This window comes from Megalops cyprinoides, chromosome 1 (assembly GCF_013368585.1).
Source record: "Megalops cyprinoides isolate fMegCyp1 chromosome 1, fMegCyp1.pri, whole genome shotgun sequence".
NCBI lineage: Eukaryota > Metazoa > Chordata > Actinopteri > Elopiformes > Megalopidae > Megalops > Megalops cyprinoides.
Window position 1 is genome coordinate 39,120,378 of NC_050583.1, and position 242,447 is coordinate 39,362,824.

General features: G+C 43.8%; 8 protein-coding genes across 16 annotated transcripts; 6 read left to right on the forward strand and 2 right to left on the reverse strand.

Moving 5' to 3' along the window:
* Positions 1-723: 723 nt before the first annotated feature.
* LOC118785124 (breast cancer type 1 susceptibility protein-like) lies at positions 724-28,373 on the forward strand. The gene is made up of 20 exons (XM_036539707.1): positions 724-797; positions 1,824-1,877; positions 2,581-2,661; positions 4,135-4,223; positions 4,341-4,377; positions 5,212-5,354; positions 5,570-8,680; positions 9,515-9,588; positions 11,794-11,944; positions 12,112-12,169; positions 12,976-13,142; positions 15,337-15,584; positions 15,841-15,928; positions 17,726-17,803; positions 18,885-18,925; positions 19,171-19,254; positions 20,745-20,802; positions 25,793-25,866; positions 27,023-27,083; positions 28,124-28,373. Exons 1-20 carry the CDS (start codon positions 724-726, stop codon positions 28,216-28,218), a joined length of 4,866 nt encoding a protein of 1,621 aa, XP_036395600.1. The 3' UTR covers positions 28,219-28,373.
* A 27,867-nt stretch (positions 28,374-56,240) lies between these two features.
* On the reverse strand, positions 56,241-85,435 carry LOC118786749 (rho-related GTP-binding protein RhoN-like). Its single transcript, XM_036542050.1, has 5 exons — positions 85,086-85,435; positions 84,043-84,130; positions 65,526-65,635; positions 60,707-60,841; positions 56,241-57,294 (listed from the first exon to the last, which is right to left on the reverse strand). The coding sequence occupies exons 1-5, from the start codon at positions 85,185-85,187 to the stop codon at positions 57,040-57,042; spliced, it is 690 nt and encodes a 229-aa protein (XP_036397943.1). The 5' UTR covers positions 85,188-85,435; the 3' UTR covers positions 56,241-57,039.
* A 9,372-nt stretch (positions 85,436-94,807) lies between these two features.
* Positions 94,808-117,840, forward strand: LOC118781775 (synaptic vesicle membrane protein VAT-1 homolog). The gene is made up of 6 exons (XM_036534840.1): positions 94,808-95,468; positions 100,211-100,418; positions 111,527-111,697; positions 112,739-112,828; positions 114,317-114,558; positions 117,550-117,840. Exons 1-6 carry the CDS (start codon positions 95,055-95,057, stop codon positions 117,718-117,720), a joined length of 1,296 nt encoding a protein of 431 aa, XP_036390733.1. The 5' UTR covers positions 94,808-95,054; the 3' UTR covers positions 117,721-117,840.
* Positions 117,841-126,356: 8,516 nt separating this feature from the next.
* On the reverse strand, positions 126,357-133,919 carry si:busm1-163l24.3. Of its 7 annotated transcripts, none has more exons than XM_036518832.1 (7): positions 133,845-133,919; positions 133,417-133,447; positions 133,036-133,249; positions 131,703-131,806; positions 128,589-131,567; positions 128,023-128,231; positions 126,357-127,345 (listed from the first exon to the last, which is right to left on the reverse strand). In XM_036518832.1, exons 3-7 carry the CDS (start codon positions 133,217-133,219, stop codon positions 127,234-127,236), a joined length of 3,588 nt encoding a protein of 1,195 aa, XP_036374725.1. In that variant the 5' UTR covers positions 133,220-133,249; positions 133,417-133,447; positions 133,845-133,919; the 3' UTR covers positions 126,357-127,233. The 7 variants fall into 7 exon arrangements, with proteins under 7 accessions (XP_036374725.1, XP_036374884.1, XP_036374568.1 ...); XM_036518991.1 differs by having other exon boundaries at positions 133,036-133,252; XM_036518675.1 differs by having other exon boundaries at positions 133,036-133,286.
* A 2,034-nt stretch (positions 133,920-135,953) lies between these two features.
* On the forward strand, positions 135,954-140,848 carry LOC118779035 (prohibitin). The gene is made up of 7 exons (XM_036530872.1): positions 135,954-136,031; positions 137,294-137,396; positions 137,692-137,853; positions 138,821-138,963; positions 139,101-139,217; positions 139,438-139,533; positions 139,787-140,848. The coding sequence occupies exons 2-7, from the start codon at positions 137,312-137,314 to the stop codon at positions 139,997-139,999; spliced, it is 816 nt and encodes a 271-aa protein (XP_036386765.1). The 5' UTR covers positions 135,954-136,031; positions 137,294-137,311; the 3' UTR covers positions 140,000-140,848.
* Positions 140,849-145,681: 4,833 nt separating this feature from the next.
* Positions 145,682-164,971, forward strand: LOC118783036 (zinc finger protein 652-like). Its single transcript, XM_036536699.1, has 6 exons — positions 145,682-145,929; positions 155,873-157,394; positions 159,724-159,871; positions 160,625-160,740; positions 161,907-162,051; positions 163,759-164,971. Exons 2-6 carry the CDS (start codon positions 156,447-156,449, stop codon positions 164,331-164,333), a joined length of 1,932 nt encoding a protein of 643 aa, XP_036392592.1. The 5' UTR covers positions 145,682-145,929; positions 155,873-156,446; the 3' UTR covers positions 164,334-164,971.
* A 7,444-nt stretch (positions 164,972-172,415) lies between these two features.
* Positions 172,416-176,949, forward strand: LOC118789204 (probable phosphatase phospho1). 2 transcript variants are annotated; one of them, XM_036545560.1, is made up of 3 exons: positions 172,416-172,571; positions 173,121-173,176; positions 175,429-176,949. In XM_036545560.1, the coding sequence occupies exon 3, from the start codon at positions 175,470-175,472 to the stop codon at positions 176,232-176,234; it is 765 nt and encodes a 254-aa protein (XP_036401453.1). In that variant the 5' UTR covers positions 172,416-172,571; positions 173,121-173,176; positions 175,429-175,469; the 3' UTR covers positions 176,235-176,949. The 2 variants fall into 2 exon arrangements, with proteins under 2 accessions (XP_036401453.1, XP_036401446.1); XM_036545553.1 differs by having other exon boundaries at positions 172,416-172,547.
* Positions 176,950-229,139: 52,190 nt separating this feature from the next.
* Positions 229,140-230,526, forward strand: LOC118781626 (gap junction gamma-1 protein-like). Of its 2 annotated transcripts, XM_036534644.1 has the most exons (2): positions 229,140-229,969; positions 230,051-230,526. In XM_036534644.1, the coding sequence occupies exons 1-2, from the start codon at positions 229,140-229,142 to the stop codon at positions 230,481-230,483; spliced, it is 1,263 nt and encodes a 420-aa protein (XP_036390537.1). In that variant the 3' UTR covers positions 230,484-230,526. The 2 variants fall into 2 exon arrangements, with proteins under 2 accessions (XP_036390537.1, XP_036390532.1); XM_036534639.1 differs by having other exon boundaries at positions 229,140-230,526.
* Positions 230,527-242,447: the final 11,921 nt, after the last annotated feature.

Sequence of the window (242,447 nt, forward strand, 5' to 3'; positions counted from 1 at the left end):
ACCATTTATTAACGCCAACTACAAACAGGTATTTCGCTAGCGTACAAATGTGGCTAGTGTTAGCTGCAGAGCTTTGATTAGCCTGCTAAAACAACCAGCTAGCTAACGTTAGTTGCCTGAGTATGGTTGAGTTTGCCTAACGTTGACCAAACGCTGAGACAGATAGTTGAGTAACAGTGTTAGCTAACAAGCTACAGTGTGAACTACAGATATTGGAGCTGCATTATAGCAAGATAGCAAGTTATCGATCTAGCCTGCTGATGAACGTTAGCTTGTTTGCCCAGTGCCAATGCTTGTAAAGTTGCACACTGTTCAGGAAATCAAGCTGTGGACACATTAGCAAAGGATTAGCTGTCTGCAGCACTTGTGGGTAGCGAACTAACTTGGTGAAACATTTGCATTAAGAATTGACTAGACAGCTACAGCCAGATGGGCCGTGTTTTTGTTGCGCTTCAACAGCTCCGACCATTATGTGAACAGTGCCTTGACGTATATTCTAGCCAGATGTGTCGACAGGACTTTAATATCCATCGGCGGAATAACTTAAGAAAGGTTTCTAAGTCGTACGAGGTAGCTAACTAGCTGCATCGTCTCGTTTACAGAAATCTATAGTTGTTATTATTGTACAGCTGCATATTAATTGTATGTGTATACGAGTGTAATATTTCGTGATTATCTTTTTCCCTAAACCGCAGAGGTTTAGCTTGTTGTACTATAGAAGACATGAAGGTGGCAAAGGCGGCGGATGTCAAACGGGGCATCTCCGTAATATGGGAGAATCTGCAGTGCCCGATATGGTAAGTGAGTCTGCTACTCTACAGAATAACTTGTACCTTGTGGAAGCATAATATCACCCCCCCCCCCCCCCCCCCCCATTAGACACCCACGGTGAAGTACCTTTTGTCTGTCACGTCAATTCTTAATGGACTGGACTTAGTTTGTATGTAAAGCAGTTTGCTGTTAACATTTAATAACAGATATGACTATTTTTTTCCTTGGTCGAAGTCAGAAAATATGGGTGAAACAAGTCCTCTTTAAAGTTGTTCATGCAAGTTAAGACCAAAGAGTTCGGGACTGGATTTAGACTAAGTAAAAGTGAGGATATTTGGAAAATCCACCCGAAAATCTTTTATGCCCCTTGACTGGAATTTCGGGCAAATTAACATTATTCATGGATATACACAGATTAGAAAAACATTAGAGTGAAAAATTTAAGAGGTGTGTTTAAATAAACCAAGACTGTTTTTGCAGTAAACATGGCATGCAGTGCTACAACACTGATTGATTTTAGTAATTATTATAAAAAGATGAGCTACTGAATTAATCAGACCTCAGCTCTTCTGCCTCCCCCTTCAGCCACGTGAAGTGGAGCCCTCGTGGGCAGTCTTTGCATTGGGTATACTCAGGAATGATGCTGCTGCAAGGGTGCTCTCTTAAATAACTACTTCCTTATTTTCCCTTCCCCTGCATCTGTGATCTGAGGTCCAGTGACCTCTTCCCTCATACAGTGAGATACATGAAAACTCACCTTTCACCTGTGACAAGCTGTAATAGATTCTTTGTTTTCTCCTCTTTATCCCCTGCCTTTTCGGTTTTGCACATAAATCAAGCTGTGATAGTCATGATTCCATTATTGAATTTAAAGAGATTGAAAGTTATATCACACTACTGTTATAGCCATTCCCAAAGCATTAAGTTTATGAGTTGAATCCATATTTTATTGAACAGTGGTATTTACAAGGTTCCCACCCCTCTTGATGGCTCTCAGCAGGTTTTTCTCAGATGCTGTGTATAGTGTAACACACTGGTCATTGGTTTTGCAGTTTGGATTTGATGAGCATGCCTGTCTCCACCAAGTGTGATCACCAGTTTTGCAGGTGAGGGTCAGGAGTGTTCTGTGTAATACAGATTAAAAGTGTGTGTATGCGTGGGTGTGTTGAATTTGAAGGAGAAAAAAAAACAAAGAATTAACATCCGCACACAGTATTTCAGCTAAACTAATCCAGTAAGCTCTTGCAAGTCGTTAATATTAGTTGCTGTATTGTGTCAATCATTGTAAAAATATCACACAAAAAAGATTCCATAGAGAGGGTAAACACACACGGCTAAAATTTAGTAATGCTCACCTTCTCATCATAAAGATTTGAGTTAATATAGCGTTAACATTTAATTGGAGAACATTTTAAAAAGGATTTTGTATTACTGCAGACACTTGGCATTTGTTCACCAGATTTAGATGAGCTTTTTTAACCACTGCTCAGATATCATTGTAATAAAATATCTCTGTGTCCAATTAAATGAATCATTTTCCTATTTTAAGAAACCCATGTACTTAAAATAATGAGTAGCTATGCGAGATGAAATTGAGTATGTTATAGAGCCTAACCAGATGACTGGTTTCCTTGAATGCTCTGCAGTTAGAACGAATGTTAATCAGTCTTGCAGTGAACGTAATATGAAAAATGTCATTAATGCTCTGAAATAATGATATGATAAGATGGGTAATCAGAAGAGATTCATTTAATTTTTGATTCACCTGTTTTCATTTAGATTTTTCTCATTTATCCATTTCCTTAAAAGGTTTTGTATGATGAAGCTTTTGGACCGGAATAAGAAGGAAGAGGCTAACTGTCCGGTCTGTAAGGCAAAGGTCACAAAAAGGTATTCTATGCGTTTCATACATGTAAGAAACAGAGCCTAATACAGTTATTTCATTCAGATGCAATAATGTCTTGTTCAGATTATTAGTTTTTGCTAAGGTTGGGACAAAATATCCTGTGACCAATAGTTATAACTTTTTTTTTAATCCATAACAAAATGTGCTTATCAGTATTTTCCATCTTGTTTATTATTTTTAAAATGCAGACAAATGTTCCTTTTCAGTCATGCAATGCATGCACTCATATGGCAGCGCATTGATATGTGGTTCAGTAGCCTTGGCTTTCCTGCTTACTAGGCCAGAAAGTGTAACTTTTAGCAGGATTCCGAACAGCAAGTGAACATGTGAATGTGCATGGATGATAACTGCTTCTGCTGGATTGGTCACTGGGGCCACGTGGAAGAATACAAAAGCGGAGGAATGTTAATTGTTGTGTTGTTGGTGAACCCCTACACTGGACAGTTCCGTCAGCTCCCGCCTTATTTCACAGATCTACCTCTTGTTATACCAGAGGTTGTGCTCATGTGGTGGATCAGTAATGCAGAGCATTTTCTGATGCTCACTCAATCAGGACAAAAATGTTTTATCAATTTTATGGCAGCCAGTTTCAAGCAAAAGGGTGTTCTGCGGACAGGATAGATTGTCCACAAGCTGAAGTCTTGTCTAAAACCAAAGAATGTTGACACATTTCTGCCCCTGAACAGAAGTACTGATGCATAAGCATAATGCTGGACACCATTTAGTTTTGTTTAACTTCTATTTACCAATTGGATTTTTTCACATGAATACAGAATAAGCCTGGAATTGATTAATGTTTATTTTGTAAATTCAGTTACTCTATCTTGGACTTTAATTAGCTGAAAATCCACAAGCTTGTTGCTGGAGGTATTAGACTGGCTAAAGTTTATTATTTGCAAAGTATATTGAACACAATTACATGGTGAAGCTTGGAATATCACACCAGAACTGCCTCAGTTAGGCCTGTAGGTTTAGTTATTAAACTTATTTTAATAAAAATGGAGATTGTAGGTGTATGTTCATGGTGATTATCTTTAGTGCCATTTGGTACAGCCAAATGTCGGCACAAATACAAGTTTGACAATGGCTGTTCATTAAAAAATATCTCATTCATTAAAAAATATTAAAAATCATTTTATTGATAACGTGAACGTACGTCAGGACTTAGTGTCTCAGCCATAGACTTTAGAATTGTTTGCTATCACATTAAAATCCACATGTTGGCTAAAATTAAATAGGAGCTAGCTATGCAATTAATGATCAAAATGAGTTAATACAATTCAAACATGAGTCAGGAGCAGGCAGTTCGGTCCCGCATATTAATCCCATTGTTTTTTTAGTAAACATGCATCTTGTCCATTTCTGTGAAAGCAGACCTCATGTAGACTGGTGCTCAGTGATATGTAGTGTTGCCACAGTGTTTGAACCCACCCCAATCTCCATCATTCTGTCCACAGAAGTCTACAGGAGAGCCCTGGGTTCCAGAGGCTTGTAGAGGGATTGCAGAATATGGTCCGGGCCTACGAAGATGACACCAGGACAGACTGTGAGTTTTCTGAGAGGAGCCCTCTAAGACATGCTTTGTAATCCAGTTAGTGTAATCACTCCTGTGCACAAGAGTTGTATTATAAATTGATGGCCTCCTCTCTCCTCTTTTTTGTAGACTTCACTGGAGTGTCCCAAAGGCTTGAGCACCCTGGGTAAGAAGTGCAGCCAATGATCGTAGAAATATATTGACTTTTCTACTCATTTAAATCTATAATGTAATGTGGGGAAAAAGCCACATATCCGAATAAAATCAGAACAACTGTTCTCATGCAGTTCCTTGTTTACACAAAGGTTGCTGGGGTTGCACAATCCCAGGTAACTGTTAGATTGGACTTATGTCCGTTCAGGATGTTTAGAATAGGATGTTTTACATAAATCGAACAACTTCCAGCCAAGCAAGTAAGGGTGTTGTCTATGCCTGAGTGATATTGTTGTTTTATTGCCCTTGGCATCATTCCTCCTTCAGAGGGCAGTGAGGAATTGTGAGTGAGAAAGAGAAAGTGGTCAGTCAGTCATTGCAGAGGAGCAGAAGGGTAGTTGGGTATACCAATGTGTGGAGACCACTTGTGACTTTCAAGACTGTTTATCCCTAGTTAAACTTGCTATGCTCTTCCACTTTCTTGTATGTGCTATGACTTTAACTATGCTAACCCTCACGGACACCTTGATTTGTGAAGAATGTTTTCAGAAGTGCTCATTTATGCAAAGCATTTATCAAGAGGCAGTGTAAGCATACAGCAAGCTGTTAGCGTGTAATGTCTCCTTTGATTTAATTGTCGCAATAAGGTACCCTTGAATGAGTATAGATGTGCGCGTTACTACTAATAAAAGTCAGGATTATTTTCCATGTCCAAGGAAAACATACTGTGTTATCACCCTTCTCTCAAACATTGCCTTTATCTTGCAGCTGGATGGATTTGAGACAGTAGAGATCATTGCCATTTATGCCACATTGTTCTTATGAATCATTATCTCTTATCAACCAGTCTTCAGACAGCAGGCCCCAGGGAAGTTCACTGTAATGGGGGAAAAGCCTCATCTTGTGATGGACAAAGTGCCGACTCTGCTGACAGCAGCCAATCCCAAGGCCCTGTGGAAACAAGAAAGTCCCCCTCATCATCCGTGGAAGGTGAGAGATACTGAATAATACCCTTTTCCTGTTTTCCATATTCTTTTTTTCTTGTCAGTTTATCAAAATCCTTGGTATATTGAAATATACATATGATAAGCAAATCAACTAAAATCCACACTTGTTTGTATGTGTAACAGCTTTCAGTTATATATCATATCAAGTTTTTTTTTAAGTGTTCATTTTATTTATTTGTGCTTCTCATTTCCATACAGTTAAGCAAGGCTTTGTGAAACTAATGGATCTTGAAGATTCTTGCACCATCATCTCAGACAAAGAGGGTTTTGATAGTGGCTTGGCTGACATGCCACCAACATCTGAAAAGGACACAGAAGACAACTGTTTAGCAAGCACCTCCACCTTAGAGAAACAGGTGCCAAATATGGAACCCACCAAACCTGTTGGAGCTAAAAGTGTTAAAACACGGCAGAGAAGAGAGAACACTACTATATCTGGTGATTCTTCACATCAGCAAGGAGATAGTCTTGAAGAGGGGGAGACTCACAACAAACCCAAAAAGCGATCTTGCGGGGAAGGCAAAAGACGAAGCTCAGACCCTGACAAAATTCTGGAAAAAAGGCGTAAGAAAAGTCTTGAAAAGGTGTCTGAGTGGCTGTTAAAGATCTCGCCAGCTGATGTGGATACAGATGACATGGACCCTGATGCCAGTTTCCAGAATGACTTTGATGATGCATCTGATGGAGGAAGTTCTTCCTCCACCATTAAGGAGAACAGAGATGAGGGGCAGCCTGTGAGCCTTAAGAGGGATTGTCGCAGTCTGCGCTTGGAGGAGCAAGTGTTCGGGGTTGTTTACAGACGTGACCGGAGGTCCGCTGGAACCCAGCACAACAGAGTCTTCTCCCCTGAGAGCAGAGAAGTCGCTGACCTGCCTGCTTGTGGTCCACCTGAAGAGACCCAGACCCAGAAGAAAACTCCCAGTAGGAGGACATCCAGGAAGCTGACACCTGCTGATTTTATCAAGAGACCTCACACTGAGGAGGGAGAGGTTGTTATTGTGAACCAATCAGAGAAAACTGATACAAAGGCAGGACCAATCCAGGACCAATCAGATGAGGGTGGAGCAAGGGAGGATGTTGACCAAGTTGAGCTCAGTTCCCATGGCTCAGCTGGAAGGAAAATGGAGCAAGGGGAGTTACTAGAGGAGGGGGAGGATGCAGATGACAGTCCTGAGTTTGAGGTGCCACTCCAAAGGGCAACAAAAAGAGCAAGGACTAATGTAGGGACTGCTTGGCAGAAGGCAAATAGCTTGCGTCTGGATGGGAAGGAAGAAGTAGAAATTAGCGAGCAAAACAAAAGCAAGAGTAGAAATGGAAAGAAAAAGAGCAGATCGACCCAGAAGAAGTTGGCAAAAGCAGCTAAGCCCCTGGATCTTGTTAGCGTTGACCCTGTGGTAAGTCCAGAGAAGGGACCTCTGTTAGTTGAGACAGAGGTTCAGATTGAGAGTTACCCAAGTAGTGTAGGCCTGGGCAGCCCAGCTGAGAGGGCAACTAGGCGTAGCAGGAGGCTGCAGGTATTCACAGAGGAGGTCCAGGCGAGCAGGAAGAAGGGTCGATTAACAAGATCAATGGATATCACTGTAGACCCTGATGGTGCATGTGCTGTGGAAAAGGCTGAGAGGACACCCAGGAGAGCTAACCGCCCACTGAAGAAAAAGATAGAAAACCAGGCGATGAGGAATGGCTGCGTTGTGAATGTGGATGTGGCAACCATTGAGCAAATTGATTCAAGTTTGAATGCAGACTGTGAGATTCCGTGTGGACAGATAGAAAATGCTGCTGAAGAAGGATTATCTGCAGTTCCAAATTCTGAAAGCCCTCCTGAGGCTGACATTCAGTGCTCATTCCTCAAAGGGATCCATCCATCCTCCCAGCCCTCCCAGGACCTTGCACCAGCAGTTGAGCTGGAAGCACACGGCTTTGTGGACAGTGTTGCTCGTGAGGACATTCAAGTTGTGATGGAAGAAGAGGAGAAGAATGACACTGAGCAGGACACGGAGCAGTTGCTGAAAAGCTTCAAAACTGTCAAGAGAAGATCCTTTCACCTGGGCAATCCAGGCAGCGTTTTGTCAAATACCCAATCACCTAAGTGTGACAAGCAGGATCTAGAGGGGGAACAGGAGGGTCATCTTGTCAGCAAGGAAATTGATCTGCAGAATGACCTGGAGCCGTCCTGTCTTGTTGAGTCTGAGGAAATGGCTAAAGGGCAGCAGGACCAAGTGACCTTGTCTTCAGGACTTCAGAATTCATCCATCTCTAAAAAGAGTGATCTTGACAATTTTTGTGGCAGTGACCTTGTCCCACCCACAGTTCTCCCCAGCATTGCTGGTAATAAACCAGTGAAGAGCCACTGTGGCAAGGCAGGGAAGGAAGCCACAGCTGAGGGGTTTGAGGAGTGCGCAAATCCGGATGCTTGGAAGAGTAAGGAGACCAGCCCCATGAGCAAATCTGGCATTGAAGGGTACGCAGACAGTCCTGATGGAGCCACACCTTCAGGGAGAAAAAGAAGCGGGGGAAAACCTTCAGGCCCGCACTCCAGACTTTCTGTCAATTCCCAAGCAGTGGACTCAGGGCTCCTCTTCCCAGCTTTAGCAGCTTCTGAGGAAGAGGAGTCAGACTCAGCCAGAGCAGTCATGGCAGAGAAACTGCAGTCAGGAGTAATAGAGAGCACATACCCCTTGGAGATGAATCCAGAGAACAATGGTGTTTTGACATCAGGAGCTGGAGGGTTTGCAGGCCCTTCTGGAGATTATGGCATGGATTCCATAGATGAGTCATGTGGAGTGCACAGTGGCCACCAGGAGGAGCAGCAGCCAAACTCTGAGGGTTACAAAATCCTGGAGTCCTCTGTGACCCCAGATAATCTGTTGCCCCCCCATGATGACTTTATTGGCCCTGCTAACAGTATGACCGGTACAGGGCAGAAGCAGAGGGCTGGAAGTGTGTCTGCCCCCACCCAGTGCAGCTCTGACGGCAGCTTCACAGTAAGCAAAAGAAAGAGGCCTCAGAGGCTGGAGTCCTCGGAGTCTGAGGATGGTGCAGAGGAAGATCAGCTGCCTTCTCTTGCACAACTACTTGGACCAGGCAAATCTCGTTCACCAGCTGTGCAACAGCCAACACTGATGAGCGCAGACCATCTTCCCCTTCAGGATCAGGATAATCCTGCAGATCTTATCAAAGGTGCCCCTGTTGCCCATGTTGCATCATGCATGCATGATGCAGGGGGTAACTCCAGCCCCGCTGCCCCCAGTCCAGAGTGGGTCCCTGCTAGCCAAGGATCTGTGGATCTGTTTGACACCCCAGATGAATGTGAGTCCAAATTATTTAATCTGTTCTATTGTCTTCCTGCGTGTGCCGTCAAACCCCTGCAGCTGTTCCAAAACGCAGCCGCATGAGTTGTTTACAACCTCTCTAAACATAGTCAAGTCACACCCTTCCTTTCCTCACTTCACTGGTTTCCTGTTACTGCTCTCATCAAGATTAAAACCTTGGTGTTGGCATACAGGACAGGGGGCAGCCACCCTCATACCTCCAGTCAGTCCTCACACCACATATACTGGCCAGATCACTATGCTCTGCAACCTTGGGGCAACTGACTGTCCCTTTCCAACGGGGTTTCTCCTCTCAGCCATGAAGCCTCTCTGGACTGATCCCCCAGTGTTGGAATGAACTATCAATGGGGGTCAGGACAACAGAATCATTGGCCATCTTCCAACGCAGACTGAAGATATTTGTATTACCTGCTACTTGGATTACTGCTCACCTATTTTACTTGTTGTACCATAGTGTGTTACGAATATTGTAATCTAGTGGCTGTGTAATAGATGGTAGTGTGTGTACTTGACTTCCCTTCCCAAGGCTGTCTTGTTTCAGGTTAGCACAGGTTAACTTGTGGTAGTGCTTAAATGGTGTTGTGCTCACCCTCACTGGTCAGGGAGTGTTGTTAGCCTAGTCTGACACTGTTGCTCTTTTAAGGGTAAGAAGGTGACTGGGTTAGAGCATCACAGTATGTGATGTAGTGACATTACATAGTTATGTGGTATATAATTTTATTCGGGACATTGCTTTTGTGATTTCATGAAATCTGAGAAACCAGTGTTTCAGCCCTGCTAACTTGCTCCTCCGTGTTTCCCTCATTACCAGGTGATGGTGCAGCATGTGATGCAGGTCCCTCTTTTGAATCCTCAGAGTTTTCAAATGAAATCATTGCCACCCAGGTAAGAAGATATCATACTGTATAGCACATGTACTTGCATTCCAGTTCCAGTTCTGGGGTTCCATGCCATCACTCTTAAGATCAACCACTCAAGTCACTTCAGGATTTCCCACCTAAAAAGTGTTTGCAAAGGTACCCCCACTGATCTGTTTCTCCAAAACAAAACAAAAACACAGATGGGATGAATTGCCTAAGCACATCACTTAAATATGCCCAGCCATTTCTGCATTTCAGAACTACAGTTATGATCTTTACTTTACTGAATGGGCTGGTAATTTGTGGAATTTGTATATCAAGGTAATTCTGTTGTCTGACTTCAGATGCTTTGATACTGCCTTTTACAGGCAATGAGGGTGAAAAGTAACAACAGCGAAAATTGGGAGGCTGATACTTGTTAAACTTTGTTACAATGGCAGGGATTGTGTTTAACAGCAGAAAAAAATATTCTCATGACGTTTATAGTTTGACACTCCATAAATATAGAATGGCACATTTATGCTCATAGAACATTAATAAAAATTATGGTTTATCATAACTCCACGTCCATGCTGATATTTTGCAGATCTCCAGTATTCTGTTGTACTGTCGAGAACAGTAGTTTTCTAAAGTAATATTGCCAGTAACAAATAATGCCAGTAACAAAAGATAGTAACATATTTTACTCAGGTTTTGTGTTATGTATAATGTTTATTGTCTGGTAGAGGTTGTTTCAGCAGATGCCATATCTCACACCATGCATTGCAGTCATTGAATATAAGTCCTTTGAATGTTTTATGTTACATACATCTTATTTTCCCTCACCAGTTAATTATTGCCTTAGTAGTCTTTCTTTGCATCAATTTTGGGTCTCTAATTAACTTTTAATTAACTTTTTACCAAACATTGCATGCAGTATGACAGCACACATACACTACATACATGTGAATAATTATGCGTGAGGTTCATATAACATTTTTAAAAGCATGCTTTGATATTTTGATGACAACAACCAGTGAAGCCAGTTAAGGAAGAAAAGGCTTACAATTTTAAGATGCTCAAGGACTGCATGCTGATGGGGCCATTCTCTGAGTCCTTTTGTAGTTAGTTCAGATTCATAGCGATGTCTGGCATTACTGCTTGAATTGCTTATCTAACTAAAACTCCTTGCTGCAGTACTCCCTTTTTGTCACTGAAGTGCCCATGCACTTGCGGGAAAACAGTGCCCAACTAGTAAATCTATTGAAACTACCAACCGCATTCATTTGGCTCTCGATGTAATAGCCTACAGTGTCCACCGGGTGGCAGACTCTTCACCCCATTCCCAGAAGCTGTCACGCACTAGAAGACGGACTACCCTGCCAGGTTAAAAATGTGCCCCTCAGCAACTTTGTAAATTGCATTTCATTACAGGCAAGGAAATGTAGCCAGGGAGATGATACTCACTCACGATGTCATCCATCTTCATGCACCTCCTTTTTGTATCTGTTTGTTTGTCTGCATTACCGCTCGTGACGGTCGGGTTTGGAGTGAGGGAGGGCTATTTCCGCAGCAGGAATGAGTGCACGCCGGCTTTCTGAGAAGTTAAGTCAAGGTTGTGTCTGTAAAAAGAATTGATGGCTGCAAACCTTCATTACCGATTGAAGCGAGGGCTCCTTATGCCCGGGCATGCGGCGCCTTGCTCTGGCTCCATGCTCCGTTTTCAGCTAATGTGCTGTGAGCCGTGGTAATGAGTTCGGCCGCGGCCCTGGGACAGTGTCGGGCCTCATCAGCTGTAGCTGCGCGGAGTGCCTTAGCGAGGCGTGCTGCCCCGCACCCCTGGGGGAGAGGCGCAAGCCTCTTGCAGAGGGCTGCTGGGGACAGGGCCTGCCAAGCCGGCTCTCCTGCTGTGAACCGGGACACCCTTTGCCTGCGCCCGCATGGGCAAACCGATGTCCTAAGTCGCACTTCCTCTTTGCTCCGGGGCATCGAAACGCAGAGCACAGAGGTTTGCCTGTTTGCTGATAGGCTCATAAAGTGTGGCACATTAATAAAATGATACACACTTGTACACCGTCAGGGTGAACACATACTCACATGTCAGTGTTGCCTAGTCTGGGTGGCAAGAAAAATGGCAGCCTCTTGCTATGTTAGCTGACTGGCAAAATTTGAATTCCATCAGTGTTAAGAAGGTATTGGACGTAGGATTGCGTAGGTGAGTGAACAAAATCAATCCCTCTTCATCTATCAGCAAAAGGTGGCGATGCAAGAGGAGCTTCGCAGGCTGGAGAGGATGATGGCTCTAGTCTCTGAAGCACTCCACAAGAAGGGGGACAGTCCGCAGGCAGGGGACACAGGGAAGCTGAAGGCCCCGCAGCACCCAAGCTCGGCAGCGCAGACAGGTGGGGCTAGTGTGCGATGCTGACATCAGAGGTGTGAGCAGAAAAGCTCTGGTCTTTTCCTGCAGCTGCTTTCATGAGTCTGTGTGTATTACAGTGGGAAGGTTTTTCTCTTCTGCATTCCATCCCTACTTTTTCCCCCTCTAATAGTCATCTCGTGCTTTTGGTAGGTCAAGACCTCCACCAGACCCAAGTGCCTTCTGCCCAGACAAGAGAGCAACCTACCAGGTAACGGCACCTGTTAGGATTTCACTCCACTTCATACCTCACACTGTATGCTTGCCAATTAAAAAGGAGGTCGCTGTGGAACAGAACTCTCCCAGCCTGTCTGCAGGAGTGAGGCCGATTCCATGCTGATTGTTCTGGAACGGTGAGCAAAGTTTTGTGCGTTCGGGGGGCGATGTATCTTTGAAGACAGGCGGATAATCTCCCTAATGAAGCCGGAGTCTGCTCATGCTGGGGAGAATAAAAAAGTCATTAGCGTCTGCATCTTATTTGTCATTTAGGGCACTTAAAGGGAAAGTTGTGTGCCACTGTAATTTATCTCCCCTGCTCTGCTGCTCCTCTCACAGGGCTGTAAGTGCAGTCCTCTTGGAGAGGGGGGAAAAACTAGCATCACGTGAGACACAACTTTGCTTTTCAGTTTTTAATTTTTTTTTTTTTTTTTTTGAACTTCTGAATGTGACGTCAACAAGGATACATTCCAGAGTGTTACTATGCCAGAGTGTTACTATGACAATATGCACTGAAACGTCTGAATCGGCTTTGTGAAGGCTTGTTGCAGAGGTCTGCATTGCTCAGTTTCACTGGTCACCCTCCTTCAGTTTGTCTTCCTTAACAAGAACGATGAATTTGCAGGTACTGTACGTCCACTCCTGTTTTCAGCCACAGAATTTCATCTACCATTCATGCCCCCCCGGCTGCCTGTTTTGCGTCTGCTTGAGGTGCGTGCACCTCCCTGCCACTGAAAGGTTCAGAGAGGGGTGAGCGGTCATGTTCGCTGTTTCTGTTTGTGCCTCCCCCTTTCCTCGCAGGCCCAAGCCCTCCCCCCCGTCGGCGCTGTCTCCCGTCTCCTCTCCCGGCGCAAGAGCCCTGAGGCACGGGAGGGGCTCCGTCTCACCCCTGCCCGCCCCTGGGGCCACGGCGGGCCCAAGCCCCGCCCATCCCGCCTGCACCGAGGATGAGGGCACGGCAGAGACAGGTGAGGCTGGGTGCGGTCGCCAGCCGGCCGGACACGTTTTCCACAGGAGGGTGGAAAGCAAGCTGTTGGTGTGACCTCGCAAGGTCAAAAAGCAACCTTGTTGGGGACCGTTGAAAAGGAAGGGTCTGTCAGGCTTTTGACACCGCCGTGAACTTGGCGTGTCCCCCGCCCTTTGTGATCTCTACAGCCTGAGGCTCCGAGCCCAGAGGCCCACACAAAGGAAAGGCGTCGCTCATCCCCTGTCTGCCTACGCTTTCAGCTGGCATCTCCCTGCCGTCAGGACGGCGCGCAGCCGTAATCAGGGGCTTACAGCCGCAAGCGCGGGAGGGAGCTGCTGACTCCGCACTTCAAAGGCCCGCCGGCAATTATTCAGGGCTGTGGTGTTAAAATAAGCGTAGCCGCGGGATGGCATCGACAGGGAAGCAGACTCATTTCTCAGGCTTGCGGGCTGACGGCTTATCTTAATTCAATTTATTTCCGCTCCCCTTTAGCGCGGGACGGTAGCGGGGCGAGCCAGAGGCGGATCTGAACATTTCCGCGGAGCCGGAAGGGCACCCCGCTTCTCTCAGTGGCCTTAGATTTATTGCCGCCTCTCAGCACCCGTCATGAAAACCAGGAGACACTCCTCTGTGTTAATCGCCTGTCCTTCTACGTGAGATGACAAATTCAGGACAAAAAAAAAACCAGGGGCCTTCAGTCACTTGTACATTTCATTGCCATGTTGAAAGTGACCTGATTTTTTTTTTTTAAATGAAAGTGAAAAGGACATGGACTACACTGTGGACTGCACTGTGTACATCAGCAGCAGCAGTGGCACAGAGACAAGTGCGAGTCAACGTCCTTCCGAGGGATGGACGTGTTTTGAAACCCTGCAGGGTAAAGCAAACAGAATTCTTTGTATGAGGTGTATTCATCTAGTCCATCAGCTTCAAAGTAAGAACTCTGCGTTAATAGATTCTCAGAAACCTGGCTATATTTAGAAAGAAAGTCTGAAGGCAAGTGGCATGGGATGACTCTTCCACACAGACCAATTACTCATAATTAGATATTTGGTAGTACTGGCTGGGTACATTTTGTTTGAAGATTGAGGGAAAGAAACTCTTTAAAGTGTTTTTGACAGACACTGTCTGTGGTACTGTTTGTGGTCCAGTGCTATAGAAAGATCAGAGTAGCTGCAGGTAGCAGGCAGGCTGTGATTGAGTGAGTGGGCACCTGCAGCCGTTTCCTCACCGTGGGCCATATCTGACTCTGCTTCAGTGTTCATTTCACCACTACACTGATTCGCTTGTACCCATCCTTCTATTTCCTAAATGCAAGCAAAGACGAACTGAAAATGGCGTATGAAACACCCAGGAAACCTCTCTTAGGTGCTGTTGAGTTGTAATCCTGGATGTGCTTGTAATCCTGTTTGTGCAGACAGATGCGTTCTTCTCTTGTCTTGAAGTAGCCTCGCCCGCCAGGCATGTGTCAGTCCTGACAACATGTCTTATGACAACCACACTCTAAAATGAGATAATACATGCAAAGAGGCATATCAATCAAAAGTGGCTGATGGGAGCGCACAGTAGGCGTTTCTCATTAAAATTCAGGGCTGGTCTGATAGACAGATTGGCCTTAAAATGCAGACCAAACATTTCCTTTTGTTTGTCTGTTAATTGTCTGTTTTGACTGCCTGCAAATGAACATATGTGACTGAAAATCGGAGATTGCGGATTATGCTTTTAAATGTAATGGGGCATATGCAGCCTACATTCACTTAACTCAGCGTCCCCAAAACAGCTTGGTCTTGCCAAGTGCAGTACAATTACGTGTAGAAGTTAGCAACAGCAATTATCGTTGACATCGGTAATCTTAACCCTGTCATTGCAGTCAGAGCAGTCAGTGCGTGTGCCCTAGACACTTAAATTGGATGCCATCTTACCATTCTATTTGGGCATTCCAAGAGCCAAGAAGCCACACGTTCACATGTATAATGCTTGGTTGGAGAGACAAGTGACAAGTGGGTAACGAGCTTTGCTCCTCTTCTCGATTAGAGGCACTTCATACATACTTATCTCTGTTAAATGCGTGGTTGTCAGGTCAGTTGGACTAGCTGAAGAAGCAGGCAGGCAAGGTGAATAAAACAAACATAATCAAGTCTTTACGTCTTGTGCCTTGTCAGCCGTGAATTCAGCTCCGTGTCTTGTGCCAGCAGGACAGCGCTGTAGCAGGAGGGCCAGAAATCTGAGGAGCAGTGACAAAACGGCAGGACAGGCAGTCAACCGGGTTGGGGCCCTTGCCGCCCAAACCCGGGCAGCCGCACCGATGTCGGGGCATGAGGAGCGGGGGCTCCAGGCACCAGGAGGAGCGCTCCCCAATGTCACAACCGTGGGTCAGGGTCACAGCGGTGCCCCACAGGGCAGGATGGTGCTGGTGGTGTCGGGCTTGAGCGTGACAGAACTGGTGAGCGGGAGCGGGGCTGGCAAGCCCCACTCCTTTCCTTCTGCCTGAGCTTCTCCCTCTCCCATTACCATATGCTATAGTCAAATAATTAGATTGTTCATTACATTTCTGTTTATTCGTTCATCCTTTTCCCAAAGAAGGATTAAGTTTAGTGCTGCCTCATGCGCTGGAGTAATGTTCCGGAGAGCCGGGATTATCGTGGGGAAGGGGGGTGGAAATGCGTGCCACTGACATCATTTTGTGTTTTTTTTTTTAGTCTATGGTGAAGAAGTTTTCTTCAAAGACAGGCGGTAGTCTGTGCGCGCAGGTGACCCCCGAGACCACCCACGTCATCATCAGGACAGGTGAGTCTGCTTGCTCTGCCGCGACACATCTGCCCGCCGCTTGGACAGAACCTGTGGGTTGAGCTCACTGTTTCCTGATAAGAAATTGTTACACAGCGTGATGCCCAGAGCGGTCTCCCCAGCTGAGTTCTCCTTGTCATTAAGAATGTTACAGTTCTAGTTTAACACAGTGTTAGTCATTTTCAGAGTTCAGAAGAAACTAAGTTGTCTTCATTCGAGGGCAAGGCCGGGCTAAGGGCGGTTTCGCTTGGCCCTGAGTCCTTGTTATCCTCCAAAGTGAACATGGAGCTGCAGACTCCACCATCCTTAATTGCTCCTACTGATAGATTAATTTTTTTTTTTTTTTTTTTTTCCTTCTTCTAAAGCCGCCTCTTCCAAAGCGCCACATTAGTGAGGACTCCGTTAAGAAAGACTTTTTAATGGCACTGTTTCCCTGGCAACTAGCAAATGGAATTTCAGGTTCTTGATCTTTCAGGGGTGGCAGAAGGTAAGAGTGGGGGATGCGGGGAGGACAGGAAACAGCTTGTCACTGTCCTTAGATGGAGAGTATGCTCTTCAGCAGAAGGCCCTCTACCAGCGGCGGCAGTTTGAGCACAACCCGTACCAGAGTCATAATTCACAATCAATACAATAGATTAACTGTCATCCCGTACGCCCTTTTAATGTAGGTTGCAATGTCTCCTGTTTTCAAGAGCGTGGGTTTCCCCCAAATAATCGTCTTGATGGACTTTGTAATGGCAGTCACCGCCGTGGCGCTAATTACTTTCAAACGTGAATGCAATTGGTTCTCTGGCAGTGCAAGAGCGCGAGATATCGGTGTAATTGAGGCTGGGGATTCAGCTGTCCTGATTGTGATCGTGACTTTGAGGTCAGATGTAATCAGGGGAGGCATTAGTGTCGAACACCCACCGGTAGCATCTCCGCACTCCCTCTGAATCAGCAGTGTGAACTTGCATCGCATTGCCACATGCGCGTTGTGGGTGTTGCTATGAATAGAAGCAGGCAGGACTGTGCGAGTGAGTGGTTGCTGTATGACATCAGCAGCACAGGACCCCCGTCTCCACCTGAGACACCACCAGCGCCGCACCAATCAGATGAAAATGTGAAATGTCCGAAGGGGCATGAAGTGTGGAATATTCAAAGAGGCAGATGGGATTTCGGTGTGGATTTAATTGCACAGATGATTTGGGAATTTAACGTCTAGACAGATGTGGAGGGAGAGGGAAAATAACTTTTACTGCTACCAGAGGGGCTGAACAACAGAGCGGCACAATTTTGGCCCACTTTGAAAAGACGTGGCAGCGAAATAAGTGTTAACATGGAAGAGCGAAGAAGTGACAGTTGTTGATGTGGGTGACCAGGAGCAAAGCTTGTCTTTTGTGTGTATTAAGTGTTCCTATTGATCATGCTGCTCCAGACAGGAGGGCTGCAGGCTCTGTTCTTGCGAGTTAGAGCTGGGTGCTAACCCACACAGTTAGTGCCTGGGGTCTCCCCTGCTACTTTGTGTGTGTGTGTGTGTGTGTGTGTGTGTGTGTGTGTGTGTGTGTGTGTGTGTGTGTGTGTGTGTGTGTGTGTGTGTGTGTGTGTGTTTGTTTCTCCCTTCATTGCATTGCAGGTTTTATTTCTGCAGTGAGAAATGTCATTAGCCCACAGACAAGAACTCCCTGTTGAGTTAGAGCTGCTTTGTTAGGTGAAAATGAGTGGTACATTGATCTGCATGTTCTGTGTCTGTGTGTCTGTATCCTTTTGTGTGTCTGTGGCCTTCTGTCTCTGTTCCTCTGTGTGTCTGCGCTGAAGATGAGGAGCTGGTGTGTGAGCGCACGCTCAAGTACTTCCTGGGCATCGCAGGACGGAAGTGGGTGGTGAGCTTTCAGTGTGAGTATCCCACTGTTGCTTACAGCTGGGGTATGGTGGTTAAAAGTGGGATTTTTGGGGTGTTTTTAACATCAGTTTCTCTTGTTATTTCATACCCCTTAATGTGCTGAATTGCAAAAAAGTGCACTCTTAATAGGAATTGTATCTTTCCAATATGAATAGTTCTTTATAAGTGATTGATTCTTAAAAGTGCAATTCCAAATGATTGGAGACAGTGGGCATTCATGTTTTAAATCTTTTTTCCTCTTATTTCATTTTGAAATATAAATCATTCAAACAAAATACATTTGAATGTACAGTGTTTTATACAATCCCTTATTAAATAGAATACCAACATGACTCACATTAATTATTTGAATGTCACTGTGCCATTTGCTGGCACTGTGTGGGCAACAGTGCCACGGCTCAGTCAGTGGCCTTAACTACGTTAAAACATAAAATAGTAATTTGACTCATGTTGCTTTTGAGTGTCTCTGTGATAATTGGCACTGTGTAGGCTGCAAAGGTGGCCTGCTGGTTTGCATTTTTTCCCCATTCTTCATGAAGCTTATGATGGTCTTTTAGAATCTCTGACACTAGAGGACCTGTTTGCTTAGCGCTATTTTTCCAGTTGATATTTATTGCTCAATAAGGTAAATGTAAGTGTAAAATGTTGAACTTAGCTGAACTACACAACTTCTTTTCTGGAATAATTTATGTGCCAGGTGCTTTGGTAATTAGTACCAGATACAAGATTAAGATTTTTTTATACAGTAAACAGCCATTTAGGATTTGAACAAAGGATTTTTGTTCAAATTTTTGGGCTCATTTTGAGTAAACCCATAATTATTTGAGTAAATTGCTTGCTACTTACAGGCAGAGTATTTAAACAGCATTAGTAAAGGAATGATTTTGATCATTTATATATGGTATATTCCTATATTAGTATTTCTAAGCGGAGTGCAGTGTACAATGTGGTGGCATTAAGGAGGTGCTTTCTTTACCTCCTTGCCCATGTCTGTGTTCAAGGTGCAGGTCATATACATATTACTGTTGATGTTATCATTCTTGATGTTTTTGACATTGTTCTGTGTGTCTGCAGGGATTGTGGAGTCCTTCAAACAAGGGAGAGTTCTGAATGAAGTGAGTTCTGTTTAAGATTGTCCAGTTACAGAAAATCTTTGTTAACTTAATAAGATATAAGAAACATTGATAAAAGAATCAGCCACATGTAAACACCACAGATACTGAGTGCATGTCACTAATAAATTTATTTTAAAAGTGTGCATATGCAGAACACTATCTTTCACTTACTTAACTGTTCAGTTTACCTTAAAGCTTTCCTTCCTTCCTGTACCCCTGACCCTTTGTGTGTGGTCCTGCTTTAGGCAGAGTTTGAGGTACAAGGGGACGTGGTGAATGGGCGACGTCACCAGGGACCTACGAGGGCTCGCAGCACTAGGGACCAGAAGGTGATCAAGTAATACGCACACACACACGCAAGCATGCACATAAACACACACACACATGCGGGCATGCACAGCTTGCAGATTGCAAAGAGGTGACAAATGGCATGTGCTTTATTTAGATTTTTGAATCAACCAAATTGCCATAAATGTCACCGTTCAGGCCTGTGCAGCTTAGAGGAGAAGCAGGTGGGGAAGACGAAAGTGCACCAGATAGATATCCTCCACTCCTGCTGGAAACACTTAGTAATAAGTGTCTGTCCATGATTAATTAATGACAAGTAAGAGGAACGTCCTGAGCCGAGCCGCTATGCGTCCCGTCACCCGGCCCTCCACTGTGCTCCGGTCCTAATGCTGTCACCAGCTGGTGAGTGAAGCCGGAGCGCAGCCGGAACGGTCTCAGCAGGGTTTGTTAGTCACGCCGAAATGACAGACGCCGGGTTATTTCTCCTCATCCCATCTTCGCCTCCCGCTGCTGCGCGCCCCTCCCAACCTTTGTGCGAAACCGTGGGCCGAGGGAGGGATTACAGGATGAAAGCGCAGTAATGTTTAAAATTAAAACCTGTTTAGTCTCTCTTTGTGCTGTTCTTTGGAGATTTGCCGGAGGAAGGCTGTTGCTAAGTGTTGAAGGGCACACGAAGTATGGATGTTCCTCTACCCCCTTTGAAATGTTTGTGTAATTGCCTCCTTTGAAGCCCTAATTGAATTATCCTGTAATTTCAGGGCTATTAGAGAGTTAATCAGTGTTTTTCCACCTGGTAGCATTCAGACAGACCAGTACATCTCGCTGTCAATTTCCCTGTGTTGGGACCAAGGTTGAGAAACACTAGACGTTTTAATCAATTGCCGTTCCCTGTTTTCCACAAAAGAAACGATAATGGGGAGTGAGCTGTGCTGAAGGTTCCTAATGACCTTGTTGTAATATTACCTTGAAGACACGAGGAAGCATCTAAATTGGAAATCTGTAATTGAGAATTTTTTTTAATCAGAAAGAGTCCTCAAGCTAATAATCACCGCAAAAGGACAGCCGTGTGAGTAATTGCACGTTGCTCAGTTTATAGGTGGTTGTGCCTTGGATTAGGTTGGCCATTTGTCATCTGAATAATAACAGATAATATTGATTGCCTGAATCGGTCCACTGGGTGGAGATGCAGGCTGTGGGCACGGTTGTTTGGGGTCTCAGTCTGGGGCTGTGTACCCTTGACAGGGGTCTTCCTGGTTATGGAAAATTCTTAAAAACATTTTCGCCCTTGGAGGTCATGGAAAAGACCACTGTCCTTGAAATGGGACATGGGATGCTGCCCAGATAGAAAATATCAAAATCGTTTATGTTCGTACATCCATCCTCCTTAATTCACTAGCTGTGGTTTGCTGTTCCCCTTGAAAATGCCATTCAGGATGGTTCATATTGGGATGCTAAATATCATAGTCTCTCAGGTGTTTTCAGTGAAACATATCTCTCTCTCTCTCACCCCCCCCCCCTCCCCCATTTACAGCTGCTGCTGAGTGGTTATGAGATCTGCTTCCAGGGGCCCTTCACAGATATGACCACAGGTACTGTCCTCATACTCATAATATCCAGGTCAGCTGACCAGCGTAGACAGCAACCCGACTGCACCGTGACACTTTGAACGGTCAGGTTTCGGTTGACACACTGGTCAGTATTTGAAACATCATAGCTGTATACGGCACAGTGTTAATGAGCTTACTCATCCATTGAAGTTGCGCTCCTTATTTATCATCACCCTGTTGCCAGTTGAACACCGTCCAACTGACATTAAGTTCCTGGTATTGTGCATTTAAAAAAAAAAAGTGGAATTCTTTTGACTAAGTGTTCAGGGTACCAGATTCAACAGTGAAAGTATGCAGCTTATCAGTTTTGTTAGGACAATATGAAGCTTCGTTCACAAACCTGACAGCTGAAGCTAAAACCAAAGGCAGTTAAATTTTCTGAGATGCTTTAAAACTGCAGTGTTCAGATGATGATGTACCTGGATCTGGCTGAATAGGATCACAGATGTGTTCTCACAGAGGCAGATGCTGTGTTCTCACATGCTGAAGGACCAGGCCACTGTAATCTCCCATTATTGGTGGGAGGAGGTTCCGCCAGGGGCGAGGGCGCTGTTATCTCGTCTATGCAGCCGAGAGTAGCCGTGCCTGAAGGAGCCTGTCCCCTGCCTAACAGCACGCTGTCTGGAAACGCAGGGAAACTGAGGGCGCAGTGAATGGAATTAGCAGGGAAACACGATCTCTCTACCCCAGGGGTTTCTGGGGGCTACAGCTCCTATTGGTTTGGCTGCAGGTTGTTTTGTCTTGATTAGAGGCTTGGTTTACTGAATTCTTTAATTAGGTGGTTCATTTTCATTTTAATGGTATAAACTAATTAATCACTCAAAATAAACATGCCGCCCTTAAATCACATCGATAGAATATCTGAGAATACTTTAAACATGATAAATGGAAGAACTTTAGACTAAAAATGGAGAAAGTCAGAGATACCACAGTGGTCTATCAGCAACTCAGCATGACTGGCCCCTCATAATGCGAGCTGCTCCACAGCCTAGAAAGATGCGAGGCAGCACTGAAAGGAGTCATGGGAATTTTGTTGTTTTTCCAATTGAGTGTAATTGAATGTTTTAGCGCGTTAGCTTGGCAGAACATGGCCCTCTGAATGGGCCGTTGGTTACAGCTGTGGAGATAGTTCTCTAAGCATTGATGGAGTCACTTAAGCCTGAATTGGAGGGAGGTGCTTGAAGTTAAGGACCGCGCAAATGTTGTTACGGAAACTCTAGGAGCACAGAGAGGTCTCCTGTGAAATTGGCTATATCTCACACTCTTGCATGCAGTTTGCATGCGCACATCATTGGGTGCAGGCAGCACAAAGTAATACCCACCAGAGCCCAATGCAATTGGCAATCCATTCAAATCCTGTAGATGGATTTTTTTTAAAAACGTAAATACCAACCATTTTCTGATGCATAATTTCAACGGATCACTTTGCGTGCCCCAAAGCATGTTTTGCAGGTGGTGACATCACCCGTATTTACACGTTAACAGAACTATATCTGGCAAACTGTGGTGTCCCCCGTGGTGTGCAGTTGATATTGGGTGATGTTGCATGCCCTGTGCATGCAAGTGTTACTTCTAATGTACATTCTGAAATGCTTTCCAGTGTGCTTTGTGCTGTATATTAGATGGGTCCTGGACAAGGAAAGTAAGGTCGTTTAGTGAACAGGTGGACCACCTTGTGTATGATTCTTTTGTCGAGGCAGGTACAGTACAGGAATCAATGAGTCAGAAGGCACTGACTGTCATTAAACCAATGTCAGGCAACTGTGTGTTTATTTTTAATGGAGCGCTCCTTTAATATCTCACATCCCTCATTATGTCCTGACATCAACAGATATCCAACAGAGTTGAATCGGTGTTCTCCTAAAACCACCCCTAAAGTCTCGGTGGGTGACTGTTGATTGACTGCCACGCTGACACAGGAGGAGAGAACTCCCTCTGCCGACCTGTTTTTCAGCGATGGGCTGATGTGATAAGCGCTCTGTCCTGTTGTCTCCTACGCTCCAGCCCCTCCCACTCCCGCCTTTGATTAGCCGCTCTGTTATTCGCATGCAGTGGATAAGGCCCCAGAATGGGACTGAGCTGTTAACACCTGTATAATGAACTATACAAATGTCCACGCCCGGGGAGGGATTATGCGCTGTTATTAGCATAGATTTCTAAAACAGCGCCCGTGGAAAGAAAACAAAGGTGAGGTTAATTTATGGAAAGCTCCTGCGGTCCTCTCTTGCTGGCAAGGTGCATTGAGTGAATATCCAGTTAAAAAGAATTCTCCTGCAGAAGACTGTATCCTGTGGGCCACTGATATTGATTTGTAGTTGTGAAAAATTCTGCTGGAAAAAGGAGGGGGGGGGGTGAGGCGGAGCGCCAGAGGGGAGAAACCTCACAACATAGTGCAATAACCCATCGTCCCGCTCTTCACCAGCGTCATCTTTTTAAATGGTATCCAGGGCAACGGCGGGAGAACGTGGCATAGCTGAAGGCAAATGAGTATCTCTGAGCCAGCTCAACATGATCAAATAAATCTCCCACCCAAAGCGGCGAATGCCCTTGAGGCTAAATACACTGGAGTCTACAAAGGCCATAAATTCCCACTCAAACACACTTTCGTGGACCTTAATGATAACAATATTGACCTTGTGTTTCCTTTTCATCACCTTAATAGCTCGCACACTCGGTGTGTGAACAGCGCAGAGGTCAGCTATGATCTTGTTACTGAGAATGTAATGGAGGTGCAGAGCTGATGCCTCCTCCTGGGCCATTGTCATTGTGGGAGGCCAGTTCACAGATACAGTACTACCTGGGGCCGACTCCATTAAGCCAACCCAAGTCTGGCTGTCTATACAAAAGCACACAGGCGTCCTCAGCACAGCGTCTGGTCAGGAATGGTATCTGAGAGGCAGAGACCAGAATGACACCTTTGCAGATTTACCAGGCGTGTACAACGCCGGGGTTAAAGTTTTGTTTTATGAGTTTGCTGTCGGAGAGCTGTGTGTCCTTGGGGACATCTCTGCAAACACTCCACCCCAAGAGGTGCTTTCCTGATAGAGCCCCTGTGTTCTGTATACTTTCACCCTGGGATCAGTGAAGACTTCTTAATGGAAAATACTTTCTCGGTGTGCAGCCTCCTGCTGCAGATGTCGTCAGGAATTGTTCCTTTTGGCAGTGACTTTGTCAACAGGATGTTCATTTATTATTTATCTAGATCTTGTATGTGAACGTATCATATAAAATATGTGCATCATATGGGATATGTCAAGGACTGAGTGATATCCAGTGAATGTAGCACACACAGTTTTTTATACATGGCTTCGTATCGGTTGGATAATTTTAATAGTGATGGTCAAAGAAACAGTCACAGTGACAGTTTAAAAATAGACTGATCCATGTGACAGAAATTGCCCTTTGCTTAGACATCTCCCATCTCTTTATTGGTGCTGGGCTCCTCCAGATTTAGTGCGTTTCTCTGCAGTCCAGCAGACAGGCTGAAAGCAATAAGAAAGTGCTGTGAACCGAGTGTGAAAGCAAAAAGCTCATTATTGCCTCAGCCGCCTCGCTCTCTGCTGCGAGTTCATGAGTTTACAGAAGGCTCTCAGTCCGGTCTGATGGGAAGACGCCTGGCAGTTTGGATTTAGAGTCCGCTCACCCAGCAGGGTTATCTCCGTTTCCTTCTGCGCCTGCCATGTCTTCCTCACCGGTTCACAGCAACACTTGTGCTTGCGTCACGACACGTTTGAGAACGAAGGGGATCAGATCAGCAATCTAAGTGATGGGCTCACGTTAAAACTCGCGGTACTTGGTGTCATGAGGCAGGGAGCAGGGTTGGGACTGATGTGTGCAATTCCACCTGGTGCCCACAAGAGGACGCTGTTTTGCTCCATGAGGTAAATCTCTCAATGGTGCCACCCCTCCCTTTACAACAGAATTGGTTTATGCACATGCACGGGTCTGTTGTAGTAGGATAACAGATCTGTACAGCTGCCCATAATCACACTCTTCAGACTGAGGAGCAAGCCCATTGTTCCAAAAGACAGTGAGTCACTATACACACTAGTTTATGTACAATAATCTGGCTGCTGTTGTTTGAGCCTCCTCATGTCATCAGAGGGTAGAATTATTCTCATTCACAGCCATGAGCCTTACTCTGTGTGTGTGTGTGTGTGTGTGTGTGTGTGTGTGTGTATGTGTGTGTGTTGTATGCGTCTATGTACACTGTTGAACCCTAGCCCGACTGCAGAGTGGTTTGGGAGGGGGGCCCCATTGTTGCCTGTAATTGCTTCACCCAGCTCCGGCTGGTTCCTGGCCGCCCCTCTCCCCTCCTGTTGATCGATCTAATCCTCTCTTATAATGAGTTCTCCTGTGCAACCCCATCCCGTTCTGCAGTCTGGGTGAGGGTGTGTGTGTGTGTGTGTGTGTGTGTGTGTGTGTGTGTGTGTGTGTGTGTGTGTGTGTGTGTTTGGAGGGAGGGGAGCGAATACCTCTCAGATTGCAGAGAGTGCTCAGGGCGTCCTCTGGTCTGATGGACAGGTCTGGGGGTTAAGATGAAGATCTGGCTGACTTCTGACAGGGCTGTTGATTATTGCACCGTGGAGAACCGCCGAGGCTTACGGGAAGATTACCAGCGCGAGTGCTCTTCCTTAGCCAGCCGCATCCCGCTTGTCTTTAAGTGCCGATCAGGCAGGGAGGCGCTCCCCGTGGCAGCACTTTCTCAACATGCTGCTCATTCATTATTTACCCAGCTTGTATGAGCCGGCACTCATGCATCTGTATCGAGGATCAAGGATTGGATCTGCAGAACTTGTACACATGTAATGGTCTGCAGGGCATGGATGTTTACTCCCCCTTAGAGAATACCTGATGCTTTCAGCAGAATCACACATGAAAGAGCACCGCTTGCTCTGAGCTGCCGATAACCTTCCCCATGCCCATGTCCTGTCTGTGTGTCTGTGGCTGCATGCGTGCGCCCCTTCCCCAGGTCAGATGGAGTGGATGGCGGAGCTGTGTGGGGCGAAGGTGGTGAAGGACCCGCTTCTCTTCACCGGCACACAGGTGAGGGCTGAGCGGTCTCCCGTCCGCTGCTTCTCTTCTCTGGGCCCTCATTCGTCTCACCCCCTCCCTCTTCCTTCCTCTCATTCTGCCCCTGTTGCTCTGCCCTCCTTCTCGTCTCTCTCTCCTCCTGCCTTCTGCAGCATTTTCTTCAACCTTTCTTACACTCCCGTTCTCCCGCGGATACTTTTGGATGTAGGAGGAGGAGCTGAATGCATGCAAGAGTCAAGAAAAATTTCACAGGGAGTTGTCAGGCCAGCTGACATTTCCTGCCCCAGGCATTGCTCTAGCTGAACCCTCTGTTTTTTTTTTTTTACAATGGGGGTGGCAGTAGAGGGGGGAAACTTGTGTCCGTTCGTCGTCATTTGTATTCCGTTAAACCCGGCAGTCCAATTGATCGCTTACGAAATTGATCTTTTTCCTTTGCTACTACTGTTTCGATTCATTACACTGAAAAGAATAAAGCCAGCATTCATCAGTGACTGGACACATTTGCATTTAGATGTTTACTGTGGGAGAAAAATTGAGAAAGTAGATGAATAAAAACAAGCTGAAAAATAAATGATTTTTTTGTTTAGTTTTGTTTTGTTTTTTTGTTTTTTTGTTCTGTTTATGCTCTGTGAAATGGCTCAAGTATGAGGATGGAGCATAATTCATAATAAACTGGGTGACTTTCCAAAAAAAGCGTTGGAGCGAAAGTATACCAAAAGAACTAAACTCAGTGCTGCTGCATCTTGAAAAGTGCAACTCCACAGAGGTGATTAAAAGCAAACAGGTTTTAATAAAAGCCGTCAGCCTGCTGCCTTGTTTGATTAAGGATCTTGGTAAAGGTACAGTGCTGCAGCACAACACGTTGTTTCAGGGTCATCTGTGGGTGGTAGGGTGCTCTGGTCTGAAAGTATGGTTGGAAGACAGCTGAACTGCATGGACTGAATTATTACCTGTGTCAAACTGACAGTGTTCTTACCACACACACTTAAGCCATCACTTCCCAAAAGAGTGATGTGTTTTAAGCCATAGCATCTTGAAAGAAAGACCTTAGAAACAGCCTATCATGTGCTCACTGTTACCATTAATTCACGCTGGGGCTTGACTATAATTGAGCGTAGTTCATTTAGAATTTAGAACCTCACTAGTTCCACATCTGCTCTCCCTCCAGAGGTCTGCACGGCTGGTGGTGGTGCAGCCCAGCTCTGACGAGTCCCGGACAGCGCACAGAGGTGAGCCGGCCAGGGGCGTGGCCTTTTTTACGGCTGCTCTTGGACTGCCATGGGCTGGAAGGGGTCCAAGCAGCCCTCGGGCGGTAGCAAGGACGCCGGGGTGGGGGGGGTGGGCTGAGGGAAGTGCCCCTCCCCCCCACCCCCCGCCTCACTGTAATAGTGTTGTTTACCGCTCGCGTGGGCAGCAGGGCTGGGGCGGGGAGCCGGGGGGCTGCATTATTCATGGCCGCATTGCCCACGGGCAGGGCCCTGGAAGACCTGTAGCGCGTGTCAGAGAAAAAGCAGGCAAAAGCTGCTACCCCCAACTCCGGCACAGGCCTTGGCTTCCCCTGCTGCATATTTAATGTGCCCTTTCCTTGGGAGCGCCTGGGCTGCGCTAGCTAAGGTAATGAGCCAGTCCTGCTCCCGAGGCGTTTCTCTCCCGGGCCTGTATTGATTCCCATCATTCAGGCCCATCTGGAGTCTGACTCTGAGCGCACACACGCATGTTTCGGAGCCTTGGGTGCTTCTTGTTTGCAAGGTATTTCACACCCTTTTAGCTCGCATTCCTAGCTTGTTTTAGTGCTTGAGATTCCATATGAGAATTCACCGGAGGTCCCTGGAAATTTTGTTGATGTGTTCATGTCAGGTTTGATGGAGAGGGTTGTGGTGAATCTACCCGCCCCAACTAGAAGAAGCTCTGAAATTGCAAATTCCATCTTCCTTGTGTGCTATTACCTCATTATCTTGCTGCCATGTGAGGTTTTGGGCTCAAGTGTATCCCCAGTAAATAAAGCACATTACTGAAGGAATTTTTTTTTTCCCCTTTCAGTTGTAAAAAGTAGTCCCATGCTTTGAGCCATTATGCCAAGGGTGTAATAGCGTTATCACCGCAACAGGAACCTAACGAAACCAGGCTGTTACTTTGGTCTTGGATCTGTAGCATGAAAATTCACATCCCTGCCCTCCAGCCCCATCATCTTCTCCACGACTGAGCTCTCTAGTCCTCCTCTGCTGTGCACTCTGCTACCGTAGTCTTACTCCTTTTTGTTTTTCTGCAGCTCTCCAGAAGGGGGCAACAGTGGTGTCTCGGGGGTGGCTGCTGGACACTGTGGCAACCTACACAGTTCAGAATCCTGATGAGTACAGAGTTTAGACCCTGCCCACCCTGCCGTGGCTCATTCGTCTCTCCCGCCAAGTCTTGAAACTGCCTAAAAGATTTCAGTCCTCTGCACTTTATTCCCCTCTCCCCCAGAGTTTTGCATTGTTTTTGTGAAACTGTTTTATATGCCTAATGGCCCTTGTGTTTTATCGCTGCAATAATTTTTATCATCTTTCTTCACTGATCAGTACTTCAGCAAAGTGTATATATTCCCTTTCTTTTCTCTCTCAGAAAACATGCTGAATGAATGCTAAAAAATAAAAATGTGAGCATTGTCCAACTAACTTAACCAAAGTGCTTTTGTCCTTGCAAACTCACAAACATGGGACTCCGTTACCAGTCAGTCCTTGTATTGGAGTGAAAGTAGACTTTATGGACATTTCCCAAATGTGCTGTTTTCATCTGCTTTTATTCAGTTGTTGCTGAACCATACGTGGTCATTCAGTCTTATGGCTGTGAACGCGCAGAATGCAAGAAACTTTGAATGGTTTCCAGACGCGTTTGTTCCACTTCATTGGAGGTTTCCACGGAAACCACTGCAGAGTATTTATTTTCTTACGGTGCGTTTTTGATTTTGGATTGCGGTTAATAAGTGGAACACGTGTCGTTGCTTTTCTGTGCACACTCTATGAATGCCTCTCCGAAAACGACACGCAACACACGGGCACGGTAGCTAGAGGATCTAACGAGAGGGTAAAAGCAAGCATTTCAGCCCCTGATCACCGGAGGAGACGGAGATTTGCGCTGGCTGGAGGACCGTCGGCTTCGGCGCTCTCTGCGAGCCGTTTGCATGCGTCCGCCAGCTCGCGGCAGGTTCCTCGCGCTGACACCTCCATCAATAATGAAAGCCTTGTTTTCCTGTCGCCCTTCAGGGATGGTGCTGTGAGGTCTCTCTTCATCTGGAGCTGCTCCCTTTCCCGTCCATCTCTCCCTCCCTGCACGCCTCCCCTCAGTTTCCAGCCCTCCCTCATTCCCTCCATCCCGCCCTCTCTCTTCCCTTTCCCCACGTGTGTCGCTGAAACAAAGTCTCCCCTTTGCTCCACAGAACTCGGAACTCGGAGTCACATTGAGCATTGAACTCGGAATCCATGTGATGATCGTGCGCATTTGTGTGTCGGTGGTAAACAGACAGCTCTTAATGGGATTATTCGGTTTGGCCCCTGAACGTGGCGTTATGTTTGGGGTTCTTTCTGTATCACAGCACAGCAAACTACTGTAACTGTTTCTTAAACGCGCTCCTTCCTCTGCTGTCTGTTGTCCTCTTTTCAGAAAGCTTGAAATGCCAAAGGAGTTTTACTTCACAGAAATGACCAAAGGAAAAGGACAGATCGCTCATACTCACGCAGGGAGTCTGTGTCCTAGAATTTAGTAAAATGATCATTAATAAGACACAATTCACACTGGTGTCCCCAAGGAGGTCACAGCAGATTTCATTTTGAAAAGTGATATGCACACACAGATGTATGGAAGAAATGCATTTTGTTTCAAACCTGACTGATTGGTGTGTGCTTCTTTTTTAATCAGATGTCAATAAACTCTGTTCAACTTGGATGACTTTAAATAATTAAAAGAAGGCTTATGTTCAAAAAGATTATATATTGTGACAGTCGGGACTTCGCCTCCATGGTTAAAGTTAAAAGTGTAGTCCTTGGTCGTGGGTGTGTAGTCATGTAGTCACGTCTGACTCTCGCAGTTGGACCGCATCCAGTTCATCCAGTCATAAGTGTCCCACTCCTATACACCAGACCCTTGGTCCTGACTAATGGTCTGAGTGAGCATCCAGGGCTAATATAGTAAAAGAGCTCAGCCTTTGGTGCAGGAAGCAGACACTTCGCATTGACAGTTCAGACCTTACCTAGATGAAAGAGAAAAAAAAGTCTTCTCATTCATGATGCCTGAGGCATGCCAAATCTGCTTCAAATGGATATCCAATTAACTGTGCCGCAGACAACCTAGGAATTATTTTCCAGTATATGTATTCCTGTCCTGTAACAAGTAAGTAATACAAATGGGCCGGGCAGTTTGGAAGGATGGGCAGCCAACTTGGATTACGTGGCTCATTGATTTGTTTTGACTCGTAGGCCATCAGTCTCCAAATTAATTGGATGCTGAGGCCTTAATTGTGACCGTTGAGAGCAGGGCACCGGGGGCTGGGTGAATGAGGCTGTGAGCTACAGAGTGCCACTGTCCAGGAGCTTTGCAGTAATGGTAAGTTCTCGTCTCTATAGCTGACCAAAGGTGCTCTGTGCTGGGTGTGGAGCTCATGTCTTGAGGTGGGAGGTGTCATTGACTTAAATTTTTTTAAAGAAAGGGAAAGGGCTTCCGTCTCCCCTGGGGCTAGTCCTGAATGGTTTGCCCACCTACCAGCTCTTGGTTGTATTTGGCTCAGGCCTCAGTGGAGCAAGGAGATGACTGTGTGTATTTTGACCTGCTGTGGTTTGGGGTGTTTTTGATGTGGTGATTAATGTCTCGTCAGACCTTTGGCTTGCTGGGTACAGCCTGTCATTGTACTGTGCAGCCTTAAAAAGCTGGCAGTGCCCCGCTTGCCTTTGCTTTCCACTCTTGTTTGCTCTCCTGATCTGTCCATGTGAACAAGGCTTTCATCTTGTATTTGGTAGACAGAGCTGTGCATGACATCCCAACAAAACAACTGCCGGAGAAAGCAGAAATATTTGCTGTTAAGAGCAAGCACTCTGCTGAATTATTGAGTGGAATATGTGAGCAGCAACTTGGAGATGGAGAAAAGGTTGTTCTTGGTGGCTGCAGGAGGAGGGGGAGTCGAGTGTCCTGAGATCAGGGCAGTGGGTGACAGGAGTGTCCCGAGATTAGTGTTGTAGGAGACAGGAGCGTCCTGAGATCAGGGCAGTGGGCGACAGGAGTGTCCTGAGATCAGTGTTGTAGGAGACAGGAGCGTCCTGAGATCAGGGCAGTGGGCGACAGGAGCGTCCTGAGATCAGTGTGATGGGAGACAGTTTCTTTATTGTACAGAGCTCACATCTGCTTTTGGGCACCTACATGTTATGCAGATCACTGTCAGCATTGGTGTTCAATAGCGTTTAATGCTCCTCACTCTTCAGATAGATAGGAGTCTTGCACGAACCTTGAAGGTATTATTAGACTTAGTGTTGTTAAGGATTGAACTTTTGTGTGATGAGCTGTCTACATTAATTTTGTGATTCTCAAGGGGACATTTTACAAAAAACTGAAATCTTTCCATCAAGAGCCTAAGGAGCAGAACTGCCAATTATTACTGTAGATTTGGTTTATCTTGTTCCAGACTCAAATCGAGACTTTTTCGAGAATTTTCAGAAACTTACATTTAAATTTAGTTGCTTAACAGATGTTCTTATCCAGAGCAACTACATTTTTTTTGTCCATTTACACAGCTGTATATTTACTGAGGCCATTCTGGGTTGCCCCTTGCAAAAGGGTACAACAGCAGTGCCCCAGCACTTTCCATGTCATCAGTTGTTGAATTCACTGAACACATCTCCATTTACACTGGAGCCTTCCAACAGATCCAGTGAAATAGCTGTATAAAAAAAGTTCCTTCTTACCTGTAAAATGTTTGGTTATCCATGTCTGTCAAGGCGCTGAAGAAGATCCCTACAGACAAACAGCAGTATTAAGTCCTTGTTCTGTGGTGAGCCGTGTCCATCTGCCACTCTGTGGTGCCGCCGAGGAGGATCAGTGCAGTGTCATCCTTCACAGCAGGATTTCACACTGCCTCGAAGCCGTTTGGACTGATTCACAAAAAGCCAACACGAGCAGCGGGCATTTCAAAACACGACCCGTCAAATTTAGATTTGTTGGTGGCTTTCTCCTTTAAGCGGTGAACTCGGCTGCGGAATTACGGCTGGCTGTTTTGACCCCCGATGCTAACCAACTGTAAAGCAGAAAGCCCGTGAGTGTTTATATTACCAGCTCCCTCCCACACCTGCATTGGGATGTGATGGCAGCCGCTTGCAAGTTGCTAGCAGTCTACCTGCCACTGGGCCAGAGGATGAGGTAAGGAGCATGCTGGGTGAAGTGTGGTAATTGATGAGAGGCAGTTTTATTTAAGCACCACTGTGCCTCTGCACTGCTGTGAGGGCATAGGTAGGGATCCACATCCCACTGACAAATCCACAGAAAGCCAAACTGACATACACCACGTGGCCATGGTACTGTTTAACTGTCCCAGCATTGCAAAACAGCATGGTTTCTGTCCCCTTATTTTGAAGGACGTATCCTTCCTTACCAAGCCAAGAACTATTATGCATGCTCTGATTCTTATGATGAAACTTAAACGGAGAGAATCGATGGCGCTTTCCTTCTTAAACAGAGTAAAATTAGCCTCAGATGGTTTAGACTTTGTGTGCTCTCCCAGCACCAGCATCCCCTGTAAGCAACATGAATACTTGCAAGCACAAGCTGTATATCTGAAAGACAGGTGATAAGACTTGTGAAAGCATACACACCTTGTCTCTCTGACTAGGTTTGTGATCAGCAGGTTTCATTCTACCTCAGGTTATAATGAGTCTTTCAGGGCTACGTTTCTCAAAAACACAAAAAACTCAAAAATACACTTTCAGAGAAGCATTTGGAAAGGGAGGCTGCAGCGTTATTTATACATGTAGGCCGAGCGGGCATGAGAGCCATGCACAAAGGGAATCCTGGCAGAAGATCTTGGTTTCCCCTGTGCCTTAGATTGCATGTCCTACTAAGATGGGCATGCCTGAATAGACTAGATTTCTGGATTTGACCTTAATCCCCAGCGCTCAGACTGGAGAGACACTGTCCTACAGCATTACCGCTCATGTTAAAGGTAATTGAAATCATGAGTGCTGCAGAAGTGTTCCTTCATGTGGAAATACCTTGCAGTTTGTATTGATTGGCAGTGCTAAGAACCTCTGATCTCTTATCTCCTGTTGAAACCAGATGGGAGGTTTTTCCATTAAGCAGCCACATGCCACACCACACACACACACACACACACACACTCACACATAGATGCTCAATATCCATTTGCACAAATATTTGCCTTACTTGAAATGATCGACAATATACTGTATTTTCCAAAATACCACTCCATGCAAAATTCATGCTGGTAAAAATTTCTGCTTAGACATTCTTAAACTTAGAGCTATCCCACTGGAACAGAGGGAGATTTCCATTTCCTCTCAACACAGACCTAAAAATGATGTGAAAGGCACTTGCAAATAGTCCTTATCCAACATACTGATCCATCCAGACCAAACCAACATTTCATTAAAGGTAGTCAAGCATAGACTGTACAGTCTGATTTACCCCTATATGGAAAGTTACACACTACGGAAAACATTTCCATAGATACAGAGAAAGCATTTAACCAAGTCAACACCCACATCTTTAAGCAACACATTTATTGAATAAAAATGTTACTGGTTCCCTATTCCTCAGTCATTGCCACTGGTATAGCATCACCACCTGTCAAGCACTTCAGTGGAATTCTGCAAGGTTCTTACTATGTCCCTAATGTTTGTGATACTTGCAGAGATACTTGCAGCTGCAGTTGACCAAATGACAACACCTCTTGTATTATTACAGGATGCACTCATCACTAAATAAGTCTGTAAATATGTACTACAGGTGTATCCTTCAACATCTAACCAGATTCCTAGCAGACACCTTGACCTTATAAAAAGCTTATCCAAATCATCATCAAATCAGTATATGCTCCATAAATTAAAATTAAGATTATGGTCTTTGGTATGGTCTGGGGATGCTGAAGCCCTGATTCATTTAGTTACTCCACATCTAGGTTCATTTACTGTACCTAGGGGTCCACATCCCCTGAGATCTGAACAGGCTGTATTATCTTAGTTGCTTACCTCTGCTTTACCCATTACAGGAAAACCTGGAAACATGGTCTCTGTCTTTGATTGGTCTGATAAACATGGTCTCTGTCTTTGATTGGTCTGATAAACACTTTAAAATGAATTTCCTGGGCAAAAACAGCATTTTCCCTCCCTGGAATCTTTTTACCATGGTCCCTGGATTTTCAGTATCACACTTGTTTTTTTACACTTGACACATCGATCAACGGATTCTCTGGACTTGTAAGAAACAAGAATTGAACTTGCAACTATATAAAGATTTGTATTGTTGGTTTGGGAGCAGTGAAAGCAGCATTAAAAAAATATCAGTCGAAACTACAATTACTAAACCTGCAATTACTTTCATTGTTTCATAAACCTCAAATATACTCTCCAAAATATGCAATCAGCTATCCTCTTATGGTGAGATTTTCTTGTTACCCATAGAATAAAATTGAGAATGACATAGGATTGAGTACAGATCTCTTTTTCTGGAAAGCAATAAATGGTAATATATTCTCCATGACCTCAAATTCAAAACTCATACTCATTCAGTGTGAAGTTAAAAATAGTCCACATATGAAATTGTTTGGGAATTGGAACATTCAAACACTTGCACGCTCTGCAATACATTCACTCCCTTTGGCCCTTGTAAATCAGTGCTGGGAATCTGTTACATCTAAACTGCATGACACTCTTGGTGTGCCACTCTCCTCTTAATTCTGTATGATAGCAGATGTGTCATTACTTAAAACCACATCTGATAGCAGAAGATTCATGTTCATATTTCTAATCACAAAAGTCATACCAAATGGACTATGAAGACCATGAAAAGCTTCATCACCCACTATCTCAGCTTTCCCACTTACAATTAACAAGCAACTATCTGCCCCACTCAAAAACCATACAGAATCACTTGAACTTTAATTCCTCTCTTGACCATCAAAGACCATGTCAACCTGTTCATCCACCTAACTTACAATCAGACCCTGTATACCTTAAAAATATTGATGTACATCAGTCCTTGCTTATATTAAACCTACCTTGTTGTCTATCTATCATCTCTATCAGTTCATACTGTCAGTCTCCACTTCCCTTCTCCTTGTAGGCATAATCATTTGAATTATATTTGATTTCAAAATACTGAATCACACATGACATACATGGATACAAAACTATATAAATACATTAAAGTACATATGAATCTATATATTATATATGATGTGTGATATGTATATTTGGACAGAAAAGGGAAAGACAGCACTAATCTCTTGGCTGGATTCAAACAGCACCAGAGAGTCTTAGTTATGTTGCCATCTCCGCTTTTGTACCAAAGCAGGCCGATGAGTCAGGCAGAAGAAAAAGCAAAACATTAACATTAACGTCATCACTTTGGCTCCAAGGGCTTTTCAAACACCAGATGGGAGTTTTAGCAGCCTAGATAACAGAACATTACTTTGTTTTATCGGCTACTCATCAAGTAAGGTGTTACTCCTGCAAATAGAAAAAAGACAGCAGCTGCAAATTACAATACTACCTGAGCTGCTGAAATTATCTTTGAAAGCATCTTTGAAGACCTTCCTGACCTGTGATTTGGCTCATTTTTTGCAGCTGTTGTGCAAATCTGTTATACTAAAGGGTTCCTGTTTTACTGCACATCATTATCTGGGAATTGCAACTTTGTGGCTTTTTTGAAAAAAGAAATACCTATACCTAAGACTAAGGATGAGACATGTTAGTTATTTTATTTAATTTATTACTTCATTTATGCAATTTTGAAGTCTTGTCATGTTTTCTTGAATGCAAAACAGAAGAAAATAATATGAGGGGCCAAAAAACAAAAGTGTTTCTGGAACATAATTTCTTCTTTGGTGAAGATCTGTACGCATTAATAGTATGTTGCATAATCAGTCCATAAGGATGATTCAGTTAGCCATAGTCCTCATTCCTAGGCATTACTACATTCATCATATTGTAGATATTTTTCTTCAGTTAGAAGAACCATATCTTGGCACATTAATATTTAAGGTTTTGAACTGAAACATGAGAAAATGCTTCAGCTGGGCATTGATTAACAATGAAGGAGAGGTTCAGGGTCAGGCTGAAGTGTGCACAGGCAGCAGCATGGAGTAAATATTTAAATGCTATGATTGACACGACCTGGATCCACAGTGTGGCATCCATTTAGAACAAGACACTGTCTGGTGTAGGCATATGTTATGAGACTTGGAATGGACTGTGACTTTTAGCAAAAATAACATTTGCATTAGCCAAGTGTGTCAAGTGGCTGGGTAATTTTTGATGCAATTGAGATGCTAGATGGGTGTGCCAAAAAAGAAATGGAACAGTTTTTTCAATCTTGTTTCATGTATCCCATTGCAGGTTTGCAGAGGGACAGGTTTTTGAATGCTGTCATAGCATTTGTGGACTCTGCGAAAGATATTGCAAACAATCTGATTTGTGATGGCCCAGCTTTGTCTCATCATTCAGCAGCTCATCATTCCACTGAATAATTTGGAAAAAAGAAAACATGGTACGAAGAACTGCATTAACATTCTCGGGATATAAATAACTCCAGTAATGTAAACCTGTCAATCCTTTTATATTTGTTTTTATGGCTGGGATCAATTCAGGATTGAAAATGACATTAAGTGGTCATTTAGATGTAATAGTTTGAAAAATGTGAAACTGGTATTTAAAATGTAAGGAACACCACAATTGCTTTGGAAGATCAGCTGGATTGGTGTTGGCACCTTGAATTGAATATAATTGACCGCAATCCATTTTAATTAGCTGCACAGGTGCCTGTAAAGAATGCCCTGAAGCTAACCCAAAATGAGGACAAAAGTTTTGCTACTTAATTTCATCACTCTAGAAGTTATGTCTTTTTACCGTGCCTCTAGTAGCAATTTTTTGTCAGACTCTTCCATTGTTGAGATTGTGAAAGAGGGCCTTCATTGTTCAAACTCTTCATTGTTGTTCTGTCTCTACATAGATTCTCTTCACACAGAATACTTAGAGCGAGACTTTAGTCTGATTTGGTTCGATCAGTCCTTTTGACAGTGCAGAGATGTTACATGTGTTCTGAGGGCCTGCTGTCTTTACATGCAATGAGTTTTTTTTTTTTTTGCTGTCCTTTCTCTGTCCTCTCAAGTCTGACTGGTGTCCAGATTATTAGATTATTATTATTATATCTTGAGCTTCAGTCAAATTTACACAAAGCTTTCCAGGAGAATCCATCCTGGTGCTTACTGAGTGTTTGTAATATACTGAACATGTGTTCCTGGACCCACCAGAGTGAGTGCATAGACAGTGAATGCAAGGGGCTGCGGTGAACCTGAGACCAGTGGGCATATTGCGGAGCGATAGGCGCTCCATGAATCTGAAATGATGCTGCTCTCCTAGTGTGTTAGATGCAGAGAGGAGGGGTTCTGATTGGCTGAACCACATAATGAAGAGGGGCCTTAGCCAGGGCATCCTGCCAGTGGCACAGCCACTGTGCATCGTGCACCTGCCGTCTGGTCACATGACCGGAGCTCAGCCCGCCACTATCCATGTGGTGAGCCAGCGCGGTGTTTGATGCTATGGGGGAGCCACTCTCATTGGAATTGTGGGTTCTCATTTATTTTGCTGTGACAGCAGGGTGACTGAACTGTAAACAGTTCTTCACCATAGGAGCTTTCATATGGCTTGGCTGGTGGTGTGCGCAAATGGCTTTTTTGGACAGCTCTTGGTTTTTTGGTGAAGCTCACTTCCGTTTTCATGTGCATCTGTGGGGGTGTTCAGTGTTCTCTTCTTCTGGGTTTGTCTCCCTGCTGAGGAGTAATATTTCAAGGCGCCCCAGCAAAATGGCCTGTGGCCATCTGTGCTTAGGTCATTAAGGACCAGCCGTGTGTATTGGCTCATTGATCACTCATTTATATAGCTCTGATTCCCAGTTAAGACGTGCTGGTATATATCTTCAGTGGGCTGATAGCAGTTTTAGATGTTTATCCAACCATATCTGCCAATTCAGAAGCTGATGCCAGTGTTTCAAAAAGCTTATTTCTCATGCAGGTACAGTGAAAATTCACAGTCTTTCAAAGATGTTTCTAAGCTCACTCACAAAAACAGTCACTTACTATAAGTGGTGGTAGAACAGAATCAGTACAAAAAATATAGAGATATCATAACTGTAATATTTAAAATAAAAAGTAAAGTGGGTTCACGTAATTTCTGTGCTACATGCACTTTCCTTTACACCAGAGTTTTGCAGAGTAGTAATTTCAGTCTGCTGTTTGGTTGTTGCTTTGTGTCACTTTGGGAAAACTTGCACAAGACATTATCTAGCTTAATTTAAAGTCGCACAGGAGCTATCTTTGCATGACAGTTTCACTACATTCCATTTCCTTAAAAGGTCAGTTCAGATAGTGCTGACTATAGGCAACTAGGTGATCGGCCAAGAAAATATTCTTTGTATGGCGTATAGGTTGCCCTCAAATAGGCATAATCTAGAGTCACCTCCCAAAGTTGTGCACGTACATCCTTAGTCAGCCACCAGCCATCAAGGGTCTTTAGCTGCTAAGCCAATCAGAGGGCAAGTAGAGCATGGCTTGAAACCCATGAGCCCTAAGTATTTGAATATTAAATAAACGTCACAGTACATGTAAAAGGGAAGGGGAAGCAATCATGAACCATTGTAAATATCTACTAAAACTATGGTAAATTTGCAAAGCTTTTACACTAACACTCAAATACAATTAAGAAATGGGATCAAAGGGCAGTTACATGAGGTAAATTTGAAAAGACCTCTAGCACCGCTTTTTCTTCCCTATTATCATCATTAAATATGTTATTTGCAGAGGGTAAAATGTGGAAATCTGTCCAAAACATTTTTTCCCTCAGTTGTAAAGATTAGAGCAAAAAGCTCTTTCCCTGTCTTCAGTGTTCATTTGTTCTGCTCCCACAGTCTCAGAGAGGATTCAGGAAAGGATGCCCAAGTCCTGTGTCCCCTGCAACATTTTGTACTGTAAGGAAAAAGCAGTTAGTCTCAAATGTTTTGCAATCTAAGTTTGTTTAGGGCCCTCAGGTTGGTGTAGAAAGGACTTAATGGCTCTAATGCTAATACAGTTACATTGTATATGTAGAGAAGCTGGCCAACACTTCTCCCATAAGTGAGCCAAAAGAACAAAAGGTTAAAAGAACCAATAATTTATTTTAAAATACAATGAACCAAAACAAGGAAACCAGTCTATACAAAGCCACCAGCCAGGACAAAGTGAACCTTCCCTCCTGCTCTGCAGCCACACCTGTATTTAATCCACATTCAATTAGTCAGGTGTGGCTCGTTAGCCAACAGGATGGTTCCCTTACAAATCATCGTCAGGTGCACACAATTAACAAATTATTGATACAATTAACAATTAGTCTCTAGGGGGAGGTAGTGAAGGCACTCCTTCACAGTATGCATTACCACATTGGTCAACATTAGAAATCATCAGGAGCTGATGCTTGTGCAAGGGGGCATCCCTAGTTGCTTGTAAGGCATTGGGTGCTACCCTGTATACTCATTGCTCATTCCATGCCCAAGAGCAGAGCTTGACCCCCCCCCCCCCCCCGTGCCTTTAGTGACTCATGGTGACTGTTATTGCACAACAATACCTTTGAGGTTTGAATAGAAATACTCACCCGTGCAAGTGGTGCCGAGACCTGATTGACCCACTTGCCTTTGAATCCATTGCTTTTTGTGCTTAGCTGAGAAAGCTGTCACGTGTCTTTAGCTATGTTCAAAAAACATGAGAAACTGTTGGGTGAATCTCTTTAATGTGGCAAAGAACAGAATTAAAGACAATATATTTGACATTTTAGACAATTATGTAGGGCTTCTTCTGTTGGTCAGATGTTTTCCACATTCCACACATTATGACTTTACATTGGCTTTTGTAGCAAAACCTAGTAACCAGATAGCTTGGTTATTGCCCCCTTTTCTCCTGTTTGAGGTTTTGTATGTCACACAAACATTTAACCATTTGCTGTAATGCAGCACAGCTTTTGTATAAGGGGGCTTCATACATAACCAAAGCCGTATGTGGAGTAGGTGAGTTGTTGATGGAAGGAACAGGAGGTGATGTAGAAATGGACCACACTGTTGGACCTCTGAGCTTAATTGGACTCCACAGCTTGATTTCGAGGGATTAGCTGAGCTCATTCTGTGCCCTGTGAAAACGGCCAAATGCACCACATGAGATTAGTGAATGAAACAACATTCTCTCTGGTCTAAAACACTGCCTGCCTAGGTAAACCAGTGGAAGATACGTTTGTCTTTCAAATCTGGGCAACATCCCATTGTTGTCTTTTCAGGAAACGGTGCGTGAGGGAGTCATCTTATCTTAATTAAAAGAGAGAACAGCATGAATCAACAGGAGTGTATTATCCTGCGCTCACTCCCTCCTCTCACTGCAGCCTCTGCCAGACAGGACGCTGATTTATTCATTCAGGATTGCATCTTTGAAATGCTCACAGAACAGACTGAGCGAAAGAGAGCGTATTGCTTTAAACAAGCCAGTCTTTGCCGAAAACATCCCTGACAGAGAGATGACACGGGGATAGAATCAAACAAAACTCTATGCAGGGAGAGGAGGGCAAAATGCTTTGAGGGCTTCAACTTGCTGGTGAATCGATAGATGAGCACCACTGCAGATGTTTGGGGTGTAAGAACTAGTGGTCAGAGTTTATTCGTGGGCAAAGAGTGTGAGATGTGTGTGTAATGACCAGGAGCTGCTTCGGATTTCCAGACCTCATATCACAAGTCACCTTGCTGCACGTCCAGTTTTAATTAAAAAAAAAAATGAAGGGCCTGAGTTAACATAAGACACAGAACCATCCTGGCCGATGTGGTCCTTGCACTACAACAATAGGTAGAAATGTTAACCTAGCAGTAGGGAATAGCGGTTCAGGAGCAGGGCTTGAAAGCCAAAGGCTCCTGATTTCATTTCCAGGCAGGTCGCTGCTGTTATACCCATGGAAAGCGTAATTAAGCCTGTAAATATATAGCTGTGTAAATGGATGACGTGAAAATTGTAACATAGGTACATCGCTCTTGTAACCAGATGTAACGTAATATAATTCGACGCTGTGCATCAGAGTGCTTCGCTGAGCAGACTGGATTGTCCCTGAAACTGGATTTGATGGGACCGTTTTATCATGTAAGCCATCAGTGCTGAGGGAAAGCGGAGAGAACCAAATCTCTGCACTCTGCTCCTCAGCGTGGTGATGTTACTATAACGCTGGAGTGACAGTGCCACAGAGCTCACTGCTGCCAGACAGTGTAGCCTGTCTCTGTTTTAATTGAGTCTGTGGCCAAGAAGAATACATCAGCTTTCTCGAAGCAATAAAAGGCTAATCTGGAGCGGATTGTTTTATTACCTCCCATAAAAGAATGGTAATGGCTTTGCTCAGTCCTGATTAATATTTAAGAAGATCTGCAGCTATGGGAGGGTCCCAGAGGCTCTCAACAAGGCATGTGAGTGCAGCTGCTGGATTTGAAGGACAGGTGACTCTCCTGAACAGGGAACACGAACCCCGGCAACTCTATGGCAGCAGTCACAAAGACCAAAGAGAGGATTTCTAAGAACTTCCATGGATGCAATAAGGAGAATAATGACAGTTCTTAACGTGTAGGTTTGTGAGGAATTGGCTGGCTCTGGGGCATAACACCAGTGATGCTGCATTATTTCAAGATGTCACAGGGGAAATTAGCTGGGAGATGCTGTCTTTCTGTTCACTTAACAGGAATTTTGATTCTTTTAGTTTATTAAGCTTTATTAATTTTATTAATCTATTTAACAAAACTAGAACACAATTGCAGTGGAGCATTTAAGTATCTAGTCCAACTGAATACCCAATTGACTGAAGAATAGGTGAAGAATGCCCTAACTATGCCTCTTCTCCCAAGTATGTCATGAAGTTTGTCCCAGTTTTCTAGAATTTTCATAATTTTTCTTACAAGAATTTCTTAAAATAAGAAATAAAGTACTTTGAAAATTAGGTGCCAAGTATAGTTTTTCTCAATATGCAAAAAGAAAAGTACTATGTATGTTATCACATTACATTGCTGTCATTTAGCAGATGTTCATACCCAGAGTGACTTACACAGTGCACCTAATAAAGTGGCATGAAAAGTTTCAAAAACAGGACCCCACTTGAAGGAGCGTCAGTGCCAGACATGGTGCTGAGATCACAGATGTGTGCCTCGATTGACATGTAAGTGCAAAGCAGTATGTACAATTTAAGAACTATACCACACACACGCAAGTAAATGCATGCAAATAAAATACACATCCACATATATAAATGCACATAATAGAGACAAAAGATCATGCTTAAATAGAGGGGGCTGAGGTGGAGCCTGAGGAAGTAGGTCTTCATTCTGTGACGAAAAATGACCAGTGTTTCCACTGCTCTGATCAAAACAGGCAGCTTGGGCATGTGGGCATGGGCATGACCAGGATGTTAGGTTACTATAAGATAATAATAATAATAATATTAATAATAATAATAATCTTTCAATGACAAAATATTTTTTTTGCATCATTACTCCATGTGTAAATTATGTGTGTGAAGTTCAGGGGGTTGCTTCCAGTTAATGCTGATTGTTGTCCATCACAAGCAGGCCAGAAAAACTTCAGGAATAAAAAATGACTCTTTACTGGCTGTGCTCTTCCATTGTATCCCATTTCTGTAGTGCCATATATTCATTTCTGCCATTTGTTTCTGACCTTGTTTATACATTTATTATTCATGTGCCTTTCACTGGGTATGGATCGCACAATAACAATACATTTTAACCACAGTGATGAATAATGAAAGCATCTATTGTCAGGACAGGGGGGAGCCACAATTTCCAGACAAATAGGAATTTTTGACTTTTCACAGCTTCAGGTATTCTGGCTTTGCACATGTACAAATGTAATTTCTATATTGATTGTTGTGGAGATTTTGTTGATATAATGTGTGTATACAGCAGACTTAAAATTAGTAAAATCAGAACTGATCAATTACATATAAAGTCATAGTTGATAAGAAAAGGAACAGCTCTAATTTTAGGTTTTCTGTATGCACACATACCCACGCAACCACCCCCAACAGCCAATATAAAATAGGTGCATGCTGCATAGCTGTGCTGCTTTTTAGCTGCTATTTTTGCAATATTTTGAGATCATCACAATTTTCTCTGTCTTCTCTCTAAATGATACTCAATTATATTCAGGTATAATTTTTAATTGGTCCTGTTCAATGGTTACAGTTTCTGTTTTGTAATTGTATATACACCAAATACACTTATTGCATGTTTACCATACAAAACTATACCGGTCTGAGTCATGAGGGATTTGCTGGTGCAAATAAATGGTCTTCATGTTGTGTCCCTTTTTCTTAGATATCCATATGTTTAACTCTGGTGGTAGACTCAGGGCTGTAAAAAATATCCCACCCGGATACATTGCCTTTCCATAACCTGACCGGTGGAACTATTAATATCACAAGGCCTCTCCCTGGTTCATACATTGTGCATTGACTCTCAGTTTTGAATACTTTTGTTATATTAAATGGTATCTCATGACCATTAATGTATTTTGTGCATTCTTGAGATTAAAGTCTGTAAACAAGAAATGATTCATTGCCAAAGCTGCATAATCCTGTGAATTTACTCAGTTACAAAATGCCTGCAAATTCTAGACTTATTAATAATAAACCGTGCATGGGAAAACAGCATATAATATATTCATAAGATATTGTTAGTGTATCCCTATGTAAGCATTCAATGCAATGGAAATGTATTAACACATTACTCACATTACTCACCTAACACATTACATTACATACTACTGTATACTTTGGGGTATGGTGATTTGCTGAAACTGCTAAAATGTTTGTATTTGTATTTCAGTAAACATGGTAACACTATTGACATACTATTGTATGACCCCATATACAGCATACAAAACATACATTTGTATGTGTGCTCACATACAAATTTTAGGCAGACCACGTCTTTGCGCATCCGTCTTCTCTCTAGAGGTTTATCTATCTGTAAAGCAAGCATGACTTCAAACCCCATTACATGTCAGAGAAGAATCAAATGAATGAACAACACATTGAACTTTAACCTCCCTTGTCTTCTTAGCTTCAAGTGGGAACACCTCTTCCATCGGTCAGCATTGGTGACCCAGAATGACCTCCACTGGGGTTCCTTCTTGGAAAGCCTTTGACCCATGTGGCCCCCAGAGCAAAGCTTCCTGCTGACACTTGACCCCTGCTCCTGGGGATGGAAGGGGCACCTGTGAGAATCAGTCGGCCTGCCTGGGCGACAGGCAGCCACACTGAGGGAATGATGGTGGGAGACAGGAGTGGCATCCTTTTGTGGCAATTCCTATTTTTGCATGACAACAGAATAAAAATGCAGCAAACCACAGTGAAATATTCAACTTTGAATGGGATGTGAAAGACTGTGCGGACGTGCCAAGGCATGGCTTTTGTGTGAAATGTTTTTACAGCATTCTTGCAGTTCTGGTTTCTCACGAGGACGGGTGAACTGCAGTGACCAATAATTTCCGCATTTTTGAACCCATTCCGTGAAGCTGCCAGCGACCGCGTCGCCGCCTCTCCCTCGATCCGCGCTGCTGCAACACTTTGATGAGATCTCAGGTTATTGGAAACGTTGCACCTCTCTTCTGGCATGCAGACAGCAGTGCGTGGGGATGAGAAGATAAGCTTTCCCTGCATGACAGCGCTGTCCCGTAGCAAATAGGAAGCAGTAATGTTTATTTCCCAGATGATTCCCATCATCACCATCCCATGTCATAGTTATCAAATTATCGAAGACATTCAGAAATTTCAAGATGTCTGTTTCTTTCCTTCCTGTATTTTAACTCTTGTATTCAGGTGTCTAACACTGCTCTGCTCTTCTGGAATGAAATGTTCTCACTTTCTGCCTCGGTGTGATCTGCTGGAACACTATAGTCACAGAAAAGAGGGATGTCCTGCACTACAAGATTTACCTCAGGTTTACACATATGCCTGTGTGGTGTAAGTAGGTGGAATATGGTGCGTAGTTATCTGGCATGGATGGGAAGCAACTCAAAGCTTCTGTCTTCGATTCACTGTTTCACCCGAATCACTGTTTCATTCCATTCATGCTCTTTTCTGAATGCTGTTCCTACGCAGACCTGCATGCAGAGCACAGGGTGCAGTAGTAGAACTCATAGCGCACACAGTTACAGACACACGGGGGGGGGGGAATCTCTGTCAGTCAGCCGTGCTGATGCTGTTGTGACAGCGATAGTGCCAGTCATGGTGTGCAGAGGCTCAGGAGCAGATGGCAGCAGGACCCTGCTGTGGCAGGGACTCACGAGTCAGCATCACACTCCAGCCTCACCTCTGTAAATAATTAGTGTAGCTGTCACGTCCCACAGCCTGATCCATCTTCTCAGCCTTGGTCCCCGCACTGAGGGCTCTGCTCCCCTTCTCCTGTCTCCCCCTCTTTCTTTCTCTCTCCCTGTATCCCTCGCTCCATTCTCTGCCTCTCTGTGTTCCACTGTTCTCATTCTCTTTATTCTCTTTCTCTGTCTTCCTATATTTCCTCTCTCGGTCATGTGCTATAAACACAGAACCACAAGCCTGACTGCAACATAAATTTCCTTGGCAACACAGTAGTGAGTATTTCCTCCTGTCAGAAATTCCCATTTCTGAGAGGAGGAAATACTCCATAAAATCCTGAAGCAGTCTCATTGTTTGAGGAAGAAGGGAAAAGCAAAGTCCTTGTGGACACAAGCAGCGTATATATTTTTAATCTTCTTAATTTTACATGCTGTATAAATGGGACATGCATTTTTAATGCATGACTTTCTCCAGCAAACACGGGGTGATGGCGTAATTTCTGAACTCTGGCTGTGTACATTTTTATCGCAGTTGACAAAATACGGAAGGGGAAGGGAATTAAAAATGCATGGCAGGGCCAAAGCGTGGCTCTGCTCTGGTGGTGGGGCATATCAGGCAGCTTTACAGCGGGATTAAAATGAAAAATGCACCCAGAGCAGGAGCCACGCGGAGTTGACAACTGGCTCTGCTGCCGCGAGGGCTCAGGGGCTCACCTCGCCTTTCCATACGGACACAGATTACCCCCAGCCTCTCCTCTCCTCTCCTCCTTTGCTCCGTCACTGTGCGCCGAGGAGGGAGGCTGGGCTCCAGCCCCGCCATGCTCAGGGCCTGCTCATCGGTCATTGGTCCCCCCTCTAGATAATCATCCGACTCGACCACTTCTGCAGAGAAATGTAATTAACCGTGATGGGATGAGAACCCTGGGACAGAATCAAATGGAGAAACTCAGGAGTACTGGACCCTGTTGGCCCCCGAGGGAATGCTGTGACAAGACAATCCATTGCGTTGAGGACATTAGATAAACTGGCTCGCTCCCTGATACCTCCCTCAGGGCCAAAGCGAAACCAAAACACTGACCCACCCACACATCAGTGACAGGTGATGCATGCCTTCTGTGAGAAACACGGTCGCTGTAGTGAGGCACAAGGTGTGTAAGCACTGCTGAACTCTACTACTGCCTTGGGTGGAATTGACACTGATGCAAACAGGTTCAGTCTCGGTTTGAAGGAGAAATTCAAGGCCTTCTGTGCTTGGTGGATTGCATGGGACTGGCAGGGGTGGTTTAACATTGACCTGAACCTAAGCCTCATGGCTTACAGAGCAGAGGCAGGCTTACATTGCTCTATTCCCTGGGAGAAGCACTGCATGCAGTGCCCCTACAGGTAGGGACAGAGCTCTCATCAGCAGGGGATGCTGCATCTTGGGTGTGTGCTTTGGGAGTGTGTGCCTGCCCTGCCCCTTCCCTTGGCCACCCTGCCAGTCAGTAATAGGGCACATTGCAGCCCAGCCCAAGGAGCAGGGTTTCTTCAGAGCAGATGGGTCTTTACGCCTCTGCCTTTTAAAGTGCACAGCACTCCCAATTTAGCACAGGCCCCATGGGCTGCCACACCCCTTAAATGTGTCATTAGAAAGCATTGACAGGCATCCTTCTTGTTTTGAGAGTTGTGTAGTTTCATGTTTTGGTTTCTTCACCCCACTGGTTCAATGTTCGCACTCACTAAAATCCAGCATCGGCCCCCAACTCAATGAGTGGTTTCCTAGTCTGGGTTTCATGGTCCACCGGGACTGTTTCCAGCAAGCATCTGCTGCATTTTTATAAATATAAGTGAAAAGGCAACAAAGCAAATAGCACCTGTACCACTGATATGACTCGCTCTCTATTTACATGCTGCTGAATTTCCGCTTTTTTTTTCCCTCCCTCATTCACTTATCCAGCACACACAGCTGGGGATAATACATGAGTGTATGCAGACACACGGACGCATACAACTGTGTGGGCACGCACACACATCTACCTCCCTTTCAGCATCAAAGCTAGCCAATTACTAATGGCCTGGAGAAAATGCAGTGATTATCCAGGTCTGGCACATTTGTTTTGTTTTGTTTTGTTTTTTTTTAACCAGTCTGTGAATTAATGATGTTAATGCTCTTTCTCCAAACAGAGTGAAGGCACCAAAATTAGGAGAGGTGTCAATCCTCTGTGTGATCAGTCAGAAGGGGAGGAAATACTAGGAGCAAAGTGAATTATTCATGTTTTGCACAGTGAGAGAGAGTGAGAGAGTTGCAAATGGCGCCTCAGTGCTTGATGCTTGTTCTCTGTAGCGCATTAATACAGCTCTGCTTGGGAAGGAGCAAGCTGAGATTTGGTCTGAAATTGGAGCTCCCGCCACGCTGGGCATGTTGCGTACAGCCACACGCTTTCGACATGGGGCTTGTTTTGCGTTCCTGTTGTAAACCTCTTTGCTTGAGCACTCATCGGTGTACTGCCTGGCATCAATAGGTGCGTCTGCTTCTCTCTTGGACCTTTAAGCATGTCCTCCTTTGCCTCCTTTGCTGCTGTGGCCGAGGCAAAGAGGGACTTTGCTCTGCACTCCTCCAAAGATAAATTCCTAATTATGAAATGAGAGGTTTTACAGAGGTCATATTGCTTTTGGTCATTCTTTTCAAGGAGCCGCTGCCAGTAAGTAATTTGCATCGCCAACTTGGCATGCCTATCTTGTCCCAAACTGAGGGGAGAGGACTGAATCCGAGGAGGGAGGAGTGAAGAGGTATTCCTACACACAGCAAAGTATAACTTAAGCAAAGAAGGAAACCTTTACTTTACTTTTACTTTTAAATAAACAAGGGCCTATAAAACACTGAAAATAGACAGAAAAATAAGTGCAAAGATATAACAATGGCTGGAGACTTTGCTGCCAGAGAGAACCCTTGGCTCAGTTTGAGCTGCTAACTTAGTGACCTTTGTTGTAGAGAGGAAGGCCTTGTTTGTCTGGAGCCTCTCTGGTTTCCAGCCAGCCTCTGAGGTTGTAGGTGTGAGATTATACATAGAGACCATTTCTTAGAGAGGATTTGAATTTGGACTTTGGAGAAACGACAGGCCCTTTAATGACATAAGTGTAATGTTCGCTGCTCTTTGGCATCCTGTGTCTACACGAGCCCGGTCACAGTGTGGCCAACTGCCTCATAGAGTGCTTGACGTACAGGCAGGAGCAAGCCCTCTATCCTTATCAGTGCCTCAGAGCATAGCTTTATATAGCTTTCTTCTTTTCTCATTGATCTTGTTTTGTAATCCTCATTTCTACTGTCATTTCGATATTTTTTGATCAATCAATATTTTGTCTCCTGGCTTATCCTTATTAGGGTGTTGTAAGCAAGCCCTGACAAGGCTCAGACATCACATTAACAGTTCATGGTGGTGATATTGGGGAGTGCTCATAAATAGCTGCCTCAAATGTCTCTTAAACAAGCAGAGTGCCTCCGCTTTGGTCATGTAGATGGCAGAGAACGCTCATGAATGAGCCTAAAAACTGAACAAAACCTAACCAGTGACATTCCACCTGCCCTGACTATCTTAAGCCACACCTCTCATTTGAGTGACAGATTTTGCTCCGCACCCATGTGAACAAGGGAGCTTGGCATTCAAGTATGTCTGAGCTAATTATGTACTCTGACAAAGGTGGACGTCACAGGGAGATTAGGCATCACGATCCGCAAAAGGATTATGAAAGTAATACACCGGTCGCCCAAAGCCAGGCCACCGTCACAGTGTTATGGTGTTTTATGAACCTGCGTTTGAATTGGAACGAAATGAATTCCCGTCTCATTGGTGTTGAGTCACTGCTGATTAGTCGATGACACAGTATCCAGCTGTGTCTGGAAAGAGCCAGCTGGGCTCTGATCGGTTTTCCACATGCAGATGAAGGAGCACTTTGATGATAGTGTGTTTTCTGAGCGTTGTTTATAATGTAATTTCTCAGCACTCATGGGGTGGTGTCATCCAGGCAAAGCGTGGGAGACACGGAAGCCAGATAAACTGATGACTGTAATTACTGGAAACTACTGGCATAAACATGAGAAACAAAGTAACCCTGTCTTACCCTTGTCTCTGCACTGCAAAAGGTGTCTGTCAGATTTTTAGAGGGGGTAAATAGATTAACTTGCACAGGGAAAAAAAAAGATACACAGGGATGATTTTTAGTCTGAGGCACTGGATGGGCTTGCTCTGCATGGTGGGCTTGTCTAGGCAATATCACACCCTGTGGTGTGGTGACCAGTATCTGCCCCCACTTGTTTGTGATGGTTCCTCTCAGAGATGTGGACTCAAGTCACATAACTTGGACTCGCACACGACTCGAGTCACAAATTTGACTCAAGACTTGAAAAGGTAAATTACTTGAAACTTGGCTTGCAGCTGATGACCTGCTTGATGACTTGAAAGGCATGCTTAAAATGATTCGGTAGCGTCTGGGCTTAGTACTTGCCTTCACCACTCTGCTCAGCTGTTTCGCCCCTCCGCCATCTGCAGTGGTCACTGCCACCGGCACGAGATGTTCAGATGCATGTGGGACAGCAGGTAGCTGTATATGTCACAGCATTCAAACAGCATGTTGTGTGTTTTGTTGCTGGCCTTGTGTTATTATGTTTTGTGAGCTTGATTGCTTGCGGGCTGGTGTTTTATCTAGTTACATGGCTATACACACTTAGCAGACACTGTATGGTATATTATCTATTTTGTAAGGAAACTTGACTAGAATTAGTATTTGGTTCTTATTAGTTTAACTGAAGCACTTGTGAAAGGATGTATGGCTTGATTCTCTTGATAAAATGAAGTTAATTAATAGCTAAACATTAGCCTGCCAAACTGTAACTCTTCAAATTGCATACCTATTATCAATTAAAATACAGCTAGCTAGGTAAGTGCACTCCAACTACTATATTCATGGAGTGTAGTGTAACTGCTGTATTTGTGTGTTCCAACAGGACTAGTGTAACCGAGGCCCAGTCTGAGAAGCTAGCTGACTGGCTGGGGATCTCTTCAGCAGCCCTGCTTCCACCGAGGCAGAAAAAAGCTTCACTATCTAAACTCAGGATGTCAGCGTGGAATTGAGGATACCTACCAGCAGAATCAACATCTACTTGAAGGCAATCATCAACGGGCAGCGATTATCAAAACAGGAAGTGCTGTGGCACAAATTACCTTTCTGCAGCTGCTGTCTGTCAGGCCAGGATTTCATATACGCATCAGTAGAGGCAAAAGGGTTTATGCAGTGAGGAGGTTTAGCTGCAGGAAAAAAAAGTTTAAACTTTGCCATGCGTCTCACCACCAATTCTTTTTAATTTCAACGTGTCCGGGTTTGTGGCCCTGTTTCCCAGTTGACACATGAGTAAAAGATGAGTGCTGCACAGCCCCTCTGTCCCGCCCGCAGCGAGTTTGTCTCCACGTCTCCATCAGCAGAGGCCGTTCATCGCATTAATCCTGCTGGGAGCGTGTGCGTCACTCAGAGCCGTCCCCCTCTATTCGTCCTGTCACGCTGATCTGCCTGTGGAATACCCGCATGGACAAATAACATCGGCTCCTGTGCAGCCACTGGAATGCCAATATATTGGCAGCATCTTGTGTGGATCCCTTAATTACAGGACAGATAACAGGAAACTGGATACATTTAAAGCGTGCCATACATTTTGTGTTCCTCATAATATCTCAGAAGACGTGACATTTGAGAAAAGACACAGCTGAACGGGCTGTAGAATCTTGTCATATTAATGATTTTTATTTTCTCTGTAGCAGGAGCTAGCAAAAGAAAAATCACTTAATCACCTCTTCCTGTTTATTACCAGACATCTCAGCTTCAGGGTATAAGCCTAACATTCTAACCACAGAAGTGCAACCTTATCACATCAGATGCTAGCTGGAAAGCAAAGCAGTGTCTGGATCGATCCGTGTTTATTCTCACTTCCTCCGCACTGGTAGCCTGTTTTTGAACAATAATATCAAGGACTGTATTGCAACATTGACACCAGTGTTCTGGCTAAATTACACAGAGCGCTGTGGGAAAACAATGCCAAAGAATGACTTGCAGGGACCGCAATCAGAGCCGACAGAACATAATGTCATCTGTCTTTTTTTTTTCCTGTGTAACCCTTTTACCACCGGCTCGTGTATTAAAACCCACCTTATGCTGTAAGATGAAGCCTTAACCCTTCTTCAATATCTTATGGTAAAAGAGACATTTCAAATTAGTGAATAACTGCCTAAGGTAATGTATGATTCTCACTCTCATTAATGAATGTGTGGAGACGGTGGGTAATACACTTGGACCTATAAGCACTCATATAATACAGAATCAACAATGTCATGAAACGCAGTCCAATAATATCGACACAGGATCTCAGGCTTTGAAATGTATATTAAAATGAACAGTAGAAACACATTCAAGCCTTTTTATAGGAAAAGGAAAAAATACAAACAGAAACACGAATAATGATAGTTTGTCTTTTTGTCCCAAACTGTCTAGTTTTGAGTGCACTCTTATTTTGTTTCGTTGGCGCGCTTTAGTTGGAGCTCATGAGGGAAACCTTGGATAACAATACCTCCGTGTATCGGTGAAATCAGCAGGACCAGACCGCAGAGAGCGAATGAATGAATCGCTCCCTCGTCACGGCAGCAACCGTCTCCGCCCGCAGCAACTCGCAGCGACAGCCCTCTGTACCCCTCGGCACCTGCTAGCAGCGTCGGTCCTCCGTCTCCCTTGGCAGCAGCTATCTCCGTCGACCCGGCGAAACTCCTCCCGTCCGTGCAGGGGATATCTTCTCACAGCGGTGACCGCACCGTCAGCCCAGCTCCGGCCAGCCACCTAGCCGAACTCGCCTCGCGTTCACCAACACAAACCCGTGACTGCCGCGGGGAGCCTGCCTCACACACTCTCCACCCGTGGTACAACAACTGTTCCCCAGTTCCCTGCTATCTGCTCCGCGCCATTAACTTTTTTCTTTCCCCCGCTTCCTTCCGGAAACTCTAACTCCAAGGTCATGAACTCTCGTACGAAATAAAAAAATACTTTTTCTGTTTTTTTCCTCAAAAGCATTCAGAACCCATGACATTGTATTTTTTAAAGTCACACATTTTAAACAAATATTTATCCATTTTAATATCCTATTTATATTTATTTAACACTATTTATGAATTTTAACTTCGCCGTAACAACTGGCATTCTATCTTTAAATTATTCCCAGGAGAGGAGAAAACAAAATAAATACAACTGATATTTATCAGAGTATTACACCTGTACTTAGCTTCTTGTTGTCACCCGAGTGAGTCGTGACTCGTGGTTGTCTGAGCAGAAGGACCCTGTGCAGCCCTTAGTCACCAGAAGCCTGACAAATGCAGCCTGTGGGGTTCAATGGGGCTGAAGCAAGCCACTGTCACGGCCTCTAAGTCAAGGGGTCCCCTCTCTTCTCTGGCATTGTACACTCGTAATAGCCTGGACCAGTGGCAGGGTGACACAGACTGGGGCCGCCACCGCTTTTTTTTTCCTGCCATTCCCTCAGTTTCATTGTCTTTTAAATACCATTTTTTCGTGCGGTTGTTTGTCAGCTCCAGCATCTGCTACCAATATTAGCAACAAACACTGGTGCCTGAGAACTGCCACATGTGCTGTGTGAGCATTTGTTTCACGTGCTGTATAGGCAGAGAGTGCCATGCATGGAGCTGGTGGATGGAGCGATAGGCATTGTGGTTACATGGAGGAGCGACAAGGTGTCATGACCAGTGCGATGCTGAAGATGTTAATGCAATCACACAGTCCATGATTTTGCTTTTTTGCACAGTGTTGTAATTCCAAGCATGAGCCTACCATAAGGTTAAAAGGCATTATCAATTGACTCATTTATTTGTTTGCATTCTGTTAGTACAACCCCTTCCCCACCGTGAAACCTGGAGTGATGCATATTAAATTTGCATGGATTTTATAGGTGTCGTAATGGATACTCTACTCATATATCTCATATAAGAAGTCCCTCTGAGAGAGCTTTCTGCTCATCCCACCTGAGTCTCCTCATTTGGATAAGCCATCCCTTCTGACCAATTCTCACGTCACGGTCTGCTGCACCGTACCGCCCATCTGTCACAAAACCGAGCGGCAAACACAACACGAGCACACAAATTGTGAGAAAAGAAGAGATGAAATTTTTTCCTCTCCATGGTTCATTTCTCCCTCACAGTAAGAAAAATAGTGCTTTCTCAGCTTGTTCAAAGACATCAGAACATGAATTAGAACGATGGTGTGCTCAATATATCCGGTTTATGTTTTCAGGATTATCCTGAAATCTCAAGTGGAGGGGGAAAATCAAGTCATATTTGCTAAACTTAATTGGGATATTTTGTGATTGACAATGATGTTTGTTTGTGTGGAAATCAGCTCAGAGGTTTCTGTGCCCAGCATTTAAATTAACCCCCAAATCTCCTGAGTCCAGCGCCACTTGTAAGGTTGGAAGGTATCATGGCTCTTCTTTCAAACCCCTACTGGCCTCTGTATGTTTAACATAAATATTTTCCCAAGAATAGGGATTTTTCAGGTTTTCTTTCCACAGCACGTGGCCCTGCCATCCTCAATCGTGAGCACAGGTTAGACCAGCTGAGGTGTGGCTGCGTGGGTGGTGATGGCGTACGGCCGTTTCGTTACCCTCTGGGGGAGCGAGCACTGCAATTCACTCACCGAGTGGGGGGAGAGGAGGAGGAGGAGAAGGGTTAGCTCCTGGGGCAGGGGAGCGAGGCCACACTGATGGAGGTGGCATGTCTGTCGCGGCTGGAGGAGTGGGGGCAGAGAGCTGGCTGGTGATTTACATTGACTGGTTCCCCGTCAGCGGGTGTGCCGTTCTGTCCTATAGAGGCACGGTCTGTCATCCTGACGGTGTGGGTGAAATGGGGGCGGGGGGGTAGTCACAGTGCTTGTTTGTCTGAATAGGGCTGTCGGCTATGGGGAGAGGAAAAGAACATACTGGTAATGTGTCATCGACCCTTATGAAGGTATGCAGGTGTGATACTGTTTGTCTAATTCTGTTCCTCGTCTCCAACGGGAAGGTGCGGGGTGGCTCAACACCATAAATTATTATTTAATTAATCATTTGATTTTATCATTGCTAATGACTCCAGTAGAAGGGACATTTTTTACTTTCTGCAATAATAATCTCCGTATCTGAAAGGTACAAAAATAGATCTGCATACCTGTATCATGTGGAGCTAGAGTGGGTGGCGATGGCACACAGAGAAAGAACTAACCCAACAAATTAGGAAGAAAAATAGAACCGAAAATAAAAGCAATTGTCAATCCCTATTTTCACTGACTTATGTGTGTTGCTGGTTGGTAAAAAGCCCAGTTCTGTGTGCTGTCTGTAAATGGCTGACCCGCATGCATGCCCCTGTAGAGCCGGAGCCTGTGTGGGGCAGAGAGCAGTCATTGGACAGGCTCCTGATGCCCTCTACAAGGGTCCATCTACCTGAGGCAGGGCTGCCAGGAGCTGCCGTGAGCCATTGTTTGGTGATCGATGCGTACGCCGGGTGCTGGCTTAAAGAGCTTAGCGGTTAAGGCCAACTGAGGGCCACTTTCGGCCCACACACTTCCCTTTCCTCAGCTCCACGGCTATAATCCTCTTACTGCATGAACATCCGCAAGGGGCATCTGTCCCACGGTGAGCTAGACTAACTCCCCGAACTGGCACCAACACGTACGCTTCCGTTCACTCTGCGTGTCACTCCCTATGTCTCCAGATCCCTTCATTATATAATGTTGGCACGCAGTGCATTACACTATTATGTAGTGTGAGGGAGCTGGCCACACATGTATTTTAATGCCTTTAATGGCAGTGACAACTTTGACAGCCAAGCACAGGGTAAGACGGTGGACTTGCTTGAGGCTTGCATTTCCGTGTTTTCCTCTGCCCATGCATCCCAGCGATGCTGTGAAATGTCACATCGCCACTCTTCACACGTACCACAATGTGGCCTCCACGGAAGATCACATGCTGGTTGGATGTCTGAGAGCAATGCAGAATTCTGTACAGAAGCCTTTATATGTTTGTGCAATCTTTATAGAGATCTTTATTCTGTGTATGCCTTTTTGCAGTTTTCAGAGGTGAGAAGGCACAGGCTAGGTCAGCCGCTGCTCTTTGCAGAACTGAGGCGTACAGGCCACAGTCAGTGTTTTGCTCTGCAGTCCCTGCTCCGGGTCACCAAGTCACTGTGAGTGTCGCAGCAGTAAACATGGCCGCCTTTCCTCTTAAAGGGCATTCTTCTAATTGAACGGAATCCACGGTTTCACTCTGTCAACATACATCAAGTGTCTGTCCTGTGCCCTGGAGGGGCTCTTGTTCTGCAGGTCTCCAGCTCTCTAAAATGTCTATCTGAATGGGGAAGAACTAGTGCATTGATTCCATCACCACAATTATGTGAAATTACATTAAGTAGGCTGAATTACACTGCTAACCTTGCAGATGGACAGGAATCAGGAAGACATTGTATTCAACGTCAGTAATTTCCTGTACAACAAAACACAAACATGAAATAAATTCCCTTTTCCCTGTAGCAGAGCAAGTTGTTTTATTTCAGCATCACACAGATACAGCAAAAATACTGCAAAACAGCCCTATCACTTTAAAATTCTTGTCTCTAAAACATCTTCAAAATCAGAACAACAACAATTTTAGCGAATCAAGTTTAAAGTGAACATCAATATGAAAAAAAAAATCAAAAACAAAATGGTGATAAATAATAAAAACAATTGAATATATATATTTATAAAGTGACTTCATCTTGAAAGCACTTGTGGTTTAGAGAATTAGTGAGACGTTGACCGATGTCATATCCTCCAATGTCCGAAACTCAACAAAAACAGAACAAAACATTTTTTTAAGTCATTGTCTAAGACTATTTCAGACTTTCACAGTTTTGTCTCTCCCATTATTCTAGGCGCAATCCTTGTTTCCTGATCCTTAACCCAGCTGTGCCTTTATTTTTTCGTTTATGAATTCTACACAGGAAATGGCTTCTCAGGAAAGGAAGTGACATGTAAGGCTGCAGCTGTGGCTCCAGGAGGTTACCAGAGAAGGAAATGTCCCACCACAAAACCACCTCCACTCCTCCTTTCTTCTTCAAGTTATCCATTAGTGTCTGGTATCTTTCTCATCAAAATTCATCCTCTCTCATTTTCTCCCTTTCCATGCTTAAAATTTTAGCACATTATCAGCTGGCTAGCGTAGCCATGACTGATGGCAAAGCATAGTGACAGTTAATATGTTCCCAAGACAATCAGTCTCATGTAAATATTGCCCTCTAGGTTCTGTGGGTTTGCTGTCACCCTGTCTATACCCTCCCAAAGAAAGTAAAATGACAACGGAAAAAGCTGCAAAAAAAATCTCCAGAGCATCCTATTCCTTATCTTTCCAGGTTCTCCTCAACAGTGCAAAGAAAAAAAAGAACGATTAAAACAATAAATAAAGTTCATTTGTAATATTTCTTTTTTTTTTAATCTGTAGATATATTTCTCTGGTTCAGTCTGGCGGGGGCGCTCTACATGAGCATGCAGCTCTTGGCTCGGTCCTTCCTCATGGCTGGAGGATTGTCCAGGAGCTCAGTCCGGCCCGGCTGCTGGGAGACTCGCTTCAGGCCTCGCCGCGAGTTACTGCGCTTCAGCTGGGGATTGTGCAAACGCGTGACCGACGCCAGCGTGGTGACGTGGAAGACATCCCGCACGCTGTTCTCCGACATCTTGGAGGTGCACTCTGCATAGGCCACCGCCCCTATTTGCCGGGCCAGCGTGGTGCCCTGAAACAGAGGAGGGGGGGCAGAGGGGGAGGGGTGTTAACATCTTTCCACCGTCTGGTCCTGCTCTTCATCATCTCCACCACCTCGAACATTTCTTTTTTAATATTAATTCAAATGCTTTTACAAATATCGGTTCAGACACACATATCATTATCAGGACACATCGGTAAAATGAATACATTCATTTATAATGGATATACTACTGGCATAAAAAGATTGCCAAAATCAATCACATTAATATTTCAACGTATAATGGATTTATGGGTGCCATAAAGATTGCCCAAAAAAATCACATCCTTCATTGATGAATGCAGTATGCAGAGAGGCTTGAATCTTTAAGTCTCAGCTTTTTATATAAACTCTTGAGTGTGCGCCTTTCATGAATGTTGTTTCTAAAATGCTTTTTATCTGGGTGCTTCAAGTTTTTAACTTGCAGTCTTAAATAAAAGTGCAGCACTTTTTTATTGAAAGTGCTTATGTTTTTCTCATTTGCGCAGCAAGATTTTCTGTGGTGCAATTCAGATACTTCTCTCTGGGGAACAAATCACCACCAGTACAACTACTAATCATAAACCCAGTAACATACTAACGAACTACTTCCCCAATAATCATTATTACAAAACACATCATTATGATGTTATAGCTAGCAATAAATATGTTGACATCCTTATACGCAAAACCATTAAATCCAGTATGTTTAATTTCTCAATAAAATGAAGTAGAAAATTAACCCGTGTCTGTTGGAAGAAGACAACAGAATCCCATGCACTGTTATGAAATATTCAGAGCTGATCTACAACAGAAAAACTGCTGTAACTCTTTCTATCATTAAGGGTTACTTTGTACTGCCAGGAACTCAGCTTTATGTTTCAGTTAAAGACCTGATCTGTCCCTGTTTCTGAGATAGGAAATATGTGTCTCTTCTCAATGAATGATAGAACTAAACCTCCTTGGAGGAATGTCGATCAGCAGGATGCCATTAACAAATGCCCTTACATGAGCAATGAATGAGTGTAAGTGTAACTTAAAGGAGAGGGCAGAGTTTCTCTCATGGTCTCAGGCTCTTTTGCAACTGGGAGCAGGGATGTGGAGGGATGATTGAGCGAGAGAGCCAACAGCCCTTGGGCATCAGAATGGTGCACCTCTTTTGGACTGGCCAAATTGCCTCGCGTGAAATGAACAAAATGTACAAATTAGCTACACCTTCACAAGGACTGATTCCGTCAGGAAATCATGGCATGCGTCTCGCCTTCAAAAGGGTGGCACTGATCGATCAGCTTCACACAAAGCTGCCCCTGAGCAGACTACATGTAATGAATACCTGCGTACTGTCACTGATTTCACTGGGAGAGTAATCACATATTCTGGAAATGTAATTAAGAGAAAACATTACATTTTGATCTTAAAGATTTGGTTTGAGGGGTTAAGACACAAATCCTCATCTATCCTTGGAATTCAGGGCCATGGGGTCACCCTAATGTGGACTCACACTAGTGGTGCATGATGGGCACTTCTCTTTTGCAGCCTGGGCTGTGATTGACCTTTCAGAAAAGATGTCATGTGAAAATGCTGATGTAGATATATCGTGCCTTCCAATATGATATATGCTGCAGACACGTGTCCCTTTTGAGGGGGGAACACTGAAGTATTTGTTCATGAAGACTTCAAGCCAATGATGGCAAATCATCTGGAGTTCATCATGGGTTTATCCTTGTGACCTCTGCATTCCACAGGAATTGAATTTCACCTCAGTTGGAAGTAATAAATTGCTTGCATTTGATTTACATAAGATTATGCTGCTTGCAGGACTTCATTGAAGAGAACAGGGTTTCCTGTGCAAGCGTTGACTGTGGAGGTGAACTACAAAAAAGCGTGCCAAAACTGGAGGGAAATTAAAGTGAACTGGCTTTCTAGGATTGGCTACCCCAATTTTCCAAGCTCCTCCTGCAGCACTTCCAGGCACTTAATTTAGTTAAGTTTGAATAAACCCTTTTATTCTATTATCTCACTTTCTGCTTCAGGTTTGCTGCTAACATTTCCCCCATATAACCCAGCCTGCTGACTGGTGTGCAGAAGTCCCTTTGTTCTCCAGGCTTTTTATAGGAAAAAAAGCCGATTGACTTGGTGTTGAAATCAGTGTCAGACAGGACACAGAATTACCATGAAAACAGGCCATTAAAATTCACAGATTTAGAGTACGGTTGCTTCTTCTGCAGAGAAGGGGCATTGAAATAAATAATTAAAATGTCCCTCTGTGCATCATAGTCCTTATTTTTTCCCTTTGTTCTCTTTTTTCAAAACTCCCAAATTCTTTGATATTTAAAAGAATGGCACATTCTTCAGGAGCAAATCCTGGCTAGGGTGGATGCTGTCAGTGCAATAATGATAAGGTGTCAAATGAACTTAGGTGAGCATGCTGAATATGCACAGTGGCCAGCCTAAAAAGACACAACTTTCTTATAACGCTGCTGAGAAGTCGCAATAGTAGCATTGCCACAACGGCACTGCAACATTGTGAGTTTTACATATTTCCTGGTGACTGGAGAAAGGAGACACTTTGCCAATTTTGCCTCCACAGATGTGAAACAATCAGAGCGCAATAATTGTAGCTCGGTGCTTGGTCCCTCCAAAAGGACTCTGTGGAGTGGATGCAGTGTATGGAATTACAGTGCAGTTGCAGTATAGCAGTGAAGAAACCAGAAGAGATTAAATAGTGTAATATGGCCTGCTTTCGCCCTGTCTGGTGGAGTTTTATTTGACTGCAGTCGCAAACAGCACTGTACAGGGGAAGTAGTGTATAAAGCTGCTGCGTCATCTCTCTTCGCTGGAAACAAGCTTCCAGGCTTCTGTGTCACCTGCCTTCTCTGACCTAACCTGTCTGTCTTATCCTGAGGCAGTCCCAATGTACAGAGTTTTCTCCGACAAACCAATAAACACAGCTTGACAGGGGAGGGACGAGGAGTTCACCCATCCCAAAATCTGCCCTGGGTCTCCCACTCTCAGGCAAACTGTCCACATGTCCTGTACTGAATTAAGCTTGAGCTGCTGTCATTAGATAATTTTGCATTGATTTTGGCAAAGACGTCATACTTCAGAATGGCAGCAAAAACCCAAAAGAATAATAAAAAGGGCAAACATGCTCACACCACAAAGAAAATCCAGACATTCCTCACTTGCATGAGAATGAATTAAGTATTTTTGACGTTTATCATGAGAATTATCCCAAATTCAACCTCCAAAGCCAATGTCTTATCCTTACCTCAGTCTGCGTGCAGGTGACCAACAAGAACTCACAAGCAGTTCTCAGGAAATTCAGACACTTTTGTGTTATAAATGCATTTGTTAATTATAGATTTCCTGACAGCATAACAAAATGTCTCTAGAGTTATTTAATGGAGAAGGGAGGTCTCACCTGCTCATGAGTGACAGGGATGAGCCTCTGCTTTGAGAGCTCCCTTAACGTGTTCAGGTCTGTTCGCATGTCCAGCTTGCAGCCCACCAGGACGACTTTGGCGTTGGGGCAAAACTCCTGAGTCTCGCCCTGCCACTGCAGTCACAGAGAAACACCAGCACAGACAAACAGAGAGGGAAAAATGGACCCAGTGAATGCACAGATACACTGACCACATCTGGGGAACAATACACAGTCATACAGCAAGAGGGATGCTGGAATGGGAGTGTGCTGGGCTGGACATAAAGGTGGAGAACAAGGGCATGAATAGTTCAGCCTTTATAATGTTGCACTATCGTTCTTACAGTAGGGGCCATCACCCCACAGTACATGTCTATCTAACATGAACACAAGAGGACTGTTCTTGTGAAAAAGAACACTTGTTTTCATTGTGTTGTCATTGTGCGGACTGAGTTGTCCAGGATAAAGACGGCTATTAAGGAAATAATGAACGAGGCCCATCATGGGCGGTCACAAAGACCAGAGTGAAGGCAAGCACAGCACAGTCATCACAGTAGGTGTGGAGTTTCAATTGAAAATGCACAAAGCATCAGTCAGAATTACTGAACTGATGTGCAATATTCAACTAAACAACAAAGGCGCATTATTCTACATTTATGTGACTGCAACAAACTGCGCATTATGCCACTTTAAATTGAATGGATACACTTATTGTGATGGAAGTCGCTCTGGATAAGTCTGCTAAATGCATGTAATGTAATGTAATGTAGCTTACTTATTTGCAAATATAAGCATACTGCATCATTCAGCTGTAGAAAAAAAACATTAATACAAAATTACAGTATTAATAGGCCATGATGTTGAATGTCAGTGACCCAGTGCAATTTGTTTTGATTTGCCCACGGTCTAGCAGCAGTATCTGCTGTTTGACCTTCAGGTCAAGGGGCAGCTCAACAATGAGTATTAGTAGGGTCACAATTCCAAGGAACACTGGTAAGAGCCTATATATGTTCCACCTAAGAATAGACTGTCCATGACATTTTCAACTCTCCACAGAGAAGAGGTTAAAAAACTTGGTCTTTTCATCTGGTTTTGTTACATGCAAACCTATAATGAACTATTTTCCTCTGATGATGAACTCACTTTACTGTAATAACAGCACTTACCAGAATCTTGTCTGTAGTTATGCTTACTGCTCAGAATTAGTCTAAGGTGCCCTTCAGTCCTAGGCCTGCAGGAGTTGGCTAGGCAGCATTCGTTCCATCGGAATCCCTCATACAATATCTCCAAACCTTACAATGTGTCCTTTTCTGAGACATATCCTATGACACATGTCTACTGTACTTCAACAATACCCATGCAACTGAAAGCCCCCCTTGCAGAGACCAGGTGATGTGTGTCGAGTGTGCCAAAAAGCCAACAGAGGCATCATCTGTTGATGCCTCAGAGTCACTCATCCTAACACACTGAAAGAGCCACACGGCAGGAGTGTCATTCCTGAGGGGAATGCCAATAAAAAGCCCCAGGTGAGAGTTTGAAAATCCCGCTCCGTCAACATGAGCTGTCAGTCACCCCCTTGTCAGATCCAGAGCTGTCTCTTCTGCCTCTGCTTAGGTAACTGGTTACATAATAACCCACCACTCCCAGTCCCCTGGTGAGCAACTGTCTCACACACTCAAGATTCTCATTACATAAGAGGAGGCAAACTGACACTTCGGTTCGTGTGTTAGTCTTTCCTCCGTTAGCAATGATAACAAAGATTACAAAAAGAGACAGGATGAAGCATTAGACGTTCTCCAGTTAGGTTTCATGCTTTGGCCCGAGGGCAGGGCGTCTCTGCAGCTCCAGATCTGCTACATTTGACTAAAGCCTCAGTTTCCTCCAGCAGTAACTCAATACCACAGGCAGGTCCTACCAGCAAGCCAGAGCAGGGAAGACAGCAGCATAGAGGAAGGGTGTCATGTTAAAGAACATTAAAAACAGAAGCTTATGCAATGGTCCAATATTGTCCACCCTGGCACAAATCCTTCTATGATTTTACGTCAAGGACCATTTAACAGCAGAGAAATTGGAAACCTAAGCTGGCAAAAAAAAACAATTCATTTGAATATGAGAGTAACAATACATTATGTTTCTAATGTACCTACGTACATGTCGTCCCCCACTCCCCCCACCTAAACACATTAAAATGAAATATCGCTGTCAGTACCCTCCAGAAGACTGCATGCAATGGCATCTGCCCCTCCTCTTCCCCCTGCACAGCCTCCAGAGCTCAACAGTGTGGAAGGCCCCACCCCAATGTCAGCTGATGACCTTTGTGGTAGAATGGGTCATGGAGATCAAGAGCCTAATTTGGAGAGCCGATTGTGAAATTGGCAATTTCCATGCCCGGAGCTGTTGACAGGAGATTAGCGAGCACTGGCCAAGGTTCAAAGGTCACGGGACCTCTCTTCTGTACACCCCGCTGAGGAGTTCACGCAAGCAGCAGCTACTTCTGAGGGGGGGGGGGGGGCGGCCTGTTGACGTGAGCAGAGAGGGAAGACTGACATGCGAAGGAGTCGCCGGGGTTAGATCTACAAAGCGTGCGGGGAGCATAAAAACAGCCCCACTGACCGCTTACCACGTCACCACTGTGGTGGTGGGAATTTATTTCACACTTCAAAGTGATGCCACAGAAAGGAGCAAAGCCAATGGCTTCAAGATGTGAGACCACGAGGCAAAGAGGGCCTGCATAGTGCTAGGGCGAGACTGAGATGGGGCATCTGCAGGACAGCAGTATGTAGGCTGTGTGCTGGGAACACCCACACACTGATATACCTGCACAGAGTTAAGTAACACACAAAAGCTTTAAATACATTCTTCATTCTTTGCTTTCAAATATGCTCCCTCAAAATCCAACAGTCAGAAGAAGCAGGTATTACTATCTTACCAGCATAGGTTGTTTTGGTTTCAATGCCACACAAGAGTTTATTAGCAAATAAAAATGCCCAGCCAAACTCCTCACTGCCAGCCATGTGTGTCCTGCTGGGGTAGGTCTGATATTATACTGTGATATTAAACTTTTCTGAAAATTCAAAAAGAAGCTAAACTAGAGGGACCCCAGAAGGCCTGTTTTTCTCACAAGGCTCCCTCATTGGCCCACCCTCCGCCCCCAGTTCTACGTTCTAATGCAGGAACAACAGCTCTTGTTTAACCAGGCTAGCGTGGTTAATTTGCCGTCACTAATGCTGCCCCTCCCCTCTAAGACCCCTCATTCCTTAGTTCTGACCCTTTCATAAAAAAGTTCAGAGGTCAAGCATCCTTGGAGCAACCTGGGCCATTGTCAGAAAGAGACATGACTATATATACATTTTTGGCACAGTGAGTCACTCCAGCCAAAGTCCAACAATGTCTGAGAGTGTTCAGATGAAGGAAAGCGTCCATACACCTTTGATTGTGAACAGTTTGCTTTTTTAATGTGGTAGAAAACAGAAAAGCCCAGCAGAACCTGAAGTTCAGCAGTTAAGTTTACTTTAGCATGGGGGTTTATTATAGAATTTTTAAACCCATACTTGAACACTGAACAAACCCCAGATGAAAGTGGATAATTCTGTACAGAGATGATCTTTTCATACAGAGATGCAGCACTCAAGCGGTAGAGTGTGTATTGATTCCTTTAACCCACTGATTTCAGCTGGTTTCTTATCTAGTCTCAGCAGGGAACTGAGCCCCATACAACCTGTGTGGTATTGATTCCATTACATAATGCAGGCGATAATACATAAGCAGAAATAATCTGCCAAAATGCCTCAACCTGTTCTCTCAAGAATAAGACTGGACACCAAGAACAGTTTGGTCTTTGTGCACAAAAATGCCCAGAAAATGGTATTGGTCAACATTAATATAAAAATATACATATCCCCAATGTTGCCTTGGTGGAAAGCAGTGCTGATCTCAGGAATCTGTCCAATGAAACCTGTGTACTGATGTAACGCTGGTAAAAATGCACAGCACTTTGTGCACTGCTACAGTCACACTGCTAGCCATTATGCTGAGACCACACATCAGTATAAGCCTCACTTACTCAACTCATAACCGTTTTTACATACAGTATTATCAACTAAAATGACCGCTTATCTTGAAAGCCTACAATCAACACACAAGTCTTATTTACATGTGAGAGATAATCATTTGTTCTCCATTCTTTGGATATGACAAGGTGCTTTAACAGTAATACCCTGACAGTGTTCTTTCATGCAAAACTTCAACGATGCACAACCAGCAATAGGGGTGTTTCAGTTGGTGATCTTTGAGAGGAAGTGCTTATGACAGCAAAAGATACCAGAGAACCTCCTATTATTCACTTGTATGCATGGCTCCAACAATGCTATCTGTGTTTCTGTCGGGTTTACATGGAGAAAAACATGCCTTTGTATCTGCTAGCACCAGCTCCAGCAAGCTATTGTAGGAGAGGCTGTTGATACGTCACTGATGGACACCTTCACACCGCAGTAATAAGGATGGAGCGCTGGGTCATATTTGTGATCACTGACCTTGGAAGTACTACCCTGGCATTTCAGTGCACTCACATGTGCCATGCGAGGTATGTATGAGCACTGAGGGAAAACCGTGAGTGTAAGATAGCATGTCTAAGTAGACTGCATTTGTGCAACCAATCTCGAAGCACTGAGTGTGCATCATACTGAGAAATGGTGCATCTCTAGCAATGGCTAATGCTAAGCAGCTGTAGTGAGTAGATGTAGTGGCAGTGGTAGTAGAGTACATTTGCAGTTACTGTGAGTGCAGTGTAAAAAAGAAAAAGACAAAAAAAAAGACTGACCTTCTTGAGCACGCTGTCCAGTGTCTCAGGGCGGCTGATGTCGAAGCAGATGAGCACGGCATCTGAGTCAGGGTAGGCCAGGGGCCGGACGTTGTCATAGTACGAGGAACCTGTGGGCACATACACATGAACACACACAGACCATCAGTGATCAGCACTCCTCTGTTACATTCACACTGCTTATATCGTTCATGTACATTTTATCAGAGAGCCTGTTGGCTCTGCTGATCTGCACGCACAGCGTAGCTTTCGCAGATAAGTGCCTCTCAGTTCTTGCCAGTTCTTCTAAACAGCGCCTTTGGCTCTCGGTGATACTGGGACCACATTTCTGGCTGGGGACTGAATGCACGCTGACAATGCCCTGCCCAGTCTCCACCGTCACATGACCCCATGCCCCTTTGTCACGGGCAGCTGGGATTTGCACATAACAAAAGACGAGCCGGTACTGAATGTGCCGGGGCGCAGCTGACTGACGCAGACGCCCCAGAGGACGCGTGCGAGCACGCGCGCCTCGACAGGCGCCCCGCTCCCTCGCACGCACACTTTCGCGGTAATCTGCGCCCCATTAGCATGCGCGGGAGTGCGCCGTGATCTGAGCGCGCATGGGCGCAGACAGACGCTCAGAGGCGTGTGCGGCCGCGCTCCGGGTGTGCGCCTGCCTGCGTTGTCCAGATGCGCGCTGGGCTCCCCGCCCCTGGCCGCAGAGTTCCGGCGCCGACCCATAATGAGAAACACCGCGCGGACAGCCTCCCACGCACCGGGCACCGAGCGCAGGATGAAAATGACAGCGTGCGCTGGGAGAAAGGTCATATTAAAGGCCGTACCCTTTCCCTCCGCTCTCTCCGTTCCGCTCCTGGGTCGTTTTTCCGAACAGCAAATGAGCCTGACTCACGTGGCGGAGGGGCCCGGCTGCCAAGCGCGGCGATAACTACGCCGCCAGACATTCCTTCTCGCTTGTATTATTCAGCCCGAAATCAACTTTTAAAGGCCAATTGGAGACGGTGTAAACACAGGCAGCCTGTTCTCATTGGGGGATCCCACACTGTTTCCATTAAACATCTCGTAAAAAAAAAAAAAAAAAAAAACCCTGCCCCTTAATGGCTCCGCTCGCATCTGAGTGCCACTCTCACCAGCTGCAGCAGTGCTTTTCAGCACCACCCTCTGTTAAACAGAGCTGCTTCACCCGCTCCTGTCTCAAAGCTCCGGGAAATGATGCACACGCCGCAGCATCTGATGCTTAAAAGCATTTTCCCGTGCCTTTGGTTTCCCGACAAGGGGAGCGTCTGCCTCTTTCAGAAACAAAGTGGCAATGACAAGGAACGAACTGAGTCTGTTTCAACAAGGCAAGGAGACAAGCCTGTGCGTTCCGACTTCTAAATCAAGATGAGAGCAGCCCGCTTTCCACATGCCAGGCACACTTCCGCTTGCTTTGTTTTAGAAGGAAAAAATGAGCAAGTGATCTTAAAACGGTCCACTTGTAAGTCTTTTCCGGTTAAAAATGTTGAACCAGCATAGAACACAAGTAATTACATCTTCAATGAAAAATGCATGTGGAAAAAAAGCAACAGAAGGTAGATCCAAGCAGTAGCAGCATGTGAGATGGAGCGGATTCTGGCTATGATTCAGGGCTGAGTGAGACGGCACGGGGTGACCTATGTTTGAGAATGGCCTATGGGGGCCTGGGCTTCCACGCACCAAGCCGACCCCTAACAGGACTGTCACTGTGATCTGGTGGGTCAATGTACTAGGGCAGCTAGAAGTGAACAAAGATGTTCTGCCCAGGCTCTACCAATCAGATATATGATAGGTACCTGGGGTGCCAATAATGTGTGTACTAGATGCAAGAGGCGGGTGGTTGGGGAGGGGAGGTGGGTGTTGTTAACACTAGCTCATCAGCATAATGCACATCAGCACTGTCCTAAAACATGCGCTTTGCTGACTACTTAGTTTGACTCAGCTTTATTTTGTGAAAAGAAGACAAACATTTGGACAGAAGATAAGGAAGGAGTTGGTGGCCCTAATTGAAAAATACCATAAAGAAAATATTTGAACAGACTAGCCACAGTGTGATAAAACATAATACACAAAAAAACGTATTTGAATTTGAGATTGAAGAATACCTTTGCATTAGTGGTAACTGTATTTGTCTGTTATTCAAAAATGAAAGGAAGCAACTGTGAACTCATTTTAAAAAATGTCTTTCCTGGAATTTCATTTTGTTCTTATTGTGCAGACTCTAATTTTTGGGAGGACCCAATGACACCGTGTGGGTAGACGGAATATTTTGCGCTGAATCGTTGTGCTAATTTGACCCAACAAATGGGCCCAGCATCAGGGTTCCATCATTCTGAAGTGATCAGTTTACCTTTCAGGGCCCGATCACCATTACCCTGCACAGTCATAACTGGTTCCCTGTCCCCATAAGGAATCTGCCTATTTAAGCACTGCTGTGAAAGCAATAGACTGAGGGTGGGACAATAGCTCATTTAGCTTGCTGCCAAGCACACAGGAGAACAATGCTGCAGGCAGTCTGTCACAGCTCACAACACTACAGCTGGAGGTGACGGAACTGGAGCTTTTTTTTGGGGGGGGGGGGGGGGTGTGCAGAGACACAACAACAAGCTTTGGCATCTGTGTGTGCAACAATGCACTTCTGATCACACTCCTTTAGGGCTTGGCTGTAGATCCTGAACCGAATCAGCTCTGGACCCGAATGTCTGTGTGTGTGTGTGTGGGTGTGTGTATTTCCATCTTTGCGACAGCCACTGTGCATCAGCGGGAGGTTCCACAAACTAAATAAAACCCCCTGTGAAACGGATGTTATTGACTGATGTAACTATAGCCGGAGAGGCGAGAGCTTAGTCCAGCCCAGCCTCAACTTCCCACCATGCAGATTACAGACTGCAGTGTGGGGAAACATTCAGGTCGCACAGCGCTGCTCCAGAAAACATGAACGGCTCCCGCCAGCCACCAGGAAGCCTGCCCCTCGTGCGGTGCATTAGCTCAGTCACAAGTTTACCGCTGGCCCCGCAGCTCTCCCTGCCACCGGCCTCTTGCCGCTTTCCCTATTAAGGGTGACGCCCCGGTGCCTGGATACCATTCCCCTCTCTTTACAGGAATGCTTCTAATTGGTCACACATGATGGCAGCGTCTGCCAGTGGTGCTCTTTAATATGTATCACACAACACCAGCCTGCAGGGAGAGGGAGACACGGGGAGAGAGGCAAATCCAGAGCCTAATGAGAGGGGGGTGCTGGTGGGGAGAGAGGAGCATTTACACAAAGACAAAGGGAGGCGAGAAAGGACCAATCAGTGGAAAGAGGAGAGATGAGATGAGAGGTGGGATAGAGGCATATAAATAGTTATTAAAAGATATAAAGGGAGAAAAAAGGGTGAAAAATGCAACAGAATAAGATGGCTGTGTAAAACAGACTCAAGTGTCTCATTAGGGCGACAAACTGGAATGACAAACAAGGAGCTTAGAAGGAGCCAGGATATGGAATCGCAGCCAATCAGCATACCCCTGGCAACTTACAAAGGGCTGAAGAGTCACTCATGTCGAGGTTAAAGAGGCATTACACTGTGGAGCAAACAATGCATGATGGAAGAAAAACGCTATGTTTTTGAAAATTTAAATATTTCAAAAGTTATCTGTGTCAGACTTCTTTCTGAAACACAATACAGCATTAAAAATAAGAAAATCTACATTTTTAATAAACACATCTGCCTTCTCTGTGATGTAGCTAAAAAGGAGGAAAATGGTAAAAGTACGTGGAGAAATAGAAACCACTGTTCTCTCTCTTAAAGCAGCTTGTATTATGGACTTTTATTATTATTGGCTGTGATGTTGAACAAAAGGTCAGTTGAATTGTGGCCACAGACAGGGATCGTGCAGAGAGTAAATGTGGCTCAGTCCTTCAGCACTGTTGTCACTGGTAGAGTAAAAACCTAAACTAAGACTGGCAGGCCAGCAATGAGAATAGCCCACCTGATTACAGACCTAGCTCTGACCTCCACAGGCAGACATGCGGCACCGTACACATTGTACAAGAAGTCAGAGCTACACAGTTTATCTTAGGCTGACAATAGATAGCTTTCTAAAACACTAAAAAAGAAGGAAGTTCCCTTCAGTCTGTGGTGTTACCATAATGCATTGTGAGTGTCTCAGGCTTCCTATATCCAAGTACAGGAAACTCAGATTCCCAAGGGCTTTGATGATCCTTGAGATTTTATATCCACCGTCATTTAGATTCTGATGGAAACCTTGAGGCGAGTGATTTGACACCAATTTATGTCATCAGGACTTACATAAAATTATAACAAGAGCCCTCTTCTACCCTCAAGCACTGCAGTTGCCTTAACCTTCCATCTAACGGGGATACTTGGATTGACAGCTAAGTCATTGTTGATTCACATAATTTCTTTCTCAGGAGATCATTCCTTTCTATCAGTATATGCGGTCTTTGGGGACACTTCCATTAACAAAAAACATCTAACCGGCTACTTCCTTTGGCAGCAATAGCAATCACAGCCATTGTGAAGTGGTGAATTTAATTTAATTACAAGTGCAAAAGTGATTCCAGAGCACCAAGGTTACTGACAGAGTATTCACGTGGGGATGGTGCAATGTGCTTCATTAGAAAATCACTCTCACCCTCAGACCAGGTGACTCCTCACTGATTAAAAATATCCTCAAAACTGCTGTTAATACAACATTGCAATTGGAAGTACTGTGTGACAAATCTTGAACTAGATAAAAACCAAGGGGTTTGAGGATTAAGAGGTTCAAAGATGTTAAGGGGGTGCTTGTATAAATGCTCTTTGTGAGTCCCCCTGGGCAAGCATTGATCTGCTTATCCAATCTAGTTACAAAGCATAACTGATCACATGAAAGGTTAGATTTGCAATATCATGAGAGCAATGATCTCATTTACTCCAGCAGTTACAGCAGTCATTCACAATGTTCACCTCAATTCTACTTTATCAGGGTTTTATCTATAAGAGAGAAAGAAGCTATTCAAATTTTACAGGCGAAGTGTCTTAACGAAGAGACAAAAACTTGGAGCGAGGAAAGTGGTCTCGGTCAATGCCTCTGAATAGGAGCTCTCTAATGTGTGAAGATGGTAGGGAATCAGCATAAACAAACAGCCCAATTAAATCAAGCAAGCAGCTCATTCACCTTGTCTCTAGTGAAATGAGTATTTATCTGTTTTCTGTTTTTCGGTCTTGTTTTATTTCATGCACTGCTGTCCCCCCCGAAGAAGAACAAAAATTTGAAGTTGTGATGGCTGTATCGTAGCAACCTGGAAGGTGCAAAAGCCCTCTTTGTGTGCCCCTGAATAGAAGTAAAGTGATGGGAGTGAGGAAGCTGGGAAGCGTGCATGGGGAAAGTCTCTGCTACATAAAGGGAATGAGGGATGAGGTGACAAAGAGGAGGTGAGAGGCATTTTCACTCCAAGTGCTCACGGCTTTCACTGGAAGCCAGGCCGCAAAGAGATGGCAGCCTGTACCATTCTCTCTTGCACTGCTGCTGTAGTTTGCCGTTTGGATTCTTTCCCTGAATCCAAACTTTGTTAACCCTACCTGCATTGTGCAATTGTCAGTGGACCAAACAAAAAAGGGGCCCTTTATGCACTAGGAAATACTGTGGTGTTTAGAAAAGAGAAATATCGGCTCCAGCCTGAAAGAGCCAGCTTAACTTTCCAATCCCCTTCCACTATTCATTGCCAAGGGCCTCTCTTTTTTAATGGTCCATTCCATTGGATGCTTTACTAATGTTCAACATACACAAAAGCTAGATACATCATAACAGAACAGTGAACTGTAACACGGCAGCTTTTCAAAGCTGACTACACAGGCACTTGACATCGATAGTTTCGGGTGGATGGACAGCCTGACGCCACACCTGGTGCCACATAGGAGGCCCTGGGTCATGTGACCCCAACAATTTCATCAATAACAAGCTGATCCATGTCCCCCTGACTCCTTTTGGGTTATCAATAACAGACTGACAACTGGTGAGGCTGTGGATGAGGCCATTAACCCCCCATTAAGAGCATCAGCATAGCAGTTATTGATCCCAGCACTTTTCACCATCTTGATTAATGTGGCCACTCAGGATGGAGACTGCTGAATTGGTTCACAGCCACATCAGAGGGGAGTTTGACATCTCTTGTCTTTCACATTCTGATTCAGTGTGAGATTTATTGGCATGACAAGGTTACAGGATTGAGGATCAGCCGGTGATGTGTGGCTCCATTTCGCTGGGGAGACGAGGCCTGTTCTGCGCTGTCATTCCACCTGAGTCTCTGACGCATTTGATCTTCTAGTTTTTGATCTCTCTCTCTCCCTCCCTCTCTAACTCCCTCCCTCGCTCCCACCCCGTCCGCTGTTAATACCCAAGTTCCGGCAGTTCAATAGTTTCTGGTGTTCTGTTACATTCTGATATGGAGGTTTCCAAAAGCTAAGCTTAAAAAATGTCACCTCTGATTAGAGATAGCTTCATACCCTGTTACTCCCTTATAAATGAGTGAATTCATATTCGGACTATGGCCAGTATGTTTGCACAACGCCCTGTTTTCGCCCTGCTTTAAGTCGTTATGGGTTGAAACGCATCTGAGTCACAAAAGAACAGTGACACGATCGGAGGCCTGTCACTGAAAAAATATGTGTGGAAACCCTGTTAAGATATAATAGCGTTCACATGGAACAACTAAGTTAACCTGTATGCAAATGCACCCTGTCAACAATAACAAGGAAGTGGCAGAACTGGATCTTCCGGTTTTCTTGTGGCGGGCTGAATCACATAGCCTGTCAGCTATTCTGCCCCGCAGCCCTGTGGGTGAGGGACATGTGGAAGGAGATGGCTGAACACCTGTGTTTCCAGAGGCTAATGGCAGTGTCACAGCCTCCTTCTAAGCCTGGGTTGTTCAAGTGGACAAGAAAGTGCTGCTGTACAGCTTCTCACTCCATGCTATTGTGCTGGAGGTCACACCTGATGAATCAATGTCTTGGGAAATAAACTCTTGATGTTGCTGCCACTAATAAAGACTACAATAATGTCCAGGCAAGGCGCTGGGTTACAGTCTTTGCATTAGATATGCAGGCGTACACTTGTGCTGCTAATGCATGAATTAAACAGGAATTTTCTGGCATTTTGAGCTCCATTGTCTGTGAAGGAATCAACAGTGCATTCCAGAACACTCATTATGTAGGTATGACTGACTGTATAGCAGTTGCTGTAAGCTCACTAAGAGGCTGGGCTACTTATAAAGAGGCAAAATGTTGAACACTGACAATCATACATAAATATGTAAAACCTTCATTCTTACAGTGCATTCGTCACTCCCTTCTTAATCCCTGTGATAAGTTTACTGTTGTGCCTCTGAGCAGGAAAAGAACGATTCCATTAATCCGGGATTTCTTTTTCACCGGGAACACGATTACGTTTGATCGGATTAGACTTTGCCTGCAAAACCCAGGTTGTGAGCCCCCTCCCTTCCATTAGAGGTATTTAAAAGAAATGCAGAAGATATGAATACTATACACGACAGACAAAGAAGCCGGCTTCAGAGGCAGTGGTCTAATTCTCAGATCAGCAAGATGTGATTAACATACTGTAATGGATTCTGCTCTGAAGAGGCCCCCTTTAACAGTCAAAGCATTCTAACACGACATTCAATCCTCTTTCCCCTTTTATATGTAAAGTGCCAATGCATGAAATCTTTCTTTTCCCTGCTTCTCCCTTTTTATGTTTTTCAATTTCTTATTCTGGGATAAAAACGATGAGGGAATTCTATTTGGGCATTGTAATAATCTTATAAAGGGCTCTGACAGTCCGCTCCGCCATTTGATTCATATTCAAGGCACACAGTGGTCTGGATACAGCAAAGGGGGGCAGCAAAGATGTGTGAATGTATCCAGGGCACACACGAAACCACAGAGGGGTAGGACCGCCTTTTATCCCCACTGCTCCCCTGCTGGAGAAATTCACTTTGCTGCACCGAAACGCAGACAAAAGTTTTAGGAAGTTCCTTGTGACCTGTGGGCATCGGAGGCAAACGCTGCCAAGGTGCGGTTCCAGGATGTGCGCGCAAACCTGCAGGAGCTGTTTTGATTGATGACGGGACGGGCAGATTGGCACCCGCAGGTTTCCTTTGCAGCTGTTCCCTCCCTTTCATGCTGCTGCGTGCCGCGCTGCCCGGCGCACGCGCGGTTCATTCGAGGACCCGCGTAACCCCGTTTTTCACTCGAACCCGAATTCACGCTGGACAGTTTGTCGTCCAAATGAGCTGGACGCAGCTGTTATTCCTGGGCTTTCAGACCCATTTCACTCCCTCTTCAGCACTGTGGAGGGTCATCTGTCGTTCATAATGCAGAAGTTTCCACACATACACAGGGCTACATACAAACTGAAATAAAAGGACCACAGTCGCTCTGTCTCAGTAGTGTAAACAGCAAAGAGACCATAAAGAATGACTTATCACCCAAGTGGCAGGTAATATCAAAGCAGACCGCCATAGCTTTTGTTACTTCTGTGAAATCTGACAGGTGAACACAATGACCCTGCAGTACTCATAACCCTCATTCTGCCACCTACAGCTTTGTTATACTGTCCATAGTATGGTATAGTATACAGCACTGCTATCTGTCCAGTGTGGAAATAATCTCAGTTTTCTGCTGTTTTCTGATATTTGTCCTCTGCCTAAATATCAATGAGGGGTGAGGGTGTCCTCATTGGCTCATTGAGCTGTTAGTCTCCATGGTAACCAGCTAGTAGTTATTTTCAGTTGACACTTAAATAGTGACACATAAAGCGAGCAGAGGCTATTTATCAGCAGATTTTTTTCTGTGTACGTGACATCAGATCCATCAAGCCTTTGCTGAGCACAGCAGGGGAATCCCTCTCAGACTACCTTAAGAGGCAGTTGGCAAAAATCCGCATGGCATCACTTTCTACAGAGTGCTTTCACATATACCATCAGAATTCGAATGGACCTCTTGTTTGCACTGCAATGCGAATACTGGGGATAATGTGAATCCCAGGCTAGAAGAGAATAGAAGAGGCACTCCAGTCTAGCCTTCTACTGAGGAGAGGTCTTGTCAGTCAAAGTAAGTAGCAAACGCATTTTGGATAGGAAGCACTGCAGTCCGCACTCTATATGGTAGGCGGTATTTCCATCAAAGAAAATGACATGGCAGTGTAACACACTTACACAGGTCCACTGTCCCCAGTACCAATGCATTAAAGTTGAAATATGCAGTACTTTAAAAGAATTTCGCAAGTAGGTAATTGTTAAAATCTTTGCTAGTCCTCTTGCCTTAAGAGTGGTGATCTTGCTAATTGAAATGAGGTTATAAATTCACAACACTTTCTGCTCTCTCCTTGCCGCAATGAATTTCACATGGGCTTAATGCACAGTTGTTTTACACTAATTAATTTTTTTAATACCTTTTGTGTGTGCACTGGTTTTAGCATTATTAAAGGGGCTCATGGTACCATTGCCCTCTCTCCACACAGGGACGGGGACTATGGGGAGAAGCCAGTGAGGTCACTCCCCAGCAGGCAGGCCCTGCATTATTAATGTGAGAGAGCATCTGGACCAGTCAGCTGTGAAGGGAGGAGCCAGGGCAGCGGCACACAGGCCTTCCCTGCGGTGCTCTCTGAGTGCCCCTCTCAGCTGCAAGGGTCAGGGGTTGGGTTTCAGGATGGGGCTGCGGTCGGAGGTAGGGGCTATTAATAAGCTGTACTGAACATCGATTTTCAGCGATCTTCATGTTTCGGATGATCTTAACTCTGAGGGCGATTTGGTCTGAAGAGAGAGGACAGGCCCTGGCCAAGCAGATGGTTGTCACATCCACTTATCGTCCACATGATGCCCTTTAAAATGCTTTTATCCGTGTCCCAACCAAGACAACCACACCCCCACTCCCACAAACAGCCTTACCCCACCCTACGGTACCGCTTCCAATCCCCTTTGTACATCAGTTGCCTCGAAGAGAAACCAGTAATGGATCCAGGTGCCACTTACTGAGAGTGTCTCCACATGCTTTCAAAGACAGCCGGAGGAATATGCGATCCGGTTCATAGATGGGTTCATGAATAAGTGATGGCAATAGTAAGACTTGAGTATAAAGGCGAGCGACGCCCCAAGAGGGAAGGGCTGGCTGTACCTGGCAAGAGCTGCTGGTAATGCTGGACCTCTTCCGCACAAAACGGCACCAGCTGATTTAGCCGAGCAAGTCACTGGAGTTTTTGAGCAGTGAGATCAAACCCAGTTCCCGAAGTTGTTTTGAGCAGCTTTGCCTGAGGGACAGAGGCACCTCCCAGAGTTCCCGCTGCATGATGACTGCCGGCAGCAAAGTTTCATGCCTGGAACGAAGAGCTGGTCGAGCAGGCTCAGGCAAAACTAACCTCTTCCCCTGTTTTTTGTTTTGTTTTGGTTTGGTGGTGTCCATGCGTGAGAACCAGGGATATAGAGTAGACTGTTTATGTGGTGTGGGAAAAGTTATTGGATTTTACTGAGGCATGCACTGGCCAAAAGTTGAGGATCATATAATTTCAGAACATAATAAGGCTATATATAGATCCTACAGCTTCCTTCAAAACGCTGTAGTTTATCTGATTTCAATGCGGTAGTGAACTGCCTTCAAGCTGTCACTATGATATGCGCTTCAGAAACCGTAATTTGTTTGTGTCCAACTCACTCAAAATATGTCATCTTAACACGTTACAAAATCCTCAGAATCAGCCCATAAAATGAGTGTTGTCCTGCCAAAATATTGTGTACAAAGCTTTCTAATGTCTTGACTTCTGTATGCTTATATAGGCCACCATTCAATCAGCATTCAGGGGCAAGTCTTAGGCTACGTTTAACCATGAGACTCTCCTCAGTGAAAACACACGCACAGTGCGGAAGCCGACTCCGAGAGACGGAGAGCTTTAACCCAATATAGAGCTTCACGGTTGTGTCACAAGGCTCTGATGAGCTGTGCTAGCGGCAGGAAACAAAGCCTGGTTTTTCAGTGGCACTGAGTCTGTCCATCTACGGGTCTGCTCATGTGCTGGCCTCAATGTACAGTTCTTTCCACTAAGGGAAGCAAGGACAGGCAGAAGCAGGCCGCCTTGTGTTCTTTCTCCCTCTCTCCCCCTCTCTCTCTCTCACTATTGCCCCTCTACTCCTGTGTGAAACACCATCTCGCTGCTTCTGCGCCATCTGATCAATACCCAAAATGCTTCACCCAGCCCCCAGCTAAGAAAACAACCCCAGCTGCTGACTTACCCAGGCTCTTTGTGTGCCCCCCTCACTCCCATCCCCCTCCTACTCCCCTCCCTCCTTCTCTCTTCTCTGGTCAGCTGAGACCGTAATCGTGGGGTCAGTAGGTCAGGGCTGCAAGGATTCCCATGGAAGGTAATGTCTTTGCAAGGCAAGGGGACTCCCTCAGTTTGTGTCAGCTCTCTTTATTCCCACATGCCATGCATGTGTCACTAGAACAATGCCACGGCAGTGGGTCTGTCCTGGCTCCCTAATAGGCCAGTTTAACTGTGCTTGTATACGAAACCAAGTCTGTAAATACCCACCCTCAAGAATGACTGACTGCCCTGAAATTAAAGGCCCCATTAAAGGTTCACAAGGCAGACTGGGGACTCACGCAGTCCCAGTGGGTACTCCCACTTACTCCAAACAAGAAGAACAAAATTAACACTCATTCAGTGTGATTCATTTTTAACTAGTTCACAGTTGTTTTCATTTTTGAATAGCAGACAAAGATAAATCCAATTAAACCTAACTCCAAGGCATCGTTTAAACTCTCGCCAAGAACTGGACTTTGCAGTTCTGTTCAAACAACAGAATGTTCGCCAGCAACTCCTCCTTATCATCCAAATGTTTGTAATTCTTTTTTGCAAAGCAAACACAGACCCAATCCAAGGAGGTGGTGAGGAAAAGGCTCAGCTACCAGTTATGTGTTCTACCTAATACACATGTCATACTCAGAAATCGCTGAAAGGCCTTCAGGAATCTGCATGTAGAATCTTGGAAAGACAGGTCATCTCCTCACTTCCTGCTCTCTTCCAGCTACCCTACTACAATGACAGGCAATGTGATCCTTTTATACTGATACCACATTCACCAGTGTAAAAATGTTCTAAATAAAGCCCCGCTTCCAGAATCTGAGCCTTTCTAACTCACCAAACAATGAAGATAATATTTATACTGAGAAGCAACCAAAAGCACAGCAATGACAGTGTGCATGTGTTCATACCCGCAAAACACAATCTCATGCTGAGCAAATTATTTCAAACTGATTCATTATTGGGAAGATACATCAAGAGCTCAGCACATTAGGGTGGATACTGACATAGTTCAAACACAATAGTCCCACATATGAGGCATATGACCAAACTTGTTGGTTGACTCTTCAGTGAAGACTAAGCATGAGCAGCTCCATTAAACCAAAAAGGTAAATAGAGGCAGCTGTATTTTCCATAACCATATATTACTGGACTAAGCTAACAAAAGGAACCACTCATAGGGGCATCATGTAAACAGAAATGGAACTAGATGGCTAGGATTCTACTTCTGAAAAGTTATATATTCAAAACTATAATTCAAGACAATACAGTATACATGCAAAAAATGAAGAACATATATATAACATACAAACACAAACAATATATATGCAAAATATATCTTACAATAAAAGCCTTCAATTTCATTGATCAAAGTGGGAATAGCTAAAATATTCTAAAAAATATTTCTGAAAAAGTAAATTGATTTTGCTATACATATTGGCATGTATTATTTTTTCCATAAGGGTCTGAACTGAGCAGGCTGTGTGCCTGGATATGTGGGTGAAGAGATGTGTTTTTTCCACAGCGTAATTCACACAGGGGTAAGGAAAGGATGCATAATGCATAATGCAGGAACTGATAACATGTTGTATTAAGTATCACATGACCACCAGAAGAAAGGAAGTAAGGTCCAGTGACACGAGTATGGGAAATCAGGGGTAATCTGGAACTACCCACAGTGTTCAAATGACAGTCGATAGACAACAGGCAGTGGAGAGAAAGAGAAGGAAGGAAGAAGAGAAAAAGAAAAGCAGTACTGTTCTGGCAATCTAGTGTCACGCTCATTAGAGGAATCAGAGAAGAGGGGATGACCTTGTTGAGGAAGAGAGGGGGAGAAAGAGATGGTGTATGGCCCGCTGGTCACTGAGCGAGGAGGAGGGACTGTGCTGTTAATTACAGCCTCTGTGCTCCTGTCAGTGCAATTGGCTCTCACTCTGTACCAGCACCCCTAACCTCCCCTCTGTCTGCAGTACACGGTCCCCAACTCCAGCTTGCATCAGCCGCCGGCCGCCTCTTTGACTAATGAGTTATCAGAGAGAGAGGACGGCCCATTCCTTCCGCTCCCAAGGATCAGCTCTGCTGACGGAGACGCCTGGGGCAAATTCAGAGGGCAAGTGATCGGCAATGTCAAGCAAAGGCGCTCATGGGAGGGCAAGTCCAGAGCTCTAGGCTGTGGATCATTTTTATGGTTCCCCTCCAATCAGTACCTCTGTGAGGCATGTGTCTTTTTAAACTTACCTTTGAGGTCTAACGCTTTCAAAAAGACACACACAGGCACAGCCTGATATGATTACATACACACCCATAAACATGCTATTATACCCTTGCACTCGTATACTCCATATCAGACATGGTCACTCATAGAAGTGCTTATTGCACTCACATATACACACACACACATCTTTATTAATATACTACAAAGTACTCTCTCAACGTACAGAATCATACTTGCCAGAACAGACACATCAACTACCCATGAATGGAAGGATGGTAACAGACACACAAGGCTCTCCAACTGCAGGTTTCCACCTCGCACTTCCTCCTTTAACAAGGGCATCTACACGTCACTTGGTTGTCCCAGAATGCCTGGCGGCCCCAAGTAGAAGAATCTGCCTGGCGCACAGCTGCTGTACCTTAATCCTGTCCCTGCATGTGAAATTGCATCCCCACACCCTCACTGGGCACGCTCACATGTCCCAACAAATGTAAAGCGACGAGAGTCCCACTAACTTCCAGCCAAGCGACCTTTTATCCATCGTAAAGGGGGACATGAGCCAGCAGAGCTGCTAGTGATTGTTTCCACCCCCCACTGAGACTTGCAGCACACAGCTGTAAGCTCATGTCACGGTACTGCTACTGACATGCTAGAAATAAGAGCCACACACACAACAGGCACCCACATTTCAGTGACAGCGGAATAACCACACATTGCGTATACGCATGCACGCTAAAATATTTTCCAATATTTCCATCCCTGGGCAAAACATCTGGTAAAATCCCAAACAGGCGCAGGGAAGTGGAGTCTCAGCATCAGCAGGTCTTCCTTGCTCAGATTATGGTGGCCTGAGCCTAAACCAGTGGCAAATACTACTGATGAGGGGTGTGGGACTGTTTTAGCTGCCAGCACAACCAACAGGATCTGTTTACCCAGATTAACCCTTCAGACAGCAATGGGACCAGCACCTGAGTAACAAACATGAGTCCAAGGGCCTCTTTGTTCCAAAACACCAAGCTGAGCATACAAACAGTGCTTTGCCAGGTGGGAAAGGAGCTACAAGTAATGTGTTTGCAAAAGCCCGTCAACAAATTTGCTGCACAATTGACCTGGACAGAGTATCCCTTCACAGTGTTTTCAAGGAGCTTGGTTTCACAGTGATGACTGCAAAAACACTCAATGAGCCCAGAGTGTATACAGAAGGACAATTTGTGAACTATCAATGGGAGCTACATGCCAGAGCAAAAACTGTTTTCAATTCATGGCGCTTCAGGGAATTCAAAGATGTAAGCGAACCGGAAACTGCGGTTATCTGCAGCAGCAACCTTGCTCTATCATTATTGGCCATCACGATGTTTTTTGCCAGCTCTATGGCGAACTTTCTGAGTGCAAATTATTGAGGGAGGCTGCACTTATCTCACACAGCGCTGCTATTCACAAAGGAGAGGCGTCGGAACATGAAAACGCGTCGATGAATATGCTGAGACGAACAAACAGAAAATCAGCGGGCTGTAAGGGAAGGGCCCTTTCTCCCAAATCGGCACTGTGAATCAGGCTGCCTGGCGCAGTGTGAGATCTGCTTTCATCTACCTAACATCCTGCAAAGCCCACGCTAAGAGACTCTGTGTTTGTGTTTCATCTCTGAGCTGCTCACCGCAACAGTCCCACTGTAGCCGTTTCGTGAAGCCAATCAGCCAGAGTGGCAGAGGCCTTTAAACGCAGGTACACACAAATTCACTTCCCCAGAGAGCTGACTGTGTACCTCGCAGGCCTGTGGCAGTTACAGGGCTCTTTATGAGACGAGAAAGCGCCTTGAAAAATGACAGGCATCTGGAATGCTCAAAAGGCGCACCTGCCACCATGATGATGTAATGCCGTGTTTGTATCGGCTTGTCAGGATGTTTCAAATGCAAAACAAGTTGCGGGCATATTACATGAACATCAGCCACTCAGGACACATTACCAGTTTTTGGAGCAAACTGCACTGTGAGTATGAAGTTGCTGGTTATATGCTGAGGAATAGATAAGCGTGCTTTCGCATATCTTTATATGGATTTAAGAAGATGGCTCTTTCACCCAGAGAGGCGACACTGCATTACAGATAATAATCATAAAAGCAATAATAAAAAATAAATCCCAAATGATGTAACTGATCTATGCTGCCTGAAACTGATGTGGGAAAAGTGCACTTTTGACTACTGAAATAGACATCTTCCAGACACAGCCCTTGACTGGGAAAAGTTCTGTGCTTTGACCAGACTCTTTTTCCCATACCAAAACAGCTCCCACGGGATCAGAAAAAAGGGGCCAATTTGCTCTGAGCCCTGTATGGCTGTTTCTGTTAGACATACACACAGACTAGTCGTCTGTAGCTGTGCTCCAAAAGCACTCACTAGTGCCTCGGATTGGCCCACCAATGAAATGGATGCCCATGTCAGGGAGGATCTGTCCTATCCCTGCTCAAGGCCACTGAAGCTGTGACAAGCTCACCCCAGGAAAACCATGTACTATTTTTCTCCTCGTCGTTCTCTGCACTTTCTTTTCCACACTGCAACCTTCTACAGGCGCACACACACACACACACACTATACAGAGCTCTTTCTTCCTACTACATTTTTCTTGTTGCTGTCCACACCCTCCATCAATAAGACTGACTGAACTAATTAACCTCCTGCCACCATGCTAAACAATGGGCCTTGTAACCTTATCAATGCTAATGCATGTCTCGGGAACCAAATGGTGATCGCAGGTGTGAATGGGCCCTCCCGAGTGACTGTGCTCCATTGTTCGTAAATCAAATCAACCTCTGAGGACAATGAGGCAGACCTGTTAAAGTTTTTCAACAATGCCCCTTAATTTGTCTTTGTTTGTTGATCTTGGTTAATTATCTAATTATGTGTCAGTGGCAAACTCAGTCTTATGGGGATCTCTTCACCAAAGTGTTATCTTACCAAGTGTAGAGATGATCAGCACAGCGGCCCGTCTGTCTCTGGAGGCCATTTGGAGAAGTAGACAGGAAAATCACATGAGACATTGCACTCTGGACAGACCCATGCTCAGGACAAGCAGCCACAGTACCAGGTGACTGAATGGCCAGGCTGTGGTGATAACAAGGTCCACAGGCCCTGGTACGCTGCCAGTTTGCTCGAGTTAGAGGAAAATGCAGATGCAAATGCCTCTCCAAAGCAATTAGCGCAGCAGGTCCAGTTCCTGCCATGGCAGCTGGAGCAGGGAAATCGCATGGCCTCTGGCGATACTGCTGCCAGTGCAAAAAGGCCGGGAAGGAGGGAGAGGAGAGAGGGGGCGAAGACAGAAATAAAATGCATATGTTTGTGTGTTGTGTGTTCAGCAGTACGAGGTTAATGTTTTGTGTGTGTATCTGTGTGTATAACAAGTGAGTGGCTCTGTTGATGTGTGATGTGCCTGTGATATATGTGCATGGGTGTTGGCTCCCTTAAAAGGGTTACAGCAGATTAGCAGTAGAACATCATTTGCGAAAACACATACACACGCACACGCTGGGGCACACATAAACACACACACACACAGCATTGAGCCCAAGGCTAATGAAATGACATCATGTTGAAGGGAGGGGGAGGAGGATTCTTGCAAAAGAAAGGCTAATCACTGGCTTGTTATCACTGGGTTCATTAGTAATGAGCAACGGAGCAGTGCTGTAGAGCCGTTGGCCTTCCGAAAGATGTAAGACAAGCCCAGCTCTGAATGTTACAGAGTTCACTTTCAAAAGCCAGGGCATTAATGATAGCGGAAGGGGGGGATTCTCCTTCAGGGTCAAAGAGCAATACCCCATGTTTAAAAGCTCCTGGAATTTAATTGTGCAGTGATAAATTTCAAATGTACAGATGAAACTTGCTATTCACAAACCAATTTTATCTGAACAAAATCTATTTCATATATCCAGTTTACTTTCTCAGACTCCAAATAAATGAGACATGAGTTTCAGATACTTGCTCTCCACCAAGTATCAATGTTGGTGACAACAATATCACCAAGATCTCAATGAAACTCACAAACAAGGGGACTCTGGGCTCAGTTTCTTAAGATATGCTCTAGGGGAGGGAGTACTCAGCACCCACCCATCCCCAAATTGCCCAAATACCACCTATTTGTAATCTCTGCCCACAGCTTCTATCTGTCTAAAATCTAGAAAGCCACTGGCCATTGCCCCACCTTGCACATTCACAGCAAATTTAGTGTGTTCTTAGTGGGTTTACAGGAGCAAAAACAGGGGGGGTGCAGCCGACAAAGGCTTTTCAGAAGAGGGGCCGAGGACACTGCGTAAGATCAAGAACCCGGGGTCACTGCGCCAGGACATGCGTGGACTGATTTAGTACTTCTGACCCTGGCCCCCGTCGCGGTCACTCAGCCTCCGGAGCCTGGGAACGGCCACATACAGCACCGCGAGGAATGCAAACAGAACCAGCCTCAGGGGGGCGAGTGGCACTCTGCTTTTCAGCAAAAATAACAATCATATGGCAACTGCGGAAAGCAAGCCATCAGTCTGACGGACAAGTGCTTTCTGAAGTGAGCAAGGCCAAAGCCATTGAAAGAGGAAGTACACACATGGAGGCTGCCTTCTCACTCAGCAGTAACAAAGCAGTGACATGCAAGTGGTAGCCTACCGTGTAAAAACCTGGGTATAAAAATTCACACAAAATGCAGCTTTGTCGATCTTCCTGCAGGCCTCTTAAACTGTGCTCACCCTCAAACCCTACACTTCAAGGATGCACTTGAAAAAGCCCTCATGCTTTTGGTTTGGGCAAAGCATCAACCCTCCCGTACAGAGACGCTGCATGCTGGGACGTCACCATCTGTTGTACTCGATTATTGCTAGGGAAGTTCACCCGTATTGTGCCACCAGTGTCAATTGTACTGTCTTCACATTTGGTGTATTGAGGAATGCTGGTTAAGAAATGAATGGGTTCTTACCTGAGGTGTCCCACATGTTCAGCTCAATCCGCTGTTTGTCGATCTCAAAACTAGCCGTGTAGTTCTCGAAAACCGTGGGAACGTAATTCTGAAATGAGACATTTTAAAAGTTAATCATTTAAAGTGCAACATGTTTATTCCTGATGTTATCTGGGACAACGAGTAACTTTGTGGTTTGTTCGTACTTCATCTCAATAGGTGACGCGTTTGCTGCGCTGGTATTTTATTTACCCTTTCCTGCATCAGTAATCGTATTAGGAGATAGGCTGTTGCCGAAGAGGCATTCGAGGTAAATCATCGCAGGAGGCTGCAGAGTTAGGTATTGGGTCGGATTTATTGTTAGACTAAACACAAAGGGTACCCCGGTAAATCTGAAAACGAATGAGCCAGTGGATATTGTTGCTCTATAAATGAATAAACGTTCACTCATAACAATGTCTTTGCTTCTAACAACATAAATAAAACCTCATAATTCAAGCCATTAATATAATAAAGAGCTTTTTGCGCAAATGTGTTAGGTGATTAGTTTTTAAAAATCCAACACAAGCAAGCACCAGCACCCATCTCTTTCACGCAGAGTGTGGCTGCGGCGTGATCATACTGCGCAGAACAGCTCACCTAGCCTGGTAACCCGTACAAGTGAGCTCATGTCGCTAATACAAAGTGAGATCCGGATAATATATCAGACTGGAAACTTCGTACAAGCCAAAAAGGTCTAGTTCGGATATACACTCGCCTTGGACACTCAAGGCGGAATGGAAACTTGTTATTTAAGGTTATTCGCGTTCACACCTTTGTTTGGCTGAGCAGTTGTTGGATCAGTGCCCCCGCAACTGTCTGGAGCGCTCCTGGGCTCTCCAAACTTACAGACTGCATGTTTATGTCCGGCCCATATACATAAATCTACATGAATATAAAATGGTCTGATTTCCTTCCTTTTCTCATTGTTAAATGGTCTGATTTCCTTCATTTTCTATTATTATTATTATTATTATTATTATTCACTGACCCACTGCCAAATCACTTAAAATACAACAACGTACCTCAGGGTATGAATCTTTAGCAAATACATGTAAGAGTGCTGTTTTGCCACACTGCGTGTCTCCGACCACCACGATCTTGCAGCGGCTGCCTTTACTCTCCATGGTGCTCCGTCAGTGTCTGGTCTTAACGCGGTACGGTCTCTTCATTTACACTCCAACGACGATGCGGTAAAAAGAAAATGTAGAATCCCAAAAAGTGAACACCGACTGCGGCTCGTTCTCTCCTTCTGTCTCTCGCTCACTTTTTCCGCCTCCTTCTGTCTTTCTATCCCTCGCTCTCTCTCCCCTGCTGTCCAGCCCTGTCTCCGGTTCCCACGGCGACACTATGCACTGCGCGGTTGCATCCTCGTCTCCTGTGCGTACCGCTTGATTTTCTGCAAACTCAAGTTTTTTTTCTCCTTTTGGCTCCGCCCAGTAGCCACTATCAGCCAATGAAAATGCATCTCGTTTCTGATGTTTTATTTATTATCTTTTTATTTATGTACGTATGCATGTTTACCCACGACATCCCAGCATTAAAGTTTAGGGGGAAAAAACTTAGCATGTAGCTGCTCGTATAGTTCATAGGGAACGCTTGCTGAAGCTACACGGAAGTTGTTTAAACTTAAGTACTTTCTGTCTATATTAATAAAAGCATGTCAATGGAAGTACGATTAGCTTCAAAATACTGATAGTAATATTATCCTATTGGTAGTGATGGTATCTGTAGTAGTTAGCATTAAAGATTTCATAACCGTGATTATTAATTAGTCCACCAGTTGTGTCGGCGTGACCGCCCATTGTTGTTTCACTTTTTCCATCTGGTCTAATTTTATTTATGACGTTTGTTATTATTCTATCTGTAGCATCCTCTCATTTGTCTTCATCATTAATACAATTTCCCTGCGTTTCAGCGGAATTATATTTGAAAAGTAATTGCCCTAATGTCATGCACAGTAGTCTACGCTTTCCGTGGAAGTGTGAAAAACTTAAGGTGTTTCCCCACCGGAAGAGCTTGAGCCAGACTACTGCTTGGGATGTGCTTCGTATAATGAACTAACACTTAACACTTTTCCATTTTTGTTTTGTCGAAATTTTCGAGAAAACCTAAAACTAATTACAAGCATCGATTACATAAAACACGATTACTGACAATCGTGAAGTCGCTTGTATTTTTTCCCAAGGTTGAGCCTTGGTACCCTTAATAGTAGGTGTAATAAATAAAATTGATTGATTTAATAACATAGCGGCTACGAGTGGTTTTGTAGATGAAATGGGGCAGAAGAGTGAAATGAAATCTAAGTCAAACACCAACTGCAAAAACATAAGCAGCGCAAGGTACTTGTGCGTCCTGCGATATGCTTGAGATTGCATATCGAAGTGTTATGTTGCTGCCATCTAGCGTCTAAATCTGCAACGTAGATGGGAGCTCAACTGGAATTAAATGGCTGCAGTGGCAAGTAAAGTTATTCCTGAGATGAATCCATGTAGCTATTTTTCCGCAAAGTCCTGTTCCGGTGCAAGAACGCCAAGCTGAAATCATATTGAAACCCCAGGCGTTCAGTCAAGAAAATACTTTGTGGGGATATTCCTGAATCCTGGGCAAGGTCTTCACGTGAGAAAGGAAAGATACTGTACATGGCATGTCTTGTTTGTCATATCTAGGAATGTGAAGTACAGGCACAGATTTTCTTCATGTGAACTCTAGGCCTACTGTTGTGACCTAAGCGTGAATGTGTTGCTCCTGTTTTTGTCACTGCCTTACACAAACACTAGACACTGTAGATATGCAGTAGACCTCCTGAAGGCACTATTAATAATTGCTTACAGAAAAAGAAACAATTCGGTCGATTGCAATGTCAGTTTGCAGCCTTGGTTTTGATTTGAATTTTCTGTTCCTCTCTCTCTCTCTCTCTCTCTCTCTCTCTCTCTCTCTCTCTTCATTGTAATGAGTCACACATGTAAAATAAATAGTTTATGGCATATTAAAAATAATAGGTCTTAACTGGCAAAATAAAAGAAGAGGGGGTCCATTAATAACATGTTTGCAACTGTAAAAACATCGAGATGTTTCTAATTAGTTATAATTAATTTGTCTTCACTCAGATATTGAGCGTAATCTGTTCTTAAGGTACAGAACATGGATCTGGCATAATTATTACGCATCACCGGGAGAAGTTCTCTCTTCTATCGCACGTTTTCCATTGCTAGGTTGTGCTGACATCTCCTGGTTGAACGAAGTACCTCCTCCCCAAATCAGAATTCTTCAGCGTGCTATGGTTTACATCCTAAAGATCGTGCTATTTCAGTGGTAAAATTGAAAACAAACATTCCATGCCGCCTGGTCACTTGGTCTGCAATGCGTGAGAGGGTCTGCTAGAGGTAATACAATTATTTTTAGCAAAACTTCTAAAAACCTCCAGAACGTGACCAAAGGTAACAAATGAATGCTCTCCAGCTGAAAAGCTGCACTATCAACTGTTTATCTAATATACACATATGTTTTCTTTAGAGTATATTCGTATAGTTGATTATTAATATGAAATTTTAGTGAACTGGTTTTCTTTGAAACCGTAGGGTCACTAAGGAACTAATATAGTAATATAGTATAGTAGTCGTAGGTTCCCACAAATGTCACTACGTACTCTCCATTGTAGGGTCTTAATCAGGAAATAAGGTCTTTCATGCAGATGAGGATGTTATAAAATATGTCATTTACTCCACAAAATTTTTTTGCAGTCGTTTCACACGAGAGCATGCAATGCATTTGTAATGTTACAATTCAATTTCTGCCATTTGGCGGCACTGTGGTTCATCTTTATCGTTTATATGGATTGAACACATCCCCAAAGGTGAGAGAGGCAAGAGCCAGAAAGTCTCCTTCAGGCTGAAATTACCTTAAAGTTGTACACCGGAGCAAAGTTTTCCTGTGTCTTTAAAAAATTAGTTTTGAATATGAAATTCCACTTCATCGTCAGTATTGAACCGGTAGCAATAAGGGTTTTTAGTTTTTCATTAATCTCTGGTGTCTCTCTCCCCTTCTTGCATCTGTTGTCCACCTCTGTCCTATTGAACGTCTTGAATAGATTCTACATCATAAACCTTTTAAGAACAAGCTTACGCCTTTAAGTGCATTTTTTTTCTTTGAGCACATTAAGTAAAACCAAATTAACTGAGTTTTGACTATTTCCTTGAACATGTGCCCAGGGTGGGAGCTATCCTTAAGTAACATGGCATAAGTGTTTGTGGGTTTCAAAAAACCTCCTGTTCCAAGGGATCACTGTCCTGTTAGAGTAGAGGTGAAGCAGATGTCAGTAACCAGAAATATTTTTCTTTGTATATTGTCTTTGACCACAATTGAAATATTCAAGATGTTTTCAATGACTGTTATGTGGACTAGGAGCTATGTTTAGGTAGAAAAGAAGGCAAAAGAAACAGACAAGAGAACAGCTACTTCCATATGGCCATATTCCCTTTCTGTGAAATAATACCTTTTGGGTTGAGCTTTACCCAGGGGAAGGATACCTTACAATCTTGACCCCTGGTATGATAATTTAGCAGGGTCAGTATGGCTGTTCTTAAGCCTTGTAGTTCAAAGTATATTTCTGGGGTAAGTAAAAGACCCTCTAAAACAAATTCAGTTTAAAACATGGGAGTCTAAGAAGGATGCTATCTATAGCCCTGTAAAATCCTAGTTATGATCATGCTCGGACCCCTGTCGCAATCCACGGAGTAGAAGTTGAAGTAGTCCATTCCTACAAATACCTTGGAGTGCACCTAGATGACAGGCTGGAGTGGACTAAGAACACAGAGGCCCCTTACAAGAAGGGCCAGAGTCGGCTTTACTTCCTGCGGAGACTACGATCCTTCAACATCTGCAACAAGATGCTGCAGATGTTCTACCAGTCTGTGGTTTCCAGTGCCATCTTATACGCGGTGGTGTGCTGCGGGTGTGGTCTGAAAGCTGGGGATACAAATGGACTGAACAAGCTCGTCAGGAAAGCCAGCTCTGTCATAGGTGGCGGAATTGAGCTGGACTTACTAGGGGCGCTGGCGGAGAGGAGGATGCTTAACAAGCTGGTGAGCATCCTAAACAACACCTCCCATCCTCTCCATGACAGGCTTGTGAAGATGAAGAGCACCTTCAGTGGCAGGCTGATCTCCCCCAAATGTTCCACTGAGAGGCACAGAAGGTCTTTTCTGCCTGCATCCATCAAACTATACAACTCCTCCCCTCTCTGCTGCAACATGGGATTGACTGGCGCCTGATGCCCTGTGCTGTGTCCCCCCCCCCACCCACACACACAATCTTTGCACATGGGACAAAAACTGTTCTCTAGCCATCTGGTCAGGATTTGCACTATACAGTTATCATTGTTATACACATTGTACAACAATAACTGTTTTTCTACTGCACTCCATACTGTATAATAGCAATAACCTTACCCTTGTTTATTCTTGTTTCATAATTCATTACATACTATGTATATAATGATAGCACAAGGACGATAACTTCTCCATGTCACTGTTCTCATTTATTTATTATATGACAACTACAGAAGTACTACACAATGCATAATTGCAGAAACATCTTTCTATTTGTTGTATTTTATACCTCTCTGTTTCCATTGTGCACACATGGTGACTTATACATAGATTTCCTTTAACACTAAACATTAAAAAACATAAAAGAAACTATTCTGATCTTTATTCAATGGGTTCAGAGATATTTATAAATTGTCATGTTGCATGTTAGATGCTTATTCAGAGGTATCACCTAAAGGTACTATATTACCACATTTTTTAGGTAAGTAGCCTTCAATAGAGAAGAAACTATTTTAAAGCAGTATACTTCATGTTTCATTGGTTGTTTTTGTTCACCTGCAAAGTATAGATGGACTGGATTTTCATTGGCTTGGTCAAAGGTAAAAACCTACGCCTGTAATATGACCCACAATAAATTTGTAAGTTAAGAGAAGCAGCAAAGTTCTGGTTGAATCTAATTCCTTGTAAGAATTAAATCATCCTGAACTGACCTTTTTTCACATTTATAATGTAAAACTCAAAAAGGGGTACAGAAATCCTGATCCAAATTCTAAAAAAAAAAACACCGGGGGGAGTACAATTACATGATAGCAGTGTGCCATAGGCAAAAATGGAATTTACAATGCACTGCTAATTAAAAAGTAAAATGTAATGTAAAATAAACAATGGATTCAGATTTTTTTCAGTAAGTCATAACAGATTCTGTGTAAATATTTGGACCATCCTTTGGTGCATTTGAAGTCTACCAATTTCAAAGATTCTGTACATGTGTTTAAGAAGGCAGTGAAACTGACTTTTCAATTTCCCCTTTTGTGTTTGAGCATGTAATATTTCTCCATTAAAAATGATCACATTAAGATGAACTGATATATGATCTGATATGATCAACTCGCTCCATAGACATGGACATCTATCCGAAACTGATAGGTTAAAGCTGGAAAAAAATGACTTAGTGATTCCCCATCTGAAGAACTTCAGTCACATTCTTTGACAACTTTAATCACTGTGAAGTGAAACCCATTAACCAGATACATTTATGTAAATCTTTCATGTTGAGTTTCTTTTATTTTGGGTATCAAGTCAAATTTGAAGTAAGATACTGTTGCTTTTTCCAAGGAATGGGGTAACATTGCCTGAAGCAGGTCTAATTCTGGACTGCTAGTCTTTTATATATATGATCTCACAAATCCATTCGAAGGCTTCTCAAGTAAAATCCATTCATTACTGCATTTCTCGCATGAGATGCACAGACAATTTATATTTAAAGAGGATAATTTGGTCTGTATTACACTGCATTAATGACTGTTCAGTATTCATAGAAGTAAGGGAGCTTTAAAAATGTTTTCAAATACATAAAAACAAAACAGATTCTATTTATTTATGCACCCCCATCATCATCATGACAGAAAAAAAAGACGTTTTTCTCAAACCACTGAGTTTGTGAAGAGTTTTTCCTGATGATTATTATTTCTCTATTATTTCATGAGAGGGAGTTATATTTAGCAAGGTCATGAGTATATTTTTCCAGAAAAATACAGTTTGAAAGTTTATTGGGGAACATGGGAATTTCAACGTCTGATTTTAATAAAAAGTCTAGGCTTGTGACCAGCTTAAAGAGGTTATTGGGAATGTGGTATCACATTGACGATTGGTTGGATATATATGCATGTATATCCAACCAATCTTCAATGTATATCCAACCAATCCTCATTCTTACAACTGTGTAATTGTTGTAAGTGGGATGCACTGTACTTCAATTACCTGACTGCAAAATGAATGGTAATGTCTAAATGTATCCAGTAGGTGGAAGCATGTGACACAGGTTGACTGTCTTTGAAAACACACATTTGGCTAACTAGACTAACACGGGTCAGTTCACAGCTTATATTTTTATTCAGTTGCGTTAATATAGCATTACTTCTTTGTTCTCTGGAAGTAATCCCAAGAGGCTTTGCTGCACGTAGGTGCAAGTAGCATGTATCCAAACATAAAGGATGAAAGCAGCAACATTCTAACATTCATAGCATTACCTACCACTGATTGAAATGCATTATGACTGGAATATGTCTTGCTCAGCCTAACACTGCAGTTTTGTCTTCAATAGACTTTTAAATAATGGATGACTAGTAAGGCTTGCACCCACCTACAGTACAAAGTTATTGACACATCCATCAACAACATGGGTGACCAGGAGAGGGGGAGAAGGAAGATGTATAGGACAAAAAATCTTCTTAAGGTGGATCTTGTGTATACCAGATCCAACATCTGACACGGCAAGAATGAATGGGATATGAGTGGGTGGTATAAACAGCATTCATTCTACCCATAGGCCATAAGATCCCGCATTAGCATTCAGGCATGGACCAGTGAACGGCATTTTAGCTCCAAGATGCACAGAGAGAGCATCTGTACTGGTACAATGAGCCTGACGCCCTGGACTGGGTGAGACCTGCCAAATTCAACCATATATTATTCAATGGCAGTATCAATCACATTCACAGAAAGAGGGAAAAAAAACATTTCAAAGATTCAAACATTGCCTGAAATGGTGGATTTGGTGATTAGTTGTATGGCTGGGACTAAGAGTCACTCAGTGCCCCCTGCATGTCTCTGCCGTATAGCTGTCTCTCTCAGCAAGTGGAAGTGAGGGAGGATCTCTATGGCAAGACTCTTCCCCTTCCCAGAAAGAGCTCACCCTCAGGTTTTGTAACTCCTGTGAATAATCATCCACATCACATTCCCATCTAGTGATCTGTAGTGGTGGAAGTGGCAGTAATCCTGCCACCCATTCAACTGCCCGACTGTTCTGTAAGAAGGAATATTAATAAGAAGGTAGCCCCACTGCCCTGCCCTGCATATATTTTCAATCTGCTGAACCATTTCCTGTCACATCCATTTGTGACTTCTCTATCACTTTGTATGTCTACTTCCTGACTGCTTGAGGGGCCACCCAACTGCACTGTTGTCACTTGCCTTTCAGCTTCTTCTTTCTCATTCAGCTTAGTGAAATGCAACATACACATGCAAGTGTGTGTACATCTGAAATAAGAAGTGTGAAGTCCAGTTTTTGGTCAGAACCACTTGGCTGCACTGAATGGAACTGATATCAAATTGGACAGTCACATCTTAATATAAAATTCATATCCCACCCTTTGCAATTACAATTTGTTACAATTAAATGTCAGTGCTCATTGACACTGTTAGAAAATGTATAGAACTACTAGAGGATGTTATGAGTGTGACTCATAGTTTTGCTTGTGGCAATCTGATGTGATGATACAGTGAGGAGGTTTTGGAATAATTCTCTGCTTTCCCAGTCACTTCCAGTGGCATTTGGTACAGCAGTAATTCCGCTGGAACGAAATGTGTTTATACATTCCATACTGAAGTTTATTTCCTTTTCCTGATGTTTGGGAGATAACAAATAACCCTTTCAGAGTACTAGAATGTTGATCTGGTGATGAGAGATTTCAACAGGCAATTGAGACTGACTGATGACTTATAAATATAAATGATCACATCCTCTTTCCAAAACAAGCTTTGGCTATATTTTTACTTAATATTAAAATTAAAGTTTACTTTAAAATCAACAAAATTGAAATCTGTTTTGAAATTAAGGTTATTTCCATATACATTTCACAAGCTAATCACTGACAGTAGTAAAAACAGGTCAGGGGCAGCATCAGCAACCTACCAGGCAAGAGGGATGATCAGACTCTTTTACGGTTTAATAAAAGATAGTGGTGTTGCCTGTGATATCATTAGCCTTTTGACTTAGGGAATTGTGCACCTTGTGTAGTTGCAGGAAGTCAACCAACAGCTCCATTTTTCAGGCAGCCGACGCTGGGAAATCAACACAATAGACCCTGTCCACTTAAAAAGTTCCAGTCCAGTACAGCTGAATGGGAGGCATAAACAGCCTTTTCCGCTGGACTTCTCCTGGCCACTATTCTGTTGCTCAGGGACCAGGCCTTGACCAGGACTACAAGAGGAGAGGATGGGCGGGAGGGCGTTTTAGAGGAATACTGCTGTTTATTGGCTAACACGACTTCCTGCTGTTGAATTCCAGCATTTCATGTGTGTGTGTGTGTGTGTGTGTGTGTGTGTGCGTGTGTTTTTTGTGTGCGTGAAATGCCAACGCATCTGGTCTCAAGCTGAATTGTTTCAAAACGCAAAATATATGTGAAAATTTCAAATTCAAGTGTGCCATGCCATCCTCCTTAAACCTGATGCCTTCCCAATCTTACTATTTAATCATTCAAGTGGTAGCTTTATTAATTTGTAACACTGGTCATGGAAATTATTGACAGAACTTTAAGTACTAAAGTAGTACAAAGGTTTTATAATACAGCATTATTGCTGTTCCAGATTAAGCACAACTGCCTCCAACCTCCAGATCAGCCCTGGGACATTGATAACACGGTCATTTGTGTTTACTCCTATGTTGACTGAACTCAAAGGCACACCTCATCACAGTAAATCTCTTAACCTATGGCTACTGGTAAGTAATTGCATAAACAGATCTTATTTCATGAACTGATCTTGAAGTTAGTAACTGAACACATTTATCAACTATGGTAAACTTCCTTCCTTGTTTTCACTGTGCACCTTTGAAGACAAGTAGTATTTATCTCTGTCCTCTCTTAGTAAGCCACTCAGGAATGAGGAGTCCTGAACTGCTGTCCCACTGCCAGTGGCTACTTCACAGGAAAATAACATCAAATTTCCTATGTTTGTTTCCCATTTCCTATCCATTTAGGAAAACATCTAACTCAAATTTTGCCTCTACTTAAACGTTGAAATGAAAAGCAATTTCCCAAAATCTCCATCCTCATTTAAATATTAAAGTACACTAAATTAGTAGCTGTGACATTAATAAACTAATTACCTTTTTGGTTGCCTAAACGACTTTCGTGCAAGTGTATGCAGTCAGGATAGTTCATGAGACGCTTGTCCTGACATTTCAGTGCAGATTATATTATTCTGACCTTTAAAATAGTTACTTCCCAAGTGTTATTTACGTTGATGAAAGCTGACGATTTGATGAAATTTCTTTTAAATTATATTCATCTCGTAACCTGTAACGTAACCTGTGTGAAACTAATCCGCCGTCGTTCCGCTTCCTCAAAAATCCGGTCTCCAGGATTTGGAGTTCGCCCTTCTGGTCCCACTCGCACTTTTTTGTCAGCGAACGGAGCTGTCAACCTCTGGCTGGTCAGACCTTGACAACGAAGCTTCACTCTGCACTGAGTAACCTGTAGTCTAGAGTCTGTCTCATGTTGCTCTGGTAATTGTTTGGCATTAAATCACCTTTCTGTTTTTGCTGCAGCCTCATTCACACAGCTACACCCAGCAATTTTAAATAGGCTACATATTTTCCAAAAAAAAAGAAGAAACTTAACATTTCATTTCAATTCAGCAAAGCAAATAGCTTTAATTGTGACCATGTCCGGCGAGGAAGCACCTGCTCAGCAGCAGAAACCCGAGGAACAAAAGCAAGACAGCAAACCCAGCGAGGAGCCTAAAACGGAGACCAAGCAGGAATCCCCGCCAGCCGCCGAGGCAGCAGCGGCGCCGGCGGCGACAGAGAAAGCCCCTGAGGAGGAGGTCTTTACCTACCGGTCCCTGGTTCTCTCCGGCTATGGAGGATATGATAAAGTCAAGCTGCAGGTGAAGAAAGGGATGCCCACTCTGAAGACCGGAGAAGTGCTGGTGCGGGTCAAGGCGTGCGGTCTGAACTTCGCTGATTTGTTGGGAAGACAGGGTCTGTACGACCGGCTGCCGTCTCCACCCGTCACGCCCGGGATGGAGTGCTCCGGGGTGATTGAGGCTTTGGGGGAAGAAGTAACGGACAGAAAAGTAAGTTTCTTTCTCGTCCTCTCACTTTTGTCTACATTCTCCCTTGAGTATATTTTTTATCTAAAAGTCAAAAATGAATAAACCTTTTCATTCGTGTTGCACCGCAGAAGAATAAATATCCCAGAACATGGCGCTTTAAATAGCAGCTTCAAGCGGTATCATGTTTAAGAAGTTGAATGCGGTTGATAGGATAGATTTGGGGATATAGATTACACTGGCATAACGGTGCTGATCATTTCCGCTCAACATTGTAGCTACTATGCCATATAGGTTCCCCGGTTATCTTACTTTTTATGACAATACCAAATCCAAACCTTATATTCTTTTCACTCGATATGAACGACTGAACAAGTACGGTGGAAAGTATAGCTATCAAGGTACTTATTGGAAATAATTTTGCGTTGGCCCGTCTTTTTAGAAAATACACACTGCCTTGAATTACGCCAGTCGTTTCTCTGTGAAGTTACAATATTTCATGTTTCCAGATAAGGGGTTAATATCATTAAGTCTATTAAGTTAGTTGTCTAATTGACCCATGACAATGAATTCAATGAACAGCCAGCGCCCTTAGTCTCAGTTGAGCATAAACAATACGCTCCGCTGTGCGCATGTGTGATTGACAGTTCCAAGTTGGACTTGTACTTGGCAGCGAAGCTGCCGTGTGGCTGCTCTCCCACTGTCCTTTTATTTCTGTTTCCTCATCCTGAAAGAGGATTGATTCTCATGGTCAGAGGGAAACCCAACTATAATCAGCAGAAAAATATTTTTTGCAAAGGAAGTGTTTCGGATATGGTGAAGCCTATAATTTGTGTATGCTATTGTGATGCCCGCGTGTATGTGACTGTCATTCTTCCCTTTGTTGGAGAGCGCCCCTCGTGCATTGAAGAAACGGGATGGGCGAGGCACGCGTCTGTGAGAGAAAATGTAAATCAAACACGCGCTCTTTGTCAGGAGCATCATATTGTGTCAGCGAAACGTCTCATTTATTCATTGTTTATTCGTGTTTTTGTTTCTTTAAAAAATCAATGACCTGCTAAGTAAAGAGAAATATTCCAAAGAACCATCACTGTAAATAATGTATCCTGCAGAATAAGTGTTTTTTAACAATATGTAGTGAAGCTGTTCGGTGATGCGCAACGCTCATAACATTTTATGATGAAACAATTATTTGAAGTCAGGCTTTGAGAACCTGTATGATGATCCATCTATCTGAATAAGATGATGACTCATGTGTGACTGTTACTGCCTCGATCATTTTGACGGCGCTTAGCAACAGCAAGCAGTATTGAACTGATTATATTGACATTGTAATCTGGCAGCCACACCTTCTCACTTATTTAACTCGAGTATTCAGACTCAGTGACCGCGTTTTTTCCACAAGGCAACCAATTAAAATTAATTTATTATTCCAATTTTCAGTTCATTTTTGTGTTATGCCCCATTAACCTCAAGTAGCTATATTTAGGTAGTTTATTTAGCTGTATACAATTGCACCAGTGTTATTTCAAAAAAGCTGAAATGCAAAATACAAGAACATTGTCATTCTTTTGTCAAAATGTCAAAAACATTTCCAAGGCTGGTCTCCTTTTGCACAACTCCATGCACAAATTGTTCTGATGCAAAACACACCCTTAACATAAAGGTAGTGTGCCACTGGCTCACTGTGGATAAAAGCATTTTCTGTGAGATAACTCATACGGCTGCTGCTGCCGCATCACAAGCACAATGTCTTGATTGGGTGGGCAGACACTTGTCTCCCGTTCCACCGCAAATGTCAATCACAATTTTTTTCATGATCTCAATTTGACTGATAGAAAGAATTATATTAAATCAACCAGTTTCCAGACATCCAGGGGGATTTGAATTGTGCTTTGGGATGTCTTGGGGTCTCACTATTTTTATGGAAGATGGAAACTCCCACTGGCACATTTTTGGTGAACAAATATGTGTGTCTGTCTGTGTGTGGGGGTGGGACTAATACAATTGCTCTTGATCAAGGACAGTTACAATAAAAATAACAGACTAATGCCAATCCCTTGGTAAACTAACTTAGTTAGCGAACTTCATCTCTGGCAGACATCTTGGCCTAAAAATTGAGATCATCTGTTCTACCTACAGTGATAATTGTGTTTGAAACAGAATCGGATGCAGTTGGGGCAAAGCCACGGCAAAGCCCCGCCCACACCCCCACCCAAACACACCGACACACAGACATACACACTCACACACACACAAACACACAAACATTCTCCCCAGCTCCTGTTCTGGATCCCTTAAACTTAAAACGTGAAGAAGAAATTGGCTCATAAATTATTGAAATATTTTGACCTTTAGCAGCCAGCAGCACTGAGCTGGGAATGTGCTGATCGGAGGCAGACCGCAGTGGAGGGTGTTTGGTGTAGGTGCGACAGGAGGCTGAGACTGACAAAAACCGGAACGTGGCGCTCACAATCCGCCCAGTTCCTACAGGCTGCAGTTCAGCTCTGCGATGACATCACCCTCTGATGAACTCAGAACTGAGGGGAACGATGACGTGAAGCCAAGGCAGGAATTTCCGTAAATCTACTCAGGGCTGTGTCACGATCTTTTCCCCTATTCTTCCCCTACTCGCCTGTTTTTCTGTGTTTGTGAGTGCAGTTAGGATCCAACCCATATGTTCTCAATTACCTTCCTCTGTCCCACATTGTCAGTCTGGAATTTCCTCCCCACCACACCCGGCCGATCCAAAAAAAAAAAATTGTGCACTACATTTTTTTTTAGAGAGAAGGAACACATTCTTGGTGATAATTTTTGGATCTGAACTGGTAGCTGTCCATGAAAAAAAACTGAATTGACCAAAAGAGAATAGCAGATGTTGTGCAAAATGTTTTGTTACACCGTGTGCATCACCGTGTGTAGGCCTGTGTATGGATGTTTTGAGCTTTACTACATGGTATCTGTGTAGTAGTTCCTCTGTGGTTGAGGCTGCGGTACCTCTGGCCTCTGTCGGAGTCTTGGGGATTGCTTTGGCCGTGGGACTGTGCCTGGGCAATCCCACTGTGAGTGGGTTTGGATGTCCAACCAGTAACAAAGACAGCAGCATGTGCAAATACATGTTTGGCTTTCCAGGCGCATTAAGACCACAAGTTTTGTTGGTTCAGAGAGTGGAATGACCACATTCAATGCAGTCTCAGTCCCTGTCCTGGAGAATCATTTTTTTGCAGGCCGATATTTCCCCTCTGAGCAATGAAGTTGTCTTCATAATAACAGTTTTGAAGGAACTGGGAGAACATCCCAGCTGTTAGAATGCTTGTAGAAAATCTACTGACATATAGAATTTGAATTACATGAGAAGACTCCTTGACTCCAATGAGATCATGGTATAGACCAGTTCAGAGAAGCTCCAGTCTTCCGATGCTCATCTAAAAGTTATCGGTTGTAGGTGGTCTTATTTTTCAAATAGTGGTGGGAAGCAAAGCTGGAATGATCTCCCTTTGCCTTTGTAAGGAAGGACCTGGCCCAGAGTGAGAGGGGATGCATTGTCAACTGCAAGAGGAAGCGTTACTGTGCAGCTTTCCTCTGACTCTGGTGCCTTGGCAGGGTTGCCCCTGACTGCACTCTGTATCATCCTGCACATTTGCCGATGCAGACAAATGTGATCCATGAGTCAGTCCATTTTCTCATCCCACGCTGCAAAAAACCCCACACCTATTGATCGCTGCCATATCGGCAATTAAACTTTGAGAGCATTGATTATGGTGGCAGGCGAGAGAGAGGGCTTTCTCTGTCTGAAGAGCATAGACACTCAGGCTCATTGCTCTCTCCCTCTCTCTCTCTCCCTCTCCCCTCCATTATAAGGATCAACATTGTGGTTGTTTTTCCCAGGGAGGAGAAAGCGTGTTTTGTGTTTTGCGGTGAGGAGGAATTTGGCAGGGCCTGCCCTACGGCGCAGTGCCAACGGTGAAGATTGCCCATTGTCTTGTCTCGGTGAGAGGAAGAAGAGAAGCGGCCTCTCAAAGATTAAAGAAAAAAAAAAACAGGAAGAGGTTGAGAATGTGGAGGCTGCTGCTGCTCCTTCCTGTGTGCCGTGTTGCTACGCCCCACTCTGAACGTGACCTTGGAGTTTCTCTGAGAATCAGTAAGGAAAGGCTGTCAGTTCAAATGAGCCCGATGTGAACTCCAGGACACGACTGGGCTGGGCCATTTCAGTGTCTCCCATTGGCAGCTGATCACCCTGGAGATGAAAAGCCCAGCCTCTATGAATTAGTGTGGAGTACCGTGGCAACAGTGCAGAGCAGTGGTCAGGCTGCACGTGTGAGTGCTCATTGAGGCCATTAAGAGTGGGTAGTGTTGAGTCGTTACATTTGTTTGAATTATGTTCATAGGAGTTTGGAGCTGTGTGAAAGCATTTTGTAGCGGCAGTGCTCAGGACAAAAATGTGTAATAGTTACAGTGTTCAGGACAACTAAGTGGAGTGTGATAGTTTAGAGGGCAAGAGTGGAAAGTGAGCAATAGTGGAAAGTCATAGTCAGTTGCCTAGAGAGTAGATCAATCAGGCCTGCAAAAGGTCTACTGCACAAATCTTAATTAACATAAGAGATGCAGAGATAGAGATAGAAAGAAATATATCTCCCCAGAAATGGGGACTTGCTGGGTAAATAACAATGATGAGCCTAAACAGAGACACCCACAGAACAAGCTGAATGAATGCACTGTGAGGATAGTAAAGCTTCCCTGACCCCGCCCTGTCTCATTTCTCTTAGGTGGGGGACAAGGTGCTGGTGCTGAACCGATACGGGTTGTGGCAGGAGGTGGTGGCTGTGCCGGCCAGCCACACCTTCATCATGCCCGAGGGCATGAGCTTCGAGGAGGCAGCCGCCATCCCCGTCAACTACATCACCGCCTACATGATGCTCTTTGACTTCGGCAACCTGCGGCCCAACCAGAGCGTGCTGGTCCACATGGCGGCAGGTAGGGGGCGCATGTACGGATGTGCAGCTCAGTACACACACTTTACAGTGAGGTGGAATTTTGAATTCCTCTGCCCCTCTATTTGCATTGTCTTCATTGTAACACAGTATAGTGTAGGCAGGAGATGTATGCACTTATATGGATACACTTATGTTCTGTTGGATACACTTATGTATTGTGCCAGAAGTTGCTCTGGATAAGACCGTCTGCTAAATGAATGTGATGTGATGTAATGTAATGTGAAACTGAGAGATGGAGAATGTTCCTGCCATGAATATAGAGAGAGCTGGAGAGCTTCTGCTTGTGTGTGTTTGTGTGTGTGTGCATTAAATGCATTGTATGTGACATTTAAATTGTTTAAATTTTAGAGGATTAAAAGTACGATGATTAATAATTAACAATTGCTCTGCGATAACAATAATCCACCTCTTGTGTGGATTTGTGAGCAGCACAAATCATTTCCATTCATATCAGCAAAAGACTCACCTGGGGGTTTAGGCCTAATGAAAGATTAAAAGCTCCCTGTTGTTGCACAGTTTGTCTATTGCACAGGAGTGGTTCTCTTTCTGATTGCAGCAAATGCATCAACCATCAGTAAGGAGTGTTCAAAGCATCACTCTCCATAGGTTTTATCAGGTGATCCTTCCAGATAGTTATTGCCGGTTAGGGGCAATTCAATGTAAACATAGTTAATGATGAATAGTGAATTTATGATAGGGTTGATGTGTCCTTGTTAAAAATAAATACTGTAAAAGTTACATCACCGAAGTAACATAAATCCAAACACAAAGCCCAAGCTTTAATGAACAAGTGGAGCCTAGAAGATGGTACTCATTGACTCATTGGCCCATTGACTATCACAAAGAAGACAACTAATTTCAATACCAGCACTGTAGAAGTAAATAAAAGTCTTCGTTTTCATAGGAAAGAGTGATGCATCCGTGCCAGCCTCCTGCTGTACTTGAGTCCTCAGCTGGGCCTCCCTATCTGTATGTCCTTTTCCAGGCCTCTTCTCAGCTTATGGGCTTCAGCTGTTGTGACACTGCAGGACTCACTGACAGTGAAAACCCAGCACTGTGGCTGCTAAAGTCACTGGCTGCATCTGAGGGTTCCTGTGCAGCCGCATTTCTTCTGAGATGCAGTGTTAGGGTTGATCCTGGCTGAGCCTGCAGTCCTCTCCGGAGAGCATTGTCGAGGTGCCCCATTTTGCAGTGCTGTGTTTTAGTGCTGACACGCCCCTGTCACCCAGATCATGGCTACGTTCTTGCTTCTTCGCTGTCCTGGTTTTTTTTTTTATTCACACTTATGGTTCCTCTCTTGTCCTCCTTAGCAGTTTTAATTTAACCTTCACTCTCCACAGACACTCTTACCCAGGGCAACATACAGTAAATGGTGTGATTTTCAGATCATATGCTTTTTTCATTTTGTGGTCTTTATGTGATGACACATTGAGATGATGTCAGAGTTTGCTTAGGTTTCTGCAGTCATGGCCAGAAATGTCTGCCTACTGTTGCAGTGGATTTAAAGACAGCACAATAAAAAGTGTGTGCGCGCGTGTGTGTGTGTGTGTGTGTGTGTGTGTCTGAGGACAGTACAAAAAACGTGTTTGTCTTTTTGTCTTTCTCTCAATCTGGTTGTGTGTGTGACTGATGGCAACAGATTGTGTTTGCTTTCACATTGTTTATTCTGTTTATTCAACTGTTTTTGTCAGCAAATTTGTATAGTATCCACTTTATTGTTGTGTAACAATACTTAATGTCTCAAAACCCAAATCTTGCCTTTTTAAACCATGCAAGAACACTAAATGAATGTTGCAAGAAGGAATAAGAAGTTATGTAAATGTCTGTGTCAGTTGGACCTAATGAAGTATAATCCGTTGTTTGAGTAACACTCCACCAACCACAATGCACACACATAATCACTGCAGCTTCTCAGAGGAAATCTTCAAGGTAAGTCAAATGAAAGGAGACTATCGGCTTATTGACTAGTTTGTTTCAAATCTGAAACCCACAAATTATGAGCTTTAAATGGGTGTTGTGCTCCTGTCACCTTTCCTCATCGCCGCGCATTCACAGGTGATGTGTATGCTTGTGTTTTGTCTACTCTTTATGCATATGTAAATGTGTCATTTCCATTTTTTAAATCTGTGATTTTCTAGAAACCTTGAATTTTAATTGCCTCCAGGAGGATAAATAAAGATATATTGATTTATTGACTGAATGACTGATGACTTAGGATGGGAAGAAAATTGAATGGAAGGAGGTTGAATGAAAACCCACCTATTTGTCAATGATAAGTTATTACATTATTACATTACATTACATTATTGGCATTTAGCAGTTACAATAGCATCAGTTACAATGTTATCCATTTCTACAGCTGGATATTTAAGTTATGGTTTCAAATTCTTCTTGTAGCAATATGCTAATGCTGTTGTCATTATACATTTTGTCAGCACTCAGACGTGCTAGGCTTCTGTATAACCACATGCTGTGTGAGCTTACCATCAATACCACTTTGCTGTCAAAATGCATTAGCTGAAGGTTGCTCTGTCTGATATTTAGTCTCTCTTCATGTCGACACTACTGACCCTAGAGTCGGCCGTGTGACTGAAAATAAAACAAGTTCACCCACCGTATTTTCTCTCTGCGGATCATCGGTGACACTGCGGCTGTGGTGCACTGAACACTGGGTTCCCCAGGCCTTTTGACTGACAGTGGCGTGGCCGCCACACATGCTCTAGAACGAGAGACATCGGCTGATTAGGACCTGAAAGCCTCTCTCTCCTCATTAACACGGACGTGATTGCCGTCAGGAAAGGGCTTGCCAACTCCTGTCACCGCGCCCAGTCCCCACGAAGAGCCATGACCCCCCCTCCCCTCCCCGCCTTTTTCGGTCCGCAGGCTCCCAAGAGGTGAGCAGACATGTTTCGTGGGCCGATTGAGGAGCCCTGCTCTCCAGGCTGCCAGGGGGATGTACTGGGCCGCTCCAGGTTGCTGTGTCCCTGAATTTCTCTGCAGAGATGCAGTCTTGGAAGCGTAGCATTGATCAAAGGCCAACATGGGCAATCACTATAAAGAAAGGGAAAGAGAGAGAGAGAGGGAGAGAGAGCGAGAGAGAGAGAGAGAGGGAGAGAGAGAGAAGGAGAGAGAGACACTTTGCTAATTCGCCTGGCGCTGCCCTGCACCATCAGAACCCCACCACGACTGCAGCCTCAAAAGCCCCCCACCCACCCCTGCAGGCCCAGGGCTCCAGTCCCCCTGTCCCAACAATGGCGTATTGTTCCCCCCTCATCCCACCCACACACTGCAGGCACGCACATCTGCATCCTCCCTTTCGCGCTCCACTCGGAGTCACTCTCTCGGCTGCGGTCAGCACCTCTTCATAAAGCATGAGGGCTTACATTCGTTTCCTTTTGTTTTTTGAAGCGCGCCAGAACTGGACTGACAGACGGGTTGCCATTATGTGTGCGTGTGCGTGTGTGTTTTTTTCTCTACTGTAAAGTCTTCCTCTAACCTTTCGCTGAACCCAGGCCTGCACTGAAAGGCCTGTTTATGCCTGGCCTCACGCTTGAGGCTTGTCCTCACACAGTCTGCCGAGCTCCAAGATCTGTTGAGATACACGGGGAAAGAGGGCAACACAGGTGGGAGAAAAGGAGAAAAATATGAGGGAGAGAGAATCCCCTGAAGAGATGGCTTAGGAATAAGAAGGAGAAGGGCAAAGATTCGGTAGTGGGGAGCAGTGGGAAGTTTAGCATAGCAGTAAGGACCAGGCATTGTAACTCAAAGGTTGCAAGTGCAATCCCCATTCAGAGTGCTGCTTTGGTACCCCTAGTAAATATCCAGCTGTATAAATGGAAATTGTGAACATGGTACGCCGTATAAGTCATTTTGTGTGAAAGCATCTGCTAAACAAAAAGAATGCAAGAGCCTGAGAATGAACAGGAGAGGGGGAGGTAGAATGAGATGCAGCAGAGAAAACAAGAGAGGTCTCACCAATCGAGCCCTTTTGAATAGGAGAAGTAGAGACAGTGTGAAACAGAGAGAGCGTGTGAGAAGCAGAAATGGGGGGAAAGAGGCAGCAAATGTGGAGGGAAGCAGAGACAAACAGAAAAACAGAGAGAGCGACAGTGAGGGCTAGAAACGGAGTGGGAGTCTGCGGACTTGAAACCCAAAGGAGCTGAATTGCAAAGAATGGAGCGTTAAAGTGCTGGAGGAGACGCCACAATCCTAACTGCTGGAAATAACAGGTTCCACGCAGGAGACTGTATTACATGCTGGCCGGCTGCCTCTCAGGAATACCAACAGTGCCTCTGCTGAGATCGTGGGAGAAGGGAAATTTAGAGATATGTGTTTTCCGTCCATGGATTATATCTCTGAGGGACCAAACCTGCAAACTTCACAACGGCGTGGCATCACTCCTGATGCCCCACCTCGTTTCCACAGGGAGCCAATGGAGCTCTTGTCTTGACTCCACAGAGTGATGTCACCATTTGTTGCAGACTCACATACAAGCTGGGTTCAGCCATGCTTTGCCCCTAAACTCTCAGCCCCAGCCAACCTTTAGGCGTTGGTCTCGAGTATCTGACCTACAGCAGCAATGTCACCGTGCGCTCCAAGTGGGAACCAAACTTGTGAAGTTCTGAACCACTGGGTGCAACTCCCAAGCAGAGATATGAGTAGCTGACTGCACAGAAAGCTCCCTCACAAAGAGGACCAAACAGCAACGCTGTTGCCCAACCACAGGGGGCAATGTCGTTGTCCGTAGCAGAATCACATACTGTGCATATTGAGCTTCTCTACACATTACATAGCAGGACTGGACTGCACCTGTTCTGCCTATTGGTAGAGCCTATTCTCTGTCTCTGGCTGATAAAAAGCTTCCCCTCAGAAGGGCATCATACAGTTGTCATGAATATTTCAATGTTAGACAAGTTGGAAACTGGACTGTAGTCCAGTCATCCATCTTCTTCACATTTAGTGCCAAACTGTGAAGTATCTGGTGACTTTCTTAATTTTGATATTGTATAACATGGGTGTGGTGCAACTTCACAGCCTTCCACTGACAGATCAGTCACAGAATTAGTAAAATGTTTAGTACTTTTGGTGGAGGAAATATTTTATGAGTCATTTTCATGTCGAGTCAAGGTGAGACACAAGTTAGCATACATATAGCACATACATCGATTGGATAGTGCGGCTTTGCACGTCTTATATCTGACATCATTTCACATCAGATATCAGAGTCAGTCTCTCTCATTGTGGTCAAACCGTCTCTGAGACCTGCCAGGGGCTAAAAGCAGAAGATAATGTAGAAAGATAATCACTCAACAACAAGCTCTCTCTCAAGCAACAAAACTTTGGTCAGGGGGCACCACTGACCTGTCCCACTGCAGTGTGTATGTGTATTGGTACTGGATGCTTGTAAGTAGATGAGAGCTTTGTCGCTCAGGAAGTCACAGAGGGCTCCAATTCATTGGTCTCACCAGATGTGTTTTTTTTTCCTTTCCTTAGCGTTATTTAATTTACGTGTCCTCATTTGACCCATCACATTACAGAATATTTTGTAGGTACGCAGAGTTATGGCACAAATTACATTTAATACTCGATTTGCCTACAAACTTACCTGGGGCTGCCTCATTGAATGCTTTTAGATATTCCATGCATCTTACTTTTGTAATGTTTTATTCATTCAAGTAAGTCACGTGAATGACAGGTGACAATTTTGATTGTAAAAATGGGCTATAACAATACATTTGAGATTTGAAATTTGAGCTGTTATCCATTCACATGGCTGCCCTGTACCATGAAAATTGTAGAGCAGAATTGAACAATACAAAAAATGTTTAATGGAAATTCTTGCTGATTGGTTGCACAATTGCTTAATAACTCTTGTCTACTCAGTTTACCATGAGACTGCATCCCAGCAATCACTTATAGAATAACATTACATCTCCACACCTTGAATACTCTATCTTAAATGAATGTATAATCAAATATGTGATGCTGTAAGCATACTTTTCAAAACACTGTCAGTATTCATTTTCAGTTTTTACAAGGATGAGTCATTAGTTTGACTGCATTCAGAGGGAAACTGCCTAATGAAAATATGAAATCAGACTGTTCCCCTGAGCAGAACAGTGGAAACTGCTTTGCCAGGCGACTGACAGCTCAGCAACTGTGAGTTGTGTGCCAGTTCTCTGCTTGACACACACACACACACACTCTCTGCCACCACCCCAGGCTGAGGAACGCCCCTGTCTCACTCTGGCAGCACTGACTCCCAGAGTCCCAGCCATTGAATCCGAATGGATTTCCGCTGTGTTCATCATCTGCACGCTCCACTGTTTGACCTTTGCTTTCCGCTCCATGACAGCAGGAAAACCTGATCACAGCACAACTTATCACTCACCTTGAGACAAAATAAAAAAAAAACATGACTGAGACATGAACACTGTTAACTTCCCATTTTGGCCGTGTGATGCATGGGTGTTTTTCAGTTTCTGGGTGTGGAAGTGTTGGCTGTGGAGAGCGGAGTGAGTTTCTAGGGGAAGTTCCTCTTCACTTTGGCCAGCCACTTCATCACGCCTAAGGATTTAGGGCCAAATGAAGTCAGAGAGAAGAGATAAGGACAGGGAGAGAGTGACAGAGACAGCCCTACTCTGTGCCTGGTGTCTTCATTTGTCCTTGTTGAGAAAAAACTTTGACATCTGTTAAATTTCATGGGTAAACAATTCAAATAAACCAAACTGTAACAAATCAAATTAGCTGCTGGAATTTTCTTAACTGCCACATTGTGGGGGAGGTTGGAGGTGGGGAGCGAGATTAAGAGAGTGTCTTCGTTGTGGTACACCCTCAAGACAATGATTTCAAGTATGTGTATGAGAGAAGGAGGGAGGGAGGAGGGGCAGGGGGAGAAGTTAGAGGGAGAGAATGTGTGAGTGAGAGAAGGGGGAGAGAGAGAGAATGGCATGGGGTGATGGACTAATTGAATCTGTGCACATATTTGCAAAGATTAGCAGATGTAGATAGACTTGAAAGACTGTTTCTGTGTGTGTGTGTGAGTGGGTGAGTGAGTGAGTGAGTGTGTGTGGGTGTGTGTGTGTGTTTGTTCTTGGCAGGATTGCCCCAGGTCTTGTGATGGGAGATTGGTGGTGTCACGGGGCTGGCAGACTGGCTCTGTTCTCAGGGGCACATGCAGGTCTCTCTGCTCCCAGGGGCTCTTGTGGGGGGGTCCCTTTACACCCAGCCCCTCAGGTGGCACCCAGGCCCTGGTGCCTGTGTCGCTGCACCTGGGTGGAAGGGTAGAGACAGAGACATGGGAAGGGGGTGGGTGCTGGTGATTAAGAGGAAATCAGAATCAGCATATGAACAAAGGCAGAGGACACCGTTCTCCTGCTGCACTGTGGAGCACAATGTTTGCTGTCAGCTTCATTCAGAGTGCATGATTACCGTTATTGTCTGAACCCCTGTACTGACTGGCTCTGGAGACACTGTTCTGGAGACACTTCCTGACACTGTTCTACTGCGTCTTCACTGAGATGTGAAGAGCTCAGACAGAGTCACAGCAGATTGTGTCTTAATACATCTCTGTGACCATGTGCCCCTGTGTCTCTGTGCACATACTCCTAGAGCTTGTTAGAGGAGTATAGAAGAGAAAATATCATACTTTGTGCCTGTTGGACTGTATATGATAAGTGCATGATCTTTTTCACTTTGCTTTCTTTCAAAAGCACTTTGTGGCTAGAGACCATTTATCACCTGGGAGACATGCAGTCTGTGGTTTTTCTGGTCCTGCGCAGGAGTTCCCACCACCATTATAAGCAGTTAAGGAATTAAGGAATTCTGGTGTTAAGGAATGCTGTTGATGGAACATTTGGTTCCAGCAATAGTGAAGACAGAAAAAGCCCAGTATCTTGTCATAATAAATGGCATAATAAAGATGTGGAATCACCCCCTGAGAGACTACACACAAGCACACATATGCACACACACACACACACACACACAAACAAATACACACTTGCATATTCATATGCAAATATACATATAAAATGTGCTTGTACACACAAAAGAACACACATATACACACATAAACACATTTGTATATGCCCATTTACACACATACACACACTCGCACGCACACACACACTCACACACACATACACACATACACAAATGCACGTATATGCATACACTTGCATATGCACACCCACCCACACACATATGCACACAGGCGCACACACACATGTAGAAATTTGATCACAATCTGGTCTAAATTGGTCTTGGTGAAAAGGTTTCAATTTCCTTGGTTGTGTTGATTCGAAAGCTTCTGAAAGAATTAGTCACTCATAACAGCAGGGCTTGGCTCCTGATCAGCAAGTAATGCGTCCTGAACCTAAGGGAATAAAATCCAATGAAACAAAATGACTTACCTGCTCCCTCACCCTCAACCAATTTGGTTCTGGTCCCCTTGGCAACTCAACTGCTTACTTCTGGGGACATGTTGAGTATACTCTCTTCTGCGTATCAAGGCTCACTGTCATTGTTATGTGAGGATTGTTTTCTTTGATTTCAGGGGGAAAATCTGAGTTTCTAGAGATTGAAGGTCTTACAGAACTGAAGTGGTGAGGGTGAATGCCATTGGTATGAATAGGAGTCTTTGAAAATATAACTTCAATTCAGAGACTTCATAATTGCCTGGATGGAGTGAAAACCACTAGAGTTCCAGCTGTGGCACTGTGCATGCTGGAGCCTAACTGGGACAATGCAGACCATAACCCGACATCAGTAAGTCTTGGCAGAGATGGTTGTTCTACCCCAGTGGCTCATCGTGAGATGAGATGGAGTGTCAGAACATTAGCAGTTTGGCTTTTTCCTTTGCAATGCATAGGGTGTGTGTGGGTGTATGTGTGCTTATGTAAGTGTGTGTACAGATATGTGTGATAATATGAGTGCATGTGTGTGCACATGTGTGTGTGGGTGTGTGTGTATTAGAATGTACATTTGTGCAGCCGGGTGTTTCGTGAAAATGTGCTGGAGCCAGATGCCATCACCTCTGAGACATGTCTCTGTGGTCTGTCCCATTCCTCTAGGGCAACTGCATTTCTGCAGTGTCATATCTCCACAAATCCCTTCACTGCCCTCATTACCTGACATGGGCTTTTCAGTGGGAACGTGTGGTTGGAGGGGCTTGCTGCTCGGTAGCACCTAGGAAACCTCCCATTTTAGCCACCCTCTCTTTTGTCCGAGGAATGCACTTCAATGCAGCAGGCCACTACCACCTCAGTGTCACACTGCGCCTGAGCACAAGAGACTGGAATGACAATTTCCTCACTCTTGAGGAAAATGAACATGCCCAAAAAAGCAATACTTGAACACAGACACTCAAAATTTCAGCATAGCTGTCGACTTGTAGTTGGCAATAATGTGGTGTCCCCTCCAATTCACGGCAGTATTGATAAAGAACAATGGGAGTTCATACAACACTGGTGCGATCCTAGAAGCGTCCATTGTTGATCTGTTGTTACACCATGAGAAATTTAATAACTGCTGATTGAGCTGGCAAAAGTACTCCTTTGCAGCTCATGCACATCCATTATGTTTTGAGAGTCCACTAGCAGGCCACACAAGACTACCATTTCTAATTGTCCTAGAAGGAACTCCTTGACACGTGAAGGAATCATATGCTTTGTCTTTCATGCCTAGCCCAAAGCCCCTCAGCTAGCTAGTCACTGCCTAATTCACAAAGTGTAAGGGGTATAAATTGATATAAGTTATTTTCATCTATCATACCTGAAAGGACATCACCTGTATCTAAAAAGAGACACAACATCTCCTGTCTTTCCCTTTGTTGTCCACTGTGGTACATTGCAAAGAGTACCTGCAGCCAGGGCAGTCTAATCTTATCCTTCCTTGCCACTAGGGGCACTATTTGTTTGATTCATAAGCTTTGGTGGACAGATGGAGAGGCTTTGAATTTGCTTCGCTTCCAGGGAGGATGACTTGGATTGGGCACTTGGCAGGTTTACTGCATATTTAAGCAAAATCTCGATTGTCACTAGATACCTGCAGAGCTGTACACTGGCTAATAGCACAGCACTCACTTGTGGTTACTTCAACGCAGGCTGTGGGTTTAAATCCTCTCCAGTGCAGGCACTCTTAGAGCCCTGAGCATCATAATATACTGGAATTGCTTCAGTGAAAAATCCAGCCCCTCCATAGCAAAACCACCTTGACTCCGCCTGAACAAAGGCAGCTTTTACAATGAACTCTAATGAGTACATCACCGGATGTGGTCAGTTTCTCCAGTGCTGTGGGTGTGCATGTACATGATCGTCACATTCTCCGCAGCATTCATTTTTATGGATCTCTGTATCTCCTCACCAGGGTAACCAAAAGAATGTAATTGCACTTAATGATTTTTCTACCCAGTGCACCATATAATGACGCTATTATTTTTGTTGCCTATGACAGCGCACAATACTTTGACCTTTCACGCACTACATAAATACCTAATGAGATGTCTTTTCATCCGCTGGGCCCAATTTAAGAGGCTGGGATGATTAAAGGAGATGCTCTCTCTTATACTATATCAATCTGAAATAACTAGAGGGTATGGATTGAGTAAATGCGTACTTTCAGGGGGCAGTTGTGTGAAGCAACAGTGGAGGAAAATTGTATTTGCAGGAAGAATTCTCCTTTCTATTATGTCTCATTCTCTCTTTGCAAGTCCCAGTCTTTCCCTCTCTGAGAGTAGCGTTTCTCCATTTCATTTAGTTGCTTAGCAGACGCTCTTACCCAGAGCAACTTACATAGGTTACAGTTCTTACATATCATTCATTTATGCAGCTTGACTGAAGCAATTCTGGATTAAGCACCATGCCTAAGGGTACAAAAGCAGTGCCCCCGTGGGGATTCAAACTGGCAAACTTTGGCTTATGAGTCCTGCTCCTTACCACCTCCTTCTCCTTTTCGTAACAGTTTTTTTTTCCTTTTTTCATTGTCAGTGTTCACATCTCTGTCTCTGATCAGTTTTCAGATCCTTCTCTGAGTCTCAATGTTTCTCCCTCTCTGATTCTCCACGTTCAATTCTTTCTCTCTTTTTAGGTGGTGTGGGCATTGCAGCCACCCAGCTGTGTAAGACAGTGAAGGACGTGACGGTGTTCGGCACGGCATCGGCCAGCAAACACGAGGCCATCAGCCAGGGCGGAGTCACGCACCCCATCGACTACCGCACGCAGGACTACGTTAGTGAGATCCGCAAGATCAGCCCCAAAGGTGAGGGCGGTTATTGAACCAGAGCAGAAGACTCCTAAACAACTACAGATTGCCTCATTCCAGAATGGCAATTTTCTGTGCAGGTGGATTGCACATGTGAACAAGGGATGGCTACTGTGCATGACTGCAGTTTGACTAACTGTTACACTGTGTTTTGCACTTGGCTGATTGATCTTATCATCTGAGACATTTCAGCCTTGTGTTTCTGCTTGTTTAGTCTCAGAATGATGTGTCTCTGGTGTTTAAGCGGGTGTTTCCAGGACTGTTTTGACACGTGTGTTGCTTACTATGAAAAAATATAAGACCCCTGAATAATCACTTACAAGCCCTGTTATCTCATAAGTGGATGGGCTTCTTTATTCAGGGAGGCTCTTGGAATCGTAGCTGCTGCTCCAAGCACCTCCTGTACTTACCATTGCACTCACTCCTGCAATGATTGAGTAACCTAATTGAGAGGCTAAGGAACCCCTCTGCTTCCAGCAAAACCAGTAAATTCAAAACCTGAGTATACTAAGCATTTATGTAATAGCCTTTATTCTTTATCAGGAAGGAATTCCATTCCTCCCTTTCTGATGTGTTCTTTCCTCCTCCCATATGAACCCAATATAAACACGGTGTGACCTTCTCTTTCCCACTCAGATCAAGAGATGCTTTAACATTTGCTAGGTGAAATATATTCCCAGGCTAGACAGACAAAGGAGAAGAGACTGGCGCGGTGCTGTGATGATCACACTCACTGACTCAGATAAACTGAGAACATACTTAAGTCTGTTAATCACAGTAGGTGCTGTAGAAAAGAATAGATATTAACATAGTGCCTTACTGCACACAAGCAATTTACTGAACCTCAGGACAATGGTGGTCTTAGACCTTTTTTGGTTGAAAGATTATTGTTAATCTTTATCGTTTGGCAGGCTAAAATGAATATGTTGGTATGCATTCATGATCACACTTTCCTTCTCTCATTCATGATCACACTTTCCTTCTCTCTTCTTCTTTCTGTCTTTCTCTCACCCCCCACACCCCGGCTTGGTTTCTCAGGCCTGGACATCATCCTTGACCCTCTGGGCGGCTCTGACACCCACAAGGCCTTCAATCTGCTGAAACCCATGGGCAAGCTCATCACTTATGGTAAGGGAGGTGTCCTCGTGTGACCCAGGGCCCTGAAGCTGGACAGGCCTGCAGGAAGTGCAGTTTTACCCAGCACTTACACTTCTTTAATTCTTGGAGAATTACATTACCCCAGAAAGATAAGAAAGCAAAAAAATCATCGTTCATCCTGGAGTAATCTGGGTCCAAAACCTGATGGAGACTCTAGCTAATTTGTTATCCCAGCTGAACTTATATGGTGGTGATGTGGGTGCCCATAGAATCTCTAGTTGGGTTTGTTGCACGCGGTGGATCAGCTGCAGTGAATGCGTCATGTTTGTGCGGTGGTGGGCAGAGGAAGTATGCACGAAGAATGGGGCCATTCCCCGGCCTGGTGAAAGTATGGATGGCCTCTCTTTCCCCCTCCACTCCCACTGTTCCTTCGGGCCTCCTTCTGCAGTTTATCAGAAGTATGTGCAGGCAGACAATGGCTGTTCTATGCACCCGACCAGGAATGTATCTGACTGTAGCAGACTGGCCCTTCTTCACTCTGTGAGCTGCCTTTGTCTGTGTCCAGGGAGTGAGCAGGAGAGAGAAGGAGGGGAGAGAGAGACAGAAGAGAGAGAGATAAAGGGGTTTGGGCAGAGAAAGAGGGCACTGGGGTGAGGCAGCATAAAGGGATATAGTAAGCAAGAAAGGAAGGGAGAGAGACAGAGAGAGGGGAGGGCAGGGGCAGAAAGCGTGTGTGAGTCAATTCTGAATCAATCGATTTATTTATCACTCATTTATAAATAGGTCGATTCAAGGCATGGGAGAGTATACTCCACGTAGTGGCTCTGCAGAAAGCACGATCAGAGGCTGCTCTTCGTTGCATCTCATCTGCAGCATCTTTTGCCTCGTGACAGGAAGTGGCTGCTGCATTGTTTGAGTTACCATGGAAACCACCATCTCATCCCTTATCAAATTAGATATGTCAGGCTAATTTTTTACACAACGTGTGTGAAGACAAACACTGGGCTAACAGTAGAAGTTGATTACTTTTACCATTTTACCATTTTTCCATGTTGTTGTTGTGTTCTGAATGGGAATTGAAAATCATTGTAGGTCACCTACACTAAGTCAATAGATATTTAAACCTTGAATTGTTCCTTACCTGTAATAAGCAGTACTCACTGAAGTCTACCACACATCTACTACTCATTGATTTAACCTGAAAGATAAGACATAGCAAATGTTCCCAACTATAGGTTAGTGAATTAAATGAATAAATTCATTTAGAAGTGTGTATGTTGTGGTTGTCTTATGGTTGTGTAGTAAGGAATAACTCAGAAAAACCTTGAAATGCATCAAGGAGTACAAGTGTTTGTGTACTAGTGTATAATAGCTCCACATCCAGACCTTTTAGTGAGTGGAATTACATAGTTTTAATTTCTGTAATGAATTATTTAATCATGTTATACAAGAAAGTAATTGGCTGGAGAGAGGGAGGGGGTATATTGCTTTAACTCTTGCCATTTCTCTGCTCGCCAGGCACCGCTAATATGCTAACGGGACAGAAAAAGAACCTGCTGGCTGTGGCGAAGACCTGGTATAATCAGTTCTCCACCAATGCTGGCAGCCTCATTCACGCCAACAAGTCAGTGTGCGGCTTTCACCTGGGCTACCTGGACGGAGAGTACGAGCTCATTTCTCAGGTGGTGGCCAAGCTGCTGGAGCTCTATGTCCAGGGCAAGATCAAACCCCGTGTGGACTCCACCTATCACTTTGAGCAGGTGAAGACCAGGGCTGGGATAGTGTGTGTGTGTGTGTGTGTGTGTGAGTGTGTGTGTGTGAGTGTGTGTGCGCACAATGCAAGCAGAAATATCAAATGATTAAACATCCAGGGCTGACCTGGTATGGCACGACTGGTTGAGTCCCTCATGCCCTGGAAGCATCATTCAATTATCACGATGTATGACTTCGATAACAACGGGCAATTTGACCACTCAGCTCAACGGGCCCGAGTTAAACAAATCAGGAGGTGGAATGAAAACCAGATTACAGCCGGTACTTCTTTTTTTTTACCATGGGACTGCCCTAGATCTGCTGGACAGAAGAGCCACTATACAAGGGTGAAGCAGATTACATTTGCATTCCCCTCTGGTCATTTTTTGGCTCAGAGACTGGAAGAGCACTATATGGAAAAGGTCTCTGGTTTTCTCTGCATTCCAGCTGCCTCAGAACGATGACAAAGTGCCTCAGATAATGGGTACGAAGAGGCACGTCCTCCCCACTCTGGGCCTAGCTGTAGCTTTACTGAAAAAGGCCATGTTTACTCCTCCTGTTTGCAGCAGCTTTTATCTCTTGGCACTGTCCTCGCAGACTCTAGGGTGGGGCGTGGGCTGTACTCGGTAAGGGGGGATGGGATGCTCATAAAAGCTTGTTGTACAGGTGCACCAAAGCATTTCTACAACGGCTTCAAAGAGACTCGCTCCCTCCCAGTCTCTTTCTGAGCACCAGGGAGGGGTCAAATGGCGCAGGTCAGAGGTCAGAGAGAGAGGGAATTTTGTTGAAGCTGTTTAAAGTTCAGAGTCGAAGGAAGTGTTGGGCTGCAGATGTTTATTTGCTCCGTGACTGCTTGTTCTGGTGGACACGCGCCATTATTTGACATGAGCGGTCAGTGTGCGCACATCCACCGCGCTCTGAAGCTTTGAAGCTCAGGTGCTGTGTTGTTTTTCAACAGGGCTTCCTTTTGTGTGCTGACGCTGCTGAATAAGCCTTGAGAGAAAGCACCAACAAATTACAGTAGTGCCGGAGAAACGAAATTGGGCTATTTCTCTGCGCTTCTCTCTCTCTCTCTCCCTCTGTCTCTGTCTTTCCTCACGTTGCCATGGTGACCTCCACCGGCATGCCTGTATCTGTCTGGGGTGTGGTCCCACCGTGGAGGAATGAGACGCAGAGAGAAGAAGCAAGGGAGTCTTTTCTATGGGAGTCTGAGAGAGCATAAGGGTCGGAGAGACAGTGATGCATAGTGCAATAAAGAGGAGATGAAAGAACAAATGTGAAAAAGACGAAAGGGGAACACATATCAATCCATCAGTATTGGATGTTGCTTTTTCATTTAATTTTCCTGACAGAAGCTGATCTTACATTCCTAATCCAATTGAATAAATTAGATTAAAAAAGAGCATCTCAGATTTCCCCTCATACACAACATTGCAAAAAAATCTCCACATTAATGTCTGTCTGTGGCTGTGTTTTACATCTGTAGTTTTTCAGAGTGGTTTTGTAGTTTCATAAATCACTCTTTACATAAACCTACAGACACATATTTTTACAGCACCAGTCATGTGACACAGCCCCAAGACCACACTCCAGGACAAACGTTATTGTGCTTATAGCCAAAGGAGTCAACCTGACTGGAAAATCGCAGTAATGCACTGCAAACCATTGTGGCGATGAGAGGATATTAGCAACATTGTAGTATGAGCTGTGGAATCAGACAGGAAACCCTAATATGCAAATATTTGGATGCTTAGAATTCTGTCTGCAGGATTCTTCCCAGTGAGATAGTGATCTCCATTTTTGCTGCCTTTTTGCAACACCTGCATAGGTTTTACAGAAGCACATTTCTGGCAATGACAGGAGTTACTGCAAAAATCATAAGAGTAGTTGAGTTTTCTCTACGTACAGATACGTACTGATGATTGATATTGATTCATTGGTTAATTGTAGTGTGAAATTGTATATATTCACATACATTCACTGCATTGACAGAGGTCTTGCCACACCTAGTCATTTATATCAAGCATTCTTTTTTCAAGCACCAGTTGCGCTCTCGTCTCCCCCACACCCCCGCTCCCACGCCTCCCCCCTCCCCTGTGTGCGTGTGTGCAGTCGTCAGTTGCCCGCTTCAAAGGGATGGCGCTAGTTGCTAGGAGACAGTCCGTTGTTGCCGTGGCTTTGGTCTTTAGGTGGTCTGTTTAAGTTGAGGTGGAGTTGAAGAGGTGACCCTGATCAATGGAGACAAAAAAAACTAAAAAAGAAAAACAAAATCACTCCCTCCCTGTTGACAGAAACAGCAGTGTTAGTGCTCAAGAATATCTATCCACTGTCCCTAAGGCTACAGCAGGCATATCTGACACATATCTCACTATGTTCTTAAAATGGTCCAAGAGGACATTAAATTGTGGTATTTGGTCAAGTGTTGATAAAAAACTAGTGTCTCATTCTTAGCCTTTCCTCTCTCTCTGTCCATTCAAATTCAAAGCATTTTAAGTACAGGAAAACATACCCAAGCATATTGCCAAGGCTTGCCGGTTCAAAATGTATTACAAGCAAAAAACAGAAATAAAAATAACACCAAAAAAGAGCATTGTCTCCTTCTTGTCAGTGTGTTGAAATCGGTAATGTGTGCCAACACTGCACCACTGGTGTGAAAACTCTTGTGCTGCTCACAAGGTGAGGCTCGGTGATCTGCGATCTGTCATGCTGAGCATCTCCTCAGCGGTGCGAGGTGCAAGGTGGGTGAGTGTGAGTGTGTGGAACATATCGCAGACAAATCAATTACTGTAGAGACAGATGGATAACACTGTACTCTTGCTGTGACAGATGGACACCACCTCCTTGATCTCTCATTCTCTCCCACCCCTTTAAATTTCCTCCCACACTTTCGTCTGTACACCTTCCTTCTCTCTTTCTCTGTAACTATCTTTCTGTGAATGTCTCTCTCTTTCTCATTCTCTATTTTTCTGTCCCTCCCCCTCCCGCCCTCTCTCCTACAGGTGGGAGATGCGATGCGACGGATGCAGGAGCGGAACAACATCGGCAAAGTGATTCTGCTGCCGGAGCCCAAGAAGGAGGAGGAGAAGAAGGAGGAGGAGAAGAAAGAAGAGAAGAAAGAGGAGAAGAAGGAGGAGCCCAAGAATGAAGAAATCAAGAAAGAGGAGAATTGAGAAGGAGGGCTAGATAGGGTCAGGAAGGTCATGTGAAGCCCATCTCTGAGGGGCTGGGGTTTATTTTATTTTTTTGTTTGTTTGTGTGTGTGTGAGTGTGTGTGTGTGTGTGTGTTGTTGTGTGTAGGGGGGGGGGGGGGCTTGGAGTTACGGTCTAAATTTACAGCAGTCTGAGTCACCCAGACCAGCTCTTAGTCTTTCCTGTCCATTCTAGCTGTGTCCTTCCAGCTCTGATCTTGCCCCCCAATCCCCCGCCCCTTTCACCACAAGGTTTGATCTGCAATGACAAAGTCTGGTCTTCAAACACAGCCCAATTGCCTGATCTCAACAAACAGCTTATAGCTTTCAAAAAATCTACTTTTTTCCTGTAAAGAGGGCTATGGGTAGTGTCCTGGCCCAGAGCTATAGCTGTTGCTGTGACAACTGTTCAAATACTCTTGCTGTAGCTGCAGTTTAGATTGCTCTCAGAACTGTCATGCCCCCTTCCTCCCCCACCTCCCACTGATGAGCCCCCATTGACCTCACCTCTGCGCCAATCCAGAGTCATAGACCGAAAGAAGGACTTCAGGTGCATAACCCCGCCCACCTCCCCAGCCACCCTATACTGTTTCAGAGCCTGCATTAGTGATGTCATGAGGTAGTAGCGGCAGATGAGTCAGTGTTGCCGCTGATTGGCTGTTTGCTGCCTGGCAAGATGTGACTGTGTGTGAACCCGTTGACTCCCAGCAAGGAGAGTCAGCATTCAGCCTGCAGCATGCAGCGAGCACACAGCTGGTGGGCTGAGAGAAGGACCCATCACCCTGACAATCTCAGTGGCTTCCTAATTTTCCGTATCTCTATCGTAGACAAATATGAAGTATTGTCATAATTATTGTAGTGTTAGGCCTGCTTAGCTTTCTTTAGCTAGCACCGCATATTCTGCATAGCCTTTATAATTGACCAGAAAGAGAGACTTTAATGTTGTATTTGTGCTTTTTGAAATGAGGCTGATACTCACTTTTTCTGTGCATATACAGCAATCCCGATGAGAAATTCCTGATAAGGTTTTATGTTTGTTTCACAGAGCCTGCAGTGCTGATAGCTTTTTCTTAAGGCTGTGCCATTTTTTTTTCTTCAGAAAAAATTACGCACGTAGAGCAGAGAGCACAAACGCATTAGCGGGTGGGTATTTGGAGAAGCTAAACTATTTCAAACAACGATAACAGGGACGTTGTTGCATTTCACAGGGCTGGCTGGTGTTTCCTCCAGTTTCACAGAATCCTCCTCTAGCATTCCCTGTTCTCACCCCACCTTACGTTACATTTTCACAGGAAACAGTTGTTTGCCATTCACTGTGATCTTGGAGAAAGTACAGAGCATTCCTCTCATGCAGCCTTTCCCCTTCTCTTTCTCCATCTCTCTCTATCTCTCTCTCTCTCTCTCCCTCCCCAAGCTGGTTGGCATGGCAACAAGCATCCAGCTTGTCAGAGATGGTGACAAGGTCTGCCTCTGCTTTCTCTCCAGGCAGAAGCACAGGGTTGCACAGCCCACTCTCCCCCTGCCGAGAAAGCCTGGGACTGTATAGTGCTCTCTGACTGAACGCTGCTCCGTGTGAGAGAGCCATTGGCTGTGCTTCTACAGCAGATAAAGGTAGCATGCGGCTCATGGGAGTAAATGCTTATAGACTCTTAACAACTCCAAGGGTAGGATAGCTATTTAGAAAGCCCCCTTAGGTAGGTGGGGTGGGTTTGGTGTTAATACTGCCCCTCTCCACCCATTGTACCTACCCAGACCTGTTTATTGTGGGCATTACATATGAGCCTATTGGAGTTACTCTTGGAGTTCAAACCATAGTGGACTCTATCAGTCACAGGATCAAAAACCCATTGTAATGATCAATGTCAATTTAGAGATTCCCCTCTTCTCTTTTGTGTAAACATGCTCATTCTGACTCCCCTATAATTCTCCCTCTTTTAAAAAAGAGGTTCACAGTCCTGGTTCTGTTGGGCTACAGTCCAGCAGGTTTGACAGCTGGGCTAATAACGAATAGCCTCGGAACAAGGTTGAGTAGTCACACTGGCTAAATTCTGGTTAAAAACTAAAGTGAGAGGTGGGTATTTGAGGTGGAAAAGAAACTTGCTGGACTCAGTCCCCGCAGAAATAAGCTTGGGCAATGCTGTGTCTATAGAAACAACACTGCCCCTTGTGGCTTCCCCAAGAATAGCAGCCAACTGTGGCAATAACACTGAATCACTGTGAGGGTGCCGTGCCCCACTCTCAGTTGTGTGCTCTCCTTGTGTCTGTCTGTCTGTCTGTGGCTCCAGACCAGGTCTGTGGTGGCTCAGCTCTGACTAGTGAATTTGTGAAGAAAGTAAATTTGTGTGTGTACTCTGTTCATTTTTGTATGCACGTGTGTGTGTGTGTGTGCGCGTACGTGTGCAAGTGTGAGTGCATGCATGTGTCTTTGTGTGTATGTCTGTGCTCAGTTCACGTGTGAGGTTTTCTGCAGTGGACATAGGCTGATCCCACATTTACCCCTTCCCTCTGACCCCTGCCCCCCACCGCCTGCTTTTTTTTTTCGTCATGCTCTCACGTCACTCTGGTTTCTTTCCCCTCTCTGGCCTGTGCCCTATCGTACGCATCGGGACAGGAGGTTTTGGTATTTTGCACGCAGCTCGCTGACCTTATTGCACTTGGAGGGATGGAGATCACACCCCTAGTGCACAGCACTTCAGTTCCATTCCAGGTTTTACAAATGCAGGCTTTCCTCACAATTCAGCTGCCAAGCAAGCCTGTATAATTCCACGTTTGTGAATTCATATGAAACAAGAGGAAAAACAGTGCCTGGTGATTATATGCATTGGTCTGCAGCCGGTAAGACCTGCAACGGCCTCCACCACGGCTCTGCATCAGGGGTCTTATTTCCACCCCGACTTTTGGGAAGGTTTGTGTTCTCTCTGGTTCTGTTCTGTTCTGTTTTGCTGGGTTATTTGTGTTCCTGTGAATGGTGATTTGGTTGTTAATAGTATTGTGTGAGTAACAAATGCTAAAGTGGAGAATGTTGTGCTTTCTATTGTTATTTTCCATTTAAGGGTTTAAAGTTCAAAGTCACACTTAACAGGGACCGGCTACATTCCTTTATCGCAATTCAAATTTTGATGCCTAATTCATTTCTGACCAAGCGTGCCAAACTGTATGTGAATCTCTCTCTATGCCTTGAAGACAACTGTGTATTTATTGAAAAATGAAAAAAAAGACAAAACTAGCCAATAGATTCACTATTTCCTTTTCCTATTTCCTAAAGGGTTGTGAATTACCGATGATTTGATCTTACAGTTTCCACATGTATAGCTTCTCTTATGAGAGAATGGGATTGCTGGGCTTTTTTGCTGCAACTAAAGTCTGTGCCATCGCCTAACATCTCCTCAATGGAATTATTGCTATGAAACACTCACTGTGCCTCAATCCTACCCACCACCCTCCTTAAAAAAATTTCGGGTTACCTCCTCTAAATGTTTACCCTCACAGAATGTCCTGCACTGTTTGGAGCTGTCATTGAGGGTGTGTTGACTCCAAGACAGGGCACAGGGAATTGCACTTGTCTACTTCGTGAGAGCACAGTATGTATATCTACAAAAAAAAAAAAACACCATTAAATTTACTTGCCAGTGCCATGATGAATACAGTGTCTGAGGTATGACTGGCACCTGCAGAGGTACACTTAGCAACACGCAAAGCCATCCTATTTCCAAGAACAAAAAGAAAAGCACCCAGTTTATTTCAGGGGCATTCTGCTGACCCACATCTTTGGATCTCTTTCCTGTCGCTTTAAGGATGACTCCAAACGGTTAGGTATGTGAGTGTGGAGGAAACAAATGTTTTCCCCAGCTGTGGTGGCAATTCACCACTGCAGTGCAGCTGTAAGGAAGCTAACTTCACTGTTTAGATCTGGCCAGGTTGACACATTCCAGTTTCTCTGTATCCCCTACACAGACTCTGATATCATCACAGAGTTCTTTGTCAACAGCTAAAATAACAAATCCAAAACATTTCTGTCTGCAACAGAAAGGTATGCAGTGTGATGCTTTTTAACATTTCAGTCGTTGATGATCATTCTCATTTTTGGTCACTAAATCAGCTTCATCCAGGCCGCTGTTTCAGAGGGCGGGAGATAATTCCAGTTGTATACTGGAAAGGTGACTTCTTGATAATACAGGTTTTCTCCCAGGGCTACCAGTATCCTGATGGCTTTTCCAGCAACATGCCCTCAACATGAAAATGTGATTTGTTCCAAACCAACCCACTGACGTTTTTCTTAAGTCAATCAGACCATGAAGTTCTGGTCATCAGTTTGATTCTATAGTTTGTTTCTACTCAATTCCTATTACCCTGAAAATAGTTATAGTTCATTAAATGATTACACAGTGAAATTACACAACAGATACTTTATCTATACTGTGTCCATGAAGTAGTTTTTGAAGTGTTTTTATGTTCCCACAAATACACTCATATTTAATTGGTTCGGACCTCAAAATTCAGGGCAAATTGAATGGTGCAATGATGTTTTGTTTCCCTGTGTTTTCAGCCTCTGACAGGTCAGTCCAAGCTGTGGGCAACAGTCAAGCTTTACCCAATGAAATGCATCTGTAGACAAACTTGATCATTTTGTGCTCACGTGTGAGTGATTGTGTAGTGTTCACTTTTTTTAGTTCAGAGTCTGGTTCTCCATCATCACGGTTTACCCCACCAAGCTTGTCACACTTTCGTAAGGCGTATGCACAGAATAGAGAAAGAGCGGGATGCCTTTGCAGTTCATTCTATGTGTCGGCAGCCAATTTGTCAAAATTCCCCTGAGAATACAGGCCACAAGAGGCACTTGTCACAAGCACACTGAGTCACATTTAGTAGGTAGAGGGGAAAACTCTGCCTTTATGACTGTGTAGAACAAACATACATTCTTTTCCTTTTTTAAGGTCTCTGAGCAGCAGGATTTCATAGTCCTTCCTCTTCTTTCACAGTCATTACTGAATGGTATTGCCGCAGTCTTCTCCCACAGCACTGTCTGTGTTGCTGGGGCGTGATAGACAGTCGTTTAATTTACTCCTCTGTCTCTGTAGCGCTGAAGGATTGCCCCTTTTGAACACACTCAATTGTGTGTGTGTGTGTGTGTGTGTGTAGTTAGTAGCTGCACAGGTGTTCACACTCATGCGCTGTACTGTTTACTACAAGATTTTTTTTTTAAATCAGTGTTTCCACAAACCATCTCTCTCCACTTTGTATTTAAACCCTTTGAGTAAATGCTGCTTCTGTGCTTGAATCCGGGTCGACCACGTTGTGCGATGCTGTTCACATGGACTAGAACTTGTACTGCTTCTCTGCATAATGTTACCATATGCCTTACATGTTTTCCGAAATTAATAAAAAGCATAACAAAAAGGCAGGACTGGGCTGTTGCGTCAATTTCTGTGTACGTAGAATTTTTAAGCCTGGATGCAAATGTCATTAGTTAGTTCTGCTGGAAAGCAAGGGTAATACTAAAAACATGGAATTGTTTTCCCATGTTACTCGCATAGCGTATGAATCATCGTTGTGATTGGCCGAACAGGAAATGATGGTTTAGGGCACATCAGCAGTTTTCTTGCTGTGTTCATTAGCAGAACCTCAAAAGGACCACGCTGGCAACATCAGATCAGGAGTCAAAGACAGTGACTGAAACTCCTTCATGCTCCTCTGATATCATTCCTTTGACATATTATCCTCATGATGTCTTTATCTCTTTTTCAAGTGCAGAACATTTTGTTGTACAACAAGGGGCTTAGTTTTTCGTTGTCTTTTTTTTTGGATCCAGAAGATTTGGGTCACCACTAAACATCGATAAGTCATGTTGATTTTCATGTCACTTTAAAATATTGTTGATATTGCTGAAGACTACAAGTTCAGATCATCAGTACAATAAAAGAAACACAAGTGCTGGCTGTTCTCACCAAACACCAATGACCTGACACCAGTTCTGAAGAAAATATTCATTTTTGGTAAGCATTTTTAATATAGGGGCAGAGTGCAGAACATAGCTGGTACTGTCATCTATACACAACAATAAGTGTTGGAACTGGCCACACATTATTATCCTTCCAAATAATTGTGCTTACTATTTTTGTTGTCTGTTCCTGGTCTTGCCTTGTGCTTTAGGAGTTGATCCGTAGGGACTTCAGTGTTTCCATCACAGCACTGAGGGTGTCACATTCTAGGTAGCCGCTCCCAGGGTGGAAGAGAAAGGGAAGAGGAGCATGGATGGACACACGGTAGATGGACACAGACATTTCGTGGTAATATCCATCACACAATTTTTCATCTGTCTGCACTTCAAAACACGTGCAAATCCATCCAAATTTTGCAGATACACATAAACATGTCATTGAAATAATTGTTTAAACTGGGCCAATTTGGTTGCATTTCACCATCTTGCTTAGCTTCAAGGTGGTGTAAAAGAATACAGTTAATCTGTAAGGCTTTGTTCACGGGGAATCCACCAATTAAGGGTGCTGTCTCCAAACCTCTTTTTCCATATTGATTACAGAGGGACAGCACACCCCCATGTTCAATTGCTGCATTGCAATTGTCTTACTCCCCAAATTCACCCATTCCCTACTGCACCCTTCACACTTATTTTACTCCTAAGTCCCTGTCAGCTAACCATTAACCACCTTGTTTCCTGATGTCCCCTCAATGCCATTGCGTCTGGTTCCCCACTTTCCCACCTACTGCTCCAATTTCCTTTCTTTCCACACCCCTTCATGTCCACAGATTCTTCTACAATGCTGTTTTAATACTCATTTAGTTTCATGACCAATGAGCGAGGGTCCTAGAGACCTTCAAATATCTTGGCTTGCTCCTCAACCCAAAATTCTCCTTGCTTCTAGAACTCCCCCTGCACCCTCTCTGCACCCCTCCCTACCACCTTTGTAGTACAGCTTAGACACTCTTACTGTCCAAAGCATATAGTGGAATATTTAAGTGTCACACTGGGGAACTGTGAGAAGCATGATCTCCCCTACTACAAACCTTTTGTTTTTGAGATGCTAGCAGAGTTTATTTGTCCGTATCACTGCTATTGTCTGTGGGCAGGCCAAATATTCTGACTCTCCAGCTCTCTCCTGCCATCTTTCGGCAAAATTCAAAACTGCCAAAGGAAAGCACATATTTTTTGTCATATTCACAAATAATCTGAAAAAGTACTTCATTGACTATGCTCTAAAAAACATGTAAATTGCTTTCAGGAGTGTATTTCAGGAGTGTGAGCATGGAAAGCATAAAGAGTTCTATGGATGTGAAACTGATGTTTGAGCTTTAGTAATTACACAATGGTTATCTTTAGTAATGTTTGAGCTTTAATAATTCGTACAAAAATAAACACCAATGTTGATTTCTAATCCAAATGACAGCTGCTTCTGCCAGCTCCAATGACAATGACAGCGCTGAATGTGCCAGTTATAGCAAGAAAATGTCTTCAGCTTCTGCATTTCAAAACCTGAATTTCTTGTTAGATATGCCATAATTTGTGAAATTCTGGAATATGATTTTAGACAAAATTAATTTTAGCTTTTTACCATATAGTTATCTTGGACAAGATATGCTCTTGTATTGTGCAGCTGAGCTAGAAAAATAAATAGTAAAGATATGATCAAATTGTAATTAGATTTTCAGTACCTTATTCAGTCTCTAAAATAGGATGTTGAGCAAATTTTGACAGTTCCTTTTTGTGGTTGGTTTGCAGATTGATATTTGCAGAAATTTGTGATATTTGCTTATACAATAGCATGCTGCACAGATTAAAAAGTGCAAAAAGTATAAACAAGTATTAATTTAGGTTACATAAACAAACCTACAAATTGGGTTATGCTATGCCAAGAGCACCAACATACTCATTCTAAATTTTTGGGTCAGCTAAGTTCAGAAATAAGTCCTCTTTTTAATTTCTCATTTAAGATATAACCTGGCCAGCTGCTTAGCAATATTCAATTTAAATGCCACTATCATGCTACCAGCCTCAGTTACCTTATTTTATAGAATAACTCAACCATGTTTAAGAGAAAGATGCACCGCACTTAAAGCCCATACCATTGCCATTTCAGCATCAGGAATATGGCACACAATCACAATCACAGAAGCATATTTTGCCAGATTTTTGTTAAGGCAAAGAAATATATGACAGCAGCTCAAAGTTATGGGCTGCAAATAAAATAAATAGCAAGCAATATTTGACATTAATTCTTATTTTGTTTTGTTTTAAAATGCCATATTGTATCACTCTTTGGATAGCATCACAGAAAACCAAACTTAAAAGCTTTCACTTATGTTCAAACTGTAGAAATGACAAACCCTAATTAATTAACTACAGAATTATCACAGAAAACTAGAAACTACATAATAGCACATGCCCAAGTCACCTTGAATCTTGTGTGAAACCCCCACCCTGTCTTCTCCAGAGTATGCTTCGATAAAGTTTGGTGTAGCATGAATAAATTGGATACATATATCAGTTAGAGAGTCACATAAAATGTGCTGACATACTTAAATTCCATCCTAACAATAATAAAAAAAACTTCAGATGATAAAATGACCAGTTCCTGGATATTTTTATTTTTTTTTACCAAACATTTAGAAAAAGTAGTGGCAAAATGGCACATATTTGTTTTTGCTGTATGTAATATAAACAGAGAACACAACAAACCTTTTGTTTGACAGATGTACCAGATATACTGTATCTCAGATTTTGTGCAGAAGGTACTGAGATGTATTACTGCTATGGGCAAAATTAAGCCTAAATAAGTTACCCATATTTGAAATAACTATCAGTTTTATGTAAGGTCAATGTCACTAGATTAGTCTAACTTGTTCCTATAGTAAAGCATCAGGGCCAGAGGACCATTTCCATTTCCAAGCCAGAGGACCATTTCCATCCCAGATTTCCAGTGTTTAGACATTTGATTGTATTCAGCACAGCTTACATTTGTGAATAATTCACGACAGAGATACCTGATGAAGAGAAAAGTACTTCTCCCACTACCATTGATATACTTGAAATCCTTCCACCTTCCTATTTCACACCCTCAAAAGACCCTCAGTTGCAGAATATACCTCACTTATCAAGGTCTACACTATGGACAAGTGCACTAAACATTATGGGGATACTCAGTTTATGTGTGGTATTAGAGAATGATCATTTTTATAACCTTTATGTTACGTAACTCATTTGATGAGAATGTTTGAATCCATGTTAACCAAATCAATTACATCCAGTACAGTGCATGGTTGTCTATTGCCTTCATTCAAAAGAACAGAAGATCAACTGAAAAAATCATAGTGTATCAGTGTATAAATCTAAGAATATGGAATAGTAAAAAGACAGTTCTATGGAGTAAAATGACCAATGTAATACTGTCCCTACTGTAATACCATTTAAGTTATGTAATTGTATATTTTATTAAAAGTGCTTAGCATTGTGTTGCAAAGTAAATGTGACTGCAGTTGATGTCAGTTGTTTGTGGTGTACTGGGATTTCGCAATAGCTGCATCTTCTTCAGTGCTGAGGGACTTTAGTGCTTCAGTCAAACGGCTAATGTAGCTGGAGTCTGGGTAACCATTCCTGGGATGAAAGACAGCAGGAAAAGGGTGAGTACAGAACCACTGCAAGAAAACCCTCAGGGCTTCCTGAGTAAAAATGGCATAGCCATTGTAAGATGTTCAATGGCATGGCAATTGAACATCTTACACACAAAACTGAAATATTTCTAGAATGGTTCTCTGAGGCCTTGTATACACTTGCTTTAAAACAGTTCAGTTTTAAACAGTTCACCACTTTTCACCCTTTTTGCTGCTTAAAAATGTTTTGTCCATAGTCACAAGAGTTTCAGATTCAATTCAATTTATACTGGTTAAAAAGATGTATCAAAATCTGGTTTGTCACTGTTGAACCTTTCCAGTTGTATGTCCTTACAGGGAAGCATCTCAAAGCAGCTGTGCAGAACAGAACCTGACAAAGAAAATCTGTGTGCTGACATGATGTGTTATACTGAAATTCAGAAAGAGTCCTCAGCGATTTTGAAAAAAAAGGAATACAAATGCTTAGGTGTTGCTCGTACAGCCAAGAGTTTTTGTATGCTTTCATTTTATTAATTCCCCAGATAAGAGGTCCATTCATTATCATGTGTGTCGCCAGAACACAGCATGAGAGTAAACATCATTTTCCTCTGCTGCACAGTCTTTGGCATCAGAAGGATTGTTCTCTGAGAAGAATTCATAAATCTATTTCCAGTGACTCACCCAGATTTCCCTCTGTCCACCCTGGTCTTGTGTGGGATGTTGCCCCAGGTCACTCTTCCTCCCTTTTCACCTGGTGCCACAGTGAAGGTCAGGCCTTGATTGAATGCTTTCTTTAGCAGTGGCAACAGTCTCTTTGTCTGCTCGTTGAGCGGCAGGTAGGCCTCAAACACACCCCCTCGGAAAGGATCCCCAGGGTTCGGGTGGCCTTCCTAAAGTAAGGCATCATAAGACATAAAACATAAAATGTTGCTACATCAATACAGTTTTCTAGACACCCAGAGTAGAAGAGCAATCAACACAATATGAGAAATATGAGTCTTTCAAAGATTATAATTCCACCAACCTCTTCTCCCACCTAAAATTAGCTTTTCTTTTTATTCTGTCCAGTCATAGTAGTATCTGAAGTTTGCGCCCCCTAAACATAAATCCACTAAACATACCTGCTGTAAATGCTATAGGCAGTAAGTGTTCATGACTAATGACTGAGACACTAACTTGGCAATATTGCATACCAAGAAAGGAAACCCCTGATCTAGTGTTTCTTAGGACTGGAAAAAAGACCTTACCCCCTGAATGCCATCAGGAATGTTGTAGGTGATCTTCAGGGTCATATCCTTAATGTGCCCAGCCAGTGTGACTGACATCTCTGTGAAGCTCATGGTGCCTTTTATGCCCCTGATGTCAGCTTTGGGGCAGACTGCACAGTGGGGATGGACACGCACCAGGCACTGTGGGCAGAGAGTTACCCCGCAGGGCATTCTTGTTATGGAGCTGCCGCTGGCCCCACACTCACAAGACATACCTTGGTGCCCCTGGGTCTCATTCTGTTCGTTTTTCTGTTCCAGCTTCTGTCCCTGGTGTTTGGGTTCATGTCTCTCCACACTCTTTAGACCCTCTGGGCCTGTGGGGGAGTGTCCCCTTTGCATATTAACACTGCAGTGTTTCGGGTTGCTCTCTTTATTAGGCAGCACTGCTTTTTGAGTACTGGATGGCAAGGATATTGACCCACTGTCTTTTGGTCCCAGAACTCTATTGCCTGCCCATGTTGGTTGAGTCAGGGCTGCATTCGATCTGAGGCTCTCTCTGTTCATGGTCCAGTCCATCCCCTGCTTGAGCTTCAAGACAGGCTCTTTCTGCAGTGCTAATGGGCTCCCTCTGTCTTTCCCATTCTCTGACTCATGCTTCTTTTCCATTTGATTAGAGCCTTTAGACTGGAAGTTGTCTTTCCCTCTGGTGTTAAGACCCTGTTCACCTTCTATTGGTTTGTTTCTGCTATATTTGAGGCTATCTGCTGGGATAAAGCTGATGGTTTCAATTAAGCCTTCATTTGGTATGTAGAAGCTTCTAGGGACAGAATCCTGGTCCTTCACATATTCTGTCAGCGTCTGGGGTATGAATATCTGATTCTGAGTGAATGGAGAGGTCAAAGACAGGGCCTCCATTTGCTCCTCCATCTCCTTCATTCTTTCCATCCCACTGCAGAAGGCCTCCATTAGGCCCGAAACCACCTGTCTGCATAGATCTTTCGGCCCCATGACAAAGACACTTCTTGTTATTGGCCAGATCTTTACTTTCTCAAACTTGTTCCTCAGCTCCATGCAAGTCTCCTCCAGGGTCGGATCATTGGGGTCAGTCACTCCCAGCTTTGTCAGAGGCACTTCCTGTGCGTCAAAGTCTAAGGTGACCATGTTAACCAGCTTCCGAAGCTCTTGCTGGCAGGCAGTAACTCTTGCCACATCCGGCCCCTTTAGCTGGAGAGTCAGATCGATTCCTTCCATGATCTCCTTCACCTGCAGATCAGTTGTTATGTCCTCCAGCTGAGTCCTGCAGCATTCCTTTATGTAGTGCCAGACAACTGTAGAAACAGGCACCTCCACACTGTAAACTTCCTGGGTGTTAGCTGTGCTGTTGCTGAGGCTGCTGGTTCCAACTCTGTTAGTCTTCTGTTGAATGTCCCAATGAGTGCCACTCTCCTTCAAATCCTGTGTGGGCCTGATCCGCCCAGAGAAGCTGTTAGCCCGTTTCAGCTTGTGCTGAGTTCCCAGCCCCGATGGAGGAATCACAGGAGTCTGGGTCCCTTTGTTTCCAAACAAGTCCATGTGGTGTACAGTACTTTGCATGTTGGTAAGCTGCATAGTTTTACTAGGCAGCACATTGCTTGTAGGCAACAAGCTCGAGTGGGACTTGCTTTCCATGCTGGTGGTGCTATGAGAACCAGTTTTGCTGAAGAGGATGTCCTTTCCAGTCTGGTTTAGTCTTTCATAGCTCCTCAGACTGAATCCCTCAGTTCCAATTCCAGCACTCCCTGTCCCCACCACTGCTCCAGTGCCAAACCTGTGCCCGCTGTCCAACATCTGCCTAGAGGAGAAGTCCTTCAGTGTATCATCAGAAGCTTTTGTGTCACCAAAGGTTAATCCTGGCACACCATCTCTTGAGGTCTTACTCATTACTTCCTTGAACCTAGCAGCCAGCTTATACTCCTTGCCCACCTCTGTTCTCTCTGTTTTGTGGGGTTTGAGTATCTTATCCATTTCTCTTCCATCTAAAATGGGGGCTGTAGAGACAGAAGTAGAAGTTGAGGGGAGAAATAGTGTGTCCCTGTCCTGTTCCATCAAGGATGTAGTATGGTCAGCTCCCCACACCCTGGATCCTCCCTCTGCCCCCTTCATGTCCAAGAGGAACTGCTTAGCCTCTGAGACATCACCTCTGCTTCCCACAATGTAGATGTGTGACTTGTCATCACTTAGCATTATCTTAGGCAATCGCTGCTGCAGTGCCTCAAAGGCCTGTTTGAGAGATTCCCTTTGGATACCCTCCTTGGGCAGCTGCTCCTTCCTCAGCTGGGCCTCCATCTCCTGATATAGCCTTCCAAGTTCCCCATGTACTTGCTTTACGCGCTCCACCCCCCGACCAGCAGCCCCAGCTTCTGTCTGCAGGTAAACAGTGGTGACATCCTGGGTGCAGACATCCACCACCTCCACCCCATGCTGACTCAGGATGTGCTGATACTCTTCTCTACAGTGCTGCTGCAGGTAGCGAAAAATGTCTGAGTCCATGACCAAGGAAAAGTCCTCCAATGGAGCCTCATCCAACAGGATGCCTGCTTTCTCCTCCACTCCTTCATAACTCTCCAGTGTCTGGTCAGCAGGGTGATCTCTCTCAGTGTTGCTTATGTCCAGACCTAAACTCCCTAGTTCCTGGCCAAAATCCTGCCTTGCATGCCTAGTCCTCACCTGCCTCTCACAGCCCCTGGTGTGATATACTGACCCACCAGCAGAGCTCTTCTTTCCGCTGGGTGAGGGCGCACCAACAATGTCCTCAGGTCTTAGCAAGTGGCTGACTGTAGAGGCCCGTGGGTCAATCAGATTCAGCAGATGAGTGATGAGGGTCTGGACTTCAGAGTAGCGGCCTTTCAGGGTGCAGAGCTCTTCTTCTGTGCTGAAGCTGAAGCGCACATCAGGAAAGCTCTGGCGCAGGCTGGACACTGCCACCTTTCCCAGGGGTAGTCGACTATAGTCTATTACCACTGTTAAGCTCAGGAAGACCTGAAAGAAAGGGGGACGGAAAAGAACACAAGGCAAGGGAGAAGAGAGAGGGGAAGGGAAAGAGATACGTAACTGAAGATGTGAGGCAGCCCCACCCAGCAGTCATTCAAACACTTAACTCTTCCTTTTCCTTACCTCATCAGGGTCCACCTCTGTGTGGAACAACCTCACAGTGAGTTCAAACACCTTGCCATCCACCGATAAATCATGCTTCTCCCGTTGGACCACTCTCTGAGCCACTGCATAACAAATTCAATTAAACTGAATAAAAGGTGAATAAAATACATAAGTAAAATATAACAGGCAACTGAAAAACACCAACTCCATCATTCTTTGTAAATGCAAGTGCTTCAGTGCACAAATGCAGAGGCTGTTGCTGTGAGACATGCCTAATTTAAAGTTGCACATTCCAAAAACAGGCTTGCATAATGGTGAAAAAACCTAAAAAAGACATACTGACAAAAGAATTTACACAATCAAATTGATTGACAATAATCAGAAACACTTGACAGAATAACTTCTATACTAAATCTGCTTAAAAACTCAAACTGTGATAATCAAGCACACCACTTGTAAAAATTAATTTGGACTTACAACATGTGATGTGATCCTCACTGGAGTTCAAAGGTGCAGTGGAAGAAGCCATTAGAATTTGAATACAGTGTATCTCTCCTGTTGTGCCACTTATGAAATCATATGCTAAAATATTTTGAGAAAAAAGTCGCAGTTTGCACAGTACCTAGATGCAAGTACCTACCTTGGTGCAAGTGCGACATGACACCAGTCGACATGACAGGAATGAGTAACACGCTTTCTAAAGATTAAAAATACTGCTTGAGTTTGACAATAGCCTTTAGAGTAATAAAGTAGATATAGCTGAGATATTGGGCACTCGTGAGCTTCTTGGGCCTAAGCCTCATGAAAACAAATCCAAAGCAGCAAGGCACCGCAGTGCCAATTATCATGAAGGCATTCAAAAACAATTCACGTTTAAAATAATCATGTTGTATTTTAATTTAGATAAACACATTAACTGCTCTACAGCATAGTAGCTTACATATTGCCAACAATTCGCACAGTGGCATTTAAATAATTAACGTGAGGCTTACATGTTATTTTTATTTTATTTAACACTGATATATAACACTGCTGGACACTTCAACTATATTTTATTTCAGCTACTTAGTTAAGATTATTTTTCAACTGATCAAGAGTTAAAACTATATTTAAAACATAAATGTTACTCTTTCATTTGGAACTCATCTTAAGAATCAAACACTGTAAGAATAAAAATGTTCTGGATGAGGTGGAGTGGAGTGCATTGTTCAATGCAGTGCTGTTCATCTACACTCTCCACACCTACTTATCATATTGCAACAGGGTCACTGCAGTGGTGAAAGGTCTCTGCGCTGTCCCACTCTTGAAAAATTTAATCACTCAAAATCTCCACCCTCTGACCCAAACTGACCTTCAGTTTCCTCAAAGGTGATGAGGGCACAGCCAGGCATAGACTTGGGGAGAGTGATGGAGGTGATCTCCCCTCCTCCGTTCTTTTTCCTTAGGAAGTGGATGCACAGCTTGTCCATCAGCCTTCTCTCCTCAAAGCCCACCGGCACACCGCGCACAATTACAGTCCGGCCTTCTCCTTCCATCTCGTGCACGTACCCTCAGTTGACTTCACCCTGCTCGATTTACATGACGCAGTTTCATTTTCCTACACTGAAGACTCCAAAAACATAATGGGAATAAGTTCAACTGTAATGATACGGCCTGACAACAGACTAGAAATATTTTGAAATATAAGGGAGTATTGAAAGCTGCAACAGGCAAAAAATATAAGTGGCTGTACCTGTGCCAGTTATGCTGCTGAGTGCAAGTACCTATAGCAAGGATGCGATCAGAAAAAAATCAAACCAATTAGGATTGTTTACCAGTTAGCTCGGTAACAGTAGCAGAACGTGCTGTTTACAAAGCCGCAACAGAAAACTGTAATCGTTAATCAGGTAAAATCACAGCTGATATATAGCTCACTCTCTGACCTGTACTTTGTCGTACTGGTGTCCATGCCTGTCAAAATAAATCTACCTGTTGGTTTGTAAATGAAACGTTTGCGAACCGTTTTAAGCAGAGAAAGACAACACGTTTGAGGAAGTGCATCTGTGAGGCGTGAGAAACGATTTACCGTTTCTCGTGGTTACGTTTGTATCTCCACCAATACTTATCTTAAAATACTTGCGACAAGTAAAATAAGTAATATGTAATTATGCCACGACTTACTGTTTGAAATTACCTTGTATTTCCTAGTCTGGAGAATATCAGCGTATACACACCGACATCTTCAAGAAATGGAAAGTGAAACATTCCAATCCACTCGCGACGCTTCCTCTTGAACACAAGGTGGCGCATCCTAATGCCATCACCATCATATCGGATCGTAACACCATATCAGTTACGTTCTCTCGTCGGTTGGATCACCTGAAGAATGTAAGACATGCTGTGAAATAATTTTCCTTTTGTTTAGGTTACATAAACTGGGTTCCTAGTTTAAAGATTGAAACTGCTGTAGTTTCGCCCCTGCTTTTGGTGTGTGGTGGACGTCCTACAGTACTGCTGTACTGTGTCAAGAATTTGGTCAGCCTTCACTTCTGATCACCTATTTGAAAAAAAGTGTGTGCAAATATACTTTATGAGCTGATTTACCCTGTATTGTGGGGGCCATGTTAACTCCATTGCCAGTCACCACATCTTGAATTTTCTTCACATTGTTTTCAGCAATGTACTTACCTGATAAATGTGCTGTTTCCAAACTTATCTCTAACATTTCATTAATGAGGTGACAGTTTCACACATGACTCGGTGCTCACCATGCTCTGACAATGCCATATGGATATCCTGGCATTACTGGCCTTTAGCGATTCATTTAGAGCCTTCACTTCCATTTGAGTGTTCTGGAAAATGAAATGGAGATCTGTGTGTATCAGGAATCTCCTCCCTGGAGGAGTATCTGTAGGCCTTACAATAATCCAGCTACCCAGCTAATTCCTAGAACCCTTCAATATCAGAGGCATACTTTGCTATTGTGCACTCCACATTAGCTCATTTCACTAGAAAATGAGGTTTCTGTGATAAATGTTTAAGACATTTGCAGTACAATTTATATTATTGAAAATGTTTTTCTGAACATTATACATAAGATCTATATTTCATGAGTTAGTTATGAATCAGTTATCACTAATGCAATGGTGAGGTTTAATTGCAACCCTTAGTTATCATCCTAAATATGCATTTATCATATACATGTTTTTAAAAATGCTTTATTACCATGGCTTTGGCAATCTCTTGTTGTGTTATACAGACTGATCACTGAATGTAGGACAGGCACAACCCTCACTGACGTTATCTAAGAAATTCATAGGCTCCTGATTAGTTGCAAGAGACTGCCAATGAGGAGTGCGAAAAGTGGTCTCTTGCCACCTTAACCCAGCCTACCTTGACAGAATGAAGCCAGTTCTGCCGGTGTGGACTCCTGGTCATTGTTAATTAATTGCACAGCCCAAACTTGTGATGTATTGGACTTTAGGGCATTTACCGACTGAATCAGCAGGGAGCGAACACATATTTTATGTTTTAAAAAGGATTGGTTGTCTAACAAGTCAGTCTCAAGGTGTTAGTGTCATTTAGAAATGTATATTTATTTCATACTCTATACAGCATTATATAAATCATTGTCTTCCATGGTTATTGACATAAAGTCAACTAACTACTCAATAAAAGTGCTCTAGCAGGCTAGCATCAGAAGGTTAGTTGAACATTTTCAGCATATCAGTCCACACTAAGACATATGAAACTGCCCAACCACAGCTCATTTGAAGATTGATTATTTATGGGGCATATGGGAATACATTTGTTTCCATTCTCCTCCAATACAATGAACAAGAAATGAGATGTTGAAAAAACAGCCCATAAAACTGGATAAAGGATAACAGGATAAAGCAATACAATGTTGATAATGCATGGGGTTAATTATTCATGTATTTACTGTGAGAGGTGCATTTACCAAAGGCAAAAATCAATATGGTAACATATTGCTTTTTAATCTCAATATTTCTGTTTTTATGCCCCACACAACTAAAACAATGGAGCTTTGTTGATTTTAGTCAACATAACTAGTAAAAACAGGCTTTGACTGAAAAGGCGTCAGTCAGTTACCTTCCTAATTCTCATCTGACTACTAGACATTTCCCTGGGAAAAGGAAGGAGGGAATGAGTACTTCTGGTTCACTGAAGGTGACACCTTCCAACTACAAGTCCATATACCCTCATCGCTAGACAATCTAAACCAATGAGAATAGCGAATGTTAAAACACAAGCATGCGCAGCAGACTATTCAATTCATGTGTTCGCTGTTAAGTTCTTGGTAGGTCTGTTCTTCATAAGTGGAGGTCACACTGCAACGAGGATAAGGTGAGCATGCTGAAGAAGACCAACATGCCGACTTATAATTATTTTATTTCAAATCAATTCATAACTGATTGCTATTTGCTGTGTTTTACAATTAGCTTGCTAGCTATGTATGTTAGATAATATGTTATACAGTAACTGCTAGCTAGCTAAGCTACCGGCAAAATTCACATGGAATCAGACAGCTACATAGCTAACGTTAAAGACGACGATTATCTAACTAGCTAGCTAAAATGATATTTTATGATCTAGCTACCTAGTTAGCTAGTTAGTTCTCATCTGAAAAACAGATGACTAATCATATTTGTAATCAGCTAACACTAGCATGTTAGCTAACTAGCTAATTCTGAAATATTATACAGGAGGCTAACGATCATCGTATTTGCCATTTGGTGGCTACTGTATGATAAGGAAACTCAAGTAATTTACATCCAGGTCACATCATCACTAGTTTTTCACTAGCTAGGTAGTCTAGCTAGTGAGCGAACGTAAGGTCAGAACAGATCTATATGCTGAAATTATGGGTGTACGGTAGTGAGATGGCAAGCCAGTTTGCCTAGGCCGATGCGTCCAGACTAATACTTATCACGAAGAAACGTAAGTAAGGCGGTTTTCGAGCTTGCTATTTAGCTTTTGAGCAGTTACTAGCAGGCTAACTTGGTATTTTCTCTTCATTATATCAGCTACTGCTAATAAGTAAATGTACAACCTTTTCGTTGAATTGTGGTGAGCTTTGAACACGTATAGCTAGCTGCCCACGGGCTTCTTGCAGGCCAGTTATCGTTAGATAAGATTCATTTACTATAAGTGAATCAATTATTGTATTAGAGGACGTTGTTGTACCTTGCTGTTTTGTGCACAAATTAGGTAGATACCTAGCTAGTTAGTAACTTAATATTCTATGCCTCAAGATAGGACGTTTTACTTTCACTGAATAAATTACTTTCCTATGGTATTCCCTGTATTACATCTGCCCTGACAGACAGACCATCTCTTTTTTTTTAGAATACTAATCGCACTCATTGCTGAACATGGTTTGGCATCCAAGTTTTTAGCTACGAGACAAACTGATGCATATGAAAATACACCAGTTGTTATACCCCTTCTCAGTTTATATTTAATATATGGAGTTAGTCATGAAGTTGTGCATCATCTGTTAGACTGATATTTAGCCGACTGTTAAGATACACCTGATTGAGAACCTGAGCCTTTCTCTGCAGGAGTCAGAACTGAACATGCATTATGGTGTTTGTATTTACTACCAGGGCTGCAGGTGTACAGCTATGGCAAAGCTGTTTGAGTCCATTGGGAAGTTGGGACTGGCCCTGGCCATTGGCGGAGGGGTAGTCAACTCAGCTCTCTATAATGGTAAGTGCTGATTTGGCCGTTTCCTCATATTACACACTGTTACGGCAGTGACACAGTTTGTGTGTGTGTTATTGATTGAAAATCAATTTGTAATCACCTTTCGGATGTATCAGCAGAATGACCTTTCTTAATATCATTCTGTTATGAATGATTATCAGGTTTTAAGATTTATCTCATGCGTCGGTAAGTGATAGTGCAAGACTCATGAATATTGTTGAATTTGGGATTAGGGATCACACACATAATGGATTGTGCTCCTTTTGTATTGAAATTTCTGCTCTCCATCGTGTTTCAGTGGATGCTGGGCACAGAGCGGTGATCTTTGATAGGTTCCGTGGGGTGCAAGAGGCAGTGGTCGGCGAGGGCACTCATTTTGTCATCCCTTGGGTGCAGAAGCCTATCATCTTTGACTGTCGATCCCGTCCGCGCAACGTGCCCGTCATCACTGGAAGCAAAGGTAACAACCCTGCCTCGCCCTTCTCTTGAGCTGACCTGCTCACTACCAGATTCTTTCAGTGACCTAATCCTCAAGTGGGCGAGGGAATCCATGCTTCACATGACATCACACAAGTACATACTTGTATTTCCTTTGTTTGCCCAGGAAGCGTCCTAAGATTAAAAAAAATCTCTTTAGGAAAAAGGGGAAGGATGTTGTTTGGGAGCATATTTGAGAGACACTCTGCTTTTATCATTTGAGTGCCATGGCTCATGTCAATTAAAGAGTGACTCCAAAAAAATTACATTAAACCGTGGAAACTGCTCCATTAGTCATCAATTTTAATACTAGCAAAGTAACGATTTAAGTGTTACTTTACCATCTACATTTTAGTAAAGGGCATTCACGTTCAAATCTGGCTTTATGGCCTGAAGGTTTAGTGACTGGTATGAAACCTTTTGGATTTCTAACTGTTGGCAATGGCCGCTCGACAACTAGGTTTGGTATCATTGCGATTCAGGTTAGTTAGACTCTTAAAATCCAGCTGCTTTGCGGTCTGTAAGCTACTGTGGACACTCATGGCAAATGAATAAATGCTAATGCAAAGTTGTTTGTCACCAAGTAAAATGTACTACATGTGGCTGAATCAAACTCGTAAATTTTGCAAAAAAGGCTGCACAGATGTGCACCTTGGGATGCCGAACAAAAGGGATCTTGGGATGCCACACCAAACGTGCGCCGTGCAAGGCTGTACCCTTGCTTGAAGGGAGAAACTGAGGGCAAGCAGAAGTTCCTTTTGTTAATTTGGATACCCTTAACCACATGACTCAGTGCCATTTTTAGGGGAAGTGAGTAGGGCGAATGAGGAATATGGATAGGGACACGGCCTGAGGTCCAACATGTATGGAGGTTGTTTTTTTTTCCCCCTGTGTGTCCTTTCTGTCTTTGGTGGCTTTGTCACTGTGGTCTGTCCTCCTCTTCCCTGCAGATCTGCAGAACGTGAACATCACTCTGCGTATCCTGTTCCGGCCGGTGGGGAGCCAGCTGCCCCGCATCTACACCAGCATCGGGGAGGACTACGATGAGAGGGTGCTGCCCTCCATCACCACGGAGGTCCTCAAGTCTGTGGTGGTGAGTGCATGCTGATTGGACCACGAGCCGCATTCAAGTTCAAAACTGCTGCCAGGCATTCAGACGCTGCGGGCAGTCGGAAGAGGTGGTGTAGCGAGGTAGAGGGGGGTTGACTGTTGGTGGTGTGTGCCCTACAGGCACGGTTTGATGCTGGGGAGCTGATCACACAGAGGGAGCTGGTGTCCCGGCAGGTCAGCGAAGATCTGACAGAGAGAGCCTCCACTTTCGGTCTGATCCTGGATGACGTCTCACTGGTACCCATCTTGCTGTTACATTGGTCTCATAGCGGGCACGCTTCTTTAGACAGCAAAGATTATTTATACCACTGTTTATTTTAAAGTGCGTTAAAAAAAATTAGAGATGCTGGTTAAAATGACAGGCAGCAGCGCTGTCGGAAAAGACAAGGAGAGGTTTGGCATTGATGTGCTGCGTCTTCCTGTAAAACCCCTCTTAGTTATGACTGTCTCCACACAGACTCACTTGACATTTGGAAAGGAGTTCACAGAGGCTGTGGAGATGAAACAGGTGGCGCAGCAGGAAGCGGAGAGGGCACGATTCATCGTGGAGAAGGTAACAACACTGTGTGTGTATGTTTGTGTGTGAGAAAGAGAGAGAGAAAGAGGGGTGTTGATGTGCACTCTGCCAAGTGGATGTTTCCTAGTTAAAGGTAGGAGGAAGTGTAGTTAGGGCTCTTTCTTCTTCATTTGGTTAATTTATTTCCATTCCATCTGTATAACTAACGTATTCTCACTTGAATCGTGCCAGGATGTACCCTGAGAGCAGCCTCCTAACCCCAGATTCCTCTCCCCTCTTCGTCTCCCAGGCGGAACAGCAGAAGCAGGCTGCCATCATCTCAGCGGAAGGTGACTCCCAAGCTGCCCTGCTCATTGCAAACTCCCTGGCCACCGCAGGCGATGGGCTGGTGGAGCTGCGCAAGCTGGAGGCGGCCGAGGACATTGCCTTCCAACTGTCCCGGTCCCGAAATGTCACCTACCTGCCGTCCGGCCAGGGCACACTGCTGCAGCTACCCCAGTGAGCCCTCTGCTGCGCCTGCTAGCTGCCCTGTTTTGATCGCCAGCCTGGGCGGGCCCACCTCCAACACACTTTCTCCCCTCACACACTGCACACTGGCCACTGCATAGGAGTGGCTGCCGTTTGTGTGAGAGAAGCACCAGTGTGTTGGGAGGAATCTTTGTAAGAGCACTTACTGTAAAGGGCGAGCAGTGGGTGTGGAGGGGGGTTTGTTGAAACTACATCAAAGTACCTTTTCTCAATCAGAATTACATAAATGATGACATTTTAGTGCAGTAATTCTCCTTGAAACTACTACTTTGTATGTGTAATGGATATGTGGGGGCAGCATAGCATGTGATCAGTGTTGTCTGTGGGATAGGGGTGGTGGGGGGAGGGGGTTACATTGATTAACTTAAATGTTATGTCGTCAGTAAGCTTCAACAATGAATCTTCAACTCAGAGTGAACCAAGGCCCCTGAACAGAGATCAAGTCTCTTGAAGGTTGTACTTGTATTTTATCATGCAGCATTTAGGGCTGTTTTGAAGGCTGTCAAAACAAGACCGTTGCAGATGTGTGAAGACGAATTCAGTGAATGTGGTCCATTGCCAGACCTTCATCAGCACGGTTTTCCTTTGTGTCCCAAAATGAAGTCTACAATTTGTTATTGCGGAATAGCAAGGGGGCCCCAGAATGGCACATCCAGTGTGTCCAATGTGGCCAACTTGTTACAAAGTAGTGCAGAACATTTGGCAGTTGGTATTTCAGAAACCTTTCCATTGTTTGTGACAAAGCTCCAGTACAGCTGTGCGTGCTCTGTCTGTCATGCTAGGGCTGAACCCTCCAGTCAGTCTGGATGGGAAGGTCTAGGGCATGACTTTAGGGGGTTGGTCTGGATCAAAGGAGATTGTCATCTGCTTTGTCTTCCCTCACATATCCTAAATAACCTCTGCATATTTCAGGTTAGTTGTATGTAATTCACTTGACTGAGCAGAAGAAGTATTCTGGTTCCATTTAAAGGGCAAAACAGATGTCTTTTGTTTGTTTATGTTTATTTTGAAGTAAGAATACATAACCTCTCATTCCACCCAAGTATCTAAGTGCTGAACAATAAAATGTCTTCTTTATACAGTATTATTTTCCTCTTTGATTTGTTTGTGTACCACATATTGATATAATTTTCTTACTGATATACAGACACTATAATGTTTAACCATAAATGCTACTTTGACAGGCAATTAGTTAAAAGCTTTTTTTACAAAGGAATACTTATCTCTAACTCACTTAGTCCTACCTGTCTTTTATCTCTCCATCTCGGTGTTGGAGGATGGTGCTGTCACAAATTCCTACAAACTGAAAGTTGTGGTCCTCTGTCATCAAACAGGGATCGTGGAATCATTCTTGATGATTAAGACTTCCTCCTCGGACCTAACCCAGGAGATGGTACAGCTGTGATCGGTCCTGGAGATTTCAGTATCCATTCACGTAGCCCTGAGTTTGAATCCTTCTTGCCACAACTTCACTCATTCACCTCTAGTCTGGAACAGTCCTTTCCTCTATACAAGTTATTTTTCTTGACCTTGTATTCACTGGAAACTGCATCAAAAGCTGCCTTGAAGTGATCCCACTTCAACTCTCTGACAATTGCTTTGTTTCCTTTTCACAAGGGCTTGCTACATCAGCTTCCACACTGATGGTTGTTTTCCGATGAAATATGTACAATATGTTGCACAAAACCTACTCTAACATTGTGATTTCCACCATTCCAACTAGGGAGGCATTTTTGAAACTACCTGTAAACATTTCAAAATTCTAATTACTGTTGGTGCCATCATCTGCACTTAATACTCTATGTCCACTCACCTCCAGTCCTTCACAGCTATCCTCTTCCAACACATGACTGAACTGAGGCAAGATGTGCCAACAGGGGTGAATTGCACTCAGCAGAAGAGAAATAGAAAAAGTTCAAACCTGCCCTCTGACTGGGTTGAATATTTCTGTTTTCTCTTAGTTTTTTCTTTCTCCTGTCACATCCATTAGGGTTTTCTACTTTAAAATTAAAATGCATCTGCTAATAGTCGTCTGAAGTTGTTTTGTAAATTCTCCTTCCTCTGGGCACTATTGGGCCCACAACCATCCTTGATTTTGTTCTCTGCCAGCTTCTAAGTGCTAGTTAGCTAACCACCTCTCTTCTAATTCAGGCCTCCACACCTACTCTCCTTCGATTTATCTCCTGTTTAGACAACTTCTTGCTCGCTGGTCCAAAACTTCAGACTGTTTCCCTTGGTCCATTTTTCCATTTCTTGTTCTCCAGTGCCCTGAAATGGGTTTTATCAAACCAGCTAACCAGTCTAACCAGCCAAAATACTGTCATGTCACACCTCTCCTTACTTTTCTAAACTGGCTATCTGTTCTAGCTCAGATAAAATTCAAATTCTGATTCTAACCTACCGAGCAATCAAAATCTGCACCCCCATACTTACAATCTACTCTCACACCCTACACTGCTGCTAGACTTCTCTGCTCCACTATATCAGGTCCCCTAGTGGTCCCTTTATAGAAGAGCTGGTCATTTCATTCACATCCATTCCCCATCCGTGGCCCCCAAGTGGTGGAATGAGCTCTCCACAACTGTCAGAACAGCAGGATCTCTGCCCATTTCCAAAACTCACCTCCTCCGATTACACTTTTTCTACCCAAATGCTCACCTCTCTCCTCTCTATTTCATGGGCAGCACTTATGGCTTAGTATCTATAGGGCTGATTGCCTAACCCTGCTGAATGCATTTTTTGTAAGTCACTCAGGATAAGAGCATCTGCTTTTCAAATCTAAACAGGCTAGGTTGGAAATAATGATGCAGTGACACTGAAAATACAGCTTATCTTTTCTCTGAATTTGCCACTGTGGTGAATAGGGTTCAGTTATGTGTTTTTCAAATTAAATTAGGCAGTTTGCATTTAAGGAACAGACAAAAATGGGAGACATGATTCACAGGCAGAACAGATGTAATGTAATATGTTTTCTTACCTCCACTTGCATGACATTAAGCATTTTCAGTCTTCACTGCTGAGGTGTCTGTTGTAATCAAGAATAAAAATCTGCTTGTTTGTTCTCCAATGTGATGTTAACTGAATGTATTTTGAAAGATGATCAGTGTCTGTCAAAAACTGCAAGCTTCGGTCAAAAATTCCTTCCGATGTTGCTGCTGTAGGTGATACAATTTTTCCAGATTGGGGATAATGGACTGACATTGGACTGACATAAGCCTTAAAGTTGAACAGCACCTGGTCAAGCTTTCTTCATGCTGTACCAGAGGTTTTGAACCCAGTATATCAACCATAAACCCTATCAATGTTTGTGCTGCTGTAGAGTCAGTCTGAGCAATGACAACAGGCTCAGTGCATGCTAACAATAGCACTCCTAACTGTCCCTTTGTCACCAGCTCCGTCACCAGTAAACAATCTGTGTGATACCACTAAATGAATTGCTTTGATGTCAGTGAGAAGTAAAATATCTTTAGCCAGTGGAAAACAGATCATTTCAGATTGTAGAAGGTCTGAATAACTGTTTATATGTAATTGGGACAGCTATTTACAAATATGTGGCAGCAAAATCAGTCAGAACAAGAGCAAAATACAGAATGATTCACTGTAATGGATTTCATACAAATGAGGGTACAGTTATGACACAGTCATTTTTGAAATCATGTTCAGATAAATGGAGGTGAAATACCAAGGGGGTCCTTTTTTCAGGAATGTGTTCAGTATTGTGTGTGTCTTCAAACACTCACACTTGATATGGCTTAGACATTACAGGAGCATTGGTTTCTCTATCGGAAATCACGTAGCACAAAACAGAGATAAACAGTGCAAATACTTCAGCAAGTACACATGGTCATGGTCATGATGCGATCACACCAGTCCAAAGTATCCCACAGATACTTTGGGGGTATTGTAGATTTAAGCAACACAGTCAGAGTACCTAACTACTACATTCGTGAATTGATTTTGTACAATTATATCATGGAAGCAGCTTCTTAATACAAAAACATATTTCCAGTAATAAAGCATCCAGCTGTATTTTCTCTAGTGCAGCAAACATACCCCTTTTGTCAATGTTAAATGACACAAATTACTCACAATTTATTATTCATTTAGCTCTTACAACCAAGTCCTAGAAATCCAATTCCAAATGTGAAAGTTCCCACCCTTATGTTGCACACTGAAGCAAAGTGCTTCAGATTGGCCATAGGCGTATAAAGTCTTAATTTAGTAGTGTGAGTTTATGCAAGATACTATGCAAATCCATGCACAATGAAGAGAAAGAGAGGAACAGGATGCGTGTGGTTGAATGTGATCTCATTCCACAAGAAAACATGCTAATGGGCTTTCATGGTCTCCTGTGTTTGATGGGTTGCAAAACAATAGCTACATCCAATCTCCCAGAACCTACATCTCAGCTATGCCCTTGGATGGTACTTACTGCAAAACCCTTGGTATTGGGAAGCACGTGCTCACATGTGTACAGTTAATCAGTTGAAATGAATGAACAGGAAGGATGCAGAACAATTAAGAAACATTTACACACACCCACTGGGGGCACACACGCTCTGTACTAATGGCTATATTTAGTACATGGTAGCGCTGTCACATGTCTGACTCCAGATACAATGCTTGTTGTGTATGCAATGTAACTATGAAATTTTTGTCTCATCCAGTGATTGCCAATGGCAGTGAGATGTTGGAGACAGTGTCGGTGCTTCTAACGATGAGAAAGATACCATCTCATTCACAGAAAGAGACACAGGTTATATAACTATGATCCCCAAAAGCAATATGGTTGTATTTGAATGTCTAAGGCAAAAACATGTATTTACTTTGAGGTTCATGTAAACTAGCCTTAAATGTTTAAGTATAGTTCAGGAACAGATTCTGTTTCTCCACTAACTTCCTGGCAAGCACAGTCAAACATGCTGCTGTAAGAGAAAGATAGTAAGGTTAGATTAGACTGGATGATGTTGGAAGATCAAATGCACACATTTCCTTAAAAAATATAAGTGCATCCCATGCCTTCACTACCTCACTCACCTGTCACCTGGGCCAACTCCCCATGCCACAGTGCAACCAAAGGTAAGGGCAGCGTGCACATTCATCATAATTTTATTATGTTTTGTGTTTCTGTTTGTGTAGCCGATTGATAGTAGGAAAAACAAGCCAAAACTTAACTGCTACTGTGGTACATTACCGTTTTGCTTGGTTTGATTGAAGTAGTTGCAGTTTATTTAACATGTTTCATATGTAGCTGCTTGAAATTACTCATATGGTCAAAGAGATACTTTTGCTGTGAAATATGACTCCCAGACGCTGCAGGTTCATGCTTGCATTTTTTTTTCCCATTTTAAAGCGTGATGTCATGTATGGTGTTCATATATGGGTTGTATACTATCAAGAGTGACAAAATTTTATTCTGTATGTAATAACTCTGTGTACAGATGCTATATTTATGGGTCTCTTTTCAGTCAAGGGTAATTTATAAAGATGTAGCCTACACCTTGTTTTGTACATTTGTCCTCAGTGTACTTCGCTTGGGAGGACAGAAGCGTGAAAGCAAACCCTCCACAGGCGCGCGACTCCCTCGCGCGCACGACTCAGCTGTCTGGGCACTGAGCTTATCAGAAGGTCCAGCAATTGAAGACGAGTACGCGCACGGAGTGGTGCGCGAAACCTAGGCCAGCCACGTAGCGATGCGGCCAGAGGCAGTGAGAACATTAGTTAAGGGGGGTAAAATAAAAAACTGAAATAACATTGACCCAGCTAGCCAGCTGGATTTTGGAAACAGCAGTAGAATTGTGGAGTGAGGCGATATGGTGCGAATTTTACTGTGCACTCTGTGAGATCCTGTGCCATACATAAGCTCTGTAGGAAAGAATGTGGGAGAGGGCGCTCTCGACGGGGGTGAGTAGCAACACTGAAGCTAGCTACAAGTTACAGTAGCTAGCTAGGTAGTTAGCTAGCCTTTTCCCAAGACGAAAATGCAAAGCAATGCTGCTTTTCAAGGGACAGATGCCACGATAAAGACGATTGGAAATGCATTTAGAACGTCTTAAGTGTATGTCGTCTGTGTTGAGTCTGCAGCGGAATGTTTGTGGGAGAAAGAGGGACATCCCAGCAGCTAATGTTAGCTAGCTAACATTAGCTTTCCAACCTTTAGAATCTTCTGCACCAAGCTAATTCTGTTTAACCTTAATAGGTTTAATGTAGGTAGTCTGTATCTACATATGTTTTTAACTTGCATGTAAGTGCAGTGTCGAACAGCGAAGTTAGTCATCTAGCTAGCTAACGTTAGTTGTATAAATCTGCAAATCCCAGAATTGCCAGTGTCGTTGCCTGGGTGCTTTAGGGTTTTTTAAAAAGTGAGAGTCTTTCCAGAGGAGGGAGGATTTGTAGCTAGCTACCAACCTACCTACCTAGTTTGCCAAGTTAGTTAGCTCCCGACTTGGCTGTCATTCTTCTATTCGTAGCAGGTATTACAGGACATGCTCGATTTAGCTACTTGGCTACATTGTGCTCGTCTAAGAAAAAACTGGTTGACTAGGTGTGTTTTTTGCGAAAAGTGCGTGTATTATCCTTGATGCAGCTGGCGAGCTTGAGTGACTAGATAACACAGCTAGTTTGCGATAACGGTATCAATCTTTGTAACGGGCTTTCTACTAATGCTTATGTTAACATTTAACCATTTGCATCCATGAATATATCAGATTATTTATTATTGTTCTCCTCGACGAGACTGTAGAGCTCTGTCTGATCCTTTATCCAAGGAGCTATTTGGTGATCTCCCGATTTGAAATGTCGGGAGTGCAAGCCCTGATTTAGTTGCTTTAGGCCTATTTCTCTAGATCGTTGCGAGCAATTGCATTTGCACGCACTGTAACAAGGTGTTTTGCTCCCGCAAAATATTCTTGTTCTTGGTTGACGTGTATTGACTGTTTTGCGCTACGTAGTCACAACCGCCAGTGACTTAAGTTTTGGTCACCCTGGTTGTCTCATGATTGGATGTTATCACCATAGTTCTTTGCCCCAATGAGAAGGCGAAAAGATAACCATGTGTCATGGTAGATGGATAGATTTACCAGCCATGCAGGTACTACATTATTACCTTTGGCAAGGCGTTTGACAGTACCGTTTGCTCCCACTCCAAATCTTGCATTATAATTGAAAAAAAAAAAAAAAAACTACTCATTTGACAGCTGACATTATATGATGGGGTGTGCACATGCATTTTTTTCCCGTTGAAGTAAAATTCCTGGTGGAGACTAAAGAAAAGCTGTGACCCCTCAGTATTGTGTGGAGGGGCTGTTGCAACTTTAAGTTTGTTGCGCATTAAGTGATTAAGTATTGCTGGTAAAGGCTTGTCCGCTCCGTGTAAATTTTGTGACGCGTGTAAGTGCTGTGGCTTAAATATCCGTCAGGTTAGTGGACTGGGTTGGTTTAATGCTTAGTGGATTTGAGCCGTGTCGAACTGTGCTTGTGATGTTAGTTTCCAGTGTACCTGTACATTTTCTCATTCACTGTTGTTCGGCTATATGGTGCATGTATTAAACACAATTAGAGAGAGCCTTTGAATGAAGTTGGTGACAGAGCACTCATCTAGATATTTAAGACTTGCCAGGAAGCAAATATGGTCTCAGCACCATGCAGACACCCTGTCTCTAATGCAATCTCTGTCACTCCTTTAATCGTTAAAATAAATAACATATATATACTGCCTGTCAACGTAAATCGCCCTCCTGCCATGTGTGATTTTTTTGTGCTTTTCCCAGTTTTTTGGTCCTCGTGGGTCATTTTATGCTCATAGACCTGGTGTAGATTGGAATGGATCCAGTTTGATAAAGTTGTATCATATCACAGATGATCTGGTTGAGAACGTCAAAACAAACAACACATTTAAAATGGGGAAAAAAAAAACCCTGCACTGGCTCATGTTAAAAGCAGTGGCAGTTGCAGAATGTAGAGTAAAGCTATTTTATGTTCCTATCTATGCAGTATTTGAGATGTTTGTTGTTTTCTGTGTATAATTTAAGCTATATTGATTAATTTTTGAGTGAACAGTCTGTGATTTGTTCAATTGGTGCTGACAATTGGCAAACAGATCCATTATTAGAACTTTGGAACAATCTTTTTGAATGTCGTTTTGATCTCTGGTTTACAGCTGAAAGAGTTATTTAACCAGGATTTCTACCAATCACAGAATAACCAGTGGCTTCTGACAAGGTAATATGCATGGTTTGTCTGGTTCAGTCATTTATCATTGAAATTTACTGTCTAGAAGTTGACACGAGAAAAGATATAAGATGTGTGGTCACAGACAAAGAAAAGTTTCCCCTGTAATGTATTCAAGAGAGAACTTTGTGGAAATTATGTGCTGTTTGTTGCAGCATGATAAACTATATTCTGGTTCGCTATATGAAGCTGTTCTTGCACTGAATGCATTCTGCCCACTGTCTCAAAGACTCGGTTTCATGGTTTCATGTCTGGTTTTTGGCTTCCTACCATCCTACCTGTGATACTTTTAAAGTGGCACCTTAAAAGTATCATAAAAATAACCATAGAAATGACGAGAGCATACATATTTAGAGCAAAACAATGTAGCCCAGACAAATCATGTGCAATGTAAACAGGACACGCTAAGATAAAATCAAGAGGGCAATACAAAAAATGCCGGTGTGAATAAAGTTTCAGTAGAGGAAAAGTGGGCAGCAAGCACCCAGGAAGGGAAGACCCTTCTTGTTTCCTGGTAACAAAGAAAAAACGTACATTGCTGTATCCTCACTTGACCCATATTCCTGTTTTGTTTGGAGTTTTCATACAGTTAAACATTCCCCCAGGACTGCAAGCCAGGAGAGAGCGAGGAGAGGGTGGTGACAAGTGCTTACTTGCATAGTATGCTGAGGGGGGTTGGGTGTAAAGGAGTGGTTTTGGGACGCAACCTCCACCTCTATCAGGTTATTAAAAGGATATTAAAGATCTAGTTGTTCCTCAGCTGAGCTAAGGTTTTCTAATCCATATCAGGCAACAGTCAGCTTAAAGTGTGATTTGCTTGCCACAGTGATACCTGGCGATGCAGGCATATTGTGTTCATAAGAAGTGCACCTGTTATGAGGCCCTCAGCTGACAGCTGGGAGATGCGCCTGTACGCTGTTCATCGTGGGTCCTCCAGGGGCAATGTTGGACTTGTAGCGTGGAAAATAGCTGTTGGGTTCATGCAAGTATAGCAAAGGTTTGCAGTCTCTCATATTTTAAAAAATGAAATGTAAGAGACATTTTCCCCTGCAGTCTCCCAGTGTTGCTCAAGTGATCACAAGTTACCATTTTAAGTGGGAAGATCATCTAAATATCTTAACGCAGTGAATTACATATCTGCATAATGTTTCATTTCATATGTTCAGTATTATACTTCACAGCATATGTGTTAGTGATCAGATAGACCAGCTTGATGAACCTTCCCTTTTTTCATTTATAACCAGTTTGATCCACTATCTGTGGCTTCCTTCCTGATTATAAGGTAACCCCCCTCCCCCTGTTTTTTTTTTTTTTTCCAAACAGGAGACTTTTGATTGTCAAATTATAAAAATGCATTTTGTCAGACCCCCAAAAGAACAATTTTAGCAATCAGTGTGGGGAAAAATCTTCGCAAAAGCCGGATAGGGCTTGTCTTTGTAATGCAATAGCAAGGTGTGAAATTCAGTATGCCACCAAAAACTATTGACATGTTTTGTAGAAACAAAAAAAAGTCTTGTAAATTGAAAGAGTGGCCGCAGTTGTCAGTTGTTGCCAACAAATGAGCTACTACTAATCGAAAGAATGGTGACTAAGAATTCTTCATATCCATTCTTAGAAATCAGCTTTGGACATAAGATTTGAACTGACTGTATCATTGGAAGGATGCATGTTTTTCAGCTTGGAATTTGAGATCACGACATTGTTAATGTAGTAGTGATTGGACTTTCAAGTTCTTGCAACCGGGTTACATATTTTTACAGTGTCCCCGCGCTGTTTTCGATTGACTTCCTATCCTCTTAACTGGTATTCTTGGTATATTTACACACAAAGCTCAGCGACGATCAAAAGGCTGTGTGTTGGTCTCACCACTTCCATCCCTGAAATTCACTTTGAAGAAAGCCCCTTCGGGCGTCACATGCTGCATTGTGCTGCCGTGAGACCCAGTGAGAGAAGGCCTGAGAGTGGCTCTGGGCACTTCCTGTACTCCCATTGAGAGTGTCTGGAGCCAGCCAAACCACAGCTTCCTTTGGCCTTTCTGAGCGTTTTAAAGGGCAGGAATGTATATGCGTGATTTTGGATGTCAGTGCAGGAAGAGACTTTGTGAATGTCAGATGCAGCCCTGCTCCACAGGTGTTCCCCTCGCTGTGACTGCTCCGGCCGTTCCCTCTCTTGGTGCTCTTCCCTGTGAAGAGCAGCTCACACAGCTGAAGTCTTTAGCACGATTGCTCCCCCTCACTGCTATTTTTATCTGGTCCTCTCGGCGAGGAAGAGAGATCCGCCTTCTGCACAGCAGAGATGTTGGATCACACCATCGACCACAACGGGGAGATGGAAGCGGGGGGGTGCGATTTATAGGAGTTCACACCGGCGTTGGGGATGTGTTTAATCGCGGCCTTTAAGTCAAACTGATGATGGTAATCACCATTTTAAGAGAATGTACTAGTTGAACTGGCAGCCTTTGATGTAACATGACAGACCAGTCTGTGTGCAGGTTCTCGTTTTATTTTTCTGTTTTCTCTGCGGCCCTCTCCTGTCTTTGCCTGCTGTGCTAACTCTCCCACAAGGTGCCCCGATCACTTCAGGTAGCTCCGTTCCCCTCACCCGATTACTCTGAAAGTAAGAGCCCTGGAGCAACAGCCCAAAATAAAACCTGAGAGGTGAGAAGGTTCGTCTCCATCAGCCTTTTCTCAGATTCCTGCCTCCTGCTGAGCATCAGAGGGATTCTGGGTTGGCAAAGGGATGAGCTTTTAATAGCAGTAAAAATAACCTAACTGTTTTTTCCCTCTAAAACACAGTTATCACCCAATATAGGGAGAAGGTTTAAATCTGAAATGGGAGAGCACCAGAGATTGCTGTTGCGACTAGCTACCTAAAAACATCATTGAGGCTCAACTGCAGTTGCGTGCTTGAAATTTGGGAAATAATATTTACTGCAGTGGTGAAAGTGCAAATTTTCACATTGTCTCTCTCAGGTATATTATTTATGTAGTGGGTTGTATTACCTTAGTCCAGTCAGATTTCAACAGCTGCTTCCTCACATTGTGTGTACCGAAAAGATGGTGCCTTCCACTCATTCAGGAGCCTCCCATTTCTCTACAGACAGATGGGGTCCTCTCATCAGCTTATAAAGAGAATGGCAGTAGCCCTCTACAGATTCTGGTCATTCATACTGCTGCATTGTACGCTTCCAGTGCTAGTAAATCTGAGTGCCTCCCACACGTCAGCCAGCCTCACACAGACCGGTTTCGGTTGTTGCTGTGAAAGCTCCTCATCCAGCCGCTGCATCAGGGACTGTAGCATTCAGCCATTGTACCGTTGACGCCGCTGGGGTCACAGGAAACCTGTCTCCATCTGTGTATGTGTTTTAGGGGATAAACTAGTGAGCTGTAACTGCTGAGGATGTGTGTCCACTGCTTTTAATAGTGCACATGTCATTATCTTTTGACTAACTGCAGCTGTCTGAAACAGCAGTGATATCACACCCTAAAATTTCACCCAATCCAGGGTTCACAGGAAACAATTCATTTATGACAGCTGTGATTGTGGCAGTGTGCTTTTACACCAGAATCTTTCCCTTCACGTGATTTAGTGGCAGGTTGGTGCGTTGTGTCAGGAGGCTTTTGTAAGGATACCCTGGTAGGGTTTGAAAGCACCAACACAAAAATTACATAAAATTGTGGTATGCTGAAGGAGACATGGTCACAGCGAGGATGGAGCAGACACTCCAAGTGACTGCCATAGCTTATGATTTTGTTATCCATTTATACAATTGGATATTAACTGAGGCAATCTGGGTTAAGTACATTGCCAAAAAGGCACAACAGCAGTACAGCTTCTGCTCATTGACTGCCCAAGATACCACTGGCTATAAATGAATTTGATTGAATTTATTTAGCAACTTTGCCAAAATTGCTCATTCATGTGAAAAGCATGGAATCCTCCGATGTGCTCCAAGCATGCTGGTGCTGAGACTGTCAGCATGTGCAGTGACCGCAGTAAGGGAGGGAGGGGGAGGTTTGGCAGGTGCCTGGGCAGAACATGTGGAAGCGATTTGGGTTACCCTCAGCGCTGCGCTGTTGCTTTTGAAGGGAAGTGACTGTCAGCGGTTAAAACTATTAACAAACCCAGAGGTGGACCTCAGGCCTTGCGGGAGAGACTGCCATGTGAGCCAGGACATAATTGAAAAAGTGTTGGTTTGTTGTACAAGGGAAAGGGATTAAGAGACGTGAAACCAAAACCAAATAGGTCACAATACCTTTTCATCATCTCCAGCTACGGTTTAACATGATATGCCAGGAAATGTGCATGATGTTTGTTCCTGAACAAGAAGAAAATGCTCATCCAGATGAGGTGTCTAGAGATGTCCCGCTTTAAACAGCTTTTTACAGTTTTACATATTACCCATTTATACAGCTAGATGTACTCAGGCAGTTCTGGGTATCTAGCCCCAGCAGCAGTGCCCCAGCAGGGAATTGAACCTGCATTTTTTTGGTTACGAACCCTGCTCTTTACCACTACGCAACACTGCAGCCCACTCCTGTAAATGTTTTAGGTATGTCTCAACAGTAGTTACTCTAACATTTAACTCAACAGTGTATATATCTTTAATGTGCCATGTGAAAGTTAACTCTTTTGTTCATTATATTTTAAGCGATTTAATTTGCCGATTTAATGGTTATCTGTCTGCAGAAACACAGGTGCCACATTCATTTTATCCAGTTCAGCAAATAATTGAAACCATTTGACCTTAAGTCAGGACTCCGTCCTAGTAACTGTTGCTAGGACAGAGAAACAATCTTCTTACTTCCCAGGGTTTCTTGGCTTCGTATCATATCACGTTGTCCCTGGTCTATCTTTACCACCTAATTACTCATCTACTTAATTTAAACCAATTGGCTTATCTGTTGTAGGCAAAACTTGACAATAAATTCAGTGCTGCAATTGTAACAGCAAACAGGAGCACAAGAAAAGATAAAATGATATGAAAACGTAATCTCATAGGAATCTTGTAAAGAGCTGTATTCAGATTTGATGCTACCAGACCTTGTGTAGCACTAGTTTGCTAAGAGATATTTATTGCGTATGTAGTTTGGATCTTTTGATTTAATGACATAAAAAATGTAAATGGGACAGGGAAATAGGGCTAGGTCAATATGAAGCCATCCTGCTACCTCAACAAGCTGTTAGCAAGTTGTTGCATTTCAACACACAATGTTGGTTTTATTATTCTCAATGAAGCATTTTGCTGTTGCAGTGACATTGTTCTTATAATGGGCGAATGTTTACAGTCCATTACAAGGATTACAGTCCTTATTAAATTAATTTTAATTTTCATTTATATTTTTATTGGAACTTCTGATCAAGACAGCTTCTGTGTTATTTTCCAAGCTCAACTGTCCAAACATTTTCAGTAATTGTTGGTGTACAACATTTTCAAAGTTAGATAACTCCAGCAGCAGGTCAGAGGATTTTGAATTTTGAAAGGCAAACTGTGAAGGAACAAGAGCGCATCTACATTCTCTGGTTTTAAACAAGAGCTTAGTTTGCGTTGAAGAGAGTGTTGTGAACTCAAACACCTCAGGTCTTTTGTTTTTTCTGTCTTCACTGCTTCCTACACCAGAACAATGGCAAGAATCGTTTTCCATTTACAGTTCATTGTGATGTAGATGTCTCAATCAACTCAAAAGAACAGCGCCTTAGCATTCCTTCTGAAAGGAAGAACAAACGAGACACCAGCACAGCTTCCAGGCTAGTGAGCTTCATTTCAGCAATGCAATTAATTACAAATTGTTAAAGACCATGGGATTAAGTGTGCATGCACAGTGGCATTTTTTCCTGATTGAAATGATTTTCTGACTTTGTTTAATTTGCTAATTATATTCAATTTTAGCACCTGTTTCACAATTATTGGCTTGCCTGTTTTCGGTTTCAAATTGTTGCTCAGCAGCCAGGATGTGAGAGACACAGGACACCCACCCCCTTTCTTCCTATATTCTCATACCTGAACCTCAGAAAGCCATGAGCAACGCATAGATCTAGCATCATGCAGGAGGCCCTTACAGTACAATAAAGAGGAATATCTGACATCATGCAAGCTAACACGGCTAAGGCTAAGGGCGGCAGTGTAGCATAGTGGTTAAGGAGCAGGACTCGCAACCAAAAGGTTGCGGGTTCGATCCCCACTGGGACACTGCTGCTGTACCCTTGGGCAAGGTACTTAACCCACAATTGCCTCAGTAAATATCCAGCTGTATAAATGGATAACATTGTAAAGAACTGTAACCTATGTAAGTCGCTTTGGATAAAAGCGTCTGCTAAATGAATAAATGTAAATGTAAATGTAACACTCTGAGAAATTTTAATTTAAACTCTGGAGGAATGTGAGTTGCTGTCTTCTGACTTAACGTGACTTTACAGTGGTTTTCATCTTGCTTTCATAACTCATCTCAGGACTTCTTGCTGAGTAGTGATGGCATACAAAAAATACTTTTGGTGCTTCAGTACGAAGGAGAGGGCTCACCTGAAGCAATGTAATTTAGTCGTGTTTGCAGAGGCTACATTCAAGTATAATAATTGCTCTAGTTTCAAAACTCTGTTTTTCCTTTCACTTCTGTATTGTTGCTTCCTGCCTTCAGATATAAGAGATAGCAGATTGGACACGTCACCTTGATGGTCTTCAGTGTGTTCACTCTGCCTCTTTCTGTTCTGGAGGTTTGAGTCATTTAATATCATTGTTGTCCATAAAGTCTGCACAAGTGCTGTACACACTAACAGAGACCTTGAAGAATTCTGTTGGGTGTCAGTGCCCAGTTGGTGTTTTCTGAAAGAGGAAATGTGTCTTGAAGTCTTGAAACTATGAAGGAGCACACGAGCCTCGATGCTATTTTGTGTCAGTCACATAACATCATAGTTTGGGTCAGGAACGGGGTTCTGGGTTACAGCCAGTTGGGAAAAGGCCTCCATGTAGAATATGTGTAGACTGTCAACCCAGTACCACTCATGACAGGTCATGCGTGACACAATTCAGGCACTTATAAACCTTGTTCCACATAGTTTAAAGGCTTCAGATGCAAACATTAATAAACAGAACAGAAACTTGAACAGGGACCTCACAAAGATGATATCTTCATTGACAGAAAGTATGCAACAGTGAGCTGTACTCAGTTGGGTTGAGTATGACAGCTGTGATTGGACTGTCATACCACAACAGCATCACTGTTTAAATGAGTTGGTACTGACCCCACTGCCTGATTCAAAGAAATATACATGCTGTAGTTGTGGGGAATGTTGTTGGCAACTCCCACCAGCCAGATATTTATCAACGATTTTCCTGTAGAATAGGCTGAGAAATTTCCTCTGCAGAGACCATCGTCTCCTGAAAGCGGTGGATACACTCTGGGTGTCATCTACAGCATTTTCACCACTGGGAGAACATGCATATGTAGAATCATCATCAGATTCCATAGCTTCCTGTCACTGGTCACCATGGTTCAGCTGTACTTAGGTGAACACTAAAACTCCCATATCCTTGGGACAGTTGGCAGTGAGGTTTAGAGAACAGCATTGAGGCCACCTTCTGATTACTTACAGGCTTTTTCCCTGTCAATCTCGCCCACAGGTCTCAGATCACCAATGGCTGCTGAAACAAAACCAGCTGGTTTCCCCTGATTCACAGCAGCAGCTAGCATGGATGTAACAGTCAGTGAAAGCAGGGCTGTGTGCTACGCGCTGCCCTCAGGGAGAAGCTCCTCCTGCTGATTGCTGCCCACTGCCGGACCGTCTTTCTGCTGACTTCGCTCTGGTCACCACTGCACGTCGAGATGGCCAGTTAGAGCTGCCCTGCCTGCTGCCGCTTTCACTTTCCCATCTGGAGTACAGTCATTTTTCACTCCTCAGATTTCTCTTATCTTTGGGTCACATGTAACTGCTTTTTCTGTTTAGAAGCGTTTTTGGTTTTGTTTTCTGCTCCCTCTTTTTTGGGTGGAGTGGAGGGGTGGGGGGATTCAGTGTGACCCTGCCCCTCCTTTACACTATAAGAAGAGGGCAGTTAAAAGCAGGGAAAAAAAGATTGGAACCAAGGAGCATCCCTCATCCCTCCCCCACCCCCTCCTCCCCACTTCCTCAAAGTCTTCCCTACATGAAATCCCGCTAGAACCTCGAGGAGAAGCTTTCTGTCTGGGGGTTGTGAAGGGATGGCCCAGGACAATGGCCACAGGACACAAGCATCCCAGTCCTACTACCGCCCTTCAGCCCAGGAGCTGGACCTGTACAAGCGGGAGGCAGGGGGAAAGCCCTACTCGGGGCTGGTGGACAACAAGACGGGAGCCAAAGGCCCCCTGGGAGAGCAGGTCTCAGGTCAGCTTCCCCCCCATCATGTGAGTCCCCAGCAGCAGCAGCAGCAGTTCTACAGGGAGGGAGGGAATGGCAGGCAGGAGAGCACCCAGGCTGCTCAGCCAGCAGAGGGCACTGAGGACAGTGAGGAGGTGCAGGAAAAGGAGCAACACACTTTCAAGCGGGAGCAAATAATCGTGGAGGTGAACCTGAACAACCAAACGCTTAATGTCTCGAAGGGGGACAACAAGCCGGCCGTCTCCACCGAGTCCCAGAAAGTGAGGTCCGGCCAGGAAGAGAAGGAGGGGGAGCGTGAAACCCCCGAGGAAGAGCAGGAGGGGCAGGAAGACGAGGAGGAGAGCAAGAGCCGGAGGCAAGCGGCCAAGAGGCCCCGGAGAGGCCGAGTCGGAGCCGCCGCTTCTGGCCAGCCCGCCCGGAAGACCCGCAAGGCCGCGATGGTGGCCGCCAGCGCAGTGGCATCGTGCATGACCACCAGGGGACGGAGGAAATGCGCCGTGCCGCCCAAGAGGAGGCGGCGGCTGGCCCGACAGCTCAAGGGGGCCTCGTCGGGGTCCGTCCCCTCCTCGGCAGCGTTGGCGCCCGCGGGCAAGGGCAAGGGCGACCGAGAAGAGCGGGAGACGCTGACGTGTGACAAGTGCCCGCGCGTCTTCAACACCCGCTGGTACCTGGAGAAGCACATGAACGTGACGCACCGCCGCATGCAGATCTGCGACAAGTGCGGCAAGAAGTTTGTGCTGGAGAGCGAGCTGGCGCTGCACCAGCAGACCGACTGCGAGCAGAACATCCAGGTATGGTGCGAGCTGAGCAGCTGGCCTGCGCTGCCAGTACCTTTCAGTACAGTGCAGCACACTGCCCCGGGCTCACCTCATTCTTTACTGCTACACTGCACCGGCATTGGCATTTCGAAGTTGGATGCGTGAGCAGAAATTTGGATTCACGTGTTATAAGGAGAGCATTCGTATCTTTCTTTCTCTTGGCGCTGAACTCGGTGTCTCTGCTTCGCTCATGTCTGAATACAGTACCAGTCAAAAGTTTGGATGCACCTGATTAAGATAACTGGAAACATGCATTTAAAGACACTTTGATCTAAAGAATTATGTTTAAGTGCTTGAAATTTGTTTCTTTGACAGATATAAATCATGAAGTTGATGCCTATGTATGAATTTCTTTCCAAAAAATTTTTTGGGCTATTTTGAAGAATCTGAAATATAAGATAAGTTATAGGTTTTGATTTGTGTTATTTCATAGTTTTGGTGTCTTTTCTAATATCCTAAAATGTGGAAAATGGTAAAACTAAAGACAGAAAAGCGTGTCCAAACTTCTGACTGGTACGGCATGTGTCTTTAAATGAGCAGCTTGATGGACGTGCAGGTAAGTGTGTGACACAGGAGTGCTGTGGAGGCTGCGTGCCGGGTTCTTCGCGGGGTTGAATATTAAGCACAGTCCAACAGACATTTGAAAGGATAATCCCAGCTGCTGTAGGTCTGCTAAATCAGTTCTGAGGTGGCCAGCAGTCAAAAGCCTATGCAGTGTCCCTGTAAGGCAATAATACTACTATAACAGTGCCCATCGCTGGAACTAACTACTTTTGTTAATCTACTGATATGCAGTGGTTTGGTGAGGGGTAACAAAGTTGATAGTGGAGCATGGTAAATTTGTATCTTATGACTGGCAGTAGAGGGCGCCAGAACACTGTGTAAGAAAGCGTCCGATTCACGTCGTGTCTTGTTAGAAATGGCAAAGTTGGTTATAAAAATAGCTAGTTCAGTCCTTTCAGTTTTTTCCCCGCTGTGTACAGTATTTGCTTAGTTTGTGTTGTTCAGCTGCGTCTATTGCTTTTTATTGTGTATTTTTTGCGATGAAATACTATTTAAATGGCACCTGTAATCTATTGAAAAATGATATATAAAATTGTGAACCATTGTGTGTATGTGTTCGGTGTATCCCGTTAAACAATCAGAGTTCAGTTAAAATACCTTTTTTTCCAGAAAATATGCAAATGAATTTCAGATTCTAATAAAATATGTATTGGTATGAATGTCAGTTTATCACTGTAATGTACATTACATATAGTTTTCCAGAGAGCAGTCCCAGTGCGCTGTAATACCCTCTGATTTCCTGTGTCAAATGCAATCAGTAATTCAGTTGAAACTGAATCATGTTTGTTGAAACAAGCAACTGGACAATAGCTTGCTGTACAGTTTTCACAGCATTGATTTGTTTCCTTCTTTCAACTGCTGATTGAGCATTTGCTCATTTTGCTGCTTAATCCCTAAACTTTTTTTCCTTCTCGTGCTCTTTATGTAAGTTACGAGTTTTAGTGGTTACTTTACCAAACTGAACATGGTTAATATTATCGGGGCTGGTGTCAGTGGGTCCAACGCTCAGGCCATGTGAATTAATTGATTGGTGGTCATGTGTTACGATAAGCGTCAGTCAATGTATAGATGTGGGGGGGGGGGTACCACGTAGCAGAGCCTCAGATCAAACTCTGACTAGCTGCAGTACAAAACTGTGTCATTTCATTTTTTAAAATTTCCAGTGCCATGGTCAGTGGTCTGTACCTTTTGGGATGGTCAGACCATTAGCCTGGCACTATTGTAATCCTTGCAAGTGGCGCTTTGTGCCCGGAACTTAAGTTTCTTTTAAAGAGCTGTTTCAAAATGTGTATATTGTGCAGCAAATCATGTCATATAGAGTATTAGTATAGGGTATAGAGTAGTATATAGAGGCTCCTCGAAATAGAGCTAATGCGTGAGTTCATTTTACATTTGTTAAATGCGTTAGTGGAGTAGTGAATGTTCACGCATGATTGTTTATATACTTTTTAACCCAGTGGGGAAAAGTTTTTGTTTAGTTTACTGTCTGAAAACTGCTTTTGGTTTGGCACACTTGTTTGAGGGAGTGAAAAAAAAAACTATGGAAAGTACACCAGTGCTTCAGTGTATCTTTTCACCACAAAGGAAGCAGACAGGTAATTCAGGCCAGCTAATGCCTCGGAACTTTGAGACCTTGAATGGCCACAAAAAAGAACAAAAATCTGTCCTGGGGCGAAGTGTGAGGGGGAGCAAGTCACAAATATGCTCTGTATGTGTCTGTGTCTGGCCTGTCCGACAGTGTTTGTCCTGTAACAAGTCCTTCAAGAAGCTGTGGTCCCTGCATGAGCACATCAAGATTGTGCATGGCTATGCGGAGAAGAAGTTTGCCTGTGAGATCTGTGAGAAGAAGTTCTACACCATGGCGCACGTCCGTAAGCACATGGTCGGTAAGTGAGCCCCCGGAGGCCTCCTCCTGCTTCCTCTCTCCGTGCCCGTGTGTCTCACGTGGTCACAGACCTTCCTCTCCTGGCTTAGCCTTTCATCTCCCTGTTTCCTGTCCCACTCAAAGGTGTCACACTTTAAGGGTTTGGCCTCCTCTCACTCTCTGGCCTCTTTTCCGCCAACGCGAACTAGGTGCTAGTCCTGGGCTGTTGCTAGTGCCAGTTCGGAGTTGCTTCGACTTGTAAACCTTCTAAGAACCGGTTTGCTTTTTCACGGGCTAGAAAGCCACCATAGAGCCACATTATAACGTCACTGTATACATCTGTATACGTCTCCACTTTCCCACAAGCGCCAAGACGCTACACTAGCTCTGATTTTTTTTTTTTTTTTTTAATGGCGGTCATAAAGTTTTAGTTGGTCTTATTGCTCACAATAATCCAGCCCCCATCCCCTGACATAGCAGTTCTTTGTTCTAGACCAGCGTCTAGAACCAAGTGTTGGTGCCTCTTTCAAACCAGTTTTCCTGACCGAGAGCCTGTTCTTTGTGCTGATTAGGCACCGGCTTCGAACCGGCCCTTGAACTACCTCGGCGGAAAGGGGCGTTTGTGTCTCAACTGGTTTGGCTCGCCTCAGTATGTGGTGTTTTGGATAACCAATTCCCCCCCCCCCCCCCCCCCCCCCCTTTTTTTATGTTATCAGTACCTCTGCACTTTGGCCCTGTCTGTCCTGCTCTCACTGCCACGTCTCTGCCCCTGCAGCCCACACCAAGGATATGCCGTTCACCTGCGAGACATGCGGCAAGTCCTTCAAGCGCAGCATGTCCCTGAAGGTGCACTCCCTGCAGCACTCGGGAGAGAAGCCCTTCCGCTGCGAGGTGAGGCCCCGCCCAGACCCAGCGCACAAGCCAACTCCGTCACGCTCCTTATGATTCAGTGCACAGTGACAGAAACCCGAGTGTTTAACGTGTCCATGCTGCACCTAGTTATCTGCTGCAATATGATACTAATTGTTGAGAACATCATTAGATCTGAACACAGGTCAGTTTTGCCCATGCAGTGCATTAGAGCACACATCAGTGTTTCTCAGTCCTTGTCCTCAGCAGCTAAAGTTTTTATTTGTAATTCCACCTGAACTCTTAATTACTCGTCTGACTCTATTCGATGTGTGATTGCGGAAGAGGAACCACTCTCTGTATTCAAGGTGCTAACTGTAATTGAAGAAACCTTCAGTGGTCTAAGCCTTCAACCAATGAGAGATTTCTGTCGCAGTCGGGCATTTATGGATGTTATGTCTTTTAAAAAATTCAGCTTGGTTTATCTACACTAATAGGGAAAGATTGTTGAGGTTTTTAGAGTGCCTTGTGTTTAATGGACTTTTTGTGTCCTGTTCATTTCCTGTTGTTATTTTAAATTCCAGTTAGGAATCTTGCTTTAAATTTAGCCTAAATTTTTCACAGTAGCATTCACTTACTACCTGTGTGGGGATCCATGCGGTCCAGTGTATTGTTTGAGCATAAAAAGTAGTCTTTTGCCAGTATGCAGACAGAAAAGAATCATACATATTTCAGGTTTTTATTCATTTTCTCCATGCTGTGTAGCTGAGTCAGAGTGCACACTCATTGCCTGGCACCTTAGGCTCTTTGGTAATGACAGCTGGTGTGATGCAGTTCCTGAACTTGCATTGATCTAACTGATGCTTGTGTGTAGATATGTGGTTACCATTCTGGAATAGAGTGTGTAATGCTTGTTTTGCGCTGGCTACCTGCAGTCAGGAGGGAAAGGAAATTGCCAGTAGTAGGAATGCAGAAAAACCATGTTTGCAAAATTGAAGTTAGAATTTGTAAAATTGAATGAAATGATACAGAAATAAGGCAGCGACAGCTGATTAATATCATGCATTGAGTAAAAACTGATATTGTCTGTTCTCCGGACTGTGTTGCAGTCCGAATGGCGATACAGTAATGCAGGACACAAGCACAGCCTTGTTTGTCTTAGTATACACCGATAAGCAAGTGGTCTCTCCTTTTTCTCTGTGTGGCAGAATTGTGATGAGAGGTTCCAGTATAAGTACCAGCTGCGCTCCCACATGAGCATCCACATCGGACACAAGCAGTTCATGTGCCAGTGGTGCGGCAAGGACTTCAACATGAAGCAGTACTTCGACGAGCACATGAAGACTCACACAGGTTAGGTGTACACTCACATACACATACAGTATATACACTCACGGGAACTTAATTTTGCTGTGGATATTTCATGTAGATTGTTGTACTTGTCTCTTCTAGCTCTGTCTCTGTCATTTACCTTTGAAAGTCAGTTTATTTGGGCAACTTGACTTCATTTTGTTTGTGTGTATCTGTGTGTGTGTGTGTGTGTGTGTGTCTGAATAGCCGTGAATGAATGGTGCTAATGCAGCACAAATGCTGGTGTCATGGACCATCAAAAGAAGACGTTAAGAAAGACAGCCGTTAATAACCCAAGCCTTGGATTAGTAGTTCCTCCCCACTGCTAGAATCACTACCACTGTGTGACCTGGGAAGAGCTCACTCAGTTTCTTAAGGTCATCTATTTGCTTAAAAGATGCCCTTTTACTGAGTGACACCTCTAGGGTTTTAGTTATGAAGCTTTACTCTCATGGGAATATATTTCAGTAGCATGTAGAAAAACATCCTTTAAGAGACCAAAATGGCAGTGACTCCCACTGATCAAGGTGTTGCCAGTATTGATGGAAGGAGAAGGAAGGAGAAGGAGAAATACAGCACATTTTGATAAATGCCTGGTAATTGATATGTTTAAAGAGCTACTTAAGTCTCAAGCTACGTATGCTGGTGAATCAGTTAATGAATGACAAATATTTCATCATGGCTGCTACCACCAAAGGTGTTGTGGTCAATCTCAGCTAATGCTGCAGATGGTGTCATGACCTTCTCAACCAACATAAATATCCCGTAACACAGAAAAATAAATTTAACATGACACTCCCGGTACCCCACCATGAACATGTGAGATGATCATATTTCATGTACGTTTAAAAAAAAGTATTTGAAAGTATAAATTTGTAGTTAAAGCTGGTTTGGTTTTCCAAGTCATTATCTCATTATCTGAATACCCACCTTCTGTCAAAACAGTCCTCATCCAGCCCTTGCCCCCCACAGCACAGGAACACTTAGCACCAGATAATCTCTGCCAGAAGCACAGTCGCGTAACCTTCTGCTAGAGTGTTGATGCTCAACCACTGCGTGGCTTGAGCCCACTGCCCTTGTTCCCTTTCTTCTGTACTGTGCTCGGTTGCCAAAAGTGATGGAGGATTCAAGTCAGGGGTGTCAAGCTTACTTCCTGAAGGGTCGTTTGAATGTTGTGTTCAATACTGCAGATGTTTCTGAAAACAACCAGTTTACATATCATAATAAAAACTTATGGTATTAAAAACATCTTGCCGTGTGCATTAAAATTCCATTCAGTCCCACCCTTCGTTTACCAAGTCGCTCCCAAATTGCTTCACGAATTGAATGATGGTTTTCAAACTGGTGTAGTCTGTGATGTTACTAAGTCTTAAGAGAAGCAGATGGCATGAATGATAAGCAGCTTGACAGGGCATTAGGAAGATCAAATGTCACATTGGAGATTTGAATTAACACAGATTAAGTTAAACCGACTGTATGGTCAATGCGTACACTAAATAAATCAAATTGAGAACAATTCAGAACAAGGCTTTGGGTTAGCATTAGTTATTGAACTTCGAAAACAATTTAATTAGCAGAAGTGGAATTGGATAAAGTACCATCCATGCCATCATCATGTGTGAGTGAGATGCATTTACTGTGGAGTGAAGCGCTGAGTCATTGATTCAATCTCTCGCTCTCTTGCTCTCCCTCCTCCCTCTCTCCCTGCAGGAGAGAAGCCGTTCATCTGTGAGATCTGCGGGAAGAGCTTCACCAGCCGGCCCAACATGAAGCGCCACCGCCGCACCCACACGGGCGAGAAGCCGTACCCCTGCGACATCTGCGGCCAGCGCTTCCGCTTCTCCAACATGCTCAAGGCCCACAAGGAGAAGTGCTTCCTGGTCACCGGCCCCGTCACTCTCACCCCAACCAGCCACCCGCTGCCTCTCCCCCTTCCCTCCATGCACTCGTCCGCTGGCTCCGTCCCCACCGCCGCTTCCTCTGTCCCCACTCCCCCGCCCTGCAGCACTCCCACACCTCTGGGCTTGAGCCCCGTCAGCGGAGCCCTCCCCCCCCGGTCAGTAGCCCACCCCTTCTCCCATCAGCACCTGCACTCGCACACGTCGGACCACCACCTCGCCCACCACGCTGCCCACCACCACCTGGCTGTTCCCCCTGTCTCGCACCTGTCCCCATCCCCCGCGCTGTTCAAGAGCGAGCCGCTCAACCACCACGGGCATGAGGACAGCTACCTGCGACACATGGACCTGCCTGAAAAGAGCACAGGCGCTCCCCAGCACCACTGAGCACCAGAGGTGCATAAAGACAGTCAGAGAAATATATATTCCTACATGCAGACGTATATAGATATATTGTATAGATATCTTGTATGAACTTTCCCACTCTGTTCTCTGACCACACATTTGAATCAGAGTGTATGTGTGTGTGTTTGTGTGTTTGAGCCTCATGGGAGGGAGGAGCTATCACCTCTTTCCAACTGTGGGCAGTGGGCCTCTCCATGTCCACAGTGTGTAATCAATCCTCTGGAATGTTCCAGGTGTGCAGACTATGTGCCAAGGGTGGGTTGAAAGTGATAATCCATCTCCAGTCAGGGTCTCTCCACTCACAGTTGTGTCATGCTTTTCCTCCCAGTCCTCTACAGCTCTGACAGTACTGACAGATTGCTTGGTCCCTCTCCCCCCATTTCATCTTTTATTTGAATGGTGTTTCTGTGAAAACTTACAATCACATTAGTGAATATTTCTGCCTGGTTTTCTGTGAATGTGAGAGTGTGTGGATACTGCTAGTGTTTGGGTTCATTTTGTGCACTACCCAAGCACACAACAGAGCATGCACTTCACATGGATGATGTTTTTACCCTTTCTGTTATTCCAACATTTCATATTCTCCAAAGTACAAAATCTCAGCATATTTTGAACACTAATGCACCGTTACATATAAACTATAATTCCAAGGTAATATGCGAATTCAGTGTCAGCGATGAAGAGTTTTGTAGTACTTCAGATGCTTACCCTTCCAGCACAAAATGTTGGAGTGTTTGTGCTGCTTGGCTGGCACTGAAGTGACATGTAAACTGCTTGGATTGACCTCTTAGTGTTTAATCCTGTCAACTGTCAGCCTTGTGATCCTGCTTTAATTGCAGCCCCACTCAATACAGGACAGCTGTAGTCCTTAATGGTGGCTGTGAGTAGGCCATATACGTGGAGGACAAAGAGTGAGGTTGGTAAATGACACTGTTGGAAGTACACTGCAGGCGTCTGGGTGTAGGATGGTATTTATTGCTTTATTGCAGTGTTGCTGCTGTTGTAAAGGTGAAATGCAGCAAAGAGAAAGGTCCTGTCAAGCTTCACAGTCAAAAGCATTAAAGTCATTAAATTACAGGATCATCTATGTCTGTTTTTCCCCTCTATACATCTCCACTCCACTACCACTACCAATTCCTCACTTCAGCAAATTTTGTTTTGACTGCCAACATATAGTATGCATATGCACAGTCATACACACTCATGTTGGCTTATCAGAAAACAGAACAGGGAGTCCTGTTAAATGAAGAAGTGACTAAAATGTGTGGGGACACTCATTTGTGTACTTCTGTAGGAATGCTTTAGAAACTATTTTTTCCCCTGGAAAAATATGCATTTGGACACTATCTCTGCAGAATTGTTCTGTCAGTCCCTGAGGCTGTTTGGTGCTTAGCCAAGAGTGAAGGGGAGACAGATTGATATAGATCATACGTAACGCCCACTTTATTTTATTTTTAGTGAATAAACATTTGCAAGCAAAATTGTTTGGTAATATTTTGGTGACTTTCCTGTGCAGTACGACTAATGGACATAAGGAAGTAGAGACCTGATTTATTATTTTATTGTTGTTGTTGGATTTCATTTAGGTGGAATTTTACCCTTCATTCTTTCTGTGTTTATGTATGTGTGTGTGTGTGTGTGTGTGTGTTTCTGTCTGTCTCTTTGTCTGCCTGTCTGTTTCTGTGTCTGGCTTCTGGGTTGCCATACTGAACGTCACTGCATGTATAAGCAGGCATTGTCAGCAAGTGTGTATGTCCAAATGATTGACCTTGCTGCACACCCATGTCTCTTGGTGGGTGGGCTACAGTAGTCAGTGATGGATAGCAGTGGACAAGCAGGAGTTTCAGGTTCTTTTACAGATACAGCAGCAGATACCTGCAGCTGTTTTTGGTTCACCAAATCACCGACTGTAACTGCTCAGCTGAAAGCACGTTTGGGGAACTTGTAGTGACAGGGTTATTCAGGGTTACTTTATTCAGCTACAGTGGCCTAATACTGGATGTGCCAGAAGTTCAATTCATGGAGTGGCACTGGCGCCAAACCCTTAAGAAGGGAACTTGGTTAAACTGAATCGCTTCCAACATTGTCCATGTGTGTGAATGGGGATTATCAGAATTGTATGTATTTAAATAACATTGGGCAAGGGTCTAAGCCAATAGTGTTCAATTAGAGTTTCTTCCCTTGCAGTGGTCCAACACGGAGCTGTCACACCTCAGCCTTCACTGCATGTGTGTGTCTATAGTAATTCCTTGGCTTACATGTCTATTCATAGTAATTCATGTCTATTCATAGTCCCTTTTTCAGTGGCTTACATTGTAGCTGAAAGGGGATTCATTAAACCCTTCTTTGGTGCCATGTTTAGCTCCCTGATTGCCATCCTGCCGTGTGTGTGTGTGTCTGTGTGTGTGTGTGTGTTGGGGGGGGGGAGTGGCAGCAGAGAGTGAACTCTGTGTTCAGAGGATGCTTTACAGGACCTAAGTTTGTTCAGCCTTTGAAACTGTTTTTATTCTGATGGACTGGCTGCAAGACAGTTTTTTTTTCTGAATGTTCATGGTCTGCTGTGAATGTTTCTGTGTTCTGCGGTGTGATAAACTGGATTACATAGTATGGATGAGTAAAACCTGGTTTCAGGAACTGGTTTACTTGTCCTGCCTAACTCCTGGCTGTGCGTTCTTCCAAGCCATCTCATAAACTGAAATCAGCTTGTTAAGTAGTGCTTTTTGTCCATGAAATCATCTGCACTTTGCGGTGCCTGAGGTGAAGGAGTAGAGTGAGAAAGTATTGTGGGTAAGTGGTATAGTGGGTGGGTGGAGAGAATTGCTTTTGAAGACAGCTAAAGGAGGTGTAAAAGTCCAGTTTGAGATGGACAGTGATGAATGCTGGAGAATGTTACCCAACCTGTTATATTTCAAGCCTGACCTTACTGGAGCAGAACAGAAGTTGGAGTGTGGCGTGGCTGATGGTGCTTCTTCATTGACTGCTTGTCAGTCATCCCCTGACACCTCCATACCTCTCTTGATCCCTCATCTGTCAATGTCCTTTATTATTTGAGAGCTTCTTTCTGTCAAATTTATATCCCATCTATGAAATGTACCATACTTGTTCCTGTTTTTATTTTTTGTTTCTCATGTTTGTTATATATGTAAGAATATGATCCTGGGTATTGGTTGCCCAATTTCAAAGTTGGAACTGTCAAAAGACTTCTAAATTAATTCAAGCTTTAAAGACTATCGCTGGGTTCATTACCAATGACTAGTACAGATATTTCTTTTTTTCATTACTCGCTGCCAAAAACTTATGCAAAGACACTATTTTGAGTTTGTCTTCCATGACCAAATTGCTCAGTAACAACGTAAGCAATATGTTTTTGAGAATTGATACCGTAATAAAGGATTTAATCTCTAGTATCATATTTCTACATATATAGAATGCACTTTCTACTAAAATCAATGTTAGGTAAACAATAAAGAGTTCTTAAAGGATGTTTTGGAAAAGTATTTTTTATGTGTTTTAACCACTCAATGTAGCATTCTGTATTTTCCTGTGAAGCAGGTACACATTGTGCAGCTCTCAGTTATGTCTACAGTTGAAAAGAAAATGTTGGACTGTTTTTAATTTCTAAGACTTTCCTGACTTTTAAAGTAAAACATGTAGCCATAATGACCTTTTGTGTGTGATTTCCTCTTGCTTATGTTGAGAAATCATCTGTTGAAATACCATCATAGCGTGAATGGCACGTGTAACAGATGGCGTAAGATCTACTATTGTGTATTTGTGAGACGTGCTGAGATAAAGTGGGCTCCTGTTATGTAGTGACAGGAAGGGCACAGGCCAGCCAATAGGCTAAGTGAGTGTGGGCAGCCTGGACTGTGGTGTGATGTTTTCTTTCAAGAGGAGAGAGGAGAGGAGGGGCTGAAGCTGCCTCCTCCATCGTATGCTTGCAGAAACAGGCCTGCAAGTCGAGAACTGGAAAGGATAGACATTCAAGGACAGGCCCGAAGAGGAGCCTGCAAAAGGGAGAGCAGACGTGATAGAAGATCACTTTAGAAGACAGATGGGGCCCACAAGTTACAGCAGAGAGCAGGGGGCTTGTAGGGGTCAGAGGAGACACGCTCCTGTGAGCACACGGCCCAGCTGCCTGCCAGCTTTGCGAATCATGGGGAGTGGAGGGATGTGAAAGCTGTAGAGAGGGGGATGGGGCAGATAGGGGGAACTCCAGCTTATCAAAGAAATTGTACAGACCTTAAGGATGATAAACAATGAGTGGTTTCACAGGGGAGGAAATATGGACATGAGAAAATTCAGATCAAAGCAGAATAGGAGACGCTGTCTGTTGTCCCAGGTCACAGGTGAACAGACCAGCTCCACCATCACTGTGTTCAGAGAAGAGTGAAAAGGCACAGGCAATTAACTCTAGTCAAGAAGGCACAAAAATGCAAGTGGTGCATGCTGCCTGCCTGGAATTCAGTCTAAAACCCCTGATACAACTGGTATTTCTAATTCAAGATGATATGCATTTATTTTGGGGCAATAAGACAAAGTAAACAAAAAATGAACTCTTGAGGCACTTTTACATTGACACACAAATTGTTGCATTGTTGATTTGTAGAGGCTTAGTTTGTTTGATCAGACACTTGGGAATTCTTTCTTAAAAACTGCCCTAAAGGGGCTTTTAGATAAAAAGAATCATGTGGGCTTCTGGGAGTGCTGGTGAAAAGGTACAGGTATGCAAGCAACTGGCCAGCTTATTGTAGAGGGTAACTTCTCAAACAACCTACCTGTGTTCACCAAAAAATTACAAATATTACAAATGACAAATAATATCACACCAAATGGACATCCAAACTTATCTTGGTTATCCATCGGGATGATCTAATGGTGACTTGTATGGCTTTGTGTAGCAAGAAGCATGATGTGTGTGGTGTCTAATGCATGCATCTAACTAGGACATGATCATAGGTTGTATACATTTTTTTTTTCAAAATTGAAAGCAAAAAGGGGCACAATGAGCACCAGCGACCCTTCCCTCATTAGATTTTGGTCAAAAGTAGGTAAATGTATTTTCAACCAGATACAGAACACAGGTAGTCAAAAAATGAGTGTAAAGAGTAGAACTCCAAATGAATATTTTAAAATTGTACTCAGCTTTGTTACATTTGTTTCTGTGAATGTGTGCATACTTTATTAATCAGTTATTTTTCAAGTGACATTTTAATAATAGTAAAAAAAAAAACTTTAGGATGAATTGCTGTGACGGCTCTCTTGTGAAGCAACTGTTTACCTTTAATGATGGAGGCCTGTGGAATGCTTTACAAATGGTAAATAAATGGTTGTTTGAGGATCGGACCTATTGTTGCAAAGCAGAAAGGCCATTAGCAGGAAAGCTAACCTATTGCTGGTGTGAAACTGAAGAATTTATCAATCATTTCACTGTGCTACTCTGACAGTTTATGTACATGTGCCGGGTCACCCAAAGGGTGGAAGAGCTATGGAAGCAATGTTATATCTTTTTGTTGTTATTTTTTCAGTGTTACTGACTTCTGAGCTTGCCATTATGTCCTATTGTATAGAATCTGAATTTACCCAAAGTGTCTTGGAAAGGGTACAGTGTGGCCTATCTAAGAGTTGATTTCCCCACTCTTAGCTCTGGACTCTTGTAACTCTTAGTCCTGTACTGCACCATATATCTATTGTCAAAAATAGAGCCATTGCAAGACAGCTGGGCAGCAAAGCCACAGTGTAATGCTGTAATGGCTGTAACAAAAAGCCCTCTCAGCTAAGGTGTTACATGTTAGAGTACATGGAGATTTCTAAATGTGTTAAACTGTGAACTCACAGCACTGATTTTTTCTGGATTGTAGACGACTCAAACCTTTAACATGTTTTTGGAACAGTGACCAGCGTGATGGTATTGGTCAACTGGGTGACGCTTCAGCTTGGTTGCAGACAGAAATACCTGAAATATTATCAGGCATGGTTCTAAAGACAGACTAAGTCTACTAAACAATGGAGACTGAAAGCCTGAGGTGCATTAAAGTTCTGTTTCCAGAGGCCCTGTTAAGTTGTGAGGTGAACTGAGCATTTCTAGCTCTGCTTACAGGATTTTAAAATTTGTTTTCAGCACCTTTGTAGTTCTAAGATTGCCGGTTTGTTCAGGTTCTGAAATGACCCACTCTGCCCTTCAACACGCTGAACACCAAAAACAATGATTAACGGTGAGCATACTGTGTAATCGCCTTCCTTCCCGTTTGCAGGGTCTTTGGACTGGTTTTATACAATGGGTCTTTGTTAGCGCAGTATTAGGACTGACCTTTAGAGCCACCTTCTCAGGCCACAGCAGCTGACAGTGTGATTGCCCAGTTCCACTTCGGAGCAGGGCGTCACTGACCTCCGCTGTGGATTTGCAGAGTGTGTGTTGTATGTTGGTAGCAGGCCTGTCTGTTTTTGCCCTTGACGCGGGATACTTTCACCCTTTGGCACAGCTGAAGTGAGATGGATCTCAGCTGGTGACTGAGTCTGCTACAGCAGTTGGGTCAGTTCAAGTCAAAGCCACTAAATGCTAATTGTGTCCTTCCTCACCACAGCAGTGCCAGCCTCAGCCTGTCTGAATAGAGAGTGGCTGAGGATATTGGAGCTCCGATGGCCCCAGAAAATGGGAAATTGTCAGTGTTCAAGGCTCGCTAGGATTGCTTTGGTGACTCTTCAGCTGCCCCAGCTGATCAAGTTCTCAACAACTGGACCAAAGTGTGTGTGTGTGTGCGTGTGCGTGTGTGTGCAGAGGGTATTTCCTGGTCTATTTTCAGAGCCAAGGCTTACCGAGTGCTTCTTCTTTTAGTATGACAGGAGCTATCCCTTCCACCAGTAGCATGTGTTCCAGGGTGGAGGGAGGGAGTGCAAGTGGTATGACAAAGAAGATAAGTGCACTCATTTCCCCAGCACCCTCTGAGTGTGTGCGCATGTGTGTGTTCCTTTATTGCTGTGTACGTGGAAAAACAGGGTTTACTCTCACAACACAGGCAACAAAAGAGACAGAATGACACACCGAGTAGCTTCCCCTCCAGTCCTGTGCCTCTTCTCAGCTCCTAAAATAGCCAGTTTGCACTTTATCATTAGAGTGCTCCTAAAGAAGGGAAGGCAGTGGGAGTTGCTCAGTCTCTGAGAGATAAGGGGGGGGGGGGGGGGGGGGTTGAAGGGGTGAAAAAGCTGCTGTTCCTTAAACTCTCATGGGGCATGAATGCTGCTTCCTTCAGACCTGCAGCTTCATCACTCTCTCGCTGTATTTCTAAAAATGCTGTAATTCTTCACTGAATGTTTGATTTGGAGCTGTCCTTTTTGGGAATAGTGATAGGGCTGAATATTTTTCCATTTATCACTTTGTTAGTCGGTCAGTGTGTGGCAATAAAAATTTCATTTTGACTTTTTACAATCCAGAAATCCAGTACATTCAGGAAATAAATGAATAAATTAAAATAGAAAAAAATAACATAAAAAGCATATTGTGTAAAATAATTTATTAACTAATTGAATGTACAAGGCATGCATTCATACATTTAACAAATCCAGATTTATGTAATTTCGCATGGTTAACTGATATATTATTATTCATTCGCTAACTGCATTTTACATGAAAAGTTAACAGATAGCCTTGAATCACTGTTCTTTGGAGAATGATTACTCATTTAAATCATGTGTCTTGACCCTTAGTCTATACTTGGGTCTCCAGAGGAACACAGTGTGCATCACCGATGGCTATTGTTGGCTTTAACCAGATCCCACGTGCATTTTACTTTAAATGGATATTATCCTCGGTATATTGTGCACTAGTAATGAGAATCTTAACTTTTGTCTTATTTCCGCCACACTAGTAATGGCTAATTACGGCATTAATGTTTGATTTTTATACATTAAGAACGAAAGGGTCAACGCCGGTCCCCTTTAAGCTAAAGAGCGCAGACTGGGGCGTCGCGTCATTGGCCCGCGGGTCTGGACGTCATCGGGACAGCCGCTCTGTGCTTTTGGTAGCCCATTAAAAAAGGCCGAAATTGTTTCCATTGGAGAGGATTCTTCGTGTCCGGGCGACAGATGTGTTCACTGCGGACCAGAAGGCTGAGGACTACCGGAAAGTATGAAAAAAGAGCCCGAACGAATGGGGAATACGACTCTGGATGCACTTTGCGCTGAAGGCTTGAATCGCCGGTACGGTGCTTTAATGCAGTTTAGGTCAGATTCTTTAACGTGATTGATCTTTTTGTTGTTCTCGTATGCACAAATGAGACGGCATTTCCTCTGGTTACTTGAAAAAAAGTCTCAACCGGCCTTTTTATTATTTTTGTTTTTTATAAAATTCACGGTATGTACAACCGGTAAATTCCAATTGAACATTTTTATGGTTTTCATAATCTTAAACATTGAAAAATTGAACACATAGTAGGATTACATACAGTAGACTATTACAGCAATCGCTGTGCGGAGGCTGGACATTGTGTGAACTAGCCCACTGCAGTAATCGCGAAAGGGCTGCGGCTCGAGTTGTCCTTGGAATGTGCGGTATTAGAATTACGACCATACGTCCCTCTATATCAAATGACATCTCCCATAAGATAACTGATGAAATCAGACAACCTACTTTTTAAGATCAATTAACGGTTTAATATTGGGAAAGCATTGGGTTTAGGATTATGGTTAACAGTTCACATTGTGGGTGGAACAAGTTCTACTGCACCAGCTCGTGTTAAAGACCAAGCGTTTGTTGCTTTGCTCATATTACAGGTAATCTGAACGGGCGGACACGGATCCAAGAGCACGTTGTTGACACTACTGTAAAGGTTAGTATGCTGTGTGAGACAGAACTTGCCGCTATATTGCACCATTGCCACCAGTTTCATGCCTCCGATATATAATAACTTATATTGTATTATTCGTTATTGAGTTGATTTCAGGTTAACGCTGCCAAATAGAAAAATCAAGAATTCCTATTCACGCACAAACCTTCACCAGTGCATTGCTAGCAGTGGAATCCCGTTTGCTGAGATAAACTACGGTTACGATTTTCGTTCTTTTTTTGTCGCGAATACACACGATCAGTGGTTTTAATCGCGTTTCACGTAAGAGTTTGCACGACCGATTGGCCACGCATGTGGCCAGGCAAACCTATGATGTAACATGTCTTTATACAGTTCTCTTAATCTAAATCCTGAGTGTCCCGTTGCTGCACAACACTATACTCCCAGCCCGTATGATAGAGAGCGAATATGAGCACTGCTGGACAACTTTCACGACAGCAGTTATGTTGATTTTCCTTTCCTAGGCTATTGTAGTATAAACCCGTGTTGAAACGGAAGCCAAGGCTACCCACGACTGTCGCCAAGTACCGACGGTTGGCGAGTTTGATATAATCGACAGTGGCGCCTTTTCTATGAGTTGGTGGACGTTTTCTTTTTGCGACTCCCAGAGCGGAGATTTGTATTTGCGTTAGCAGTGTCCTATGCGTTTGTATACCAATATCGTGGAAATGTCACAGTTTATTACTGCGTCGAAATCCGCTGATGCGGTGTAACTTGCGAGAATGGGTACAGCTCAGAGGCACTGCCATAATGTGTGCTACAGTTAAAAAGTAAATCCGTTTTAGCAATTTGGCGACTCGGTCGTCAAACCTACTGAAAAACTGCTGTATTTCACAAGTGATGATACCCTCATTTACAATAAAGAAGAAGAAAACGCTGCAAAAATGCAATTTATGAAGCCAAAAATAGAATAGCAGTTCATGCAGTTCTTGGATACTCTACTCATACTCGCAAGCCAATGACTGTTGAATACAAGTGTCACAGTGCACCATAACGCCAACGCCTGGTATTTGATAGCACAATCTTCACACTTTTGCTGAGGTTTTCCATGGTGGTATAAATATATAATGTGGGGTCGCTGGGGGTTTGATGATGTTGATGCTCTATTAGCGATTCAAAAGTCAGTGTGAAAAAGGTGAAAACTGAAGAAGGAAAATAAGCATGCATTCCGTTCGTATTGCATTGGCATCCTTCTTTGGAAGTAAATATTTCTTTTTAAACTGGAGTGATCCGTAAACGTAACTTGTATGACTGTTACTGTGACTGCAATTATTATTAGTAGTAATGGGCAATAGTGTTTGGATTATGTAGTTTATTTTGGAATGCTAAATAATTTCATCTGGTTAAGATCATCTGTCTAATATCAATACAAAAATCAATTTCGGTTATTGGATTGTATTATAATGCGAAACTTTCCCCCATATGAACCTCAATCAATATAAACCGTTTTTCTATTTATAACACTGGGTGTATGTATTTTTCTAGTATGACTTCTACCTGATAGAATATGAATTCATGTTGCTGCAGAAATATTGAGTAATACTAATAATTTGTATATATTTATACCGTAGTGGGGTATAAATCAGTTAACTAACTGTCTGTATATGTCACATATAATGTGGTATTTCATTATCAGTGGTAATCGGAAAACACCTCACTCAAATCTGTTTAAAAGAACAAAATCATACAACTGATGCCCTATGGATCTGGGCTGAGACACATTTAATTAAGGGTTCCATTTTGGGCATAGGTTTTCTGTATGTCAGATTATGTCAGTATTTACATTCTTAGTCTCAACAGTCCAAACTGAGTTTGAGCTTTGTGAAACAGTTTGCTTGTCATGTGGTGTTACTATATTTCACTATCAGCTGTGGGAAATTCACATAGGCTTAAATGTGATTCAAACGAGAGCTCTTTGAAAATCAGTGTGAACTAAAAAAAGACTTGCCCGTGTTGTTTTCTTTTATCAATTAAATTTTTTTCTCTTTTCATTCTCTCTCCTTCACTGTCCATCTGCTCCTCTTTCTCTTCCTTTTGTGCACTAACCTATTCCCAGACTCCCTGCCTGTGACCCCCCCCTCCAGACAGAGACAAAGGGAGAGCAGAGGAGGGTGTTGGAGAGGAAAGGAGAGGAGAGAAGTCTTTGTGGTGTCATGCAGTGCAATCAGAGCTGAGCCACAGCACCATGCAGGATCCTGTGTTCAATTGCTTTCTTGTACCACCCCTTCCTTTAGGCAAGGAGGCAGAGCTGGCACCCCCCTGTTGCTCAGGCAAAATGGCGGCCCCCGCCGCACACCTCTCTGACAAGCGCTTCCTTATATTCTTTGACTTCGATGAGACCATCGTGGACCAGAACAGCGACGACGCGGTGGTGCAGGCGGCGCCCGGGCGGCAGCTGCCCGGCTGGCTGATGGACTCCTACAGGCCCGGGCACTACAACGAGCACATGCAGCGGGTGCTGGCTTACATGGCCGAGCAGGGTGTGCCTGAGGACGACATCCGCTCCGCCGTCGAAAAGATCCCTGCCTCGCCTGGCATCCTTGCCCTCTTCCAGTACCTGCGCGCCCGTCCCCAGGACTTCGAGGCCGTGCTGGTGTCCGACGCCAACATGTACTTCATCGAGGCCTGGCTGCACAGGGTGGGCGCCCGGCAGCTGTTCCAGAAGATCTTCACCAACCCCGCCGGCTTTGATGGCAGTGGTCGGTTGCTCCTGCTTCCCTATCACTCCCACGACTGTGCCCGATGCCCAGAGAATATGTGCAAGCAAGTCATTGTGCGGGACTACCTGGCACAGAGGGCGCGGGAGCGCGGGCGCCCCTTCCAGCGGGTCTTCTATGTGGGTGATGGTGCCAACGACTTCTGCCCCTTGCTAAGTCTGGGGCCTCTTGACACCGTTTTCCCTCGACGAGACTACCCAGTGCACAGGCTGATAGTGGAGGCCCAAGAGGCTCGATCTACAGACTTCAAACCTGCGGTGGCACCTTGGACCAGCGGCGAGGATGTAGTGGACCACCTGAAGAGGCTAGTGGAAGAGAGATGAAGTGATGGTGAAGAGCCTGGCCAGATAACACACTGGCTCCCAACGGTGCAGGCAGGGATTTATAAGTTTGTAAGGTAAAGACTTGTGGATGTTTGCCTGGCCCGTTAATGTCAGGTGTCAAGGCACCTCCACCTGGGAAGGCCCACGCTTTTTAACACTAGCCTTCCACACCGCACACTTATTTTATGCAAGGTGTCAGACTGGATTATTGTCCTGTCAGTGACACGGGTGACATCTAGCTGCTGTGATTAGACTGTGGCTAGGAAAGGTCATTTTATCATGGGAAAGCAACGCCCCAGGGTTGAACCATGAATATCCAATTATTGGCAAAGTAGGCCAAACTGAAATAGGGCAACTCTTTCCAGACTTAGAAGTAGGTATTCTGCACTACAAATCTGTCCTCTGGGCAGACTAGGTAAAAACAGGCATGCAGAAACACCTCATGTAGCAGGGTTTACATATGTGGGGAAGAAATGATGCACTTGTATGCACTACTGTACGTAACAGAAATGGAAAACACATACAGAGAGCTATATATTGAGGATGGTCTCACTGAGGTCTCTCCTGTGATCTCAGGACAGGAACACTATCTCCGTCATACAGGAGCCTCTCTGTCTGGTGAGGCTCGGCTTGGAGTCCTTTGTTTAAGATTGAGCACCAGCCCTGGGGTAGTCCACAGTGACACCATGGCTTACTGACAAGGGTAAAGTTCAGCCCACCAACACGAGGCATCTGAATAAAATCAGCTCTGTCATCATTTACCCCAGTTGCTTCTGGATCGGGTTACCATTTACTGAGGCCTTTGAGTTAAAACTATTTTCCTGTGTTTCAACACATTTTCACAACGTTAGGCTGGGTGATGTAACTTTTACCATGATGGAGGAGAAAAACACAGACTGCAGTAAACTTAAAATGCTCACTCTAGAGAAAAACTATTTTTCTGTGTTTCAACATATTTTCATAACGTCAGGCTGGGTGATGTAACTTTTATCACGATGGAGGAGAACAACACGGACTGCAGTAAACTTAAAATGCTCACACTAAAGAAAAATGAAGCTAGTTCAAATGCCCTGAGCCAGTGGGGCCCCATCCACCAGTGTTAATCTTTGCTTCTTCTTAGATTAAGGGCAACAGATCTCTCACTATGCTCCTTATTAACTCACTAATCTGCCCCTGGACGCTCATTGCAGTGAGCCAGAGGGAGGGCCTTCAAAACCTCAACAGTGCTGGCTGGCTGACTGACTTTTAACAGCAGTCCTGTTTTGGTGCAGAAACGGGGAGCTTATTATGAAGTGTTGATGGATCACATCAGTTCATGTCAAATTACAAACACTAGTTTTAATGGCTGAACGGAATGGTATTGCTGGTGATGGTAATTGCAATACAGGCATATAAACAATGCTTCATGAACTGCTCCTCCTTAGATGTCCAGATGATAGTGCTTTCTGATGGTGCCTCAGGGTTAATTGTCCTCCTCTGGAATGTGCTCTTGTCACCATTCCTCAGTACATGGCTGCTCATGGTACAAAGGCGGCATCTATTGGCTGAAAAAGCAACACATTCAGACCCAAAGGGGCTTGAAAATCGGCTTGATCCCATGTTGCCCTTGGAGAGCTGCTGCGTCACTGATGTCAATGAAGCTGCACGAAATGGTCACCTCAGGTCTGTGATTTGTAAGGCCACGGTTTTATGTGTGTTCTACATGTGTCCACACTTTGTCTCCACATTCAACACAAAAGCTACGTACAGGTGGACTGATCCTCCCTTTTCCGGCCAATGAGATTTAACTCTGTGTTAGTGCTGAGTTTTTAACCTGTCTGTGAAACCTTGTTTTGGAATGAGAAATGTATGTCATATCTTACTGCTGATAGGAATATAAAGCCATAAACTAAAAGGAACGGGTTCCCATTTGTTTTTATCATTATGCATCAAATCAATTTCTTTCCCATGAAATTATTTCCTTATGAAAGTAATTACACTCACATTTTGTTGTGCTCTTATCCAGAGCCACTTACATACGCTACAAATAATTCTTCCATGTTATCCATTTAGACAGCTGAATATTTACTGAAGCCATTGTGGGTTAAGTACCTTGCCCAAGGGTACAACTGCAGTGCACCAGTGGAGAATCAAACTAGCAACCATTGACTTACAAGCCCTGTTCCTTACCACTACAGCAGTTCTCTACACAGCATTTCAGTCTGTGAGCATCTGGTTGCAAACCCAGTTGTCTAACCAATACATCACATCACACAATGCCTTCAGTAGGTGATATTTACTAATACATGCAGTTTACTAATAATCCTGTACTGAACATCCAACATAGTCCTTTGTAAGTAAGTGTCTACTTTCCCAGTCTGGGGTCTACATTAAAAACAATCAGATTCCTAATGGTAATAATTTGTAACTAGAAAAATGCATTTCCTGAAGAAAATGCAAAGTGTGATTGCGACCCGGCAGAGAAAATGTGCTAATGTACAGTATAAGAGACGATCGCTAGGATGTGTCAAAGTGGTTGCTAGGGTGTTGCTAGGTGGTTGCTAACCTGTTGCTAGGTGGTTACTAAGGTATATGAGGTGGTTGCTAGGGGGTTGTTGGGTGGTTGCCAGAGTGTTGCTAGGTGGTTGCTAGGGTAAACAATATAGTTGCTGGGGCATTGCTAGGGCTTTGCTGGGTGGTTGCCAGGGTGTTGCTAAGTGGTTGCTAGGGTAAACAATATGGTCGCTGGGCGTTGCTGGGTGGTTGCCAGAGTGTTGCTAAGTGGTTGCTATGGTGTTGCTAGGTGGTTGCTAGGGTGTTGCTAAGTGGTTGCTAGGCGGTTGCTAGGGGCACACCCACCTTTGGTCAGTGTTGGGTCACATGACCCAAAGCAGCATATCAGGTCCTGTGGCTATTGGTCTAATGGTGACCGAGTGGTAAGACTTTGAAAAATTAATTGAAGACAATGGGAGGATGGAAGGATGAGTGAACGACAAAAAGACGCGCGCGGGTCAGTATGGCTTTCAATGAGTGTTGGGTGATTCGACCTTAGGTAGCATATGTGGTACAGTGGCTGTCGGGCTAAAGGTGACTGAGCGGTAAGCGGTATACAAGCACACCGATCAGGGTCAGACCAGACAGATTACAGTTGGTTTGGGGTCAATATCTCGAAAACTGTGGGAGGAGAAGCGCGGCAAAATTTGGTGGAATAAGAAGAAGAAAAAGAAAAAGAAGAAGAATGAAACTATTGGATAACAATAGTGTGTTTGCGAAGCTTTGCTTACTTGGAAACTAATGCAGTAAACCTATGACATTACCATAACTGATATCTCTGTGTATATGTGCATGCATGCACGCATAATCTTGTACATGCATACTAATTTGTAAAGGAATGACAGACTGTATTCTTCCTTAATTGTGGTCTGAATTGTCGGGTTGATAATGGTCCCACCACCAGCCTTTTGCCACAGCGCATAGGTAGTGTGCTGTGGCCCCTGTTGGTCATATATAACTTGTTAAAAAAGTTTTAAAAGTGCCTTGGTTTCTTGATTTGTGAATTATCTTTTTTTGGGCCTACCACCACCCTCCTCTTTGAAGGCTTCCTTCAAGGAAGCTTGATCCAACAAACATTTTTGTAATGTATTGAACCATAACATTTGAATGCTTTAGTTTATTTCTCCCTGTTGTATACAGATGGGTCAACCAGAAAAAAAGAATGTCCTGTCCAAAAATGGCCCCAACCCACCTGCACCATCACTCCCAAGCCCATTCCCTGATCTGTCCACCATATTCTGCTGTGGAGCAGAGAGACACCTTTTTAGGCACATAGCCTACTACTAGAAGCTGCTGTTTAGTAAGAGAACAAGAAGGGGAGGTAGTATTAGCATTGCTAATGCTAGTAAGTTAACAGTGGTTAATATGTTTTGGGTTTGATCACTTTTTTCTAGTAAGTGGTTTTGGCAAGGGTGATAGAGAAAAACAATTAGATTTCTGATACATGATGTTTTATAGTAAGAAGCATGTCATTTTAATATATCAGGTATTTCTCTGGTTATTTATTCATTTGTCTACAATGCATTATTTATGCATTTGTGTCCTCCTCAATCCACTGTGTACATGTGCAGTACATGTCGCAATGTGTTTCTCCGATGTCCTCTTTCCAAGACGTTCATCTCAACCTCAGCACTAACTTCATACTTCCTTTTCCTCTTCAACTCCTCCATCATCTCTCGCTTTGTATACATGTACTTTTCTTCCTCCTTCAACTTCTCCATTATCTCCTTCTTAAAGATGCACAGCAATGGCTAGTTTAATAACTAATGAAATGTCCAGAAAAATATGTATTTTATATAGAATATTTAGCAGAATGTTTAGTAAACACCTTTACCAGGAGGTTTAGTTCATATTCTGTGTACCTTAAAGCTTGTGCTTCTCATAGCTGGGAATTCAGGTCCCGAGCATATGTTTAGGGATGAGACTACTTGCGGCAAAGAGCAGGCCTGTGTTATTTTGTAATTTTGCTGTCTCATAAGTCCAACAGGGTGCATGAAAAGAAATGAATACATTTGGCACTAAAAGGTTCACCAACTCTTGGAGACTTGATGAAAGTGGAAAAAGGTTCTGTTTCAATAGCTGAGTTGCACAAACTTTTCAAACCACAAAGGGACTGAAGAAATGCCTGGCATCTGTAGTATTTACCACTGTGACTGTACTCCCTGATTCTAGTATGAGCAAAAAAATTCTTATGTCCAGGTCAGTGCCTTAAACCACAACTTGATTATAGCCAAGGTTGTGAACTCAGTGTGCTTTGTGAGAGAATATCTGTGTGTTGAATTCTTCATCCTTCCAGTCAAAGTTTTGCTGCATGCTTTATCTCTTATGATGCAAGTACTGTGCATCCAGAATCTTTGCAAACTCCAAGCCACATTTCAAAAGCAATTTGAAAACGCATATACGGTGCAGGCACGCTTACTCCTGGCTGTATGCTAACCACACAAGTAAGTAGTACGTTACTGCCATCTTCTGTGCAACATGAGCAGTCGCGCTACGGCACCGTAAACTAATTCTATACACCAAGTGTATTTGCCGTTCCTGTTTGGATTTATTTTATATTTTGCATGGAATAGATATTGGTCGTGAACACGCTGGTTAAGGAATCAATCCAAACCGACTTTAGGTGTAAATTAAAAAGCAACCTGTGACAGAAATGTGGATAACGTTAGCATCGCAATGGTAAGTACGGAAAACTTTCGGCAACCCTGCTAACTAGATGGCGCTGGCAAGCGGCGAAGTTTTTGTGTTTAAAATGCGTGTAAAAGGCAACTGTCACCACATACTACAAATTATTAAAACCAGACTATATTTAGTTGTTAACATTACACCGTGATGTTCAACGATCTGTCCGTCACTGATTAAATGCAAAGAGTTCAGTGTCATTTTTTTCTTACATTGCACATCGTTAGAAGTAATTTCAAGTCGTATAACCGTCGTTCAGTAATGTGTGATAAAAGTACTCAATATGAATGAACACAATTTAAAAACAGCCCGTCACAAATACGGTGCCTGGAAGGATTTGGCGGATCGGATGGACGGCTCTAAGATAATCTGTAACGTATGAAGCGTGGCTACCTGCATCACCTCAAGGTAAGAGATTGGACCTGCCTACACCTGTGGTCCCTCGCTGTCCACACTAGCATCTTGGCCTTCACGTTGGTAATCAAGGGTTTTTTGACCTTTGACCTTGACCAAAGATTTTGAATGGGGCATTATTTTGGACAGTCCAAGCCTCTTTGTGTTCATCCCAGTTTTGCCATCCATCCGATTTGGTGGATGAACCCGGGTATATTCAAGAGAGAGTGCACAATTGAGCTGCAGCTGGATCCTCAGCTGGGTCCCCGTTTTAAGTACGGCCATCTCACCGAAAATGAAAGGTCATGAAAGTACTTATGAAACCCACCTGTCACACATCCTGTCATTACATCAATACTGCATATTCTTTTGATTCTGGTCCTTTGTAACTAATTGGAGCTGTTGAAGATAGCTCATGTCTTACCGGTGTACTTACAAGTATTTTTTTGAGCTTGTGCACCCCACCTTATGCTGACAGTCTTCACAGAGCAGGACGTAAGGACCCACACCATCAGAATTATTCTTGTCCTTTTCTGTGATGTAAAACCCACTAACATAGGTAGTGTGTATGAAGTATGAAGTATTAAAAGAAGATATGGGAGATTTGCACATCATAGACACAATTTATGGGATTGTTTAGCATTGGGAGGAGGATCTAAGATAAGGCAGAAGTTAACAATCAGTACTCATCCACTGAAGCACTTTTTTAGGGAGTCACCACAGAATTTCCACATGGTATCATAATGTTTGTCAGCTGTGAGGTCCAGGTGATATGCATCATACTGACCAGGCAGCTCTCCCCCACTCGGTCAGCATGTACTCCATGGATAATAAACCACTGGTATCTCACTTCTTGTAGCTTGCATGCTTTTCCAGCCCCTTTTGCAGCATCTGCTGTACTTTCTGCTCCTTTAGCAGGAGTTATTTGGAGACATACTATGAGGACATGCCCACACTTCTCTGCTATCACTAGCTGTTTTTCAGCTTCCTGTTTCCATCCCATTTTGAATACACTTGTGCAATTTAAACAGAAAATATATTTAAAGTCTTTTGTTGTTGCATTACAATGGCTGGGGAATTAAGTAACAAAAAGGAATCCCAGAAACTGGGGGCTCTTTTACTTTTGCCTGAATAAATATGTTTGAACTTTCTCATAATGCAAAATTTGGTTAATTTAAAAATTTTTTTTTTTTTGGTTAATTTAATTAAGTTAATTTTTCTGTGACGCACACCAGAATCATTGGTAACCAAAATACAGTTTGCAAGATCTAGTCATGTCCTCTTGTGTCTAATTTCTCCTCAGTGTTGATGGAAAACATTACTTTTCAAATGTTCACAGCGCTTGTGCAGTCTCCCTCATGCTTGTCTGCACTACACCGCACTTATCACCACAAGATGGCGCCAGAAACAGCCACACCAGGGGTCTGATTAAAGACCTGGATCGACCAAAGTCTAGCGCAATCTCCATGAGACTTGGAAAAGGATGGGGGACGTAAATGATGTGGCTGGGTCCCACTTTGTGGGGTTAAGAAGCGAGATTTAATGGCTACTAAATATGGATTCTCTGCAGCTGCCTTGCTGGTTCTGCAGCCAGGTAATTTCTTTCATTAAGAGCACATCAATATTGCAAACATTAGACTTGTTTGATGGATTTGTTTATATCTTATATTATACATTTCATGTATAAAACTGACAAAAATATGGCAGTCTACACACTACTCACTACATTTATTTAAATAAACATCTACCATGTTTTGGCTACTGGTTTTGTGAATGTTTACGACATCTCCACCTGTACTACAGAGAGCTATGGGGCATCAGCTTCACTGCCCTCCTGATAAGCCTGGTATTGTGCATGATAAAACAGCTCACCTTATTCAGATTCACCTCCTACTGTATTGACACGTAACATATAGTGCACTCATGGCAAGCCTACGAGGGTGTAGGGGGTGGACTGGAACTCTCTTTAATAAATTTGATTGCCCTGAACATTCCCTCCATACCATAATGAACATTCATTTATACACCCCTTTTAGAGGTCAAAAGTGATTATGCAGCTGGTCAGGATGTTCTACAAATTAAATCAAAAGGCATACTACAGATTGCATTACGTTGCTGAAGAGTGATGTACATACAAGAACCTGACTGAGAAAATGGTGTGATCATAGATCAGCGAGCAACGGTGCTAGTTAGACTGCTTAGAGTGAAGAACTGTATTATTCCCCTTGACTCCTTCAGCCCCTACTGGAGCTTGTGCACCCTCTGTAACCCAGAACCCACTGCTGTATTATAGACAGAAGTAAAATGCTATGATCCTTACTTTAAAAGCAGAATTAAGCTGCTGTGATCACTGCTAAAGTAATAAGACAGGTGCCAGTAGCTCTTGACTAATGGCTCTCACCCACAATTGGCTGAACCCTGAAGATCTTCTCTGTTGTGGTAACTTCGTCCCTGCAGTGCTTTGCTGTGCCCCCCCCCAACAAGATTGTAGCATCCTTCAGTTATTCAGGGACTCTGTGGTTGCACGCTTTCACTAAAATAGAAGCTCACTGGATATTCATACTCACACCCATTTTATTGATCAGGAATGAAACCCTGGCAAACAACAGCATCATCATAGCCAGATATGTTATTGTTGATTTTTGAAATGTTTCTACCAATCCAGCTGTAGTTTGGGTCAGTGTTGTATGCAACATCTGTCTCTGAGCTCCTGGAGAAAGGCCTGGTGGAGGACATTGATAATGAAGTGGTACAGATCACCTGGAACAGATTGGATTGAGCTCTCCAAGCTGCTAGCTGATCCCTCCATTCGGAAGAGGGGGTAAGGGTGGGTGGAGAAGGCATGGGGTAGGAGGACTGGAGAGAGTCTGGAGGGGTTGTGGGACCACATGGGCTGCGACTGCATCTGTGTGGCTCATTTGTGACCCTCTAATCTCTTTCTCCCTCTCCACTCAGCATTTGACTCAGAGGGGTTTAAGTGGCATGGTCAGCATTTGCAGCACTGCCAAAACTGCAACACACTTTCCACACCATTCAACAAATGGTCTTCTTCTACAACTTTTTCTTTATCTGCCTCCTGCACACTCTCTGCCATTTTTGCAAAAAGGAGCTTGGAGAGTTCCTTCAGGCATATGAAATAATGACAGAAATGCGAGTCAGGAGTGATGGCATTTGGGCATCTAACCATGTATCTGAATGGTCCCTGTGCCCAGTGAGGTTGGACCATGATGAGGAAGTGTTTGGAGGATTTTGTTGGCAAGTAAAGCTGGACGTGTCTGGCATGTGGGAGATGACAGGATCACCGGATCAGCCCTCTCGGCTGGAAAGGCATGGAAATGTATTGATAAACTGACAGCTCAAACCTGGGGGGCATGCCAACAGATGCAAGGGCACTGCATCACAGCAGCATGTGAGTGGGCATCACTCCATCCAATGGGGAGGGGGTAGGCACAGGGAAGGACAAGGACAGGGACAGAGACAGTTGAGCCCTGTAGTCAGAGAGAGGACAAATGGGGACAGTGGGCAAGTCCTTCTTCATCAGAGCAAGGACACTCATGAGTGTAGGAACTAGCATCATGACCGGGCCGTCCACTGGAGAACCACTGGAGTTAACCATCGGTCTCAATTACAGCTTGTTTCCCAGTGAGGCTGGGTTCAGAATGAATGCCAGGATTCATGGGTGTTAAAGAGTGGGCACGGTCACCTTAAACAAAATGTCCAGCAAACATGGGTAGCGCGGACAAGGTTTCCCTCAGCGCAGCAAGAACATACATGTTTAAGTGTAAACAATTCAATGCAGGACTGCAGTGATTGCTCTGTTTTTGTCATCCAGGTGTTTATCTAATAGCCACCCTTCTCTATGTTCCCCTTTTCCACTTTCACAAAATAAAGTTTCCTGAAGTGTCATGTACAAATCCTGAGTACTTTGCTGCAACATTTGTCATGGCATTTTTGGAATTGCACTCAACCTGCACGTTTATACAGCGATTGTATTTTGAGCCGCTATACACGAGTTCATTGAGTGATGAGGGGGATCAATGAAACATGGGTACAGTCCATTACACTCAGTATATTTTTGGAGGCCAGTAGTGGTGGCAAATCCATGCTTTATCTCACGCAGTATTTCCTCTCTGGGGGCCACACAAAGGAAAATGCAGATTAAGACTATGATAATAGTATCAATTGTGGATGATATTTATATAGCACCTTTAAGCCTGTCAAGGTTCTTAAAGTGCTTGACAGTGAAGGGGGGACTCATGTACACCATCACTCATGTGTAGCGCCCACCTGGATGATGCACGGCACCCATTTTGTCTGAGAACAAATGGCACACATCAAATGTGTTGGAGAGGAAGCTAGTTATTTAACCCATAATATTAGGGTATTGTTAGATGGTCAGATTGAAAGAGCCTGATTGGGAATTTAGGCAGGGAACCCTTGACATCTTTGTGAGAAATGCCATGGGATCTTTAATGACCACAGAGAGTCAGCACCTCGGTTCAATGTCTCATCAGAAAAACGGAGCCACAAGTCACATCAGTGTTCTGGTGCCTGAACCTGCTTTTCCCCAGGTGTTGAAATGCCTGTACATTAACCCCTGTCATCATTTCCCCCAGTCTTAATAAATTGTCATGAGGGAATTTTAATGGTTTTATTAACACTTCCCTTCCCTAACATTTTGTGGGCTCAGAGTGGATGTTCTCAAAAATGTATGCTGTAGGATAACCCACAAATGCCAGATGTCCTTGCTTTGATTTAGTTTATATGCGCAAGTGCCTCTCTGAATCTTTTCCCTTTTTACTGCATGTAAGGTCATGTATGCAGTCAAAAATACGGTGTGTGTTTAAATACTGTTATTGTCATTATGCTTTGGTATATGAAATCTCTCGCCATGATTGCTGCTAGCAGACTCGGCACCAGGAGAAAATACAGAGGGGTGCACAAAAAGTCATAAATACTATTTGGACATAAGGAGACAACTGGGGGTGCACCCCTAAGCACCCCCATAGCACTGGGCCTGGCTGCTAGTAACCTACTTCAGCTTTGTGCATGTATGTGAAACATTACTCTTACATACCCAACAGCTGGCATATAACACCACAGACTTGAAATCTTGTTTACAGTTGCTATGGTGCAACGTTTGGTCCTGACAATTCAGTATTATTTATTGGTCACCTTTTATGCTACAGAAAAGTAATGACACATCAGTATATGAAAACATTCGCACCATATTAGTGACAGTGGATTTGAACGCTGTGAAGTAAGCTTTGTTCTCAGACTGATGTAGATTTGAAGGAGATCTGTTTGTGAGCCGTTATGTGCTTGTGCCACTCAAAGCGAATTGGGTTTGACGCTGAGCTCTGTGGAGTTGAGTCAGCAGCTTGCTTTGTGTACAGTTCTCTCCCCCCACACCACCCCCCCCCCCCATCCGTCTCATCATGTCTGTCCATGTTTCTCCCTGTGTAAGCGATTTCTTCTTGTTTGTTCCCCTCCTCTGTGTCCCCGGGCCTCCCGGTTTCTCAGATTGTCCACCCCTGTCCTCTGTGTGTCAGTCCACCGCCAGCTGACTTGAGTAAACTCGATGCTGTGTTAGTTCTCTCCATTCATCCTGCCTCTATCTCTCTATCTCTTGCAGTCTGTCTCTCTGTCTTTCACTCTTGCTTTCCTTTCTACCTTCATTTCTTCACTTTCGCAACCCTGTCAAAACACGTGGTTGACGTGTCGATGCTGTCGTACAAGTTTTGCAGGCATACGTCTACAAGGACACGCATTCATGGAGCGGCCTCAAGTGAATGGAAGATGCATGCACTCATTCTTAGCCCCATGCACACAGGCTTATGCCCTTTGTTTTTTTTTACGAAGGTGTCTGTGACAAACCTTCTTGTCAACCAGCTGATTAAAAAGTATGTTGATGGGGAATGGCAATTGATTTTCTGTTTTGTTTTTGTTTTCAATTGGGATTTAAATTGATAAAGAGACAGGTTGTCTGCTCCTGTTACTATTTAATCGGCGAAATGAAAATGTACCCTGTTGTATTGAAACACGCCTGACCTAAGCAGGTACATACTGGCACAGTGAGTGAATGAGGGAAGTGCAATTAGTGTCAAGCACCTCAGACACGATGACAAATCGTCTCCGCTGCCCCAGAACTTGGACAGGAATTTCTCTCTCCTCGTCTTCAGTGCAATATTCAAGTATCAGAATGTATCTCTGCCCAGCCCCATTTGGAACGCACTTGTTAAAGCACTTTACTGTTCAATGCCATCTGCTGATTGGGCCACCGATAACCTATTGATTTTCCTCCATTCAATTACTCCCCCCAGGCTGGGAGATAACTCAGTCAGGGCTGGACTTGGTGCTTTTAAGAGGTCACTTTGAATTAGAGCTCCCTTGGCCTTGCCAAAATGCTATCAGCCTGATTAGGGTATAAGCGTTTCCCTCCTACATTCAATTCCTCCCCTGCTTTGCACTGTATATCAATGTTGGCCGAGGGTGGGGGCTAATTGTTTTAAGAATTGGATTTAAATTTGCTAGAATTGCAGTGAGGGACACGCATAAAGGCAATATGGCGTTGTGCAAGTTTTGAGTTCCCTGCAGGGAAATCATCCAGCTGCAGCTTTGGAGGGGCATCTGAGGGGATGTTGGGCAGGGGTGGTGGTGATGAGAATAGATTGGCACTCCTCTCTTGCCATTTTACTGTGGTCTGTGTCTCAACTGCTGCACTAGGCCTTCTGAGTGGATGTGGTAAAAATGTTTCTTTTGTGACTTTTTAGTCATTGCCACTGTCAGTATGTAGACCTGTGAACCGACGAAGAAGGAATCCATTATGACTATCCTGTTGTGCCAGTCCATGTCCATCTGTTTGGAAGGACACACTAGATATTTCCTTTACTGTTCCTTTGCTATGTTCAACAAAGCACTATGAGGATATCATAATCAGATGCACAATATTGGAAAAGGGGCTTCCAATTCACTGTTGTTTTGTGAAGTTACTGTTGTAGGGGAAACAGATATCTCATTATAAAAATGTATTTTTATTTGTTTATACATGTATAAACTCAATCAAAGGACAATGAGAAGTAGGCTTGGCTTGACTTGTTGTTTCAGGTAATTTTGATATAATGTCATTAACCTGATGTTGTATACAAATTAAAAGAAATGTGCCCAGTTTTTCCACACCACATTTGTTTGCCTCTGGTCCAATCATTGCAGGTAAGTTGAGACTGTGTCATGATTAGTGCGTGCGTTTGTGTGTGTGTGTGTGTGTGCAGTTTTTTCTCACTGAGAGTTCCATAAAGGTCAGCAAAGTAATGATAATCATGCATTTTACTTTCCTGGTTTCATGATAAATTTCAGAAAGACTTAATGTATCCTAATAAAAAATTATGCATGCTTAAGGATCAGTGCTGCTTCCCTGTGTAAATCTGTTTTGTCTTCAATGTTGGCAGGCTTAACATTGAGAATGGAGAGTTTTTGTTGCACCTTTAAAGGGGCTTTACACTGCCGCAGACTGTGGAGGATGACACTGTTTCCCAAGCACTTGTTTGTGGATGAAAAAGCTGAGGAACTGTGGGAAAGACGGGGTCTCTAATGACCTTTTTTGACCTGTATGTTGCAGTTTCTTCCTGTCACTGTAGCAAGGTCAAACTTGTTCAGACTCTGCACGTACATTGAGACATGCAGCTGTGTTTGAGTTTCTCTGGGTAAGGGAAGCAAATTTGTGAGGTCATGATGATTGTGACCAGACTAGTGTGGGGACAGGCTGTATATGTAGACTGGAGTGTTTTGAATTAAAAAATTAACGCCATAGGTCCATCTGTTCACACCCCTCTGCCATACTCCAGCACTTGTCTTGAAAATCTCCCAAGTAGAATTTTTTGTCCACACAACTCCAATGGTCAGAAGAGATGGGTCCCTAGGGCACATGTGGAACCATATGTGCTGCCATGCAGGGCTGCCATTGGCTGTGTGTACTGTGTGACCACTGTGTTTGTTTCCCTTGGCTTTGACAGGAGAATGTGTAGGTGAAATTTGCTTATCAGATGGCCAGCGGTTGTGAGGACACCAAAGGACTCATGTACAACACTGTCAACCATCGGAAGGATGTTGGTACAATGACGTGAAAGTACCACGAAATGTGGCACTGTAAACATCTGAAGCGCAGAACTCAGATGCCTGAGAGTGTTCTCAGTTCAGAAAACCGAATTGATTGAGGCCAGGGCATTGCAGGCCTAGTAAAACTACGTCACCTGTATATTCTCCCTTTCTTCACGCTTTTCCTTTCGGTTCTCCGATGTTTTTAAAACTCAATTAAATATGAAGGCAAGGTTGATGTTACTTAAACTGTCCTGATGTTCAACCTGCATGGTTTATCATTGTCTCACCTTAGAAGGACTCCATCTGAGTGTTCTTTTCACCGCTACTTACCACTGCTGGTCACAGGGATATGCTCCACCTTCACTGGATTTGAGTTCATGATGAATGACCGCCGTGTCTTCTCATTGTGGCCGAGTGGCAGAGGAGTTCCGGTCTTGCTCATTAATTACTGCCGACGTGGGGGAGGGGAATGGGTCATAAAGGAGAAATGACTCACACGTGACCATGTACATGGCATATTCCCACTACACAGAAGGTGCCGGACACCAAATTGACCTGCTTTGGAATATCACCAGAGGAGATAGGAGGGGAGAGGAGGAATATGAGGCATGTGCATTTGATGTGAAAGTAGTGGGAGAGTAAGAAAAATGAGGGGGGTCTCATTGGAGGAATGTGGTTATAGTTGTGTTGGTTTATGTTCCCACTTGGCTGTAATAGTTGGGACCATGTGTGGTTGAGAGTGACTGACCTGACAGTTATGACAGGAGCAAATCTGACTCCTGGAGCACTCCCTGTAACCCATGTGCTATATACAGAAAAATGCATAGAGAAGGACTGGCATCGCCAGGATCTGGCTCTGGGTACCTGAAAAAGGTCTCTGAGTAGCTGTTCACTCTACCTATCACTTTTTGGTGTTGATTCTCTCACCCTGTCCTTCTCTTTCCTCTCTCCCATCACTCCTCTCTCCATTATACATCTTCTCTTTTGATCTCTCATTTCTCTCTTTTCTTATGCTGCTGCCGTTCTGTATCCCCTCAGTCTCTAAAATTCCACAGGTTCTCTCTTTGATCAAATTTATGCTTGCACAGCTTCCATCATCAAGGCAACTTTGCAGACTGCACTTGTCACAGGCTGGCCAACTTGCCTGCATGTATCTTAACTGAAATGTCTACCAAGACACTAGATCACTAGGAATGTAGTTTAATGATGAAAATAAAAAGCAATGATGCTGTTGCAGTAAAAATGGATGGGGAGACACACAACTGACCCTTGCGAGAGTTGTCTAGCCACACCATATGGGGCAGCACCAATGCCCAAGCAATGACAAGGACTTTGAAATATTATGCAACTAACAACAAACACAGAATGGGACGATTTTGCCAATTACTGATGTAAAGGCACAGTGGCTGATTTCAGGGTACCCCTTTAGAAGTAGCTCCTCCTACATTTATCAGTTAAACACGAGTAGAACAGCAACATACTAACAAGAATCATGTCGTTACAAACATCATTATAGTGCAAGTCCATTGATTGCGGCCAGGGCCATACATTATCAGTGTTACATTATCCCCATCATTATCATAATCATCCCATCCATTCAGCACAAATCTCATAGAAAAGTATCCAAACAATAATGCAGTTTATGCACTCCCCACAGAAGGTAGTCTCCCCATCCCACAGCCTAAATATGGAGGTCTCTGAGACAAGTGGTCTCTACCATCACAATATTGAAAAGGTATTACAGAATACAGTAAATTGAGAAAATACAATATATAAGTATGTATAAACAGCAGTTGAATACATTCAGGAATGAAAAGGCCAGTCAAATACCTAAGAGGCAACAAAAAATATTGTTATTGACTGACCTAATAATGTTAAAGCAAACATAGTTTAATTTCAGTTTGAAGATTTTGTATGAATGGAGAGCTGGAGGCCAGAATCACTCTCAGGCATTCTTGGTTCAGATTGATTTTACCCCTTTCCCCTATTCAAGCATATCTCCTCCTACTAGAGACCATAATTGGTGCTGGAGAAACGAGTGTGCTGATACAGCTGTCATGTCTGTAACGTGCAGAGGTTTGGCAAGGTTGGGACCCAAGATACAGTGACTCGGCCACCCTGGGGCACCGATGGGCAGAAATGCTGAATCACTGCCTGACAAGACATCTCTGTTTCTGAGGGGCATACCACCCAGAAAAAGGCTACCATTTCACGATCCTGTGTTTAAAGGGAAGTTGAGGTTCTAAAACAAGCTATGTTGTGAAACACCACATTGCACAAACTTGACCTATGCACATCACATGGACAAGGACAAACAAAAACTTTATGATTTCTGCTAATGGAATGAATGAATTCTCAAGAGGTGAATTAAAGACAAGTTGAAAACACTTCCCTCTAGAAATACATGTGGAACTTGGAACTTTGCATCTCCATTAGTTTCGAATGGATGACAGACAAGGGAGATGGATCAGTCTCTGAGGGAGTGCATTCACATGCCATCTAACCCATATTGTTTTGTTTTCACATCTTGTTTATAACTCTGAGGCTGCACTGTTGATTTGAAGATCAGTACGACCCATGAAGTACTTTGCATTTCAATCCCAAAGTGGGCACAGACTGACGACTTTTAAAATGAATAGCACATGGTGCAACTACACTGAAAGACCAACCTTCTGGCTTGGAAGACTTTCTCTTGAAGTCCCAAATCTCTGTCACTTTTTCTCACTGGTCAGAACCATAAAGCCAGCATGTTTTCATTACACAAATGACACTTTTGAGTGCCCTGTAAAATACAGCTTTTACTCACGTGGCCAGGTTAACTGGTGACAGCAACATCCTACTTGAGTCCTTTTTGAACTTTATACAGACATTCCAGACCTATTCCATCCAGACATAACTGCTAGAGTGCAGGACAGCAGGGAGAATTAAAAGCAAATTCCAGTGTCGCTCTGTATTCCTCTGCCCTGCAATGGTGTCCTAGGATCGGGATCAGCAACACTAGAAAAACCTGCTTCTCTGTCAGTGATGAGTGAGGATGAGGCATCAGCTTTAAATCTGTGTGAATTGGGACGTTTAGACTGACATCTTACAGTTTGAGGGTAGCGCTGTCAGTTGAAGTTACTATACGTTACCCCCTTTGTAAATGTTTTTCGAAATGTTTATTCATTTGCTAGTCAGAACTGTTTTAAAATTTGTTACTCGCGTTTTATGTAAGTTTTTTTTAACTGCAAACTTATTGTTTGCACACAGCCAAATGTGTCAATCTTTAAAATTATTTTAACTATCTGGATAATCATCCAGCAAAGTGAATGGATTTTCCCCTTTCGTATTTTACTTCTTACGTAAATAAAACAGAATGGTAAGCCAAGCAAGAGAAGCCGAAATGTATAAGATGTATTACATAGCTAATTTACCTAAGTAGCGATTTCCTGACGTGACCGTTGTTCAGTTTCTTTCAGTGGGATACTTCATGAGACAGCAAGTGTATGGTGATGCATTCTTTTAAAAATGTGCCACAAGATATGACTGATCAGCGCGCATGGTCTCCTTCCCTCCCTTCCTTGGCTGAGGGAAACAGACAGATTTACTCCGTCAGCGCCAGACAGTGGGTTAAGTGTCGAGCGTGATCGTCACACGTGAGCATCCTTGGAAGACAAACTATTATAAAAAGTGAATTACTGTCCGTACGCCACGGATTTAGCGAAAGGTTGTTCCCTTGAGGACATTACGAGCTATGTTGAAGCTGTTCTTGTCGAACGTAAGCGGCAATTGATGGAGCGACTTTAATGTTGAGCCTCCGTGTTAAGGATGGAGACTTTTGGGAAACGGGCAACAGAGGAAGGCATTTGGAGTGTGGAACTGATGAGACTGGTAATGAACAGAGGGAGTATTTTATGAAGGTAGATATCAAGCCATTTACTTTTATTATAAATAGAGAGGTGGTTGATAAGAAAAAACACAAATGTGAAATGATTATTTACAGAGAAATCACAGTTTTTAGTTGCGCCCGAAGTACTCGTTGCTAGTGGTGCATGAAGTCGAATTACGGTTTTACAGGGGCAGAAGTGACCAGCGAGCTAGTCAGCTTCAGTTACTATGCAAAGGATCGAGCTATATTAGTACGGTTTGTTATCATATCTCTGGGCACTACCTAGAATACACATTTTTGAACGAGGACAACGGCTATCTATATTTAGACCTAACAACAATATTTATGTACAAAACAACTGAATGGAGTCTTGTCGAGTGAACAGTTTTGTACTTGGATAAGGAGGTGGAGAAGTAAGACTGAGCGGAAACCCTAGCAACTTCGCCCAGACCCGCGAGTGGTAAGAATGCATGTAGCATTTGAATTCTTGTCTTGACGAAGGCTAGTTGGCTTAGTAGTTAGCCTATCGATGCAAGTACAGTTTCAATCATATAGCCATAACGTTACCTGCATGAAGTTGGATGATCGTACATTTTACAACCCAGATAGATATTAATAACACATTTAGACTGTCCTCTGTGTGGTGTGCTCACCTAGACTAGCAACGTTTTGCATGAGTTATCCAGAGTTAGAGTTAATAAACTTGGGAATTGTTCTTCCCCGCTAGGTTACGGCTACGTTGCAATTTAGCTAGTTGGACGAAGGGAGTTGTTATCTACACAAGATTTTTTTCCACCATAAAGGCTTTATTAATATCATAGACAGGTTAACATAGCTAATCTGAACATTTAAGTAACGGTAATTTGTCGTGCAACGTTACACCTTTCCAGTGTAGAAGATGTTGCTATTCAGGTAATCAACGTAAAGCTATATTAGCTATATTCTTGTTGTTAGCTATATAAACCCCCACATCATCGTTGCATCCTTCACAAACAATAGTTAGCTATCTAGATATATCTATGCAACTGTGTGATATTGATATTTAAACTGTACGTAGATTTGAGATTAGAGTTTTGACAAAAGCTTTGAAGCTCTTCTGGCGCCTTAGTTGCCAACTTTACTGCCCATAGGATGAACGCGCCCTTGACAGGAACACTCAACTGTTTTATGATTTCCCACAGACGTTTTGAGTTGGTTGGACAGCACAAGCGATTGCTCACATCGGGTGCACGACAGAAGTAGATGTGCAAGTTTCTGTCGTTTCTTCCTAAAGCTGTCAGAGATCGCCGTTAGTGGTAAACTGGTGTTTACCAAGCTGAAAGCATGGGTTCACAATCAGATAGCTTCTCTGTCATGTTACTCTTGAACACAGTGCGTGAGATGCTGTGAAGAATCATGGAATCATGGCATTTGCGCTGTTCATACCAGCTAGCATATTGGTCTATCCCCCCTTTTAAAGTTATTCCAGGGTGTACGGTGAAAATGACCGCCTCAGGCAATCAGTTACGTTTTGTTTCTAAAAGTTTTAGTTTCAGTTCAGTTTTAGTCCTTAGATATTTGTAAAGTTGAAGTTTAAATCCTGTTATTATTATGATTCCTGTAAATTAATAATAGAGTTTAAAACCTTTACGACAAGTACCTTTCTTAGCATAATGTAACAGAACAATAGTTTACAGAATCATAATGATCATAATCTTAGTTGTTTTACTGTACGTTGATGATGCTAAGTACTGACGGACTTGAAAGCGATCGGATATAATGCGGGGGCTGGAAAAGTGAAAACCGTTTTGAGCCATAACATATCGGAGTTATTGCTATTCTTTCAGGAAATGGGGCCAAATTGTCTACTCTCTGACACATCACCATTTAATATTTGTTTGGAAAAAAATATCATTTTGTCACTGTAAATGAGTTAAACCAAGTCACAGAACAAAGAAGATATTAATACTATTACTATGATTATTATGAGTATTATTAATAAATATAATGATGATAGCCACACTACTTAAGTTGAAAAATTCCATGATGGATTGTGATCAGCTGTTGTTGTTTTCTTTTTTTTTCAGTGCCCCCCCCCCCCCCCCCCCCCCCTTTATATTTGTGATGTGAGTGTATTTCATTATACAGACCTCTGGCGCATGTTATCATTTTGACAGTGCATCTCATAAGCAGTCCATCACTGGTCCCCATGTCACCATGTCACCGCTCTTGGTCCCGGGGGGGAGTGCACAGGCAGCCCTGACTCCTGGGAGGCAGGAAATTGCCCAGCCTCTCTGTTACGGAGAGAGGGATGAGGACCAGATATCGTGTGGCAGCAAACTGGTGTGGCAGTTGCTACACTGGCCCCTTCCTTTATCCAAAAGACTGTTGCAGCGCTTTATGAATGTGCAGATTGTGCATTACGCTGATACTGAAGCATACTGACTAACCTCTTAGTTTTAACAAAGGTGTATCCTTGTAAGATGCCAAATGAATGACTATTCATATGCAGCTTTTTGTGTTTTATTGGCCTCTGACATTTGGAAAAATGTATTTGAGTTGATTGTGTTGTCTGTTGGTAAAATGTCAAAGGAACAGAGGTAACTTAAAGATTATTGTGATCTTGTATTAATGCCGTAATGTAGACCGCCTTGTGTTCGTACCATTTTTAAGCATGCAAAAAGCACTATAGCAATCGCACGATGGTAAATTTCACCTGCGCACAATGTAGTTTATAACTTCCATAGCATTGTGCCTGCACTGGAGTGGAGATACAAAGAAAATCAATGCTTCCAGACAGGCTTACAGGGGTCTTTGTGTCTGGGTGTTTTTGTGGAATGGGGGGGTTTCCACCGGTGGAGCGTTCTGCTGGTGCTGCATTTTAAATCAGAATAACTGAGATGAAAAGCTCAAGACTTCAGGTATGCCTCTCCCCTCCACTCGGCCAAGACTGTGGAATGGAGCAGTTCAAACCTGGCTGTGGAGGTAGACTTCAGCGCTTAATTCATCATGAGAGAAGTACTGGGGCTCCAAGGTTCTGTACCACATCTTTCTTAGTGCATCTATATGATTCTGATTACCAAGGACAGGTGGGCAATATTATTGGTATCAGCAGGTTTATTTGAAAGGAATATGGGTCTGCTGCACTGTTTGATTTAAAATGCAAGCGTAATAGTGTGTATTTTCAAATAGTAATGTAAGCTTTTAGGTACTGGGGGTTCAGAGCGTGGAGCTGAGGCACGGCAAGCCCTTTAACAAACTGAGCGCTGCTGGGATGTGTGTTTCGGCTCAAAGTAGAACGGACCGCTAATGGATCAGCCTGCTGTTATGCATTGAGGATCAGCATGTGTTCGCGGCGTTTCCTCTGTAGCAGACCCCTCTGGTGCTGAAGCAGGTTGGTGTGAGGGGGAGGCAGTGTGCGGGAGCCGACCGCCGTGGGGGGTGAACTCAGGTCTAGGAGACAAAGGAGAGAATTGAAGCCGCGCTGTCACTGCAGGGTGTACCCATGTGAATGTGGCTGGGAGTGTGTCTGTCTTTGTGTTTGCATGCGTGTGTATCTGTGTGTGTGTGTGTGTGTGTGTGTGTTTTGCACTTAAGAATGTTTATGCCGTGGCAGTGTATGTATGTAGTTGTTTTGCGGCTGAATCCTTCACATTCTTTTTCTGTGTGTCCCAGATCAGCTTATTTACATCCTAACTCTGCAATATGTGTAATGTATGTTATATGGCATGCATGTGTTTGAACAAAAGAGGCATTCAGAATTTAACCCTGAAAATTCACAAGAACCTCCTTTCTGGATTTTGCTGAAAACAAAATGTATGAGTTATTTTGTGTTCTCATGCAACAAAGTTGGCATTTCATTGAAAAAAAAGCTGATCTCACTTATTATCTGAAACAGGCTTGGTTTTGTTTATGTTCCAGTTGTGTATATGCCTAAACTAGTGGATTGAACTGGCAATATCTGCCTGAATCAAGTTGGTAGAGATCTATTTATTTAGAGAATACCAAAATACACTATAAATGAATTAATTGCTCATTATGTATTTAATTTACTATATTTCACCAAAAAAAAGGATAGTGTAGTGTCCTGGCCGGATGACCTGGAAGAATGTAAGAAAAAGCATCTTTAGCCTCCATGACTGATGCCAGTTGGTTATGCATTCGTTTTCCCCCGAAACAATGTGAGCTTTGATTACATTTGCTGTTTACATTCTTTTAATGGCCGTGAAGGCCATTGAGAGTGTGTCACACAATGCAGGAATGAGAGCCTGTTTTCAGGATGACGAGGCTTAGTGAGGAAGTGTCTGATTGCATAGCACGTCCGCACATACGTGTTCATGGCAGCACATGGTTTAATGCAGTGCATTCTGTTCATATAAAATACTGATCTAAGAATCAACCACATATAGTGATCAAAATCTCTTGGACGTAATAATTCCTACACCAAAACTGTATAAATACTCCGCTTGTAGGAAGTCTGCTTGAATGCAACTTGCAGTATGATGCTCAGTCCTTGGAATGGTACATAATACAAAAGACATTTAGAATGTAAACGCATTCGTGTTTAAAACTTCAGTCTCTTGCAAATTACCGCAACATGTAAAATATTTTGAGGAAAGAAAAGGCTTTGCAGTTGAGGTAGGTGCCTGGATGCTGGTCAGCATAGCCAGAACAGATCAAAAAACTGCCATCTTGAGTCTTGTGAGACTGATGAGTCCTACCAAAGAGACGCAGCTGTAAAATCGGGTATTCCATGGTCTTCACCTGTTTAAGACCATCAGGAACATCATGAGTAATTAAAGAAAGCCAGTACCAACCAGAAAGGTAACGTATTATACACAGTACCAAGTGTCATGGAGACACTAAAGTGTTTGGTTTTAGTGAAAAACACTGACTGGGCCATGTTGCATTATAGACCACACAGTGCCAGCAATTAGCAGGGTGACATTCAAATAATTAATGTTGCATCATATCACATTGTCATATTGAGTCATAGTATTGTTTTGATCTTATATAATAAAGGATTACATAAGAAACTGTACTTTTTGTCCCGTGTTTGAAAGGTTTAGCTGAGGACATTTCTTGATTAAATAAGAGGAAAATATCGTCTAAAGATTAAATGCAGATTGTTTTGGAATTACATTTGTAAGACTCAACCGCTTGTAAGAATTAAATTCATCCTGGTCACACTCACAAACACAAACACTTTCTTGCTCTCTCTCTCTCATTAACAAACATATGGGCACTCTCACACACACACACATATAATGTGCCAAGGCTGGACCAGCAATTCATTCATATAACATCCATATACAGGTATACGTATTATTCATGTCATGTCCAATCATTATTATTTATAGATTAGCTTTTAATGGAATCAAACCTAATATATCTTTGTGACAGAGCTGGCTGATGCTCTACACATAAATTAACAGAATGAGTAAACCTTAAAAAAACAGTCATTTATTTAAAAAGCCACAAACACAAGAGAACCAGTCTACAGCCACCAGCACACAAAATGGCTTCCAGAAGTCTGAACTCCACTCCATGTGGCCACACAGCTGTATTTAACAACCTTAATTAGGGCAGGTGTGACCAGTTAACTGGTTCACAGACAAACAAGACAATTAACAAAACAATTAAACAATTATTAAATAATCAATTAAGACAAACATGAAATCTGTTTCAGTTGTAGTTGAATTAAAGCGCTTATTTCACAAGATGGAAAATGGACAATATGAGGATCCTCAATTTAACCAATTTAACAATTAAACAATTAACATTTAACATTTAACCTGTCGAGGTGGGGTGAAAGGCTGCTCCTTCACAATCTTACACTCTTATGAAATTACACTTTGCTTAAGTTAAAATGCTCAAAACATCATAGTCTTAAAAGACTAAAAGGGGGTGTGTTATGTCGGCTAAAGTGACCATTGTCTGAAGACCCTGCTAGTGGAAAATCTTAGTGTGTGCTAAGTGGTAAACATATCTAGCGAAATGTATATGCTCCCTTGCAGCGTCATAGTATTCCGACACAAATGCGTTTTAACCCCAAAATGATGTGGATGGCATGAACATTTGATTAATTTAAATATGGCACTATGAATAAAGCTGTATCAATGTATTACCAGTAAGTAATGCAAGTACTCTGTCTGAACGAAAGGTTGGGAACCATTGCTGTAGGCTTGTTTCTCCAGGATGTGGCCAGTGCTCTTCATTTTCCTTGATTGCTTTGTTAATTACTGAATACTCCGTAGTGCAGGAGGGATGGAAGCTAAAGCAGAACATGAAGGATGACCAGAGGGAGTGTTCAAGTGTTCAGGGCAGAGGAACACAGATGCATGCATTGTGCTGCTTTTAATTTGTGTGTGTGTGTGTTTTTTTAATAATACTATTTTAAATGTTGCGTCATTGCTGTTTTTGGCACACGAGCAAGCAGCGAAATAGACTCCTAGCAATTTTGCTTGATAAGGAAATAAAGTCCTTGAATTCTTGCAAATCAGGATGATGCGTCGTGTCAATTTTGCATGACTCAGAGATTGAATGCAGAGATAGAATTCCTAATAAGAGGCTAAATCCAGATTGTCATTTAAACCATTGGGAATGACTGTGTTTAGGTGATCAGTCAACTTGGCTGCCTTAAGGAATTGCCACTGCTGCTTAAGTTGCCCTTTCAATGTTTTGTGTGAAATGTGCAGCTAAAGGGTTATACTTCTCTGTTCAAATATCTGTGTACATAACTCATGTTTAGTTTTGCCCATGTTTAGACTTAGATACAAACATTGTAAGACAAGCCCTGCTGGGTCTGTTGAATTTTTGAACCCCTCCAACCCCATTATAATTTTTTTCCAGTTTGATACAACAGTCTATTAATGCGTTCACCCCAGCCTTACTGTTTAAGCTATTGTGGGTGATCCAGACAGTGTTGACCGGGACGTGCTGTCCCCTGATAGGAATCTGGTCAGGCGTTGCTGACACTTTGCCCTGGGCTACATTCTGGTAAATGACTGTGTGTCAGACAGCAGCAGCACAGCCTTAAGACACAGTGAGTGTCGGCAGTCGAGCAGTCGTGTCCACTCTCAGACTGCTTGGAGGGACTCTGCACTGTTGAATAAACATTGTCAGCTATCATCCCTGCCCCCGAGATGGTCGGACTCCCTCCTCATGCTTTTTTAATGGGAGCTGCATTTTGATATTCCAGTGTGCGGTCTGCCGCCCTTAGAGAGGAACAAAAAAAAAAAAGCAACAGCAAACGGTGGAGGAATGAGGCTGTTTCTCATCACTTCAACTCTGATTGAGATAAAACAGTCTTGGTATTTCCAGTACACTGGTAATAATGGAAAAATGCTTCAAGAGCTTGGCTGCAGACTGAGGACCCAACTGTGAGTATCCCTAGCAGAGCTACAGCTGGCTTTGTGGTATAGAAGCACTGCTTGTTGTCAGTCACACCTTTATTGTATTTGTAATCTGTGGCGATATTGACCAGGCTTTCTTATTCCAAAAGCAAAGAAATCCACAAGTGTGAAGCCTCAGGTTGACCTGCCAGAGCACCATATGTGGTCGTTGTGCATTCAACTGTTAATCTCCCCCTTATCTCAGGCATGCTCAATGCCCACCCATGTAACCACCTTGCTCCTCACAGTCTTTTGGCTTACCTTTGCCTTTGCCTCACTTGTTAATCCTCACACCCTCTGGGGCTGATGAATGCAGCATCCTGCGCTCCGTCTCCACGAGTGCCTGCAAGTCTTTGTTAGGCTGAAGCCTGCCTATTCTTCTGCCTATTCGATTTCTGTTGCATTGCTTGGTGATATCAATCCTACTAGCGCAGGACTCCAAACCAGTGACTCACCTGAAGCAGGCTGAGGTATTCCATTCTGGGGTTTACAGGTTGTGCCGTGTTACAGTCTCAGGGCTGGCCTCAGCGCCACTCCTCAGACAGAGATATACTGTAATTATGTAAATGCGTCAGTGTCATACTCGACACAGAGCCTCAATCTGTCCGGCAGAGCACACAGGGGCTTTGGCCAAGACGGGGGCCGTCAGACGTGACAGGGTACGGTCTTTCTTTCTGCTTCCACTCATAGCTGAAGCTCTGAGGCAGTGGCAGACATGGTGTAAGAGGGCCAGAACCTTTCTGAAAGGGAGGACATGCGTCTCTGGAGCTTACACCCACTGTCTCTGTCAGCTGCCAATGATTACTCTAGAGAGCATTTCCCATGTTAATTGAAAAGTCCATATTGTGTGTAACCAGGCAAAAGTTAATTGCTTTAAGAAACAAATATTTCAGTCTTGACCTGTGTTTGATCTTTGGAATTTAATCACTTCTTCCCCAATGATTGACAATGACTAAACAAATTAACAAAAAATTTAAGAGGTCAAATGATGGACTCCCTTGGGGCCACTTGACCTCACCACGTCCCAGAACTCCCTGTTTCACCTCCTGGTTTCAGCATGGCTCACAAAAAGCTTGCTGAAGGTGATGAAGAGATGATGTAACCCAGCACTGAATCATTCTGTCTAACTGTAATGTCGCTGAATTCAGGTAGCAAATTCCTGGTATTTTTGCTTCTAATACCATGTAATAGGTTTGTCAGTCTCTTGTGGTAGTTAATTAATGCTGTACGCACTGTATTAAAAAGTATGAATGATGTTATAGTGAATAAATTGTTGTATTAGAATCAAAAAAATTAAGGACAAAATTAAAGACAAAGTACATTGTGAGTCAACTGAATTGATGTTTTGGAGGGCACTTGGATGTTATTCACGTAAGCATTTATCTGGAATCTTGTGTTAACTGTAGACTGAAGATTGATTTGAAGCCACCTAAACAGAGATGAAGACAAATGCACTCTCTCTTTATAAGGTGTCTCACTTGTGGTTGTGGCACGTATGCATGGTAACTGGCAGCAGTATGGTGCTATTTTTATAAGGACTAGCACAAGTAAAGGCAGTGGCCAGTGTCTTTCAGCCAGTGGAAATCCTGACATTTGCACCAGGTTGCAGAGACATCCAGAAGTGATGGTAGGGTTTTAAATTTTCTGTGCAGAAGCATACAGTATGAACACATTTTGAGAACCCATATGTTTTGGGAAGGGGTTTTCAAGTTATATGGTGTTGGTTTGAATTGTGAGTCACAATGAAGATGATGAGTGTTTATTGGCATAGTAGAGGTGGTCAGATAGTAAAGAGCATGTATGCCTGGAGGGCCTAGGCTAAGGTTTTCAGCAGAAAAAAAGAAGACTAGAGCCTGCATCTCAGTCATTTATTTAACATGGAAATGATCTGCTCCCAAATGACTGAGAGCCCATGTGATAGCATGTAAAATGGATAACCTGCAAAAATCCTATTTAATTCTCCCTAGATGAGGGTTCAGCAAATAAATAATGCAGTGAAGTAATGACCTGGGTATGTGTTGCTTGGGGGTTCTGTTTTTGTCAGTGGAGGGCTTTGAATAGGGCTAGCTTTGTGTACTGTGCAGGTAATGCACTGAGGCCCATATGTAGCTATGTGGTACAAAGTGCTGACGGCATTTTTTATCCAACATCATAACCTATACTGGCCACGTATCGATGCTTTTTCTGTTTATTAATGTCCTGTGGGTGTAAAAATAACGCTGGTGGAGTTAATGCAAATGAGTGCAATAATGCAATGAGAGGGGGCAGTTTTAGTCAGTGGGTCTTCCTTTTGTCCTTTTCAAAGCCAGGTGTAGACATGTAAGAGGACTGTCCAAGCATCAAAAACATTTAGGAGAAAAACTCTAGCTGTTTAGCTGTTGGCTAAATATTACTCTGCAATGAGCATTCTTAAATAAAAAAACGGTAGACTAAACATGTCAAAGTCGCCCAGGAACAAACGTAAATGCTTAATTCTAATAATTCATAAATGTAGGCACAAATCAATGAATATAAAAATAAACAAACCTTTAGCATCTTCTGGTGGCATAATTGATTTATTTCTATCTGTATTAAAAGAAGGTCAGTATGTCCTTGTAAGACTTCTAACTGAGGCAGTTCTGATTTTTCAAACTAAACAGTCCAGTTGTGCGCAGTAAACTCTGCAAATTATTTTCCTAATGTCAAAAATCCTCCAACTGCAGGACAGCACATTTTGATGTTTGGAAAAAAATCAAATGTAGTCCATTATAAACAAACAAGGTACAAAGCACAATATGAATGGAAATCAATTGTAGGGCTATTCTTTGTTCATAGACAAAAAATCTAAGAAGAATCAAAGAACTTCAAAGAAAAGCTGAAGCAATGCTCTTTAAGTTCAGCAACATAAATGCGTCCACATTCTTAAGTATACACAAGGCCTCAGGGCCTGCAGATCACGTTTTGCGTATAACTAATGCTGCAATTCCTAAAAAAAAAAAATTGTGCTATGTGAGAGAGTGTCAGAAAACACTGCACCGCCTCACCAGAAAATTGGCAGAGATTTCATGTCTAATGTCATCAGCCTGACACATTTCCCCAATGTAGGGGTTTTGCCAACATCGAAACAATTCAAAAGCCTCCTCTCTTTTTCTGTGTTAACAGTTACAGGTCCATTTGCAGAATACTCACATGCTTGTTTGGGTACTGCTGAAGTTACACTTAATTCTGTCTAGGTCTAGTCACGGTTCAATCAATCAATCAATGGATCAATTGTGCACAAACAAACGTATGAATACTTTGATATTGTCACACCCTCACTTCTCTGAAATGTTTTGAAGTCCTGGCATAAATTTGCTTTCTGAAAATCAGAGCAGGCATTCACATATCATGCCCCCGGTCATGGATTTTACTAAAATGAAAAGCTCCATAATTCATTTTAATTGCTTTACAGAACATGAAAACAGTTCTGGCTGGGGCATATTTTAAGAAAAACGATCGTTTTTCTTTGGTGTGTGTCACGATGTCATGCTGTGGTTTTAACTGAGGTGTTCATCTATAATTGTTTGCCGAATGTTGTTTCTTTGGCCAGCTGATACATTTTGCAACTGTAATGAATGTTTGTTTACATCCTCTGCCGTGCGCTTGTTTTTTCACTAGCCGTATTTATCGTGAGCCCAAAGATACAGATCGTAGTCCACAATGGGAGCTGTCAAAATAAATCGCAGCGACGGGTGTTGTTTGCTGCTAGTGGCGTTTACATGATCACGTCACTTTCGGTAAGCACACTTCAAATGTGAAATTATTTGCACATGTGAGTTCAGCTGCAGCATGTGGCCATTTGTGCTCATGCTGGCAACTGACCCCTTGAGCACAGAATGGAAGCTGTCCCTACAAATATTCATAGTGGCTTTGGTACACAGATGTTAATACTCTAAAATGTCAACATACCGTCCAAACATAATGTGATTCGTCCGGCCTCTATCGAGTGTTTTATTGTAAATTATCATTTAATTGACTCAAAGTGTGAGGCTGCTCACTGTGTAGCTGTTGATCAGTTTTATATGACATAATTGGCTCAAACTAAATCGCACAGTTAAATACAGTCAGCTGCAACCTTTAACCGTACACCATTTATTACCATTAAATGCACGCACCGACAATTGATGCACAGAAAGGTTCTTTCAACATAACCAGGAGATTGCTGAGCTATTTCGAACTTTTGAGCTCTTTGTAGAAGCTGCCCCCAAGCCCTGGGATAAGGTACTGTTGGTGTTCTTAGAAACAGTCCTGGCTTCCTCCATTCTGTAACGTGTTGCCTGTAACTGGGACTTCAGCTCCGTAGCTTTGAACATCATTTTAGGAGTTCTGTTGAATGCCCAGCCAGTCATACTGGCCCAAGAAACACAGTCTAGAAAAGTCTTAGTTATGCCCGTGCTTCCAGTCTGACCTACAGTCACAGAGACAGAAGGGAATAGACAATCAGTTAGTTATGGCTGTGCTCCCTGTTTGACTTACAGTCACAGAGACAGTTCTTCTTCTGATGTACAGTGGGCACTACTGTCAAGGCGACACCTGTCAGCCCGTGGAACATGGTTACCTTCTCTGACAAGCTGAGATGCTGAGTGGTCCGCTCATCCTACACCCTACAGTGCAGCATAGGGGTAAGGACCAGGGTTTGTAATCAAAAGGTTTCTGGTTCAATTCCCCACTGGGGCAATGCTGTTGTACCCTTTGGGAAGATACTTATTCCACAGTTACCTCAGTAAATATCCAGCTGTATAAATGGTTAAAATGGTAACCTGTGTATGTCGCTCTATATAAGACTCTATATATAAGTCAGTCTGCTAAATGACAATAATGTGATGTAAGGTAAATTGTGGATGTATAACAGAGATCATAATTGTTGTGCCTCTGTTGGTAGCTAATCTATGGCTAGACTGAAGAAACTGGTGATGTGTGAGAGTGTATGAACTTCAGACAGTAAATGCTATGCTATGTTCCCTGGATTCCCTGCTGTTTACAGTGTATTCAATATATGGCACTGTAATGTATCCAGCACACTGTACCTTTTGAAGTGGGATGAGTTGCCACACAGGCTCATGTTTAACAGTTCTCTGTCTCAGTACATCTGGAGACTCCAGACCCAGCTGACAGATTGCTGAGACAGACAGTCCCCGTGTTATGTAAGGGTTATGTTTTGGAAGTTGCTATGTAACTTGGATTTCACTATAGAGCCATACATTTATGAAGGTATCCCCTGCCATCCTTTTGCTGGTGTATTCATACTACTTGCCCATCTCACAAATACAGTAAATAGTGCTCCAGTGTTTGCTGTGTATCTCAGATTATTAAATGATTATATATTTCTATATTTTAAGGGGGCTTACAATGTGTGTGAGAGTACAAGTCAGTTGTACTCATGACAAGTGATACATAACCTGGGGACTAGCCGAGGTTCCCTTTCACAGGAGTAAGTCCTTGAAAGGGGCATTTTCCCTTTTGTGATAAGGTCTACTTGTGACCTGTCCCAGGCCCTGGTCTTAGTGGACTGTGAGGCAGCAGCTGGTTATCTCAAGCTGTCGTGTCTTACTGTCCTTATTGCTCTTCCAAGGAACAGCGAGCGTCCATTTCCACTCATATCGTGCTTTCATTCCATTCATGTGAAGCGTCTCCTTGATTGTTTCCCACTGTTTGTGCTTGTGCAGCTTCAAGGGGCAGGAGAACAGTGGCTTTCTATAAGAAGGGCAGGGGCGACCGGGGGAGCACCACTCGACTGAAGAAAGCATGTCTCAGGCATTAGTCATTTTTTCCGACACTCCATCTGTATCCACTTCCTCCCATCTCGTGTTTTCTTGCTCAGTTTCTCTGCGAGTAAATGAGTATTTGGAGTATTACTCTCGTGTGAATCATCCCCAAGGGACAATGCAGTAACCTTTATTTAATTTACCCTGGTGTGTGTGTGTGTGTTTAGTGTTAGTCTTCATTTCCCTGTTCTGAGTGACTGTGAGTCTGCTGTGACCCTAACACTACAGCTGCAGTGGAGGAAAGAGGCAGAGCGGGCAGACTGGTGTGTCGATGGGAGAGAGAGGTTTTCATGAACGCTTTCTTGTTTGGGGTTAGCGGTGGAGCCATGAAGCGTGAGCATCATCGCGGGTCAGGGGCACAGCAGAACAATCACAAGCTCCCCAGATATTCCAGACTGAGCTGAACAAACAGCATCGTTAAGGATGACTATACATATAACACTCAAGATGTTTAGTACATACAAGCTGACTGACAGTGGCCACTTTTTACAGTGCGTCAGATTATGTTCAACTCCGTTCTCAGTCAGAATCTTAATGTTGTGATTTATTATGTGCTTTCAGGGCTGTAGAAATTCCCATCCCTTTCTGAGCGGCTGCTAGAGGTGACGAAGTGGAAAGCAACGGAAAACTGACAGGTAATCCCCGCAAAACGTGCTCAGGTTTCTTGGCTTCCCTCTGAATTTCTGCTTTGCTCTCCCTTCGCTTTTTCCTCACCATTCCTGTGCTCTCAGAAAAACCTGTGGGTTTTCCTCATGAGGCACCGGGGGACCTCCTCTCCCCTCTGTCGCAGGGCTCGCTTCGGACGTTAGTCATTTTCTCCATTGCTCCATCTGTATTTAAGTCCTTCTCCTCCGCTTACTCTACAGTCTTCAGTGTGTTACTTTCAACTTCCTGTTCCCAAATGATGCACAATAACATGTAAGATTAAAAAGCCTGTCATTAGTTGCATAAACAGGAGCGGCGTACCACAAACACGCGGGACTGTCAGACTGCCAAACCACATCATAGATTCTAATGGCGCTCAAAATAGTGTGTGTTTGTCCTTCTTCACATGGCGTTTAAATAAGGCAGAATTCCTAAAGAGTCTGAGTTGCACGACCACAAAGCCCGACATTGAGGCCTCAGTGGTAGCCTTCAAGTCTAGCGCACGTCTGGCCTCAGTATTATGTTAATTGCTCTTTGAAAATGAAAAGTTTATCCTGAGTTTAAACTTGTGTTTAGATGTGCTGCTCCTTAGAGAAAAAATCCCAACCTCATTTGGTTTTGTAGCAGAATTCCCTTTGGTTTTCCTGCTGGTAGAATTAGGAAAGGAGAAACCCGCACCACAGCACACGCCCTCCGATAAATGGCAGCGCCTGATGTAGGAGCCCGTAGGTGCCCCCGTGGAAAGGCTGATGGTCACAGCACTGTGCTCCCTGTTATTCCTGCCTGCGGGGTTTATCTAAGAGTGACTAATAGGAAAGATAATGATCATGACAATTCTGCACGCATCCGTGTGCGCTCGCGTAGCGTGCACGGTGGAGGAAGAGACTGCCTGGATCCCAGTGCCCCTCGCCTCCAGACCCGGCAGCACTGCCCTTATCTGAGCTGCATCGCCCTGTGGCCCCTCAGCATGGGGGCCAGCGAGATAGCAGGGCCCCTCATCCCTCTCCCACACTCCCACGGCCCGGCAGCTGGGCTCTCGCTCTGCGTGTGGCAGCCCAGCTGGCATTTGCAGGGCCTTGGCATGCTGCTGGAGCTAATAAAGAGATCAATAATGGCCGCCCACCGCAAGATAAGTTAGCGCACATCGCCGGACAGCCCTCTGCAGGCAGCTCCCTTGAAGTCCTGGACCCCATCCGCAGCGTTTCCCAGATTCTCTCCTTTCTTTTGCTGCTTGGTTCCGGGTGGGGGGGGGGGGGGGGTCGGGTTTTATTTGCAGAGAACATTCTTCTCCAAATAGTTGTTTCTGATAAAAAAGAACTACAAGTGTTTCTCGGCTTTGTTACAGAAGACAGGTTACTTGACTGGGCTGGGCTCTCATTTGTTGAGTGGACTGGTGTTGGGGTGTGTTATTTTAATGAGGGTGCGTACTGAGTATGAGACACAGGACTCAGCTGGGGGGGGGGGAGTCCACTGTCACAGAGCCTCAGAGGCACTCACCTGTTAAAGGTTAGGAAGACACTCTCTTCTAATCATACTGCGAAGTGCAGCTGGTTACACTCTTACCTTCGCTGATCCGTGCAGCATTTTTCTGTCCTCATCCATCACCCTTCCTCTGTCACCTACCTGTCCAATGATCTTCTGCTGGATCTTTCTTGCACAGGTGCAGGTGCAGGACAGAAAGTGCAGCAAAATAAAATGCACAGAAATACTACCTGTACAGTACCTGAAGTGTATATTTTTAAAATGTATCAGCAATTACATTTTACTTTTTCCTTAAAAAAACATGATGTCACAAGGAAATGAGGGGAGATGCCTAATGACTTTGATGATGCACCTGCGTATGAGCATTAAAAAAAAATTTAATCATGGACAATAAGTATCTTAAGTGCCCCATGTGACATTTTAACATTTTACTTTGTTGTCGTATTCAGACATATCGAAATGTGTACTCTTATTTCAAAGTATACATTATGCTACAGGAAATTGCTTTCCACAATAGTCTATATGAAAATGCTTTTCTTATAGGCTGTTGTTTAATTTTCTATTGTTGTTCGTAGTGTACTTCAAAGGGGGAAAGTAGCCTTTATATGTTATAATTGTTACCATTTTTAGGAACTACACTAAATGCTTACTGAGATATTCTTAGAATATTCAAATACATGTAAATACAAATCACTATTTGTAATTTTTGTCACAAAAAGCTTAGAAAGGTAAAATGAATTTTCATTGTCATGATGTCCGTCTGTCTCACATTTTCTTTGAGTGACCAGAGCCTTTTGAACAAGTAGATGTATTGAGAAGATGTATTTCACTCGTCCAAAGGACAGGTACCTGAAAAATGGCTTGTAGTGAGAATCCTCTGTTATCTGGCTCACCAGTTGTGAAATTATGAACAGCCAACAACTGAGACATTTCTTGCTTCATCTGCTCTATTAACAATAGGGGAGTTATTGATTACCCACATGATAAATGGTTATTGGCAGAACAAACTTCCATTATGTCAATGAGACTACACCTCCCAGATTCATGATGTGCTGAACAAGGGCCTCACCCACCGGATATCCAATACAGCTGTGAAAAGGGGCTGTATGTGGACCAGACAGCAGTAGCTGAAACTGATATGACACAGTGCAGTTAAGCATCCATACATCGAAGGTGGAATATGGTTGAGAGTGACATTTTTATGTGCTTCTGTGTGAAAGCTGCTCGTCCCTGGACTTGCGCTCAATCTCTGTTGCCACCACATTTCTGTGTGTGGCCCAACTACACGTTTTATCACACTATCCTATGCAGCATTAGCCTTTTCTCGTGTTTCCCCTGAAGTGAAAGGTGAAAGGTTTCACTGAGTTATGTCATTCCCACTGCCCTGGGGCTTGACACCAGCTAGCGAAAATTAGCCCACACTGAGGCAGGGAGAGCCCAGGGTACAGTGGAGTGTGTGTTCCTCTCTTTCAGCGTCCCCCCACCCCGAGCCCTTGACCCAGAGCTGGACCCTGCCTGCCCTGCAGCTCTGAGAGCGCAGCACTGAACCCCACTGCAGCTGTGGGCTTCAGGTTTCTGACCTCTGCACACGCTCACCCGAGTTCTCTTTTTTCCTTACGGACAAGCCTTAAGCACGGGTGCGTGACCCGGGCCCCAGAAGGCAGAATAGTCTCTGTACTTTGTTCTACGAATCTGTGCTAATTTAATTAATCACTTGTTTAGTTATATTTGCTCGGCCCGCTCACTCACTCATGAGAAACCAGGGATGCAAAACTGTATACCCCAAGCATTGCAGTTCAAAGGCGCGCAGTTGCAGGCTGACAGTCAGCTAACTGAAAGCGGGTGTACCAAGTATGGATGTCAACAGTCATTTAAATGTTAACAAACATTTAAACATATATTAAATTTATATTGAACAAATGTGTAACTGTCAATAAATACATTCCTCATTATCTGTTTATGACTATTTAACGTGTAGCTCGTGTGCTACATTAAAATGACTTAAAAAGTTTAAATTTAATTTCAAAAATTTGCTGCTTTGACGGGTTTTTAAAATCCATGCTTCAAAGAGAAAAGTAACTTTCTGTTAAGTACGATGCTGCAGCTATTGCCCACTGTTGTGAAAGCTTCTTTTCTCTTCACTGCTGCCAGGTATCGAGAATCATTAGCATTGACAGCTCTCCTCCAGACAGATTTCAAATTAAGTGAAACAATCGTATGTTTTCAGTAATCCATTCACCGCAGCCATTCTAAGCAGGTTCGGCCTGTTCAGTATTGATCAGCATGCCACATTTCTTCTCGGAGAGCAAGTAGTATTCACCACAAACCGTAAATCCGATGGACTCAATAGTGATAAGTGCAGATAACTAAGCTGTGCTATTTCGGGAAGAAAAGCACAACCATTTTCAGGAAAAGCATTGTGCCCATTCTTTAAAGCACCTGCAATGGTTTTATTTTTAATATTACAACCATATTTTCATAGTCTCAAAGGAGAACAGCTCTGTATTATCAAAGCGCAGACACAAGAAAATTACAGTGCAGTGAAAATGATAGTGTTTATGAAGGTAGCTCTCGGATCTGCTCAGTCTTGTGTCTTGGTACCAGCCAGAGTCCGAATTAAGACTCAAGACAGCGAAAAAATAAGAAAAGCTGAATTGTGCTTGTCATTGTTACGACAAAAGAGCCTTCCTTTCACAGATGCAAAGATTTTTGGCTAACAAAACTAGATAGCCAGACCTTGAAATAAGACTATGAGAATGCGAAAATTACACAGTAGGAACAGATTTGTTAACAAAGGGGGCTTAGACATGCCTGATAAGTAGATGTCTATAGGATTGATGATCCTTCTAATCTCTATATACAGCCCAGCACTATAACTAGTTTCTTAACCAAGGCCATCTTTTAACAACATCAGTGTGGAGCAGCCATGGCCTGAGCTCTGATGTAATGCGTGTAGGTGGCGAAGGCTCCCGTAGCAGTGGGCTGCGCAGATGTGACTTCGCTGTAATAGCCTCGCTCTGCAAAGCGCTTTGCTTTAATGACAGCAGTCACGGCCAATCGTGATGGTCCAGTAGCCCACGGATTGATCGCTCCCTCACCGGCTCAAGGTTAATGCACGGGCCATCAGAGGCGTGCTCGTCCCCATTCTGCCCTTTAAAAAGCACCGTTCGGAATTGCTCCTGATAGCAGCATTACTGACATAAATAAGATAAACAGCATTCTAGGTACCAGATGCATCAAAATATGGGATCCGCGGGGGCACGCAGAGAGCAGCCAGGAGGAGGGGCAGGCGGTCAGAGAGGTGAGGTCAGCCCGGCTCATTGGCCTTCGCAGGAGACGAGCTCTGCTGCACGCATACCTTTTCAAAGCTGGAAAGAGGAGCGAAGAGGCAAGTGCTTCACGCTGGTGCCGCCCTCCCCCTCGCAGCGGGCGTTCCGCATTTAAGAGACGCAGGCAAGCCGCTCGTTTCCTTTCAAGACCCCACCGCAGAAATAGCTTCTTTTACTAGCCCTGCGTGAAGCTGGAGGCCGCCCTGCTCTGCCAGACATGTGGGCGGAGGGGAGGCGCGAGGTTGTGTGGCTCGAGGGCCTCACGCCTCTTTCGCAACGATCAGGGGAACATCCACCACCCAACAGCCTGCTGTGGCCTCATACTGTAGCCACACCCATCAGAGATTTTGAACAGGGTCACTTTTTTTTTTGGAACCTAGTAGTATGTGGGTTGTGTCTGTGTTGATAACATTTGTAAAGGTGAGAGCAGGGACCAGAACTGTGCCCATAAATCATCTGAATCAAGGTGCAGCTCAGGGGTACTTAAGACCCTGAGAGGTCTGTGTCCTCAGAGCTGTGCCTTGGCTTTTTTTTTTACACTATTACAGCCTCCGGGTGTAATAGTGATTCTGTTATGCTGTGCGCACATACCGTCCACAGCAGGTATTTGGGGCAGGGGAAAAAGCGCGCAGATTGCCCCCCGTCTGGTCCGCCTGACCCCGTTGTCTTCTGGCCGACTGCACACCAGCAGCTACTGCCGTCGGCTTCTGCGAATTTCATCCCCTCTCATCCCGTCCTTCTCACCAGAGAGCTGGGGGTCAATTGGATGTCGGTTCACACTGCGCATTGTCTCTGTCCACATTCATTTTGTCAGGACGGCTCCAGTCAAGATCCATTCCGTGAACACAGCCACATCCAGCTCCGGTCCCTGAACTGTCATCAGACCTGGAAATTGGTTCCATCAGAGCAGTGTTATCCCAGGCTTCCCTTTTCTGCTCTTTTTATTCCTTTTTTCTTTAACCAACCGGCTTGCCGGCAATAATGTTCGCACATCAGTGCCTGTCCTTTTGTAAAGAAATAATGATAAAGTTATGAAAAATTCAGCCCCCTCTCTATCCCCCCCTCTCTGTTTTGTTGAGTTACATTCACTGGGGCATCGGAGACCGCTCAGCAGAGTGCTCACTGCGCTGCAGCACTTGGAAAATAGGATACTTTAAAGCCGTTGTTTTTTTATTTATATCCTAAAATCAATCCCTTTTTAATGCTGCCTTTTCCCCCCGTTTCTCTGTGTGCAGTGCGGTAAATTAGTGGCCGATCTCCCTGGGCGCGGAGGACTGCAACGCGCTGCCTCTGCTCTCTGTTTGATGTGTGCTTGTCTTGATGTGCCTAATGAGTGAGGCCACAGACAGGCCGGCTGCTGGGGGGGAGGGAGTATCTCCTCCTCAAGGTTCACGCTTGATGGTGGGACGGTGGGGGGGGGGGTTTCAGGATGCTGTAGATGAGAGAGGACGAGGTGCAAAGGGTTTTAGCTCTCGCGCAGCCAGCCTCTGGAATCTCGCTCCATTGTCCACGCTCAATGGCCACCCTGTTGTAGGATGTGAATGAGATGTTAGGGCATTGTGGGCCTCCCTTACCCACTGCTGGGCCCATGCGGGCCTCCTCCTCACCACTGTGGCCGTCATTCATTCGCTTGGCTGCTTGTTCTCTGCGCATGCAGGCCTTTGGCCATGAGCCAGGACCTCTGTTTGTGTGGCACAGTGGGTTGGAGAGATGTTCTCGGGGGGGTGGTTATCAGCCCCACCAAAGACTGAGACTTAACCTCGGGCTTTTAGAATCCATGAATGCTTTTACAAATTGTGCACAGACTCCTCAAAATAACGCTGTAGCTGTTGTACTGTATTAACTGCTTGCTGAGGTTTGCACTCTATATTTAGGAGTGCAGTCCATCTGTTTAACAGTCTTGTATTAAATTGTGTTGTAAATGTGATTTTTTTTAATTGCCCTCTCAACATCTCATTCGGCGAGAAAAAATAACTAGCATGGCAGACTGAAGCAAGAGGAATGATAGAACATTTTTTCCCCTTTAATGAAACATGGTATGTTTGCTTAGAAAGCAGAACTGTCCCTCCTACCCAGACTGTTTCCATAGATACTGTGCATTGCTTAAATTTCCCCAGTGAAAATCCTGCTTCCATTGGGCTCCACAGATTTTTCAAGTTGTCAAAAAAGATTGAAGGCATTATGTTGGAAATGCCATGCGTATTAAATGCATATGTTTTGAGGCGAGAAATCCATACATATTTAATGAATTAATTCTGCCACTGCTTCACGCCACACCAGAAATCCTGATCGGCCCTCAGCTCTAAAATTTCCATAGGCTTTAACACAATCACATTAGTCCCGCTGATGTACTGCTATCGCTAATGATAGGAGTGATGCTAATGACTGTATGGGGGGTGGGTGCACTGATGAAAGTGCTTGGAGACGCTTGCCTGAACGTTTTGAGAAGAGGTCTGCTGTGTGGGTGTGGCGTGTGGCTGGGAAACGCAGAGCCTCTGTTCCAAAAATTGGGGCCCCTGCTCCCCATGAGGACCTGTGCATGGACTACCCTGCCCCAGGGGCTCCCACAGCCTCCAGTCTGTGCCCGAAACACGTACGGATCATTATGCAGCCGGTGCCAGATGGTGGTTTTTTTGGGAGGAAGCACGACCGTTAATGAGACAGGTTATTAAAACACTCAGGTTCCATTCTCTGAGCTGGAGGTGCATCTAATTAGGAATCACAAATTCTGGCTGTGTTTGTTCCAAATGTGTAAAACTCCACTCCGTTTGAAAAATAACAATATCAGGAACAGTCGTGTGCGCAGTATCAGTATTAAAACTGGGTGAATGCCACCACGGGCATGTTGTAGGTAGAGGATGCATCACGCTGGCAGAAGGTTCTGACCACATCTCCCTCATTGCCGTCAAATTCAGTAGGCTGCAGGAGATTGCCTGTGTGAGCAGGCAGAACGTCAGACAGGGAGAGGGACGTTACAGCTACGAGGGGCCTGCCTGCGGCCCAGGAACCACTCCAGTGACTGATGATGCCGTAGTTCCCGCTCCTCCTCAATGACTCCCCTCCCCCCCGCACTTCCCAACAGACGGCGGCGTCTCCCGGCAGGCGCTGCCCGCGCCTCATCAGGCCCGGCTGCTCGTCGATGACCTATCGATTTCTTTCACCAGGCTTCACCGCTCAGTCCCGGGTCCCATGAGATCGATGGCTACTTCAAATTGGAGGCGGTTATACGTCTAATAGTGAGCTGATGCTGCCGGGAGGAGGGGGGGTGGGTGTCTCAGGGAGAGAGCGGTGGAGGGGGGCGGCCCGACTCAGCCCCACACACAGACTGTTAACGAGATCCTTCCCCGGTGAACGCGCGTGACCCCGCGCAGCCCCACAGGTGTACCGATGTGCTGCTGCCACCACGGGCTGCACTTCACCCCAGATCACCCTGCTGCCTCACTCACTAATGTTAGACATACATCAGACACCCTGGATGCAAGGGTGAAGTGATGGCTAAGTGGACCGAGTAATGACGCTAACACGGTGATCATTTACAGGGAAGAAAAGTAATTCTGTCCAGTTTGTATTTTTTGCCTCCTTGTAGCTATGACGCTAAATGTTGATGGTGGTAATTATGCATTTTTTTTGATAAAGCGGGGGGGGGCTTAAATGAATTTCCCCTTTACTGTAATTCTGTGGATGAGCTCATGACCATAATTCTCTGGATGAGCTCACGACTGACTGCCGTGTCTAGGTACATGTTACTGTAATAATGCGTAATATACTCATTATTAGTAAGAACATTATAATGAAATACCAGCCACTAAAGTATGGTTTACCTCTTAACAGAGAGATTGATGCATGGTGATTTTATTTTGATAATGACATTATTTTGTGGAGAACAACTCAGTACAGGAATATGTTGAATTGTGGAATGATGATTCAGGGCATTGGAATGTAAACCTTGTTGTGGGGTCATATCCACCATTATCCCCCTTAGCAAGGTAGTCTGCTTCGGTTGCTCCTGGAAACATCAAGCTGTGAAATAGGGAATATGTAGATGCGAACTATAAGCCCTTGTTAATGGTGTCTGTTAAGATACTGAATAATGTAATGTCATCTGTGAGATAATTAAGTGTGCTTCAAAACAGCCATGACATGATTTATGGCTGAATGTGGTGGTTGAATTGATTTTGTTTTCTTGAAGGATGGAATCTGGTGTGAATTCAACAGGGAGTCATCCCCAAGGTCCTCGGTGGACACTAATTTTGAAACCAGTGGCTGGTGGTATGACAAATCCTGATTAGGAAAGGGGAAAAAAATCAGATATTGACCATTCCATTTCTGGTGCCTTGTGTTAACGCACAAAGGCTATTGAACAAAGTGCTAGCCCCTCCCCCACCACACTACTGGACAGACCCCTGCCTCCACACACACACACACAGTTACACAGCCCATGAGCACACATCCCCTGGTTCAGTGCCCATGACTACAGTACACCTCCCCACCCAATGCCCTTGTTCCTGTCAGCCCCCTTTGCTTCAGAAAACCCCCCTCACCCTCCCTATCCCTGACCCAGTTTTGAGCAAATGAGGGGTGAGGGGGGAGCATTGTCTTTGTCAAAAAGGAGATGCCCCAATCCCCAGTGCAGACTGCTGCATAGTTTATTTGACGGGCGGATTTCAGTAGCCATCCCTGATGTCAGTTCAGGTTGAGCACTGAAGGCGTCCAACAGAAATGAAAGCACAAACTGTGTAGGAATTGGGCGTGGACGGGGAGAGATGGGAGCCTTTTGAATTATTCAGATGTGAGTATTACCTTCATCTCTTGGTGCCTGTCACCATGTGTCTTTGTAAGGCTACAGGGCTTTTTGTGTTTGTGTACGTATTAGTGTCTCATGTTGTAATTGTACAGTGGTCTCCAGTCTGATGAAGGAAACTCCTAGTGTGAGGCTTTGTTTCTGCACATGAGAGTAGCCTGACACTGTAATCCTCTGATTACTGTACTCTGACCCACAGCTTGTTTGCAGTTTCCCATGGACATGAAGGAATGACAAGCGCACCCCCCCCCATGCACCACTCGTGTTAGATACAGTCACCACTCTCCATTCGCCCACGCCCTGACCCTTCTGACTCCCAGTTTCCTAGAGACGGGGTCATGAATTGGTGTGGTTCCCATATAAGGGCATGAAGAGGCCTACTGCTCTAAGCTTGACTGTTTAAAGGATCGTCCCCCCCGCGCTCAGCCCTTTGTTGCTGTATATTTGTGTTCAGATGCAAGAAAACGTAAAGGTTGAAATCAATAGTCCCTCCAATGTGATAACAGTTCTTCCCTTTATTGACATTTTATTACACAATGTTATGAATGATTGCGAGTGATATGTTATGAATGCTTATGGAGGCCTGTACAGAGGTGTGCGCAGTGGTGTTGAGGTTTCAAGAAGATGCGTGATTGCTGACGGCGGCGGTTTTTAAATGAATTCCTCCAAGACGCTCTGCGCAGATGTAGTTGGCTTTTCTCAGAGCGTTGCAGCTATTGTTAGGTATCCTTTATTTATCATTGTTCATCCGCTGTGTGTATTGTACGGCTGCGTGTTTACACAGGCCTTGCAGAAGACGGGGCCGTGAAGGCAGCTCTACGAAAAGCGCGGAGGATAAACAGCTCTTCTCTTTGCTGTGATAAATACTGTGGTGCGTCGCGTACCGAAAGCTGCCCAACCCATCTCTTTTAGAGCTCCTTTTGGACGGCGCTTCAGTGCCTCCAAGTGCTTTATGCGTGATGGATGTAGGAAGTGCAAGACCGAGAGGAAAGGCTCAGAGGGCCTGCAAACAGACCCAGGTCTTCTGTGGTGTGAAGTGTGCAGGCCCTCTCGCAAGCCCAGCTGGGCAGAGGAAACCGCTTAGCGAGAGAGACACTAAACAGCTTGGCTGGCTCACCCCTCCGGCCAGGAAGGACGTCGCCGGGGACTGGAACAAATTACCGCCAAAAACGTTTCAACCCCCCCCAAACCCCCCACCCCCTTGCTTTTGTTTCTGTATTGTGGGGTTGCATGTGTGTTTCGCATTAGCTCCGCTCTGTAGCCCCTGGCGATGGATACCAATCCCTCTGTACTGCATTATTTGTGAATGTTAATATTTCCTGAAACACTCGAGTTGAACCCTCTGAGCGGAGAGCGTGCGCTTGGGGAATGCTGTGTGGAGTTCCGGCAGGATCGCGAGCTGTAGCCCAGCGCTTGCTGAGGAATGACCCTGTCAGTCGTATCCGTGTAGCTCTCACAGCCCATTGCCTCTGCGCTCATTGAAGCCATCATCCTCACACTGGACTCTGACAGGCTGCCAGTCTGAGCCTGAATGTGTTTGAGTCCCTCACTCAACTGACCTAGTAAGGCCCCATATCAGATTTGATATTCCATGATATTCCTTGATATTCTTCCCGTGTTTTTCTCTCTGTCCATCTCTCTCATGCCACAATGGTCAGTTGCTCTTTTTTGCGTTAGAGAAGGGGGCTGAGTTTGGCAGTGTGTGTGTGTGTGTGTGTGTCTGAGAAAGAGAGAGAGAGCGCTCAACCATTTCTGTTTGTGTGTCCATATTGTGAGATTGTTTGTGCGGTATTTCCATTGATTTGGACAGATTGAATTTCTGTTTCACCTCACTCTTGTTTGCGAGGATTTGGATTTGACCAGCGCAGTTTATGTGGAGACTGTACCTAATTTCCATTCATTATAAAAAGCTCAGCGTGTGTGTGTTTTTGAGAAATTCATAAGGTGAACTTAATTTGAATCTGAATGCAAACAGTATGCTCTTATTAGGAATGGAAAAAGAATGTATATGTCCACATTTAGCTGCCAGAAGAGAGTGGCCACCGTGTTTTGATGTTTGAGTGTGGACGGAGACCTTGGCATCCTCACCCTCTGTTTGACAGTGGGACAGTGACAGCAGGACAGTGTGCTACATCAGTACAGCACAGCTGTAGCACCATAACACTGCAGAATTACATAAACATACACACACACACACACACACGAACTCACACACAAAAGACCCATGTGAGGCAGCGGTGCACGTAAGCGAAGGCAGGAGGGTCACTGTCCAGCCTTCAATTCACTCTCCCTGTTGGCTAATTTAATTTAGTTTAAGGTAGATGTTTCTGCACATACTGCAGGCTCCATGCATCCCTACCATATGTATTTATGTATGCATTAAAAAGTAAACAAGAATGTTACAGGATCAACGTACTTTAACTAAGTTCATTGTGCATGTTTAAAATGTTGTAACACATGTTGCTGTAGTTTGGTGTTTTATTTGCAAAAAAATAAAACCTGATTAGATTCAGCCTTCAGTAGTGATTAGGTATTATTGGTTAGAAATGGAAAATGTAGGCACTGTTTACACATTGTAGTTGCTCGCACTGCTGAATGAGGGAGGTTGAAGGGAGATGAGTGGAGTTGTATTGTAGGGGCTGATAGCGCTGTCAGTTGTGGCACTTTGTTAGTGGATGGTGTAAGTGTGCATTGTGCGATGAACATGTCTCCATCCCTTGATCTCACGCGCTCCTCCCGCGCCATGTTAAGAGAATGGCATACCACTCGGCCATGGCAGCCTCTCCGGCGAGCCACTTGGGACCCCGGGCTCTGACTGTCCATTCAGAAGGAGGTCGAAGGCGCCGTCCTGGGCTCTGCACCAGTTCCAGACCCAGGTCTCTCTGTCACAACAGCTCCATTACCCCACCTGCACCTTTCTCTCTCTTTCTCTCTTTCTCCCCTGCACAGGGTACTCCCTTTCTCTCTGTTCCTTCCCAAACGCCAGCTAAGCTCTCCCTTCCTCCCTCTCTGTTTTCCTCTCCAGTATCAGTCAGGCTTGTGCTTTCTCTCCGACTCCAGCAGAGATGCCAACCTGAAGGAATGTGAAATAGTCGTGGGGGGTGTCAATTTTATTAGTCTCCTACTTCATTAATTCTTTCTCGCTGTGTGGATGCCTGCCACCCTCCCCACCCCCTCTGCTATTTCGGCAGAAAATTATAACATAATTACAATTTGAATTAAATGACTAAATCTCGACATAAATTAATAAATGTTATTTAATTTTAAATATATTTGTTTTCATCAGCATTTATTCATTTAATTGTGCTCACATTTGTATTCATGTTTGTCTTTATATATTCATGGGTATATTTAAGGATACATCTGTTGGGTCATTTAACACATAAACAGCAGATTTCATGACTGCATTAAATAGACAACTCCTCAGCAAGTGTGGAGCAGACTTTACCAAAACAACAGGTAGAAATATCTATGTGGAATGTCAACATTTTTGAATTAAATTGAATAAATAATAATTAATTGCAGAAATATGCAGAAATAAATCTCAGCAGCCTACTAGTGCTTAGTTACAGAGCTATAGAAACTGCGGCAGATCCGTAGGGGTTGGCATCTCCGCTCCCGTTACCCTTGTGAGAGAAGGACATGCTGCGTGTGGCATGGCCCTGGGCCGCAGTGTGAGCGACGCGTCCTTGAACCGCAATGAGTCAGGGCCGCGTGTCAACCGGTCCTTTCCATGCCCCCACCCCCCCCCAAGCTCCCGGCAGCGCCGCAGTTTGGGACAGCTGACTCCTGGCCCGCGGTTGGGCGAGCTCGCTCAGCAACATGTACAGATGTGACATTCCCACTGCGCTGAGCGCGCAGCCAGCCGTGCGACACCCGCTCGTCTGCTCCCGGATGACAGAACGTGTCCGTCTGCGTGAAGGCCGGGCCGGGTTAGCGCGCGTCGGTGGGGTGGTTATGTAAAGCGCCTGCCTCCTCTGACTCAGCGCCGGCTTTGTATCACAGGGCAGCTGGCAGCTGGGGCAGGGGGCAGCGCTGTGAGAAGTTTAAAGCGAGGGAAGAGGGCTGCTGTTTCGTGTCACACTGGAAGCTTCGCTGTGCGTTCAGACACTGCTGTCCCTCCCTCATGTTTGAGTTTGTGTTTTAGACCACCAGCTTTCTGATTCTGGGTGCTCTGTTAGCAAAGGTAGTTTTTTCAGCCTAGAGTCACGAAACAAACTCTGCATGAGCCCTGAAAATCACTTGGTTTTTTTGTCATTCTCCTTACCCAGGGCATGAAAAGGTCATTGTTAGTGCCAGTGCTTCGCAGCTATGTATTCCTCATTCTTACTGGCTGCGTGCAGCATTGTAGAGCCTTCCATGTTGGCTCAAGACTTGGTCAGAGTTGGTTGGTTCTAGTTTTTGTTCAGTTTCATCGGGTGTGCTTGATCCTGTGCCCATTCCAGCAACATCAGTCTTTCACTCCATGCCTGAAGGAGACAAAATAATTATAAAGATGCTACTTTTACACTACACCATACTGTACAGTTCTGATTGATATTTTGCCTTTGGTTACTGCTGATAGCTTGTTGGTGCCAGCCAGCCATATTCAAACACAGTAAGGCTGAGTTAAAATGTGTTTTTAAAAATGTGATTTTTTTTTTCATATGCTAGATAATATGAATCGCACCTGTCTAATGCATTTCTGTGCCTTGCCCCTGTTTTTGTAATGTTTTCTGGAGTAGCCTAATACTTTATAAAGAAGTAAAAAACACTTCTTCACTGCACTATTTGTTTATAGGAACCGTGTGCAAATGAAAACATCCTCTCTCGTTATTCCATAACATTACAATAAACAGGCCTCCTCTCACTTGGCTCTCTGTGGCCATGTTCAGCACCACATACTGCAGAGATACTGGCCCCCACCTAGACCAAGGCATACCTGGAGTCTACGTAAAAGGTGACAAAAAGTCTTGTTTTGTCAAAGCAAAAGCTGTTTGTAGGCAGGGTTCATCTGCCTTTTGGTCGCTGACGCAGATGGGAAAGGACAGTGATGTGGGGCGGCGAGGGGGCAGGGGGGAGAGTGGCACTCCTGCCACGGCACCCCGTCCTGCTTCTCCCTGGGAGGCCATCGATACAGAGTGCAGGCGGTCAGCCAGCGGGCGGGAGCAACAGTGGATCTGTCTCATACATGCACAAACACTCACATTCACACAAACACTCACATTCTCACATACCAGCCAAGAGAGACCACCTGATCTCATCATATTAGCACAGCACAAGCGTGCATTCAGAGTTTTCTCGCTGAGTGGATCGTGTTGATGCTTAGAACCGCTGGTCTTTAACCAGAGCTGCACACAGAAGAGTCTTTATTTTTAGCCTTTTATTTCCATCACAGATGTTATTTTACAGGCTTAGCCTGTTTACTGTGGTTTCAGTGTTACAGTGGTTAGCATTGTTGTTGTGATTTACTTGGTTTGGCGGATGGCTTTACCCAGGGTGACTTGGTTTACATGTCACAGCATCTTATATCCACCTGTAAGGCTGCATATTGGCTGGTACCTTTATCAAGGGTGTTCACTGCACTGCCCCACCTGGGAATCTGCATGCAGCCTTTGGTTTACAAGTCTGGTTCCCTCACCACTTCCCTAGTCCCTCACCGGTAGGCTATACTGCCACTGGGAGACAGTAAGTATGACAGTGTAAGGATATTTAAGAGGTGTATCTGTTTCTGTAGGATCTGTAGGACCTCAGACAAGTGGGTATATACAGATAGCCAATGGAGAACTCTTTCTGATGTACTGCACCATGTGTACAGTCACTGTACACATAAAACCCTTTTCTTGTGTGGATTTATGATGTCATCAGGCGTTTCACTCTGACTGAGAGGTGCCATACAGAGGCATATTTACAACACACAACGAGATTGAGACATCCATCACCCAGTCAGCCTCCCCATCTGAGCGCTGGCTCTCACTCATTTAAAGCAGCACAGAGGTGCTCACGAGAAGCACGCGCTGTGCGCAAGACCCCCGCTGTCTCAGAGGCGCTCAGTGGACACTCTGCATGTTCGAGAGTGAGTGTTCCCGGTTGTTCGTTTTCGGTTTAGTCACGCATTTGGTGGCCACGCAGCCCCGCTGTCTCTGCGGTGTCGCGCACGGCCGCAGCTCTCAGCCCCAGCATCAGTGCCTGCCCCTTCGTCTGGGTGACCCAAAGCTTTACCGCGTGGCAGCGGTGCTGGCTCAGCTCCATCTCCCCTCAATCCATGACGGGCCCTGTGCACACAGAGCCAACTATTTCATCCGTGGAGTCAGATATTGCCTGGGAGGGGGTTTCCAGTGGTTCACCTCAGCTTGATTCAGCGGAGTTTCATCATATTCCTCTCCTCTCACTTCAGAGAGTGAGCCAGTGACTTAGCAGTCAGTCTCGCTGAGCTGTATCCCTCCGGCACAAGTAAACATTTCTGCGTAATGATCCACAGGCGCTTTTCTACGGTCCATTTGAGATAGACTATTGAAAATAACATGTGAGAACAGTTATGCATTTACCTTTATAGCACATCAACACGGATGTACTGTGGGTAAAAGGGCCTTTGAAGCTTATGCTCCTTCTAAGCAAACCAGTGAATTTTAGCATAAATAAGGAAAAGAACACTGTGTATATTTTTTGCTGTCACAGCCATTGTGCTGTTTTCCGTTTGATGACAGGTATCTCTTTAAAAATATCGATGACTCTTTGTTCCTACTTCTTGTGCAACCATTTTGGAGGACACATCAAAATCGCTGTAATTTCCAGTAGATAAATGCTGTGGAATGCTTATGAATATGTTTTAACTTTGTGAATTCACATTTATTTTTCATTTGGCAAGCAGTCTTATCAAGAGCATGTTACAAAAATTACCTTTCCACACACCTGTAGCCGGTTAAAAAAATCAATCTGCAGCAATTGCTGGCTGTAGGCTCCCTACACAGATAGAGATGGAGAAAGAAACTGAAACTGGATTTTGGAACAGGTCTTTTGTTTATAAAAGACTTCCAGATGGCTTGGTTGTAAAAAGCATAGTCATTTGTAGTTTCTGTCCAATGTACTTTAAGCATTACAGAGGCACATTGACTTTGAGTTACCACTTACCAGCTAAACATTCTAATGTTAATAGTCAAAGTGCTGGTGACAGACATGAATAGAGTACAGTACTGGAATGTGGAAATCACCATATGCCAATCGGCCATTACTAATCGGGTCACAATTGACTGTAGACAGCTCAACATAGTAAGGGACTCTAGCCTGAGGGATGTTGTTAGACTGGTTTGTCTTAGCAACTGACTCAGTGAAAAGCAACTGGCTCAGTGAAAAACAGTAAAAAAGATGATCTCTTGCACTGTGGTTGTAGTTCATCTTCTGAATCATACATGTCTTTACATTGCAGGCCTTTTTTTTACTTTACTTAAATGTATGTAATGTACTTCGTCCAGAGGAAATGTAATGAGTCTCGGGGTGGGGGCCGGTCCTCCCTGTTCAAGAGTGACTGGGAGGGGTTTGTTAAGATGATATGGGATACTGTCACTGGCCTTTCCCAATTCTATAGGCCTCAGGGCGTGATTTATGCAGGTATGGCACATTTGCGTACAGAAAGTGGTGCTCTCCCCATCATAAATATCCCTCTTGTCAGGCTTACCCCTGAGTGACACAGAGTGAGTATCAGTGCATCTGTCCCCCTCTCCTTGACATCCTGCTGTCAGTGGCCCCTCACTCTGCTTTCTCCATCCATCTGCCCTTGGGTTTCGCAGACACGCTCTCTGTGAACCAGGGAAGGTGGTGACTTACGCTGCGGTCTGTGATCACAACACATGAAAGAAGCTTGTGAAAGAGTTAATGGAGCCCACCTGGGGTATTGCAGCACAGGGGCATGTTTTCGAAGATTGTCATGAATACCAATTCCTGCTGTTTCACGCTGATGGGAGTTCCAGGATTTGGCAAAAGCCTCATGAGCCCATGGATCCGGGAACATGAAGGGGAATTCGGATTACTGCAGCGGCCTCCCCAGGCACCACATCTAAATCCAATGGAACATCTGTGGGATGAGATGGAACGAGCCATTCGGAGTGACGATCCACCACCAGCCAATTTGCAACAATTGTTAGAAGAATTGGGATCGACATGGGCCATCAGCCCTGTGCTGTGCTTTCAACACCATGTTGAACCCATGCTCTGATTAGTTCTGTTCTGAGGGCAAAAGCTGGACCAACTCACTATTAGTTAGATATACTTAATAAAGTAGCCACTCAGTTTATATGGGAAGTTCATGTTAAACAAAGGTTTGCACAACTCAGAAGACCATCACAGCCTTGTTTAATTGCAATTTTTGTTATCATTTAGACTTCTTCCACATTCTGATTTTTTTTCATCTTTCAAATGTGAAGATGATATAAAAATTTCAGAACTTTTCTGTAATTACACAAGTTCACAATGTTTAGTGTGTGTGCACGTGTGTGTGTGTGTGTGTATGTGTGCTTGAGTGCATGTGTCTAAGTGTGTGTGTTTGTGTGTGTATGTGTGTGTGTGTTCACATATGTCAGCTTGAGCATGTACGTGGCTATAAACCCTCACAGGTGCGTTGGCACTATAATAGGGGTGTCTGATACTCACCCCTCTACCCGCTGGTGTTCTCCAGCGGACAGCAGCATAGACTGCATTCCTGGTGTTCCAACCATGGCCTTATATGGGCTGAGCGATCAATACCACACATGTTTTATTAAACGCAGTGCAGGACTCAAACACCTGGACCGCTCCGCTAACTTTAGATCAGGAGGCAGAGATGAGGTGCTGGAGCCTGCAGAAGCAGCAGTCCCCTCCTGATGGCTAGCAGGGGTTCGATATTTCACCCATTCAGTCCAGATCAGGTTTTAATAACCCCATTGAAGTCATTACTTGGATGAAATGGCTGCTGATTGAAAGCTGCAGTAAACTCCACAGGGGCTGTCTGGCTCTGCAGGCCTGGAGCTCGAGACAGATGGAGACAGAAGTGAAGCATGGGGCTCAGCTCCAGACCCAGGATCACTGCTCCGTCAGACGGGAACATGGAGGGGGTGAGCTTCTGAGGCAAAAGCCTCCACACTCCAGGCTGACGGCTCCAAACAAGCCAGGACAATACAAGTGAGGCTCATCCACTGCTACAATCACTATAAATTTAAAATCCATGCAGTGATTCAATACCAGTTAGCTGTTTTTATAGATACGGTTGGACATTAAGCCTTTTAACCAATTGAGAAAAGTGAACAGCAAGACTTGCTGGCCCACATAGCAGGGAAATTTTTTATGTGTCTTAAACCTCTGGCCCATTGCATGTTAACAATAAACAAAGCTGGGTACACCCTCCTGCTCACTGATTGGCTCACAGTGATTGAAGAGCTTATTAAAAAAGCTTATTTTCTGGCAGCAGACCAAGACTCTACAGGTCCTGACCACATCCGATCATGACTAACATGCGTGACAGATCAAATGGACCTTTTGGGTTCACCATATATGAGTTATAGCCTTCCCGGTCTCTACGGGTTGTGAGTCACCAGGAGTGACACCTCTCCCACTGCCAGCTCACCGCTGACCGCGCCGGAGTTACTCTGCAGCCTTTCATCAGGTCCCTTATGCTCTGTGCTCCCAATCACATTTCACACTCCTTTCCGTTGTCACCGTCTCCCTCTCTCGTTCATTTATGCCTCTATATGTTTTTTCTCTGTACATCTAAATATCTTGGTGTCTTCGAAACTGAAATACAGAAAAGCAGAATAGCTACGCAGTGATGTTATTTTTGCCAGTGCAGTTGCCAGTGAAGCTACTTCCAAATAAAACAATGCTATGAGGAGAGACTACACTCAGCCACGCGAATCACTGTCACATTCCTGTGAAATCGCTTGTAACGAGCAGACCGTTTTATCTAGTCAAAGTGGCTGTGGGGGTGTGTAAGATTGGTGACCTCCCTCACCCCCACACAGCTGACCTGCGCTTGGTTTTGCCACCAGCGCTTGGGTCAGTTGTGGGCCTGCTGTCTACCCCTTTGTCCGATGCCGCTCCAGGAGAGAGCTGTCCTACATACTCTACCACACCACCTCGCTTTTACAGTGTATACCATGTATTTGTGCATTTGTGTGTGTGTGTGTGTTTCAGCGTCTTTTTATACTCTAAATGTGGTCCAGATTACATTTTGGCAAGCACCCCTGGACGCATCAAATGGGAAAATATGGAATTCTGTGGTTAGTTGTTTGCTGAAGCAAGGAGTTATGTTTTTTTTTTTTTACTTTTATATATTTCAGACCATAAAAACCCATGTTGCCTCTGGCAGCTGAGTGCTTCATAATTTTGAGGTTTTGTTTTCATGAAGACAATGTTAATATTTCAAAATCGGCTCACACAGATGTGAGGGTAGGAAGGTTAGATTTGGTGCATGATGATGAATCTTTGGTTTCCAAGTACAAGTTCTGTTATGAAAAATGCACTTAAGAATAAACATTTTCCATTCTTTTGCATAACTACTTTGATTAAAGTAGTGTTCATGTCTTGTATTCCCCTAGCTTTTCTGTGACCCTTCAATGTTGTTTTCCATTCCTTACTGATGTTATATTGTATGTTGTCGCTCTGGGTAAGAGTGTCTGCTAAATGCATGCAATGTAATATCATGTATGTTTCTGTTTATTACACACAGCATGTTCAACAGAGGCAGAAATGTACGTTTGAGGGAAAAGAACAGTGCACCTTGCATTGAGCTGAATGCATGCTTGTGTGTGTGCGTGTGTGTTTGTGTGTAAGTTATTGCTGACTGGAATCTCCCTGTAGGGAGGGGTGGTCTGTGTTTTTTCCACTTTGCCATAATGTATTGCTGGCATTCAGCAGCCCTTAATTGGAAGCATGTGTCTTTCTGCAGAGCAGTGCCCCCTTTCTGGCTTGCGGCTGAGACCGGGGGATACGGCGGATTCGTTTGCAGAGGTGTATTTGTTGTGCACGCTCCAAGAGAGAGGAGCAGAGTGTGCCGTCTCCCTCATAGACTTCTCAGAATGGGCTAAATCCGGGGAGGTTTGGGCTTCAGCCCTGGAAATTATATTCCTTTTAGCTTATAGACTTTCCATAGACTTACTGATTCCAATCCTTTTTTGTAGTGGGAAGCTACAGGAATGTTTAATGTGTATACAGTGTTGTGGGTTTTTTTAATCGTTTACAGTCTTTTACCCCCAAATTAATTTGACACCGTGATTTCAGTGACATTGATCAACTTCATAATACGCTAAATGATTCTTCATTTATTTTACCTGGTTTTAGCTGACTATTTGATTTATCAGTTAAAATTGTAACTGCAAAATCATAGCTGTGCTGTCTAGTGAAAGGAAGAGGCAAGCCCACTAATGAATATTATGATTCACTAGAAAATTAATGTACACTTTTGTTTGAGGACATTACTACTTAGCTGTAAATCTAAGATATGTATATTTTGGTAAAGGTATATAACGTATGTAGTCATTTAGCTTTGAGATTTACATGTAAAAAATCTGTGAACGTTTTATCGTTGCTATTTTGATTAGCTAAATTTTATCATTAGGAAGATGCATTTGCTATGCAATAATGTGGTGATAGTAATCAGTCACCCCTCAAGTACATTATTCACTAAATGTAGCTACATATCAGAAATCTCAGTCTGATATGACTTCACTGTGTTTTGTTGGAGGAAGTAGCATCCGTGTCATTTTAATGAGCTACTAATCTAAGTCACATTAAGGTGAATAGTTTGAATTGAATTTTGAAGTATGTACACATTTAAATGGTATGAAATCCGAAATAAAATTGTTCTGTGGTTTTAATGGGCTTTAGCATCCCTTCTGAACTCCCTGTCTTTGTTCCACAGTGTCTGCAAGCAGTTGCGTGAGGGACCCAGACCTCCCCACTGTCCAGTGACACCATGAGTTGGAGCTTCCTCACCCGGCTGCTGGAGGAGATCCACAACCACTCCACCTTTGTGGGGAAGCTGTGGCTGACGGTGCTGATCGTCTTCCGCATCGTGCTGACCGCCGTGGGCGGCGAGTCCATCTACTACGACGAGCAGAGCAAGTTCGTCTGCAACTCGGGCCAGCCGGGCTGCGAGAACGTCTGCTACGACTCCTTCGCACCACTCTCGCACGTGCGCTTCTGGGTCTTCCAGATCATCCTGGTGGCCACGCCCTCGCTCATGTACCTGGGCTACGCCGTCAACAAGATCACCCGCATGGAGCAGGGGAAGTCGGGCGGGGGCGGCGCCGGCGGCCTGAGCCAGCGGAAGCCGCGCAAGATGTTCTTCGGCCGGCGGCAGCACCGGGGGATCGAGGAGGCGGAGGACGACCAGGAGGAGGACCCCATGATCTACGAGGTGCCCGAGATGGAGAGCCGCAGCGAGGCCACGCCGCAGGGGAAGCCCAAGGCGCGGCACGACGGGCGGCAGCGCATCCGCGAGGACGGGCTGATGCGCATCTACGTGCTGCAGCTGCTGGCGCGCACGCTGCTGGAGGTGGGCTTCCTGGCGGGCCAGTACGCCCTGTATGGCTTCGCCGTGCCGCCCGTCTTCGTGTGCTCGGGCAAGCCCTGCCCGCACAGCGTGGACTGCTTCGTGTCTCGGCCCACGGAGAAGACCATCTTCCTGCGCATCATGTACGGCGTGACAGTGCTCTGCCTGGCGCTCAACGTGTGGGAGATGCTGCACCTGGGCGTGGGCACCATCTGCGACATCCTGCGCAGCCGCCGCTGCCCGCCCGAGGAGGACGACTACCAACTGGGCTCCCTGGGGCCCGGGGCGGGCGGCAGGGCGCCGGGGGTGCCGGTGGGCGAGGCCGGGGACGGGCCGGGGTATGGCAGCTACCCCTTCTCCTGGAGCGCCCCCTCGGCCCCGCCGGGCTACAACATTGTGGTGAAGCCGGAGCAGATCCAGTTCACGGACCTGAGCAACGCCAAGATCGCCTGCAAGCAGAACCGGGCCAACATCGCCCAGGAGGAGCAGCAGCAGTTCGGCAGCAACGAGGACAATTTCCCCACAGCGGACGCACGTGGCGCCCTGCAGAAGGAGATCCGGCAAGCCCAGGACCGGCTGGAGGCCGCCATCCAGGCCTATAGCCACCAGCATCCGAACAGCAACAACCACAGCAACATCAGCCAGCCGCACCATGACCGCAAGCACCGCTCCGGCTCCAAGCACGGGGCCAACAAGTGCAGCGGGGGCAGCAGCAGCAACAGCAGCAGCAAGTCCGTGGAGGGCAAGCCTTCTGTGTGGATCTAATAGCCATGCCCACCACCTCTCCCACAGGGCCCACTGCCCTCACCCAGTCCTGGCGTAGATGCCCTCACCTCCTCTTGCCTCTTCTTGCCTGACTGCAGGTCTGTGACCTGACTCCAGCAGACACTTACTTACTCATAACTTTACTGGCAACCAGGGCTGGCTCTCTGAATCACATGGATTCAGTTAGAGTCCATCCACCTCTGTCGTTCCATATTAGTTCTGCATTAGTTCCTCATCAGTGTGTTTCCAGATTACTCAGTTTAAGTGTTCACTCAGTGTCACGGTACTGCTGAAGGGACCTAGATACCTAGATAAACTCAGAATACTTGAATATTTGTGAAGAGTATGTCTAGAGTATGTCTAGCACCATCACATTGATAGTAGAGGCAACGCTTGTGAGGATATTGTGAAAAATTTAGCTAATTCTAATCCAAACAAGCTTCATAAATACCAGTTTATGATAACATTTTCTCTTATATCAAAGGCAGATGAGTAATCTGACAAAACAAAAAGGACATTTTGGATATGGAGCCTGTGTTCCTCTTAAAAGACATAATTTTATTTTTTAGAGAGGAGATGAAAAGGAGGAATTCATTCCTTACGTAGAGTCATGCTGCCTGTGATTAGTGTTCTGAGTAGATTTCTGTCCAGATTTGACTAAAAACCTTGTGACCCATGGAGAGCAGCAGAAAACAAGCAGTATGAGAACTGACAGTAGACATAACACAACACACAACAAACAGGGTAAAACAACACACAGAGGATTTTAAAGTATCAGACAAGCTGATCCCTCTAGACACACAGGTAATACATTACAAAGTCAGTGTATCAGTAATAAGCATCAGATTCTGGAAATATGCGATACTCAGTAAACTTTGGAAACCTGCCGTGGACTCATGGAAGCCAGTGGAGCTGTTGTAGTCCCAGACTGCAGTGGAAAGGCCAGTTATCTTTACCTGAACACAAACATCAAACCTCTTATGTATTTTAAATATTTCATGGAAGAGGTGGCTATTTTGTTTTGAGGAATATATCAGGTTCAATTTTTTCTGGACATGCTTTTCAATTTTTATATTGTACATTTCCTTGTTAATATTGTGACTGATAGAAAGGAGAGAACAAAAAAAATTCCTGTTGCATGCTGGGGTGTGGAGTGTTACTGTATGTTTAGGTGCTCTCTGTGTTGTTGCTGTGGAAAAGAGGTGGACACATTGATGCTGTATTTTTTCAAGTGCCTTAAATCACATAAGCTGAAGGAGAGCGTCGGGCTTGGGGCCTTGGCCTATATCAGCGTGCCTCCAAAGTGTCCAGGTTCAGACCCCCCCACCTCATGCTAACCCACTGCAACAACAAACTGAAGCTCCAGTGACTTAAGCTCTCATGGACTCTGAAGTACCTCTCCTGGGGTTTGACATGATGCACTATATCAAGATAACATTTTGTCTCTGGTTTAAGCTTTTTGCCGGGTCCTGCTCAGACAATAACCCCTTGTCCTCTTAGCTGTGCCCTGGTATACAGTCTTCCCAAAGATCTGGAGATGGAAAAAACAACAGCATGTAATTGTTTCCCATGAGGAGCTTTCCCCAACCCTCTACAAACTGACATGCTGAGACTTTACTTCACAGTATTCAGTTTTGAGACATAGACGGCTGAGATCAGCTGAGATCACCATGCAATAATAACTGCTCTATCCCTCAACACCTTCCCGACACTGCCCCAACACCTTCAGCAGTTGTCCATCTCTCTGCTTTGTGTCAATGGTCTCTGTATGTCATAAACACCCTGCTGACTGGCAGCTGCAGACTGCCTCTCTCACTGCCCCATGTTTAACACAGATCTCATTCATTTCCAGAAGAAGAAAAAAAGACTGACTAAGAAGTTGTCCTCAGGGATAGTTCATTTGTTGTGGGAGTGTCAGTGCAGTCCATCTTAATGTACAAATCTTCAATTTAATTTATTTTCATAGAAAAGTTCACAGTTTATCAGATCTCTTCCATGAGACTGAGTGGTTTCTATTGACCAGTTCTGCATAGTGATCTATCACTGGCTTTTGGAGGACCTCTTGTGGCCACTGGTGTAAATGCAGATAAATCTTTGAATGTTTTACCAGATATTACCATAGCTCTGGCAAAGGCTTCATTGACAGGCAGTTAGATGCAGTACAAAGAAAATGTGACTGCACTGTAATGAAGGGACACTGTAGAGTGTTTGTATCCTTTGACGAGGCTATTGACGGATTGCCTGACTGATACAGTTACAGCCCCAACCGTTGACCTGAGCAGCAAATACAAGTCACTGGGAAACCATACTAGTCACAGCTGTGATAGTCATGCTTATGAATTTCCACCAGAACCACAATGGCTTGATATTATTGCAGATCAGCAGAGAATTAATCCACATCTGAATGCAGATTCCCTATCCAGGTTCCTATTCCTGCTGAACAGCTAATATCCAGTGCCAGTTGTATTCCGTGTGTTCATTATGTCTTCTGGTTTGCTGGGCTTCCTTGCATATTCCTGCTTCCACTATGTCTGGCCTTTTTGCCAGAAATTGCAGGTCTTTGTGATATCTGAAGTTTGTACTTTAGACATATTCTAAAATGTTCGCGCTATTTATGCGCTGTCTGAGTGCTGTTTTTGCTATTATTGTTAAATATGTTAAAATTAGGGTATCTACAAGAGCCCTCTTGCCACATTAAGACCAGACACTGTTTTAGGCATAATAACTGCTATGCCAAGAGGATATGCTGTTGTTCAGTAGATTGAGAAAGGAATATTGCAGCCATACTATTACAGTTTGAAAGGAAAGAAATAATTGAATTTCAGACCAATAGTTTATATTTTCATAATGTGTATGAAATGTAGGTATGTTGTAGGTCGTAGATTTGAATGTTCTGGGTGAGACAAAATTAAGCAGCACTTTGGTTGTGCAATGGTCGACATGACTTTTTTTTAACTTTTAAAGTGATTCCTTTCTCTGTTAAATGTTGGATAAATACAAAAGGGAATTGAAACATATCCATTGCCAGTTTCATGAAGGTGTTTTCTATTCTTCTGTGTCATTGTATTCCAATTTTAAACCTATGTTTCCTTAAAAGTGATTCATTTCATTTGCAATAAACATACATTTCCCAGAATGCTGTGAGTTTTGTTACAGACATGGCCCGGCAGGTTCTGAGAGCAGAGGAGCAAAAGGTGGCAGCATTCAGACCAGAGGAAATTAGAATTAATGCTGCTTCTAACTGAGACTGTTCTGTCGGTAGTCCCACAACTGTCCTTTATTAAAGCATTGATAATGATTTATAGATATGATTCAAATATTAAAACAAAAGTCTCTCCCACCTTTTGCAATACTCTTGGCCTTTATTACTTATTTCAAGCAAATGAGGTTTCTCAGAAAACCGCTTTCGCTCCTGTAAAGATCATTTGGAGTTAGAGATATTTTTCCACCCTCCATCCCAGATTTTCCACTGCAAACAGTAGTGGTTGTCAGTTATAGTGTGTGGGAGGAGAGTACGTCTCATCTGTCTCCCTGTTTGGTGTGGCAGCGCAGATTTTGCACACAAATCAGCAATATTACTCTACTCAGCCAGGTCCCCAGGTAAATACTGTACCTTGTGCCACTGACTGATTGCACTTAGAAATGCACTACTGGCAATTAGTTTGTCACTCTATTTCCAATGCCTGCAATGTTCAGTAAGCAGGAAAGCATGCTATACGGAGGGGCCTATTTTGTCATGGGTAGGAGACCTGCCTGAAATAGCTGTTGTAAGTCAGTACAGCTGCATAAGGCCTGTACTGCAGAAGTATATAACAAGGAACACTGCTTTCACCCCTGCTACCATTACTCACCTCAGTCAGTGTCCAGTTTCACAAAATTTCTTTAAGAAGAAAAACAGACAGGTGCGTTTGAAACACCCAGGGTTGTACCTCTGGCTCTGGACTCGAGGTGTAGTCTTGAGGGACCCCGCTGTTGTGGCTGTTGAAGGTCAGCTTAACTGATTGCTACAGCTGCCAACCGGGATTCATCGGGGTTCTGTTGTAGGGCCACTTAGTGCACATATGGAGAGCACACAGTCATCTCACAGTAACTTCAGACCCCAGAGCACATGTTGTTGTATGTCCCCATTTAACCCCCATCCAATAATACCCAGTCCTCAATTTTAATGACAATGAAAATGACTCTTTTCTTGGGAGATTTATTTGCTTTAGCTCTCTAATTGGCTGATAAAATGATGGGTCATTAAACCAGAGTGGTTAGGCAATGCTTGTGAACGTCAATGAACTACACCTCATTGACATAAATCCACTGGGTGCTTGTCACTGTGAATCGACTTAATTTGCCTTTAACTACTCGTGTTAACTGTTTCTGGAGACTGGCACAACAGTGTCAGATTGTTTCTCTGAGATGTCAGCCTCAGCTGAACTCACATTCAAGAGTAATTCTTCTTAGCCACACAGGCCGAACAGAAGTTCCGGCTAAGGTTTCTACATTTTGAGTGATGGACAGAACTACCATCTGGATTTCCATTTTACAGCCTGACTGAAATCTCTATTTATGTGTTACCAAAATATTATTTATCTGTGGAAAAAAGTACCTGATTATTATCTGAATACTGTCCAGGCCCACACTGGGCTCTTTATCTTAACCATCTTGTCTGTATTAAGTTCTGTAAAAACAGTTCATTTTTTGTCTTTTTATTGTAAATTAAAATCTGAACGTGGCAACCTGGAAATCCCAGCACTGTACAAATATTTCCATTTTGGGAAACCATTTTGTATGAAAAATATATTCAAAATGCATGTTCAGAGCTATTTTGCTAAGAAAAATAGAAATAAATATGTTACTCAAATATAAATAAGTATTTGCTCTCTGTTGTGTTATCTCTGATTTGTGAGTGGATGATTGAAATGGAATTCTGCTCTGTCGTGGGAGACTGTACTGGAAAAGGTTTGTGGAGAGCTGTTTACTTCACAGGGAGAATATCTACACCCTCAATATTCAGTTCCTGTTGTCAGGGTTAAGATGCTAAGGACCAGAGCAAATGTTTACTCTGGCATTTCTGTGTTATGATCTCATGCTGTAATTGATCAAAAATGTGCCTTAGATGTAACATCGTGTCACTACCATGAATGGAGTTACTGAGGTTACAGCTGGGTCACAAATCAGCATGAATGGGGTTCTATAATAGTTCATATTGCAAGCACTGCTTTCAGCTAAAAGTAAAAGTAATTGTAGAGATACAATGTCAATATGTTTTATTCAGTACAACTAAATTTAATTTAAAACTTTACTTCTTTCTCAGGATGAGCAGAAGGAGGACAATTGAAGTTATCAGAACAAAATCGGTCAGTGCACAAATTGTAATTTTTTAGGTTGGTGGGTTGCAAACTGTACCGGCATTGGACACACAATTGACAAAGTTGCAGGTCACTGGGTATCTAATGAGGCATGGCAGCTTAGCGGAAAGGCGGACTCTACCTGCCGGGAATACCACTGTCTCACTTGCCTTACATAGCTCTGACTCTTTTTCAATATTGGCAAGACCAGCAGTCAGACCCTTTCACACACATGGGTACCTTTTTTGGTGGAAAGCTTCAGCTGGTGATGTTGACATGTGCATACACACACACACACACACACAACTAAAACGTGTGTCTTACTTGTGTAAAGTGTCTGCCTGATACTGGCACATTGTTACAGGAGCTGCAGCTGCCTGGGGCTGGCTAGATAAACACCATCCAGATGAAACCATATTGGATGAGTCTGGTAACTGAAGGGACTCATGTGGCTCAAGACAGAAATAATCTCACAGACAGGCAGGCAAGGTGAATGGGTATTGTGGACTGTTTTAGAATATAAGTGATACATTTTCTAATATAAGTAAACTTTATGGGCATCGCAGGGTCCCTTATTGTTTTTGCTGATCATAACTATCATCACTCTCTCCTCTTAGCTCATCATTTATGCCATTGACTGCATATTTTGGCTCCCCTTCATGAACCAGGTCTTTCAAAAGTTACTCAGGGAGTGTTATCATCAACTAAGGCCCAGCTACTATCTCCCCCTTTCTTTTCCTCACCTACCAAAGCACTAAGGAAACATGTCTGCCCTTGCCAAAAGAGCAATGCAGCGACTCAGCCATTCAAATGAGTCCTGGCAACGCCTCCATCCCGAGGCTCTGCTCCATCTGTACACCCTCTCAACATCCTGTCACAATGCGGGACAGCCCCATCTGGGCTGGTGCCCTTTCACACAAGCAGGCAATGAATTGGATTCATTCACTTGTTAAGCCATGACCTGGCGTGATCCCTGAAACATTGCTTTGTTCAACACTTTGTGTCTCCTCTGCAGTTCACGAGGTAAGAACCATACAATAACAAGAAGTGCTTTTTGATAATAATTTTTATGAGGGGTGTATGTTTTAAGAAAAAGTTGATAGAAGAGAAATGCAGAATTAAGATGTGCCAGTGTTTGTGAGACAAACTTCGACTTGGAGTCTTATGTGAACACTAATGGTTAGCGGGTCATCAATATACCGGAGAAGCTTAAGTAGGACTGGGTAACTGGGTAAGTAGGAAAGGAGATGGGGAAGGAAAAGAAAAAACATATCGCTACACAAGGAGAAGGTGTCAGTGATTCTGCTGCTAGCGTTGATAGTAGCAAGGCACTCTGTGATGCTTCAGATGGATTATTTCTCACACAGCTGTGCATGGAAACTTTCTACCCCCTCTGTTGGTGTCTCTAACTGATGACACTGACTTCAGCCTCAAGGCCCCAGCCTGAAGTGCTGTTGGATTTTTTAGGCAGATGCTGTTTTCCAAGTACCATGCCCCAAATACAGTTAGCTCACCTCCTAGAGGTGTCTGCTCACAGTTTCAGCAATTTTCTTTAAGTAGCCCCTCAATGTGTTAGTTAGGGCTGCACCCATAAGAATTGCACTGTCCTAACAGATGCTACCACAGAGTTGATGCTTTCCAATCATTGCCCTGGTATCCAGACTGTCCTGCACCAGTACTCTCCATTTAGTCTGCCTAGATAGTCTGGTACATCATCTGGCATCCTTGGCCAATGATGTGACAATGTGGTGATCCATAAAGCAGACATGACAATATGCGATGTTAGTTTCCAGGCGCAGGACCCAGAGCTTTCCCTGGTGTGCCACCAGATGTGGCTCTCTCAGTCTACCATGTTAAGGTTTGGCCTTACCATAGCCCTGTTTATTCGCAAAGTATTCGGGTCCAAAAACAGTCACATGTTGTTACAGGGAATTCCACTGGTACAGAGACCCACCATCCTAGATCCACAGGCACATGGACTGCCGAGACATAGCTCAGCCAGCACCCAATGCCACCATCTTGTGTGTCATACCCCCATGATAATCAGCATCCAAGAGCTGAGTGCTCACTTTTGAAAGCCCATACATTTGTGTCTTACCATCACTTAACTGGCCTCACTCAAAAACAGCCCACTCAGTTGACCCCAAAGGTTCTGCCTCGCTGTTACCTATAACTGAGCTTCTGAGTGCATCATTAGTTGAATAAAATGCAGGTGTGTTTTCATAGACCAGGGAAAACACGTATGGTGTTTTAATAGAGACACATAAAGAACCAGGGACAGAGACCAGCACACTGAAACAGGGACTCAAAACCAGGGAGAGCCACGGGGCAAGGCAGACAGAATAATTGACTAAGAAATATATTTGCAAGTAGCGAGTTCCCTTTTTTTTTTTTTAGGGAGTCCCGAACATATTATATCGATTGTCAGCCGGTATGAAAACATAGAGAAACACTGCTGTAGGTGACAGCAGGTAGTGGTTACTTTGCCGCAAGGTATGAATGCCTGCTGCCATCTCCTGGTCATTTCTGTAACAACAGCAAGCAATGAGGAAGGAAGACAAATTTTCAATGTTTTGTAATGTTATCAATAGTAAAATGAGGCATATAGACATCTATGCATGCAACATGTTCGATCTGTATCAGTACAATTGTACTGCTTTGTTTTGTATCTGTACCAATTACATTGAGCAAGGCAATGTTTTGTACATTTGTGAACGCCATTTTTGAAACCTCTCAAATATTAAAAGAGTAATGTAAATTAATGCTTTGACCTGTTTACTCTGTTCATTATACCCTTATTTTGATTAAAACAGCACCATCACCATATGGTGTACATATTACATATTTTAAGGCTCATGGTAAATTATTCCCTTAAAATGCAGGAAATTGTACCAGGTACTTAGAAAATAGTTTCTTACACTTGCATGAAAAAGTGATTATTTTCTTCAAAACATGAATTTTTATTTACCTGAACAGATATATGGTAAAGACCAGTGTCCCTTTAATAGTCTTCAAATGCATGTCTTGAGTAAAAGTTCTCAATAGTCTCTTTTCAGTTTTGATAAAGACCCCAACGACTCCTCTTAGTACTTTGTTTTCCCACTTAAAAAATTAACAGCCCCAGCATCAGTGCTGAAATACTTGCACTGGTCATCTCTCTGCTGTTGAGCTCGGGGAGACGCACCGGTACTATTGTGGCATGTGGTAATGCCGGGTCTTGTTGCCAGGTTTCTAGTATTGAGGTGTGATTAGGCCCTTCCTGGTCATACATGTCTTGAAGGTACTGCTCCTTGCATTCATGAGTGAGGACATTGTGAAAGGGGCAATAAGCCACTGTCACAGGCTTTAGGGGGATGGTGGTGAGATAGATGCAACAACGGTTCACTAGTATGCCAAAGGCATGCTCCACCACTGCCTATGCCTGCAATAGTCTGCAGTTGAAAATCTCCTCTTTGGATTTAGCTTTCCCAAATACTCCTGCAGGAGAAAAGCCTCATCTATTACAGAGGTGTAGGGTGCCAATGGTTGCATCCTGGGAGGGAACACCCTCTGAAAATCCAACCAAACAGAAACCTGTATTTGCTGTTAACCAGTACCATTAACCCAACTGTGAAAGTGTGTTTGTAGCTGAAGTATCTGAAACTACCCATGCTGGCAGCCTGATGGAATTCTGCTTGCTATCCAAGACCCAAGACAGTGTGAAAAGTGCCATTTTTCAAGAAACCCACAGGCCACTTGCTTCAATTCATTTACTGTGTTTTGACACTGAAAACAGAGGAAAGCCAATATCAATTCATGTATTTGTTCTTTCGTACCATCTTTTAAAACCTGGTGCACACAGACTACTCTGTTAATACATCAGCTTAGATCAGAAAATGACAGAGCATTGAGACATACCTTCAGGCAGTGGTCTTTTAAAACCTGGTACATTAAAGGTTTCAGGAATGATTAGCGCCGCTGTTGGCAGTTCTATGCGGAAATTGGAGAAGTGGCTTACTGGTTAGCTACTTTTTGTACGCATTACACCACTGTTAGACTAAAACGATTGCTCGAGACTAAAAGCCAGATGCTATGACTAGTTTGCAAGTTAACAGCTGAAATTTTTTTTTTACTTTAATGTGCCATTATTAGACTCATTTAACAGTCTGTTCGATAAGCAAATACCCAAGGGACGTAATATACTGTAAACGCAAAATGCAGTTTAGCCGCCACGCTCCTCTGTTTTCCTTCCTTCTATGATGCTTTTCACGAATACTAGTAAAAAGCTACAGCAAAATGCTTCATTGTGTTCGAGGGTGTTAAATTTGTTCTTCTTTTTTCGCTTTCTAAAATATTACCTAATGGTGGTTAAATTATATAGAATGTTACACATATAAAAGTCCAGCATCACCAATAAACGTCTGTAAGCTATAAAGATATTGGATATGAACATTAGATATTGTAAGACGAAAAGATAAATTGTGTAATGACTAATTTGTAACTCTTTTGCCCATTCACCCCCACAAAAAAGAGAGAGAGAGTTGAAAAAATGAGATTCCTTTCGAGAAGAATATTTCCTTTGAATCTGGATATTAGTACCTTGCTATAAAAACGTCAATGCACCAAATCCGTCTGTACCCAAGCTTGCTTTTACTAGACAGGCAGGGAGGCAACCATCGGATGCTCCACCGCGTTTGAGTTTGAATAGGAAGAGGGTGAATTGTCCTAGATAACCATCCGTAGCAGTCAGAATGTCCCGGATGCAAACAGGAGGGTATTTTCAAACTTGAAAATGGAGTGTTAATGGAGTTACAACAACATTGGACTGAAGTCCATAATAGACACAAAATACTCCTTTTTGATTCATTATAGGATTCACTTCTACCCACGTCAGGTAAACTTTTGTCTGCTTCATTTACTTTTCAGCTTAGCCAGTGACTTATATTTTTACTGAAGTAATCAACCCGGCTAGTTAGAATAGCTTGGTTCAACGGTAACTGTTAAGACCTCTCATTGCCTTTTAAATAGGTACGGACAGCTTGATAACTATCCAGCTAGCCAATGATGTCTTTTAGCTATCGGATTCTGACTTTGGTAGCCTTGTTTCCTAAACAGATTTATATCTTTCTAGCTGAACTTATTCTCAGCCGAAATCTGAAGATGAGTTTTTTTTTTTACTTTTTATTTCTTTCTCTAACTGGCTAATCAGCAAGCACGCAAGTACTTAATACACGGCCATTTTATTAGTGACACCAGCTATTAGTTTCCATTTATTCGTGGCTTGCAAGCTTAATGTAGTGTTTTGCATGCTATTTATCTAGAATGTATGCATTAACTAAACAGTTAATAGATATAGCTTGCTATATTACTCTGTCTAGAAAAAAGATTTCAGCTCACGAAATGGCTAGTCGCTCTTATGTACACATTATGTACATATTCATAGCATATATTCTCCAGCTGTAGGTCAGTATAAAGACTTGGGGAAAAATAGGCCTGCTAATAAATTCGTATCAAAGTTGTATCAAATTTCCAAGTTAAATTAAACAATCCAGACCACATTTCATAATTAATTAGTGTAACTTGCTTGTGTGGTGTTTCACATTCTACATCCAAGTGTCAAATGCAGAAAGTGTCAGCAAAGCCTACCTGCGATTCATCTCTGCCAGTTCACTGGAGAGCATTTATCTGAACGTTGTATATTCTAGTGCTGTTCACATCTGCGTTCTTTGTTCTTATGGCCGATATGTTGTGTATGATATGTATTCTGTCTCATTCAGATTAAAAGTAATTGTGAAACTACTATTTTCTGTAAACGTTCTCATCCAACAAAAATGTTGAAATGAAATGCAAATACTGTGTGTGTGTGTGCAGGGCTATATGTTTAGTACATTTACAATTCATGCCTCATCTATCTTTTTGTGAAATATTCACGCTTTAAAATAGTCCTAAAATTCAGGCATTCAGCTGGAATGTTCAATTTCAGTAGTCTAACTAAATAATCTGCCTTAAGGCACATTTAAGTTCAGTATATTTTGGGTGCTGAGCTAGGTTAAATGCATTAAGTAAGGGTAATTTTGATTGACATGAAAGCATACGCATTGCAACTCCAGGAAATGTGTTTGACACCTTGCTTTAAAATATCCTCACCATATGTCCTGGATCTCCATATCACTGAATATATATATATGTTGTAGGTGGGGGACGATGGAGCGTCGGCTGTTGGTGCAAGACCTGTTAGGGGTACACGACCTCAAGGGAAAGTCATTTTATCTGGATGGTGTGAAGAATCGCCATTCCACTCTGCTTGTGGAAGCCATTTCAAGACTAGGAGGGGTACGCTACGTAATTACGTCACATAATTATGTTCGTTACATGTTATTGATGAGCAGACACTATCATCCAGAGTGACTTGCATAGATTACAATTTTTATGGTCTCCATTTATACAGCTGAATACATACTTAGGCAATTTGGTTTAAGTACCTTGTCCAAGGATACAACAGCACTACCCCACCAGAGAACTGGCCACACTGCCATCCATATTCTGTAAATACATACATTGATTGTAGATTGAAATTGCGGCCTTAGTTTTATGAGGTGCACTGTACTTTGTCACCTGTGATGTGATGTTGTGATTTTTTTTTTTT

Excerpts from the sequence above, each read along its gene's own strand:
- LOC118785124 (XM_036539707.1), top strand. The coding sequence starts at position 724 with ATGAAGGTGGCAAAGGCGGCGGATGTCAAACGGGGCATCTCCGTAATA. Across the intron at positions 18,926-19,170 it reads AAGGGAGAGTTCTGAATGAA|GCAGAGTTTGAGGTACAAGG; the intron begins GTGAGTTCTGTT and ends GTCCTGCTTTAG. Across the intron at positions 27,084-28,123 it reads GTCCCGGACAGCGCACAGAG|CTCTCCAGAAGGGGGCAACA; the intron begins GTGAGCCGGCCA and ends GTTTTTCTGCAG.
- LOC118786749 (XM_036542050.1), bottom strand. The coding sequence starts at position 85,187 with ATGGAGAGTAAAGGCAGCCGCTGCAAGATCGTGGTGGTCGGAGACACG. Across the intron at positions 84,131-85,085 it reads CTAAAGATTCATACCCTGAG|AATTACGTTCCCACGGTTTT; the intron begins GTACGTTGTTGT and ends GTCTCATTTCAG. Across the intron at positions 65,636-84,042 it reads GAACATGTGGGACACCTCAG|GTTCCTCGTACTATGACAAC; the intron begins GTAAGAACCCAT and ends ATGTGCCCACAG.
- LOC118781775 (XM_036534840.1), top strand. The coding sequence starts at position 95,055 with ATGTCCGGCGAGGAAGCACCTGCTCAGCAGCAGAAACCCGAGGAACAA. Across the intron at positions 100,419-111,526 it reads GCTGGTCCACATGGCGGCAG|GTGGTGTGGGCATTGCAGCC; the intron begins GTAGGGGGCGCA and ends CTCTCTTTTTAG. Across the intron at positions 112,829-114,316 it reads GGGCAAGCTCATCACTTATG|GCACCGCTAATATGCTAACG; the intron begins GTAAGGGAGGTG and ends TCTGCTCGCCAG.
- si:busm1-163l24.3 (XM_036518832.1), bottom strand. The coding sequence starts at position 133,219 with ATGGAAGGAGAAGGCCGGACTGTAATTGTGCGCGGTGTGCCGGTGGGC. Across the intron at positions 128,232-128,588 it reads TTCCTGATGGCATTCAGGGG|GAAGGCCACCCGAACCCTGG; the intron begins GTAAGGTCTTTT and ends GCCTTACTTTAG. Across the intron at positions 127,346-128,022 it reads GTGGACAGAGGGAAATCTGG|GAATGGTTACCCAGACTCCA; the intron begins GTGAGTCACTGG and ends CTTTCATCCCAG.
- LOC118779035 (XM_036530872.1), top strand. The coding sequence starts at position 137,312 with ATGGCAAAGCTGTTTGAGTCCATTGGGAAGTTGGGACTGGCCCTGGCC. Across the intron at positions 138,964-139,100 it reads AGGTCCTCAAGTCTGTGGTG|GCACGGTTTGATGCTGGGGA; the intron begins GTGAGTGCATGC and ends TGTGCCCTACAG. Across the intron at positions 139,534-139,786 it reads CACGATTCATCGTGGAGAAG|GCGGAACAGCAGAAGCAGGC; the intron begins GTAACAACACTG and ends TTCGTCTCCCAG.
- LOC118783036 (XM_036536699.1), top strand. The coding sequence starts at position 156,447 with ATGGCCCAGGACAATGGCCACAGGACACAAGCATCCCAGTCCTACTAC. Across the intron at positions 159,872-160,624 it reads CGTCCGTAAGCACATGGTCG|CCCACACCAAGGATATGCCG; the intron begins GTAAGTGAGCCC and ends CTGCCCCTGCAG. Across the intron at positions 162,052-163,758 it reads GCACATGAAGACTCACACAG|GAGAGAAGCCGTTCATCTGT; the intron begins GTTAGGTGTACA and ends CTCTCCCTGCAG.
- LOC118789204 (XM_036545560.1), top strand. The coding sequence starts at position 175,470 with ATGGCGGCCCCCGCCGCACACCTCTCTGACAAGCGCTTCCTTATATTC.
- LOC118781626 (XM_036534639.1), top strand. The coding sequence starts at position 229,140 with ATGAGTTGGAGCTTCCTCACCCGGCTGCTGGAGGAGATCCACAACCAC.